The sequence below is a fragment of the Alosa sapidissima genome, chromosome 17 (assembly GCF_018492685.1).
Source record: "Alosa sapidissima isolate fAloSap1 chromosome 17, fAloSap1.pri, whole genome shotgun sequence".
NCBI lineage: Eukaryota > Metazoa > Chordata > Actinopteri > Clupeiformes > Clupeidae > Alosa > Alosa sapidissima.
The window spans coordinates 34,736,555-34,941,941 of record NC_055973.1 but is presented as its reverse complement, the minus strand read 5'-3'; the positions used below and the strand labels follow the sequence as shown (position 1 = coordinate 34,941,941).

Genomic DNA, 205,387 nt, shown 5'->3' with positions numbered 1-205,387 from the left:
AACCCTAACCCTAACCCTAACCCTAACCCTAACCCTAACCCTAACCCTAACCCTAACCCTAACCCTAACCCTATCATACCATACCCTTGTCCTAACCCTAACCATTCGTCCAACATATTTCCATTGGGTTTCCATTCAAACACATTTTCTTTCATAACTCTCGAACCCTACCCCTAGTGGCGAAATGGAGGGGTGCAACAGTAAGTCATTTTCAAAGATCTATCCACTCAAACAGTAAAAAAAAATTGTTAGGGAAAAAAAAAAGTTCACTACAAAGGTATGCCATTCGACTCAGAATCATCTGAAACGTACTCCTATACACTTTCTGGGGGAACTTTTTTCAAAACCCACTTTGGACTTAGAAGAATTTTTGATTTTTCCCATTCATTTCAATGGGGAAACTAAAAACGGCTATAACTTCCGAACGAAAGGTCATAGGTCAAATATTTTCTTTTCCGCCTCCCCAAAACCGGCCACGAGGAAGCCGGGGAACTTGTCCGCTTCTCTCTACGACCTTCCGTTCTCGAGATATAAGGATTTTATGTTTTATTTCCTGTTTTTAACCAACTTCCGGTCATCGGAGGAGGTCGAGGGTGGGCTCAATCGAAAGGTCTGGCCCTTTACTACATAGCATAGTTGGTTGCACGTCTCTACTACCTTCCTATCTTGAGTTATAGCCATTAGCAATGAGGCCGAGTTATTAGACGCCCATCTAATTCGGGGTTTTAAGCCTATAACCTAACCCTAACCCTAACCCTAACCCTAACCCTAACCCTAACCATCTAGACCCAACCCTTACCCTTCTCCTAATCCTAACCCCAACCAATCCCTTGCCCTATTCCTAATCCTAACCCCAACCAACTCCTTACCCCAACCAATCCCTTGCCTTACTCCTAATCCTAACCCCAACCAACTCCTTACCCCAACCAATCCCTTGCCCTACTCCTAATCCTAACCCCAACCAATCCCTTGCCCTACTCCTAATCCTAACCCCAACCAATCCCTTGCCCTATTCCTAATCCTAACCCCAACCACAACTCCTACCCCCAACCAATTCCTAACCCCAACCACTCCCTTGCCCCTATCCTAAACCTAACCCCATTCCTAATCCTAACCCCAATCAAACCCCTACCCCCAACCAACTCCTTACCTTTAACCCCTACCCACTAAAAAGAATCGGCCTACCGCCCGAAAAAAGAAGAATACTAAAATTCAATAATGGAAAAAATTAAAAAATTCTTAATACTTACCTTTTCTTACCTGAAAGAAGGAAAAGTACACAATTAATTAATCACGTATAAATTAGATAATAATTATTATGGTAACTTACCTCTTACCTTCATGGACATACACAGGGCCGTATGAACGGTGGGCAGCCTTGGCCTTCTGGGAAGGACCGTGCCCAACGTGAGCCCCAACATCGTTGGGGCCGCGGATTCATTCCCCTAACCTAACCCTAACCCTAACCCTAACCCTAACCCTAACCCTATCATACCATACCCTTGTCCTAACCCTAACCATTCGTCCAACATATTTCCATTGGGTTTCCATTCAAACACATTTTCTTTCATAACTCTCGAACCCTACCCCTAGTGGCGAAATGGAGGGGTGCAACAGTAAGTCATTTTCAAAGATCTATCCACTCAAACAGTAAAAAAAAATTGTTAGGGAAAAAAAAAAGTTCACTACAAAGGTATGCCATTCGACTCAGAATCATCTGAAACGTACTCCTATACACTTTCTGGGGGAACTTTTTTCAAAACCCACTTTGGACTTAGAAGAATTTTTGATTTTTCCCATTCATTTCAATGGGGAAACTAAAAACGGCTATAACTTCCGAACGAAAGGTCATAGGTCAAATATTTTCTTTTCCGCCTCCCCAAAACCGGCCACGAGGAAGCCGGGGAACTTGTCCGCTTCTCTCTACGACCTTCCGTTCTCGAGATATAAGGATTTTATGTTTTATTTCCTGTTTTTAACCAACTTCCGGTCATCGGAGGAGGTCGAGGGTGGGCTCAATCGAAAGGTCTGGCCCTTTACTACATAGCATAGTTGGTTGCACGTCTCTACTACCTTCCTATCTTGAGTTATAGCCATTAGCAATGAGGCCGAGTTATTAGACGCCCATCTAATTCGGGGTTTTAAGCCTATAACCTAACCCTAACCCTAACCCTAACCCTAACCCTAACCCTAACCCTAACCATCTAGACCCAACCCTTACCCTTCTCCTAATCCTAACCCCAACCAATCCCTTGCCCTATTCCTAATCCTAACCCCAACCAACTCCTTACCCCAACCAATCCCTTGCCTTACTCCTAATCCTAACCCCAACCAACTCCTTACCCCAACCAATCCCTTGCCCTACTCCTAATCCTAACCCCAACCAATCCCTTGCCCTACTCCTAATCCTAACCCCAACCAATCCCTTGCCCTATTCCTAATCCTAACCCCAACCACAACTCCTACCCCCAACCAATTCCTAACCCCAACCACTCCCTTGCCCCTATCCTAAACCTAACCCCATTCCTAATCCTAACCCCAATCAAACCCCTACCCCCAACCAACTCCTTACCTTTAACCCCTACCCACTAAAAAGAATCGGCCTACCGCCCGAAAAAAGAAGAATACTAAAATTCAATAATGGAAAAAATTAAAAAATTCTTAATACTTACCTTTTCTTACCTGAAAGAAGGAAAAGTACACAATTAATTAATCACGTATAAATTAGATAATAATTATTATGGTAACTTACCTCTTACCTTCATGGACATACACAGGGCCGTATGAACGGTGGGCAGCCTTGGCCTTCTGGGAAGGACCGTGCCCAACGTGAGCCCCAACATCGTTGGGGCCGCGGATTCATTCCCCTAACCTAACCCTAACCCTAACCCTAACCCTAACCCTAACCCTATCATACCATACCCTTGTCCTAACCCTAACCATTCGTCCAACATATTTCCATTGGGTTTCCATTCAAACACATTTTCTTTCATAACTCTCGAACCCTACCCCTAGTGGCGAAATGGAGGGGTGCAACAGTAAGTCATTTTCAAAGATCTATCCACTCAAACAGTAAAAAAAAATTGTTAGGGAAAAAAAAAAGTTCACTACAAAGGTATGCCATTCGACTCAGAATCATCTGAAACGTACTCCTATACACTTTCTGGGGGAACTTTTTTCAAAACCCACTTTGGACTTAGAAGAATTTTTGATTTTTCCCATTCATTTCAATGGGGAAACTAAAAACGGCTATAACTTCCGAACGAAAGGTCATAGGTCAAATATTTTCTTTTCCGCCTCCCCAAAACCGGCCACGAGGAAGCCGGGGAACTTGTCCGCTTCTCTCTACGACCTTCCGTTCTCGAGATATAAGGATTTTATGTTTTATTTCCTGTTTTTAACCAACTTCCGGTCATCGGAGGAGGTCGAGGGTGGGCTCAATCGAAAGGTCTGGCCCTTTACTACATAGCATAGTTGGTTGCACGTCTCTACTACCTTCCTATCTTGAGTTATAGCCATTAGCAATGAGGCCGAGTTATTAGACGCCCATCTAATTCGGGGTTTTAAGCCTATAACCTAACCCTAACCCTAACCCTTACCATTCGTCCAACATATTTCCATTGGGTTTCCATTCAAACACATTTTCTTTCATAACTCTCGAACCCTACCCCTAGTGGCGAAATGGAGGGGTGCAACAGTAAGTCATTTTCAAAGATCTATCCACTCAAACAGTAAAAAAAAATTGTTAGGGAAAAAAAAAAGTTCACTACAAAGGTATGCCATTCGACTCAGAATCATCTGAAACGTACTCCTATACACTTTCTGGGGGAACTTTTTTCAAAACCCACTTTGGACTTAGAAGAATTTTTGATTTTTCCCATTCATTTCAATGGGGAAACTAAAAACGGCTATAACTTCCGAACGAAAGGTCATAGGTCAAATATTTTCTTTTCCGCCTCCCCAAAACCGGCCACGAGGAAGCCGGGGAACTTGTCCGCTTCTTTCTACGACCTTCCGTTCTCGAGATATAAGGATTTTTATGTTTATTTCCGGTTTTTAACCAACTTCCGGTCATCGCAGGAAGTCGAGAGTGGTCTCAAAAGGTCCGGCATCAAAAAGGGAAGGGAATGGAGTTGTTTTCAAGTCTCTAGGACCTTCCTGTCCTGAGTTGTAAGACGATCGGCACTTGTGCCGATCTTGCCGTTACCCCTTATCCTAACCCTAACCCTAACCCTAACCCTAACCCTAACCCCTTGCCTAACCCTAACCCCAACCCTTTTCCTAACCCTAACCCCAACCCTCTTCCTAACCCCAACCCTGACCCACCCCATCTCCTGCCCCTTATTGGCACCTACTCACACGGCATACAACACCTTCACCACACACTGAAACAACACTATACTGATTTCCAAACAACACACCCCACCTTCCAACACCACACACTCATCTCCGCATATAGACGCAATAAAAACCTCAAAGATCTCCTCATACGCACCACCTTCACCCGTCACTTACAACCACCACCCCCTAAAGAAAACTTACACTTCACCCCTCACCTATTCATCACTAATATCCATAGTCACTGTTCTGCACCCACTAATCCACTAAACTTAGACACTCCCAACTTAGTATATGCGATCACCTGCACTCACTGTCACATGTTATACATCGGGGAAACTGGACATACACTTCGCATACGCCTCAAACAACATCTGCACAACATACAGAAAAATACACTCAACACCTATCTTGTCACACATTTCCAGACGCACAACATCACACATTTGAGGGTCTGTGGCCTTGAAGGGAACCCAGGCTGGACAATTTTACAGAGGAAAAGAGCAGAGAGATTGTGGATTTTAAAACTTCAAACATTACACCCACAAGGTCTGAATGAAAAATTAAATTAAAGTTTTAAACCACTCTGTGTCTTTTTTTATAGTTCCTCTCTTTTATTTCCTTTTAACTTTTATTTTATTCTGTTTTATTTAATTTATTTGACTTTTAGATGAGACTAGGGGGGCGGGGACAACTGGCCAGTGCATAATGGTCCAAACAACCACTCACTAAAACAAAATTTTAATTCTAATTTCCTAACCCTAACCCTAGCCCCTATCCCTAAACCCAACCCCCATTCCTAAACCTAACCCCCATCCCTTAACCTAACCCCCATCCCTCAACCTAACCTCCAGCCCCCCACCCCTTATCCTAACCCTTCATGAGTTGTTTGTTTATTTATTTATTTTTCTTCTTTTTTTCCTTTTTCTAATTTACCTATTTCTTTATTAAATATTTTTTATATTTATATTATTTTATAGACAGACAGTTGACCTTTTCATACCCTATTCCCCTCCTTGTTGGTGTGGTTGGATCCAATCGGCCAGTGCACTCACAGTCACCCACTCCACCAAATATCATGTTCCCCTAACCTAACCCCAACCCCCACCCCCCAACCAATATCCTACCCCAAGCCCACCCCTAGCCCTAATCCTAACCATAACCCTTGACCCTGGGTCCCCCCCTCTGACCCGGAGAGCTGGGCAAAGGACAAACCCTTACCTAACCCTAACCCTAACCCTAACATGGGGGCGCATGGGGATGCCGCCAGTCTAATACCAACGCTGCACGACTTGTGGCCAAAAAACCAACTGCACCCCGGTGCACTTGTGGCTATTACCTCCTATCATAGTCAGGGATAGTGAGAGTGAAAACACTGAGGCATAGCTGCCTGATTTCCACACGAGGGCGACACTAGTCACGCTAGGGAGGCGCTCACATGTGAATCCCGACCCCCCCCCCGCATGTGGAAGCACGCTAACTGCGGATTCGTATATGATTCTGGCCCTAGCCAACCGCCTAGCTCCGCGACGCAAGGTCACAGCGAGACGGGGGTGGCGCCATTGCGTCCGGAGCGTCAGAAAACATGGGGGCGCATGGGGGTGCCGCCAGTCTAATACCAACGCTGCACGACTTGTGGCCAAAAAACCAACTGCACCCCGGTGCACTTGTGGCTATTACCTCCTATCATAGTCAGGGATAGTGAGAGTGAAAACACTGAGGCATAGCTGCCTGATTTCCACACGAGGGCGACACTAGTCACGCTAGGGAGGCGCTCACATGTGAATCCCGACCCCCCCCCGCATGTGGAAGCACGCTAACTGCGGATTCGTATATGATTCTGGCCCTAGCCAACCGCCTAGCTCCGCGACGCAAGGTCACAGCGAGACGGGGGTGGCGCCATTGCGTCCGGAGCGTCAGAAAACATGGGGGCGCATGGGGGTGCCGCCAGTCTACCACCAACGCTGCACGACTTGTGGCCAAAAAACCAACTGCACCCCGGTGCACTTGTGGCTATTACCCCCTATCCTAACCCTAACCCTAACCCTAACCCTAACCCTAACCCTAACCCTAACCCTATCATACCATACCCTTGTCCTAACCCTAACCATTCGTCCAACATATTTCCATTGGGTTTCCATTCAAACACATTTTCTTTCATAACTCTCGAACCCTACCCCTAGTGGCGAAATGGAGGGGTGCAACAGTAAGTCATTTTCAAAGATCTATCCACTCAAACAGTAAAAAAAAATTGTTAGGGAAAAAAAAAAGTTCACTACAAAGGTATGCCATTCGACTCAGAATCATCTGAAACGTACTCCTATACACTTTCTGGGGGAACTTTTTTCAAAACCCACTTTGGACTTAGAAGAATTTTTGATTTTTCCCATTCATTTCAATGGGGAAACTAAAAACGGCTATAACTTCCGAACGAAAGGTCATAGGTCAAATATTTTCTTTTCCGCCTCCCCAAAACCGGCCACGAGGAAGCCGGGGAACTTGTCCGCTTCTCTCTACGACCTTCCGTTCTCGAGATATAAGGATTTTATGTTTTATTTCCTGTTTTTAACCAACTTCCGGTCATCGGAGGAGGTCGAGGGTGGGCTCAATCGAAAGGTCTGGCCCTTTACTACATAGCATAGTTGGTTGCACGTCTCTACTACCTTCCTATCTTGAGTTATAGCCATTAGCAATGAGGCCGAGTTATTAGACGCCCATCTAATTCGGGGTTTTAAGCCTATAACCTAACCCTAACCCTAACCCTAACCCTAACCCTAACCCTAACCATCTAGACCCAACCCTTACCCTTCTCCTAATCCTAACCCCAACCAATCCCTTGCCCTATTCCTAATCCTAACCCCAACCAACTCCTTACCCCAACCAATCCCTTGCCTTACTCCTAATCCTAACCCCAACCAACTCCTTACCCCAACCAATCCCTTGCCCTACTCCTAATCCTAACCCCAACCAATCCCTTGCCCTACTCCTAATCCTAACCCCAACCAATCCCTTGCCCTATTCCTAATCCTAACCCCAACCACAACTCCTACCCCCAACCAATTCCTAACCCCAACCACTCCCTTGCCCCTATCCTAAACCTAACCCCATTCCTAATCCTAACCCCAATCAAACCCCTACCCCCAACCAACTCCTTACCTTTAACCCCTACCCACTAAAAAGAATCGGCCTACCGCCCGAAAAAAGAAGAATACTAAAATTCAATAATGGAAAAAATTAAAAAATTCTTAATACTTACCTTTTCTTACCTGAAAGAAGGAAAAGTACACAATTAATTAATCACGTATAAATTAGATAATAATTATTATGGTAACTTACCTCTTACCTTCATGGACATACACAGGGCCGTATGAACGGTGGGCAGCCTTGGCCTTCTGGGAAGGACCGTGCCCAACGTGAGCCCCAACATCGTTGGGGCCGCGGATTCATTCCCCTAACCTAACCCTAACCCTAACCCTAACCCTAACCCTAACCCTATCATACCATACCCTTGTCCTAACCCTAACCATTCGTCCAACATATTTCCATTGGGTTTCCATTCAAACACATTTTCTTTCATAACTCTCGAACCCTACCCCTAGTGGCGAAATGGAGGGGTGCAACAGTAAGTCATTTTCAAAGATCTATCCACTCAAACAGTAAAAAAAAATTGTTAGGGAAAAAAAAAAGTTCACTACAAAGGTATGCCATTCGACTCAGAATCATCTGAAACGTACTCCTATACACTTTCTGGGGGAACTTTTTTCAAAACCCACTTTGGACTTAGAAGAATTTTTGATTTTTCCCATTCATTTCAATGGGGAAACTAAAAACGGCTATAACTTCCGAACGAAAGGTCATAGGTCAAATATTTTCTTTTCCGCCTCCCCAAAACCGGCCACGAGGAAGCCGGGGAACTTGTCCGCTTCTCTCTACGACCTTCCGTTCTCGAGATATAAGGATTTTATGTTTTATTTCCTGTTTTTAACCAACTTCCGGTCATCGGAGGAGGTCGAGGGTGGGCTCAATCGAAAGGTCTGGCCCTTTACTACATAGCATAGTTGGTTGCACGTCTCTACTACCTTCCTATCTTGAGTTATAGCCATTAGCAATGAGGCCGAGTTATTAGACGCCCATCTAATTCGGGGTTTTAAGCCTATAACCTAACCCTAACCCTAACCCTAACCCTAACCCTAACCCTAACCATCTAGACCCAACCCTTACCCTTCTCCTAATCCTAACCCCAACCAATCCCTTGCCCTATTCCTAATCCTAACCCCAACCAACTCCTTACCCCAACCAATCCCTTGCCTTACTCCTAATCCTAACCCCAACCAACTCCTTACCCCAACCAATCCCTTGCCCTACTCCTAATCCTAACCCCAACCAATCCCTTGCCCTACTCCTAATCCTAACCCCAACCAATCCCTTGCCCTATTCCTAATCCTAACCCCAACCACAACTCCTACCCCCAACCAATTCCTAACCCCAACCACTCCCTTGCCCCTATCCTAAACCTAACCCCATTCCTAATCCTAACCCCAATCAAACCCCTACCCCCAACCAACTCCTTACCTTTAACCCCTACCCACTAAAAAGAATCGGCCTACCGCCCGAAAAAAGAAGAATACTAAAATTCAATAATGGAAAAAATTAAAAAATTCTTAATACTTACCTTTTCTTACCTGAAAGAAGGAAAAGTACACAATTAATTAATCACGTATAAATTAGATAATAATTATTATGGTAACTTACCTCTTACCTTCATGGACATACACAGGGCCGTATGAACGGTGGGCAGCCTTGGCCTTCTGGGAAGGACCGTGCCCAACGTGAGCCCCAACATCGTTGGGGCCGCGGATTCATTCCCCTAACCTAACCCTAACCCTAACCCTAACCCTAACCCTATCATACCATACCCTTGTCCTAACCCTAACCATTCGTCCAACATATTTCCATTGGGTTTCCATTCAAACACATTTTCTTTCATAACTCTCGAACCCTACCCCTAGTGGCGAAATGGAGGGGTGCAACAGTAAGTCATTTTCAAAGATCTATCCACTCAAACAGTAAAAAAAAATTGTTAGGGAAAAAAAAAAGTTCACTACAAAGGTATGCCATTCGACTCAGAATCATCTGAAACGTACTCCTATACACTTTCTGGGGGAACTTTTTTCAAAACCCACTTTGGACTTAGAAGAATTTTTGATTTTTCCCATTCATTTCAATGGGGAAACTAAAAACGGCTATAACTTCCGAACGAAAGGTCATAGGTCAAATATTTTCTTTTCCGCCTCCCCAAAACCGGCCACGAGGAAGCCGGGGAACTTGTCCGCTTCTCTCTACGACCTTCCGTTCTCGAGATATAAGGATTTTATGTTTTATTTCCTGTTTTTAACCAACTTCCGGTCATCGGAGGAGGTCGAGGGTGGGCTCAATCGAAAGGTCTGGCCCTTTACTACATAGCATAGTTGGTTGCACGTCTCTACTACCTTCCTATCTTGAGTTATAGCCATTAGCAATGAGGCCGAGTTATTAGACGCCCATCTAATTCGGGGTTTTAAGCCTATAACCTAACCCTAACCCTAACCCTAACCCTAACCCTAACCCTAACCCTAACCATCTAGACCCAACCCTTACCCTTCTCCTAATCCTAACCCCAACCAATCCCTTGCCCTATTCCTAATCCTAACCCCAACCAACTCCTTACCCCAACCAATCCCTTGCCTTACTCCTAATCCTAACCCCAACCAACTCCTTACCCCAACCAATCCCTTGCCCTACTCCTAATCCTAACCCCAACCAATCCCTTGCCCTACTCCTAATCCTAACCCCAACCAATCCCTTGCCCTATTCCTAATCCTAACCCCAACCACAACTCCTACCCCCAACCAATTCCTAACCCCAACCACTCCCTTGCCCCTATCCTAAACCTAACCCCATTCCTAATCCTAACCCCAATCAAACCCCTACCCCCAACCAACTCCTTACCTTTAACCCCTACCCACTAAAAAGAATCGGCCTACCGCCCGAAAAAAGAAGAATACTAAAATTCAATAATGGAAAAAATTAAAAAATTCTTAATACTTACCTTTTCTTACCTGAAAGAAGGAAAAGTACACAATTAATTAATCACGTATAAATTAGATAATAATTATTATGGTAACTTACCTCTTACCTTCATGGACATACACAGGGCCGTATGAACGGTGGGCAGCCTTGGCCTTCTGGGAAGGACCGTGCCCAACGTGAGCCCCAACATCGTTGGGGCCGCGGATTCATTCCCCTAACCTAACCCTAACCCTAACCCTAACCCTAACCCTAACCCTATCATACCATACCCTTGTCCTAACCCTAACCATTCGTCCAACATATTTCCATTGGGTTTCCATTCAAACACATTTTCTTTCATAACTCTCGAACCCTACCCCTAGTGGCGAAATGGAGGGGTGCAACAGTAAGTCATTTTCAAAGATCTATCCACTCAAACAGTAAAAAAAAATTGTTAGGGAAAAAAAAAAGTTCACTACAAAGGTATGCCATTCGACTCAGAATCATCTGAAACGTACTCCTATACACTTTCTGGGGGAACTTTTTTCAAAACCCACTTTGGACTTAGAAGAATTTTTGATTTTTCCCATTCATTTCAATGGGGAAACTAAAAACGGCTATAACTTCCGAACGAAAGGTCATAGGTCAAATATTTTCTTTTCCGCCTCCCCAAAACCGGCCACGAGGAAGCCGGGGAACTTGTCCGCTTCTCTCTACGACCTTCCGTTCTCGAGATATAAGGATTTTATGTTTTATTTCCTGTTTTTAACCAACTTCCGGTCATCGGAGGAGGTCGAGGGTGGGCTCAATCGAAAGGTCTGGCCCTTTACTACATAGCATAGTTGGTTGCACGTCTCTACTACCTTCCTATCTTGAGTTATAGCCATTAGCAATGAGGCCGAGTTATTAGACGCCCATCTAATTCGGGGTTTTAAGCCTATAACCTAACCCTAACCCTAACCCTAACCCTAACCCTAACCCTAACCATCTAGACCCAACCCTTACCCTTCTCCTAATCCTAACCCCAACCAATCCCTTGCCCTATTCCTAATCCTAACCCCAACCAACTCCTTACCCCAACCAATCCCTTGCCTTACTCCTAATCCTAACCCCAACCAACTCCTTACCCCAACCAATCCCTTGCCCTACTCCTAATCCTAACCCCAACCAATCCCTTGCCCTACTCCTAATCCTAACCCCAACCAATCCCTTGCCCTATTCCTAATCCTAACCCCAACCACAACTCCTACCCCCAACCAATTCCTAACCCCAACCACTCCCTTGCCCCTATCCTAAACCTAACCCCATTCCTAATCCTAACCCCAATCAAACCCCTACCCCCAACCAACTCCTTACCTTTAACCCCTACCCACTAAAAAGAATCGGCCTACCGCCCGAAAAAAGAAGAATACTAAAATTCAATAATGGAAAAAATTAAAAAATTCTTAATACTTACCTTTTCTTACCTGAAAGAAGGAAAAGTACACAATTAATTAATCACGTATAAATTAGATAATAATTATTATGGTAACTTACCTCTTACCTTCATGGACATACACAGGGCCGTATGAACGGTGGGCAGCCTTGGCCTTCTGGGAAGGACCGTGCCCAACGTGAGCCCCAACATCGTTGGGGCCGCGGATTCATTCCCCTAACCTAACCCTAACCCTAACCCTAACCCTAACCCTAACCCTATCATACCATACCCTTGTCCTAACCCTAACCATTCGTCCAACATATTTCCATTGGGTTTCCATTCAAACACATTTTCTTTCATAACTCTCGAACCCTACCCCTAGTGGCGAAATGGAGGGGTGCAACAGTAAGTCATTTTCAAAGATCTATCCACTCAAACAGTAAAAAAAAATTGTTAGGGAAAAAAAAAAGTTCACTACAAAGGTATGCCATTCGACTCAGAATCATCTGAAACGTACTCCTATACACTTTCTGGGGGAACTTTTTTCAAAACCCACTTTGGACTTAGAAGAATTTTTGATTTTTCCCATTCATTTCAATGGGGAAACTAAAAACGGCTATAACTTCCGAACGAAAGGTCATAGGTCAAATATTTTCTTTTCCGCCTCCCCAAAACCGGCCACGAGGAAGCCGGGGAACTTGTCCGCTTCTCTCTACGACCTTCCGTTCTCGAGATATAAGGATTTTATGTTTTATTTCCTGTTTTTAACCAACTTCCGGTCATCGGAGGAGGTCGAGGGTGGGCTCAATCGAAAGGTCTGGCCCTTTACTACATAGCATAGTTGGTTGCACGTCTCTACTACCTTCCTATCTTGAGTTATAGCCATTAGCAATGAGGCCGAGTTATTAGACGCCCATCTAATTCGGGGTTTTAAGCCTATAACCTAACCCTAACCCTAACCCTAACCCTAACCCTAACCCTAACCATCTAGACCCAACCCTTACCCTTCTCCTAATCCTAACCCCAACCAATCCCTTGCCCTATTCCTAATCCTAACCCCAACCAACTCCTTACCCCAACCAATCCCTTGCCTTACTCCTAATCCTAACCCCAACCAACTCCTTACCCCAACCAATCCCTTGCCCTACTCCTAATCCTAACCCCAACCAATCCCTTGCCCTACTCCTAATCCTAACCCCAACCAATCCCTTGCCCTATTCCTAATCCTAACCCCAACCACAACTCCTACCCCCAACCAATTCCTAACCCCAACCACTCCCTTGCCCCTATCCTAAACCTAACCCCATTCCTAATCCTAACCCCAATCAAACCCCTACCCCCAACCAACTCCTTACCTTTAACCCCTACCCACTAAAAAGAATCGGCCTACCGCCCGAAAAAAGAAGAATACTAAAATTCAATAATGGAAAAAATTAAAAAATTCTTAATACTTACCTTTTCTTACCTGAAAGAAGGAAAAGTACACAATTAATTAATCACGTATAAATTAGATAATAATTATTATGGTAACTTACCTCTTACCTTCATGGACATACACAGGGCCGTATGAACGGTGGGCAGCCTTGGCCTTCTGGGAAGGACCGTGCCCAACGTGAGCCCCAACATCGTTGGGGCCGCGGATTCATTCCCCTAACCTAACCCTAACCCTAACCCTAACCCTAACCCTAACCCTATCATACCATACCCTTGTCCTAACCCTAACCATTCGTCCAACATATTTCCATTGGGTTTCCATTCAAACACATTTTCTTTCATAACTCTCGAACCCTACCCCTAGTGGCGAAATGGAGGGGTGCAACAGTAAGTCATTTTCAAAGATCTATCCACTCAAACAGTAAAAAAAAATTGTTAGGGAAAAAAAAAAGTTCACTACAAAGGTATGCCATTCGACTCAGAATCATCTGAAACGTACTCCTATACACTTTCTGGGGGAACTTTTTTCAAAACCCACTTTGGACTTAGAAGAATTTTTGATTTTTCCCATTCATTTCAATGGGGAAACTAAAAACGGCTATAACTTCCGAACGAAAGGTCATAGGTCAAATATTTTCTTTTCCGCCTCCCCAAAACCGGCCACGAGGAAGCCGGGGAACTTGTCCGCTTCTCTCTACGACCTTCCGTTCTCGAGATATAAGGATTTTATGTTTTATTTCCTGTTTTTAACCAACTTCCGGTCATCGGAGGAGGTCGAGGGTGGGCTCAATCGAAAGGTCTGGCCCTTTACTACATAGCATAGTTGGTTGCACGTCTCTACTACCTTCCTATCTTGAGTTATAGCCATTAGCAATGAGGCCGAGTTATTAGACGCCCATCTAATTCGGGGTTTTAAGCCTATAACCTAACCCTAACCCTAACCCTAACCCTAACCCTAACCCTAACCCTAACCATCTAGACCCAACCCTTACCCTTCTCCTAATCCTAACCCCAACCAATCCCTTGCCCTATTCCTAATCCTAACCCCAACCAACTCCTTACCCCAACCAATCCCTTGCCTTACTCCTAATCCTAACCCCAACCAACTCCTTACCCCAACCAATCCCTTGCCCTACTCCTAATCCTAACCCCAACCAATCCCTTGCCCTACTCCTAATCCTAACCCCAACCAATCCCTTGCCCTATTCCTAATCCTAACCCCAACCACAACTCCTACCCCCAACCAATTCCTAACCCCAACCACTCCCTTGCCCCTATCCTAAACCTAACCCCATTCCTAATCCTAACCCCAATCAAACCCCTACCCCCAACCAACTCCTTACCTTTAACCCCTACCCACTAAAAAGAATCGGCCTACCGCCCGAAAAAAGAAGAATACTAAAATTCAATAATGGAAAAAATTAAAAAATTCTTAATACTTACCTTTTCTTACCTGAAAGAAGGAAAAGTACACAATTAATTAATCACGTATAAATTAGATAATAATTATTATGGTAACTTACCTCTTACCTTCATGGACATACACAGGGCCGTATGAACGGTGGGCAGCCTTGGCCTTCTGGGAAGGACCGTGCCCAACGTGAGCCCCAACATCGTTGGGGCCGCGGATTCATTCCCCTAACCTAACCCTAACCCTAACCCTAACCCTAACCCTAACCCTATCATACCATACCCTTGTCCTAACCCTAACCATTCGTCCAACATATTTCCATTGGGTTTCCATTCAAACACATTTTCTTTCATAACTCTCGAACCCTACCCCTAGTGGCGAAATGGAGGGGTGCAACAGTAAGTCATTTTCAAAGATCTATCCACTCAAACAGTAAAAAAAAATTGTTAGGGAAAAAAAAAAGTTCACTACAAAGGTATGCCATTCGACTCAGAATCATCTGAAACGTACTCCTATACACTTTCTGGGGGAACTTTTTTCAAAACCCACTTTGGACTTAGAAGAATTTTTGATTTTTCCCATTCATTTCAATGGGGAAACTAAAAACGGCTATAACTTCCGAACGAAAGGTCATAGGTCAAATATTTTCTTTTCCGCCTCCCCAAAACCGGCCACGAGGAAGCCGGGGAACTTGTCCGCTTCTCTCTACGACCTTCCGTTCTCGAGATATAAGGATTTTATGTTTTATTTCCTGTTTTTAACCAACTTCCGGTCATCGGAGGAGGTCGAGGGTGGGCTCAATCGAAAGGTCTGGCCCTTTACTACATAGCATAGTTGGTTGCACGTCTCTACTACCTTCCTATCTTGAGTTATAGCCATTAGCAATGAGGCCGAGTTATTAGACGCCCATCTAATTCGGGGTTTTAAGCCTATAACCTAACCCTAACCCTAACCCTTACCATTCGTCCAACATATTTCCATTGGGTTTCCATTCAAACACATTTTCTTTCATAACTCTCGAACCCTACCCCTAGTGGCGAAATGGAGGGGTGCAACAGTAAGTCATTTTCAAAGATCTATCCACTCAAACAGTAAAAAAAAATTGTTAGGGAAAAAAAAAAGTTCACTACAAAGGTATGCCATTCGACTCAGAATCATCTGAAACGTACTCCTATACACTTTCTGGGGGAACTTTTTTCAAAACCCACTTTGGACTTAGAAGAATTTTTGATTTTTCCCATTCATTTCAATGGGGAAACTAAAAACGGCTATAACTTCCGAACGAAAGGTCATAGGTCAAATATTTTCTTTTCCGCCTCCCCAAAACCGGCCACGAGGAAGCCGGGGAACTTGTCCGCTTCTTTCTACGACCTTCCGTTCTCGAGATATAAGGATTTTTATGTTTATTTCCGGTTTTTAACCAACTTCCGGTCATCGCAGGAAGTCGAGAGTGGTCTCAAAAGGTCCGGCATCAAAAAGGGAAGGGAATGGAGTTGTTTTCAAGTCTCTAGGACCTTCCTGTCCTGAGTTGTAAGACGATCGGCACTTGTGCCGATCTTGCCGTTACCCCTTATCCTAACCCTAACCCTAACCCTAACCCTAACCCTAACCCCTTGCCTAACCCTAACCCCAACCCTTTTCCTAACCCTAACCCCAACCCTCTTCCTAACCCCAACCCTGACCCACCCCATCTCCTGCCCCTTATTGGCACCTACTCACACGGCATACAACACCTTCACCACACACTGAAACAACACTATACTGATTTCCAAACAACACACCCCACCTTCCAACACCACACACTCATCTCCGCATATAGACGCAATAAAAACCTCAAAGATCTCCTCATACGCACCACCTTCACCCGTCACTTACAACCACCACCCCCTAAAGAAAACTTACACTTCACCCCTCACCTATTCATCACTAATATCCATAGTCACTGTTCTGCACCCACTAATCCACTAAACTTAGACACTCCCAACTTAGTATATGCGATCACCTGCACTCACTGTCACATGTTATACATCGGGGAAACTGGACATACACTTCGCATACGCCTCAAACAACATCTGCACAACATACAGAAAAATACACTCAACACCTATCTTGTCACACATTTCCAGACGCACAACATCACACATTTGAGGGTCTGTGGCCTTGAAGGGAACCCAGGCTGGACAATTTTACAGAGGAAAAGAGCAGAGAGATTGTGGATTTTAAAACTTCAAACATTACACCCACAAGGTCTGAATGAAAAATTAAATTAAAGTTTTAAACCACTCTGTGTCTTTTTTTATAGTTCCTCTCTTTTATTTCCTTTTAACTTTTATTTTATTCTGTTTTATTTAATTTATTTGACTTTTAGATGAGACTAGGGGGGCGGGGACAACTGGCCAGTGCATAATGGTCCAAACAACCACTCACTAAAACAAAATTTTAATTCTAATTTCCTAACCCTAACCCTAGCCCCTATCCCTAAACCCAACCCCCATTCCTAAACCTAACCCCCATCCCTTAACCTAACCCCCATCCCTCAACCTAACCTCCAGCCCCCCACCCCTTATCCTAACCCTTCATGAGTTGTTTGTTTATTTATTTATTTTTCTTCTTTTTTTCCTTTTTCTAATTTACCTATTTCTTTATTAAATATTTTTTATATTTATATTATTTTATAGACAGACAGTTGACCTTTTCATACCCTATTCCCCTCCTTGTTGGTGTGGTTGGATCCAATCGGCCAGTGCACTCACAGTCACCCACTCCACCAAATATCATGTTCCCCTAACCTAACCCCAACCCCCACCCCCCAACCAATATCCTACCCCAAGCCCACCCCTAGCCCTAATCCTAACCATAACCCTTGACCCTGGGTCCCCCCCTCTGACCCGGAGAGCTGGGCAAAGGACAAACCCTTACCTAACCCTAACCCTAACCCTAACATGGGGGCGCATGGGGATGCCGCCAGTCTAATACCAACGCTGCACGACTTGTGGCCAAAAAACCAACTGCACCCCGGTGCACTTGTGGCTATTACCTCCTATCATAGTCAGGGATAGTGAGAGTGAAAACACTGAGGCATAGCTGCCTGATTTCCACACGAGGGCGACACTAGTCACGCTAGGGAGGCGCTCACATGTGAATCCCGACCCCCCCCCCCGCATGTGGAAGCACGCTAACTGCGGATTCGTATATGATTCTGGCCCTAGCCAACCGCCTAGCTCCGCGACGCAAGGTCACAGCGAGACGGGGGTGGCGCCATTGCGTCCGGAGCGTCAGAAAACATGGGGGCGCATGGGGGTGCCGCCAGTCTAATACCAACGCTGCACGACTTGTGGCCAAAAAACCAACTGCACCCCGGTGCACTTGTGGCTATTACCTCCTATCATAGTCAGGGATAGTGAGAGTGAAAACACTGAGGCATAGCTGCCTGATTTCCACACGAGGGCGACACTAGTCACGCTAGGGAGGCGCTCACATGTGAATCCCGACCCCCCCCCGCATGTGGAAGCACGCTAACTGCGGATTCGTATATGATTCTGGCCCTAGCCAACCGCCTAGCTCCGCGACGCAAGGTCACAGCGAGACGGGGGTGGCGCCATTGCGTCCGGAGCGTCAGAAAACATGGGGGCGCATGGGGGTGCCGCCAGTCTACCACCAACGCTGCACGACTTGTGGCCAAAAAACCAACTGCACCCCGGTGCACTTGTGGCTATTACCCCCTATCCTAACCCTAACCCTAACCCTAACCCTAACCCTAACCCTAACCCTATCATACCATACCCTTGTCCTAACCCTAACCATTCGTCCAACATATTTCCATTGGGTTTCCATTCAAACACATTTTCTTTCATAACTCTCGAACCCTACCCCTAGTGGCGAAATGGAGGGGTGCAACAGTAAGTCATTTTCAAAGATCTATCCACTCAAACAGTAAAAAAAAATTGTTAGGGAAAAAAAAAAGTTCACTACAAAGGTATGCCATTCGACTCAGAATCATCTGAAACGTACTCCTATACACTTTCTGGGGGAACTTTTTTCAAAACCCACTTTGGACTTAGAAGAATTTTTGATTTTTCCCATTCATTTCAATGGGGAAACTAAAAACGGCTATAACTTCCGAACGAAAGGTCATAGGTCAAATATTTTCTTTTCCGCCTCCCCAAAACCGGCCACGAGGAAGCCGGGGAACTTGTCCGCTTCTCTCTACGACCTTCCGTTCTCGAGATATAAGGATTTTATGTTTTATTTCCTGTTTTTAACCAACTTCCGGTCATCGGAGGAGGTCGAGGGTGGGCTCAATCGAAAGGTCTGGCCCTTTACTACATAGCATAGTTGGTTGCACGTCTCTACTACCTTCCTATCTTGAGTTATAGCCATTAGCAATGAGGCCGAGTTATTAGACGCCCATCTAATTCGGGGTTTTAAGCCTATAACCTAACCCTAACCCTAACCCTAACCCTAACCCTAACCCTAACCATCTAGACCCAACCCTTACCCTTCTCCTAATCCTAACCCCAACCAATCCCTTGCCCTATTCCTAATCCTAACCCCAACCAACTCCTTACCCCAACCAATCCCTTGCCTTACTCCTAATCCTAACCCCAACCAACTCCTTACCCCAACCAATCCCTTGCCCTACTCCTAATCCTAACCCCAACCAATCCCTTGCCCTACTCCTAATCCTAACCCCAACCAATCCCTTGCCCTATTCCTAATCCTAACCCCAACCACAACTCCTACCCCCAACCAATTCCTAACCCCAACCACTCCCTTGCCCCTATCCTAAACCTAACCCCATTCCTAATCCTAACCCCAATCAAACCCCTACCCCCAACCAACTCCTTACCTTTAACCCCTACCCACTAAAAAGAATCGGCCTACCGCCCGAAAAAAGAAGAATACTAAAATTCAATAATGGAAAAAATTAAAAAATTCTTAATACTTACCTTTTCTTACCTGAAAGAAGGAAAAGTACACAATTAATTAATCACGTATAAATTAGATAATAATTATTATGGTAACTTACCTCTTACCTTCATGGACATACACAGGGCCGTATGAACGGTGGGCAGCCTTGGCCTTCTGGGAAGGACCGTGCCCAACGTGAGCCCCAACATCGTTGGGGCCGCGGATTCATTCCCCTAACCTAACCCTAACCCTAACCCTAACCCTAACCCTAACCCTATCATACCATACCCTTGTCCTAACCCTAACCATTCGTCCAACATATTTCCATTGGGTTTCCATTCAAACACATTTTCTTTCATAACTCTCGAACCCTACCCCTAGTGGCGAAATGGAGGGGTGCAACAGTAAGTCATTTTCAAAGATCTATCCACTCAAACAGTAAAAAAAAATTGTTAGGGAAAAAAAAAAGTTCACTACAAAGGTATGCCATTCGACTCAGAATCATCTGAAACGTACTCCTATACACTTTCTGGGGGAACTTTTTTCAAAACCCACTTTGGACTTAGAAGAATTTTTGATTTTTCCCATTCATTTCAATGGGGAAACTAAAAACGGCTATAACTTCCGAACGAAAGGTCATAGGTCAAATATTTTCTTTTCCGCCTCCCCAAAACCGGCCACGAGGAAGCCGGGGAACTTGTCCGCTTCTCTCTACGACCTTCCGTTCTCGAGATATAAGGATTTTATGTTTTATTTCCTGTTTTTAACCAACTTCCGGTCATCGGAGGAGGTCGAGGGTGGGCTCAATCGAAAGGTCTGGCCCTTTACTACATAGCATAGTTGGTTGCACGTCTCTACTACCTTCCTATCTTGAGTTATAGCCATTAGCAATGAGGCCGAGTTATTAGACGCCCATCTAATTCGGGGTTTTAAGCCTATAACCTAACCCTAACCCTAACCCTTACCATTCGTCCAACATATTTCCATTGGGTTTCCATTCAAACACATTTTCTTTCATAACTCTCGAACCCTACCCCTAGTGGCGAAATGGAGGGGTGCAACAGTAAGTCATTTTCAAAGATCTATCCACTCAAACAGTAAAAAAAAATTGTTAGGGAAAAAAAAAAGTTCACTACAAAGGTATGCCATTCGACTCAGAATCATCTGAAACGTACTCCTATACACTTTCTGGGGGAACTTTTTTCAAAACCCACTTTGGACTTAGAAGAATTTTTGATTTTTCCCATTCATTTCAATGGGGAAACTAAAAACGGCTATAACTTCCGAACGAAAGGTCATAGGTCAAATATTTTCTTTTCCGCCTCCCCAAAACCGGCCACGAGGAAGCCGGGGAACTTGTCCGCTTCTTTCTACGACCTTCCGTTCTCGAGATATAAGGATTTTTATGTTTATTTCCGGTTTTTAACCAACTTCCGGTCATCGCAGGAAGTCGAGAGTGGTCTCAAAAGGTCCGGCATCAAAAAGGGAAGGGAATGGAGTTGTTTTCAAGTCTCTAGGACCTTCCTGTCCTGAGTTGTAAGACGATCGGCACTTGTGCCGATCTTGCCGTTACCCCTTATCCTAACCCTAACCCTAACCCTAACCCTAACCCTAACCCCTTGCCTAACCCTAACCCCAACCCTTTTCCTAACCCTAACCCCAACCCTCTTCCTAACCCCAACCCTGACCCACCCCATCTCCTGCCCCTTATTGGCACCTACTCACACGGCATACAACACCTTCACCACACACTGAAACAACACTATACTGATTTCCAAACAACACACCCCACCTTCCAACACCACACACTCATCTCCGCATATAGACGCAATAAAAACCTCAAAGATCTCCTCATACGCACCACCTTCACCCGTCACTTACAACCACCACCCCCTAAAGAAAACTTACACTTCACCCCTCACCTATTCATCACTAATATCCATAGTCACTGTTCTGCACCCACTAATCCACTAAACTTAGACACTCCCAACTTAGTATATGCGATCACCTGCACTCACTGTCACATGTTATACATCGGGGAAACTGGACATACACTTCGCATACGCCTCAAACAACATCTGCACAACATACAGAAAAATACACTCAACACCTATCTTGTCACACATTTCCAGACGCACAACATCACACATTTGAGGGTCTGTGGCCTTGAAGGGAACCCAGGCTGGACAATTTTACAGAGGAAAAGAGCAGAGAGATTGTGGATTTTAAAACTTCAAACATTACACCCACAAGGTCTGAATGAAAAATTAAATTAAAGTTTTAAACCACTCTGTGTCTTTTTTTATAGTTCCTCTCTTTTATTTCCTTTTAACTTTTATTTTATTCTGTTTTATTTAATTTATTTGACTTTTAGATGAGACTAGGGGGGCGGGGACAACTGGCCAGTGCATAATGGTCCAAACAACCACTCACTAAAACAAAATTTTAATTCTAATTTCCTAACCCTAACCCTAGCCCCTATCCCTAAACCCAACCCCCATTCCTAAACCTAACCCCCATCCCTTAACCTAACCCCCATCCCTCAACCTAACCTCCAGCCCCCCACCCCTTATCCTAACCCTTCATGAGTTGTTTGTTTATTTATTTATTTTTCTTCTTTTTTTCCTTTTTCTAATTTACCTATTTCTTTATTAAATATTTTTTATATTTATATTATTTTATAGACAGACAGTTGACCTTTTCATACCCTATTCCCCTCCTTGTTGGTGTGGTTGGATCCAATCGGCCAGTGCACTCACAGTCACCCACTCCACCAAATATCATGTTCCCCTAACCTAACCCCAACCCCCACCCCCCAACCAATATCCTACCCCAAGCCCACCCCTAGCCCTAATCCTAACCATAACCCTTGACCCTGGGTCCCCCCCTCTGACCCGGAGAGCTGGGCAAAGGACAAACCCTTACCTAACCCTAACCCTAACCCTAACATGGGGGCGCATGGGGATGCCGCCAGTCTAATACCAACGCTGCACGACTTGTGGCCAAAAAACCAACTGCACCCCGGTGCACTTGTGGCTATTACCTCCTATCATAGTCAGGGATAGTGAGAGTGAAAACACTGAGGCATAGCTGCCTGATTTCCACACGAGGGCGACACTAGTCACGCTAGGGAGGCGCTCACATGTGAATCCCGACCCCCCCCCCGCATGTGGAAGCACGCTAACTGCGGATTCGTATATGATTCTGGCCCTAGCCAACCGCCTAGCTCCGCGACGCAAGGTCACAGCGAGACGGGGGTGGCGCCATTGCGTCCGGAGCGTCAGAAAACATGGGGGCGCATGGGGGTGCCGCCAGTCTAATACCAACGCTGCACGACTTGTGGCCAAAAAACCAACTGCACCCCGGTGCACTTGTGGCTATTACCTCCTATCATAGTCAGGGATAGTGAGAGTGAAAACACTGAGGCATAGCTGCCTGATTTCCACACGAGGGCGACACTAGTCACGCTAGGGAGGCGCTCACATGTGAATCCCGACCCCCCCCCGCATGTGGAAGCACGCTAACTGCGGATTCGTATATGATTCTGGCCCTAGCCAACCGCCTAGCTCCGCGACGCAAGGTCACAGCGAGACGGGGGTGGCGCCATTGCGTCCGGAGCGTCAGAAAACATGGGGGCGCATGGGGGTGCCGCCAGTCTACCACCAACGCTGCACGACTTGTGGCCAAAAAACCAACTGCACCCCGGTGCACTTGTGGCTATTACCCCCTATCATAGTCAGGGATAGTGAGAGTGAAAACACTGAGGCATAGCTGCCTGATTTCCACACGAGGGCGACACTAGTCACGCTAGGGAGGCGCTCACATGTGAATCCCGACCCCCCCCCGCATGTGGAAGCACGCTAACTGCGGATTCGTATATGATTCTGGCCCTAGCCAACCGCCTAGCTCCGCGACGCAAGGTCACAGCGAGACGGGGGTGGCGCCATTGCGTCCGGAGCATCAGAAAACATGGGGGCGCATGGGGGTGCCGCCAGTCTAACACCAACGCTGCACGACTTGTGGCCAAAAAACCAACTGCACCCCGGTGCACTTGTGGCTATTACCCCCTATCCCTAGCAACCACCAGAATATGACCACAGTAACCACCATAGCAACCACGGTATTTAGCATAGTAAACGCCATATGTACCCTAGCAACGCTATATATTTACTCACCTGACCAACATATGTGTGTTTTTTGGCCAAAAATTTGAAAATGGCTAAATGTTAAATCGCCAAAAAAGTAGTTTTTGCCGGCACATTGCTTTGCGTTACAGCTAGAGAGATGAAACTTTGCACGCTCCATCTGGGTCATGTGCAGAAGGTCTGACTTGAATTTCAGCCTCGTAGCTCCATGCTACCACCCACAGGTCCACCTCTGAAGTGGGAATGGTCAACTTTTTTTATGTTTTTCCTTCACAGTTTTTTTTGTGGGTGTCTCAGAGATCCCACTTTTGGAACAGTTGTCAGGGGCCTCTAGGCGGTGCCTTGCGTCTTGGTCCCATCCCTCTAGCTCCTAGCGTTACCGAGGCAGAAGAGGGAAACCTTGTACGTTTCGAACCGTTTATCTCCTTCCGGGAATAATCCACCCACTCCAAACTGAGCCTGGCTTGTTTGTGACGTCCCGTTGTTAAACATATTCTGATTTCATACTGATCGGACCAACATAAGGGAGTTTTTTGGCTAAAAATGTAAAATTGGCAAAATGTTAAATCGCCAAAAAAGTAGTTTTTGCAGGCACATTGCTTTGCGTTACAGCTAGAGAGATGAAACTTTGCACGCTCCATCTGGGTCATGTGCAGAAGGTCTGACTTGAATTTCAGACTCGTAGCTCCATGCTGCCACCCACAGGTCCACCTCTGAAGTGGGAATGGTCAATTTTTTTTATGTTTTTCCTACACAGTTTTTTTTGTGGATGTCTCAGAGATCCCACTTTTGGAACAGTTGTCAGGGGCCTCTAGGCGGTGCCTTGCGTCTTGGTCCCATCCCTCTAGCACCTAGCGTTACCGAGGCAGAAGAGGGAAACCTTGTACGTTTCGAACCGTTTATCTCCTTCCGGGAATAATCCACCCACTCCAAACTGAGCCTGGCTTGTTTGTGACGTCCCGTTGTTAAACATATTCTGATTTCATACTGATCGGACCAACATAAGGGAGTTTTTTGGCTAAAAATGTAAAATTGGCAAAATGTTAAATCGCCAAAAAAGTAGTTTTTGCAGGCACATTGCTTTGCGTTACAGCTAGAGAGATGAAACTTTGCACGCTCCATCTGGGTCATGTGCAGAAGGTCTGACTTGAATTTCAGACTCGTAGCTCCATGCTGCCACCCACAGGTCCACCTCTGAAGTGGGAATGGTCAATTTTTTTTATGTTTTTCCTACACAGTTTTTTTTGTGGATGTCTCAGAGATCCCACTTTTGGAACACTTGTCAGGGGCATCTAGGCGGTGCCTTGCGTCTTGGTCCCATCCCTCTAGCACCTAGCGTTACCGAGGCAGAAGAGGGAAACCTTGTACGTTTCGAACCGTTTATCTCCTTCCGGGAATAATCCACCCACTCCAAACTGAGCCTGGCTTGTTTGTGACGTCCCGTTGTTAAACATATTCTGATTTCATACTGATCGGACCAACATAAGGGAGTTTTTTGGCTAAAAATGTAAAATTGGCAAAATGTTAAATCGCCAAAAAAGTAGTTTTTGCAGGCACATTGCTTTGCGTTACAGCTAGAGAGATGAAACTTTGCACGCTCCATCTGGGTCATGTGCAGAAGGTCTGACTTGAATTTCAGACTCGTAGCTCCATGCTGCCACCCACAGGTCCACCTCTGAAGTGGGAATGGTCAATTTTTTTTATGTTTTTCCTACACAGTTTTTTTTGTGGATGTCTCAGAGATCCCACTTTTGGAACACTTGTCAGGGGCATCTAGGCGGTGCCTTGCGTCTTGGTCCCATCCCTCTAGCACCTAGCGTTACCGAGGCAGAAGAGGGAAACCTTGTACGTTTCGAACCGTTTATCTCCTTCCGGGAATAATCCACCCACTCCAAACTGAGCCTGGCTTGTTTGTGACGTCCCGTTGTTAAACATATTCTGATTTCATACTGATCGGACCAACATAAGGGAGTTTTTTGGCTAAAAATGTAAAATTGGCAAAATGTTAAATCGCCAAAAAAGTAGTTTTTGCAGGCACATTGCTTTGCGTTACAGCTAGAGAGATGAAACTTTGCACGCTCCATCTGGGTCATGTGCAGAAGGTCTGACTTGAATTTCAGACTCGTAGCTCCATGCTACCACCCACAGGTCCACCTCTGAAGTGGGAATGGTCAACTTTTTTTATCAAACTAGCTAACACCCTCTATGCTAAGCCCGCAACACAAAGTGGCAAACACCCCCCCCCTCTGGGTACCACCCCCCCCACGGACAACCAGGCTTAAGCACCGATAAGTACTGGTGCACTGTGCCCCACTTAAGCTAACCTCGCAAGGGTTAAAGCCTTAAGCAGAGCCGAAAAAATCTCAAACCCATGGTATACCTGCGGGTTCGTATATGATTCCGGCCCTAGCAAACCTCCAGGCGCTAACTCAAGAGTCATATGTGATGAACATGTAACAGACTGTCATTCTCCCATACTGCCACTAAGGGGCCAAGACTGAAAAAGCGCTAACTCAAGACTCGTATGTGATGGAAAATGTAACAGACTGTCATTCTCCCATACTGCCACTAAGGGGCCAAGAGTGAAAACCCGCTAAGTCAAGAGTCGTATGTGATGAACATGTCACGCTAGCTGCGGATTCACATACGATTCTGGCCCTAGCCAACCGCCTATCTCCGCGACGCAAGGTCACAGCGAGACGGGGGTGGCGGCGTTGCGTCCGGAGCGTCAGAAAACATGGGGGCGCATGGGGGTGCCGCCAGTGTAACACCAACGCTGCACGACTTGTGGCCAAAAAACCAACTGCACCCCGGTGCACTTGTGGCTATTACCCCCTATCCCTAACCCTAACCCTAACATTCCATGTTTCTAAACTGAAGCCGGTCCATGAAAGCCCTCTGGTCCCAAACACAGCACCGCCTCCTCCTTGCCTCGTCGAGGGGGGCCCCGTCTACACTGTTCGCTGTCTGCTCAAGTGACGTCGGCGGGGCAAGGATCTACAGTATCTGGTAGATTGGGAGGGATACGGTCCTGAGGAGAGGATGTGGATCCCAGCTGGGAGGATTGTAGACCCGACCCTCATCTCTGACTTCCACCGCCTCCATCCTGATGAGCCTTCCACCCGGAGGGGTCGACCAAGGGGTTCCCGACGCGGGTCTGTCCAGCCGGCTTGTCCTCCGCCCAATCCTATGTCTACGCCGGACTCTGAACCCGATCCTGTGCCTGCCCCTGACTCTGAACCCGATCCTGTGCCTGCGCCTGCCCCTGAACCCGATCCAGTGCCTGCGCAGGAATTCTGACCCTCCTCCGGTTCCCCCCTCCACCCGCCCTGCTTGGTGGCTCTGTTCTTGGGACTTCTGGGGCCGTCCCTTGAGTCATGAGTCTGCTCCCTGCTCCACTAACTGGATATTATTCCATCTCACTCTGCCTGTTGCCACACCACCTCACACTCTAACCTATCAGGATGCTCACCTGTTCATTGCTCCTAATCACTGCCACCTGCACCTTGTTACCAGCTGGTGTGTATGTGTGTGTACTTAAGGCACAGGTCTCCAGACATTCAGTGTCAGTTCATCTGCGATTCAGCGTGTTCCTGTTCGTTGGCCTTCCTCAACTGATCTCCGTGCTGATTCCTACCTGTTTGACCCGACCTGTTCAACCGTACAACGACCATCTTCCCGCTCCTGGTAACCAGACCTGTTTTCACTGCTTTCAAGATTTCTGTATCTTCGCTTCTGTGCCTCTACCCCTCTCAGAACACTCTGCCTGTGCCTGCCAACCCCAGCCTGTGCCGGTGTCTGCTGCTGCTCGCTCCACTCAGCCTCTCACAGACTCCACTCCAGCCACTGGGGTCTCTCGCTCCACTCAGCCTCTCACAGACTCCACTCCAGCCACTGGGGTCTCTCGCTCCACTCAGCCTCTCACAGACCCCACTCCAGCTACTGGATTCACTGCCTCCACTCCAGCTACTGGATTCACTGCCTCCACTCAGCCTCTCACAGACCCCACTCCAGCTACTGGATTCACTGCCTCCACTCCAGCCACTGGATTCACTGCCTCCACTCAGCCTCTCACTCTCCACTTCCCCTTTCCCCGTATTTAATAAAGATAACCTTCTGGTGTTCGTGAAACGCATCTGGTTCTCCTGTCTCGTACTTGACAATAAATGGTTGTTTCATTATTTATTAAGTATAAATCATGTACTTACAAACCCTTTTTTAGATAGGCTTATTTACTATGAACAAACCATTTATAACTGTGTGAACAAAAGCTTTACTGATGATAAATTATACGAACAATTAATTACCAATGATAAACAAACCATTAACTAATAAGTAACAAAGGCTTAACAAATGATGAATTGTGTGCCCTCATACAGACATACGCTACCTCCAGACCGCTGCGCTCCTCAGACGAACGACGTCTAGCTCTACCACCAGTACACTCAGGCCAATCCAAACTTTTCTCATCTGTTGTTCCTCGTTGGTGGAACACACTGCCAGTTCCTACAAGGGCAGGGACATCCCTCTCCATTTTCAAAAAACTCCTGAAGACCCAGCTCTTTAGAGAACATCTCCTCTCATAGCAACACTTACAACAAGTCTTGCTGATCCTAGCACTCACCAGCCGTCTTAAACTGACACGTAACTGTTAAAAACAGCACTCACTGATGCACTTATTTTTACTGTACTCTAATGTTTTTTAAATTGTCCTAAAATGTTGAGAATTGCTCTAAAACTTTTTACCATGTTGTTAGTCGCTTTGGCTAAAAAAGCGTCAGCCAAATGTAATGTAATGTAATGTAATGTGTGTAGTTGTTATAAAGTGTTACCAAAAAAACCACTAAGCAATAAGGGCAGTAGAAGATAAAGAATATACTAAATTACAAATTATACTAAATAATCCTTAATCTAAATAAATTCTAAAAAACAGTATCCACATCTTAAGGCGAGACACGGCAGGTGAAAACATCGTTTTTTCATGCACTGGTCAATTTCGAGATTTTGAGCTAGTATGTTACCTTGAGAGAGAGGGGAAAAAAGTCCGCAACACCAGTATATGCTCCCAAGTTATAGTTTATTTACCGTGACGTTTCGGGCCCACTCAAGCCCTTCATCAGACGTGAGTCAACAATCCAAAGACACCCATATATGAACAATTAAGTGATCACATGATCACACAGTGGTGTTACACAGGCAAGTAATTATCCAATCACATCAATAGCCAATACATGTTCAGTAATGCAGTGCATACATACATCCATACACATATCTACATTTTCCAGAAACACCTACATACACTATATACAAAAATTACAGGAATCCAACAACTACAAAAAACATGACCTCATTCTCTGTCCACAGGATACACAACGGTCAGATGTCAAAACAGACTGTGCAAAATGTGCAAATTGGCATGCATTGTCATAATGTGCAAATTAGCATGTCGGCATTAAACTCATGTTCACTTATAGTAGCTGTCCATAGAATAAGCAAGTATACACAAACCCCATATCACAAATCACCAGCTAGATGTCATACAAATAGTCTGTGCAAAATTGTGCAAATTGGCGTCTATCACCACATTGTGCAAATTAGCAGAACCTAGAATAAACTGTCATACAGTACTAGGACGCCACTAGGACGTGCGTTCCAAGCAGTCATACAAAAACACTGGCACATTGTTGAGTCTGATTCCACACTGGTTACCTTCACCTCACCTCCTAGGGTAGTTTTTAAAAAACCACCCAACTTGAGGAACATGCTGGTCAGAGCACATCTCCCACCACAACAAGAAAATTTCTTAAGCAAAATACCCACTGGTAACTACAGGTGTGGTAACTGCAGTCAATGTAATTTCACTCACAAGACAAAAACCTTCAACCATCCTCACACTGGAAAGATCTACCACATAAAAGGCACTATAATGTGTACATCCATCAATGTTGTCTATACGCTACGATGCCCATGCGGATTGGCTTATATAGGAAAAACCACTAGACCTCTGAAAACGAGGATCTCTGATCATAGATCCAATATCCGTCTCCATGACATTAGAAGTCCAGTAGCACTTCATTTCACATAGGCCTCGCACAATGTCTCGTCCTTAAGATGTACAGGAATTGAACTGATCAAACCACCCAGTCGGGGAGGGGATGTTAATGCATTACTTCTTAAGAGGGAGGCATATTGGATATATACATTAGACACACTGTCACCACGCGGCCTCAATGAGGACTTCGATCTTAGGCCTTTCCTGTAGCATGGGCCCCATGTTGCACAGTCCTGACAAGAGACGCGAATTTGCACAATGTGATAATATTTGCCATGCTGCACAACTTTGCAGACTGTTTTTTGATATCTAGCTTATGTACACTGCAAAAAATGAAATCTAACCAAGTGTTATTAACCTTAAAATAAGATCAAAAAATCTATTTAGTATTGTTTTTAGTATGAAAAGACTTACCTAGTGCTCTCTCGAAAGATCATTTTGACTTAATTTAAGAAGACTTTGACTTATTTTAAGGAGTCTTATCAAGACAAATTTACTTAACGCACTGGCAGACAAATTTGCTTGTTTTTAGAACAAATTTGCTTAACGCACTGGCAGAAAAATTTGCTTGTTTTCAGGATGAGATGTCTTAAAATAAGTCAAACTTTTCTTAAATTAAGTCAAATGATTTCACGAGAAAGCGCTAGGTAAGTCTCTATATACTGAAAACAAAACAAACTAGTTATTTTTATCTTGATATAAGACTAATAATCTTGGTTAGATTTTATTAGATAAGCAGTTTTTTGCAGTGTATACTTACCGCTGGCTGTTGTTTGACATATGAGATGTGGAGACATGCTTGTTCTATGGATATGTACTATCAGTGAACATGACATGAGTTCTGATACAGACGTTAACTTGCACAATGTGATAAAGAGTCGCCATTTTGCACATTTTTATGGATATGTACTGTAAGTGAACATGAGATGAGTCCTGATGAGAGATGCTAATTTGCACAATGTGGTGATAGACGCCAATTTCCACAATTTTACACAGACTATTTGTATGACATCTAGCTGGTGATTTGTGATATGGGGTTTGTGTATACTTACTTATTCTATGTGTCTATAAGTGAACATGAGTTTAATGCCGACATGCTAATTTGCACATTTTGACAATGGATGCCAATTTGCACATTTTGCACTATTTTGCACAATTTTGAACAGTCTGTTTTGACATCTGACCGTTGTGTATCCTGTGGACAGAGAACGAGGTCATGTTTTTTGTAGTTGTTAGATTCCTGTAATTTTTGTATATAGTGTATGTAGGTGTTTCTGGAAAATGTAGATATGTGTATGGATGTATGTATGCACTGCATTACTGAACATGTATTGGCTATTGCTGTGATTGGATACTTACTTGCCTGTGTAACACCACTGTGTGATCATGTGATCACTTAATTGTACATATATGGGTGTCTTTGGACTGTTGACTCACGTCTGATGAAGGGCTTGAGTGGGCCCGAAACGTCACGGTAAATAAACTATAACTTGGGAGCATATACTGGTGTTGCGGACTTTTTTCCCCTCTCTCTCATCGTAAGTGTTTTGTCCAGCACCCAGGATGAGATCGGGATGTGCGTGCGTTTTTTCCTCTTTATACTAGTATGTTACCTTAGCATGTATTCTATCACACTACTACAACAAAAAAGTCCGATTTACACATTTAGGTGTTTATTTCATTATATTGTGTCTACTCGCGCCTGTATATTTCTCCTAAATTCAGCAAAAGTTAGCATTCTAACCTTGCATGCACTCCCGCGACCGTGGTCCAAAACATATCATGTGTACTACCGTTGGAAAGCTCTGTTTTTCCTGTATCACGCTATGTGATCCATATATGGACACTTCCTTTGTATCAGCAACCAATCGCGAAAGTTCAAAGGCGAGTCTAGGCTGAGAACGGAATCTCATTGGCTGTCTTTCAAGGCTGTTTTCTCAAAATGAGTTTCCTCTCACACTCTGAGCTCAACTCCACTTCAGAAACACGTACATACACCAAACTTTCTAGACTTATGCCTAACTATATGTCGAAGATTTCTACAGAGGGGTTTGTTGATATATTATTCCTAGCCTGACTTACATGGCATTTTATGCCTAAAAACATGGAAAAAATAGATTTTTTAGGGCTGACATCATTTTCTGATTTACAGGATAACAAAAGTAGATATTCATAAATCCCTCTGTAAATGTTTCCCCATCTAATTTCTGAACACAATGAAAACATAATTTTGAACCTGGCTGTATCCAATGCTCAGGTTTCGTGCCTTAAAATGTATGCAAATTAGCGCATATTTAATTAGATAATGCCTAATTTGCATATGTAAACATTAAATTACAGCAAACTTGTTTTTTCTCATATTAATGTAAGTAATCAACTGGGGAAGTTTCATAGTGATATCTGCTTGTTAAAAAAATTACCCTATTCACCTGTAGTGTCTCGCCTTAAAAAAAAATCCACAACTTCTCCAAATGTGCCAAAAATTTGAACTGTCTATTGAAAATGTCCGTAACCGACTCTGCATGATGGTTAAAAGTAATAAAGATTGACAACAATGCAACAATAATTGTCAGATCTCTTTTCTTGAACAGTTGGTCTTTTGGAAAATAGCCATGGTAAAAGTAAAAGGAGCTGATTTTAAAGTGACATAGAAATTCCATGTACACTTCCAGAAAATAAAGCGCCTCTCCTTAAACTGATTCCTACAACTAGTTGTTTTTTGGAAGACAGCCATGGCAAAGGTAAGCGGATCTGATTTTGAAGTCAACGTGGATAATCTGGAACTAAACGTAGATAATCTGGTTCTCCTACCTCAACAGTACATTTTAATGAGAAGTGGTTTGTTTTCTGGAAGTGTATGTAGAATTTCTGTCATTAGTCATCAGTTTAGAAGGTTGAGTGTAAAATGTGAATGTAGGTGGGCCATCCTTAAAAAATACCTATAAATACAAAGTTATTACAACCAGTTGCTCTTTTGGAAGATAACCATGGCAAAGGTAAGTGGATCTGATTTTGATGTCAACGTGGATAATCTGGGTCTCCTATCTGAATGAGAGGAAGTACATTTTAATGGGAAGTGGTTTGTTTTCTGGAAGTGTATAATCTGGAACTAAACGTAGATAATCTGGATCTCCTACCTGAAGAAGTACATTTTAATGAGAAGTGGTTTGTTTTCTGGAAATGTATGTAGAATTTCTGTCATTTACTCACTATTGTCAATAAGAAGTTATCATTAATGTGGTGGTTCTGCACTTTCTCCTTTAAGTTCAGTGTTTTTTTTTCTGATTGACAGTGTGCCCTGAAAAAACTGGTTGATGTCTCACGACATGTGCGTTTGACCCACAAGATTGAGAGTAAAGAAAAGAGGAAGCTTATTATAGGGCACAAGTCAGGGCGGTACACCAGCAAGCTGCGCTGCCCAGTGGTTAATTGCCCAGTGGATGAATGTTCACGCCTGGATAAGCATCTGGTTCAGATTCACAAAGTTCAGGTATTGTGAAGTACAGGGTTTCATGACAAACCTGGATAATTTAACTAATAATATTGGGGCAGCCGTGGCCTACTGGTTAGTGCTTCGGACTTGTAACCGGCGGGTTGCCGGTTCGAACCCTGACCAGTAGGCATGGCTGAAGTGCCCTTGAGCAAGGCACCTAACCCCTTGCTGCTCCCCGAGCGCCACTGTTGTTGCAGGCAGCTCACTGTGCCGGGATTAGTGTGTGCTTCACCTCACTGTGTGTTTCACTAATTCACGGATTGGGATAAATGCAGAGACCAGATTTTCCTCGCGGGATCAAAAGAGTATATATACTTATAATAGAAGAGTCCTTAGAGTTTTATTTTACTAGGACAAAACATCCACAGTGTCTTATATGAGGAGGTTTGTTACTTTCAGTCAATTTGCCCAGGTTTGTAACCAAAACGTGCACTTGAAAATGGGTCTAGGTTATTTCCGTCTTTTATCCTATTGATTTAATTTGTTCATAAAACTCTACATTTCCTCTCTAACTTTTGCAGGGTGACACACTGAAACAGATGATGAAGAGTGCAAAAAAATCAGCAATTGAAAGGCAACTTTGTGGTACAAGGCTGCATTAGGAGCCCTCCACCTCAAGAGCATCGGGCATCCCTGAAAACAACATTGAGGACCTGAGGCGGGAGCTCAGAGACCTCAAGGCTGAAGTGAAGGAGATCAGAAGGGACCTGGACCAAAGTGTGGATTTGCTGAGATGTGTTGAAATGGGCACAAAAAAGCTAGCTGAGGCCATTGACCATCTGGCTAAAAACCTTACATCTCGGAAAGCCCTTCAGCAGGTGGTAGGCCTTCTTGTTGGGGTGATGGCTACATCCTCTGGCCATAGACGATGTGTCTTTTTAAACATGCGCCCCATGAATGTCATGGGGGCAGAAAAACAAGACACAGTGACAATTTCTGTGAGTAGATATCATGGGCTTGTACTGGTCTAGTGGTTAATGTAGAAATTCTGTCACTCACAGCCAGTCAATTATGTTAACTTTTTGTCCTCAGGTCTCTGACCATAAAACTAGTGGAAGCTTTGGCAGAGCAAAGCTTACACTTACAAAGGAGTTGTGGGGGCACCTCAAACTATTTCTTGGCATGTGACCAAAACTCCCTGGATACCAGTTTAGGCCATCCACAGTTTTTTTCAGTTGCTCAGGAGGGGAGATGCTTACCATGGGGAAATGCGTTACCACTGCTTGGAGGTACCTTGGCTTACCTGGAAAGCCAAATTTGACAGACATCCGCACAGCCATCTGCACCTACGTGAGTACTTTAACCCTTTAGGCGCCAGAGGTTTTTTTTCGAAACGTTCGATTTTGACATCTTCATTTCAAAAGGCTATATCTTAAAAGTGATGAGATAGAGACTTTCTGTAAATTAGAGAAATATTAAGGATGACCCAAAGTTTATGTAGGGATTAAATGTTTATATCTAATTTGCATATTATGACGTCATATGGTGGCGGCCATCTTGGATTATAGAATTTTCATGAAATGTTTGAATGATAAAATGCACCACTTCTTTCTTCCCAAAATGTCCCTCACCTTCTGTATGCTATATTGCACAATACTGAATGCTCAGGTAAATACTAAGTAGTAAACAAACTGTAAATCATTACTAATAAATGGCAGAAACAAACCAAATGCATGTAGCGGTAGGCGCCTTTTGCTGTAGAGATTTTCCATTTACTACATACAGTAGGCACTCTGATTCCATGTATGGGGCACATATATATTATTCAGATGACACACAAACACAAGTAGACAAGACCTGTTTAGTTCAAAAGCTCACTTGCCATGGCAAGGCACAGATCAGGAGTGAGATGACGAGACGAGACAAGAGACAATGTTAGTATTTGTTTTCTTTTTGTTGTTTTTGTTGATGTTTTTTGTTGTTTTTTTCTTAGCTGACAAAGACACACACATCACAAGGACATGAACACACAAAAAAGAACACATAAATGTCCTAAATGGTCAGGGAAATAGATAATCAACAGTGTAAATCATTACTAATAAATGGCTGACAATTTTTTTTTTTTTTTATGTAGCAGGCCTTTTGCTGTAGAGATAATGACTATCCATATCCATATCCTATCCATACAGGGCCGGCATTCCCATCATCTTGTGATAGACTATGCATGGCCTAATGGCTCTCCTGCCCCGTGTCACCACCTCTGCTCCTGTTGCGAGCAGCATGGCCAGATCTGCCTCGCGCTCGCGTCGAGTGGAGAGAATTTGCGCAGCTCGGACTAGGCCTACTGTCATTCTCATTGCGACTCCCCACACTGCCTCTACGTTCCCCCCTAACTGTCCTATGAGCACTTCGACCTCGTCTAACATACCCAGTGGCATTAGACAAAGGCTCCACCACGTTACTGTCGCCGCGATTGTGGAGAGGCAAAAGACAGAAGCTAGCGCTATTAGGCTACCTCCAGCCTTGTTCGCCACACCACTAACACCCTGCTAACTTCCCGATGAACACTCCGAACCCGTGAAACATTATTCCCACCAGTGACATTGGGCAAACGATTCAACGTTTGTGCTTGGTGTAAGCTAAACTATGGAGTAAACTCTCACTTTGTCCAGCTGCATCATTGCAAGGCAGGGACGCATCTGAAGCCTCACTAAACGAATCACCGTCATTTTCTGAAGGCAGATATTCCCCTTCAGAATCAGGGTCCGCGAATAGAAGACCCAACACTTCATTTCGGGTAAACTTTTTGATGCCATTAGACGATAATCTAATGCAAATACTCGCTGACGTTGACAATAACGCTCTGACAAAGTGGCTCACACGCACACTAGCTCCGGTATTTCACACACTGATTCAATGCGCTGTAGCTAGAAAGTTTCGTTTAAAGCCTGCCTATTTTTCGACTCGGGGATGACGTATGACATGTCCATCTAGTGGAGTGGAGGTCGAACGAAATATGACACCCTATTTGACTAAATCGGCCGTTTTATTCAGTACCGCATCTTGTCGACTAAAGTGGTATTCTACGGGAAAACATTAAAACGGCAAGACAGCGGGGGAAAGTTAAAATACGTGATAAACACGGAAAAAGTTGCCATGCATTGTTTCGGTCCCTGTGCACAGGGATTATTTGTCATATTATTAATCACATATGATTATTTGTGAAATTGTGCAAACAGGCGCAACACATTTGAAAAGAAAGGACTGGTAGCATGCAAGCTCACGGGAAAGATTGATTTAAGAACGTTATCACAGTGTGTGGCTGTGGCGCGGGCGGAAGACAGCGACAATTGGCAGGGGAGGGTCATGTCTTTTTTAACAATTCTGTCAGAGGGTCATTGAACAATTTCTAGCAGGCAAGAGAGGGTCATGCAACTTGCAACTGAAGCACTCAAAATTCCTCCGGTGGCCCCGGTGGCCCCTTCAATAAATAACGAACAGTCCCTAGATTGCTGCTATGTCTTGGTTCATGTCTGTTAACAACTCATTGCCGTCAAACGCATAGCCTATCTCGCGGTTGCATCCATTACAAACAAACATGCAATGTGAACGTCTGGGATTGGGGAGAGCACTAAATGCTCTATAAGATGAATAAGCACGAAGTCAAACCTTTAAATGAAAAACACTCTTTAATAATCAAAAAAAAAGAATAAACCGCTAATGAAGTAAACTTGTGACCATCAAAAATCGTTTATCACTTGTAACTCTGTGATAACAGGACGTAACAGGAAGGCATTTGGCTGAGCAACAGAGGTTAATATGCTCTATACTTTGTCCAAATGATGTCTGTCTATCATCGTTGACAGAAAACCAGAATGTTTAATTTGTCCTGCGTTTTTGCTACGGCTGCAAACGGGATTCAATCGCAGAAAAATACAAATTAAAGTTGCGTGATCCCACGCGCGGACCGCGAGTGAAGCTGGCCAAGTCGAAGCACTGCCCACTGTAGCAAGCGAACTTCTCATGACTGCCGACAAAGTAGCCTACTGCCAGCTGACGAAGCTCTCATTTTAAAACATTACTGAGACAGGCAGGCACTGTACAATCAAGACATCTTGCCACTGAATTCAAAACTATGTTTAACATTATGTACAAAGCTTATAGGCTACAGTGGACTAGCATGTTGCAGGGGCTGCTAAAAACAAAGAGAAACAAACTGAAAACTCGGCCAATCACAGCCCTTGCTGGTCCGGTTCGACCGCAGAACGCCACAGCGGACTATGCTGCCCCCAAGGGGCTGCAGTTGTACTTACATTTCACCCAGCTTCGTGAATCACCTTGATGCTGAATGAAGTGTCAATTCTTAACTGGGACCCTGTAACAACTGAGTTTTTCTTTGCCCCTGGAGTGCTCTTGGCTGCTTCTTGTTTGTGCCCCCAAATGACTTTCATATGTTTGGGATTCCAGGCCCAGAAACACCTCACTGAGAAGCAGCGAAGGGATGTTGCAAAGGCCATTTTATGTGGAGATTTTATGTGGCTTTGCCCGATAAGAAGAAGAGCTACCAAACAAGGAAGCTGCGACTCAAAGCACTAGGGATGGCTGCAGAGGAAGAGGAATCCCTGAGTACACCTGAGACGAGCTCTGATGAAGATGAACCTGTGCTAGATGATGAGTCTGACTCTGCCTCCTCCCTTTCATCTGGAGAGATAAGAAGGCTGCAAGACAGACGTAAGAGGCCTTATCCAGAAGCCAGTGTTAGCATTACCTTCGGAGAAGAACAAGAGGAAAATCCCTAGTCAAAGTCCAAAAGGAGACTTGATTTCTCTCATCAGTCTGAGGTTCCAGAGAACGTACATATTCGCATTCACACACCATCAAAATGTTTAGTGGTACTCCACAGACTGAAGGAGTGTAACATACAACATCATTATGGGAAGCCAGCTGAACAAGCGCCATCTCTTACCCTTGAAACATCAGAAGAGGGGTTGAAACCAACAAAAACCCCAGCTGCAGAGATCCAAGCTACCCCAGTAAACAAACCAGGCTCCCTGCAAGGAGGCCCAGCTGAGGAGAGGGGGGAAACCCAAGATGCGGAGCACATACCTCCACTGGAGACTCAGCCCGACTCCCAGCCAGGATCTCTGGCACTCCCTGACACCCCGGCAGAAGATATGGCTGAGAACCCAGATGCAGAGTACATACCTCCACTAGAGACTCAGCCAGACTCCCAGCCATGTTCCCAGCCAATCCCTGACACCCCAGCAGAAAATATGGCTGAGAACCCAGATAGCGACACAGGGAGATGAGCTTGACTCCCTGCCAGGTTCCCAACCAATCCCTGACACCCCGGCAGAAAAGCTAGCTAGCGACACTGGGGGATGAGCTTGATTCCCTGCCAGGTTCCCAACCAATCCCTGACACCCCGGCAGAAAATATGGCTGAGAACCCAGATGCGGAGCTAGCGACACTGGGGGATGAGCTTGACTCCCTGCCAGGTTCCCAACCAATCCCTGACACCCCGGCAGAGGATATGGCTAACAACCCAGATGTGAGAAAAACCCAGGTGTGGAGCTCCTTGGGTTGACCCTTGGGTCCATTTAGGGTTAGGGTTGCTCCCAAGTTCATTTGAAAGGTTAGGTTACACTTTATTTGAAGGCGTCTACAGAAGGGTGACATGAGCCTGTTATAAACATGGCATGGCGCGTATCATGAACATTATTATGTTATTCACACCTTACTCATGTTCATGACTGTTGTATTTCGTTTCATTCGGTTTTTGAAATGCAAATTTAGAGGTGCAGACAGTACAAAAACCGAATGACACTTAATGACACCAGTCACAAATATGAATAAGGTGTCACGAGAATATGCGTCGACAGGTTTCTTGTTTATTGTGCCCTAAAATATATTTTTTGTGAATGTAGTTTTTCTTTCTACATTTTCTGTTTATATTTTACAGACTACATTTTTATTTTCATAAAACTAGGAAATATTTGTACAGAAACAATATTTTGATACACATTTAATTTTGGTACACATGTATTTTATTTTATTTCCATCATGAAACTGTTTAAGCTATTTTCTATAGCTTTTTTTCTAATATATGCTTTAAATCAAGAAAGATGAAGTCAACATGTTCAACAGCAATTTTCATCTTTCTTTGGTTTTTGTTTTTAACATTCATATTGGACTGCACATTTAGCTACGGAGCCCCGGATATGTCATGGGGAAAAAAAATAATAAGTTGTGGCCACAAAATAGCAATTTGTTCCCACAAAATAGCAATTCGTTCCCACAAAGTACTAATTTGTGTCCACAAAATAGTAATTCGTTCCCACGAAATAGTAATTTGTGGCCACAAAATATGTATAGTCTAACGTGCACTGGACAGCTGGGTGAGCAAATCGAGCACCAGTAGAAGCCTGTCGTGTCTTTTCTCATCACTCCCCACCAGCTCTCAATTCTCTGGTTTTGCAGTAGGGTACAACCGGGACGATTAAAACGGGGGACGAATGAAACATTCCAGTTTTCTCCGAGTGCAATGATGATAGACAGACATCATTTGGACAAAACATAGAGCATATTAACCTCCGTTGCTCAGCCAAATGCCATCCTGTTACGTCCTGTTATCACAGAGTTACAGGCAATAAACAATTTCTGATGGTCACAAGTTTACTTCATTAGCGGTTTATTTTTTTTGCAAATTTTTTTCCTTTGTGGGAACGAATTGCTATTTCGTGGCCACGACTTATTATTTTACTTTTTTAAGTTGGAGCATGTTGGACCATTTAAGTAGGGCATGCAAGGATTAAAGTTCTCCGTCGTATGACGGATTTCCGTCAATTTGATTTTAGAAATGTCATATTTGAGATCGATGCAGATCCGGTGAGAAAAAAAATAGGAGGGGGGTCTATCACCTTTTCTTTTCCTTTTTTTAAAACTACAAATATTAGGTCCGATGAATGAATGTGTGTGATGGTAAATGTTTAAAGACCTAATAGTGTTCTTGAGAACTTTCTGTGTCTCAATCAGAGACCGCTCAAGAAGATACGTCAGCCATGAGTTTCACTTTGTTTATATTGTAGCTACACGCTTGTCTCATTGGCCTGGGGCGGTTGCTTAAAAAAAAAAAACACGTCTGGAGGACGGTCAAAGTTGGATTATAGTGACACCATCGAGACAGCTGATGAGGTTGCCCAATCCGTTGAACTTTTTGGATATAATATTGTGAGCTCTATGTGCGAATTTGGAGGCTGTGTTCTTTCCGTGCATCAATGTAGACAATTTCTTACTATCGCAAACTCTTGTCAGGGGAGGTCATTCATTTTGGGTGTCACCTATGACTTGAACAGATAGCCTGCTGCCACCCGATGTAGCCTACTATTATTGTTACAGTTTTTGATCAATGCAACTAACAGTATGTGTAAAGCGACGCAATATAAACCGTAGCCTATGCCTATCCCGTCTGTTTTTCACAATTTGCGACGGAAGGTTTTGACTGAGCATGTTAACATAAAATAATATCGCGAACTGTTGAGTAAGGGGGTCAGTCGTGTTTGTGACGCACAGACCACCTTGTAGCCTATTTTGCTTAGGCCTCATTTTAACGACAGTAGGTTGTGAGCGTATGTTGACAAAAAATAACCATGCAATTAAAATAGTCAACTTAAAACTTTGCTATTATTAATGTATAGCACAAAACCATAACCAGTAGGCCTACCAGAACCTTGCATATTAGCGTCATGATTTGTGTGCGTCTATTTGGCAAGGCCACTAGCTGTCATGGATGCGTTGCTAGTCAAGTTTATTTATATAGCGCATTTCATACACAGAGGTCATTCAATGTGCTTTACATAAACAACAATAAAGGAAGGCACAGGTGTCAAAAGTTAAAAAATAAATGGAGATGGGCGGCTGTTGGAAACGGGGGAGAACTAACAAGCCATGGTGTAAAAAAATAACGTGCCAGGGGTTTGCTTTTGCGCGGTTTGCTGCAAGAAAATTGTTTATGGATGCAATAGGAAAATGTTTTAGCACGCCAACAATCAGAAGACCGCCATAAGGTTAACGTTCTTGCACTTCAGGACATCTTCCCTACCTGGTGCAACTAGCCACCACGACAGAGGTAGGCTACGTTTATCTATGGTTGACCGTGTTTGCGCTCAGAAAGTAGGCTACGCATGTTCTTTCATAGCACAACACGATTGTCTTTATCAGATGCGCAGACCTCCTGCATGAGCACACACAGTATTGCTGCTCATTGGAAAACTTGAGTTGTCTGTAAAACTCAAAATTACCATGTTTTCATTAAATGCAGATGAGGCAACACATGGAAATATGAACAATATCTAGACTGTTCTGATTCGTTACTTTGATGAGGAAATGTGAAGTCTTGCAAACTTGATTTTATAGATTTTACTTAGTGTTGAATTGCATATTAACAAGAAAAAAAATCTCCCTTTTAAACACTTTTGGCCTGAAGTAATTAAATAAGAGTGTGTTAAAGCCTTTCTACAATATTGCTGCAGTAGAAAAGAACAGCAATGGCTAATCAGCAGTGGTCAGGGATGGTATTGAAATATTGTTTTGTTCAACAGGAAAACTCAATCTCAATTCACCTTATTCACATGGCTAAAACGAGGCTACAGGGTACACAAACCATAGGATTGTTATGTTCTATGCATTCACCTGTAGGTGGCATTAATTACATAGTAACTTAGTACCCTGTAGCCTCGTTTTGGTGTTTATTTGTGCTTTACTTTGCTGTTTGCATCTTTTTGTACATTAAAAACCAATAGGTCGCGATAGGGGTGCTATCTCTATAGGTAGATATGAACAACGTATGACTTATGACCTGAAAAAAGTTCAGTCAAACGATTTTTTTTTTCACTTTAATCCCTGGGCATGACAGATGAGCTCCCATTCTGAGTGCACTCTATGGACCAGCGGCATCTTTAGTAGCATTTTTTTTATTATTATTTTCCCCAGCAGTCAGTACAAATAAGCATTATTAAATACAACAATTCAGCAAGACCGATTTGGCCAAAGGTGGGCCCCCTTTGCGGTCGTGGGCCCGGACCAACCCCCCCCCCCCCCCCCCCCCCCCCCCCCCCGCTCCCTCTGGTTATGGCTGGAACCCATATGAAGTAAACAGCCAGTATCTCATTATCCAATGTTCACATCTGTTTTGTAGAATTATTCAAATGACTGAAAATTGATTGCTCAATTTACTGTCCAAACAGCTGTAAAAACAGCTGCAAAATACTGTGAAAAAACTTACCCAACATCAAACTCAATGTGTGTCCTAAAAAATATATATTGTAACTTTCGTAAGAATTAGTCACAGGATGTTGTCACTGAGCTTTATTAAAGCACTGGAGCAGGGACACAGACAACGAATAACCCAGATAGCAATTTCCTTTGGGCCGGATCCGCATAAAAGCCATTAGATCCACCTGTAGCGGACATACGGTATCTGACTGTGGGCCAGGTCTGCTCCTGATACAGGTTTCAGCTCTGCTGGCAATGCTGTTTTATCACCGGTTTACAGATTTGTCCCAGGTCCAATTTCCGCAACTCAACTGGAAGTCAGGAGATGCGTTTAAAATACAAAACACCGATTTGGCCCAAACCTGTGATACGGATATGAGCCGAAGGACCATTTGTTCACAGCAGACCCAGGTGGTAATGATATTAATTAAGGTGCTGATTCTGCTAAATTGACCTTTCCCTACTTCATTGTCAACTGGCTGCTAAAGAAAAAAAAAAGGTATTTTGGAATGGCACAAATTTAGAAACCATGGGGGTGCACTATGTTCCCATGGCCACTTCATTTCTACAGTAAGGCTGGAAAAGAAGATATAGTTGGCTCATATGCTCGTTTCATTATTTTTATTATTACCTAGCAGTGGTAAAAGTAGTCAATTGTTGTTTGTGTCAGATCAAACAGTGCTATGAGACAACCCCATATTCTTGCCACGCATGCAGAAGTCCAAGCAGTAACGTTAATCAAGGATCTTTGGTTTGCTCACTGTCAATCTTTTGACATGATTTGCCAGCCTGGACTAGGACAGCCCAACTTTTCAAGGTAGGCTCTGCTTTTCTGCTTTTTATCTCTGTTGGTTTATTCAGAGACAACAATAAGCAAACGAGCGATTGATAACTTTACTGTAAGGTTATACTATTATTTTCCAGCAATATAGGCTAGGCTACTAGCTTAGCTTGAGCAAAACAGCCATCACAATAACTAGCCTATTTTGGTAACAGCTAACGCCAACAGGATCACTGATGATAAAAAAACGAGTGTAATTGTGACTTAACCTATTTTCAAAAAGGAATAAATGGCTCATGTTTATTTTTTGTTGTTTCAGATTGACCATGGAGATGACTGAGGAAGACAGCCTGAATATCGATGGGAACAGTGGAATTAACATGACTTAAACTTTGTCTGGGATTGCACTTCTACAGCCAGGTTGTTGAATAAAAAAAATAATAAGACACTTATGTGTAAAGTTTTTTTTACCCCCCTTGTGTTTGTAGGCTAGCTTATGTTTATCAGTTGAGCTGTTGGGAAAACGTTACGAACTTTAGCCTGGGTGAACCTATAACGAACCTGTTAGCAAATGTGTAGCAAACAGATTTTTCAGGATAATTAGCCCTAATTACCAATCACATTTCACATGTCAAATAAAGCCGGCTGATGTCTGATAAACGGGTCCGTACCACACACAATAAGCGGACCCGTATTGCATATGATAAACAGATCTGGAACACGTCAGTAACACAGACTACCATACGGAACTGGGCCAGTCTTAGCCCTTATTGGTACCAGATCCGTCAAACGGATCCAGACCAATTTTGGACCGATGTGCGTTTGGACGCCGGATCAGGTCCATTATGCAGATCCGTGCCGGACGTTGTGGTAGGTGTGGCCCAGTTCCGTCCCAGTGTATGTTTGCTATCTGGGAAGGCAGGTCAAACACACGCATACACTACACGAACAGGGGTGGGCGCAGCCACCCACACGAGAAGGGTCACACACGAGGGAGAACATATGTACATAAATAGCAAATAAGGACATTATTACACACAAAACAAACCCCGAAGTCCCTCCAGTCTGTCCCAGCATGCACTGCTCACGTAGCCGCAGCAACACGTCTTTAGCGCCGACGTTACAATATATATATTTTAGCAAGATAACACGGTAGCCAGATACCATGATCAGCCCCATGTTAACCTGCTACAAATATATTAACTCAATGAATGCCAAGCTGTTTTCCGAAGCTTTGTCCTAGAGTGCCAGCAATATAGACCATTGTTGATGATATTTGTACAGCCACAGCATATTCTGTGTTATAGCTATGAACACATATAATGGCTCGTTTAAAAAGTGAGACTTCTCTCAGTGGATGTAAACCGTGTATTTCAACACGCCTCTGTTCCTGAGAAATCCCAAGCTAAACAGTGGCTATTTTTTTTGATCAAAATCGCTGTTTTTTTCTAGAAATGGAGATATAACGTCTTTCATGAAATATTAAGTGTTGCCTGTAAACTTTCCGGGAAGTGATCAGCGAGACCTGGCGAGACTGCTACCTAGAGATACACCCACGAAAATGGCCTGGTTTTGAGATGATGTGCATGCATCACTGATTCGACCCAAAGCGGCAACGTTATGATAAAATGTCCAGATTGTGCGTTTTCATGAGTTTTCAATCGTCATATATTTAATTTCCATTCATCACAGAGTTCCCAAAATCACATATAAGGTTCTAGTACTTTCTAGTCTAGTGTCTAGTAATAAAAAAAAAAGCTAAAAACGAAATATAAAGTAAACATAATTTAATGTAATATTACGTTTTTGGCACTCAATGAGTTAACATATACTAGGTGACCTCTTTTAATAGTAAAGGAAAATGTCGCTGCAAGCTGCCAGCTGGTTCGTGGCACAAGCAGATAGATGACAGGTTATCACACAAGCAGTTTAATTTAGTAGCGGTTCGAGACCCACATGGAGTTCATTTTAGGAATTGATTTATTTGGTGGTGTATTCATGGTGCTTAATACCATATGGTTATCATTTTAATTATGGTAACCTTATAATCATTATTAGCTCGTTGTTTGCTTCTTTTGTTGATAGACGTTTGATTAATAGCTTACTGTAGTAGTTGATTGGAAGTGGAGGGGCAATTTTTAGAATATGTTGTCAACTAATTCGGTGACCTGAGTGCTGGGTCGTCTGGTGCCTTTGTTGGAAGGCCGACGGCCAAGTGTTCGCTCGTTGCTTACTTGGTGGTGTTCGTCTTGTCTCTGTTTTTGGGATTTAGGATTTTGCACAGAGGTTTTGCAGTTATTTTTGTAATTATTGGCACCCTCACACAGTGTTTGGTAAAATAAAAACCAGTTTGTTATTTGGTAAACCTCCACCTCACCCATTTAATGTATTGCAGTCTTTGTGTGATTACCACCATAGTCTGCATGTCTTTTGGATTTAAGGGGAGAATGTAATATGATTTGTGATGCCCATATACAGTTGTTATAGTTACGTTTTTGAATTATTTGGCAGTTAATTATTTGGTGTTCTTGATTGATTTTACCGGAATGATTTACCGGACCTGAGTGGCCAATTTCACGCGCATGTTGGTGAACGGAGGCAAATGGATATGGCGTTCCGTCAGTTTTGGGGCCATCCGGATGACACCCGTTTTGTCTTTAAGGTAGAACCAAGCGCTTTAATCCGGCCTGCCAAGCATTTAATTAGGTTATCAGGCTGCTCGCTATTTTTTTCCTGCGATAGACGACGTTGTGGTTAGCTTTACTGCAAACTGCTTTTCACTCTTCTTAGAGAACGTTTACAATGAGAACATGACGTTTCCCTACAGCAGCTGCAGACATAGTCATCGAGAACATGAGAATATTTCCCTACAGCGGCTGCAGTATTCGACATCGAGAACATGACATTTCCCTACAGCAGCTGCAGTATTTCTGAAGTTAGAAATCTGACATCGAAATGTCCATGTGTGTATTGTATTTTATTTTTTAAGAACTATTACCTGCTTCCACTTCCCAGCTATAGCTCAAGTCATGAAAACCTTGTGTTGCCATTACATCGCCTTCACAGCCTGCTGTTGTACTCCAACTGGTTCTTAATGGACATCTCATCTATGACAACCCTGCTGAAAAAGCCAGCTAGAAACCAGCTTATGCTGGTAGCTGGTTTTAGCTGGTCTTTGCTGGTGTAGCTGGTTGGGCCACCAGCTGGATATGCTGGCGTGACCATCTGAGGAAGCTGGTCATGCTGGTGTGACCAGCCTGTCATGCTGGTTTGCTAGAATGACCAACATAAGCTGGCATGGACAGATAAACCAGCACTATAGACCAGCAACACCAGCTAAAATGACCAGCTTGAGGTGGTACGACAAGCAAAACCAGCTGAAGGTATGTTTTCACAAGAGTTTTGCTGGTCTAGCAGGTCAACCATCATAGGGTGGTCAAACAAGCCAGCCGTGTGTGTGTGAGAGAGAGCATTTGGAGCCAGCCATGTGTGTGTGAGAGAAAGAGATCATGCCAGCCGTTTTCTTATATTAACGTCATACCACAGAGGTTACCCCAATAGACTACCATATGACATGGAGTATATATTATTACATTAGATGTAGCAAATGTGTGATCAACATCTATGGTCTATGCTCTGGAAAAACTTTCAAAACATTCTTAATATATTGACCTATGTGATAAAATGACATTTATTTAATCCCACACGTACTGGGGGAAATTATTAGTTACAACAGCCACGGAAGATGGATCCAGCGATAATAATGCACCAGCTTAATTTATCCAAACAGCAGACATACACTTAATGCTTACAGTCAGTACCTACATCATACATACTGTTTTCCAGTCAGTACCTACATCTAGGGGATATTCCATCAACCTCGCTAATGAAGGAGGCGCTTAACAGAAATAGTCTGGCTTGAACTAGCGTAGACTTTCACTCGGGGCTGAAGCCGTTCCATTAACTCAAGTTAGCGGCATCTTGGCCTCGTTTATTCAAGCGAGGTTTAGTTCAGCTTCATCTCTGCTCGAGCACGAGGTAGAACAGTAGACCAAAACAGTAGATTGACGAAAAGAGGATATATGTCGTAAAATTAAGACAATACTAGACGATTTCTGTTCGATTTGGCTAGCGCCATCTACAGGATTTTCATCGAAAGTCATCAAATTTAACATCGAGAGAAAAATATAGATTGCCTACAGAAATTGGAGAATAATGAAAGCATACATTTAAAACAGCAATGGTAATGGTTTGAAATCAATTGCGAGTTTGATTGGCTTCACTCTTGAACACATAGACTATACAGTCTATGCTTGAACAAAACAAGTGGATGAATAAATAGTATAAAGTCAAAAACAACTTATGGATATGCATATGGATATTCAAAACTCTCTATATCTTACGTTCTTAGATTAAAAGTGTTCGCTCCAAATTATTGTATAGGTAGGTGTATTTGATTAGTAATAGAACCGGCCCGCAGGCCACAACCGCCGGCTGCTGTTTTGCACGCACCAATACTCCATTTCCCACAATGCAACGGTAGCCCACGAACTCACTGCTGCGCCGCAAGTGGGCCTCGGCTTCATTATTCATCAGTATTCAGTCAGGGCAGATGTCAACTTTCAGCTACCCCCCTCCCCAGTGTTGTGCCTGAACACGTTCATTGAACTCGTTCATATTTTAAGCGAACGTGAACTGAACGTAGGCTACTGTATTATATTAGTACTACTGCCTGATGAACGTTACGAACTCGTTCATTCTGGTGTCTGTGAACGGCACACTCTTTCAGTTTAACTTCGTTGAATAGGGTGTCAGATTTCTACAGAGCCTTCCACGCGAAAACCCGGCTAAACACACCGTAAAAATGTCTTAATATGGCAGCATGCAGGTCACCATTTGTCAAACTATGGGCCGCGGTCTGCAATGTGGACAATGGTCTGCAGAGTGAAATTATTCCCAATTGCGCAATTGATCAAGGAGCCGCGGACAGAAAAAGAAAACAAACATTTCTGCAATTAGTAGGAAATACTTGTTTGGTGTCATCAAACATAGAGGCATAGAATTAAGTCGTGGTATGGGCGTTTATTCAATGCATGCATGTGTGTCGTGTCTGGGGAAAAAAGAGATGTAATTGTTGTTTGTATACAGATGGACTTGTGTACTATAGTGGTAACGTGTACTTTATTATTAACTGGAAAACTGTATGTATATTCATGGACTTACAATGGACTGTGGGTGTTATGGTTATTATATGTGGGTTTGGGGGATGAATGATGCGTACGAGTTGATGAACAAGATGGACAGCCAGCTGTGTGCAATTGGGATTGGGCTGGTGGGCACTCAGCTTGGACACATGGATTGGCTGGCTTCCCAATAAAAACAGGCTGGACACTGCGGGAAGGGGGAAGAGCTATGGGACGCACTGTGCCAGGGGAATGCGGTGGTGGCTCTGTCTGTCTGTCCAGATTCCTGTGTTTGTGTCCTGGTGATCGCCTATCGGAGTACCCTGGAGCTGCCTGACTGAAACCAACGTGCCATGCTGAGGAACGACTGACACACACCTTGAAAGGAACGGCGGCAGTTCCTCGAGATGATGAGCGGTGGATTCGGAGGAGGCTGACGAGAGATTTGGCGTTCTTGCTGCATCTAAAGGAAAGTAACCGTGTCCATCGTTGTTGTGTGTGCGTGGATTCAGCCGTGTTTTGCCTGTTTTGCCCTGAGAATTCCCTCTGTCTTCTCCAGACGGCTTGCTGCTGCTGTGTGCTGCTTCCGGGTTGCACGTCATCACCGGCTGATCGGAGCAAGAGAGGGAGCGTTCGCGAGGAGCGGCGCTGCGCACTTCCATCGTCATAAAGCCGTTTTGGACTATTGATGGACAGTTGAGTGCGGGCCGCCGCAGACAGACTGGTTTGGGGGTACCTGCTGGGAGGACTGACTTTGTTTGGTTTGTGTTTTGCTGCTTTTCTTTGGGGGATTCAGCAGTGGGTTGTGGCAGAGCCAGCTGATTCCCCCCAGATTTATGGTATTTTCTTTTCTTTTCTGTATGTCTATTTTATGTGTCGCCTGCCCATAAGATGATCGCTAGAGGGCTGCACCAGTGGGTCATAATGCACTGTGGGTTTGCTGTGCTGTTATAGTTAGCCGTGTGGTGGAATTTAGCCCTGAGTGTTCTGTAGTGAAATATTGCTGTGTGACATGATTTATTCTAATCTATACTAAGAACTCCTTTTGGTCACCTGTGTGTCTTGCTGTGATTTGCCCCCCCCCCCCCCCGCTGCAGATTGACTGTCTGACGGTTGTGTGTAGGCCCTTAATAAATATCATGGTTTGCACTTCTGAGTCTGTGGTGCCTATGGTCTGGGGGTCCTAAACGTTCCTGTGAGGGAAACAGCCTAGCTAAAACAAATTGCTAAATGCTGGGTGGTGAATCCCCCTGAAAGAAAAGTGGTTGTCGGGCCACGACATGTGCACGTTGGTAGCAAAGCTAAGCTTCAACCTAAGGCTATTTAATAGGGGTGTGAATCTCTCATGTAAAAGACGATACGATTCGCATCTAGATACATGGGCACGATTCGATACAAGAAAAGATACATGTTTATAAAAAAAAACGATTCAGTGCGATTCGATGCAGTTCAAGAATGGAAAGCATTCTGAAAGATTTTTTATAATTTGCTCAAGGTGCACATTCATTTTATATTATCATGGTCATGGTTGTCAATTAGGCAACAAAATGTGTGAATATGATTATCTAAACTGAGGTTTGTTTCATATACTGTATTGAAATGAAAAAAAGAATAGTCTACATTTCAGTCAAGCACAGCAGCCAAATACAACATAAAAATACATTTTTATAGACTTTACAGATTTTATAGAGTTATATCTGATTGTTTTCATGGAGCTGTAGCCTTGTTGAGGTAAGACAATACCGAAATAAAATAAACAGTGCTTTAGCCGCCAGGGTTTAAAAAATATAAATTGGATTTTTACATCAAAATTTCAAAAGGCCATGGCTTGCAAGTGGTCAGAGATAAAGTCCTACTGTAAATGTGAAAATCATTGAGTATGACCAGAAGTTTATGAAGGGGGTAAATTTACTCATCTAATTTGCATATTATGACGTCACTGGATGGCAACCACCGTGAATTATGCACATTTCAGTAAATACTAGATGTTGAACATATTTGAGCAGTTTTACTTTCTTTTTTTGTGATTTCACCGACATAACAAATGAACAGGAACACAGTCACATGTAAACCAACAATAGTAAACTATTACTATAATCACAAACCCTATGCTACTATACAATAAAGTAGCCTGGTCAAATCAGTTCCATATCAAGTTCTTCAGAGCCCTATTTTTACAACCCCTGCTGTCTATACCACATCCATTATGGACACTATCATCACTATTGTCACTGGCACCTCCAGCTATGTTGGGCAGAGGGTCGAAATAAGCCTGGTATGCTTAGTGAACACTGTCGAAAAAGACGCACCTCCATTCACAGACGCTCCGTGACTATCAGTCAATAGACGATCGATCATATTCTCCAAAAGGCAGATATTCTCCTTCAGAATCAGAATAGGTGAATAAGAGACCCAAGACTTCATCACACGTGAATTATTTTTTCAACATTTGGTGTATTTCTGCTTCAATTTGTGGGCCCACATCGCTTTCGCGTTATGGAGGAAATGCACGTCTTCTTCGTGTGTTTCTCGCGTGTTTTCGCGAGCTTCCTGAAAACTTTGAAAAAAAAAGGTTGAGCTTGAATCAAAGCTCTGGGTGTCTGCCAACTAGTGGTCAAGAGTACAAATGAGATTTTACACTGTACTCGCGTCTATCGTCTGTTTTATTCAGTAATGACACTTGTCGCAATATTGCGACATGGGCGGTTAGAGGGTTAAGACACTCTTGGCCTTTTCTCATATAGGCCTAGCCTACCCTACAAGAATAAAATAGACCTACAAATCCATGAACTCTCTGGGCTTATTTTGTTCCAACAGTAGACCTAATGCAGAAACCTAAAATGCCACAAGTCTGAGTGAATATGAACAAAATCATTGGCTAATAATTTATGCATCGTTTTAGCAGCAAGGGCCAAATTATTATTTAACATTAAGGAAATCCCTTCATCAAAGGTAAAGCTACTCTACAGACTATCGTTGCTGTTTAGGAATGCTATAAGTACTTAATTTCGCGCTGGATTTCGAAAAACAAAAGCAGACCGAGTGCAAGTTGTCACATGGTTAAGTTGCAATAGATGTATGGGTAATGAGGTCATTTGACAACTTTGGGCAATGAATGTAACCAAAAACGAACTGCATTACCCACAATTCCGTGCCACGTATGGTTTCAAAACCGGAAGTGGGATGAATGCGCTGCTTGGAACGTAAATGAGTCTGAGCGAGCAAGAAAGGTTGTGCACCGATTCATAACAAGTAAATCGATATAACGACCGGTTCATTTCAGTTTTTTTCCGATACGGGGCTTCACGTATCGATGTAGCCGTATCTTACACATTAAAAACGGATACCGATACGTATCGGTTAATCTTTACACCCCTACTATTTAATTATGAAACAACATTTAATAGAACGACGTGGATTTATGCAACTTCCATAAAAAACAGAGCACAGACTATATAAAACACTGTTTGGCATTAAGTATTAAAGTCAGCCAAAAGCTATTAATTAGTCTTAGTTAAAGATAGTTAAAGATCTCCAGCTCTCCATCTGATCCGCCATTTACCATTCACAAAAGCTGGTATTGTGTTTCCTGAATCCTTACATTCAGGCATTCAAATTAAATGTAATTAGCATATAAATATTCTATCAGTGTATGATGCTTCCATGAGGGAAACATCCCAAAACAACAGCACCCATATAACTGCTGTTGTTTTGAGAAGTATTTCTCATGCAAGCATCATGCAACAATGCAAAAACAATGAAACTATTGTAGGCCTAATTATATTTTACATTATTAAAGCAGTACTCTGATGTGCATGTTTTCACAAACTTTTGTGAACAATCTTAGCACTTTAAACATTGACTGTTTTGAAGTGCATGTATATTAGTATTAGGGTTGGGTATCGTTTGAATTTGAACGATTCCAATTCCGATTTCTTATTTCGATTCCGGTTCAGTCAGTACCTACATCATATTTCCAGTCAGTACCTACATCATACATACTGTTTTCCATTAATTACCTGCATCTAGGGGATATTCCATTAACCTTGCTAATGAAGGCGGCGCTTAACAGAAATAGCCTGGCTTGAACTAGCGTAGACTTTCACTCGGGGCTGAAGCCGTTCCATTTACTCAAGTTAGCGGCATCTTGGCCTCGTTTATTCAAGCAAGGTTTAGTTCAGCTTCATCTCTGCTCGTGCACGAGGTAGAAAAGTAGACCAAAACAGTAGATTGACGAAAAGACGATATATGTCGTAAAATGAAGACAATACTAGACGATTTCTGTTCGATAGGCAAGCGCCATCTGCAGGATTTTCATCGAAAGTCATCAAATTTAACATCGAGAGAAAAAAATAGATTGCCTACAGAAATTGGGGAATAATGAAAGCATACATTTAAAATAACAATGCTAATGGTTTGAAATCAATTGCGAGTTTGATTGGCTTCACTCTTGAACACATATACTATACAGTCTATGCTTGAACAAAACGAGTGAATGAATAAATAGTATAAACTCAAAAACAACTTGGGCATATATTCAAAACTATCTATAACCTACGTTCTTATATTAAAAGAGTTCACTCCAAATTATTGTCTAGGTGTAGGTGGTCATAAAATAAATTAGTATCAACATAATAGCCTATTGTCTCCCATAAGTCCCAAAGTGTTTAAAATAAAATTATCTGAAATGCAATGGCTTTCAATTCAATTTATGCCTAGTATTTAATTTGTGTAGCACACAGTTGATTTGACATTCATGAACAATCGTCGACTCATGAAGCAGTTTTAATTATTTAGAATAGAAAAACCGCACTCTCAAGTACATTCTCTTTACTTATTTATTAATGCCATGTCCACAGATGCGTTTCGGCCTAAGCCATCGCCAGTATGTAGTGTGACTACCAACATGAATGCTTTTTATCATTGAAGGGGTAAAGGGTTACAGGTGAATCACATGAGGTCATCAGGTGAGCTGCACCCAAGGGTGCGCTGCACCATTAGTTGTACAACATATTTGCACACAAAAGACACAATACATCAGACTATAGTAAATAGACACATGCAAACCCTATCAAACAGTTGCCAAATTAATCAGTATTAAGAAAAATGAAAAATAAATATAATAATAATACCCTAAATACAATTGATTGACACATTAAATAGGCTAAGCAAAAAATACAAACATAGTGCAACCATCTTCTCAGCCCCTTCTGGCATTCTACATGTTAATGCATTAATCAGCAATTTATTTATTTAAAATTATGCAAAAATAGAGAGAGCCCACCACATAGGCTATACATTACATACAGCCCAGTAAATAGATATGCATTACACAAAGGGCATAGACACTCACAAGAAGCAATTTAAAACCAGTTCTTCATTTAAACCATTAGGGTGTACTGTTTGGAGCGTATAGATCCAGAAGGCCTCCCGTTGAAGGAGATAGCACTCCCTGTCTCCGCCCCGTTTAAGAGGCTTAACTGCCTCGATGCCTTGAAATTTCAAAGTACAGACGTCGTGCCTAGATTCATTGAAGTGTCTTGCCACAGATGACTTAATGTCATGATTACGTATGTTGCTTTTGTGTTCATTTATTCATATTCTTAATTCTCTTTTTGTTTTACCAACATAACAAAACCCGCATGGACATTTCAGTAAGTAAACAACAAAGGATGTGTGGCAAGTGATTCTCCCTCACAGAGAAAGACTCGCCGGTCCGTGGATGTAAATAGGAGTTGCCTTTAATCATCGCATTACAGTTCACACAACTCCTGCAGGGGAAGTTGCCAGGATCAAGAGTTGAAAGCTAATTGGTTGGCGGAGTGAAAGAGTCAGCTCTCACCAGTGTATCTCAAATTTTTACACCTCTTATAGGCAAAAAGTGGAGTTGTTGTGAGATTTGGAGTTGAGCGCGCCTGCTCTCACTGCTACTTGAAGACTTTTGTCGTTTGACGCCGCTCCTCCACACAATTAGTACCATGTCCTACGAAGATATAGACAAACTGACAGAGGCAAGGGCCTCCACTCTGGCCTATTCCGAAACTGATTCCGAAAGGATTCTATTCCCACCTGATTCTACCCTCTCCACCGACGTCTTTGGGTCTTTATCCCAGCGATTGGAATTTCTGAAGAAGAAAGAAACCCGAAATGTGCTACATGGCTCAACCCTATCGCAGTATTGGAGAAATAAACGTATTCCAAGAGGACTCAGAATCAACAAAGAACCAACCATAGGACGACACAATGAGACATTCTGCAAAAAGTGGTGTGATATCTTAAACAAATGTTCACTGGACCTAATGCTTTTAGTCATTGAACACGCGAATGAAGAAATCTCAAAAGTGCGGACTGAAATCAACGTCCAAAAAGAAATGAAAAGTAAGTTTGATACTCATCAACTAAAAGATATTGACGATCGCTGCACTGCTCTTCTGGATGGATATAAAAAAGAACTATTGGAAATCAAACTGCAGAAGTATCGCCGAGACACCTTGGATTACAAAAACAACCATGTCTACCAGTGGCTTTCCAACCCTGCACCTGAGCGCAGAATGCACACCACACGCCAAACTACTGACACCTTCTCCAGCGACCTCTCAACAGATGAATCGAAAGTGCATTATCCTTTTTTATCTCAGGGGGGTAGACAAGGACATCGGCCTCAAAACAGAAGAGGAGACCGACACGGCGGGGTGGCAAGAAACACAGATTACGCAGGACGAAGTGGTCGGGGACAGAGGTATCGAATGTAGTAAATCTACACACTTTTCCTCTGTGGTTGCCTCCGATCTACCTCCACTCAACACCTTCTCCTCTCTGGAGGTTAATGAGGCCACAGACTCGCTCTGCTCCACACTGAGCTCGTGTCTAGACGAGCTGTGCCCTCTTACCACAAGGCCAGCTCGATCCAAACACTCTCATCCATGGCTAAATGATACCCTCCGATCGCAGCGCACCAAGCTCAGAGCCACGGAGAGGAAATGGCACAAATCCAAACTAACTGATGACCTCCTTCTCAGCCAGCATCACTGCTGCTAAGACGGCTTTCTACAATGACAAAATCAACAGTGCTACAGACACTCGAAAACTTTTCTCAACCTTCAAATCGCTACTCAACCCTCTGCTGCCTCCTCCTCCATCCTGCCTTACTGCAGATACCCTCGCCTCATTTTTTACAAACAAAGTGGCGGCAATCAGCAGTCAATTCTCTACATGCCCACTCTACGCATCTGACTCAGATATCGCACTCCTACAACCTCTAGGGACTGCTGGAACATCTTTCTCAGCATTCACGCCTCTCTCCGAGAGTGAAGTATCTAGACTCCTGACATTCAGCCGTCCTACCACATGCTCGCTGGACCCTATACCCACGAGCCTACTTCAGTCCATCAGCCCGACCATCGCACCAGCTATCACACATGTGATCAATGCCTCGCTAACCTCTGGCACATTTCCAACAGCGCTCAAAATGGCCCGGGTAACACCGTTACTTAAGAAAGCTTCTCTCAACCCTGCTCAAGTCGAAAACTACCGCCCTGTCTCACTCCTGCCTTTCCTATCCAAAGGCATTGAACGCGCAGTCTCCAAACAGGTCTCTGACTTCCTTTCACAGAACAACCTTCTGGATCCAAATCAGTCTGGGTTCAAAAGCGGCTACTCTACCGAAACGGCTTTGCTGTCTGTAACAGAACCTTAAAAGAAGCCAGGGCAACCGCTCGGTCATCAGTACTCATTCTGCTTGACCTATCGGCTGCCTTTGACACGGTTAATCACCGCATCCTTCTCGCTATACTTGCTAACATGGGAATCTCCGGTTCTGCTCTCTCCTGGTTTGAATTCTACCTCACAGGACGCTCGTTTAACGTATCATGGCTTGGTCAGCTATCTGCACCTCACCATCTCACCACAGGGGTCCCCCCAGGGCTCAGTGCTGGGCCCCCTTCTCTTTGCCATCTACACCACCTCCTTGGGACAGACTATCCGTTCGCATGGCTTCTCATACCACTGCTATGCAGACGACACACAGCTCTATCTGTCCTTTCCACCTGATGACCCCACGGTTTCAGCACGGATCTCTGATTGCCTCTCAGACATAGCTACATGGATGAAGGCACACCACCTCCAGCTGAAACTCTCAAAGACTGAACTGCTGCTCCTCCCAGCTAAACCTACCATACACCACAACATCAACATCAAATTTGACTCCCTGTCTGTTTCACCTACCAGGACTGCAAGAAATCTAGGAGTTGTTCTCGACAACCAACTAAACTTCTCAGATCATGTTGCCTCAGTCGCCCGGTCATGCCGTTTCGCACTCTACAACATACGGAAAATCAGGACCTACTTGACTCAAGATGCTACCCAACTTCTGGTTCAGGCAATAGTCATCTCACGACTTGACTACTGCAACGCCCTCCTGACAGGTCTCCCAGCCTGCGCAGTGAAACCACTTCAGATGATCCAGAACGCGGCGGCGTGCCTGGTCTACAACCAACCCAAAAGGGCACATGTTACCCCGCTGCTCATCCAGCTACACTGGCTACCTATGGTGGCCCGCATCAAATTCAAGGCTCTAACGCTTGCCTACAAAGTAGTCTCTGGTTCTGCTCCCACCTACTTGAATGACCTCATACAGACATACGCTACCTCCAGACCGCTGCGCTCCTCAGACGAACAACGTCTAGCTCTACCACCAGTACGCTCAGGCCAATCCAAACTTTTCTCATCTGTTGTTCCTCGTTGGAGGAACACACTGCCAGTTCCTACAAGAGCAGGGACATCCCTCTCCATTTTCAAAAAACTCCTGAAGACCCAGCTCTTTAGAGAACATCTCCTCTCATAGCAACACTTACAAGTCTTGCTGATCCTAGCACTCACCAGCCGTCTTAAACTGACTGTTAACAACAGCACTCACTGATGCACTTATTTTTACTGTACTCTAATTTTTTTTTTAAATTGTCCTAAAATTGTTGAGAATTGCTCTAAAACTTAAACTGTTTACCATGTTGTGAGTCGCTTTGGCTAAAAAAGCGTCAGCCAAATGTAATGTAAATCTGTCTAAAAGATCACTCAGTGCGGAAGAGACTGACATTCTTTCAAAGGGTCTTTCTTTTGTTCCTTCTAAGCACGCTGATCCCTTTATGACAAAGATTGAACTTTTCAAATTATTCAGATCAATTAAATTGGAGTCTTTCTTTACAACGAGCCCAGCAGGCCTACTAATTCTAGAGAAAATTCGGAGAAGAGCCGTTTTCGGCCTAAAAGTACATTTATGCCCCCTGTATTAAATCCCTCGGTCCAGACTTTCTGCCGGTTGGTGGATCAGGATGTCTCTAACCGATTCACAAGAGAACAACATTTTTACTCAAACCTTTCTATCAGAGAACGCGAAGCCTTTCGGGCGCTTAGCGAAGATGATTCCATTGTGATAAAGCCTGCCGACAAGGGTGGGGCAGTTGTAATACAAGACAAAGATTCATACCGTAATGAAATTCTGAATCAACTTGGAGATCAGGAATTCTACTCCCCCCTTACGTGCGATCCAACTAGTTGTTTCTTCAATATGATTAAAAGAACTCTGAACAGTGGCAAAACAGAAAATTACATCACAAAGAATGAATAGGATTTTCTATTACAAGCGCACCCAGTACGACCTGTATTTTACACCTTGCCAAAAATCCATAAAAAATGTGAAGGTACCATCCCTGGACGTCCAATCGTAGCCGGCTGCCAATCCTTAACTGAATCCATCTCACAATATGTAGATTGGTATATAAAGCCAATTGTATGGACATTGCCCTTATATCTAAGGGACACTTCTGATTTTCTCAATAAACTGATGAATGTTCATGTATCTGACAATGACTTGCTATGCACTATGGATGTAACTAGCCTGTATACCAACATTCAGAGGTGGAAAAAGTACGAAAATATTGTACTCAAGTAAAAGTACCAATACCTTCATGAAATATTACTTAAGTACAAGTTAAAATACCAATCTGAAAATGTACTCAAGTAAAAGTAAAAAGTAGTTCATTTAAAATGTACTTTAAGTAAAAGTTACTTAGTTACTTTTTTTTTTGGGGGGGGGGGGTACCAGAACAACCAGTTTTACCAAAGACTTTCTAATGAGGAGATACAGCACTCAAAAAATCCTCCATAGTAATGCATGGGGTTAGTTTGTAACGCCAATATGGCAGTTGTCTACACATCATATGTCTACACATATCACAACCCTTCCGCAGAAAAACGTCGACATGTGAATACATTGAGCCAATCATGTGGTGTGCTGTGAAGACATCGTGCCAATCATCTGTTGTGATCTCGCTGCTGGAGCAAGATTGGTGTCGTGAAGCCTTACGCACACGCATTTCTGCTGAAATAGATGCACGATAAGTGCCCAAAAAGTGTTGCAATATGGCCGCCAAGTGGAGGTACTTGCCTGAAAAGGACGTTGAGAAATGGAGATCTATGTGAAAAATCACCGGAGTTCTCCTTTAAGTTTGAGCAGTAGTTGATTTTCAAAGTTAGTTGCACTCATCCTTGGGTCGCTTTGCAGTGAACAGTAATCCAGCACAACTGAAAAGCCCCTCACAGGCAGCTGAGGCAGGCAGGCCAATATTGAGTTGCAGAGAGTTTTTTTTATATTTGGAAACGAGCAGAAGGTTCAGCAGATTAAAGGGCGTCGTACTGGGGGGGAAAGTGGGAAGTATAGGGCCCCAATGAAGGAGAGGGCCCGTGAAAAGTGGAATACAGGGGGCACAACATTTTCACCAGGCATTAGTAATAACTCAGGTAATCCACACATAAAAAATCCAAACAACTCCATAAGTAGAGTCATGTGTAATGAAGTGGAATAACACAGGGGAAAAGTATTGAACACGCTAAGAAAAAGCACTAAGGCAAGGAAAGGGAAGGAACGAGCTGGAATCTGTATAGAGAGTAGTAATCCTTTCTATCTGTGCAAATTAATATAAGCTTGGTTAGTAGCCTACATATTGATGGGCTATAAAAAGGTTTTTCATTACCAAGGTGTCACACAAGAAACATTTCATGATGGATAAAAGCAAAAAGCTCTCCCAAGACCTTTGCAACCTTATTGTTGCAAAACATATCAATGAAACTGGTTACAGATGCATTTCAAAACATCAGAATCTTCCAGTAAGCAGCATGGGAGCCATTATCTGCAAGTGGAAGAAACATCACTGCATCATCAACCGGCCATGCACAGGATCTCCTCGTAATATTTCTGACCAGGGAGTCAGAAGGATAGTCAATTCCAAGAGCCAAGGACCACTCGGAGAAAGCTCCAGAAAGACTTGAAGGCAGCCAATTCAATTAAATAGTTCTGGAAGTAACTAAAGATCAGGATTCACAAGAGGAATCTGTTTAGAACAATGGGCCAAAATCAGACCTAATACTGCGACCAATAAGTTTTGTCATACAGGAAATGTCTTGAAGCTGTCTTTACAAAGGCTTTTCCACCAAGTATTGAAGAAATTTCAGTAGGCACGTTCAATACTTTTTTCCTGTGTCATTCCACTTTAATACACAAAACTCTTATGTTTGGATTTTTTATATGTGTGTTAATATAATGTGTGGTGAAAATTTCGAATAGACTCACTGGAAGTTTAGGCTAATTACTGGGGGGGGAAATAAGCGTTCAATACTTATTTCCACCATATATTTATTTTACCTGAATATTTTAACATCCAAAGTTTGACTGACTGGATTTTGTATACAAAACATAGTGAACTGTGTAAGGTCACTCTCACTCTCCCTTGCTATAGAGCTAAATGGTGTAGTCCGCCTGCACGATTCATAAGGTAGTCTATCTTTTGTTTATTTAGTCGAGCGCTTGTCGTGGACCGCTAATTGTTTTGCTGCTGGTGCAATGTCTTTCTCCAAGAAAGCCAAGTCAGGTTACTAAAAACAAAGGCCAAAACAGGGAAAAAGAGAGACATCAAAATGAGGGGAAACAACTGCTAATAAACTTCTTTCCAAAGAAAGGTGAGCACAAACGTCAAAACACGAAATCCCATGGTGTTTGCTTAAATATCTCCGCAATCATTAGTGCAAAAACGAACTGAGACAACCGATTGGAATAGCGGAAAATACACTTTCATAGGTTAGGCTAATCTGATGCATTTCGTGATCCAGTCTCCATCACTTTCAGAAAGACTGCATGGCGCCAGCTTAATTCATGTCCTGTTGTAGGCTACATGCTGATCATTATCACTAGGCTAGTGGTTTAGGGCGCGATTTTTTTTTTCTCCCTTTCCGTTTTCGTTAGTCTTTTTTTTTTACTCAAGTAACGGATGGGATTTTTGATGTAGCGAAGTACAATACTTCACTCAAAATGTAATCAAGTAAAATTTAAAATACCGATTTTATAAACTACTTAAAAAATACAAAATACACAGAAAAACTACTCAATACAGTAACGTGAGTAAATGTATTTCGTTACTTTCCACCTCTGCCAACATTCCCCATGATTTAGGCTTATGTGCCTTATGGCGGCCTTACATTGTACGATTTTGGTCTGTTTTCACAGTCGGCGACTAAATTTCCAAAGTCGGACAGAAATCATGGGAGTTGTGCTGGAATCGCGGCGCGCTCCCGTCAACTAGATCGTTAAGCGTAAGGTGCCAATCTTAGCGGTTTTAAGTCAGTCGGAGTCAGTCCTTTTCTAGTTTTGTCGTTACGACAATATCAAACATGTTTGATATTATCGTAAGTCTTTCTAGTCGTGGCTCATGCAAATAGTGACGTGAAAACCAATAGTGACCTCTCTCCAACACCAAACAGGAAGGGGCAAAGTAGGCGACAGATGTAGCCTATATGATTATTTGTTATTCTTATAATATTTGTCATTTCTTATACATATTTAGTCGGCTCTTCCACGTGACAGAACAACTCTATATCGGTTAGGGATGAAACAATGCTCCAGAAACACGAAAATACGACTTTGAGTTTAGTATGCTATAATTTCAGTTCCTGTTTATCTATTGCACGATGGGTAATAATTTAAAGGAATCTAGTTGCAGTCTTGTAAATAGTGACCCTGCAAGATCCCTAGTCATTGCAAAATCATAGTCTGTGACTTAAAACTCTACTACTTGTCTTTAGATGTGAGAGGGTCTGAGACTGTAATCTTTCACAAATCTTTTCCAAATCTTTGTGAATCTTTCCATAGTCTGTCAGTGTAAGGAGGGCTTTAGAACACTACTTAAAATCTAGAGATGTTGATGAGCCTCCAGCTAAATTCTTGTGGGACTTGGCACACATAGTGCTGACTATGAACTATTTCAAATTCGAAAACAATTTTTACCACCAGGTAAAGGGCACGGCAATGGGATCTCCATTTGCCCCAAACTATGCAAACTTATTTATGGGCAAATTTGAAGCGGATTTTGTTTATTCTTCAGATAATATCTTCCACCACTGTCTGAAATGTTGGTTTCGGTACATTGATGATGTGTTTTTTTTGTTTTCAGTGGAACAACTTAATCAATTTCAGGAATTCTTGAACACAAGACTTGACTCTGGTTTCTACGTATGACGAGGATTTGTAGTACTTACGAACAGTTTGAAGATCAGGCCAAAATTCTATATGACCGTTTCCTCGCCAAAGGCCATGATAACACTAATTTGGATTTATGTTTGAATAAGAACGAGAATCACTTTTTAAGAAAAAAGAAGCCACTTCAGATAATCGTGTTATCTTATCCACAACTTTTTCACCCCTTTCTGGTGAGATTAAGTCCATAGTCAAAAGACATTGGCATGTCTTATCTAGCGACCCACAGATCGGCCAATCTTTTCAAAACCCTCCACTTTTTGCCTATAAGAGGTGTAAAAATTTGAGAGATACGCTGGTGAGAGCTGACTCTTTCACTCCGCCAACCAATTGGCTTTCAACTCTTGATCCTGGCAACTTCCCCTGCAGGAGTTGCGTGAACTGTAATGCGATGATTGCAGGGGACAAGTCGAGGTGAGCTATCTGACACACGTTCACACTCGGTATCATGTTTCAACACACTTTAGGTCAAAATCACACCGGAATTATCCTTTAAGACTGAAGCGTGGTTATGCCTAATACTATCAGGTTCAGATGCAGCTGTTTGTCACCAACATGCCCTACTGTGATTTTATTGTTTGGACTGAGAAGGACAGCACTTCCGCCTTTGTAGAACGCATCACCCTAGATCTACCTTTTCTTTACTTAAGAGTTAGAAAGTGCCACAGAGTTTTTTAAAAAATGTATTGTACCTGAGCTGCTTGGTAAATATTTCTCTGCTCCACAACCTGTAGTACCAATTGCTGATCAAGGTCAGCAATGGTGCTACTGTCGTGAGCCAGAACAAGGGAATATGCTTGTCTGTGTGTCTGGCTTTTGCACAATTGGTAAGTTCCACCAAACTTGCCTTCACATCAGCAAAGTCCCAAAGCGGTGGCTGTGTCCCAGCTGCAGAAAAATTCTCAATTTCCAGAAAAGAAAAAAGTCGACCTAAGCTGTTTAAATTAGTATGCAATGTACATGCCTAAATGAAAACAAAGACAAGTAAACACAAGTGGAAATGTATAAACAATATTTTATTATTATTGTTGTTATTGTTTTACTTTCAATTGAGTTCAATTAACCTAAAAAAGAATACATGAAAATAAAGACATGTATCAAACAAAAGGCAACCTGGTATCACTGAAATGGTACAACAGAGTCTGATACATTTGTCAAACCACAGCACACGTGCACCATTTTGTCAACACACATTATGTCATTTTCTCTGTCTGTAAAGCATATGGGCGCAGTGCTTTGCAAAACAGTATATTTCTGACGAAGAACACCAACCGTTATTACGACATGCCTCTATTTAGACATGCCCCTACTCCGATTTTTTTTTAGTACCGCTATTCCGACATTACCAATCCTCATTTTCAATTTATCTCTGCAGTTCCTGTATCCTATCAAATTCCAACATTCCAACACACCTCAGTCCAGTAGATGGCGGTAATGCACTGAAGTTGCAAACTGCGACTAAAACCAACAGAAGAAGAAGCCATTTCGGAATGCTCCTTCAGATCGAACGTTACCTTCCTATAAAACATCATTTGGAACGTAGACTACTTAGTGCGCTCACGAGAGGGAGAGGTGACCGCTCCAGGGGTGGACATGTCATTCCCTATTTGAAATTAGAAAGTTATAAGGAAATCATAAAGGCAACAAGGACAAGGAGGTGGTGGATGCTCTCATTTACAAGTTCAGGTTGGTTATCTGCCCTGCACTCACTCACTAGCCTACAGTTTGGAGCTGGCCGAACAGTACACTTACTTTGCCTTTGTAGAATCGAATTAGTGAGTTTTCAATGATTAAGCTAAGCAAAACATGAACCATATGATGCATCTTGCTATTTAAAACGCCACTCTGCTAGGTGGCTAGGCTATATAGTTCGTTTTTAACAGCAAACAGAAATGTGAAGATAACAACAGGTCATTACATCCTTTAATTGTCAAAATATTATTGTCCATATTATTAAATGAATGTGGCGCAAATGAGAGTCGATGGATTAATCTATCAAAAGTGAGCATCAAAGGCAGCCAAAATGGGAATTATGAGAACCGTTCGGACTCTACGAACTAAGCCCCGAATGTTTTCAACTGCTAGCGATGCCCCTGAGCTCTCTTCCAAAGAGCACGTGTGAGTTTCAAGATGAATTTGAAACACAGGCTGTTGACGTGACATTCCTGTAGTAGTATGGTGATGTCGAAACGCCTGTATTGCGCGTAGACTTGCTTCAAGTGAGGTGCATGACCATCCTGGTACGGGCTGTGTTCGCTCACCGCTGCTCTTGTTTTCTTTCCTCCATATAAAGCGCTAGACGTTGGCTCAGCTGTAGCATTGCTTTGGCCAGCCGTGTTCAAGTCGTTCACCCTGCTCCCCGCCATCCTGGAGACTGAGAGGCTACTCTGTGAGCAGGGGGTTTGAGGGAGGCTTCTTTCGCATGCAGGATGCTGGTTTTTCCTCCTGTTGCTTTAAAACCCGACGTCAGGGATCACCTCAGGAATACTTTCACAAATGAAGAGGTAGGGAATGCATGTATGTCTGAAAACTTCTAATTAGGAGTAAACCTCTGTGTTAAGCAAGGGCCCGTGTTAGCCTGCAAGTGCAAGGACCCATATTAGCCTACTTCTCAATTTCTTTATGTGTGCTTGCTTTACATCATTGTTTTGTTTTACATGTATGTGGTATTTGTCAATATTTGTGTTGTCATTCGGCTTAACTTTCATGCAGGATGACCAGTAGGAGAGCAGCAACCATTAGTAAGAACATAGGCCTACTCTCTTGCTCTGATAGGCCTACTCTGATAGGCCTACTTGCTTGCTCTGATAGGCCTACTTGCTTGCTCTGATAGGCCTACTCGCTACTCGCTTGCTCTGATAGGCCTACTCGCTACTCGCTTGCTCTGATAGGCCTACTCGCTTGCTCTGATAGGCCTACTCGCTACTCGCTTGCTCTGATAGGCCTACTCGCTTGCTCTGATAGGCCTACTCGCTTGCTCTGATAGGCCTACTCGCTTGCTCTGATGTCCCTGCATTGTCTGGACCAGTGATAACCAAATGGGGGGTGGGGGGTGGGGGGGCTTCTGACCCCTGATGTGATTATTTATAATTCATATATAATTATTATAATTCAAATACAATATTGTATGTCATGGAGGGAGATCATGTTGTTAGGCGGTTATGTTCTTTTGTGGTATTATGTATGTGTTTTGATCGTGACCCCTATAACATAAGGTAGTAATGATTTGGAGAATCGTGACCCCTATAACATAAGGTAGTAATGACTTTGGAGAATCGTGACCCCTATAACATAAGGTAGTAATGATGTGGAGAATCGTGACCCCTATAACATAAGGTAGTAATGATGTGGAGAATCGTGACCCCTATAACATAAGGTAGTAATGATTTGGAGAATCGTGACCCCTATAACATAAGGTAGTAATGATGTGGAGAATCGTGACCCCTATAACATAAGGTAGTAATGATTTGGAGAATCGTGACCCCTATAACATAAGGTAGTAATGATTTGGAGAATCGTGACCCCTATAACATAAGGTAGTAATGATGTGGAGAATCGTGACCCCTATAACATAAGGTAGTAATGATTTGGAGAATCGTGACCCCTATAACATAAGGTAGTAATGATTTGGAGAATCGTGACCCCTATAGCATAAGGTTACCTAACCCTATAACATAAGGTTACCTAACCCTATAGCATAAGGTTACCTAACCCTATAGCATAAGGTTACCTAACCCTATAGCATAAGGTTACCTAACCCTATAGCATAAGGTTACCTAACCCTAGGAACCCTATAACATAACTAATGACTTTGTCTTTTCCTTCTTTCTTTTCTTCCTTATACTACTTGGTTACTTATGTCCTTGGTCCTTATACTACTAGCTTACTTGGTTACTTATGTCCTTGGTCCTTATACTACTAGCTTACTTGGTTACTTATGTCCTTGGTCCTTATACTACTAGCTTACTTGGTTACTTATGTCCTTGGTCCTTATACTACTAGCTTACTTGGTTACTTACAGTATGTCCTTGGTCCTTATACTACTTGGTTACTTGGTTACTTATGTCCTTGGTCCTTATACTACTAGCTTACTTGGTTACTTACAGTATGTCCTTGGTCCTTATACTACTTGGTTACTTGGTTACTTATGTCCTTGGTCCTTATACTACTAGCTTACTTGGTTACTTATGTCCTTGGTCCTTATACTACTAGCTTACTTGTTTACTTATGTCCTTGGTCCTTATACTACTAGCTTACTTGGTTACTTATGTCCTTGGTCCTTATACTACTAGCTTACTTGGTTACTTATGTCCTTGGTCCTTATACTACTAGCTTACTTGGTTACTTACAGTATGTCCTTGGTCCTTATACTACTTGGTTACTTATGTCCTTGGTCCTTATACTACTAGCTTACTTGTTTACTTATGTCCTTGGTCCTTATACTACTAGCTTACTTGGTTACTTATGTCCTTGGTCCTTATACTACTAGCTTACTTGGTTACTTACAGTATGTCCTTGGTCCTTATACTACTTGGTTACTTGGTTACTTATGTCCTTGGTCCTTATACTACTAGCTTACTTGTTTACTTATGTCCTTGGTCCTTATACTACTAGCTTACTTGGTTACTTATGTCCTTGGTCCTTATACTACTAGCTTACTTGGTTACTTATGTCCTTGGTCCTTATACTACTAGCTTACTTGGTTACTTATGTCCTTGGTCCTTATACTACTAGCTTACTTGGTTACTTATGTCCTTGGTCCTTATACTACTAGCTTACTTGGTTGTACATCTTTTTTTGGTTCTGGTACACTGTCTCTCTCTCTCTTTCATTCTCTCTCGCTCACTCACTCGCTCACACACACACACTTGTATTATGTCTGTGTTTGTGTGCTCAGCTGGTATCTGAGGTGGGTGCGGAGGTTGCTGATCGGGAGTTTGAGGCTCTGCTGTCTTCGCTGTCTCATCCCCCGTCCTTCACCTGCGTGCGAGTGAACACTCACCTGGCCCCACAGCAGCAAATCCAACACGCACTGCAGCAAGAGCTCACAGGGGTATGTTGTGTGTGTGTGTGTGTGTTATGATATATATATATATATATATATATATATATATATATATATATATATATATATATATATATATATATATATATATATATATATGTGTGTGTGTGTCACTACAAATGCACACTACTGCAGAAGTGTGTACATATCTGCCAGTTTAAGGCCATTTTATTTGCCTGACTTATGTACTCTTACAATATACTTTTCATAAAGTTGTTCAATAAGCTAATCATATAGCCTTAACTTGATTTTGATCTGTAAAAATGTCAATTGCAGCCATGCTTAAATTCTGCTCACTGCACATTTTTAATATAATGTATTACAATATAATATCCAGTATTCATTATTGAATGCTTAGCTGGAATGATGTGTGTGTGTGTGTGTGTGTGACAGTTGATGTGTGACAGTTACCCTGTGTGTGTGTGTGTGTGTGACAGTTACCCTGTGTTCATATGTTAGCAGCAACTGTGTGGTTGTCATGGCGAGGATGCATCACTTGTGCCTCTGCCACATCCACAACTTCCAGATGTCCTCCTGTTACCCATCATTGGACCCAGGTACACACACACACTTCCAGATGTCCTCCTGTTACCCATCATTGGACCCAGGTACACACACACACACACTTCCAGATGTCCTCCTGTTACCCATCATTGGATCCAGGTACACACACACACACACACTTCCAGATGTTCTCCTGTTTCCCATCATTGGACCCAGGTACACACACACACACACACACACACACACACTTCCAGATGTCCTCCTGTTACCCATCATTGGACCCAGGTACACACACACACTATAAACTTTAACTTAAGACACACACTCAAGTACACACACACACACACACACACATACACTATATAAACTCTGATTTATACTAGGCCTGTCAAACGATTCATTTTTTTTTTAATTGCGATGAATCACTGAATTTCTATAGTTAATCGCGATTAATCACATATTTTATCGTAATTAAAATTCTATTATTTAGCATTTCTGATCTTCCAGAAGTTCATATTAACAATACAAAGCAATTATTACCACTGTATCTTGATTGGGATTCAAATGAAAGCAAAGCAAGTTACTTTATTAACTTAACTTTAAGACGTAGGTCTATTTGATTATTTCAAATCAAGTTTTAAAAGATGTGCAGCAGACCTGAGGCAACACAATGTATTCTTCAGAAATATAGCTGATATAAACTGAAATAAATGCTACAGCTGAAGTGCATGCACAAAATTGTGTGTGTGTTTGATAATGTCTATGAGTTTGCAGGCGTGTGTGTGGTAATGTCTATGTGTTTGCAGGTGTGTGTGTGATTGAGTGATAATGTCTATGAAATGTGTGTTTTTTGCGTGTTTGTGTATTGGACTCTGAGGTGTGTGTTTGTGTGGGTTTTTGCAGGCGTGTGTGTATATTGGACTCTGAGGTGTGTGTTTGTGTGGGTTTTTGCAGGCATGTGTGTGTATTGGACTCTGAGGTGGTGGTGGGTGCGCAGTGTGGAAGTTCTGTTCTGAGAGGGGCACATGTCTTTGCTCCAGGGGTCTTGAGTGCTCCAAAGAGTAAGTAAGGCACACACACACAAACAGACAACATTCTCCTGTATACAAACACACACACACACACTTGTGTAGCATGCAACCCTTTTATAGTTCCCATCTGACTTCTTGATGTACACATTGGTGTTGTTGCGTTAATTTGTGTGATGCATGTGAGTATGTGCAGCTCTGCTGGTGAGTGCTAAATGTTTTTACTATGTGCAGCTGGTGAGTGCTAAATGTTTTTAGTATGTGCAGCTGTTGAGTGCTAAATGTTTTTTGTATGTGCAGCTCAGGGTTGTGCACAATTCGAATTGCAATTCTGCTTCCTGTTTGCTACCTCAATTGAAATGCAAGTGAAATTCATGAATTGAATTGGAATTTAAGAGCCAGTTTAAATTCAATTCTGGAATTTTTCACAAGCCTGGTGCAGCTGGTGAGTGCTAAATGTTTTTAGTATGTGCAGTAAGGGTGTCACGATTTCGATTTTATATCGAATCAATCGAAATTACATCTCAATCTCGAACTTCGAACTTAAAAGTAGAATCGATGATGCAGCCACACCCCCAATGTCACGTCCAGCATGTATGCCAAGACGCACAAACACACACGCATGTGCTGAACTGCAGCGTCAACACTCCTCTAATTTTAGGCTGCAGCCAGTTAAAATATACACATCAACCGGTGTGGAAGTATCCATTCATTCACTAAATTAAAACTAACTTAGCCTCAACTTAGCAAGTGAAAAGGTGATCTAGTCCAAAGTTAGTTTAAGGCTTAAAATGCACATTGATAAGTACATATTCCGTAACACTAACCTTGGGTCTCTTCGGAGTGTGCTGAAACAATCAAATTATCATTCTCTGTTGTTTCATTTCACGTCTCTGTTTTAGCCTAATGTTAGTTCTGTTTACATTACAACCTCACGGTTGGAACGGTTTCAAAATAAAAAGTGTTTTCAAAATAAAAGCCCTCCGAAACAGAAAATGAAAAGGCCAAAAAGAGTAAATAACATATAAGGAATGCATTAATAGCAATATTAAAAAAAAGATCGAATCGAATTGTGACTTTAAAATCGAAAATTACATCAAATCGAGGATTTGGAGAATCGTGACACCCCTAATGTGCAGCTCTGCTGTAGTGTATGTTTTTAGTATGTGTGTATTTAGTGTTTTGTGTATCTGTGCACAGCTCTGCAGGTTGGTGATATGGTGTCTGTGTTTTCTGATGTCGAGAACAAGTGCACCCGTGGAGCGAAAAGCTTTGAGGGACAGAAGGTGTTTCTGGGAAATGGAGTTTGTGAGATGAGTCGGTCTGAAGTGTTCTGCTCTAAAGGGCTAATGAGGTGAGCCGGAAACCACAATACACAGAGACTGTGTGTGTGTGTGTGTGTCAGGTAGGGCTGGGTAGCCTATGCAAATTAGGGTAGGGTAAATGTAAATATAGTAAAGGGACATTTGGTATCACTGGAACCGTCGTGTTATGTTGATTAAGAATTTAATTTGCCATTGGTCCAAATAATGATGACCATGAAAACATCTCCAGAACTGTGTGACATGTTATGTTATATTGAATGTTATGTTTGTCTGTGGACCTAATTGGTAAAATATGTCTTGTCTCCACCGTGGGATAGTAGGAAACGCAATTTCGATCTCTTTGTATGTCTTGACATGTGAAGAAATTGACAATAAAGCAGACTTTGACTTTGACATAGCTTCGTCAAATTTGACATACTTACTCACTATAAGGACCTGATAAACTTCAGTTACTCAAATTGTGGGATCAAGGTTCCATGAGGTTGCACAGAGAAATGCAGTGTTTGCATATCTCCCAAGCAGTTTTAAGGCTCTTCACCAACCTAGCACAATTAATCACTAAAATAGGACTTGGGCCATAGGGGCCTATATGCACTACTATGCCCCCCAGCCCACCACCACCACCATTAACCCCTTGGTTGAGGCTGAAATGTATCAGCTGTACACTTCGTTAACCAATATACAATACAGGATTATGTAGTGTGTATGGCAATTGGGTATCACAATTTTGAGACATGCTTAATCAACATGTATGAAAGACTTGACTTTGACTTGATATTCATGTATTGAAACTTGACTTGGACTTGAGTCAAATGATTTGAAATGACTTGACATTTTATTTTTTTTCATAGATATTGAGGAGTTAACTTTACGAAAATCTGCTTAGGTGATTGAGTGCTGTTGTATGCGTCATGCGAGCGAACCAGTCATTGTTACCAAGTGACGCGACAGACCAGCAGGAAGTGCCAGATCAAATTAGACTGACGTAACTTGCAAATATGGAAGCTCTACCTTCATGCCAAAAAATAATAAAGTTAGGTCTCCAGATGATGTATCTGACAACTCAAAGAAGAAATAAACAGCAGTCCCTGAGGTCTGCAATGTGCAAATTAGCAACATAACCACCACCATGTAGATTTTCATCCGTCAAAAGTTGGTTGTGATAGAAACCCAACGTCAAGTATGTTAAGAGTTGGCTGCGAATCGATTATGCTTTTTAGTTAACAGGATATTAGATTAAAATGTGTGATAGCAAAGTGAAACATGTTCTTGTGTAAGTATAATCCTGATATGCTAGCCATGCAGTGTAGCCATGTAAGCGCCTCTCCTCTGAAGTAGTGGTAGTGGTGACGTTGTAGTAGTGCAGGTCAGACCGGGGGTGGGGGTTGGTTGGCGGTTGTGTGGGTGTGATAGAATGATTCAGAATCTGTACTACATTTGACCAATTTAACAATTTATTAACAACACTATACAAATATTTTTAAATATTTCTGCAATTTTAAGAAAGACCACACACTATAGACTATAGAACAAGTGCAATGGAAAGTGCAAAGATGTCAAGATGACAATTGACATCAAGGAAAGTGCGAAACAACAAATGTGATCGGTCACTACTTCTGGCAGAGCTGATTCAGAATCTGTACTACATGATTCAGAATCTGTACTACATTTACCAATTTAACAACAGTATACAATTTTTTTTAAATATTTGTGCAAATGTAAGAAAGACCACACACTAGAAAAAGTGTAAAGGAAAGTGCAAAACAACAAATGTGATCAGTCACTAATGGCAGAGCTGACAACTGGCTTCACTACAGGCTATCCTCCTTGGCTTTAAAAAGAACTTTTCAAGGGCCCTTTGGTAATTGCACACTTACCATTGGACCATTAATGCTTATTTTCATGCAGGCTGTCAAACTGTTGCCCTGCAGCCTGTTCCTCAAGTCTGTCTTGATCTACACAAGGAGAATGAATGAAGTTTAGATTATTTTATACTTTTGTGTAATATTTACTATTTTGCTAGAATCGAATCTAAGACCGAGATAATGATGGACTTGCCCTATTCATCGCAGAGAAATCCCTCTCACAATTCACACTTGAGACAGGGAAACCTCCCTCACAATTCACGACTTGACGGAGAAACCCCTCACAATTCACACTTGAGACCGGTATTGTGAGGGCGATTGCTGATTGGAGGGACGGGTATTGTGAGGGCGATTGCTGATTGGAGGGACGGGTATTGTGAGGGCGATTGCTGATGCAGATGTAGCTCATCATACCCAGATGCCATTGCAGTCATTATGTCCAGCTGGGTCCAGATGGATTAGAACATTGGTCAATGACAGATATGCACTTACATGAAGTGTTAATTTTGTCACCTATTTTTAATTTAGTCTTAGTCTTGTGACGAAATGTCCTTTTTAGTCTTTGTCATATTTAGTCATTCAAATATCATTTTTGTTAGTCAATTTTTAGTCAACTAAAAGTCTCGTCATTTTAGTCTAGTTTTAGTCAAAAGAAAACTAAAGCTATCTTACTCTTAGTCAGTTTTGGTCAAAACATTTTAGTCTTTTTTTATATAATTATTTCTGATTACCATTTCAGTCAAATAGTGTTTCACACATCTCAATTTTCTAACAATATTGTGTGTCCACAGGGCTACTCGACTGTTATAATTACTCATTCAGATTTTTTTGTCAGTCAGTACATGCACAGGTAAGTCGAGCTACAGTTATAGCTCGGCTGGGATTTGGCCATAGACAGTAAAAGATTTGACTGGACCACTGTCATGATCTTCATAGACCAGTGTTTCACAGTGTGGTCCGGGGACCACTGGTGGTCCGCAAGCTATCTCAAGTGGTCCACGAGCAGACGTGGTAAAATATAATATAGATGAGTTGTTTGCAATATTGAACCAACTTGTATGTAAATTCGAACTGTTCTACAACACTGTCTATATCAGATATGCCAGTTTAAATCATATGAATCCTCTGACACAATTAAACAAAGTGCAAAGACAATAAGCAAGGTGGTTCAGTGAGTATTGTGTAGGCTAATATACTGCTAGGTCTATTTTTTTTTTTTGTTTTTTTTTTTTAGCTAGGTGGTCCGTGCGTTTCTTTTTTATTGATTAGTTAAGTGGCCCTTCATCTGAAAAAGTTTGAGAAACACTGTCTTGGACCCAAGTATGAATGTTTTACTCCGCCACGCTAGATGGCGATATGCGCCCAAACGCAACACAAACTCTCAATCTTAGCTAACTTGCTAGCGAACTTTCCATATTAGCTTACTTGCTAGCAAACTTTGCATCATCAGTGTAACTAGTTAAATAGTTGACATTACTTGCTGAAACTTTTCCTATGGACATTCTGGGGGATGTTAATTTGTATATGTATGAGAGAAGCTTCAACTTCTGGGTATGTAGCATTGTGGCATAAAGCCTAACTCTGGCAGAAATCTCCGGTGTTCTTGTTCCATGTAGTTTCCTGCTGCAGCCACAGGGTGGCAGCAACAGCACGTAGACTAGCCTACAGGAAAGCTGCTGCGCATGAACCATGAACTCATTCGGAATATTTTGAAAAGGTAACAGCTATTCTGTCTTCTCATTTTGTAGATGAAAATGGAAGAGAAATTTTATCTTAGTTTTTATTTCATGCAAAACATTTTAGTCTCCTTTTTTCATCAACAATAATGCATCTTAAGATGGTCTTAGTCAGTGTTTCAGGACATTAGTGCAGTCTCGTCATCGTCTCGTCTTAGTCATGGAAAAAAAGGTTGTTGACGAACATTTTTCCTCTCGTCTCGTCTGACGAAATTAACACTAACATGAACAACTTCATATGTTATGCACTTAAAACTTCATATGCATGAACTTACATAAACAACTTCATATGCGTGCACTTACATAAACAACTTCATGTTATGTTAATGACTTACTTTTAAGATTCCAGTTGTTGTAAGCACTTTAAAGCTCTGCCATTTTTGGAGAAGTGTCTTCTCATTGATGGGCGGGAACTACTTGGCCAGCATTTGTAGGTCTGAGATGGCACGACTCTCATCACCTTGTGGTCCTGGTGGTCCAAGAGCACCACTGCCGCACCCCACGTCTTCCTCTCTCTTCTTCGTCGTTGATATTAAGATGGGTCACCACCTCTTTGACCTGAGCTAGAAAGGAGCCCTTGGATTGCTGTTCACCTGCTGCTTTCATTTTTCTAAATGTCTCAATGGTAACAGGAACCTAAATAGACATGATTTTGTATTTACAGAGGAAAACCAATAAATAAAATCAATGTCACTTAACAACTTGGTTTTTGATTTCCGTGAAATTGACATCTTGTCTGCCTGCAGGTGAACAGCTGCAACGAATCTGTAAGTTGCACAGTATGTGTACAATCCTCGATATATATATATATATATATATATATATATATATTAGGGTGCATCATCCGCCTTGACATATGCAAATTAATCTGTCCCTATGCTTATTATGTTCCAATAAGCGAAAAAACATTCCTGGTAAATTGGATAATATTTAGGTGGCCCACCATCAACCTTTATGAATGGTCGAAATTGTTGCCCAATTCAGGAAATCACCTTGCTATGGGGGTATATTTCACATTATTTCGCTATTATCAAATTTTTAGCCAGTAGTTATTTGAATAATAACTGTATTAAGGGCATAAAGCACACCGCTCATTGGATAAACATTGGGTTTCTATATTTTTTTTCTATTTTCAATATGTTTTTTGATGAAAAACACCTTAATGTGTATTGTAACACTTGTCATTAATCATTTAATTTAACTGTTGTTGCTATGGTGTTATAAAAATATCATAATTCCAAATCAGATATAGCCTACATGCGTGGGACTATTTTGTTTAGTGTAGAGTAGTAGTTGTATCACACATGATTACATGAACTTTCTTGCAACATAGCTTCTAGTGGAGAGTGTATTAGTAATGCCAATCCACAGTCTTCAAAATGTACTCTGTCTATAAGACAATCGTCTTGGATATTTGGTTTGGGCAGTGGCCTTGTTCAGGATGACTCGATTATCACTGGATCCCGTCTTCCAAACTGTCGCCAAGTTCTCAGTTGCTTCGTGTGGTATCTTTCGGATGGTTCATCAGAAAACAGGACAAAGTGTGAATCAGCAAATATCGTACTGTCCCAGATGTCCAGCTTTTATAAAAAGGCCAACATTCCTTTGATATCAGAAAGGAAAGCCTGTGAAAAAATAATCAAACTTTTAAGTATACTTTTGATCCCGTGAGGGAAATTCGGTCTCTGCATTTATCCCAATCCGTGAACTAGTGAAACACACTCCGCACACAGTGAGGTGAAGCACACACTAATCCCGACGCAGTGAGCTGCCTGCTACAGCGGCGCTCGGGGAGCAGTGAGGGGTTAGGTGCCTTGCTCAAGGGCACTTCAGCCGTGGATATGCCAAACTCTGAGCTATCCCACTGAAACGACGGACCAGCCCATCTACACTGGAGAAACTTCAGAAGATGGAGAAAAACTGACAAGACTTTTGCTCTGGCCAGAGAACGCAGAAAGCTTGGTGAAGAACAAGGAGGACTTGTTATTTCTGGAGTCCATGAAAAATGACCGCCTCATTTGGTTCCAAATTTGGTACTGGCAAAACCCATGACGGCAAGCTTTTATTGATAGTTTACTTTCATGTTGTTTATTGAAAATGCCTGGAAAAGGCAATTTTTATTTCATCTTCCCCGAAAATGTACACTACTGCCATATCTCAGGAAGTAATAAAGATAGAGACACACGACTCACACCAAATGATGCGAAAAGTCCATATTTATATTCAACTTCCATTGACATTATAGGGCTAGACCCATTATTTTTTGCATTATTTAAGAAAAAAGGATATTTACAGCCTAGCTTTATGGATGTCTTTAGTTGGAAACTTCAGAGGCTCGGTGGGCCACCTAAACATCAATAGAATTCAATAAAAATTTCTCATGGGGAAGTTTTATTTGGTTAATGGAACAAAATTATTCTAGGGACAGATTGATTTTCAATTTTTTTTCAAAAAGTGAGGCGGATGATGCACCCTTATTTATATATATATATATATATATATATATATATATATATACAGGGTGCGATTTGTAGGGGGGGATGGTGAGGATTTCCCCCCCTCTGGTTTTCCTATCCCTACCTCTGCTAAATTATTTTTATCGTCGGGGGGGGGGACAACATTTATCCCCCTCTGCCCCTCATATTGATTAATGCTACTTCATATAAGTAAAGCGCTGCAACGTGAGAACAGTCTAGTAGGCTAGCCTACATAATAATCTGACATCAGAAACGCACCGTCACCGTCAGCACTGCTGCTGATACAGTGGCTGCGTGATAACTTAATTTGGCCTTGATCGTGCAGGACATTTCAGAATGTCGACTGTGTAATCCATCATAAATGGCTAGGTTCAATGGAAAAGTTAGCTGGACAAATAAAAAAAACGAGAAGGATTCAGTGAAGCATAATAATGTTTTAGAACCTTCAAAATTAGAAAACTGATGCAACTGAGATGGAGGACAACTGCACGTAGAGTAGAACGTAGGCCTATTGTCCGAAGGAACTTACATTAAATGAGGAGATATTTGCTGAATGTCACAAAAAGTGTTACAGAAATTGCTTGGCATCACTTATTCAATGGCTCTCTGCCGAAACACCTGTAGTTTGCGGAGGACGAACGAGAAAGCACTCGTTTGATAAATCAGCCAGTAGTAGACAAATAACTTTTAGAAATAATCTGTACTGCAAAAACGAATGTTGGTGGGTATTTAAACTATCTAGCGGGTGTTTTAACAGCTGCAAGAAATAGAAACTTCATGGTCTTTATGTTCTGGTTCGTAAATTATTTTCCTAAAACTTCAAGTTGCCCTATAACTTTACTCTCCAAACTCTTCACTGCACTGTAGGTAATTAACTGACCGTATGATGGGCTATTTATTTTCTGTAGGCTACAATAAACACATTTATTTTTTTCAACTTTTGCAATATTACGCACTTGGCTACTGAATGCAAATCAGCAGGAGAGAGAATGCACGTAGCCTACGCAGCGTGTAGCGCAATGTGTAGGCTATTTGGTTACCAACTAACACTGTTAGCCAATTCACTAACTTAAGACTTCAGTACCATCATATACAATGTTTTTTTACACAACAAATACAGAAAGTATGGAGGCAGCAAAAGTAGAGAAGTCATTTCAGATTGGGCAAGAACAAGGTGAATTTGTATGCTTGTCAAAACGTAGTCCTACCCTGCATTAGAGGAGCTGATCATCATACCAAGCACACTCGCTGTTTAAAGTCATACAAGGTAAACTAAATCTAAAATGTTACAAAGGTGGCAAAAATAATATAGGGTATTATTAGCCATGACATTACTACAGTGGGTCCCAGTTAAAAATTGACACTTCATTCACGATCAAGGTGATTCACGCAGCTGGGTGAAATGTAAGTACAACTGCAGCCACTTGGGGGCAGCATAGTCTGATGTGGCGTTCCACGGTCGAACCGGACGGCGCATTCGACAGCAAGGGCTGTGATTGGCCGAGTTTTCAGAGTTTCTCTGTGTTTTTAGCAGCCCCTGCAACATGCTAGTCCACTGTAGCCTAAGCTTTGTACATAATGTTTAACATAGTTTTGGATTCAGTGGCAAGATTTCTTGATTGTACAGTGCCTGTCTCTCAGTAATGTTTTAAAATGAGAGCTTCGTCAGCTGGCAGTAGGCTACTTTTTTCGGTAGTCATGAGAGGTTCGCTTGCTAACAGAACATAAATATGCTGCCCAGAAACCTTGTGAATAGTTCTGATTTTTTTTTTACTACACTAACGAGGTTGAAATATAGCCTTTGCCTACAGCATCTCCTTAACAGTAATGTTAACAAAATGACAGCATTCATATGACAAAGGAAAACGAATTCGGTCACTCAAGACTGTGCCACAGCAACCAGTGTAGGCTACATTCCTACCCAATGGGCTGCATCAATTTGTCCAAATTAATAAGTCATCGTAGACGTTGTTGTTGTATTATTGCATGTGGATATTGTTATGCTATGTAGGCTACTTTTTTTGCAATGCACGGACCTAAAACCGGGAAACGGACAAATATTGTACACGCGTGAATTTGTTTTTGCGGGGGTGGGTGGGTGTACGTACCATAGCTCTCTCTCTCTCTCTCACTCACTCACACACACACACACACACAGTACCTTTCTTAGCCACAGTTAATTTTAGTGGTGATATGTGTTATGGACATTGTTATGCACATTATTGACTGCAGTTTATTCTCATCAATGTCAGTCCATGAATGCATATTGATCAGTTGTTAACTAATACTGTAGGCCTAGAAGTTGCATTTGAAAATGTTACTGTTGTAGGCTGTTTGTTTTTTATTTCAGCCACACTGTTTTAAAGTGGTTAGGACCATTACACACCAATTTTGTATAAGCCATACTGCAATACCGATTTCATGGTTGCACCATGCACATGTTCGCCGATTATGTGGCCCTCAGTAACCTATAAATTCAATGATGTGGCGCTCTATGAAAATGAGTTTGACACCCCTGCTCTAAAATATCTGTCCTGGCCTGGTTGCACCGGATTGTGGCCAAACGACAGAAGCGCGGAGAACCCTCCTTTGTCTACCAAAAAGTGTTACTTTGTGCCCCGCGCTCCCCCACTGCTTGTGAAAGAAGGGGGTGGGGGAGGGGGGCTTAACGTGAAAAAGCTTAATGTCCCAAAACGGCAAAGTCATAATGGTAGGCTACAGGAAGTGGGGGGAGGGTATGGGATGACCAGAGCCGTCTTCACTGTGCTATTCAGAAAGCATCTTATTGTCTTTCCAGGCGCACACAGCTCGTTATAGCCTATCGAGTGCCTTAGCAGATAGGCTCTGCTCTTGGGTTTGGCCTCACAGCGAACTCAACCCTCTTGTTGCTTGCAGTTTGTTAAATAAAGCGATGCAGATTACATTATTTATTTCTGATTAATTGCGTCTTTTTTGCAACATCTGCTTGTTAGGCTGGGCTACTGTCAATGTCCTGTACAGGTATATGTTCAACAATTGCTGGTGTAGGCCTACAGGCTATAATCAATTAGGGACTGTTCGTTATTTATTTAAAGGGCTACCGGAGGTGTTTTGGGAGCGTTAGTCAAAAAAGACGTGACCCTCCCTCGCCAGCAAGACATTTTTCTATGACACTCCAAAGTGATTGAGAAAAAAACGCATGACCCTCCCCAGTCCCAACAATTTAGGCTATTGATGCCTTCTGTCTACTGGGTCAATTTGGGAGTTTGCATGCTACGACTCCTTCCTTGAAATTCCTTGAAAAGGCTGTCGTTTGCACAAATTCACAAATAATCACTGGGACCGAAACGAACCTGCCAACTTTTCCCGGGTTTATCGCGTATTTTAACTTTTTCCTCACTGTCTTAGGAGGAGCTGCAGGGCCGTCGCAAGGGGGTGCTAGGCCCTGTACGAACTTGACAGATGCATGAACTTACGTGCATGAAATCATGCGATAGCTTACTTTACACATAGCCAAGGCTACCGTTGGTGCATTTTAATAGTAGCCTAGTCTAATAAGCTACACCAGCTTGTCTTTAAGAGGAAATTGTATAGCCTATAACATTAGCTGAGTATTTGGCCATATGGTGTTTATCATAGGCTACATCATGAAACCAAATAGTGTAACAAAGACGAACACTTTAACAGGGGAAATTGGGCATGAATCATTGTGCTGAACGGTATTTGTCAATGCAGAAACACGACATTCAAACTGTTGATAAGATGTGCACTATGGAAATTGGTCTGTAGGCTAACAATGTACTTGTACAGGTAAATGTTCAACAATTGCTGTACAGGCTATAATCAATTAGCTAAATCATTTGTCAAGCTGTTTAAATTCGTGCTACATTCAAACGCAAAAGGTGCTTTGATATTTTTTTCGTTTGAACGTCGGCAAGCAGGCATGCTGCGGTTGCAATGAATGAGGATAATTGGTTTTATCTGCGGATTTATTTTTTGCATTATTTTGAATATGACTCGCTCCAGTCTCAACAGCACTTTCCACACGCATCTAAGTTCTAACACATATCCCCTCTCGCTTTCTCTCTCTCCATCCCTGCACACGGTGCTTTCTTAAAGGAGCTGCACCATCTTACAACAATTGCATCTACATTTTCATATTAGAATGTTTTGTCAAGTGTAAGCTTAAACTACCGTGATCAATTTAAGTTCCCGTGCCCCCGCTAAAAGTCTCATGCGCTTATCGTTACACGATCAAATCTATAAGTAACCGTGACAAATAGGGTATAAGATATATAAACTCACGCTATTGTATCAAATATGTTTGGTAATGGCTCAGCTTTCTCTGATTGTTCTACTGACTTGGAAAATGCATCATGGAAGCAGTAAGTCAAGTCGTATCAAAAATAGTAGTGGCAGAACTCCAAAGTGACACCTTGTGGTTGTTTGTGTCAACTGCAGTTTGTGCCATTTCTGCTGTTTTTTTTTTTTTTTGGGGGGGGGGGGGGGGGGGGTTTACAAACTTATTCAAAATCATCCCCCCCTCTGGTTTTTACACAAATCGCACCCTGTATATATATATATATATATATACACGTTTATATATACAGTATGTGTACAATCCTCGTGCTACTTTATATCTGCCTCCTCAGCAAGTGTAGCAAGCACTGCAGGTAGATTTCTTTGAAGGTTTCAAATGGCCTTCTCTTGTGATGGCCACCTAGTGTCCTTAACCTCATGGGGTGGGGGTAGGGCAATTCATTAAAATCCATATTTCCATAAGGAATTTGGTGTAGCCTACAATGTTTTCACTTACTGTGACAATCACCTTAGCTGCCGGAAACCCTGGGCTGGGTCCCAGGATATGATGGATAGATAGATACTGATCCCCAAGGGGAAATTCAAGTTCAAATTCAAATTCAATATGACCGGTGTAATGTGAATTGTTTGAAAATATATTCTCATTAGGGATCGACCAATTATCGGCCGGGCCGATATTTAACATTTTTATAATAATTGGTATCAGTCATTTTTTCCACCGATAAGCCGATACTGAAATGGATAAAGAATGAAACGCGCTACTTTGTCTGTAAAGCGTCTCTCACTCCCTGCATTTGCTACTCTGTGGTCGAGAGCATTGTCCCGCCCACTACACCGTCTGATTTGTTAGTTAGAATGAATGCAGCCAATCAGGATCGAAGACTGAACACAGAGAAAGTTTAGAATTATTGTAGACTGGGCTTCAGCTGTACGGAGCTATTTTTCGAAGGTAAGGAAGGTAGGCCTACCTTACATTTCTGAAGTTGCAATGTGAATCACAATCATCTACAGTGAAGTTACAAAAACACCACTTTCTAAGCTATTGTCTCTTTGATCCGGATCAATAAGTAGCCTTAAGCACCCACCTCCTTCATTTAGCAAATTCCCGATTGATGCACGTTAGTGATATAGCCTACCGTTTACTAGTTGGCCTACAAACTCGGGTGCTGCGCGTCGGGAGTTCTTTGCATCCGCCTCGTCAATTAATTGTTAATAATGGGACACCTCGGCGGACGTTATCCCTTAGGCCTACATAGTAGACAAGTCCTAAATTATGCGATAGCGAACGTCTAAAAGTCTAGTTGCTGCTTTTTGATGGACTGTCAGAAAAGACTACAGGCACCCAGGGTCAGCTGTAATTTAATCCGACCTGAACTAAATCGCGTCCTGAGCTGGCTATTACGTGCCTTTTAGGCTCACAGAAGTGTAGCTTATAGCCTACATATGGACACAAATTGCATGCTTAAATAGCCTAAGAACTATTTTAAAACTGTTTTGTTAAACTATTCGACCGCAACACTTGCCATCACGCATGCACCTCTTCCTCTCCCTTTCCCTCTCTCGTGCACTCACACACACGATGGCAAAGCATCCTCTTTGTTACAGGTCCCTTACAAGCACATAGCCTATTGTGTATGCCTATTAAAATAATTGCTATCAATCAGCTCTTGGATTAACATGATACACAGGATTTACACTTGTGATACAAGTTGATACAATTGTGTATCAAAAGAAGAAAGAAAAGTTAGCTTTTCTTTTGAATGAAAATTTTCATCATATCGCCATAGCCTAGGCTACTATCTACCCCCCTTTTTGACAACTGAAATATCGGTTTTACATATCGGTTATCGGCCTCCTGTTTTGGTAATAATTGATATCGGTATCGGCCCTGAAAAAACCATATCGGTCAAACCCTAATTCTCATGATTTGATGTAGCCTAATGTTTGAGGCATATTGAAACAAGATTCAAGACCGTTCAGATATGTGTCTTGAATGCAATGCCTTTTGAGTAATGAGTAGAAAAAAACATATTTTTTGTTGCAAATAAAAGTCCAGCAGTTCATAACTAGTCTACTGTAGCCTATTTGAAAATGAAAATGTGAGTAAATCATCATGAATTTGTATGACTTGACTTGTGACTTGCTTGACTCAACTTGACTTGACTTGCTTGATTGTCACAATTCATGTTATTTCACATCTAGAAGGTATAGGCTTTTTTGAAAATATCCAGTCTAGGTGGTTGAATTTGATCTCTTTTAATGGTCAAGGCCAAAATGTATCAGCCATTGTTCACCCATATACAATACAGGAATATGTATTGTGCATGGTATAGAGGAAGGTGGGACATGATTCAACTCATGTTAAGTCACGTCTAGAGGGTCTAAGTTTTCAGAAAAGATGTAATTTAGGCTGTTTAATTTGTTTTTCCTTAATGTTACAGGCCAACATATATCAGCTGTATATTTGACTCACAGATACAGTATAGGACTTTGTATTGAGTATGGTATGGATGAAGGTGAGACATATTTCAACTCATGTTGATTCACATCCAAAAGGTGCAGGCTTTAAGAAAATATATTATTGCTGTACACATAGTTTATATACAATACAGGACTACGGACTACAGTTTATGGTGCGAAAAAATAATAAGGAATGTGGCATGTCTCAATTCATGTTATAGCTTTTAATTAGTTCATGTAACCTTTATAGTGATGAACTGTTTGAAGTTTGATCCTTAAACCTTTTTGGGAGGTACTGTATTTTTAGAGTGCCCACATGACCTTGACCTTTGACCCCACATACATTGAGTACCATATCAGTTCATCAGGCCCTTACAGTGAATAAGTATGCCAAGGTCCTCTAACCGGCTTTGGAGATGTTGGAAGATATCAAAATGTGTTAACACATAATTTACGGTGTTAATTGAAAGCTCTGTATTTTTTTTCTGTGAAGAACTGGAGTTGAAATTCTTAATCTACATAAAAGACAATTAAAATGATACCAGAAATGCCTTCACTATATTTACTTCCACCTTCAACCAATTTGCTCAGACTAGGGTGGAATATTGATTTTTTAAAGGTATATCAATGTATTTTAAAGGAAGATATACCATATATCCTCAAATTATGGCCGGGATTCTATTTATAGCCTGACCTCGGATAATAGCCGGGAGTATGGTCGATTCAGATAAATAAAGGCTGACCCCCAAATACAAACCGGGGTAATAATTGCCTACCAGTAGGGCTTTCAGTCCACGAGCACAGAAATTGTTTCGATTTAACTCAATGAAATAAAAGAGCTCTTCTTAATATGGCTGAAGTAGTACTACATTTAACACAATTGTTGCCGCGGCGCATTCCAGCCTATGAATTTAATAAAAAGTAAATCATGCATAAATATAGCTGCAAGCTGCAATGAGGGGGCCAAGCAGTTGAGCAGAAGTTGGACTTGATTGGATTGGACTGGATTCAAAGGTCACCGAATTTATTGTGTGTCCTCAAGATGTACTCCTAAGACCACATACCAAGTTTGGTTTAAATTGGTGAAAGTGTTGATAATTATAGCACCCCTAGTGGTCAAAGGTCACCAAAATATTTGTGCAGTCTTAATATGGGGTCATGACTCCACATACTAAGTTTAGTTTCAATCGGTGAAAGTGTTAATAAATATAGCGCCCCTAGTGGTCAAAGCACACCAAATTAATTGTGCATCCTCAGGATGTAGTCCCAAAGTGCTAATCATACCGCCCCTTGTGGTCAAACGTCACCAAATGTATTGTGGGTCCTTAGGATGTGTTCATGAATCAACGTACCAAGTTTGGTGTCAATATGAGAAAGTCTTCCTAATTATAGCACCCCTAGTGGTCAAAGTACACCAAATGTATTGTGCGTCCTCAGGATCGGGTCCCGAGTCCATACCAAGTTTGGTTTTAATACGTAAAGGCGTTACTGAGATATGAGCTAATTTCCTGTATCTCTGGCGCCCCCCTAGTGGTCAAAAGTCACCAGATGTATTGTGTGTCCTCAGGATTGGTTGCCAAGTCCATATACCAAGTTTGGTTTCCATATGTGAAAGCATTGCTGAGATATGAGCCTACACGGAGCCTGAATGGTTTTAGGTTTGAAGACAAAAAGGGATAACTTTTTTGAGGCTTGGACTGAAGATTATGTGTGTCAAGTTTGGTGTCAATCGGACAAACTTTGTGACCTGTGAAAACTTTTAGGTGTTTTTGATTAAATCCAATATGGCGGCCGGATCAATTACGTTGACGTCACAAATTCACATCTGTCGGACTTACGTCCTCCCACAGTATTAACAATCACCATTAGTAAGTTTTAATTCCAAACACAACACCCGTTACAGGCCAAAAGGTAAATTTGCTAATTATAGCGCCACCTATAGGTCAAAAGTCATTATATTTATTGAGCCTCCTCCTTATTTGGTCCTGACCCCATGTACCGAGTGGTTTCGATACGTGAAAGTTTTGCTGCGATATCACTTCACTTCCTGTTTGGTGGCTTCGCCGCCAATTATGATTGGCTGTTACGGGCGAACGGTTTTAGATTTGAAGACAAAAAGGGATAACTTTTTTGAGGCTTGGACTAAAGATTATGTGTGTCAAGTTTGGTGTCAATCGGACAAACTTTGTGACCTGTGAAAACTTTTAGGTGTTTTTGATTAACCCTTACAAGCCCGACCATTCTAATTTCGGTCCAATCATCTAATATCTCAGCTGTCCAATGACTGATTTTATTTCTGAAATCTTCCCCGTAATGCTGACAACATAAGCTTCAATTTGATATGATTGGTTAAGGGGTTTATGGCGCGAAATGTTTTGGATACTTGAAGATGAGTCGTGAAAAAAACTTTTCACTTCAGTCGTACATTTTAACATGGACCGCCAGAAGCCACCTGCACTTCGTTGGAGTTTACCTCGACTGGAAACCACACAGCTGGATAAACTGAGGTAATATATATTTTACATCGTTTCTAGTTATGGTTAATCTTAATTTGTAGTCATAAAATCATGTTATTTGACAGTAATATGCTTTCTCATCAGCGTCAACATTATGGCATAGCGGGGGCTAAGTGCATCGTCATGTAACTTTAGCTAGCTGCATTACTCTGAACTGCTTGCAGTATTCTCGTTTGCTTTTTATATCAGTTATTTTCATTTGACAATTTCATTTAAAAACCTGTTCGTATATAACCTGTAAGTAAGTTTGTTTTCTAGTACCAATTTGCTTGTTAGGTAAGCATTATATTGGCAAGTCAGTATAGCATACCAAAGCTGAATAAATCAATGGGCGCCGCGTTTCTAAGTTGCATTCTCTTACATGAAATAAGTTGAGCGATATTTTTACTCCTCTCAATATGTAGTTATAGAAAACAAGATGTGAAATCACGGATTCTGTCAGAAATGTAGTGCTAATTAACGTATTGCCTCTCATCGGGTTGTTACCTCGCTAGGCAGTTTGTAGTGAACTGTTTTACCTTGCTTCTAAATGACAAACATCAGACGTGCTTGTCTCAACATTTTCTAAGATGGCATGACTTGATATTCTACTCTTCTCAATATGTAGTTTTATAGAAAACATGATGTGAAATCACATATTATGTCAGAAATGTCATTATTGCATTTAAGCAGTTAGTTACTAGGTGAAATGTAATCTGTCTTTATCTTAATGCCAGCCAGGCAATCAGATTTAGGGTAGCTAAACCCATGTGTAATAAAATGACTTTTCATACTTCTAAATATTTTTGAGTTACTCAAAATGCTTCAATAGTTTAGGCTACCTCTTCTTGTGTGTGTATGTGCACACACGCACACATCTGTAGTTTTGTGATTTTATTTTTTTAATTAATAAATGTATTACATTTGTATGATTTTACTGTTGTTTCAGATGGAGGATGACAAGACCTACACAGACCTCCTTGCAGGCCTGAAGAGGTGGCTGACTGCTGTTGCGCTCACAATGTTGAAGACCATGTGAGGATGGAGGAAGAAGGTATAGATTTAGGTGGCGTGCGTAGGGTGGTGTAGACTGCCACTAAAACACTGTGAAATAGACTTGTTATGTTGATTTTTATGTTGTTGTCCCAGGCATATGTGGTTTTACCAACCGGAACGGGTGGGAGGTTGTGCTTAGTAGGCCGTTGTATGCAAACACACAGTGCAGGGGCATGGGACGAAGAGACCCCAGAAGAGTTTCACAGTTTTCTGGGATTGATCATTGACATGGGACTTCACTTCCCTCCCTAATATCCATTGCTACTGGGGAACCAAGTCTGAAGGGATCAGGGAGCGTTGACCAAATGAGAAATACATATTGTGTACACTTTTTCTCCATTGACATTGCTGTTTCAGTAGTTTCTTATTATTTCAAGTTTGGCAATGCAGAATCTGGTGTTGAACCTAGGTTTGGTAGCTACAGCCAGAAAGATTTTGGCGAAAATCTATCACAACAGCTGGCAGGCATTTCCGTCAAAATTTCAGCCTCGCCTTCAGCTGCTCCAACTACTACTCTGTCATCTTTTCATCAAGTACATATTCCTGTACAGCAGGAGCCAAAGAAAAATGGTTGGCTTTGTTATAAAAACAATACATAATAACACTAAAGTAGCTTGTATGGCCTGGAGTTTAGCGGTAGGTGACTGCTTTTTTGGTAAACAAAATTGCTGTCAGATTTGGCACTCTACAGAAGGGGATGTGTTTCGTTATGAGTCATAGGTCCTGTGTTTAACCTTCAGGTTCCCCACCCCACCTTTCCCTATCCTCCTCTGTGTGTGTGTGTGTGTGTGTGTGTGTGTGAGTTTGTGTTTATATGTGTGTATGTGTTTATTCTCAACAGGCTTGTTCTATGTAATCCACTTTCAAATGTTTAGACACATTGATTTTTGAGTGATGTTGAAGTTGATTGTATTTCTAGCTTTTCATAAATAATACATTTTATAGATGTATATCATTTTCATATTACACTAATTTATATAAGGAAGTTGTATCTGTTGAATCAAATGTATTCTATGTCTCTTCAGAATTGATCTTCAATAAATATACAGTATACTTACTTCCTGTATTACTGGTAAGGTACATGTTTTTCTTTTATATATCATTATTGTTGACTGTAGCATTTGCTTATATACAAATAAATGGTTTATTCTTATGGACCAAATAAATCTAAACCATTGTGTCTGACTTCATTATTAGTTTTTATGCATACTTTTATGTTTTTGGTGAGAAAGAGAATGTGAATTCTGTCAACATTCTAAATCCCGTTTCCTGCATTTTTTTACACTTATCACTTAATTTATCATAACTTTTGAAAGGTTAATGATATTCCAATTCAGTCTTTTTTGTTAAATAGCCCACAACTTGCTGAACATGTCATACACTCTATATTTTTCTCTATCTTGTATAGAAATATGATGAAAACTCATTTTTATGCGAATGAAATTCAATTTTAACGAATTTCGGTATACATTTGGAGAGGATTTTCAAAGACTGTTCATTACTATATCAACATTACCATATGTATTTTACATCATTTGATAGAACTGACCCTTCTGATTACAATGGTATGTATATCCCATTGATGGTATGTATTATACTCAAGAAATAAGGTTTTTTGTGTAAGGAGGTCATCCAGCACCAAAAATGGAATGTTCGGCACGGGCACGAAAGGGTTAAATCCAATATGGTGGAAAATCCATCATGGCGGAAAATGATGTCATAGGGTGCGTTGACGTCTGCTTGGTCCAAGGATTCCAATGATACCTCATATATGACAATCGAGCCAACGGGTCAAAAGTTACTTGCATGAACACACTTCCAACTTTGGCCTATTGGTGGCGCTAGAGTGCTCGAGGTGCCAACTTGAAACTTGGTGAAATTAATCATGGGACTGTGCTTAATTTGTGTACCAAATTTCCCAACTTTTTACCAGACGGTTCTATGGGCTGCCATAGACTTCCAGACGGAATAATAATAATAATAGGAAAACGTAGAAGCACAATGGGGGCCTTCGCTGCTTGGCCCCCAATAATAATAGGAAAACGTAGAAGCACAATGGGAGCCTTCGCTGCTTGGCCCCCAATTAAAAAATAACTAAATTTAGGCTACTTGGCTAAGCAATAAGGTTTCCATTAGAGCACAGCACACGTGAATGAAAGCGGCTGCCTTGTCTCGCAATAAAAAGTCAGTGGAAATCCTGACACTCTTACAACTAAATGAAATGTAATAGTGAACCATCAGTCCCAACATTTTTCCCAACATTTAGCAATATAATCAAACAGTCCAAAAGTAAATTGAACACTAACTAACTAAGTCCGTAGGTAGAGTTATGTGTAATAAAGTGGAATGACACAGGAAAAAAGTAGCTTGATAGTGTTTTATGCCCCCAACGCCGTCTTCCAGGCAGCGCTGCCACTGCTGACTTAAAGGCACCTAATCCTAACCCATGCCTAATCATAGTGCCTTCCAGTCAGCACTGCCTTGAAGACAACGTTGGGGGCATAAAATACCAAGAACCAGAATACATGCTCTCAGTATTTCATAGGCTTGTCCAAATGTTCTTCCAACGAGCTTCGACATGTTTTTCTTCAGTAATAGTCATGCAGGGTGAGTGTGCATAGAGGTCAAGGCGGTGGAGTGCATTACCTATGATTTTCTCTGTAACAATTGTACCTGCTGCCTCCAAGTCGTTCTGGAGCTTTCTCCGAGTATCCTTCTGACTTCCTGGTCAGAAATCTTGCGAGGAGATCCTGTGTGTTGATGATGCAGTGATGCTCCTTCCACTTGCAGATAATGGCTCCCAATACTGCTTACTGGATGATTCTGAAGAAATACATATGCTACAATAAGGTTGCCAAGGTCTTGGGAGAGCTCATTGCTTTTACGATTATAACATGTTTCTTGTGTGACACCTGGTAACAAAGCTTTTTTATAGCCCATAAATATGTACTAACCCAGCTTATATTCTATTCATTTGTACATATAGGAAGAATAATAATCTCTAACCACTTATAGATTCCAGCTTGTTCTTTGCCATTATTTGCCTTTGTGCTTTTTCTGTTGCATTGAAACATTCTTGGTTATTCACAGATGGTTTCTATTTTATATGTAAAAGCAGGGGTGGAAGTAGGTTTAAATTCTTGCCAGTAGCCTGCTAAGAAAATGTGTCATAGTGAAAAGTATGCACGCAAAAATGTCAACGCGCCTAAATAGGGTACATACATTGATTTATTTTAGCCTATTTGCAGAGCATTTATCAGGGCCTGTTATTTGGCTTCATGATTCTCTTTTCTTCTTCCCCTGCTTTCTTTGAAAGGCCGCTCTGTCCACTCTTCACGATAAACTGTTGACTCACTTCTCTTTTTGAACGACTTTATAGATAATAGGGGTGTCACAATTTCGATTTTAAGTCTAAATCGATTGAAATTACATCTCAATCTCAAACTTCATGTACGATGTAGTCACACCCCCAATGTCACGTCCAGCATGTATGCTAAGATGCAAAAACATACACACACACACACGTGTTAAACTGCGGCGTCAACACTCCTCTAACATTAGGCTGTAGCCAGTTAAAAAAAATAATCAACCGACTGAAATTGAAGTACCTCTTGAAATCAAGTATTTTGTCGTTCAACTTAGCAAGTGAAAAGATGATCTAGTTACAGTCCAAAATTACTTTGACAAGTGCATATTCCATGAACACTAACCTTGGGTCCCTTCGGAGTGTGCTAAAACAATCAAATTATCATTCTGTGTTGTTTCATTTCACTATGTTCACGTCTTTGTTTAATGTGCGGTTGGAACAGTTCCAAAATGAAAAGCGGATTCGAAACAAAAGCCCCCAAAACAGAATAGGAAAAGGCCAAAAAAGTAAACAACAGAAGGAATGCCTTAAAGCAACACCAAAGAACTTTCCCTCTGTCGCATGCACGCTATTTGTTTATCCAGCACCGGCTTTGCAAATAACAATGTCCAAAGACAAGGTAGAATATTTTGCATGACATTATTTTAAGGTAAAAAAACTATTTGGTGTTGCTTTAATAGCAATATTAAAAAGAGATTGAAAATCGAATCGTGACTTTAAAATCGAAAATTAAAGGGACAATCGAGGATTTTGACAATCGTGACACCCCAAATAGATCAAATATGACACAACCATGAGTTTAGGAATTGCACCTGTAATAGGAAGAAAGGATTTTTCTTATCTGTGAAACTTAAGTTAAGATAGAACAAATGGTTAGGATATTTCTCTGTAATGAACCTCAAGTTCTTTAGGGTTTTGAGTCTGGGTAGGTTATACATTCAGATTTGTCTGGGTTTGTAATAAAACCCTTTATATATGGTGCATTGATGTTTGGTTTACATGATCTTTAATATTATAAATGATCATCATAGATCTACATGGATATACTGCCCATGTTATGACTCCATCGTGTGTGTGTCTGTGTGTGTGTGTCGTAGGGGAGTGGCTGTGAGGATGACCGATCGTTTGTACATCACTCCATGTTTTGACAGAGTTCTGCCACATCTAGTGTTTCTGCAGGTCTGTATATTGTGTTTGTTTGTATTGTCATATGTGTATATTTCTGGGTGTTTGTAGAACTTACCCTTTTTGTTGTTGAGTCAGGTGTTGGGTTCATTGTTATTTATTTATAAATAACTTCCCCCATATTATTGACTGTCTCCAACTACTGATTCATACATTCAACTTGACTAAACATAAAGTTACTAAATCTAACAATCTATTTTGGGGGGATTAACCCATTAACTGCTATAAAATCAGTATATAGAATGGAACAGTACAGTTCTGCCTATATCAATATCAAAATAAAGTGCTTTCATGTAAACTATTAATTTAAAAAAATCTTTAAAAAAATAATAATAATTTAAAGAAACATCAATATTATTTTTTTGAATATCGATACAGCATTGCCGAATGAAATATTGCGATATCTCATTTTATCAATATTTTCTTACACCCCTACTTAAAAAATAGCCCGAATTATAGAATGACGTCTTTGTTTCTTTTATATTATCATTGGGTGTGTGTAGAACTGTTATTATAATACATTGGGTGTGTGTAGAATTGTACTTATAATATATGTATACAGTATATATAAAACTGGATAATTCATTTTATTATCGTGTGTGTGTGTAGAACTTGTGTTGGTGTGTGTATATATATATATATATATATATATATATATATATATATATATATATATATATATATATATATATATATATATATATATATATTCGTGTGTTGGGGTGTGTATATATATATATATATATTCGTGTGTGTGTGTGTAGAACATGCCCCCTGTGTTGCTGTGTTGGTATTGTTGGTGTGTGTGTGTGTGTGTGTGTAGAACTTGCCCTCTGTGTTGGTATTTCTATTATTGTATGTGTGTAGAACTTGCCCCCTGTGTTGGTATTTATAATATAAATATATATATATATATATATTATTGTGTGTGTGTGTGTAGAACTTGCCCCCTGTGTTGGTATTTATTATATAAATATATTATTGTGTGTGTGTGTGTGTGTGTGTGTGTAGAACTTGCCCTCTGTGTTGGTGAGTCATGTGTTGGGCCCGCGGTCGGGAGAGTGTGTGTTGGACATGTGTGCTGCACCTGGAGGGAAAACCACACACATCGCCACCCTGATGAGGAACCAGGTGAGACAAACCTGTGTGTGTGTGTGGAGGATATCTGTTTAGGGGTCTGTGTGTGTGTTTGTGTGCGCCAGATAGTTTATATTGTTCCTTCGGGTGTCCTATCTGAGTTGAGTTACTCTGTTTGTCCCTCGCAGGGAGTGGTAGTGGCGCTAGACAAGATCCGGTCCAAAGTGGAGAAGCTCCGTGAAAATGCAGCCAATCAGCAACTGGACTGCATCCAGGCCTTCTGCTGCAACAGCATCCAGGCCGTTGCCACGGGGACCAGCCCCAGCCAGAAGAGCATGTGGGATGGAGCTAGTGAGTAGGACTGGGCTGTGGGCACTACCTGGGCACTACTTTACTAAAGAGCACGTGGGCCACATTGTGTAGCATATGACGGAGGTGGCTTTTAGCTAGATGGATGACAGCAGGCTAAGTAAAATGGCGATGTTTCAATGCTAAAGTTCATCAGAATCTTGGGATACGCCCGCTTGACAAAGGGAGAGATAGAGCTAAAGACTGGCCTTTGGCCGTAGCAACCATCCATTTAGAACTAGTAACTGCAGTTTGTCCTGCAAGTTGAGAAATTAGTTGATATTAGGGGTGGGCGATATGGACAAAAAATAATATCTCTATTCTTTGTGATTTTGACGATAACGATAATTAGTCGATATCCTTTAAAAAAAAATTGTAAAAGTCTGAGTTACTTTATAGCTCATTATTTATGAATAGCATCAATACAATAATAACCAATAACCTAACCTGTGACTTTTTAACCAAATCAACCAATGCATCACTCTGACACATTTCCAATTTTGCCCCCACTTGTGTGTGTGGCAATGACATGGTCTAGCCAGCTACATTAGAGAAGATGACTAGGCCTAACAGTTTTCCCAAGAGAAAGTCTGAAGCTGAAGTTCTTTTCAAACCCCCCCTGTGGGGACCCGGGGTAGATTAGGTCCCTAGCACCCCCTTGCCGTAAGAGGCGACAAATTGGGCGACTTGTTTGCCATAAGTTGCTACCCGTGTCAGTGGAGGACGATCGCCTGGTGCTTGAGGAATGTGGCTCGCTGCGGCCCCCACAGGTCCAACACAGTACTTTGGCTCTTACTTCACTTAGACGGGAGGTTGGAGGGACCCGCTCCAATCAACCGGCTTGTCAAAGTTCTGTGGAATATTTTGAGGGACCATGCTTTTTATTTTTTCCTTAAAGACTTTGGCATAGGGTCAATCGATATGAACTCTTTGTTTTCATTGCTCGAGTATACCATCCCTGTAACCTTGGTGCATATCTGAAGGAGAACCGCAGCTCTGTGCATCCCCTTGTTGGGCTCCGAGGTGGGTGAGGAGCAGAGATGGTGAATTTTTATCCACAAAATATGGCTACAAATCAACCCAACAAAAAAAGAGTCATGGATTACGATTCAGACAACGGCTCTGACATGGCGTTTATATACCCCCCTAAAATGAATAACTGGCCCAAATTCATAATTCTTGAATCTGAATCACCAGACACGCCTCTTGCTAAGTTGTCCCCTTTTGTGATTCAGAAAGGAATTGCAGGAATAGCAGGGACGGTTAAAGACGTTAAGAAATTGCATTCTGGTCAGATTTTAGTTGAATGTGCAAGAAAGTCCCATGCAGACAATTTATTACGTTGTAATAGTTTAGCAGGAATACCTATGCGGACCTTTCCTCACCCCCATCTCAATAGCTGCAAAGGAGTAATCCGCACTAGAGACCTGAATGAAATGGAAGAAGCTGACATAGTTACTGAACGGAACGAACAAGGAGTAACTCATGTGAGGAGAATTACCTTAAAAAGAGATGACAATCATTAAGACTGGTACATACATCCTGACCTTCAATCTGCATGATCCCCCTGAAAGAATCCTAATTGGATATTTAAGTGTGCAGGTTGATAAATACATTCCCAATCCGTCGAGATGCTGCAATTGCCACAAATTTGGCCATGTCTCTGCTAGTTGCAAAAATAAAAGTGTCTGCTGTACCAAGGGAACCATCCAGCCTCATCTAAGGACTTCAAAGGATTAGGGTCACTAAGAAAATTACCTATCCACAGGCGAGGAAACAGGTGGAAGGATTTTCCTTGTCAAAGTTCCAGCAATCTTTTGCTTCTATTGTGAAACCCCCTACGAAGTCTACTGATTGTCAAACCGACTTTAAAAATAGGAATTCCCAGACTACTGCCAGTCAATCGTCACTCATGCCTGAACCCCCACAACTACCAAAAGAGAAAAAGAAATCAACAAGTACTTCTTCCCAGTCTAAACCAAGTCAAGAACATAAAAAGGAAAACTGTAAGGATGTGGAAATGAAGGAACCTCCAACCCCTCGCAGTCGAAGCTCCTCCCCCAAGAGTAGGAGCAAGGGCCCTGTTCCTGTTTTACCCATATGACAATAGCTAGCCATATTATACAATGGAACGGTCATGGTTTTAAAACAAACTTCTCTGAACTGCAGCGATTATCTGCACTTTTTAATCCTCTTGTCTTCAAGAGACTCACCTATCACCAAATAATAATGTATCCTTAAAGTAACACCAAAGAACTTTTCCTCTGTTGCACGCACGCTATTTGTTTATCCAGCAACGGCTTTGCAAATAACGATGTCCATAGACAAGGTAGAATATGTTGCAAGATTTTATGAAAGTATTATGTATTGCGACATCATGCAAGTCAAATGTGTAGTTTCTTATGTCTCATTCCATCGAACTACAAGCCCGCTACCCGATCTGGCAAACTTACATGCGATTATAGCCGATCGAGGGCCGCGAAGCGAATGCAGAAGTGCCGTTCACCCTGTTACGAGTTGATGAAACACGGAAACAATTTTGGAAACATTATTTTAAGGTACAAAAAACTCTTTGGTGTTGCTTTAAAAAACTATGCAATGTTTATTACCTATGGCCCAAATGTCCATCGGCCTTCTGGTGGGGCAGCTGTCCTGGTACAAAATGACATAATTCACAGCCAACTTGCAATCACTACCCACCTACAAGTGGTGGCAATCCGCATTACACTTCATAAGGTAGTTACTTTGTGCTCTGTCTATATTCCTCCTGATGTCACTATAACTTTGCACGACCTGGATGACTTAACTGAATACCTGAACTACCCCATACCTCCTTTTAGGGGATTTTAATGTGCATAACCCTACATGGGGTGACAATCATTCAAATGCTAAAGGCAGAACTTTGGAAGATTTTATAACTAAAAATGAATTATGTCTGTGGAATGATGGATCATTTACCTACCTACATCCTGGACATGGTACTTACTCTGCCATTGACCTATCAATATGCGATCCTCACGTCTTGCTTGACTTCTCTTGGCAACCCTTGGATGACCTTCGTGGGAGCGATCATTTCCCCTTGATCATGACCTCTACTGAAGCAGATATACAGCTCAGACCTTCAAGATGGCAACTTAAAAAAGCTAACTGGAATGTCTTCCAACACCTTTGTGACGCCCAACTTGGCCACTTGCCCCAAAAAATTGAAAATCCTGTTAAGTACTTCACTGAGACATTGATAGCAATTGCGGAAGAAACTGTCCCTAAGACCTCAGGAAAGCCCCACCGTAAGTCCAACCCATGGTTTGACGACAACTGCAAAAAGGCAATTGATTCCCGGAAGAAGGCAGAGAGAATTTTTAACAAACATCCAACAACAGAAAATCTCATTAAATTGAAAATCTGCCGAGCTCAAGCACGTAGAACTATCAATGAGTCCAAAGCACAAAGCTGGAGACAATATGTTTCCAGCCTTACATCCGATGTGTCCTCAAAAAAAGGTTTGGAGTTTCATTAAAAAGATGAAAGCAAAAGGTGGTAACCAACAAGCTTGCTGAAACGTTTGAAAAGAACTCCTCTGTGAAAATTGTCGATCTGAATTTCAAGCTCTGCGCAGGAAAGAGGAGGGTAAGGTGTTGAATTTCCTGTCAGATAATACAGAACCTTACAATCAGCCTTTCTCAATGGAAGAACTTCTTCGTTCTATAAGAAACTCCAATGACACTGCAGTGGGCCCTGATGCAATTCACTATCAGTTCTTAAAAAACCTGCCATCCAATGCAATAGTCCAGCTCCTGAAAATATTTAATGCACTCTGGGAATCAGGAAATGTTCCTCCGTCTTGGCAGAAAGCATTTATTATTCCAATTCCCAAACCAGGCAAAGACAACACTGACCCCTTAAACTATCGTCCAATAGCCTTGACTAGTTGTTTATGTAAAACCATGGAAAGGATGGTGAACAATAGACTAGTTTGGATGCTTGAAACAGCGGGACATCTGACTGAATATCAATGTGGCTTCAGGAAGGGGAGGAGTACAGTGGACCACCTCATCCGACTGGAGTCCTTTATACGCGATGGATTCATCAGAAAAGAACATGTGGTAGCAGTTTTCTTTGACCTTGAAAAAGCCTATGATACAACTTGGAAATATGGCATCCTGAAGGATCTGTACTGCATGGGATTCAGAGGTCGTATGCCCATTTTTATCTCAAACTTTTTGTCCAATAGACATTTTCAGGTCCAACTGGGCACTACCTTTTCAACTCCACATTTTCAAGAGCTAGGAGTCCCTCAAGGCAGCATCCTCTCTGTCACTCTATTCAGTGTCAAAATCAATAGCATCATACAAGCAATCAGCCCACATCTATTTTGTAGTCTTTATGTCGATGACCTCTGTATCTGCTATAGAGGAAAATGCATGAGTACGATTGAAAGACAACTCCAGCTATGTATCAATAAGATAAGTACTTGGTTGATTCAAAATGGCTTCAAGTTCTCTAAATCTAAAACTGTCTGTACTCATTTTTGTCAGCTAAGATCACTACATCCTGATCCTCTTCTCTACATGGATGGAGCACACCAATCCAAGTGGTGAAAGAAGTTACATTTCTTGGACTCACCTTAATGTATATTTGCACATCGTTAAAACAACAGTCACAATATTATCGCAGATGATGTATATCGCCCACCCCTAGTTGATATGTGTCGGAAGAAAGTAGTTCTATTAACATGACGACAGTTTTAGCTATTAAAACGTTAAAATTGTAACAGGAAATGAACACAACGCAAGTGGCAACAGTGGAATAAGCAGGATAATGGACTCCACAGTGGTCTGTTAACAGAAATTAATGCACTTAATTTCTTCGCGTCGGGCCGTTTTACAGCCTCGACCATGCATTCATTTCTGTTAACAGACCACCGTGTCGTCCATTATCCCATACACAGTATGATTATTAGTATTATAGTATTGCAGTGTTTATTCTATATAATAGTGTGGTTTTCAGTGGTGATTTGTGGTGTCGTTTGCAGACGGCCCCCCGTTCCCCGAGGGGAGTTTTGACCGGGTGTTGTTAGACGCTCCCTGCAGTGGCCTCGGCCAGAGACCCAACATGGCCGTCAGCAGCAGCCTGAAGGAGATCCGATCCTACCAGCCGCTACAGAGGAAGCTCTTCAACACGGTGTGGACCCCCCTCCCCCCCCCCCCCACACACACTGTGGCTATTCCACCAAACACACACACACGTAAGCGATAGCGATATGTATCACAATAGACATGTAATCGATATCATTAAAAAATACATTCGATAGAACATTCGATAATTAAAAGCAACACACATCTCCCGCCTTACGTTGTCCATAAATAAATAGGCTAAATATATCTTGCATTGTGGCTAGTATGTGCAAGTCTACCAGAGTAGGCAATAGAAGTAGGCTTACCTACACAGACTCTCAATGAGTCCTTGCCCTGTGCACTCTCTCTCGCCCTCTCAATAGGCGCATCCCTCCTCATGCACATGTAATCCAACCATTCACAATCATGCAAGACGGCTGGCTAAATTGCTATTAAATCCAGTTAGCATCATTAGCACGCTGCACAAATTTCTTCAAAACTGTTGCATTCAAATTGACTGCTAAGTTCTAATCATCTCAATCCCGATGCAAATGGAAAAGTATTTTCCAAGACTCAAAGTGTATTGAATCAGATCAAATCACTCCGAATCATTCTGTATTAAAACTTATTGTTTCTGAATCGTATCGTAGCTTATGGATCTAGATACGTATCGAATCATCTTAAAAGGGAGAGATGCACACCCCTACTACATACACACTCACAATGCCACACACACACACACACACACACACACACACACACACACACAATGCTACACACAAACACACACTCACTCACATTAAATAACAATGCCACACATAAACACAAACACACACTTACAATGCTACACACAAACACACTCACAATACTACACACAAACAAACACACACACGCTCACATTAACAGTGCTTTCTGTGTGTGTGTGTTAGGCAGTGCGTCTGCTGAAGCGGGGTGGAGTGCTGGTGTACAGCACCTGTACTGTCACTCTGGCGGAGAATGAGGAACAAGTGGCCTGGGCCCTCAGAACCTTTCCATATCTAACACTTCAGCCTCAGGTAACACACACACACACACACACACACATGGCTTGAATTCAGTGCATGTGGGTCATTGGACAAACTGTCTGCGTCCCCCATGCACTGAATTCAAGCCAAGTACACTGTGAAGACAGTAAGGCATGGTGGTGCACAACTCATGTTATGGGTTCGGGTTCGGTTATGGCAGGGGTCTCAAACTCAAATGAGCTGGGGGCCAATTCTGCCAACGTCATCTGATTGGAGGGCCGGCTATTTCTGAAAATGCAATGTTCTTTTTTTCAAATACCACACAAAACTGCAAACAGAAAGTGCAAGTGTTTTTATCTAGTTTTAGACACCTGTGCTAGCAACCTTAGCTTATAAATAAAATAATGATAAAATAAATATTAATACAAATTATAAAACAAATGAAAAGCATAAAAACAGGTATGTGTGTGTTTCACACCAAATAAAAATATTTTCCTCTCATAACTTTTTTAAACCTGGCAATAAGTGTCAGGGTTAAGAAAGCAACACCATTGGATTTTTATATCAAAATGTCAAAAGGCCATGGCTTGAAAGTGGTCAGAGATAAAGTCCTACTGTAAATGTAAAAATCTTTGAGTAAAACAAAAAGTTTATGAAGGGGGTAAATTTACCCATCTAATTTGCCACTGGATGGCAAGCACCTCAAATTATGCACCTTTCAATAAATACTGGATGAACATATTTGAGCAGGTTTACTTTACTTTTTTCATATTACCCACATAACAAATTAACAGGAAAACACCTAAGATGTATACCAACACCTAAGATGTATATGGTTTCTAAACCACAAGGCCTACAATAAAGTATTCTGGTTAAATCCGTTCCTATCGCGGGTAATCTGAGTACCCAGAAGTTCGCATCATATTGCAGGTGACTTTGTAGTTTAGAGCCCTATTTCTACTAGTCCTGCTGTCTGTACCACGTCCATTACGGACACTATCATCACGATTACCACTGCAACCTCCAAGCTATGTTGGGCAGAGGGTCGAAATAAGCATGGTATGCTTAGTGGACACCGTCGTATACACGCAGACGCACCTCCATTCAATAGACGATCGATCATAATCTCCAAAAGGATATTCTCCTTCAGATTTAGAATAGGTGAATAACATAGCCTACCTAAGACTTTATCACACGTAAACGTTTTTCAACATTTGGTGTAGGCCTATTTCTGCTTAATTTCTGCTTCAATTTATGCAACACTATGGCCTGCATCGCTTCCGCGTCATTACAAATGCACGTCTTTGTGTTTCTCGCGTTTCTAGCACATAGTGGAGCAGAGTACAAATGAGATTTGTCACCGTACTTGGAAATATCGTCTATTTTAATCAGTATCGTTGTTTGTCACAATTAAAAAGTCTCAAGGGCCGGATTACATTATTAATAATAAGCTTTATTTGTATAGAACCTTTCATACACAGAATGCAGCTCAAAGTGCTTTACATTTGAAGCATGTAACACAATAATAGTCAGTCAGTCATTATCAATCACTTTTCTTTGCTGTTTATGATCTACTCAGCAACATATCAAAAATATAGAAAATGACGTCATAAGACTGGCAGCCTTAACCCTCTTACCCCCCACAAGCACGCCATATGGCAACTGTGGCAAGGAAAAACTCCCATATTCCAGGAAGAAACCTTGAGCAGAACCTGACTTAATAGGGGGAGCCCATCTGCTTATTATTTTGACATACGTCGCAGGCCGGAATTGGGCCGGACGCGTGCCGGATTTGGCCCGCGGGCCGGGTGTTTGAGACCCCTGGGTTATGGGGATGTTTCCCATACTGTGGTGTTGGACCTATTTATCATACACCAGAGATCATGTATCAGTTTCAATACATCAAAATATTTGAAGAGGTCATGTTGTCTTATGCTGAAGAGGAAATGCCTTTCAAATGGGTGTTCAACAAGACCAAAACACACCAGTAAGCGGGCAAAGTCTTGGTTCCAGACTAATAAGGTTGATGTTATGGAGTGGCCAGCCCGATCCCCAGACCTCAATCAAATTGTGGGGTGACATCAAAAAATGCTGTTTCTGAGGCAAAACCCAGAAATACAGAGGAATTGTGGAATGTAGTTCAATCGTCCTAGGCTGGAATACCTGTTCACTGGTGCCAGTAGTTGGCCGACTCCATGCAACACAGATGTGAAGCAATTCTCAGAAATAATGATAATGCAACTAGATATTAAGTGCAGTGATTCAAAGTAAAGCAAAATCTTGAGACATTTTTCATGTTTGAGCTTGTAAAGAAAAATGCAAACACTGCAACATTTGCAAACATTTTTTTTTAACAATCCTTTTTCTTCACTTTCTGTAAAGGTATAACACAAACTTGATCCATTTTGTACAGTGGCCTGGAAGTGCAAAAAAACAAAAAAAAAAACAATGGTAAATTAATTATTTACAAGATTAAAAACAAATGTACAAGTTTAAAAGCAAATGTACAAGTTTTTATAGAAATGTACAATGTTTTAAGCAAATTTACATTTTTTTAAACAAATTTACAATGAGCGAACAAATTTACAAGTTTTTAAACAAATGTACGTTTTTTACGGAAAGGGTAGGTACTAGCCTGGGTGCCATTCCGAACTTAGTCCCGCCCACAACGTTTGAGGTCGGGAAGTTCGGTCTGGCATTGATCCATAGTGGCGCGAGTATGCTCGCCCAAAAGCTGGCAGGCCAATCAAATTGTCAGGGCGGGCTTTATACGATGATGGACAGATGTTCAACAGTAACGTAATCAACCACGTCACCAAAGAGCGCTTGGGTTGAATTCGTTTACAACAACGATGGCTGCCGCTGGAGAATTGAGATGTGTAGATTCTGCTATCAGGTCTGTTCTAGAAGATATCGACAGCGAATTGATTTTAAAAGAGGAACAGAGTAACGGGATCAAGGCATTTTTTGACAAGAAAGATGTTTTTGCCGAAGCAACTGAAATGGGCATCACGGCGATGCAACTCGGCGTGCACAACGAGGTGGATATAGCCAGCGGTCGTTGCCAGATCCTTTTTTGAAGCCCGGAATCCTGGCTGCTGAACAACAAGTGGAGGGACATGCTAGGCTCCTATGTTTTTCAAGCCAACGTAATGGGCATCGTCATGGACGAAGTTCATCTAACTTACAAATGGTAAGAGAATCTAACTGTCTGACTTTAGTAAATAACTCCCAATGTCGTGATATGAATCCCATGTTGTAAACATAGTAGGTATCGTTGTACGTTCGTTAACTCAGACTTGGTACAATCATAACGTTAGTGTGATTGTAGCGAACTAGCTGTTAAAACATTCTAATGTAGGTTACTGTTTTATTTCTCTCAGTGGTCCGGCTTTAAAAGGGCAGACGCCATTTTGCGACAGCTTCGCCAAGTTGGGGGACCTTAGATCCTTAGTTAAAGCTGCTAAGTATGTACAAAACCGACTTCCTGCATGTTCAGTCTTCGATGTTTTCTACACTTAGTGTAATTCACCACTTTAATTGAAACCAGTTGCATTACAGGACCCTGTCCACTTCTAAACACTAACCACTCTCCCCCAAAACCGGTTTTCCATTTGCATTCGCACTGGCCAAGTGGCCATAGGAACTGGTTGCCCATTCAGATGCAAATTGTCCATTCATTTGTGTGTTGCTTTATGTACTCAAGCACCATACCCATATTGGTAGTCACTGTACCCCTTATAAGTGATGTATTCTTTTTAGATCTCATAATTCACTCATAATTGCTTATTTTTACTGTTACTTATTGGTTGCTTTTTGTACTGCTATATATTCCAGGTACACCTGTGCTGGCATTGACCGCTTCTGCTGATCGGGAATCCAGAGCCAGGGTTATGAAACGGCTTCAGATGGACAATCCAATCATTTTGGCTCTGAGCCCAAACAGAACAAACATCAGACTGGGTCTGATTAAAGTACCTGGCCATACACTGGAGTGCCTACACTGGATTGTGAGGGATGTTAGTACAAAGCTTGACCCAGCAGTTAAGACGGTACTTTATAATGGAGTCACTAGTTGTCTGCGGAAAGCTTTGTTACTGCCATTTTGAGGAACACACCACATCTGTTGATCTAGGACATCTGTGCTGCACTCACTGCCATTCTGTTTGTTCTTGTGAACCTGAAGGTTGTGGGGAGCTAATCCCCAAATATGAACACTTTCAAGGGGAGGTTTCATCACACCACAAACACAGAATAGTCACACCTGAGGGCACACTTTTGATCAGGGAACTGTTACAAACTTACAGGAGTAGTTTACTTCAGGACCATACAAACATACCACTTTACACAGTCGACACAGCCTGCACTGGTTTTGGAGATGAACTCATTGATCGGTTTTAGAACAGTGCACACAGATATTTGACCTGGACTTCATTATCCATAATCTCCCTACATACAAACTGGAACATGCAAAAGAGATACTATGAATTATGCATGAGGTTTTTGATGACATCGAACAGAGTCAAACTAATTTGTTTGATGACAGTGTTGTTCAGGATGACCGTGTTCAGGTTGACATGGATTACACTGGTTACTTTGATGACGAGGATGAGGATGATAAGATACAATCATCACCAAGTAACTTGGAATCAGGCTTGTCAATGTTGAAGATCTCAGACTAGCTTCAAATTCAGGCTCAAATTTGTAGCTTCAGGGTCTTGTTGTTGTGCAAATGACTTTTTTTTTTTTACCTCTGTTAATATTTTTGAATAAAATTAAAATGGTTTATACTTCTCTACTGGTTGGTGACGTTTCTGCATTTAAAATACAAACAAGAAGACATGTCAATAAAGATTTTTAATATCTACACATAATATGTGATGTTTGAAGATATACGCTAAACTTTGAACATACAACCAATAAGAAAACACACAAAATGGTTTCAAGAATGTGGATACTACTAAACTATTATATGAAAACACCATTATTTATATTGTCATTTATGAAAACAATATTTACAAATTACCATCACCATTTACATTTCACATTTACTTAATTATTTAAATAGGCACATTTTGCCAGTCCATTATTTTGGACTTCATCCACATCTCCTGGTAATTAAGCTTTGCCAATAAGTTTCTCTTGAAATTCGGGAATGCATGATACTGCCTGCCTGGGTGATTTTTGTTGGGAAAGTTGTGTCTCCCTGAAAACGTTTACCAGTGTTAAAACGTCCTCCTGTTCTCGGGCCACATGATGAATGCCAGTCGGCCTTGTCAGCTCCAGCTCTGTGTCCGTTTTGTCCATTAGCTCTTTGACGATGCCAATGGACCTACTGATTCTGGCTGCTGACATTTCTGACATGTTTGGTCCCAATCCTCTCATAAATTATTTGAGAAAATTGTTTAGGTGTTCCAGGTGGAGGTCAAGTGGATGGAAAATGGGTGACAACCTGAAATATAAGTGAACACATCAGTGTGAAGAATTACAGTATAGCCTAATAAGTATAACGTGCATTGACAATACATTGGAAAATACACACTGTTAAATATGGTGACACCAGATGCAATTGCTGAGCAGGTCAGAGAAACACTGCCCACCCCACAGAGGTGCAGAGCACAGAAGTGGGGGTTGGATAACATGCTAGTCCGTTACAAAATTAAGTTTCTACATATTGACAAAGTGACAGAGGCCAACTTACACATCAGGTACAAGTTTATCCTGGTAACATTTGCTCACACTACACTGAAATTCGGGCTGGCTTCCAGAATACTAGTCATGTCAAAATATGACCTAGATGATTTAATCATAGATAGATTTCACGGAAATGAGGAGTGTGGGAATGCACAGTGTTTATCACATTGGACAATAATCACGACTCACTATTAACTCATGTGAAACGTGAGCTTACCTCTGTAATGCTTCTTCGCGTTTTTGTACCGGTTAGAGTCTCTTCTCTAATGCCTCAGATGAACAAGGTTCTTCAGGCTGGTCTCCTTCGTCGTCTGTCCATTTTTTAAACACGGGCATGTCGCGTTCCAACCGTGTTATAACGTTCTGACAGGACCGACAAATGCGATGCGATTTGTTTGCCGTGTTGTGGAGTTGTAATCCTAAACGGATAACTTGATCGTATATACATTCACCTTTACTGTTTCTCTCAAAAATGAGGTTCATGTGTTGAAGAACTCCGTGTATCCTTACATTATTTTTACAACACCTGCGAAAATCGCTCACACTCATCTTCTTCTTCTACTTCTTCCAGCGTGCAGTTGAGTTCTGTTGACATCAACTATGCGTCGCTTTACATACGTCACACACTCCGTTGCGCTGATTGGTTGTAGGTCTATCCAACTGAGTGCAGAGGCATTTTTTTTCCTGGTTCGTTTGAAACACGCCCCATAATCACAGCTCAATGGAACAGTATCAGACTCAAATTCTGACTAGAATTGAGTATGACTACGTCAGGCTAGGTAGGTACAATAGACGGAAGTAGTGGCTACAGGAAGTGAGACTGATAGCGTGAGACTGGTAAGCTGCGTGAGCTTTCTTTCAGTCAGACAGCACAGAGCAACAGCCAACGTACTTGACGCCTTATTGTCTCCGTAGGGCAGAAATGTTAGGCTTTTGCCACATTTCTGGCAGAAATGGCCACTGTTGGTGGGGGTGCTGCAGTAAGGGCAGAACATGGTGATACCAGAGAATGTACGTTGTAATGTAATGTAATTTGTTTAAAAACTTACATTTGTTCACTCATTGTAAATTTGTTTAAAACTTGTAAATTTGTTTTAAAAATTGTAAATTTGCTTAAAACATTGTACATTTGTTTAAAAAACTTGTACATTTGTTTTTAATCTTGTAAATAATTCATTTACCATTGTTATTTTTTTTGCACTTCCAGGCCACCGTAATTTTGGTCATGTTTTGATTTGAAATTGAATGTGCAGTTTTCCCAATGCATTAATATTATGGAATTAACAGCTGTTCTAAGGATTTTGAACCTTATTCAATTTTTTAAAACACATTGCTATTATTCTAGCCTGACGAGCCAGACCCACATTAAAATGTAGGGTCTAGGCACTCACCGTTCGCAGTGCTCAGTCCGAGGGGCGGGATAATCGGTTGTCTTTCAAATTCCCTCTGCACGCAATAGGACAGCGCTATGAGTCCCATGCGTTTCCCACCAGCGGAGCTAGTTGGGAACTTTTGCCATAAAAGCTTAACTTGTGTCACACTGTTCGCCAACAGCAATATCCATCTTATTATGACCGCCGCGCAGCGAAGCGGCGGTCATATAGGTTTAGTCAGATTTTTTATTTTTCGCATGTCCAAATTTCCGTCAAGGATTCCCGGACCCCGGACACTGAAAGATCGGGGTAGACGAAACTTGGTGGGCATGTAACCCCATATGGATAGCATGGAACCATCGTTTTTCGTTTTGATCTGTAGCCCCCCTGCTGGACTGCACCCCCCGAAAGGAGGGTAGGGCAGACAGTTTTCTGTGAATATATCGAGAACCGTAAGGTTTAGGAGGACCATTTTTTTTGTATGTTGATCTCAAGGGGCCATGTCAACCCATTCCATAACCACTCATTTCATGTATAGCGCCACCTAGTTAAACACAAAAAAGTAAAAATGAGGTGTTGTAATCGCAGGTATCTGTGACCTAACATAGTCAAAACTGCACAAAATTGGAAGTGTAGGATCATTATGACACCCTCTGAATGCACGCCAAGTTTCGTGGAATTCCGTTCATGGGGGGGCCACACAATAAATTAATTTATGTTACTATACACCAACTGGCCTGTAGGTGGCCGGAGACAGTTTTCTGTAAATATCTCGAACCGTAGGGTTCATGGGGGGCCTTACAGTAAAATAATTTATGTGTACATTTAGTGACCATACACCAACAAGGATTCCTGGGACACTGAAAGACCGGGGTACACGAAACTTGGTGGGCATGTAACCCCACATGGATAGCATGGAACCATCGTTTTTCGTTTTTGATCTGTAGCCCCCCCGCTGTACTGGACCCCCCGAAAGGAGGGTAGGGCAGACACAGTTTTCTGTGAATATCTTGAGAACCGTAGGGCCTAGGATGATCAATTTTTTCTGTATGTTTGCCTCCAGGGGTCATGTTAACCCATTCCATGTGCACACATGTGCATAAACAGATACACACGCACACACATACATTCACAGTAATCATACGTATGACACATACTCACACAGTAGACATATGCACGCATGCATGCACATGCACAAACACACAAGCACGCACACACACATAAACATAAACGTGTACACGCACACATGCACACAATTCAAGAATTTCTCAGAATTATGAACAGGCAAGATGGGGGGTGGGGTTGTATAAAATCAATTTTACATGTGAAATCTATGAACTAATCATGTTTTGATACTTGTTGTCTAGCAGATACCAGTGAGAATTGAGTGTGGATAATGCAATTTAGTGAGACAGTTAGAATCATATAGGCCTTTCAGCGTGATTTATTTTTGTGGAAAAAATGTGCTGGACTGGGCGGTGGTCATATTTTGTACAGATCTGCGGTACATCTAGTTTGTTTTCAAGTAGCAGGGAATTCAAGCCAAACCGTTGCAACTCTGCCATCAATCATTATGTTAAAGGTCTCATCTCATCGTTTTTTCATTAATTTTGCCATGGTCTCTAGTATTAATGAATGCCCTGTGAGCCGGTTTTGGTGAAAAAAATGCTCTCCTGCGTCTATTTCATGCTGTTCTAGTTTGGTGGGGAAAGTGGGAGGGGAGGAACGACAGGATTTGCCTCTTGCTCATGAATATTCATGACATGTTAATGACCTCGCCTCTGATTGGCTAACAGTACTGTGACGCTCCCTCCAGTGCGTCCTCATCCGATTCTGCCTGTGCTATGCTCCATATTCAACTTTACAGTGCTAAAACCTGGCTAAAACTCGAGTCAAAACTGTTGCACAAAATGTCTTCGGAGATACAACTTCATTTGTTTGATCCTAGTATCCGAGTAGGAAGAAGAACCGCTTCCTGATCGTTTGTCGGTGAACGTTGGTTTAATAGAATGGTAACAATTGCATGTCAGCTTAAAATTTCTCCTAAAAGAGGTAAACGTTTGTGGCAATCCTCATCTTGCATTCAAGTAATAAACAGTTGGAAACGTTTTAAAATATTTCTTTACACAGTCAAAAGTCTTTGCAATCTTCCTAGTAGATATTTTACTTCACAACACAGGTTATAAGCACCCTAAATGCAGTTCAGCCACTGACCTAGCCTGCTAATTGTATGCTATCAGAATAGATAGTTATGGTTTGAATTCCATGATACTATCATTGAAAGACCACTTGGTTATAGCTCAATATAGATCTAAATGCAAACACACTTACCTACTCCTAGCTATATTTCGCTGGAATTACAACAGAATGCCTACAGAAGCAGAGAACGTGTGCTGCAAGACTTCTCCAGTAATGAGTATAAACTATGGCTTTGATAGCCTACATTGGCAGATGTTAGCCTACTCAAGTTGTTTTCTGTCACGTATGACCCTTAGGAAAAAGTAGTATAGGAATCTTATAGTATAAGACTACTATAGAAAAACTATAGCAGTTATAGGATATTATAGAGTTATTAGTAGTACTTCTACAGTCATGAGTGCTGAGGAGTGAATGAGTGCAAAGTCAGTATAGTGAGTTCAGAGTTGGGAAATGTTTGAGAGTGCTGAGGAGTGAATGTGTGCAAAGTCAGTATAGTGTGAGTTCAGAGTTCGGATGGCCTGGGGATAAAAACAGGACATTCACTATCTCACACAAAACTGTACTGGCACAATGGAAACAAAAATATTTTAGTGACTGTGGTAAGGTGTATGATGTACTAAGTAGCACACCCACAAGAAGACATTCAGTAATATCAATTATATCTGTTATGCAATTCATGGGTTTCATCAGGTCCATTTACACAGGTGTAATAATCAAGCACCATGCAGTCTGCATTCATAATCGAGGTACTTGATTTTATACACCTCTGGAAAGTGACCTGATGAAACCCATGAATTGACTTTCCCAAACATTGACGAGCACATAAGAACCTGTATTAGCCTACTAGAAAAAGACTTCTAGAAACTAACTAGCACAACAATAAAAGTTAGATCACAAACCTTTGCTTCTAACGTGATGACCTAATGTAGGCTAGAAAGCTGTGTAGCCCAACATGAGGATGTGCTCTGGAAGACATACAAAATACTAAGTAAACAGCAAGTAATCAAACAAAACATCATTGTAGGCCTACAAAGGCCAATGTAATAATGGCAAGAAGACATAAATTAGACTGAAGTGTAAATACCTGGGCTCTAGTGATAGCAACTCAGCCTAATAGTGCACTGGTATTGTGTTTTTTGATTTTCCCTGTTTAGACTAGAACAATACCAGTCCTTAGTTGAGCATAATATATTGTTGCCAATATTATTATTTGTGGTTTAACGCTTAGGTTAGAAGATTATAGGTTCAACAAGCTAAATCTCTGGGTAGTGTGGTCATACAGTTTCTTATGAGTGTAGCTATACCAGGCACGTAACTGAAGCATTCCGTTCGCATTGCGTCTTCTGCAACAATTAGCTTCCAATAGGTCTAATCAAAGGAAGTAGCTATACCTGGCGCTTGGCCTGTAGGCTACGTTCAAAAAAATAGACCATGCCTCTAATGGATTTTACCAGAGCCCTTCCTATTAGACATTCTCTGATTTTACACGTCGCGAACAGAACACTTCAGTTATGTGCCTGGTGTAGCTTCCTGTATAGGCTAGCCTAAGCCTAAAGTGGGCAGTGCTTCGACTTGGCCAGCTTCACTCGCGGTTCACGCGCTATCACGCGACTTTAATTTGTATTTTCCCAGTGAGACGCTGCAACAACCCAAACAACCGGTAGATGGCTCAAGTGAGCAGGGTGTCTCGTAAAAAGAAATGGAGCCTGGAAAACCCTACACAGACTTCACTACAGACTTTAGCAGACTGGTTTAGAAATAATGTAATCGCCAGAAATATGCCTGCCCTGCCCTAATAAAGAAATATTTGGTTAACTGCGAGTGAATCCCGTTTGCAGCCGTAGAAGAAACGCAGGACAAATTAAACATTCTGGTTTTCTCCGAGTGCAACGATGATAGACATCATTTGGACAAAAAAGACATGACCCTCCCCTGCCAATTGTCGCTGTCTTCCGCCCGTGCTGCTTTGCGCCACAGCCACACACTGTGATAACGTTCTTAAATCAATCTTTTCCGTGTGCTTGCATGCTACCAGTCCTTCCTTTTCAAATGTGTTGCGCCTGTTTGCACAATTTCACAAATAATCATATGTGATTAATAATATGACAAATAATCCCTGTGCACGGGGACCGAAACAATGCATGCCAACTTTTTCCGTGTTTCTCACATATTTTAACTTCCCCCCCGCGTCTTGCCGTTTTAATGTTTTCCCGTAGAATATCCCATATTTTAATACTCTCATAACATCCCTGCCATCGGGCCTGTCTCTGTGTTGCCCTGTTGCTACCCCTTGCCCTTCCAACAAAACAGATGTCTTCAAATTATCGTTTTCCTAGCTTGAAGGCAAACTTAGTGTGATGTTAACCTATATAAGTTTAATGGCGTGATTGTCGTGAGAGCACGATTCATTGGCGCTTGCATGTTCGGCCTTATGTCTACATGCGCACTTAAGGCTACTCAGCTACTAAAAAAAAGAATTCCCCTGTTTGTATGTTCACTCCAAGTTGGCCTACCATAATTTACCAACTCTGCGCTGTAGCCCCTAACTGGCTATTTATATTTTTCTGTGAAATAAGCAAATGTATTTGTTCAACTTTATGAAGCAGAATTACGCACTAGGCTACTTGGAACATAACACATTTAACAAAGGACAGATGTATGGTATAGTGACAAAATATTAACTTTCAGTGTTTTACGATGTCTTTGTCATGGGGAAGTTTTTTTTCCCCATGTATTTATTCTAGGCTACTGTCAGTGACTGCCGTGAGAGAAGCGGGTTCTGTGTTTTGTTCATGTCAGTGACTGACGTGAGAGAAGCGGGGTCTGTGTTGCGTTGCGTTAATTTATTTTCAATTGGGCGTGCCGTGTCGTCCACAGCTCAGTTCTGACAAAGCCGAATTTACTCCTTTTGAAACAATGTGTGCGCGCGTTTGTATGTTTATATTGCTTGACAGGGGGGATCCCAAGCAGCTTTCAGTCATAAGGCTACTTTGAGAACATTTCCTAATTCACCCGACACTAATATTCAAAATGTTGAAAACTATTTCGGCATAGCCTATTAACTGACCACCCGATTCACGTTGACTGGGGGGCAGGGGGGCCCATCAGACATTTGTGCCCAGTTAATCCGGCCCTGCCCCCAACAAATCACACCTTCCCACCAGCTGTGACAGCTTAAAAGAAGTCAAGACCTATTCACAAACCGGTTTTGTGGCGTTTTGAAATCCTATATGCGGCTAGGAGCTTCCAATCGTGAGGAAGCAATTTTGCATTGTAGGCATAACTAACATGCAACAACCAAAACTAGGCTACTCATTGTCAACATGTAAATAAAATGTAACATTTTTGTGAATCAAATTAAAATGTTCTCTTTTGCAAACGTAGGCATAGGCATAGTAACAGATTAATTTAATAATTTTACAAAGATACTACATCAATCCAGTATGTTTCATTAGGCTACTAGGCTATATAGGGACTATGCCTACTTGTTTATTTTTTACGTAGCCTACAATGGCCAGTTCAGACAAAGCCGAAATTACTCATTTTGAAACATTTGTATGGTTATATTGCTTGACTTAAATCCCAGAGAGTAGGCTAGGCTACCGCACCCCACAGTGATGGGCCTAGCGGTCTTACGCGTTCAGTGTGGGGTATAAACAAGCTGAGAATTTAGCGGTCACGTCTGCCTGTCACAGACGTGGGGAGCTGAAGCTTGGGATACAGTTACTACAGTAACAGTATTTTATTTTACTTATGGAATATATATGGAATATATATTTTTTCACTTTTATAAAGGCTTTGTTTGAATGCTGTTGGAACAAATAGTAGTTGATTATAAAGGCAACTTTCTGTTGCAATATTCTGTGTGTTCTGCAGGTAACTTGTGGTTCTCAAACTTTTTCTTTCATTCCCCACTTTGATCAAGGAGGCATTGACTGATGATAGTGGAGATAACGTGTTATCACGAGGCCTTTGCAAGTCAGCATCTCCGACGGTAGTCTATTAAAAATATAAGTTTTCGATGTCCCAAACGGAGAGCCATACTTTATTGTTTTAACAATCTCTATGCTACTCACCAAAATGTAGGCATGGGAACATGATAAAGTATCCAACTGTCGTGTGTTAAATTATTGTGATTACGAGCCAGTGGTTTTCAAACATTATGCGTGACTCAGAAATCTATGCAACAGACTCATATCGTCCTCGCATTCGCAAAATGAGGACATACAGACTGCTCAGATAACAGGTGTACCTCCAGTTATGCACGGTTTTAGTCAAGTCATTTAAATGTGCTGGTGAAACAGTTGTGTACTCTGGGCACAGTTCTTCCAGAGCTTCGTGCCAAGTAATAAGCGTTGAGTCGAGATGTTTGTGTGAATGAAACGAAGCGTATAGGCCATAGTGTGACATGCGTAAACCAATGGTGTAGAGATGACGCCACAGGGTTTTATTTAAGAGAGCCTACGTTTGTATGTAGGCAATTTATATTCACAATACTTAGGCCTACTAAAATAAATAGTATTTTATTTGTATTGGTTGTTTAGAGTAAAAAAAAAAATCGGTCGGTCTTAACGCAAGTTTACAACCGGCAAGTCGGTTGGACTAAAAGGGGAAAAAAATAAATATTTGGGTCGGTTCTAAATTGACAGGGTCGGTCGGGTTACGGCAAACGAAAATATTTTTATGGATGGCCTGGCAGTGTTTTTTTGCTTGTGTGCAGAAGTCAGCCAAATATTAATGTAATTCTGCGGCATAAAGCAGATGTATTTGTTTATTGTACAGAAAAATAAAAGTCAATTGACTACATTGCAGTCAAGAAGTAGGGCAAATTAATTTACGAAACCAAAACGTGGGTCATAGTTGTCTAAGCCTCTATTGCGCAGCCTGTTAAAAACGTCGCCAGATAGTATTAAATCGGCAACAACATTGTTTTCTGCAGAAGCCTACCCAAGGCTACAGATTAATTCTGAACAGTTATTTCTCTACTGGCTCAATTATCACACCACTGTTTTGATTTGCGTTACCCCCAACACTGACAATAATGTAGACAGCAAATTTCGATTTCGATTTTCGTTACCACCGTGTAGTCAAGCCTTAAGACATACCCAAGTAGCCTAAATCGAGGTAATGTTTAATTATGCATGATTTATTTTGTTATTGAATTCGTAGGCTGGGATTACTCTCGGCAAGTCTCCTGCTTTTTCAGTAGGGGCGGCAGGCAGAGCGATGTACAGTGGCAGAGCCACACACAGTGGCTGAAAGTGGTACTAAAGCTTCATTCAGCTTCACGCCTCATAATGCGCGACTGAAGTGGTCATTTGAAAGCGATGCCCACTGTAGCTTGTGCCCTTTTCATGCATGCTAACGTGAAGAATATGAACATGCGATTTTGTAACAGTCGTTAGGTGGAAAAGTTTGTTTGTACTTACAGCCTGTGAGTTGGTGGTCGATCGTCGTGACGTACAGGTCCAGGTTTTCAGAACATCGATGCAAAACCACTTTCTAACTGTAGGCAGGCACAGTGAGTGTGGTCGAAATGATTGGAACACTGAACTAATGTTGCACTATATTTCGGTGGTGGTGTTCCAACGATAAATTCCAACCATTTCTTCCTCAACTCTTCTTTCTAAGCCAAGACATGCAACATTGATGTGTTATTGCCACACATAACACAGGCACGAATTTGCTCCGCCATGTTAGCAACTTGCTGTTAGCTCCTACTAGCTGCAGAGAGACAATCTCCTGGCCAAAATCTTCCTGTCTTCCTGTGGGCGGTCACAAGTCAAGGTGGGCGAGACCATGAATAATTGTTTTCCCTGCGGAGTCACAGGGAAGGACTTTTTCTGATACGCTTGTTGTTCTGTGTATTTTCTTTCATTGGCTAATGCGGGCAATGGGGGTAGAAGATCATTTTCACGTGCAGCATGCATATGCAACTTGGAGTGAGCTATAGTATTTCGAAAGGAACAAGTATTAAACGGTTTCTCGGTGAATGAGACATTTAAGCCCACCTAACGACTCTATACACGATTTGATTGGCCTGATAGAAGTTTAATTTGTCAAGCTCACAACCCCAATGGAGAGTTGCTAGACTAGCCCTGGCAGCAAATGTAATTTGTGCGTCTAAATTTCTAGGCTACTATTATTCTGCACATAACTGTATGACTGACTAACTAACTGACAAACTCACTTACTAAATCGACTGCATTACCTCAGTGTTAGGGTAGATGAACTCACTTACTAAATCGACTGCATTACCTCAGTGTTAGGGTACTGCACATGTCAACAGTGAGTGTAAACTTCCGTCATTTACATTTTCCATTTAAAAAAACATCTTGTGAGAATCGTGAAGCATTATCAGAAGATATATGTCATGAGCTCTCTCTCTGCCTGGTAACACGTGCTGATTGAAGCCTGATGACCTCCACCTGTTCCTGCTCTGCTCTGCCTCACCCTCGTTACCTACCAGCTGCACTGCATTCACCACTCATCATGCCCTCTATATAAAGCCTTGCTTTTCAGTCCACACTTGTCAGATCGTCTGCAACCAGCACCAGTTACCTGCCTGTTTATTGAAAACGCCTCTGACTCTTTGCCTGTGATCCCGGACCCGCTCGACTACTTCTGTGTTCTCCAGCCCCGGTAATCTTGACCTGCCTTCCGTCCCTCTTCTACGAATACCGCCTAGTCCTTGACTGTACTGCTGCTTCGTTTCAATTGCTGTTGTGTGTGTGTTTCCCCCAGGACTTCCCGGATCATCCAGCTCCTGCCTTCGCTGTTCGGCTACTGGGGGAACACACACACGCAGACTCTTGGAACTCCTGTACCCCCCCCGGAACCCCTGAAACCCCCAACCCTTAAATAAACTTTTGAACGTGACGCAATTGTGGTCCTCGTCCTGTTTGGTGTCTGACAGTACGATCTGACCAAACATGGACCCAGCGCACGGTCGAACCAGCATGGAAACCGACGAACCAGAACCACCCACCGCCATGCAACGCCTGGAAGAGACAGAGAGAGAGGTAAACCGCAACACTGCTGACATTGCCTCCCTACTTCAAGCCGGCTTGAGCCAGCGTCAGCAGTTCCAGCAGCAACAGCAACAACTTGCAATGATCATTCAACTTCTCACCAACCTTTCTCCTCTGCCTGCTCCCACCGGCCCAGCCCCAGCCAGCCTGCTCACCGGCCCAGCACCCGAGTCTCCTGCCCAGTCCACTGCTACCGTGGCTGCCGGAGCCCCAGAACCCAGGATCGGCAATCCAGAGCGGTTCAGCGGCGACCCAACCCAGGTACGGGCGTTCCTGACGAGCTGCCGTGTCCAGTTTACCCTGCAACCCAGGACTTTTGCCACTGAAGGGGCGAGGGTCGGTTACGTGATCACTCACCTGACGGGCCGAGCTCGACTCTGGGGAACGGCGGAGTTCGAGCGCCAGACCCCAGCATGTGCAACCTTCAACCTATTCGCAGAGGAGATGCTAAAGGTATTCGATTTGGAATCCACAATAGCCGAGGCATCTCGGATCCTGATGAGTATTCGCCAAGGCAGAAGGACTGTTGCGGATTACTCCATCGACTTTCGAACCGTGGCAAGTCGGAGCTCCTGGAACATGGAAGCATTGGTGGATGCTTTCCTCCACAGCCTGGCGGACTACATAAAGGACGAGCTGGTTTCCCATGATCAACCCCCCACTCTTGATGAAGCCATTGCTCTGGCTGTCCGCATCGACCGCAGGATCCAGGCCCGCCGTCATGAGAGAGGGCGCCAGAGTCCATCCACCAGCACACGGAGTGTCCCAACTGCCCTTCTGTCCGCACCTGCCACACCATCTAGCCAGCCGGACCAGTCTGAACCGATGGAGATCGGCCGCACCTCCCTAACCCCTGCAGAGCGCCAGCGACGCATCACCTCCAACTTGTGCCTGTACTGTGGTGGTGATGGTCATCGAGTCGCCACCTGTCCAGCAAAAGCCGGAGCTCACCAGATGTAGGAGGAATCCGGATGAGCTCAATGAACATTCAGCCCTCCATCAGCCGTAAACCCCTCATCCAAGTCTGTCTTCACCTGTCTGATTCCACCCACACCCTGGCAGCCCTGGTGGACTCTGGCGCAGAAGCAAACATTATTGACACAGGACTTGCTCGTCAGCTGGGCTTGGAAAGCCATCGCTTGTCCACTCCTGTTCCAGCCCGGGCCCTGGACGGTCACGCAATTGGCACAGTTACCAGCATCACAGCCCCCATATCAATGATGGTGTCAGGAAACCACCGAGAGACCATCCGCTTCCACCTGCTCAGCTCTCCAGGCCAACCCCTAATCCTGGGCTACCCTTGGCTCCGTCTCCACAATCCTCACCTCGATTGGGCCTCCGGAACTGTGAAAGAGTGGGGAAATGCCTGCCACCTGACCTGTTTGCGTGCTGCCTCGCTGCCCCCCGGCTCAGTACCCCCCAGCATTGCCCACGACATTTCTAATGTCCCTGAATGTTACCATGGCCTCCGAGAGGTGTTCAACAAGACCAAAGCCACATCTCTGCCCCCACACCGTCCGTACGACTGTGCCATTGATCTCCTCCCTGGGACTGCTCCACCCAAAGGTCACCTCTACTCACTATCCCCTCCTGAAAGAAAAACTATGGAGGATTACATCAGGGACTCCCTGGCAGCTGGACTCATCCGCCCGTCTTCCTCTCCTGCTGGTGCCGGGTTCTTCTTTGTGGGAAAGAAAGATGGTTCTCTTCGCCCCTGCATTGATTATCGAGGTCTGAATGATGTCACAGTGAAGAACCGGTACCCTCTGCCTTTACTCACCTCTGCTTTTGAATTGCTCCAGGGATCCACTATTTTCACCAAACTGGACCTTAGAAATGCTTACCACCTAGTGCGAGTAAGGGAGGGTGACGAGTGGAAGACAGCATTCAACACCCACACCGGCCATTATGAGTACCTGGTAATGCCATTTGGCCTCACCAACGCCCCAGCGGTATTCCAGGCGCTGGTGAATGATGTGCTGCGGGACATGCTGAATAAATTCGTCTTCGTGTACCTGGACGACATCTTAATTTTCTCCAGAACTCTGTCCGAACACACCCGTCATGTCCAGCTGGTTCTTCGACGGCTCCTGGAGAACTCTCTCTATGTCAAGGCGGAGAAATGCGAGTTCCATGCTCAGACTGTGTCATTCCTGGGATACATCGTCGCTGAAGGCAATATCCAGATGGACCCCGCAAAGGTCTCGGCAGTTACCTCCTGGCCAGTTCCGGGGAATAGGAAGAAGCTGCAGCAATTCCTCGGTTTTGCCAATTTCTACCGGAAATTCATCCGGAACTACAGCTCCGTCGCCGCTCCCCTCACAGCTCTGACCAGCATCAAACACCCCTTTTCCTGGACCCCAGAGGCCAACACAGCCTTTCATACCCTCAAGGCCCGGTTCACCACTGCCCCCATCCTCCAGATGCCGGATTCAGACCGGCAGTTCGTTGTCGAGGTGGATGCCTCAGACGTGGGAGTCGGGGCCATACTCTCTCAACGGGCAGAGGAGGACAACAAGTTGCACCCCTGTGCATTTTTCTCTCGCCGGCTTTCACCTGCAGAGCGCAATTATGATGTTGGAAACCGTGAGCTGTTGGCTGTCAAGCTTGCCCTGGAGGAGTGGCGTCACTGGCTGGAGGGGTCCACAGTTCCGTTCCTGGTCTGGACCGATCACAAAAACCTCGAATACATCCGCAATGCCAAACGTCTTAACCCCAGACAGTCCCGCTGGGCCTTGTTTTTCACCAGATTCAACTTCACCCTGTCATACCGCCCAGGTTCTCGGAACACCAAGCCGGACGCTCTCTCCCGTCAGTTTCATAAGGATGACGCCCCTTCCCAGGAACCTGCATCAATTCTGCCCGATCCCTGCGTCGTAGCTGCCCTGACCTGGGATATCGAGGAGGAAATTCAAGAGGCCCTCCGTGACCATCCCAGTCCCAGTGCATGCCCAGACGGTCGTCTCTTCGTCCCAGATAATTTGAGGTCCCGGGTCATACAGTGGGGACACAACTCCCGCCTTGCCTGCCACCCGGGCTCCGCCCGCACCTGCCATCTCCTTGCCCAGCGCTTTTGGTGGTCGTCTTTGAGAAGGGATGTCCGAGAATTCGTCCGTGCCTGCCCCACCTGCAATCAGAACAAGTCCTCCACTCGGCCCCCCGCTGGTTTACTCCAGCCCTTGCCTGTGCCCACACGACCCTGGTCCCACGTCTCCTTGGACTTTGTAACTGGCCTCCCACCATCAGGTGGGATGACTGTCATTCTCACTGTGGTTGACCGGTTTAGCAAGATGGCACACTTCATTCCCCTCCCTAAACTGCCATCTGCCAGAGAGACTGCCCAGGCTGTTCTTGATCATGTCTTCCGTCTACACGGGCTGCCCAGGGATGTTGTCTCTGACCGAGGCCCGCAATTTACCTCTACATTCTGGAAGGAGTTCTGCCGTCTTCTAGGGGCCACAGTGAGTCTCACCTCTGGGTTCCACCCCCAGTCCAATGGTCAATCCGAGCGGGCAAACCAGGAGCTGGAGAAGGCGCTGCGGTGCATGGTTTCTCGCAAACCCCAGGCTTGGGCACAACAACTGATGTGGATAGAGTATGCTCACAACTCCCTCACCTGCTCTGCCACTGGTATGTCACCTTTCCAGTGTGTGTATGGCTACCAGCCCCCCCTGTTCCCCAGCCAGGAAGGAGATGTGTCCTGCCCGTCTGCCCTCGCCTATGCCCGCCGTTGCCGTCGTACCTGGTCACAAGCTCGTGCCACGCTACTCAAGTCAGCTGTCAGCTATGCCACTGGGGCTAACCGCCGAAGATCGCCGGCACCCGCCTACCGTGTTGGCCAGAAGGTGTGGCTGTCAGCCAAGGATCTCCCACTGCGGGTGGAATCGCGTAAACTGGCACCTCGATTCCTCGGCCCGTTCCCTATCCAGAGGGTCATCAGCCCAACCGCAGTCCGGCTCCAGTTGCCAACCTCCATGAGGGTGCACCCTACTTTCCATGTTTCGAAAGTCAAGCCGACGCATGAAAGCCCGCTGGTCCCCGTGCCGCTTCCTCCTCCTCCTCCTCGCCTCGTTGACGGTGGGCTGGTGTACACCGTTCGACGCCTGCTTCGGTCCAGACGGCGAGGTAGGGGCCTCCAGTATCTCGTCGACTGGGAGGGCTATGGACCTGAGGAGAGAACCTGGGTGCCAGCCAGTCGGATTGTGGACCGGACACTCATCGCCGACTTCCACCGTCTGCATCCTGATCAACCTGCAATCCGTAGGGGCCGCCCCAGAGGGGTCCCTAACCGTCCTGCCCGCCCGGCTTCCTGTCATGTGCCTGACCCTGACCCTGTCTCGGTACCTGTCCCGTCTTCTGTCCACGACCCTCCAGCTCCCTCCGAGGATGAGGATGTTCACTCGGACCGCTCGGAGGAATTCTAGCCCTCCACCGGCTCCCCTCCGCCCTCCCGACGTGGTGTCACTCTTGGGGACTTCTGGGGCCGTCCCTTAGGGGGGGGGTTCTGTCATGAGCTCTCTCTCTGCCTGGTAACACGTGCTGATTGAAGCCTGATGACCTCCACCTGTTCCTGCTCTGCTCTGCCTCACCCTCGTTACCTACCAGCTGCACTGCATTCACCACTCATCATGCCCTCTATATAAAGCCTTGCTTTTCAGTCCACACTTGTCAGATCGTCTGCAACCAGCACCAGTTACCTGCCTGTTTATTGAAAACGCCTCTGACTCTTTGCCTGTGATCCCGGACCCGCTCGACTACTTCTGTGTTCTCCAGCCCCGGTAATCTTGACCTGCCTTCCGTCCCTCTTCTACGAATACCGCCTAGTCCTTGACTGTACTGCTGCTTCGTTTCAATTGCTGTTGTGTGTGTGTTTCCCCCAGGACTTCCCGGATCATCCAGCTCCTGCCTTCGCTGTTCGGCTACTGGGGGAACACACACACGCAGACTCTTGGAACTCCTGTACCCCCCCCGGAACCCCTGAAACCCCCAACCCTTAAATAAACTTTTGAACGTGACGCAATTGTGGTCCTCGTCCTGTTTGGTGTCTGACAATATAGCTCTTTGGAGATGGTTTGGAGCAGCCGTGGCTTGCTGATTAGGGCTCTGGGCTTGTAACCGAAGGGTTTCCAGTTCGATTCCTGACCAGTAGAAAAAATGTGGGCTGGGGAAGTGGTTGAGCACTGCTCTCCCATGCCCACATCCATGGCTTAAGCAAGGCACCTAACCCCTCACTGCTCCCCGAGCGCCACTGTAGCAGGCAGCTCACTGTTCCGGGTTAGTGTGTGCTTCACCTCGCTGTGTGTTCATTGTGTGCTCTGTGTGTATCGCTAACTCACGGATGGGATAAATGCAGAGACCAAATTTTCATTGTCTACAAAGGGAACAAGCCATGACAAGTAGGCTATTTACAAAGTAAATTATAAATATATTGTGACTCTAGGCGGATCTCTAGATTTATAGATGTAACCCTCTATATCCCAATATAATTCTACAACAATGCTCCAGATTCCTGGGAATTCCAAGAGAAAAGGGCAATTTGAGAAACATTTGGAATAACTAAAAAGCTAATGCAAAGTGTCAATTGTAAGCTTCTTTTAGTTTAAAGATTAGAAATTACTTTCAAATGATATATGATCCATTAGGAATTGTATATTCATGTTTTCCATAGACGGCCATACGGTAGGCAGTGCTTCGACTTGGCCAGCTTCCCTCACACGGCATCACGCGACTTTAATTTGTATTTTTCCAGTGACGCTGCAACGACCGGCAGAGGTCTCAAGTGAGCAGGGTGTCTCGTAAAAAGAAATGGAGCTGGAAAACCCTACATAGACTTAACTACAGACTTTAGCAGACTGTTTTAGAAATAATTTAATAGCCAGAAATATGCCTGCCCTGCCCTAATAAAGAAATATTTGGTTAACGGTGGTGAATCCCGTTTGCAGCCGTAGAAGAACCCAGGACAAATGAAACATTCTGGTTTTCTCCGAGTGCAACGATGATAGACAGACATCATTTGGACAAAATATAGAGCATATTAACCCTTAGAACCCTAAGCTGTTTTTAGGGCATTTTCACTACCTTTATTCATAAGGATTTATTCTGGTCATTGTAAGTGCCACACACACATATTATATATTGTTTTTTTCAGCAGAGTCTAGGCTATCCAGATCTTGTATTAGTACTAGTATTAGTATCATGTATTAGTACTAGCATTGATTTTATTTTGATTTTTAAAGAATTAAAATATAAAATCATATTATAAAAAGTCTTATATTTTGACCTGTATCTCACCACAGCAAGCTCATAGCTCTACATGCATTTCATGTAGGGCAGACTGTCCTGAAACGGGCAATATAATTGCCATGTTGGAGGGATACTCTGGGGCTGAGCAATTTACAGAAATATGTGGTGTGTGATTTACGGAAATAAATGCCATTTTTTATTTAGCGATGAAAAATGAACATTCTGCGCTCCATATCTGTGACACGAACTGATCTGACCTGACTTGACCCAAGTTTGCCTGTTAGCATGTGTGACTATGGTGTATGCACTCATGATGATTCTCAACTTTTTACTGCATTGCCATGAACAAAGTAAAGGCAAAAAAGGTGTTTCTTTGTTGAACAAATTGGGATGCAATGTGAGCCTTGAATTGGATGCCATGCAGGAATTTGCTAGGATCTCAAAACCGGATTATGAACATGTTTTGCCATAGAGAAACACACGATAGCGTTGGATTATAAACATGCTTTGCCACAAAAACAGACAAAATCGTGGGGTAAGTCCAGCTATATGAAGTTATTATTTTGCTGTCACTTCGTCTGTTTTATAACCCAGAAGGGTGTATTTGGTATCAAATGATAGATCTGTGTCTCCTCTTTCATCTAACATGCGTGGCATATATATCCGATCACGGGTCCGCGAGTAATTACTCCGAGAGTAATGGGTGTGCAGCGTTGGTTTGTGTACATGACGTTAATATTTTGCAGTCACTTCGTCTGTTTTTATAAGCCAGAAAGATCGATATCCATGGTACCAATGGATAGCCCTGTTTCTCCTCGTTAATCTGATATGCTTGCCATATCTATGTGATCACGGGTTTGCGAGTAATTCAAACGAGAGTAATGGGTGCGCAGGTGAACGCAGAGAAGTATAGACTGTAAATATGATGCAATTTGATTTAATTTCATGATTTTTTTTTAATTTTCATACTTGATCGTACAGACAAGTGCCTAGTCTCTTTGGAAAGCCCCACGTCTTCTCTGTCATGCAATAAAGGTTTCATCTCGTTGCGATGAACAGTCGCGGAGCAATGTAACAGAGAAGAAAAGGTGTGTTTTTTGACGCACTTTGCGTCAATCGGGTTCTAAGGGTTAATTTATGTATTTTCTGCCTTGGGCATTTTAAAATATGGATGTATGGTGGTTAGAAGTGTAAATATCAATTAGAAACCTAATTATATTTACAGTGCATGAAAATGCTGTTATCCGAAGTCTTATTATTATTATTATTATTACAGTGCATGAAAATGCACTGTACTGTTCTTCCTAGGCAACTTCTTATTATTATTATTCCGCTTACCACTTTTTCCGTACGCAATTTCTCTTGAACAGTTTAACTTAGAAACTTCATTCAAACTTTGTAACGTAGGTCTTAAAACAGATCGGGTTGCTATGTCTTTTCAACTTTGAAACTTGTATACTTTTTAAACTATTAAAGAAAAACTTTTTAAAAATCCCCATAGACTTAACATTGCCGATTGTGACATCATAAGTTAGTTAGTTAGCATAACTACTAAAAATGATTAGTTAGGTTAGCTAAGTCAAATAATTAGCATAGTTAACATATCTACTAAAAATGATTAGCTAGGTTAGCTAAGTCACATAATTAGCATAGTTAGCATGTTAACATTGTTAGCATGCTAGTTAGCATAACTACTAAAAATGATAAGCTAGGTTAGCTAAGTCACATGGTTAACATAGTTAGCATGTTAGCATTGCTAACATAGAAAACATTAGTTAAGTTAGCTAAGTAGCATGTGTAGCAAAACTGCTAGAAAACGTTAGCTAAGTAACATGGTTAGCATGTTAGCATTGCTAACACTGCTATAAAACATTAGCTAAGTAACATGGTTAGCATAGTTAAAAATCTTAGCATAACTGCTAGCAAACATTAGAGCCATTCCAACTTTAAGTTATCGTCAAAAATCTACCTATATACAGCCATTAAACTATTTGAATATCAACATTCATTAAACTTCCAGTCTGTCAACAACTTTTAAACTATTTACCTTCAACTTTTAAACGGTCTACTTTTAAACTATCTATTAAACTAGCTGTCTATCAACAACTTTTAAACTATCTACTGTCTATCAACAACTTTTAAACTATCTACATTCAGCTTTTAAACAGTCTACTTTTATAGTTTACCTAGCATCACCGTAGTAACCATCTCTGTATTATCTGTTTTAACTATACATGATATTTTACATCACAACTTTAGCATTTTCATGCACTGGTAATTCCTTGGAATTGCATTTCTAGTTATTATTATTCTTCCCACCAAATTTCTGCGTCTAATTCAGCTTCAACCGTTTTACGTAGAAACTTTGTTTAAACTTTGTAACGTAGGTCTTGAAAAGGGCACGTGGGGAATGTATTTTTCACTTTTGTAAACTTTATACTTTAAACAAGCTTATTTTTCCCCATAGACTTTGCATTAGCACTATGACATCACAATGGACTAATTAACTTGATTTGCACCTGTATCAACTTCCAGCTGCTCACTATTAGGACCCATCAAAGGGCCAGTTAAACTGATTGCACCTGTATCAACTGCTTTCTGCTTAACTAGGCCAACTCTCTCTGTGTCTCTCTCCATTCTACAAGGATATAAGACACATTCCATCCAACTTTCTATCCATTCATCCTCTTCAAACCACTCACTCATCCACCCATTAAACTATCCATCAACATCCATTAAACAATCTGCCTATCAACATCCATTCAACTTTCTGTCTATCAACATCCATTACACTATCTACATTCAACTTTTAAACTATATACTCTGTCTCAGGCTTTAAGCATACAATCTGGCTCTCTTAAGACTACTATTTCCTCTGCCCACAACTGTTTCAAAATAAATGTCCTCACTACAATAATTCACTATTAAATAATTTAACTATTTAAACTATTTAACTGTTCAGCCATTTCAACTGTCAGTTGTTATCAACTATGACTCCTGCCAACTGTTTCCAAATAAAAGTTTGTTTGGCATTTTATGTTAATATACAGTATGTTTATATTTTCATGCACTGGTAATTTCCTCGAAATGACATTTTCTAGTTATAATTATTAATTTGCAAACAAATAAATGGCGTCAGTGACGTCTTTGACATGAAGATCCCTGGAACTATACTTCTACTAGCATTCTACCACAGGTCAAGAGGTGTAGTTGTAACTACACAACTTTACGATAGTGGTTGCGAACGTTCGTTGCTACTATGGTTTTGGGAAACACTAACGTAGTGTAACGATGCATTGGACTATGTAAGTTCCAAATATGAATGTAATTCTGCGGCAGAAAGCAGATGTATTTGTTTATTGTACAGACAAATAAAAATGACATGTCAAGCAGTCAATTGACTACATTGCAGTCAAGAAGTAGGGCAAATTAATTTACGAAACCAAAACGTAGGTCATAGTTGTCTAAGCCTCTATAGCGTAGCCTGTTAAAAACGTCGCAGAAGCCTACCCAAGGCTACAGATTAATTCTGAACAGTTATTTCTCTACTGGCTCAATTATCACACCATAGTTGCGTTAACCCAACACTGACAATAATGTAGACAGCAAATTTCGATTTCCGTTACCACCGTGTAGTCAAGCCTTAAGCCATACCCAAGTAGACTAAATCGAGGTAAATCAAGCTTTTTCAGAAGGGGCGGCAGGCAGAGCGATGTACAGTGGCAGAACGACGCACAGGGGCTGAAAGTGGTACTGCAGCTTCACGCCTCGTAATGCGCAACTGAAGTGGCCATTTGAAAGCGATGCCCACGGCAGGCCTAGTCACTTACAGAATCAAAGTCTTTCACTAACAAAAAGCTAGTCATTGCAGTGTGTGTGTGTGTGAGTAATCTGATATGCTCGTTGGGAGCTGTTTGTTAGTTACGATGTAATATGCTTGTTGCAGGAACCCAACCTCGGAGAGCAGGGCATGCTGGGAGCTGGACTGTCACATGACCAGAGACGGCTCCTCCAGCGATTCCACCCACGGATGAAAGAAGGCGGAGCCTCGGGTGGCCACGCCCCCATGCCCTGCCTTGATGATGCAGACTCAGACACCATTGGTTTCTTTATTGCCAAATTCTTTAAGAGCTGATCCACGCAACACACTTGCCACACGCGTACATAAAAACAGACTGTCATCAATGATGTGGCAACTAAGAAAGTGCATTAAAAACTGGTGGTTGATGGTCATTGTTTCAGAGTATTTCAAAGGGTTCTGCTCTCTCTCGCACGCACACACACTCACTCTGCAGCAGAACTGTTTTAGCTACACTCCAGAACATGAACTGATGCATGTTATAAACGTGTCATAATGCCCCACACTCTGGCATGTTATAAACGTGTCATAATGCCCCACACTGGCATGTTATGTCCCATTGTGAGCAAACAGAGCAAGATGTCGGAGTGATGATGAACATACACATGATGGACAATCTCAATAAATTATAATTATTAGGAATAATAATATTAATTAGGAATACATTTTCAGCATGTGACATCATATTGGCTGTTTATCAAGGAAGTTATGAATTTATGTAGCATATACAAACTTGACAGGAAAACCAAGTCTTCCCACCCTCATTTAGAAACAGTCTTGGAAAACGGCTCTTTTGGAAAACCCCTGACCGAGGTGTACAAAAATAGTTCCCTTTTGCATCCAGGTGGTGGAGTCTGCAGCCTTAGTGAAATCCAAAGGCAGTCGCTGTGTGGTGAGTGAAATCCAGTAAGGAAGGCAGTTAGTCTGTGAAGCAGAAGGTAAGGCAGTGCAGCATCCCATGTGCCAGTGAAGCCCAGTGCAGGAACGGAGGGAGGGACTCCTGGGAGCTCTTCAGGAGGCATTACCTGCTGTGTGGCCAGAGCCCAGTGTGTACAATCATTTACTGAGAAGTGGAATAAAACTAACTTATGGCCAAACACATTTGAACTGAAGATTTCCCCCTAAAACACTAACACCTTGAAATGGACAAATATACAAACAGGCTTCATTCAAACCCCTATTCTGTCTGGGTTAGGGTTAAAGGACCAGTATGTAGGAAATAAATGAAAAATACATTGTAACCATTCCAAAAACTATCAACATATGTTGTCAAAGAGTAAGGAAACACAATGCATTGAAGTAATGGCTTATCTGACAACATTACTATAACCCCTAGAAACCCGTAAAAAGAAATGAGTTACGGGGTGGAATCGCTTGGAATTTTTGTTTATGTTTTGAACGATTTCATTTTAGTGTATTAATAATGGGCCGGCGCGTTCTCTTATTTGGGTTGCCAGATTAGCAAAGGCCAACAGCTGTCAGTTGTAGTCATGAACGAGTAGCCTATGAGAGGCAGTCAGAGGAGGTGGCATTATCGCCACCAATATGGAAGAATATTAGACTCAAATGTTTTGTACGTGTGTATCATGTTTTTGAAACTGTAGAAATTATTTGTAACTGAAAATGATCTGTACAAGTAATTGTCAATATTACAAATATGCCCTCCACTTACAAATCTATTCTATGGGTACGGAACGGTTTTACAGCTACAAATCATCCTACAGTTAAAAATATTTTACCATTAGAAATATATTCTACAATTAGAAATCAATATTCTACGCACAAAAAGCTGTCGTACAGTTACAAATCTTTTCTACAGGTGCACAGACGTTTGCACCACCTTAGGGATGAGAAGCGTCTCATATGTATTGTGTGTGTGTGTGTGTATCAGGATTTGTAACTGTAAAACTGATTTGTGATTTAACATAAAAATAACACGAATGATTTTAAGTATTACTCATATGTCCTTCACTTACAAATATATTCCACAGGTACTAAACTTTCCATAGTTACTGTCTTTCAATTACGAAGCTATTCTGCCATTACGAATCTCTGCCGCTCGCACAAGTACATTTTCTGCAAGTACAAGTACTTTTGAGACTGTTCTGGCACTTCCTGTTGAAAAGCCAATGGCGATGCTCAGGTTTGGCTAGCCAATAAGGAGATTTGTAAGTGTAGGGCATATTTGTAATATTGACAATTACTTATACTGATCATTTTCACAGTTACAAATAATTTATACAGTTTCAAAATGTGATACACACGTACAAAACATTTGAGTCTAATATTCTTCCATACACCAAAATCTCCAAAATATTGTTCCATAAAACAAGAAACCAATTAAGTGGAGGAGCCTTCCTGAGATGGCGACGTCTTCGTCAAATGAAGAATATCAAGTCTGACGCAGAGCTGGCCATATTTCTCCACAACAGGTAGCCTAGGCTAAACTTCATCTGCATCGCTAACTTCAGCTAAATATGTTACGTTGGTTAGAGAGGTATTTTTGTTTTCACTGTTTCCGTAATGTGTAGCTGGGTCATGGTTGGAGAAACGTTAAAGCAGCTGCAGGTCAACTAACGTTAGCAAAGTCTGCATTACATCTGGCAACCCCAAAGAGCATTGCGTCTAGGTAGTCTTGAGAATGTTCACCAGTGTTTTGATTTTGGCCTGCAGAACGTTCGGTAACAATACAAACTGCTCCTTTAATCCTGACTGACCCTTCAGTGAATGGCCTTTGGATAGGAAGCACTAGTGACCCTCTGGGTGCCAGAAACGGACATGTGAAAAAAGAAAATTTCCACTATTAAGAGGATAACACTTGGACACACCACACAGACACTGGGGCTTAACAGGTTCAACAGGGGGAGGTGCAGTTTCCTGCATTGCAAATTGTGATGATAATTCTGATTCCAACAAAGTGTTTTAACAAATTGAGAATTGGGGTTGTAATCAGAATTATCAAATTGAGAGTTGGGGTTGTAAACAGAATTAACAAATTGAGAGTTGGGGTTGTAATCAGAATGACCAAATTGAGAGTTGGGGTTGTAAAGTGTGAAAAGTGAGGGGTAGGGTCACTAGGCATCTGTGACAGCGATACGGGCGAGATCACAATGACCGGTCAGTGTGTTAGGAGAGGGATGGTCACTCTGAGGAAGTGTGTGTAAAGAGTTAATGGAGTGCCCATGACGTCAGAAGAGTGTGTTCAGTGCTCCGAGGCTCTCTGAAGACCCTCCTCATGGGCGTGGCCTGATCTGTGAGGGGCGTGAGTTGTGCTCATGTGGCTCCCCCTCATTTCCATGGTGATGGTGGTCATGGCGACTCGTCTGATGCTGCCCTTCCTCGGGAGGCCCAGGCCGTGTGTGTGTGTGTGTGATGGAGTGTGTTTGTGAGTCCTGACTCTCCAGAGTGTCCTGCCGAGATAGACGCCCTTGGCCCCGTGCTCTGCTGCGATGGTGGTGGTGGTAGTTGTGGTGTTTGGTCCGTGCAGTAGAGGAGTGGGGGTGTGTGTGTGTGCTGCGAGAGCTCCGTGGCTGCTCGTCCTGATGCTGCTTTTGTTGCTCCTGTTGTTGCCGATGACGATGATGGTGCTGATGGTGATGGTGATGATGGTGCTGATGGTGATCCTTACGCTCCTCTGGACCCGTGCTGTTGCCCTCTCTTCCAACCACCTGAGACAACACACACACACCAACAAACAAACACACACACACACATCAACGAACACCCACACACATCAACAAACGAACACACACAAATCAGTGATGAATATCAGATTCCCAGGCAAGTATGTGTATTCCAGGGTTCCCACTTTTAAGTCAAATGTGAAATTCCATGATTTTTCCCTGACAAAAATCCTAAATTTTCAGAACCCTTTGGGAAATTAATAAATGGGCAATAACCGGATAAACACCAATGGTGAGTGGAAATATATTTGTATTAATGTATTTTGGCAAGTAAATTTTAAACTGCTACAACGGAATTCCCTGATATTCCCTGACTTTTCCCCAAAAATGATGTAATTCCCTGACTTTCCATGTCTGGAATAGATTTTAATAAAATTCCATGATACTCCAGAGTTTATTCCCAGTTTATTGGTAAACAATACAATCTTTTCCAGAGCAAACCACTCACACACACACACACATCAGAACATGCAAACAACTAAGACTTGAGTCTTGAGCTGAATTTCAAGCAGAAGGAACTTCCATCCTATAATCTAGAAAAGGGTGTCCAGGCACTAAAGAGTCCTGAATGATTCCAGAGTACATTTAGGGCTTAAGTATACTCATAAAGCCCTACGCACATTCCTCTCTTTAAAGGAGTGAAATAACATCTCTATGTTGTGTGAAACTACATCAAATATATTTACAAAGATATATTTATGAAATAACTGTTGCTGGCTTGTAATCAGCTATGATTTATTGAAACATTTATCAGTGGGTCTAGAGCAGTGTTATGCCCAAAGAGCAGAGTAATGAATATGCATGTGTAGTGTTAGGAATTTTAGATTAAAACATCTGCTAAATGAATTAATAATTAACCTGGGGGCAGTGCTTAAAAATGCACAAGGTTTGGACACAAAACTTTCTAGCTGCATGAAACACAGTCCGGACCATCCTGGTTATGACATTTAAACAGCCGTTCCATGGGAGTATACTTAAGCACACAGAAAAGTCAAAGAGGCTGACCGATTCTCCTGATAATCACACTCGGAGAGCACACAGAGATGACATCACACAGAGAGGTCCATTTCTAAAGAAAAACGGCAACACACCACCTGTTGATGACATCACATGACAACACTCACCTTATCCTGATATCATTAGTCCTCTGATGTCTCCTGTTTGCATCCACATAAATCAAAGGCACAGACCAGAATGAACTCACACACACACAAAGCCCTACTTTCAAATACTTGGAAACATCTAGCATTTATGAATCTATCAATCAAATCTATCATCAAGACACACCAGCTAACTCTTGCACCTGAGTTGCCAACTCACATATCTGGCGTGACATTCAGACCTTCAGCCTCAATCTCACTCTTTCACACGCCCACATGAAATCTCAACCTAAAATCAGCCTCAATCTCACACTCTTATCTCCCGAAAGAAATCTCACCCCAAAATCAACTCTTAATCACAATCACAGGTGATCAAAAACTAGACTGCCTTGATTTCCTCATTGCAAATCAACTCGTAATCTCAATCACAGGTGATCAAAAACTAGACTGCCTTGATTTCCTCATCGCAAATCAACTCGTAATCACAATCACAGGTGATCAAAAACTAGACTGCCTTGATTTCCTCACATCTGCTCTTACATTATCATTACATTTTTCTCTGATCTGAGACTCAATCGTTGATTTGCTTAAAGTTTGTCCTGTGTGTCCTTTATGTCAGTTGCGTTGTGTGTGGAAAGTTTGACCTTTGACCTTAGATAAAAAAAGCACAGGACCAGTTGAAATGATGAGGTAATAAAAAGACATTTGTTTCCTCCTTTCTCTCTTGCTTGTCACAAATGTAGTTGATTCTACATTTGACAATTGAGGCAGTTAATAGAAATATGGGCTACCTACACATAACTGACTAATTTACTGAATTCGCTTTATTCACACGGTGGCTATTGTAAACCAAAATGAGACTATGGGGTACACAAACCAGGATGTTCTTTAGATAACCCTAACCCTATGGGGTACACAAACCAGGATGTTCTTTAGATTCAAGTCCAGAGTGCACTGACCTGTACACGGGTTTCCCGTTTAGCAACAAAACTAGATGCGCGCGCAGCTGTTGGGCAGAAGACGCTTGGTGGCTGTCCACAACGTTATAAACTTAACCTAAATAGTCGGCTGCTGTAAGCTACAATCTGATTTTTTTGTATACCCCTGTTGTCTTAATGATAATAACATCTCATTTCAGACTTTATTTCAGAGTTTGCCGTTCATTTGCATTATTAATATAACATCGTATTTTGTCATTTTTGGAGAAGACATGCATTCCGTTAGGGATATAGGGGATAGGTGATTTCGAATTGGTGCAGTTTTCAGCACAAAAACTAATTTTATTATTTTCATGGAGAGCATTGCTCTATGCTGTTCTGTGGTGCTTTCTGCCTCTTAATTGCGCACGCATGTTTTCGTGACATTGCATAGAAAGCCATGTATAAGTAGTAAATGAACGGATAGCATTGCCAGTTCAACAATTATTTAATAATCTAATTACAACATTACATTTGAAAGCAAACACGTAAATGCCATGTGGGGCTTAGCCTGGACTAACCTTTTTTTTTCAACAAAAACTGTCTGTTTTTTACTGTGGTAATGTTGTTAAAAATTGTTATTTTTAACTTCAAACATAGGAACTTAAAATGCCCAAATGAACTAAAAATGCCCTGTCCTGGCCCAGCCCCAAAGGCTGTTGTGTGACATTATGCATGTTCAAGAAGCCAGTGTGAAGTGTTTTATAAGCTCTCAAACCAACAGAATGAGTGTCTACTGTCACGACCCCCTGTGGCCCTTCAGTGTGACTACAGAAATGTAACATTAGCTGCCTACAGATAGAGCTGCCCATCTGTCATTTAGCCTGTGCTAGTTAGTCAACTAGATGAGTGCCCCATAAATCAGACAACTCGTGCCCATCTGGCAGGCTATCATTTAGCCTGTGCTAGTTAGTCAACTGGATGAGTGCCCCATAGTGTCTAATGTGAAGCCATCCGGGAGGATTTAATTGTATATTGTTTGGGAGAGTTATTACCTTGTTCCAACAATAACAATGGATCCTTTGTTTCCCCTTCAGGTTCAGCAGAAGACAAACTAGAGCCAGTGACCTCTAGATCACGCATACCTCTCCTTCAACAGTTCCCCATAATAACGTAAACCTCTCTTCCCCATGATAACGCAAACCTATCCTTCAACAGTTCCCCATGATAACGCTCTCCTTCAACAGTTCCCCATGATAACGCAAACCTCTCCTTCAACAGTTTTCCATGATAACGCAAACCACTCCTCCCTATGATAACGTGAAACACTTCTTCAACAGTTCCCTATGATAACGCAAACCACTTCTTCAACAGTTCCCTATGATAATGTGAAACGCTTCTTCAACAGTTCCCCATGTTAACGTAAACCTCTCCTTCAACAGTTCCCCATGATAACGCAAACCTCTCTTCCCTATGATAACGCGAAACGTTTCTTCAACAGTTCCCTACGTTAACGCGAAACGCTTCTTCAACAGTTCCCTATAATAACGCGAAACGCTTCTTCAACAGTTGCCACACAGACTGAAAGACACACAGCTGGGCAAACTAAAGGTGAATGCACACCTTTTCACACCGACTAACTGGTGAGTCCTGTTGGGTCCCTTTGTGTTGCCTACTACACGGGCAGCCATGACTGTCCTCCGTCAATTAGAACATTGACTACATTAGCACATTAACTACATTAGCACATTGACGACATTGGCCCCTATCTTGCACCCGGCGCAACAGGTGTAGTCAGTGGCGGATTTTTCTTACTTTTATTAAACCTTGCACCCAGGTGTGTGGTAATTAGCAGCATAAGGTGTGGTCTGACACCTGATCAAAAAATCGCTATCCTACACCTGATCTATAGGTAAAGACGCATATAAAGCACAGCTGAAGATGCACTGTCACGAGATGTAAGCAGCAATTCCTCTGCAGGATAAATATCCTTAGGATTTTTATTTAGTCATTCGAACATTATTGGGGTAAGTGTCTTTTTTCAGGATATGTTTTCGATGGTAACCTTGTCAGTCAATAGTGAAAGTAATTAACTGTGTAGAACAGTTTTGTCGTTGACTATGAGACCACAATGACGTTTGTTTCACTTTGCCTGTGAGTTCAAATAATAGATGAGTGCAGATCTGCGTATAGGCTATACTCCAGTGTTTCCCATACCCCTGGTAAAGCATGGTTTCGTGAGTCTCGCGTGCAAGCAGATTCCTTCAAATGTGCCACTGACTATCAAAATAGAGATATGTGCTGTTTGAAGTTGCGCTGCTTGCCGTTATGACAGATGTCATTCTCCTTGGTTTAAAGGATGTTATGCAGAAAACACACCCATGACTGATTAAGAAACATAAGAACAACCTTTTTGCGCCAAGCGCCTAATGTTTGATCACATAATCGCGCTGTTAAATTAGTGAATGTGGACTGGCCACACATGTAATGTCTATAAACTTTATGCCTCTGCCCTTCCATTTCTGATCGCCAAAATAGAGGCCATTCTGTTGCTAGGGCAATATGCACTGCAGATCAACACAATGTAAACAAAGCAGTGCCAGCCTACAATTTCCACATTGCTCTTGCAGACTATAGGTAGTCAGTAATGTATACTTCTAATCAGACTAAAGGTAGTCAGTACATGTATATACTTCTAATGAAGAATATGTTTGAGGATAAATTGCAAATGATTGTACCGGAAGGTCAATGGTGGAGTCCTGCATTTCAGACAGTTGATTGGCGGTAGCCTCATTGGATGGGTGCGTGGACTTCCAATAAGCTTCAAGATAGTCGGCCATGTGCTCACACGCATCCTCCAGCTGATTCTCATCCAGAATGATGTCAAACATCTCCTGTGCACAACACATGGCAGAGGCCAAGGGGCATGAGCATGCCAGCATTGCAGTCAATATGAAAAAATTGATCTTAAAGAGAAAAGCATTTTATAATACACACAAAAGCACACACACACTCTCTCACACACACACACACACAGTGGCACTCACCGTGGGGCATTGAGCAAGTTTGTCAGCGGCGACCATCTGCACATTGAGATGTTTGGCTTGGGACTTCCCTCTGGATTTAATCAGTCTCTGAAGAACCTGAACACACACACATAAACTGACCCTCGCATCCATATCTGTGCAAGGAACAGGTCAATACACACATAAACAGACCCTCACATCCATATCTGTGCAAGGTACAGGTCAACACACACACAAACAGACACTCACATCCATATCTGTGCAAGGTACAGGTCAACACACACACAAACAGACACTCACATCCATATCTGTGCAAGGTACAGGGGCCTGTACTACGAAGCGGGGTTACTGGCTTATCTGGGTAACTTCGAGAGTAACTTGATCACGTGTGGCGTAACTTCTTGATTAGCCCGTACTACAGAAGGTGGATAGGTTTTAACCGAAGTATGCTGCCATGTCAATTTACGCTGCATCTCAAACCTGCTCCGAGCAGGTTATGGTCTTGTTTTACTCGAGGTTTCCGTTTAACCACACCCTTTATAAGTACCACCCCTCCACTAACAACTTCTCCTGAGACAATGTCTGCGTACCTGTATGATCCATATGACATTGGAGCGCAAATTGTGAGGGGCTATGTTGAAGCCATTTCTATGGAATTAATAATATTTTGAGTTTATTTTGTAAGAACTGAGAAAACCTGTGTTGCAAACGTAATGTAGAAATTGGAATGTAAACAGTTCACCAGTAATTAAGAATGATGTAATTTGATTGGCTGTTAGATTTAGTATAAAATAAAAAGAACCCCGCGAAACAGTCAGAAGCCACTGGACTTTGGAACAACACAGTCTTTTGACCTACACAGAACATTCATACGGGAGATCAGAACAATTATAGAACATTCATACAGGAGCTACACAGTTAATCTAAGAAAAGTAAAGATCCTAAGTTTTTTTTATGCTTTGTGATTCGAAATTCATGAGTAAACAGACAAACGAAGAACTTTTGATTCAAGACTTATTTTATAACGTTTTGTGTTGAGTACGAAAGAACTTTGAGGTCCTAGGCTAATGAGTCAGCTTGCTGCACTTACAGGCTCTCTTCGCAGGGCGAGGGTTTTTAGAGACCGCCAGAATCCACTGGCATTACCGGACAATATTCTTTATGAAAGATATAGATTCTCAGCCGAGGGAATTCGTTATCATTGTCAGCTGATCGAGGCAGACGTTTCTCACCCGACGTAGCAATGCTCTTACGATAGAGCCTTACGAATGTACCTTTCGTTGAGATATTTTGTCAGTGGACAATTATTCTATCGGTGATGCTGAACATCTGATCTGAGCAAGAATACTGTAGGCCTATGTCCGAAAATAAATCGGACATACAGTAGCCTAATACATTAAAATCACCATTTTAACATAACACTTTATTGTCATATTACCCTGCACATAAAGGCTGCACATTTCCAAAGCACCAGGATCCGACCGAATACCTCCCTCAACCCCTTCCATAATCGGCCTTCCACTATTATTTGCGATGGCCAACTCCTCTGCTACTGTAAAACACTCTGGTGCCTTTCCTCCTACAGTAGTGTTCAAAGACACCTTTTTCTTGTTAGCTGTAAAACAGAGGCCAAGTGAAGGCTATAAGCATACAACATATTTTCATAATTAAGAAATATTAATGCAATCTATAACTATATAAACCTACCATTCTGAATAATGTTTTTGTGTTTCATTTTCTGCTGCCATGTGCGTTTGGCACTGGTGTTACATCTGGAATGTCCACAGGATTAGGCTAAATCAGTCAATGGGGGCTACTTAAACTTTCAATTATCCTTATTAAACTATATGCCCACTTCTGAATTGTGTTACATCTGTAGGCCTTTTTATGAACTCAAAATTATTTAATTATTGCAACTCATTTCAGACATTCCGCAAGCTATTAATCCTCCGTAACACATATTTGAGGAACATGTGGAAATAAAACTTTACTTTTAGGCATTTAGGCTACCCGATCTGCAAACGTTGCTAACAACCTTGCCTTGCTTTGTTTGCTGCCGACGTATTAATTTTGCATTCCTCATCCGTAAAATAAGGTGATCGCGTCATCATTGAAAGTGGTGACTTGCGCTGCAACCCGCCCCTTTTATGTGAACGCGCACAAACTCCAAATAGGTTAAAACGATGGTTCGGAGTAATTTCACCCTAGGGTCCTTTGCACCATGACCCCGAGCCAAACCTTCCCAGAACCTTTTTTCCCTTGGTCGAACCCTGGTTGAGTAGCGCTGTCAGAAACTAATGACGTTCTGCAGTCGTAATGGAACCAACTTTTATCTCGTAAATTATCCCACTAATAATGCCCTGAATGGTACGAAACTTCTACAGTAGTACAACTATGACCTTTAGTCCAATAACGAGGCATTAGAAAGTTTGTAAGTGCACCAGGAGTTTTAAGGAGTTTATTTAAATAACACTTGCCTCTGCATCTGCTACTATACCGCTGCGTTGACGTTTCTTCCGTGATTTGGGAAAAGCCCATAAAAGCCCTGGCAGGAAGCATGCATAAGGATGTAGATCAGGAATGCACTAATATTTTGTTCGTAGCCCAGCTTGCAACAATTATTAGTTAACACTAAGTTGTAAATACTTCGAAAAAAATATTAAAAACTGGATATACCAAAAAACGTTGATGTAATCGCTTCCTGCCAGGACTTTTACGGGCTTTTCTCAAATCACAGAAGAAACGTCGACGCAGCGGTATAGTAGAAGATGCAGAGGCAAGTGTTATTTAAATAAACTCCTTAAAACTCCGTAGTTGTATGGGAAACGCACCCCAGATCAGCTTGTAGGCCATTAGCAATCTGTTTATTTTATTTTATGAAGCCTATACAGTAGATCACTTGCCACATTCTCACTTTCAATAGACAGATGCAATAGCCATTGGTCAAGTATTGAGTATAAAGCAATTAAGATAGTAGCCTATACAAAAAGTACTTCATACTATCATAAAAATTCGTTAAAATGAATAGCATTTAGCAACTTGACAAAACACTGGATTAAATATCGTAGGCACAGGAGAAAACTTGTACATCCATTGGCCCGTGGGGAGATCACATGCCAGTTGCCTCTCCCTTGACTCTGTTGATGACTTTGTCCAGATGGTCTATGTATGTATTGCAACGTTCGGCTGTGAGTTTGTTTCGCCAAAAAAACTCTATTGCAGATGTCAATGCGTCTTTGTTCATGGGTTTGACCTCACAGCAGAGGCTAAGACAACTATGACCCACGTTTTGGTTTCGTATATTAATTTGCCCTACTTATTGACTGCAATGTAGTCAATTGACTGCTTGACAGGTTATTTTTATTTTTCTGTACAATAAACAAATACATCTGCTTTATGCCGCAGAATTACGCACTTGGCCAGCCTATAGAACGGGCACATTTTGGAGAGAATAGAGAATGTACGCACGCAAGAATCTGTAGGCTATTTGTGGCTGGTTACCAGCAAACAATGTTTAATGCATTAACTCAAGACGTCAAACGTTTTCTAAACAATACAAACAGAAAGGATGCAGCAGGCAGCAAATATAGAAGAGTAATTTCCAGTGGAAGAACAAAATGCTGAATGAAGCCCAAAGATATGAAGGCATATCTGGCAAGTTGTTATTTTTTGAAGACCTAGTTTGCAAGGAGACATAAAGCGTGTGCATGCCACACTATCCACAGCTGTGGTAGCGGGGGGTAGGAGGATTACTGTTAGCGCAGGATTTATATAAAATTCTTCAACAGAAGGCCTGCCTCGAATGCAGGCTTGCCCAAAAAAAAGGCCTGTGGTTTGCGCAGCCTACAGTAAGTAGGTCTTAGTGAGTTAGGAGTCCTCTCGACTTCTTTTAAGCTGTCTCAGAGGTAGAAAGTTGCGTTTGTTGGAGGCAGGGCCGGATTAACAATTCATAGACCCTTGGGAACAAATGTCTGATGGCCCCCCCTGCCCCCCAGCCAATGTGAATCGTGCCATTTAAGGCACGAGCGCATCTGTGAGGCCAAGCCTCACCAACTAGCCCATTTGTTTACAACTAACATTACATTTAATTAAACTGCTTATAGGTTATGCCGAAATAGTTTCAACATTTTGAATATCAGTGTCGGGTGAATTAGGAAATGTTCTCAAAGTAGCCTTATGGCTGAAAGCTGCTTGGGATCCCCCCTGTCAAGCAATAACCATACAAAAAGTTAAAAACAGATGACATGATGTGCGTCACTGACATGATGCGCAAATAATATAGCCTAGATATTACAATATGTTCGAATACATGTGTTTATTTTAGAGGGGGATATTCGAACGTCATTTTTGAGCAATTTTGACAGCCCTAGTCCACTGTAGGATACGCCAATCGTCTATTAACACCTTCCACCTAACCCCGGTGAGTGGGGGTCGCTATAATGCGTCTGAAATAGCACCATTGAGTAGCCTATGCGAAATAGCCTTAAAATTGTTCCGGTGTTGTGTGCCTTCTGGTTTCTCCACCTACTGGTTTCCTTGCGCGTGCATGCGCTGCAGCAGTTGTCAGACATTCACAAACAAATTGTTTTAGGCGGTTTGAAGTCACCATTTCAAACGCCATGAGCGCTCGGCTACATTACAGCCACTCGGACAAAAGACATGTAAAAAAATATGTTTTGAAAACTAGCATTAAACTGGATTCGATCCCGCAAAAGCAACACACTCTCCAGCCTGATTCCCTAGTCTTTGAGCCAACTAATATGTTATGTGATACAACTATTGTATACATTAACTATTGTAGGCTACCATTAATTAATAACGTAGGCAACACCCAGGTAATATGTTGTCCAGACTATCTGAAACAAGTGGTTGCCCTTCATCTACAACAACTGGTTACCTTGGGCTGCTACAGTCGTCAGTGCACTGTGCACAGTAGGCCTATGCTACTCTTTGTGGTTGATCAACTAAAAATTAAGGATGTATTTGGTGATGACGTTATTGTAGGCCTAGTAGACCTAAATTCTGAGAAATTAAATGGTACGAGAAACTATCTACATAGCGCACCAGACCGTGATGTCTTCAAGGGTTGAATAAAGGGAGTTTGCAAAAATTAGTGTATTTTTCAAGTCAATAAACATTCTTAATTTTCAAATGTCTTTGTCAGGGAACATCTGACTTTTAAAGACCATAGGCCTGGTAGTCGCTCAGACAAGGAGTTATAAGATAAAGGCAATACCATTTGTGTCACCTAATGCAGTTCAGTGAACTAGCAAGATACCATCAGAAGCCAACAATCATAAAGCACCTGTGCGCGCGCTCTCTCTCCTTTGTGCATAAAGCTGTCTGCGTGTTGTAGGCTAGATTTGCGTGAGTTCTTTCTATCTGCTTTACTTTTGTGAGTTGCGACCACCTAGGCTATGTTATAGACGTGCTATGAGGTACCAGTGTTTAGCTGTGTCACAAAACAATAAGCTTTGTCAGACTACTTTTAAAATGATATTCAGGGCTATATACATTTTAAACATTCGGGGCTGAAGACCCGACAAAGCCTTGCATTAATTCTTCAGGTGGGAAGTGTCAGGAATTTTCATACGAGAGACGCTCTCATTGGTGGTTAGTATATGGAGTAGGGGATTGACAGCAACATAGCCAATCACATTATGAGAGATGCTGAATTTAACATTAACTGCGATGTTTGATTTTAAATGAATGTAAATTTAGCCGGGACTGTAAGCTGGCACACGTGGGTGCTCAATGTTTTCCGTGGGTGCTCGAGCGATATCATCCACGGTATCGGCGCCTATGACAAGCGTATCTCGCGGTTGCATCTATTACAAACAAACATGCAATGTGAACGTCTGGGAATGCTCTAGTGAATAAGCACGAAGTCAAGCCTTTAAATGAAAAACATAGCCTGACGAGCCAGACCCACATTAAAATGTAGGGTCTGGGCACTCACCGTTCGCAGTGCTCAGTCCGAGGGGCGGGATAATCAGTTGTCTTTCAAATTCCCTCTGCACGCAATAGGACAGCGACAGTGCTATGAGTCCCATGCGTTTCCCACAAGCGGAGCTAGTTGGCTAGTTCAAACGTTTGTCAACTTAATAAAAGCTTAACTCGTGTCACACTGTTCGCCAATAACAACATCCATCTTATTTGTTTTCAAGTAGCAGGGAATTCAAGCCAAACCGTTGCAACTCTGCCATCAATCATTATGTTAAGCCCACCTAACGACTCTATACACGATTTCATTGGCCTGATTAAGTTTCGATTTCTGGAGCTCACAAGCCAACGGAGAGTTGCTAGACTAGCCCTGGGCGCGTCGAGATTTCTATGCTATGAAATACACTCTTTAATAATCAAAAAAATAAACGCTAATGAAGTAAACTTGTGACCATCAAAAATCGTTTATCGCCTGTAACTCCGTGATAACAGGACGTAATAGGAAGGCATTTGGCTGAGCAATGGAGGTTAATATGCTCTATATTTTGTCCAAATGATGTCTGTCTATCATCGTTGCACTCGGAGAAAACCAGAATGTTTAATTTGTCCTGCGTTTCTTCTACGGCTGCAAACGGGATTCACTCGCAGTTAACCAAATATTTCTTTATTAGGGCAAGGCAGGCATATTTCTGGCTATTAAATTATTTCTAAACCAGTCTGCTAAAGTCTGTAGTGAAGTCTGTGTAGGGTTTTCCAGGCTCCATTTCTTTTTACGAGACACCCTGCTCACTTGAGACATCTGCCGGTTGTTTGGGTTGTTGCAGCGTCACTGGAAAAATACAAATTAAAGTCGCGTGATACCGCGTGATCCCACGCACGGACCGCGAGGAAGGCTGGCCAAGTCGAAGCACTGCCCACTGTATAAAACAAAAACTGTCTGCGGGCTACTGCAGGCATACCTGGGAATTTTTGAGACCGAAGTGTGTTTATTTATTGAATTGGTGGAATGCTGTTACATAGTGAATATAGGAACACTTGGCATTTAAAATCCCTGTAAATTAAATTGCAATATCTATATCAATAATATCAATGTCGCCATTTTTAGCGAGATTTCAGACCCCCCAAGCGACTTTTTTTGTAAAAAGCGACTAGCGACAAATCTAGCTACTTTTTCTGGCGTTTTTGGAGACTTTTTGAGACTCTGATGTGATGGCATGTAACGTCCCTTTTTATTCTTCTGAGTGAGCAGTGAGTTCAGCTGTGCTGTATAGGAGTCTCATGCCTGTTTCGTTTGTGAATTAGCCTAAATCGAATTCGCCAAAAAGCGTTGCCCCATGATTATAAAAGTAATGACTGGCCTATGTAGTATCAGCCCATGTTATCCACAGAAGTAGATGTGTATTCGTATTGAACCGAAACGGTACGGGCGTCACGGTTCGGTGCTTGAATTTACATGGAGAATACACGGTATAAAAATACACAAAACTCGTGTGCGGATTAATTAATGTCATGCACAATTACTGTTAAGTAGCGAGAGTTACAGGAGTTCTTTAGCGACACCTAACGCTAATCTCTAACCTTGCCTTAGCTCTGATTGGCTGATTGATTGTGTGTGCAGGAAGGTGTTGCGTGTGTGTGTGCAGGAATGTGTTGCATGTGTGTGTGCAGGAATGTGTTGCATGTTTGTGTGCATTTACTTTTCGTGTTTGTGCGTGTACCTTTGGAGAAGATATTTTGACGTAAACTAGGATGGGTGCCAGTGAGGTTTTGCTGAGCTGAGTCGGGTGGTTGATCGTATCCGCGTCCAGCACCACCAACTGCAGCGTCCTGGCCAGCTCAAAGATGCGCTCAATCTCGCTCTGTACCTCCGCTAACACACACACACAGACAATATCACCCATTAGAGAAGTGTGTGTGTGTATGTATGTGTGACCACCCATTAGAGAAGTGTGTGTGTGAGAGTGAGTGTGTGTGTGTGTGTGTGTGTGTGTGTGTGTGTGTGTGTGTGTATGCATGTGTGTGTGTTTGTGTGTGTGACCACCCATTAGAGAAGTGTGAGTGTGTGTGTGTGTGTGTGTTTGTGTGTATGTATGACCACCCATTAGAGAAGTGTGAGAGTGTGTGTGTGTATGTATGTGTCAGTGTGTGTGTGACCACCCATTAGAGAAGTGTGAGTGTGTGTGTGTGTGTATGCATGTGTGTGTGTGTGTGACCACCCATTAACGTACACATTTCATTAGCTAAGCTGGGCGAGCCTTTCTGTATGTGAAAACGTACACATTTCATTAGCTAAGCTGGGCTAGCCTTTCTGTAAATGTGTGACACGTAGACATTTCTGTATCTCTCTGACTTGAACATAATATGCCATTTGTCAGGGTGTTCGTTAAATGGTAATATTCTAGCTGAAGTAGCCTAGTGGTCTCCTCTTCCTCTGGCAAAGCAGCGGCAGGAAATACTTGAACCCAAGTAGTATAAACGACAATATCCGTCAGTTAGGATGCTGAAACCCCGTTTTTTAATGCTGCATAACACAATAGCCAGCTCAACTATAATTATATACACTACTTCAATAATTTTTATGTTATTTTACGCATATATTTAATTTGCGGGAGTGCAGTGAACCATCTGTTTCTCCCGCAAACGCACCTCTCTCATCCACCCTGCTCTCGCAAAGAGCTTTCAAAACAAGAGCCCTCTAGCCTAATCCAGACTCACCCAGGAGTGTGATGGAGTGTGTGTGTGACTCACCCAGGAGTGTGTTGGAGTGTGTGTGTGTGACTCACCCAGGTTGGAGCGTGCATTTGAGCGCTCTATGATGGCATGTTTGGTGGGGTTGTTTAGAACAGAGCGCTTTGCAAGAGAAATATCTGCAGTCACACGAGTGATTGAGATCCTGATGATGGTAGATAGAGGGATAGAGAGAGGGAAGGTGGAGGGATAGAGAGAGGGGAGATGGAGGGATATAGAGAGGGGAGGTGGAGGGATAGAGAGAGAGATAGAGAGAGGGGAGATGGAGGGATAGAGAGAGAGATAGAGAGAGGGGAGATGGAGGGATAGAGAGAGAGATAGAGAGAGGGGAGATGGAGGGAGAGAGAAAGGGGAGATGGAGGGATAGAGAGAGAGATAGAGAGAGGGGAGATGGAGGGGAAGAAGTAACAGAAGAAGAGAAGAAAAAAGAAGAACAATTCTGACATTACAACTATATACTATGGGTGCAACATGGCACACACACACACATATTATACATACACACACACATATTATACATACACACATTATACACATACACACACACACATTATACACACATTACACACACACATATTATACACACACACACATACATATTATACACATATTATACACACACACACACACACATTATACACACATATTATACACACACACACATATATTATACATACACACACACACATATTATACATACACACACACACACATAGTATACATACACACACACACACATATTATACATACACACACAAACATATTATACATACACACACACACACAAACATATTATACATACACACAAACACACATGCACACACAAACATATTATACATACACACAAACACAAACATATTATACATACACACACACACACACAAACATATTATACATACACACAAACATATTATACATACACACAAACACACACACAAACATATTATACATACACACATATTATACATACACACACAAACATATTATACATACACACAAACACACACACACACAAACACATTATACATACACACTCACACAAACACACACACACACATACACACAAACATATTCATACACTCACACACACACACACATATTCATACACACTCACACAAACACACTCACACAAACACACACACACACACACAAACATATTCATAAACACTCACACAAACACACACATATTCATACACACAAACACACACACACACAAACATATTCATACACACTCACACAAACACACACACACACTACCCCGGCGTCATTACTCACCGTCCTTCAAATCTGTGTTTTAAAAAATCAAAAAGTGCTTTCTGCATCATATCAGTAACCTGCAAAAATAAGAGAATACACTCTGCTCACCTAACAAGCCCTAATACACACTGAGGGCCAGATGTACTAACGCTTTTGCGTTCAGGCGTATTTGTTTCGCAATGTGCGTGTAAAATCATTGCGAGGTATGGACAAACAGGCCGCAATGATGTAAAAGTGCAAACTGCCTGTCGCGGGAGCTGAAAGTGGCAGATTGTGATTGTCATGTCATGCATATGCATTCATGGGAGGATCCAGGGTAAAGTGGGAGTTTAGCGTAAAAAAATGGGAGGGGAAGAGTAAAGAGCGCCTAGTTATGTATTCCGCGGTATGTACAAAGACTGCTCCTGAAAGCGCACGTCTATTCTGCGCCTAAATACTTCCGCCTTGTAAAAGTAGGTGTTAATCCACATTGCAGTTCAATGCGTCAATAAGAGAACCTTTCAAAGACAACAGAATCGCTATTTAGAACACCAGTTTTTGTGGTGAAAGTATTTGTACTACCAAAAGCAACCTTAACTTTCGTTGGCCTTTCGCATGTCTTACTTTCACTTTCACGTCATTCACTTAAACTTTCCTACTTGCTAGATTTGACCAATCTTCCATAGCCTACGTGCACAAGTAGTTTGAGTAGAACTACTGATCTTCATTATCTCCCTGCTTGTTGACATCTAATCATGTATGGTAATCGCTAAACGTTTGATTCTTTTTAATGTTGTCATCAGTTAACTTCATTCAACTGCACTTGTAGGCGCTGCCATTCAGTTGTGGACGTTCATAAATTGCGTTTATGGGCGGAGAAGGGCAGAGAAAGGTGTAGTTTACACTAAGGATTGAACGATTGATAAATACGACGGAAACTTGGGTCTAATAGCGTTCGCAATCTGCGGTGTGTCCATGGCGCTGATAACGCTACCTTCGCAAATGTACGTACATCTGGCCCTGAATGTCACGCACATAAAATCACATAGAGTGTGTATGTGAGATGTGTGTGTGTGTATGTGAGAGGTGTATGTGTGTATGTGAGGTGTGTGTGTGTGTATGTGAGGTGTGTGTGTGTCAGTGTTGCGCGGACCGTCCGAAATTAAGCGGTCAACCGCGGATGACCGCGGTTATGAGTCATATAAAAAATATTTTAATGATATTCGGGTCATTTGCGGCCAGGTCAGTTAAAATTAATTAAAAATATCTATTTTAAAAAATACTTGAAGTATCACGAGAAGGCTAGCATCAATATTTAACTCATAATTGCTTTTTCAAAGATATCATTGGTTGAAGCATACAGTAGACCTACTCGCCACATGGGTGGAGACTGTAGAGATGGAGACGCTAAAGAAGCTGAAGACGCGAGAAGTTAAAATAATAAAGACACCCCTCCAGGAAAAGCCATATATGGGAAATAAGAAGATGGCAGTAGTGCAATGTTCTATGTTCTTACGAAGCCATTTAAAAGTATGACAGCCACAAAACAGGCATGACCAACATACAGTAACTTGTCACAAATGCGGCACTGGTAGACTAAGCCCTCCCAGCCAAACTGAGTAAATGTAATTCCAGACCTCAAGCAAGCAATAGATAGCTTTATATACTGACCTGGAACAGCTTTTTTGGAATAGGTACAAGACCTATTGACAAGTCGCTAAGTAAAATAATGCTGATACTTTGCCCATGCCACCTGCCCATGTTAAACTTTTAGCCTACAGCCGTGAGCAGTTGAATTTCCCCTTGGGGATCAATAAAGTATCTATCTATCTCTATCTATCTAGGTAGCTTGACGAGCCAGACCCACATTGCTGCCGCTAGGGTGCATCTAGATTTATAGGCTAGTGAGCAGGTGGCTGCAGGCATAAATGTTATGGCACACAGGCTACACAGCCATATGTATAGGCCATATAGGTTTGTGCATGCATAAAAGTTACTTTGGTTCATTGTGTCTGTGACTTTAAACAGTGTATGTGCTTCATTCAGCCAACCAGTTCTTATCTAACGTTTTGACCAGCAATGTATCTCTCTTGCCTACCTTGCTGCCTTCACCATTTCTGTTTTCGAAGGAAAAATGTATCTTGAAATCTTGTCTTGTGTTTCGCTAATCCTTTGCTGGTTGCGTGTGTGCTTGCACTCTTATTCTCATTCTCTCTCCTAATAACATTATGTCCTGCATGCCTAGTTGCGTGTTGTTCTACTGCATAAAGTTTCACAAATAAATTAGTTTGTTTTACAGAAATGGCCTACTGTCACACTGCATGGTAGGCTATAACCAAAACCAAGGTGTGTGTGTGTATGTGAGGTGTGTGTGTGTGTGTATGTGAGGTGTGTATGTGTGTGTGTGTGTGCTGTATGTGAGGTGTGTGTGTGTGTTAGGGGTGTAACGGTTCATGTATTCGTATTGAACCGAAACGGTACGGGCGTCACGGTTCGGTGCTTGAATTTACACGGAGAATACACGGTATAAAAATACACAAAACTCGTGTGCGGATTAATTAATGTCATGCACAATTACTGTTAAGTAGCGAGAGTTACGGGAGTTCTTTAGCGACACCTAACGCTAATCTCTAGCCTTGCCTTAGCTCTGATTGGCGCCTATGTTTTTTTTTTGTCAGGTCGTCTCGTCGGTCGAGTCAGTCAGTCATTAGCAGCACTAAGGTGGCGACCCGCAAGAGTTAGAAGATCCGCTGGTCTTTAAGATCGCAAGTTTGTGAACTTCAGTTACAGTAGTACAGGCGAGAGAGTGGTGGATAAGATGCAACTGTGTGTCGGCGTTGTTCAGCAGTTGTTATATATGTGAGTGGAAATATATGCTACACATATTCGAAGCCATCAACCAGATGATGATGTAGGCTACCAATCACTAAAACGAGAAAAAAAAAATTCCCATGCGCTTCAGCAGCCTTTTGATACACATACAAATAGGGCCAAAACCTATGGCTTAAATGAAATGATTTCGTAATGACAGAAAGCTATGTAAATCGTGTGGTAATTACCTTTATGTTGGGGTAACTTCTCACATGAGGAGCTGGTAGTGTTTAGTGCATAGACAGTAAAAGAAAGTGACAACGCTAACTAGGCTAATAAACAAACCATGCTACGGTGAGTTAACATAGACTGTATATATAGAACAGTCTATGTGAGTTAACGTCAAAGGGCAAAGTCACGTGACTTCTAGTTGTAGTCTGTTTAGGAAATGAAAGGAGCAATTTCGTTTTTTAAAATAAGGCAAAATAGTGTGATATTTTCACAGTTAGTAGGCTTGATTATTACTGTACACACACTGAAAATATTGAGGCAAATTGTAGACCCTTCCATATACAACTCAACACAGATGTTGAAGGTCTTGCTTAAGTGGATTTTTAAAAATCATTATTCTATGTCATTTGCACTTTCAGAAATAAGAGATGCTGTAGGCCTATTTTCAGTTTTATAACTCATTGTCTTATTTTGTTTACAAGTTACAGATGGAGTCTGGGTACTTATTGTACTGTTTAGCCTACATCTTACACACTTCAGGCTGTTGCAGATAGCTCAGGGAAGAGACTGTATGACACTACAGTAGGTGGTACAGCCTGAGACATGCACAATAAAACAAAATTGCTTTCTGCATTTTTGTTTTGCTTTTGCCTCCATTGTACCGAACCGTGATGTCCGAACCGAGGTATGAACCGAACCGTGACTTCTGTGTACCGTTACACCCCTAGTGTGTGTGTATGTGAGGTGTGTGTGTTTGTGTGTGTGTGTGTGTGTGTGTGTGCTTTACCTCGTAACCTTTGAGTGATGGCCCCACCAGCACCACTGGCCTCATGGAAGGAACAACATCGTAAGGAGGAATGTGCTCTGACTGTCAACACACACACACATAAAAGAGCATACACACAAAAATCAACAAGCACACAAACACACACACACATACGCATGTACACACACATAAAAGAGCAAGCACACACACACACACACACACACATACATACAAGAGAGCAACCACGTACATACGTACATGCACACAAACACACACACACACACACACACACACAAGAGCAAGCACACATACACGCACACACATAAGAGAAGGCACACAAACACACACACACACATCATAAGAGAAAGCACACACACACACACACACAAGAGCAAACACATACACTCACACACAAAAGAATAGCAAGCACATAGCACACATACAAAATGACACACACATACGCACAGAGGAAAAAAATAGTTAACGCAACGCACAGCATAACTTGATGGTGAAATGTAGATTGTAAACTTTATCCTCCACATTAGTGGGAAGTTAAAATACTAAACTCCACGTTAGTGTAGATGTGTGGGGTGGGCAGTTAGTATACTAAACTCCACATTAGTGTAGATGTGTGGTGGGCAGTTAGTATACTAAACTCCACATTAGTGCAGATATGTGGTGTAGATGTGTGGTGGGCAGTTAGTATACTAAACTCCACATTAGTGTAGATGTGGGTAGTTAGTATACTAAACTCCACATTAGTGTAGTGGTGGGTAGTTAGTATACTAAACTCCACATTAGTGCAGATATGTGGTGTAGATGTGTGGTGGGCAGTTAGTATACTAAACTCCACATTAGTATAGATGTGTGGTGGGCAGTTAGTATACTAAATTCCACATTAGTGTAGATGTGGGTAGTTAGTATACTAAACTCCACATTAGTGTAGTGGTGGGTAGTTAGTATATTAAACTCCACATTAGTGCAGATGTGTGGTGTAGATGTGTGGTGGGCAGTTAGTATATTAAACTCCACATTAGTGCAGATGTGTGGTGTAGATGTGTGGTGGGCAGTTAGTATATTAAACTCAACATTAGTGCAGATGTGTGGTGGGCAGTTAGTAAACCATGTCTTCCAGATGAGTTTAAATTGTGTGGATTATGGTGGAGAGGATTTAATTTGCATTGCAATTGAGAACTCTGGAGGATTTTTCTTTAGGATTTCTTTAATCTTTAATTGTATGTGTCAATCTATCTTTCATCCTCTGCTCCAATCTCTCTCTGCATTCAATAAATGCATCAATAATTGAAGGAGGAATTGGATCAGAACTATATAATTAGATATAGATTGACGATTTGAAGGATTCTAGTATACAAAATTCTGATTGGTCTGTGAAGAATGCGGCCCAGACCAGCTATAATCATGGAGGAACTTGTAAATGAGACGTGTGAGCAAAAGCGGATAGCAGCACCGTAGACCTGCAATGGGTGCTGTCAGCCGAGGTTTATACCTCTTCAGCTATGAGAATAATACATGGGGCAGTTAATATGGTATTAATATGGTTTTGTTTTTTAACTTGCTGTCCTAACACTGTCCTGCAGTTTATACACAACACCCTCAAATAGCATTGCTCCTAAATGTAATAGTTGCTTACTTTAAGAAGATTAAAGTTTTACTGTAATTTTACTAATTTATTAGCTTTTGATAATTCTTTCTTTGCAAAAAAACCTTTCACCATGCTGCCTGCTATAAATTAAAATAATTAATTGTATATTAACTTATGTAATTATTGACATATGTATTGACCAATAGATTGACACATAGAATAAAAGATAGATTGACACAAATAATTAAAGATATGTCCCATAAAACCTCCATATAGAACATGTCTCATGCCATTCTGCAGTTCTCCAATATCCCTGTTTAATATGCATGAGAGGAAACTCTCTAAAGAAACAATGTCTGACTGAATATAAGCATATCAAACATGAAATGTGTGATATTTCTAGTTCTAGTGGCTCTGCTAGGTTAATGTGTGAGCTGTGGCCTGTGTCCTCAGCCTGGGGTTGGTCAAGGACACATGGAGGACACAGACTACATGAGATGTTCTGATGTTGTCATGAGATGTTCTGATGTTGTCATGAGACATTGTGCTCTCACGGTACTGAGCTTATAGAAACGTCTTGAAGGACATGTTGAACTCACATGCACACACATAACCAAACTCTTACAGACACTGAAAGCCCCTTAGGTGCAATGCAGTTAGTGCATCAACAGCCCTATACTTTGGCTGCAGCATGCATGGCTACACTCTGCTTCATGCAGAAGCTACCCATCATGGCTACGCTCTGCTTCATCATGGCATGGTGCGCACCACTGAAAGGAAGGCACAATAGTGCCTGTTGCATTGTCTAAAGGGCCTTTAGTGACAGATCAAGCAAAGCCAAGCATGCATGAGTAGACACCTACACTCCTAGGGAAAGCAATATTACAGGGGTTTGGGGCGGGGGGGCGGGGCGGGGGGGGGCAAGCAGACAGAACTTACCGACCTCTGCTTCAGCTTGGCTGGGAGAGAGAGAGGAGGAGGAGGAGAGAAGAGGAGGAGGAGGAGAGAAGAGGGGGAGGAGGAGAGAGAGAGGAGAGAAGAGGAGGAGGAGAGAGGAGGAGGAGGAGAGAGAGAGAAGAGGAGGAGGAGAGAAGAGGAGGAAAGAAGAGAGAGAGAAGAGGAGGAGGGGGAGGAGAGAGAGAGGAGAGAAGAGGAGGAGGAGGAGGAAAGAAGAGAGAGAGGAGGAGGAGGAGGAGAGAAGAGGAGGAGAGAGAGAAGAGGAGGAAAGAAGAGAGAGAGGAGGAGGAGGAGGAGAGAAGAGGAGGAGAGAGAGAGAGAGAAGAGGAGGAGGAGGAGAGAAGAGGAGGAGAGAGAGAGGAGGAGGAGGAGAGAAGAGGAGGAAAGAAGAGAGAGAGAAGAGGAGGAGGGGGAGGAGAGAGAGAGGAGAGAAGAGGAGGAGGGGGAGGAGAGAAGAGGAGGATGGGGAGGAGAGAGAGAGGAGAGAAGAGGAGGAGGAGAGAGAGAGAAGAGGAGGAGGGGGAGGAGAGAGAGAGGAGAGAAGAGGAGGAGGAGGAGGAGAGAGAGAGGAGAGGAGAGGAGGAGGAGGAGAAGGGGAGTAAAGGAAGGGGAGTGTGAGTATGCATGAGTAGGCATGCGATTCAGTTGTGGAACCTGATGACAAACCCAGAGAGTGCAGCACTGCACAGCGTGTCTGTGTGTGTGTGTGAGAGAGAGAGAGAGCCATGATGTTTGTATGTGTGTCTGTGTGTGTGTGTGTATTACAAAGAGAGTGGTGATTTATTTATTTAACATTATTTTATATCTATCTATCTATCTATGTGTGTGTCTGTAACAGAGAGAACAGTGGTGTGTGTGTGTGTATTACAGAGAGAACAGTGGTGTGTGTGTGTGTGTGTATTACAGAGATAACATGGTGTGTGTGTGTATTACAGAGAGAACAGTGGTGTGCGTGTGTGTGTGTATTACAGAGAGAACAGTGGTGTGTGTGTGTGTGTGTATTACAGAGAGAACAGTGATGTGTGTGTGTGTGTGTGTGTGTGTGTATTACAGAGAGAACAGTGGTGTGTGTGTGTATTATAGAGAGAACAGTAGTGTGTGTGTGTGTATTACAGAGAGAAGAGTGGTGTGTGTGTGTGTGTATTACAGAGAGAATAGTGGTGTGTGTGTGTATTACAGAGAGAACAGTGGTGTCTGTGTGTGTGTTACTGTTTGTGTCTGTGTGTGTGTTACTGTGTTACTGTTTACCATGTTGTTAGTCGCTTTGGTTAAAAAGCGTCAGCCAAATGTAATGTAATGTAATGTAATGTAATGTGTGTGTGTATTACCGAGATAATAGTGGTGTGTGTGTGTGTGTATTACAGAGAGAATAGTGGTGTGTGTGTGTGATTGCTGTGGCAAGAGCAGCAGCTTTCGGGCAGGTAAACGGTCGACACAGAGTGATAGGAAGTGTATCCGTGGTTACAGTAGACAGAGCGATAGGAAGTGTATCCGTGGTTACAGTAGACAGAGCGATAGGAAGTGTATCCGTGGTTACAGTAGACACAGAGCGATAGGAAGCGTATCCATGGTTACATTAGACACAGAGTGATAGGAAGTGTATCCGTGGTTACATTAGACACAGAGTGATAGGAAGTGTATCCATGGTTACCTTCTTAAAGAAGGGTATTCGTTTCTCTTTGGCTAAAGGGGGCGGGGCTGAGTTTGGATTGGTCTTCGGGGAACGTTGGGGGGGAGGAGCATCAATCTCCTCAAATTCTAACTCTGTGATGTCAATGTCCAGGGCTAAACACACACACACACACACAACACACACAGGCACATAGTTATGCAACACACACATGGCAACGCTGCAGTGGGAGGGGAGATCCTCGGGACTGCAGTGGAATAATGCAAAATGAATCTGCATGAATTAAATTTGATCATATGAAGATGAGCACACAGATGAGACTTACGTCATTAATGGGGCAAACATTTGTGTGTGTGTGTGTGTGTGTGTGTGTATGCGTACCCACAAAATGTGTGTATGCATGTATGAAAACGAATGAATAAGTGTGTATGTGGATGAGTGTGTGTAACAGAGGTCGTAATTCGTCCACCACTCATGGCCCTCGAACCCGCACACCTCCACACACACCAGCATGGGAGTCGAACGCTCTAACCACTGAGCTAAAAGCCCAGGCTTCCAACTCAGCGGTTATAAGCGTTCTTAAGGTTAGGGCTGTGAGGATTTACACGTGCAACTAGCGTGCTAACTCAGTTCGCCTCCGTTACATGTGTATGCATCTGTGTGAACATGTGTTCGTAGATCTCCTTGTGTTTGGGTGTGTGTTGATACACACGGCCAGATGTACGTATATTTGCAAACGTAGCGTTATCAGCGCCATGATGAACCCGCAGAAACCGCATGCTATGACAGTTATGTTAACATCGTATTTATCAAACCTTTAGCTCATCTGGTAAATAACGCCTTGCTCCGGGGTCAGACCATTGGTCCAACATCCCGTTAGTCAGACATCCCATTAGTGCGACCATACACAGTGGGTGGAAATATTTAGGTGCAAAATAGACGTGCGCTTTAATGGGCAGTTTTCGTACATACAGGGTGCATTTTACGCTCCTCCTCCCATCTTTCTGTCACTCTCATTTTTGATTTTCAGCTACTGAACTACACACGCATGCACACATCCAGCTCAAATACTTTTTTCATTATATTTAACCCCTAGACATTTTTTGTATTAACAAATTCAAAGTCGACTTTTGAAATGCTGTTGTCTTGGACTCGTTAACCCTTAGAACCCTAAGCTGTTTTTAGGGCATTTTCACTACCTTTATTCATAAGGATTTATTCTGGTCATTGTAAGTGCCACACACACATATTATATATTGTTTTTTTCAGCAGAGTCTAGGCTATCCAGATCTGCCATCATTTAATGTATTAGTACTAGCATTGATTTTATTTTGATTTTTAAAGAATTAAAATATAAAAATCATATTATAAAAATTCTTATATTTTGACCTGTATCTCACCACAGCAAGCTCAGACCTCTACATGCATTTCATGTAGGGCAGACTGTCCTGAAACGGGCAATATAATTGCCATGTTGGAGGGATACTCTGGGGCTGAGCAATTTACAGAAATATGTGGTGTGTGATTTACGGAAATAAATGCCATTTTTTATTTAGTGATGAAAAATGACCATTCTGTGCTCCATATCTGTGACACGAACTGATCTGACCTGACTTGACCCAAGTTTGCCTGTTAGCATGTGTGACTATGGTGTATGCACTCATGATGATTCTCAACTTTTTACTGCATTGCCTTGAACAAAGTAAAGGCAAAGGTGTTTCTTTGTTGAACAAATTGGGATGCAATGTGAGCCTTGAATTGGATGCCATGCAGGAATTTGCTAGGATCTCAAAACCGGATTATGAACATGTTTTGCCATAGAGAAACACACGATAGCGTTGGATTATAAACATGCTTTGCCACAAAAACAGACAAAAACGTGGGGTAAGTCCAGCTATATGAAGTTATTATTTTGCTGTCACTTCGTCTGTTTTATAACCCAGAAGGATGTATTTGGTATCAAATGATAGCTCTGTGTCTCCTCTTTCTTCTGATATGCTTGCCATATCTATGCGATCACGGGTCCGCGAGTAATTACTCCGAGAGTAATGGGTGTGCAGCGTTGGTTTGTGTACATGACGTTAATATTTTGCAATCACTTCGTCTGTTTTTATAAGCCAGAAAGATCGATATCCATGGTACCAATGGATAGCCCTGTTTCTCCTCTTTCATCTGATATGCTTGCCATATCTATGCGATCACGGGTTCGCGAGTAATTCAAACGAGAGTAATGGGTGCGCAGGTGAACGCCAAGAAGTATAGACTTTAAATATGATGCAATTTTATTTAATTTCATGATTTTTTTACATTTTCATACTTGATCGTACAGACAAGTGCGTAGTCTCTTTGGAAAGCCCCACTTCTTCTCTGTCATAAAATACAGGTTTTATCTCGTTATGATGAACAGTCGCGGGGCAATGTAACAGAGAAGAAAGGGTGTGTTTTTTGACGCACTTTGCGTCAATCGGGTTCTAAGGGTTAATGTTGCAGCACAAGGCAGCCGTAACAGGGTGTTTGTGTGTAATTTGAGTGTGTGTGTGTATTAAGTTGAGATAGAGAGTGTGTGTTTGTGTCAGTGTGTGTATTAAAGGAATTATCCGGAGTAAAATGCACTTTAGATCAATTTACCGATGATTGGGAGTACATACGTTGAGTTGACATCCAAATCATGTCATTCGGGTGTGTTTTGAGAAAGTTCGATTTTACCGTTTTTAGTCAAAACTTGCTATCCTGGAAGTGACCCGGGCATGTCATTTCGCCGCTACAAAACGCTATTTTTATACCTCTTCTACAGTTCCAAACAACATTACACTTACGTGGTAGGGAGTAGAGGGTCCCTAAAGCCAAACCGAAGTATCCCGAGGTCTTTATGTGGTCGGATAGAGAGTCCAGAATGAATTTCATCAAGCCAGTACCTTTCCGGAAATGTTGCCATCTTTGCTGCCATCTTAAGGGGAAAGTCTGTAGGAGTCGATTGCTGAGTGTGGAGTAACACGCTCTGGAAATTCACAATTTCGTCGCCGTTTTTAAAAAAAAAAAAAAAAAACATAGTCCTACAACTTCATTTCAATTTCGAAAGAAATACTGGACTATGGTTTTTCTTTAAAAAAAAAAAAAAACGGCGACGAAATTGTGAATTTCCAGAGCGTGTTACTCCACGCTCAGCAATCGACTCCTACGGACTTTCCCCTGAAGATGGCAGCAAAGATGGCAACATTTTTTATCATGATTAAAGTAAACTAAATGATCACGGTTATCGGCATTATACGATTTATACGATTAAAATGTGATGAATTTTTCTCTAAAACTACCACCAATGTTGGAAAGAACTCATAATGGGCCTGTCCTCCATGCACAGTAGCAACAAAACTAAAGGTCAACAGAACAGCATTCATATCCCATAGTGTCATAAAAGTGGCGTGGCTCCTTTAAAGGAGAAGTTTGGTGTGATATTGACCTAAAGTGTGTTGAAATATGATACCGAGTGTGAACTTTTGTCTCATAGCTCATTGTCCCCTGCACTCCGAAATCTGGCGCTAGATAGCTGATGCTACCAACAGGTTTTCAGTGGGGGTGCCTCGGGCATCGGGCTAGCCATGCAAATAAATCACTGTTTTACACCATTTACACTCCACACTTCATTGGTAGACTTCCGAGGGCCCTGACATTCAAAACGAGACATTGAGAACTTTGAAAAAGCACTGGTAGTTTATTTCCAAGACGATTTAACAGACAGTACCTTCAGGAAGTTCACCGTTCGACGCCATCTTGAATGTAGTCCTGATAAGTCGTGCGACAAGTACAAATGAACAGGTATGATAAGGGATCAGATTCCAAAAATAATTCAGTGGAAATGCATGGATTCCAGTTGCTGCTACTGGAAGCAACTGGAATCCATGCATTTCACAATCAGTATCATGTTTTAACAAACTTTAGGTAAATATCACACCGAACTTCTTTTTAAGACAATCCTTTGGCGTGAGTTGTGGAGCTATCCAACTTGATCTAACTATGCTGTGTAGCCTGCATCATCTGATTGTAATATTTACAGATATGTAGGCTATATTTAACATTAGTTTTTTATTTGGCCTGTTATGAAATTATGCATTGACCAATTTAAGCACAGCTCAAATGCTAAGCATGCATGTATTTAAGAAGCATGCATTTCTTTTAAGAAACTTAAATACATGCATGCTTAAAATCATCAATGGTCAGTTTTCACACACCGAAATTTCGCTTCGCTCTCATTGAGGTTGAATGGAGACGAAATTCACCCTGGTTGGGCGAAATGAGAGCGAATCGCCGAGGCAGGCGAAACAAAGTTGTTGAAAGTTTAACCCTTTAGGCGCCAGAGGGTTTTTTTCGAAACGTTCGATTTTGACATCTTCATTTCAAAAGGCTATATCTTAAAAGTGATAAGAGATAGAGACTTTCTGAAAATTAGAGAAATATTAAGGATGACCAAAAGTTTATGTAGGGATTAAATGTTTATATCTAATTTGCATATTATGACGTCATATGGTGGCGGCCATCTTGGATTATAGAATTTTCATGAAAAGTTGCATGTTTGAATGATAAAATGCACCACTTCTTTCCCCCCAAAATGTCCCTCACCTTCTGTATGCTATATTGCACAATACTGAATGCTCAGGTAAATACTAAGTAGTAAACAAACTGTGTAAATCATTACTAATAAATGGCAGAAACAAACCAAATGCATGTAGCGGTAGGCTGGCCTTTTGCTGTAGTGATTTTCGATTTACTACATACAGTAGGCACTCTGATTCCATGTATGGGGCACATATATATTATTCAGATGACACACAAACACATTTAGACAAGACCTGTTTAGTTCAAAAGCTCACTTGCCACGGCAAGGCACAGATCAGGAGTGAGATGACGAGACAAGACAAGAGACAATGTTAGTATTTGTATTCTTTTTGTTGTTTTTGTTGATGTTTTTTTGTTGTTGTTTTTTTCTTAGCTGACAAAGACACACACATCACAAGGACAAGAACACACAAAAAAGAACACATAGTGTATGTCCTTAATGGTCAGGGAAATAGATAGCAAATCAACAGTGTAAATCATTACTAATAAATGGCTGACAATTTTTTTTTTTATGTAGCAGGACTTTTGCTGTAGAGATGATGACTATCCATATCCATATCCTATCCATACAGGGCCGGCATTCCCATCATCTTGTGATAGACTATGCATGGCCTAATGGCTCTCCTGCCCCGTGTCACCACCTCTGCTCCTGCTGTGAGCAGCATGGCCAGATCTGCCTCGTGCGCGCAGAGTGGAGAGAATTTGCGCAGCTCGGACTAGGCCCACTGTCATTCTCATTGCGACTCCCCACACTGCCTCTACGTTCCCCCCTAACTGTCCTATGAGCACTTCGACCTCGTCTAACATACCCAGTGGCATTAGACAAAGGCTCCACCAGGTTACTGTCGCCGCGATTGCGGAGAGGCACACAGTCAGAAGACAGAAGCTAGCGCTACATAGACATTAGGCTACCTCCAGCCTCGTTCGCCACACCACTAACACCCTGCTAACTTCCCGATGAGCACTCCGACCCCGTGAAACATTATTCCCCCCAGTGACATTGGGCAAACGATTCAACGTTTGTGCTTGGTGTAAGCTAAACTCTCACTTTGTCCTTCGTCCTCATTGCAAGGCAGGGATGCATCTGAAGCCTCACTAAACGAATCACCGTTTTCTGAAGGCAGATATTCCCCTTCAGAATCAGGGTCCGCGAATAGAAGACCCAACACTTAATTTCGGGTAAACTTTTTTGATGCCATTAGACGATAATCTAATGCAAATACTCGCTGACGTTGACAATATCGCTCTGATAAAGTGGCTCACACGCACGCTAGCTCCGGTATTGCACGCACTGATTCAATGCGCTGTAGCTCGAAGTGGCGGCATTAACATTAATTTTCAAGTGTCCCACTACTGCGACATTTTTTTTCCCATTGTTCCCATTGTCGGTTTCAAACGTCCTGCCATTTCGACACAAGGTCATTAACAGTGGCGTAGCCAGGATTTTTCAACGGAGTGGACTTTTGCGAAGTAGGCCTAGGGTGGGCATTTATTTTTTTATTCCAATATGGGCAGCATAGGCCTACAGTAATCGTCCCAACTTTAAACAACACACGATTTCATCACAGCTCAGACGATTCATGGCAAAAAAACAATAAAAGGCTACATTGATAAATAGCAGGGGCAACAGGATTGGATTCTATAATAGGCCTATGCACAATAACTTCAACCGAAAGGAGTCCAAGACAACCTGAAGGAGTCCAAGAGTGCGCCTCACACACACCAGCTCCGTTGAACAGTGTATTTTTCGTGTTTAAGAGCTAAAAAAGTTGATTAGAGAGTCACATTTGAAATGTCAGGTAGCCTAAATTATAGCCTATAGCGCGTGCATCTCAGAGGAAGAGAGATTTTGGAGAGAGAGAGAGGATTTAACCTAGGTGATGATTATTTGTGCCTGGTGGTAATTAGACTTGAGTATGGATACCTACAAATTGTTTTGAATATAAAAAGATAAACAACAAATGAAATGTGACCCTGCAAGGCGAAACCAGTTGTTTTGGTAAAATTTACAAAATTAAGTTATTGTACTCACACGAACGGCCATAAACTAAGCTTTCCAACAATATTATGTATATCGAGGGTATTGCAGATAGTACTGGGTATTGGATAGTCGCCGACCCTCATTAGATGTGGATATTTGGAGGTAAGGATAGCCTTCAAGAAACAAGGTTATCGCAGTTTCTGTAAGACATACGGCCCTTCTCCAGTCTCTCTCAAAATCAAAACACACCCAATTCACGCTTGGACTTTTCGATAATGCTTCTAAATGTTGGGACTGATGGACACTGAACTCTGGGGGTTATTTGAACGTTCGTTGTGAAGTGGTATACTGTAAAAGGAGCGTCGGATATCCCGCCGGTCTTTGCACAATTATAGGGCCATGATAATGCATGCGCTAGCCTAGAGTGGAGAGAAAGAAGACTAAATAAATATGCAGACATGTTATGTGCAATTCAACAACTACACGCATGACATATAAAAGATATAGGCTAAGCCTACCTACATTATTGTGTAGTAAATTGAGTTTATCCAACCTGCTGGCAAGCCAAAATGCGTTGTTATCATTGTCCTCTATATGCAATAAGCAACTTGAATATATCGCACATCCAGTTTCAACACCCTGATGGACACTGAACTCTGGGGGTTATTTGAACGTTCACTGAAGTGGTTTGGGCTACTGGAGCGTAAGAATTCCGCCCGTCTTTGCGCAATTGGCCATTAATTAATTAATATAGGTGGCCTGCATGCACAGAGTTTGTTTGATGCATGGAGTTTCCGACCGTTTTCCCCTGAGAGCTTAGAGAATAAAATGAGGAGAGCTACCTGTGTTTTACATAATGTGTAACATTTATTCACATGGCCAGTTCAAAATCAGCTGAGGTTTTGACTGAAATGTGCCGATATCAATTATTGGGAAAAACATTGTTTGGAGTGGATGACGGGTGGATTGTTGATGTAGCTGCAGGTGCAGATGACATGACTACAGCTCATCCATGCATAGGATGTTGGAATTTGATAGGATACAGGAACTGCAGAGATAAAGTAGGGGCATGTCTAAATAGAGGCGTAATAACGGTATGTTGTAATAGAGGGTTGTCGTAATAACGGGATGTCGTAATAAAGGGTGAACCCTGGCCGAATGTCTCACAGCAACTGCAATAACCTTGTTTCTTGAAGGCTAGGCCCTAGGCCTATACTTCGCAAAAGTCCACTCCGTTGAAAAATCCTGGCTATGCCACTGTTAATGACCTCGTGTCGAAATGGCTGGACGTTTGAAAGAAAAGGTCGCTACTCCGACAATGGAAAAAAAAATGTTGCAATAGTGGGACGCTTGAAAATCAATGTTAATGCCGCCACTTCGACAATTAGATGCCAATGTCTAAGTAGCGGCATGTCAGAATAGCTGCACGTAACCCTGTGTCGCCTTATGCAGCATTCCTCCTTGAATTAACTTGCTATGTTCAGGGAAGCAGGCCCACCCTTCCCATTGAAATTGTCAGATAGTAAACCAGAAAAGGGAAATAAGAAAATAGCGTTATTGTTTTGCCATAAATATAATTAAAGTAACGTTGTAGGCCTAATGCTGCATGTGTGTGTGTGTGTGTGTGTGTGCTTGTGTTCTGATCTGATATGGCGGCAGCCTACATTTGTTTAATTGTGATTGTTTGGTTTTCTCGGTTCTTGTTCATATGGAGTAAATAAAATGAATTACTCTGCTTTCAAGTTTTTGCTTGATTTAGTTGTTAACGTTTGAGGGGGGTATTTGAGTAAGGACTTAGAATGGGTTTGGGGAAAGTGGGGTCGCCAGACCTCGCCATACTTTTTTGTAGGGTCGCCAGACAAAAAGTTTAAGAACCACTGATCTATCCCACCAAGTAAGTTACCCAAATTCACCTGCCAGTACACAAATTCACCCGCATTTGTCTGGTGGCAGGTGCCAATTTCCATTCCTGGTGTGTGTGTCTCAGTGTGTGTATACAGTTGAGTGTGTGTTTGTGTATGTATCACTGTACTGTATGTCTCAGTGTGTGTATAAAGTTGAGTTTGTGTTTGTGTGTGTATCACTCTACTGTATGTCTAAGTTGAATTGTCACTCGTAACCACTGAGATTCCCATGCAGTGATGTTTTCCTTTTGCCTGCTTGCCATAAAGAAGCTTTAATTGGACATGTAAATCTCTCTCTCTCTCTCTCTCTCTATCTCTCTCTCTCTCACACACACACACACCCATACCTGAGGCTCAGCACTTACCAGAGGAGGGAGGGGTGGATTTTCTGGAGCTTGGTATGATGTCCCCTAAGCTGGAGGAAGAGTTTGCCATCGCCCTGCTGCAAAAGGACACAGCACACACACACACACACACACACACACACTAAGAGTTTGCCATCGCCCTGCTGCAAAAGGACACAGCACACACACACACACACACACACACTAAGAGTTTGCCATCGCCCTGCTGCAAAAGGACACACACACACACACACACACACACACACTAAGAGTTTGCCATCGCCCTGCTGCAAAAGGACACAGCATAGATAATCTGGAGCCATCGTTAACAGTCTAGCAGCTGCGTTTAGGACTAGCTGCAGGCGGGACAGGGATGATTCAGTGATGCCGGTATAGAGGGAGTTGCAGTAGTCTTGTCGTGATGTGATGAGAGCATGAATTACCCTTTCAAGATCTGGGGGGTTGAGAAGGGTCTTAATCTTTGCAATATTTCTAAGTTGAAAAAAGCTGGCTTTCACCACGTCATTTATCTGCCTGTCAAACCGGAGCTCTGAGTCAAAAATGACACCCAGATTCCTAGCATGGGGCCTATTGAGGGTGGAGAGGGGGCCTAGTGAGGGTGGAGAGGGGCCTAGTGAGGGTGGAGAGGGGGCCTAGTGAGGGTGGAGAGGGTGGAGAGGGGGCCTAGTGAGGGTGGAGAGGGTGGAGAGGGGGCCTAGGCTGCTGGAGATGGTACTGACTGAGTTTGGGGGACTAAAGAGGACAATCTCACACTTGCTTTCATTAAGCTGCAGAAAGTTGTGTGCCATCCAGGACTTAATTTCAGCAAGGCAGGATGTGAGACTGTCGATCTTGGATCGATCTGGTCGTTTGGTTTCAGAGGGAGATAAAGCTGTGTGTCGACTTTAACTGGTAGGCCCGTGTGTCCATAGTTTATGCGTACGTGTGCATGTGTGTGTTTGTATGTGTGAGTGTGCATGCATGTGTTTGTATGTGTATGTGTGCGTGTGTGTGTTTGTATGTGTATGTGTGTGATTGTATGTGTGCGTGTGCATGTGTGTGTTTGTGTGTGCATGTGTGTGTTTGTATGTGTACGTGTGTATGTGTACGTGTGCATGTGTGTTTTTGTATGTGTACATGTGCATGTGTGTTTTTGTATGTGTACGTGTGCATGTGTGTGTTTGTATGTGTGCGTGTGCATGTGTGTTTTTGTATGTGTATGTGTACGTGTGCATGTGTGTGTTTGTATGTGTGTGTGTGCATGTGTGTGTTTGTATGTGTATGTGGTAGTATAGTGGTTAAGGAGTGGGACTAGCGTGATGGGTGGTGGTAGTATATGGGTGGTGGTAGTATAGTGGTTAAGGAGCTGTGCTAGCGTGGTGGGTGGTGGTAGTATATAGTGATTAAGGAGCTGTGCTAGCGTGGTGGGTGGTGGTAGTATAGTGGTTAAGGAGTGGGACTAGCATGCCTGAGAAGTAGCCTGAAAAGTTGTGGGTTCAATTCCCAGCTTCCACCGTTGTTGCTCCGGACAATGTAGTCCCTTTTAAAATAGTTGACATGCAAGTCACTTTAAACAGTGTCTGATCAATATGTGTGTATGTGTGTGTGTGTGCTCCCAGATAGCAATTTCCTTTGGGCCGAATCTGCATAAAAGCCTTTAGATCCGCCTGTAGCGGACATACGGTATCTGACTGTGGGCCAGATATGCTCCTGATAGAGGCTTTAGCTCTGCTAGTAATGCTGTTTTATCACCGGTTTACAGATTTGTCCCAGGTCCGATTTACGCAACTCAACTGGAAGTCAGGAGATGCGTTTAAAATACAAAACACTGATTTGGCCCAAACCTGTGATACGGATATGAGCCGAAGGACCATTTTTTCACAGCAGACCCAGGTGGTAATGATATTAATTAAGGTGCTGATTCTGCTAAATTGACCTTTCCCTACTTCATTGTCAACTGGCTGCTAAAGAAAAAAAAAAGGTATTTTGGAATGGCACAAATTTAGAAACCATGGGGGTGCACTATGTTCCCATGGCCACTTCATTTCTACAGTAAGGCTGGAAAAGAAGATATAGTTGGCTCAATATTGATCATATGTTCGTTTCATTATTTTTATTATTACCTAGCAGTGGTAAAAGTAGTCAATTGTTGTTTGTGTCAGATCAAACAGTGCTATGAAACAACCCCATATTCTTGCCACGCATGCAGAAGTCCAAGCACTAACGTTAATCAAGGATCTTTGGTTTACGCACTATCAATCTTTTGACATGATTTGCCAGCCTGCGGTTGGACTAGGACAGAGCCCAACTTTTCAAGGTAGGCTATCTGCTTTTTATCTCTGTTGGTTTATTCAGAGACAACAACAAGCAGCCGAGCGATTGATAACTTTACTGTAAGTTTATACTATTATTTTCCAGCAATATAGGCTACTAGCTTAGCTTGAGCAAAACAGCCATCACCTATTTTGGAAAAAACAGTGATAACGCTAACAGGATCACTGATGATAAAAACGAGTGTAATTGTGACTAAAAAAACGAGTGTAATTGTGACTTAGCCTATTTTCAAAAAGGAATAAATGGCTAATGTTTATTTTGTGTTGTTTCAGATTGACCATGGAGATGACTGAGGAAGACAGCCTGAATATCGATGGGAACAGTGGAATTAACACGACTTGTCTGGGATTGCACTTCTACAGCCAGGTTGTTGAATAAAAAAAATAATAAGACACTTATTTGTAAAGTTTTTTTTACCCCCCTATTATGTTTGTAGCCTAGCTTATGTTTATTAGTTGATCTGTTGGGAAAACGTTACGAACTTTAGCCTGGGTGAACCTATAACGAACCTGTTAGCAAATGTGTAGCAAACAGATTTTTCAGGATAATTAATTAGCAACCAATCACATTTCACATGTCAATAAAGCCAGCTGATATCTGATAAACGGGTCCGTACCACACACAATAAAGCGGACCCGTATTGCATATGATAAGCAGATCTGGAACACGTCATTAACACAGACTATCATACGGAACTGGGCCAGTCTTAGCCCTCCGTCAAACGGATCCAGACCAGTTTTGGACCGATGTGCGTTTGGACGCCGGATCAGATCCATTATGCAGATCCGTGCCGGACGTTGTGGTAGGTGTGGCCCAGTTCCGTCCCAGTGTATGTTTGCTATCTGGGCTGATGATGAATGTAAATGTGTGTGTGTCTGTGTGCTGATGAATGTAAATGTGTGTGTGTGTGTGTGTGTGTGTGTAGGCTGATGAATGTAAATATGTGTGTGTGTGTGGGCTGATGAATGTAAATATGTGTGTGCTGATAAGTGTGTGTTTGGGTATGTGTGTGTGTGTGTGTGTACCTGAACTTGCTGTGCTTGGCCCGGTGTTCCTGCTGGAGGCGGCTGGTCTCCAGCTTGACTGGACTCGGGATGAATCCCACCTCACTGCTCTCCTTCACCAGACGCCCAATCCACCAGTTGTTGTTAAACTTCTACACACACACACACAAGCAGAAGTGTGTATAAGTGTGTGTATGTGTGACACACAAGCATAAGTGTGTATGTGTGTGTGTGTATGTGTGACACACAAGCATAAGTGTGTATGTGTGACACACAAGTATACGTGTGTATGTGTGTGTATGTGTGACACACAAACATTAGTGTGTATGTGACACACAAGCATAAGTGTATGTGTGTGTGAGGAACAAACCTCTTTGACATGGAGAAAGTCTTTGGCTTCAAATGCAACAGCCATTCCGGGCACAGGGACCTCGTCCTCCGGAACAGGAGAGAAGCTGACATTGGTGCGCACTGCAAATGCCACTGGCTTAGTCTGACACACACACACACAAACACGCACAGACACATATAAACACACACACACACAAACACGCACAGACACACATAAACACACACACATAAACACACACACATAAATACACACACATAAACACACACACACACACATAAACACACACACACACAAACACGCACAGACACACATAAACACACACACACACAAACACGCACAGACACACATAAACACACACATAAATACACACACATAAACACACACACATAAATACACACACATAAACACACACACATAAACACACACACATAAACACACACACACACACATAAACACACACACACACAAACACGCACAGACACACATAAATACACACACATAAACACACACACATAAATACACACACATAAACACACACACACACACAAACACGCACAGACACACATAAATACACACACATAAACACACACACACACACACAGGATTAGTGTGATGGCCAGACACATGGATCATCATGATGTCCATCAGATGGAGAGTGAAGGGAGATTAACAATGGTGTGTGTGTGCATGTGTGTGTATGTGTGTTTATGTGTGTCTGTGCATGTTTAAGTGTGTGTGTGTGTGAGTATTTTACCTTAACAGGTCTGTCTATATAGATTTATAGATAAATAAGAGATACCTTATTTACCCAGAAGGAAGTTAAGGAAGTTATGTGTGTGTGTGTGTGGTAGGTACCGTTACAGGTTTGCTGTCTACATTATTGTCAGGGTGTGGGGTAACGCAACTACGCAAATCAAAACAGTGGTGTGATAATTGAGCCAGTAGAGAAATAACTGTTCAGAATTAATCTGTAGCCTTGGGTAGGCTTCTACGACGTTTTTAACAGGCTACGCTATAGAGGCTTAGACAACTACAGTATGACTCACGTTTTGGTTTCGTAAATTAATTTGCCCTACTTCTTGACTGCAATGTAGTCAATTGACTGTTTGACATGTCATTTTTATTTTTCTGTACAATAAACAAATACTTCTGCTTTATGCCGCAGAATTACATTCATATTTGGAACTTACATAGTCCAATGCATCGTTACACTATGTTAGTGTTTCCCAAAACCATAGTAGCAACGAACGTTCGCAACCACTATCGTAAAGTTGTGTATAGTTACAACTACACCTCTCGACCTGTGGTAGAATGCTAGTAGAAGCATAGTTCCAGGGATCTTCATGTCAAAGACGTCACTGACGCCAGTTATTTGTTTGCAAATTAATAATTATAAATATATTTAGGTTTCTAATTGATATTTACACTTCTAACCACCATACATCCATATTTTAAAATTTCCAAGGCAGAAAATACATAAATTAAAAGTCAATTTGCAGCCATGTGCACGTAAGTAAAAGTCACACACCTGCAGATAATAATAAGGTGGTGTGCACTTTTTGACGAGTCAGCTGAGAATATGTAGCCTTTGATTTTCATGGAGGGGGAGGGGGGTCCTTGTTAGTTTACGCAAACCAAGCCAAGAAGGCTGATTCTGATTTTGATAATATGATCTGCACAAAAGATAAACTTAGGTAAACAACGATGTCAATATTGTTGTCAAAAACTTAACCCAGATTCGAACTCTTGGACAGGGGACTGGTAACTGCTGTGCAACGGCGGCGGTCATCTGCCGGCCTTAACGCAATGCGCCACAGAAGTATGTGCAGGTGCCCGTTCACGTGCTACTAAACGTCATTAACTCTACCTTAGTCCAGACTAAGTTTGGAAACTATCATGGTCCAAACTTACAGTACTATGTAAGTACGACAGTTTTGGGAAACAGTCGCAACTTACATGTTGGTTAGTTAAACGATGCATCCTGTTAAAAAGCTAACCTCCGTAGTTGTACGGGAAACGCACCCCAGATCAGCTTGTAGGCCATTAGCAATCTTTTTATTTTATTTTATGAACCCTACACAGTAGATCACATGCCACATTTTCACTTTCAATAGACAGATGCAATAGCCATTGGTCAAGTATTGAGTGTAAAGCGATTAAGATAGTACCCTATACAAAAAGTACTTCATACTATCATAAAAATTCGTTAAAACGAATAGCATTTTGCAACTTGACAAAACACTGGATTAAATATCGTAGGCACAGGAGAAAACTTGTACATCCATTGGCCCGTGGGGAGATCACATGCCAGTTGCCTCTCCCATCAGTGCTATGACTCGTTCGGCTGTGAGCTTGTTTCGCCAAAAAAAACTCTATTGCAGATATCAATGCGTCTTTGTTCATGGGTTTGGCCTCACAGCAGAGGCTTAGACAACTATGACCCACATTTTGGTTTCGTAATTTGCCCTACTTATCGACTGCAATGTAGTCAATTGACTGCTTGACAGGTTATTTTTATTTTTCTGTACGATAAACAAATACATCTGCTTTATGCCGCAGAATTACGCACTTGGCCAGCCTATAGAACGGGCACATTTTGGAGAGAATAGAGAATGTACGCATGCAAGAATCTGTAGGCAATTTTTGGCTGGTTACCAGCAAACAATGTTTAATGCAGGGGTCTCAAACACCCGGCCCGCGGGCCAAATCCGGCCCGCGTCCTGCCCAATTCCGGCCCGCGACGTATGACAAAATAATAATGTAATCCGGCCCTTGAGGCTATTAATTGCGACAAACAACGATACTGATTAAAATAGACGATAGATCCAGGTACGGTGACATCTCATTTGTAGGCCTACTCTGCTCCACTATGTGCAAGACATCCAGAGCTTGATTCAAACCCAAAATCGCTGCGCAAAGTTTTCAGGAAATACTTGTATTACACGCGAGAAACACAAAGACGTGCATATGTAATGACGCGGAAGCGATGCAGGCCATAGTGTTGCAGAAATTGAAGCAGAAATAGGCCTACACCAAATGTTGAAAAACGTTCACGTGTGATTAAGTCTTAGGTAAGCTATGTTATTCACCTATTCTAATTCTGAAGGAGAATATCCTTTTGGAGATTATGATCGATCGTCTATGACAGTGATAGTCACGGTGCGTCTGTGAATGGAGGTGCGTGTATACAACGGTGTCCACTAAGCATACCATGCTTGTTTCGACCCTCTGCCCAACATAGCTTGGAGGTTGCAGTGGTAATCGTGATAGTGTCCGTAATGGATGTGGTACAGACAGCAGGGCTAGTAGAAATAGGGCTCTAAAGAACTACAAAGTCACCCGCAATATGATGCAAACTTCTGGGTACTGCAGATTACCCGCGATAGGAACTGTTTGACCAGAATACTTTATTGTAGGCCTATATTGTAGTAATCTATTACTAAACCACAACATCTTAGGTGTTTTCCTGTTAATTTGTTATGTGGGTAATATGAAAAAAGGAAAGTAAACCTGCTTAAATATGTTCATCCAGTATTTACTGAAAGGTGCATAATTTGAGGTGCTTGCCATCCAGTGACAAATTACATGGGTAAATTTACCCCCTTCATAAACTTTTGTTTTACTCAAAGATTTTTACATTTACAGTAGGACTTTATCTCTTACCACTTTCAAGCCATGGCCTTTTGACATTTTGATATAAAAATCCAATGGTGTTGGCAATGGCTTTCTTAACCCTGATGCCTAGTTTGCCAGGTTTAAAAAAGTTATGAGAGGAAATATTTTTATTTGGTGTGAAACACACACACATACCTGTTTTTATGTTTTTCATTTATTTTATAATTTGTATTAATATTTATTTTATCCTTATTTTATTTATAAGCTAAGGTTGCTAGCACAGGTGTCTAAAACTAGATAAAAACACTTGCACTTTCTGTTTGCAGTTTTGTGTGGTATTTGAAAAAAAGAACATTGCATTTTCAGAAATAGCCGGCCCTCCAATCAGATGACGTTGGCAGAATTGGCCCCCAGCTCATTTGAGTTTGAGACCCCTGGTTTAATGCATTAACTCAAGACGTCAAACATTTTCTAAACAATACAAACAGAAAGGATGCAGCAGGCAGCAAATGTAGAAGAGTCATTTCCAGTGGAAGAACAAAATGCTGAATGAAACCCAAAGATATGAAGGCATATCTGGCAAGTTGGGGGTTCACTCTTTATTACGACATCCCATTATTACGACAACCCTCTATTACGACATACCGTTATTACGACATGCCTCTATTTAGACATGCCCCTACTCCGATTTTTTTAGTACCACTATTCCGACATTAGGCTACCGATCCTCATTTTCAATTTATCTCTGCAGTTCCTGTATCCTATCAAATTCCAACATCCTATATGCATGGATGAGCTGTAGTCATGTAATCTGCACCTGCAGCTACATCAACAATCCACCCGCCATCCACTAAACAATGTTTTTCCCAATAATTGATATCAGCACACATTTCAGTCAAAACCTTAGGTGATTTTGAACTGGCCATGTGAATAAATGTTACACATTATGTAAAACACAGGTAGCTCTCCTCATTTTATTCTCTAAGCTCTCAGGGGAAAACGGTCGGAAACTCCATGCATCAAACAAACTCTGTGCGTGCAGGCCACCTATATTAATTAATTAATGGCCGTCAATCAATGGCCAATTGCGCAAAGACGGGCGGAATTCTTACGCTCCAGTAGCCTAAACCACTTCAGTGAACGTTCAAATAACCCCCAGAGTTCAGTGTCCATCAGGGTGTTCAAACTGGATGTGCGATATAGTTGCTTATATTGCATTTTAGAGGACAATGATAAAGCCATGTGCAACGCATTTTGGCTTGCCAGCAGGTTGGATAAACTCAATTTACTACACAATAATGTTGTAGGCTAGGCCTATATCTTTTATATGTCAGGCGTGCAGTTGTTGAATTGCACATAACATGTCTGCATATTTATTTAGGCTTTCTCTCGACTTTAGGCTAGCGCATGCATTATCATGGCCCTATAATTGTGCAAAGACAGGCAGGATATCCAACGCTCCTTTTACAGTAAACCACTTCACAACGAACGTTCAAATAACCCCCAGAGTCCAAGCGTGAATTGGGTGTGTTTTGATTTTGAGAGAGACTGGAGAAGGGCCGTATGTCTCACAGCAACTGCGATAACCTTGTTTCTTGAAGGCTATTCTTACCTCCAAATATCCACATCTAATGAGGGTCGGCGACTATATCCAACACCCAATACTATTTGCAATACCCTCGATATACATATTGTTGGAAAGCTTAGTTTATGGCCGTTCGTGTGAGTACAATAACTTAATTTTGTAAATTTTACCAAAACGACTGGTAGGGTCACATTTCATTTATTGTCTTATCTTTTTTTATTCAAAACAATTCGTAGGTATTCATACTCAAGTCTAATTACCACCAGACACAAATAATCATCACCTAGGTTAAATCCTCTCTCTCTCTCCAAAATCTCTTCCTCTGAGATGCACGCGCTATAGGCTATATAATTTAGGCTACCCAACATTTCAAATGTGACTCTCTAATCAACTTTTTTAGCTCTTAAACACGAAAAATACACTGTTCAACGGAGCTGGTTTGTGTGAGGCGCACTCTTGGACTCCTTGAGACGCGACTAACCTTTCAGTTGAAGTTCTTGTGCGTAGGCTATTATAGAATCCAATCCTGTTGCCCCTGCTATTTATCAATGTAGCCTTTTATTTTATTTTTTGCCATGAATCGTCTGAGCTGTGATGAAATTGTGTGTTGTTTAAAGTTGGGACGATTACTGTAGGCCTATACTATACTACCCATATTGGAATAAAAAAATAAAGGCCCACCCTAGGCCTAGCCTACTTCGCAAAAGTCCACTCCGTTGAAAAATCCTGGCTACGCCACTGTTAATGACCTTGTGTCGGAATGGCAGGACGTTTGAAAAAAGGTCAAGTGTCGCTACTCCGGCAATGGAAAAAAAAATGTCGCAGTTGTGGGACGCTTGAAAATTAATGTTAATGCCGCCACTTCGACAATTAGACGCCAATGTCTAAGTAGCGGCATGTCGGAATAGCAGCATATAACCGGCAAGTTGTTATTTTTTGAAGACGTAGATGGTTGGGCTATAGGCCTAGTTTGCAAGAAAGAAACATAAAGCGTGAGCATGCCACACTATCCACAGCTGTGGTAGCGGGGGTAGGAGGATTACTGTTAGCGCAAGATTTATATAAAATTCTTCAACAGAAGGCCTGCCTCGAATGCAGGCTTGCCCAAATAAAAGGCCTGTGGTTTGCGTAGCCTACAGTAAGTAGGTCTTAGTGAGTTAGGAGTCCTCTAGACTTCTTTTAAGCTGTCTCAGAGGTGGAAAGTTGCGTTCGTTGGATTAACAATTCATAGACCCTTGGGAATGTGAATTGGGCGGTCAGTTAATAGGCCCGTTTAAGGCATGAGCGCATCTGTGAGGCCAAGCCTCACCAAGTAGCCCGTTTGTTTACAACTAACATTACATTTAATTAAACTGCTTATAGGCTATGCAGAAATAGTTTCAACATTTTGAATATCAGTGTCGGGTGAATTGGGAAATGCCTTATGGCTGAAAGCTGCTTGGGATCCCCCCTGTCAAGCAATAACCATACAAAAAGTTAAAAACAGATGACATGATGCGCTTCACTGACATAATGCGCAAATATTACAACAGATTCGATTGCCCACCCCCCAGCCCCCACCCCACCTCATTACCAGTGCAACACTCACCCCCACCATCACTGGATATTGCACCCCTCCCCCACATGGCTACCACGAACAAAGAGGTGACAACGACCTCAGTCAACAGCCATCAGACACACAGACCTCAGATGCTGCCCCCCTCCCCTCCCTTCCCCCCCTCCATCATCACTGCTGATCAGGCTATCGCACCTCTCCCCCACATGGTGACCACGAGCAGTGCGACAACAATGACTTCAGCCAATGGCCATCAGTCTCTAGCCACACGACAACCCTCACAAAAGCACCCCTCCTCCTCCTCACCCTCCACTCCCCTCATCCCCCCCATCATTTCAACGGACCAAGTAAGTTATCTCTTAAGGAAACTCCATCCTCGTAAGGCAGCCGGGCCTGACAGACTGTGTGTCCAAGGCTGCTCAAGGCCTGTGCTGCTGAACTGGGGGAGCCACTGAAGCACATCTTCAACTGGAGTCTATGTCTCGGACAAGTTCCAACACTGGAAGACATCATGTTCCCAAGAAACCACACCCCAGTGAGCTTAATGACTTCACGCCTGTCGCTCTAACATCACATGTGATGAAAACAATGGAGCGGCTGGTCTTAGGTATGCTCAGACCCCAGGTACGCCATGCACTAGACCCTTTACAGATTGCATACCAGGAGAAAGTGGGCGTGGACGATGCCATCACTTTTCTTCTACACAGGACACATTCTCACCTAGACAAGGGGAAAAGTGCTGTGAGAATCATGTTCTTTGATTTCTCAAGTGCTTTTAACACCATCCAACCCCTCAGACTGGGAGACAAGCTTTTGCAGATGGGTGTGGACGCTCACCTGGTAACCTGGATTACAGATTACCTGACCGAGCGACCACAGTTCGTCAGACTGAAGAACTGCCTCTCTGACACTGTGATCAGCAGCACCGGAGCGCCACAGGGAACTGTGCTCTCTCCAGTCCTGTTCACCCTGTACACATCTGACTTCCGCTACAACACCGAGTCATGCCACATGCAGAAGTTTTCTGATGATACTGCAATTGTGGGGTGTATCAGGGACGAGCAAGAGGAGGAGTACAGGAGCCTGGTGGAAGACTTTGTGCAGTGGTGCAAACTCAATCACCTTCAACTTAACACTTCAAAGACCAAGGAGATGGTGGTGGATTTCCGAAGGTCTAAGCCCGCTCTGCTACCAGTCTCCATTGATGGGGTCAATGTGGAGGTGGTTAGCACCTACAAGTACCTGGGTCTCCACCTGGACAATAAACTGGACTGGTCAGCCAACACTGATGCACTCTACAAGAAAGGACAGAGCAGGCTGTACTTCCTGAGGAGGCTGCGGTCCTTCAATGTGCAGCAAGCTCCTCAGGATGTTCTATCAGTCTGTTGTGGCCAGTGCCCTCTTCTATGCAGTGGTATGCTGGGGAGGAAGCACAAAGAAGAAGGATGTTGGGCGACTTGACAGGCTGGTAAGGAAAGCTGTCTCTGTAGTGTGAGCTGAACTGGAGTGCATCACTTCAATAGCTGACAAAAGGACCCTAAACAAACTGATCAACATCTTGGACAATGAATGTCATCCGCTCTACAGCACTATCAAAAACCAAAAGAGCTTGATCAGCTGGAGACTTCGCTCACTGCCATGCACAACTGAAAGGCTGAGGAAGTCATTTGTTCCTAGGGCCACTGAACTGTTCAATGCCTCACTAAAGGGAAGAGGAGAGATAGACTTCTCTGCTTAGTCTGTCTGCCTCTCCACCCTCTCCATGTCCATGTTTTTTGAGTACTGACTGCCCACTACTGCTTACTACTGTTTTACTACTGTACACAGCCTAATGTTTTCACTACTGTTTTACTGCTACACTGTTAACTCAACCTGTTCTTGCACTGAAATAGTTTTTTATTTTACCTTGTCTACATTACACTTTACTCTCCTATTTGTCTATATTATTTATGCTGGTCTCTAGACCTTACTGTTGCACTGTTGGACTAATGTTGGACTACTTTTTGCACCTTCACCATGACACCCACTCTCTTGAGCACCTTGCCAGGCACACACAACTAAGGACTATGGTTGGACTGCTGTTTGCACCTTCACCATGACACTCACTCCCTTTAGCACCTCACCAGTCCTGGCCCTGTCACTACAAGCGTCTTATGCTTGATCACCCTCAAGCACATTGGACTTTCTTAATTTAACTTATATAGTGTATTTAGTATTGTTAGTTTCTTATCTTATCTTCTACTGTCTTTATTGTACAGTGGAGTTTAGTTATATGTTTATACTATACTAATGTTTACCATTTCTGTTGTAAGTGCATGTTGTGTGTTATGTCTGTATGCTACTGAGACCCTTGAATTTCCCCTTGAAGATCAATAAAGTATCTATCTATCATCTATCTATCTATCTAATATAGCCTAGATATTCCAATATATTCGAATACATGTGTTTATTTTAGAGGGGATATTCGAACGTCATTTTTGAGCAATTTTGACAGCCCTAGTCCACTGTAGGCTACGCCAATCGTCTATTAACACCTTCCACCTATCCCCGGTGAGTGGGGGTCGCTATAATGCGTGTGAAATAGCACCATTGAGTAGCCTATGCGAAATAGCCTTATAATCAGTCCGGTGTTGTGTGCCTTCTGGTTTCTCCACCTACTGGTTTTCTTGCTTGTGCATGCGCTGCAGCAGTTTTCAGACATTCACAAACAAGTTGTTTTAGGCGGTTTGAAGTCTCTTTTCATACGCCATGAGCGCTCGGCTACATTACAGCCACTCGGACAAAAGACATGTAAAAAAATATATGTTTTGAAAACTAGCATTAACCTGGATTCGATCCCGCTAAAGCAACACACGCGTGACTCTCTCCATCCTGGTTCCCTACTCTTTGAGCCAACTAATACAGTATGTTACGCGAATCAATAAACTATTGTAGGCTACCATTAATTAATAACGTAGGCAACACCTAGGTAACATGTTGTCCAGGCTATCTGAAACAAGGGGTTGCCTCTCATCTACAACAACTGGTTACCTTGGGCTGCTACAGTCGTCAGTGCACTGTGCACAGTAGGCCTATGCTACTCTTTGTGGTTGATCAACTAAAAATAAAAGATGTATTTGGTGATGACGTTATTGTAGGCCTAGTAGACCTAAATTCTGAGAAATTAAATGGTACGAGAAACGATCTACATAGCGCACCAGACCGCGATGTCTTCAAGGGTTGAATGAAGGGAGTTTGCAAAAATTTGTGTATTTTTCAAGTCAATAAACATTCATTTGAAAATGAAAATTAATTTTCGAATGTCTTTGTCAGGGAACATCTGACTTTTAAAAACCATAGGCCTGGTAGTCGCTCAGACAAGGAGTTATAAGATAAAGGCAATACCATTTGTGTCACCTAATGCAGTTCAGTGAATTAGCAAGATACCATCAGAAGCCAACAATCATAAAGCACCTGTGCGCGCGCGCCCTCTCTCCCCTGCGCATGAAGCTGTCTGCGTGTTGTAGGCTAGATTTGCGTGAGTTCTTTCTATCTGCTTTACTTTTGTGAGTTGCGACCACCTAGGCTATGTTATAGACGTTCTATGAGGTACCAGTGTTTAGCTGTCACAAAACGATAAGCTTTGTCAGACTACTTTTAAAATGATATTCAGGGCTATATACTTTTTAAACATTCGGGGCTGAAGACCCGACAAAGCCTTGCGTTAATTCTTCAGGTGGGAAGTGTCAGGAATTTTCCTCGCTCTCATTGGTGGTTAGTATATGGAGTAGGGAATTGACAGCAACATATCCAATCACATTATGAGAGATACTGAATTTAACATAAACTGCGATGTTTGATTTTAAATGAATGTAAATTTAGCCGGAACTGTAAGCTGGCACACGTGGGTACTCGATGTTTTCAGTGGGTGCCCGAGAGACGGAGCACCCACGGTATCGGCGCCTATGACAAGCGTATCTCGCGGTTGCATCCATTCAGGGGCGCAGAGGGCACGGGGGACGTGGGGGATATGTCCCCCGCAGCGCTGAAGAGACGGCTGTCGTCCCCCTCACTTTTGATAAGGAAAGCCTTATAGGTACGCTAAATAAATAATAACCTATAGGGTTTGCGCTAACTATGTAAAACTCCCCATTAACAGCATCACATCACTAACCACAGCCATCTACAGTACTGTAAGACTGCACAATCTCATATTCATCATATTCACTCTGTTGGATATCTGAAGCCAGTTTGTCTACCAACAACCATCATTAGAGATGCATTTCGTTTGGAGCGGCATACTGTAGGCTATCAAAAGCATAACATTTTCGGTTTGGTTTGGGATCTAATTTACTTTTGGACTGTTTGATTATATTGCTAAATGTTGGGACTGATGGGCACTGAACTCTGGGAGATATTTGATGGTTCACTGTTATGTTTCATGCAGTTGAAAAAGTGTCAGGATTTCCACCGCTGTTTATTGCGAGACAAGGCAGCCATTCATTGAATAGGGGTTGTGCTGTAATAGAAACCTTTTTGCGTAGCCAAGTAGTCTAAATTGAGTTATTGTTTAATTATGCATGATTTAGTAGGCTACTTTTTATTAAATTCGTAGGCTGGAATGCCTTGAGACACGCAACGATTGTGTTTAAATGTAGTAGGCTTCAGCCTAGCAATTAGCTCGAAAGGGGCGGCAAGACAATGAGCTTAGGAACGTGTGTTGGAGACCCATGGTAGGAAAACGACTTTATTAATCCAACCAACAATATAATAAAATATTAAGAAGAGGTGTTATTTCATTGACTTAAATCGAAGCAATGTCTTCTAGTGCTGGTGGACTGATGGCAATTGTTGGTATGGTATAGGCAAATATGGGAACCTGCCTTTATTTGTCCGGCTATAAATAGAATCAATCCCGGGCATAATTTGAGGATTTATGGTAGCCTATCTCCTGCTCAACATGACATTAGCTGTTATGTTTATTGATAACAAACTCAACTAGCCAACTGATCAACTTGTTTTCACTAGCCTAACTATAAAATACAAGTCTATAGGCCTACCCAAAGTTTTTGTTCTAAGACATTTATTTCAAACATAATTTCAAGACACAAATTGGATACTTCAGTTACCTTGGTGCATAAATCCCAGAGAGTAGGCTACTACACCCCAGAGTGATGGGCCTTTCTTACGCGTTCAGTGTGGGGTATAAACAAGCTGAGAATTTAGCGGTGTCACGTCTGCCTGTCACAGACATGGGGAGCTCTTTGAAGCTTGGGATAATGTGGTACATTACTACAGTAACAGTATTTTATTTTACTTCTTTTATTTATTTATATATATATATATATATATATATATATATATATATATTTTTTTTTTTTTTTTTTTTTCAATTTTATAAATGCTTTGTTTAAATGCTGTTGGAACAAATAGTAGTTGATTATAAAGGCAACTTTCTGTTGCAATTTTCTGTGTGTTCTGGACTGGTAACTTGTTAAGCCAACATGTTCTAACATTGCATACATATTAACTGCAGACACATAGTGGAGAGTTGATTTGGTTTATACCAGACAATTTAGGTACTGTAGGCCTAACTAGGCTATTTGATCATGTAGTCTATGTTTGGATCATAGGCATGATGATTCATTCATGGCTTCATAAAATATCAACATCATGTTGCTTTTAGAGAATTCTACCATTGGCCCAAGTAGTGTAAAATAAATCTCATAGCAAGCACATAGCAAGAAGCTGGTCTGAGGGCAGATCTGGCGTTGTGCTCATCTCACAGTTTTGACCATTTTTATCAAAAAATATTTAGAAAACAATCAATGGTATTATCTTAATATTTTGGCAAATTAAAATATGATGGTCGAAAGTGGGCCAGAGGTGGCGATCCGATATCTGGAAATCTGATCTCACTATGGGTTTGTGTTCATAATTTGGTCCCCCTCACTTTCAAAATATCTCCTGCGCCCCTGCATCCATTACAAACAAACATGCAATGTGAATGTCTGGGATTCGGGAGAGCACTAAATACTCTTCTGTATAAGCACAAAGTCAAGCCTTTAAATGAAAAACACTCTTTAATAATCAAAAAAATAAACGCTAATGAAGTAAACTTGAAGTGACCATCAAAAATCGCCTGTAACTCTGTGATAACAGGACGTAACAGGAAGGCATTTGGCTGAGCAACGGAGGTTAATATGCTCTATATTTTGTCCAAATGATGTCTGTCTATCATCGTTGCACTCGGAAAAAAACAGAATGTTTAATTTGTCCTGCGTTTCTTCTACGCCTGCAAACGGGATTCACTCGCCGTTAACCAAATATTTCTTTATTAGGGCAGGGCAGGCATATTTCTGGCTATTACATTATTTCTAAACCAGTCTGCTAAAGTCTGTAGTGAAGTCTGTGTAGGGTTTTCCAGCTCCATTTCTTTTAACGAAACACCCTGCTCACTTGAGACCTCTGCCGGTTGTTGCAGCGTGGTTGCAGCGTCACTGGAAAAATACAAATTAAAGTCGCGCGATGCCGCGTGATCCCGCGTGCGGACCGCGAGGGAAGCTGGCCAAGTCGAAGCACTGCCCACTGTAAGTGTTAACAAACAGCCTTTTAAGTTACTTGCAAGAATATTTGTTAACAGTTAAAGGAGAATTCCGGTGTGATATTGACCTAAAGTGTATTGAAACATGATACCGAGTGTGAACGTATGTCTCATAGCCCATCTCGACTTGTCCCCTGCACTCCAAAATCTGGCGCTAGTTAGCCGATGCTACCAACAACTTTTTCAGTAGTGGTGCTTCGGCATCGGGCTAGCCATGCAAATAAATCACTGTTTTACACCCATTTACGAGGCTCAATATATCTCCACACTTCATTGGTAGACTTCCTAGGGCCCTGACATTTAAAACGAGACATTGAGAACTTTGAAAAAGCACTGGTAGTTTACTTACAAGACGATTTATACAGACAGTATCTTCACGAAGTTTAACGTTTGCAGCCATCTTGAATTTAGTCACGATAAGTCGAGCAACGAGTAAGAATGAACAGGTATGATAAGGGATCAGATTCCAAAAATAATTCAGTGGAAATGCATGGATTCCAGTTTCTTCCAGTAGCAGCAACTGGAATCCATGCATTTCCACTGAATTATTTTTGGAATCTGATCCCTTATCATAGCTGTTCATTCTTAATCGTTGCTCGACTTATCGTGACTAAATTCAAGATGGCTGCAAACGCTAAACTTCGTGAAGATACTGTCTGTATAAATCGTCTTGTAAGTAAACTACCAGTGCTTTTTCAAAGTTCTCAATGTCTCGTTTTAAATGTCAGGGCCCTCGGAAGTCTACCAATGAAGTGTGGAGATACATTGAGCCTCGTAAATGGGTGTAAAACAGTGATTTATTTGCATGGCTAGCCCGATGCCGAAGCACCACTATTGAAAAAGATGTTGGTAGCATCGGCTAACTAGCGCCAGATTTTGGAGTGCAGGGGACAAACCGAGATGGGCTATGAGACATACGTTCACACTCGGTATCATGTTTCGATACACTTTAGGTCAATATCACACCGGAATTCTCCTTTAACATGCAGCTTGTAAGTGTTAACAAACAGCTTGTTAATGGTGTATACAGTGGGCATCGCTTTCAAATGACCACTTCATTCGCGCATTACGCGGCGTGAAGCTGCGAGAAGCTTTAGTACCACTTTCAGCCACTGTGCGTCGCTCTGCCACTGTACATCGCTCTGCCTGCCGTCCCTTACATAATTGTTGCCGAGAGTAATCCCAGCCTACGAATTCAATAACAAAATAAATCATGCATAATTAAACATTACCTCGATTTAGGCTACTTGGGTATGGCTTAAGGCTTGACTACACGAAAATCGATATCGAAATTTGCCGTCTACATTATTGTCAGTGTTGGGGTTAACGCAACTACGCAAATCAAAACAGTGGTGTGATAATTGAGCCAGTAGAGAAATAACTGTTCAGAATTAATCTGTAGCCTTGGGTAGGCTTCTGCAGAAAACAATGTTGTTGCCGATTTAATACTATCTGGCGACGTTTTTAACAGGCTACGCAATAGAGGCTTAGACAACTATGACCCACGTTTTGGTTTCGTAAATTAATTTGCCCTACTTCTTGACTGCAATGTAGTCAATTGACTGCTTGACATGTCATATTCATTTTTCTGTAAACAATTACATCTGCTTTATGCCGCAGAATTACATTCATATTTGGCTGACTGCAGACGCGCCACTTCCCTCCCCATATTCCAATATTAAGATAGTATAAAGTGCTTTTTGTATAGGCTACTATCATAAAAAAAAATAGTTAAAACGAATAGCTATTTGCAATTTGACAAAACACTGGTCCTCATTTTGCGAATGCGAGGACGATATGAGCCTGTTGCATTTAGTTAGATGTCCGAGTCACACATAATGTTTGAAAACCACTGGCTCTTAATCACAATAATTTAACACACGACAGTTGGATAACCTACTTCATCATGTCCCCATGCCTACATTTTTGTGAGTAGCATAGAGATCGTTAAAAACAATAAAGTATGGCTCTCCATTTGGGACATCGAAAACTTTTTTTAATTTTTAATAGACTACCGTCGAAGATGCTGACTTGCAAAAGCCTCGGGATAACACGTTATCTCCACTATCATCAGTCATGCCCCTTGATCAAAGTGGGGAATGAAATAAAAGTTTGATAACCACTGGCTTAACAAGTTACCTGCAGTCCAGAACACAGAATCTATTGCAATATTCTGATGATCGGCGATGATATCGGCAAATGTTTGTTTTCCAAGGTAAGAATTTCACTTCACCATGCACCTTCGACAATACCTGGCCTACCTGGTATCATTACAAACATTATTCTGTGTCCTAAAACTGGCATATTTTATGCCATTGTGTCATGTAAGTTCGTTGCAAAATCTAGAGAAATGTGTGAGGTGGTCAGCGGGGGACATCCCTTACGATGATGAGTGACAGGTCTCAGAATGCGTGCGCTACACAAGGACGGAAGATGATGAATAACTGGGGCCGTAGGCTATTCACAAAGGCTTTTATCTTACTACTAGGAGTAGGCTACTCCTAAATCGCACTTAAAGATTTTAGATTGGAGTTTTCTCTTAAAAGTTATTCACAAAGCCTTTCAGACAACTCCTAAACTAGGAGTGAGTCTTCGTGGCTATGGATGACGTCATTACTCATGCACGAGCTTGACTGAAGTGACCACCTTGATTGGCTGACGATTGTAAAGCGGGAATTCCAAACACCTCTCTTCCGATGATGACTGACAGGTGACAGGTCGGAGAATGCGTGCGCTACACAAGTAGTGTGAAGGACGGAAGATGATTAATAACTGAATAAAAAGGCCTAGCCTAAATGAATAAAGAGTAAGGCAAAACAAATAGCTTAGTAGCCTAATGAAACATAGGCCTATGGATTGATGCAGTAGCCTACCTTTGCAACATTTATTAAATTAATCTGTCACCATATCTCTAGGCTACGTTTGCAAAGAGGAGAACATTTTAATTAGATTCACAATGAAACGTTACATTTCATTTCCATGTTAACAATGAGTAGTTTGTGTTGTTGTTGGTGGCGTTATTGCATCCCTTTTATGAATGCAAAATTGTTCCCTCGCAATTGGAAGCTCCTGTTGCACATAGGCTATTTCAAAACATCGCAACGTAAAATGCCACAAAAAAGCTGTTTATGAATAGGTCTTAGTGAGTTAGGAGTCCTCTCGACTTAAGCTGTCCCAGACTTAGGTGCTACTTTTAGGTCTAAAATGCTTCGTGAATTACTTTTTGTGAAAAAATTAGGAGTCCTAAAGTTAGGAGTGACACGCCCATTATTTTTAGGAGTTGCTCCTAAATTCGCCAGTTAGGAGCTACTTTTAGCCTTAAAATTCTTTGTGAATATGGCCCCTGAATAAAAAGGCCTAGCCTAAATGAATCAAGGCAAAACAAATAGCCTAGTAGCCCAATGAAACATACGGATTGATGTAGTATCTTGTAACATTATTAAATTATTCTGTTACTATGCCTACGTTTGCAAAAGAGAACATTTTAATTTGATTCACAATAATGTTACATTTAATTTACATGTTGACAATGACTAGCCTAGTTTTGGTTGTTGTTGGCGGCGTTATTGCATGTTAGTTATGCCTACAATGCAAAATTGCTTCCTCGCGATTGGAAGCTCCTGTAGCTGCATAGATTTCAAAACCGCAGGTTTGTGAATAGGTCTGTGAGTAAGGAGTCCTCTTGACTTCTTTTAAGCTGTCAGAGGTGGGAAGGTGTGATTTTTTGGGGGAAGGGCCGGATTAACTGGGCACAATTGTCTGATGGCCCCCCTTCCCCCCAGCCAACGTGAATCGGGTGGTTAGTTAATAGGCCTATCGTGAAGATTTTTCCTGCCATCTAAGGCACGAGCGCATCTGTGAGGCCAAGCCTCACCAAGTAGCTCGTTTGTTTACAACTAACATTCCATTTAATTAAACTGCTTTATAGGCTATGCCAAAATAGTTTTCAACATTTTGAATATTAGTGTCGGGTGAATTGAAATGTTCTCAAAGTAGCCTTATGGCTGAAAGCTGCTTGGGACACCCCCCCCCCCTTCCTGCACTCATTGTTTCAAAAGGAGTAATTTTGGCTTTGTCAGAACTGAAGAGCTGTGGACGGCACGGCACGGTATGCCCAATGAAAATAAATTAACGCAACGCAACACAACACAACACAGACCCCGCTTCTCTCGCGTCAGTCACTGACATGAACGAAACACAGAACCCGCTTCTCTCACGGCAGTCACTGACAGTAACCTAGAATAAATGCATGGGGAAAAACACTTCCCCATGACAAAGACATCGTAAAACACTGAAAGTTAATATTTTGTCACTAGCAACATTCATCTGTCCTTTGTCAAATGTATTATGTTCCAAGTACCCTGGCATGCATTGTTTCGGTCCCCGTGCACAGGGATTATTTGTCATACTATTAATCACATATGATTATTTGTGAAATTGTGCAAACAGGCACAACACATTTGAAAAGGAAGGACTGGTAGCATGCAAGCTCACGGGAAAGATTGATTTAAGAATGTTATCACAAAGTGTGTGGTTGTGGCGCGGGCGGAAGACAATTGGCAGGGGAGGGTCATGTATTTTTTTAACAATTCTGTCGGAGGGTCATTGAACAATTTCTAGCAGGCAAGAGAGGGTCATGCAACTTCCAAATGAAGCACTCAAAATTCCTCCGGTGGCCCCTTCAATAAATAACGATCAGTCCCTAGATTGCTGCTGGGCTATATGTCTTGGTTCTGTTAACAACTTATTGTCAAACGCATAGCCTATCTCGCGGTTGCATCCATTACAAACAAACATGCAATGTGAACGTCTGGGATTGGGGAGAGCACTAAATGCTCTTCTGAATAAGCACGAAGTCAAACCTTTAAATGAAAAACACTCTTTAATAATCCAAAAAAATAAACCGGTAATGAAGTAAACTTGTGACCATCAAAAATCATTTATCGCTCGTAACTCCGTGATACCAGGACGTAACAGGAAGGCATTTGGCTGAGCAACGGAGGTTAATATGCTCCATGTTTTGTCCAAATGATGACTGTCTATCATCGTTGCACTCGGAGAAAACGAATGTTTCATTCGTCCCCGTTTCAATCGTCCCGGTTGTACCTACTCAAAACGCAGATAGAACCTTATTATTCTAAGGTAGCGAAATAGCGTTCAGCATGATTCATGTCCAATTAATTCCCCCTGTTAAAGTGTTCGCCTTTGTAGTTTGGTTTCGTGATAGCCTATGATAAACGGCTTATGGCCAAATATGTGAAAACGTTAAAATACAGTAGGCGATAAACCCGGAAAAAGTTGACAGTGATTTTTTCATAATCACTTTGGAGGGTCATAGAAAAATGTATTGCTGGCGAGGGAGGGTCACGTCTTTTTGGACTAATGCTCCCCAAACTCCTCCGGTAGCCCCTTAAATAAATAACGAACAGTCCCTAATGAAGTAAACTTGTGACCATCAAAAATCGTTTATCGCCTGTAGGCCTAACTCCGTGATAACAGGACGTAAAAGGAAGGCATTTGGCTGAGCAACGGAGGTTAATACTCTATATTTTGTCCAAATGATGTCTGTCTATCATCGTTGCACTCGGAGAAAACCAGAATGTTTCATTTGTCCTGCGTCTCTACGGCTGCAAACGGGATTCACTCGCAGTTAACCAAATATTTCTTTATTAGGGCAGGGCAGGCATATTTCTGGCTATTACATTATTTCTAAACCAGTCTGCTAAAGTCTGTAGTGAAGTCTGTGTAGGGTTTTCCAGGCTCCATTTCTTTTTACGAGACACCCTGCTCACTTGAGCCATCTACCGGTTGTTTGGGTTGTTGCAGCGTCTCACTGGAAAAATACAAATTAAAGTCGCGTGATACCGCGTGTTCCCACGCGCAGACCGCGAGTGAAGCTGGCCAATTCGAAGCACTGCCCACTGTAAGACAAAGAGGTGGATAACTAATACGCTTATAAGACCTCTTACCTATTTTTAGTACATTTTGCAGCCCCCCAATCTAAAGCGAGGACCATGTAGCCTATAGTTCCACAAGCCAAACCTTCTATCTCTATATATTTACTGTATCTATCTATCTAGCTTGGTTTGTGTGTGGGTGTGAGAAATGCACCTTCAAAATTGCTGCACTGTGTGTGTGTGTGTGTGTGTGTTACCTTAGCATTGGCTAGCTGGGTCTGCGCTTGTCTCTGTCTGTGTGTGTGTGATTTTTGGATGGTGGCCATTTTGTGTATTGTCCTGTGTTTGTTTTTGCCTGTTCCCCATACATGTGCTTTGTGTTACCTGCCTGTCACCTGTCTTTGTCTCTGCCCCATCTCCTTATTTGGTCTGTGCTTCCTGTTTTGTTAGTTTTTCCCTCCATTTCTGCCTCCTCACCTGTTCCCTGTTATTGTCTCGTTGGTTTCGTCCAGTCCTCTGTCTTTCTGTTAATTGGTATGTGTATTTCTACCCTCCTGTTTCTCTGTTCCTTGTCGGCTTGTCTCTCTGTTTACCATGTAAGTTCTGTCTGTTATTAAAGTCATTAAAGTGTGTTTTTGCAGCATTGTCTAGCTGCGTCTGCGCTTGTCTCTGTGTGTGTGTGTGTGTGTGTGTGTGTGTGTGTGTGTGTGTGTGTGTGTGTGTGTGTGTGTGTGTGTGTGTGTGTGTGTGTGTGTGTGTGTGTGTGTGTGTGTTACCGTAGCATTGTCTAGCTGTGTCTGTGCTTGTCTCTGTGTGTGTGTGTGTGTTACCTTAGCATTGTCTAGCTGTGTCTGTGCTTGTCTCTGTGTGTGTGTGTGTGTGTGTGTGTGTTACCTTAGCATTGTCTAGCTGCGTCTGCGCTTGTCTCTGTGTGTGTGTGTGTGTGTGTGTTACCTTAGCATTGTCTAGCTGCGTCTGCGCTTGTCTGTGTGTGTGTGTGTGTGTGTGTGTTACCTTAGCATTGTCTAGCTGCGTCTGCGCTTGTCTCTGTGTGTGTGTGTGTGTGTGTTACCTTAGCATTGTCTAGCTGCGTCTGCGCTTGTCTCTGTGTGTGTGTGTGTGTGTGTGTGTTACCTTAGCATTGTCTAGCTGCGTCTGCGCTTGTCTCTGTGTGTGTGTGTGTGTTACCTTAGCATTGTCTAGCTGCGTCTGCGCTTGTCTGTGTGTGTGTGTGTGTGTGTGTGTGTTACCTTAGCATTGTCTAGCTGTGTCTGTGCTTGTCTCTGTGTGTGTGTGTTACCTTAGCATTGTCTAGCTGCGTCTGCGCTTGTCTCTGTGTGTGTGTGTGTGTGTGTGTGTGTGTTACCTTAGCATTGTCTAGCTGTGTCTGTGCTTGTCTCTGTGTGTGTGTGTGTGTGTGTGTTACCTTAGCATTGTCTAGCTGCGTCTGCGCTTGTCTGTGTGTGTGTGTGTGTGTGTTACCTTAGCATTGTCTAGCTGCGTCTGCGCTTGTCTCTGTGTGTGTGTGTGTGTGTGTTACCTTAGCATTGTCTAGCTGCGTCTGCGCTTGTCTCTCGGCTTCTTTATCATCTTCTACAGACACGTCCGAGTCAGATGGACGGCTGGTGTATGAGTCTGCTGAGCCCTGGAACACACACACACACCACACGCACACACACCACACATACAAACACACACACACACACCACGCACACGCACACACACCACACATACACACACACGCACACACACCACGCACACGCACACACACACACCACACAAACACCACACCACACCACACACACATCAGATAAAACACAACATATCCAGTGCCATTGTTCCAGCAACTCAATAATCCAACAGATCTGCGCTGGTCTGGTCAGACAGCCCAAGACTCCAACAACACAAAGCCCAGTGAGCTCTGGACATCATAGTGCAGGGGTCAGTAGTGCAGTAGTGCGGGGTCAGTAGTGCAGGGGTCAGTAGTGCGGGGTCAGTAGTGCAGGGGTCAGTAGTGCGGGGTCAGTAGTGCAGGGGTCAGTAGTGCAGTAGTGCGGGGTCAGTAGTGCAGGGGTCAGTAGTGCGGGGTCAGTAGTGCAGGGGTCAGTCCAACTATAACCAGAGAACCAAATTATTGGACTCTAAATTAATTAAATTAATTGAGACAGCTGTGGGTGAAAGATTGCAGTACGGTTGGACCAATGGGACACTGGCGTAATGGCTTTTGTGTTGTTGGAATAACAGGCTGTTGGACTAATAGAATGTCGGAACAATCAGTCTACTGAGTTGTCGGAATAATGGGATGTCAGAACGATGAGCCCGACAGACACAGGTGTGCTTCTACAGGTCCTCACTGGACACAGGTGGACGCAGGTAAAGCCTCTCTCAACAAGGGGAGCCGCATTTATAGGTTAGATTACATGACATGTTTAGACATGTTTTGTCCAACACAAAGTACATTGCCCTCTGTATGTTTAAGAGAATTGAAATGTACAATTGTGCATTTTCAATACCACACACACAGACGCAAACATTACAGCATCCGCCACTCAAGCGCATGTAACGTGCACATGCACTATTCGCTTCCCTGGCAACACATCTATACATTATTCATCAGCAGTGCGTGCTAGAGCCACATAGATTACAGGGCCTTACACACACACACATTTCCATTATTCATTAGCAGTGCGTGCCAGATCAGTTCAACTCCACAGACTCCCTGTAACCGTGTCTTTCTCTCTGCCACACACACATAGGACCAGGGAATTTGCACACACACACATAGGACCAGGGAATTTGCACACACACACATAGGGCCAGGGAATTGGCACACACACACATAGGACCAGGGAATTTGCATAGATGTTTATACACACTCCTTTTGTCAACAAGGGAAATATGCTACATTTCAAAGCACACACATGAACACACACACACACACACACACACACATACATTACAGGGCCTTACACACACACACACACATTACAGGGCCTTACACACACAGACACATACATTACAGGGCCTTACAGACACACACACACATTACAGGGCCTTACACACACACAGACATACATTACAGGGCCTTACACACACACACACACACACATTACAGGGCCTTAAACATATGAACACACATACACACACATTGCAGGGGCCTAATACACACACACACACGGGGGCAGCCGTGGCCTACTGGTTAGCACTTCGGACTTGTAACCGGAGGGTTGCCTGTTCGAACAACCCTGAGCAGTAGGCGCGGCTGAAGTGCCCTTAAGCACCTAACCCCTCACTGCTCCCCAAGCACCGCTGCGCCGGGATTAGTGTGTGCTTCACCTCACTGTCCCTCACGGGATCAAAGGAGTATATATACATACTTTATACTATACTTATTATTGTTGTTAGTCGCTTTGGTTAAAAAGCGTCAGCCAAATGTAATGTAATGTAACATTACAGGGCCTTACACACACACACACACACATTACAGGGCCTTACACACACACACATTACAGGGCCTTACACACACACACACATTACAGGGCCTTACACACACACATACACACACACATTACAGGGCCTTACACACACACACACACACATACATTACAGGGCCTTACACACACACACACACACATTACAGGGCCTTACACACACACACATACATTACAGGGCCTTACACACACACACACACACACATTACAGGGCCTTACACATATGTCAGAGTTCTTCAGTTGCCCCCCCTTTGCTCTTTTCAGCAGTCTGATCCAGGAAGCCTTCATCAGCCAATCAGATCACACCTGATCAGTGAAGTCAGAGCTGACCAAACCAGCATTAATGCTGCAACTTGACCTGCAACCACACTATCATTACTATACAGATGTCAAGAATATCATCGCTGAGCCCAACCAAGATAACCTTAACCTTAACCCACAGCTAAGCATAGCCAAGCTAACCCTAATGCACAGCTAAGCATAGCCAAGCTAACCCTAATGCACAGCTAAGCATAGCCAAGCTAACACTAATGCACAAGCTAACCCTAATGCACAGCTAAGTTTAGCCAAGCTAACCCTAATGCACAAGCTAACCCTGGATCAAGGATAATTGTAATGGGTGCTAGTACTGACTTGGCTACAGTTTGCACTAATTTGATTGGGTGTCAAGTAACATTCATGCAACAGGGAAGCAACAGCTGCGGCCCCAAAGGCACCTGATTCATTTTAAGCTACTGATGGCCTCTCTTAACCAAACCATTAACACATCTAATGGCACAGATATCTCTGCAGTGTTGTGGTGCTATCAGCATCTTCAAACCTGAAAAGAAAAGCTATAGGCACCACAATCTGCAGATGTCCAATCACTACTGCTTACAATGCTGCTACTGTTAGCATTGCAATTAACATAATAGTTAAGCTAGCAACATCCCTGCCACTAATGCTACTACTAACACTTCTGCCAGATCAGGCAGACCTACTACCTTTACTGTTAGCAATGATGCTGCTACAAGCTCTTTAGTTAGCCATGAGACTGATGTTATTGCTAATGCTACAACTAGCACAGATGCATGTTATTGCTAGCACCACTGGTGAAACATAACACTGCACATTTGAAAGCTATTTTTCAGGCTCCAGAGTCAGTGGAACACCATCCAAGGGCACGAGTATCACCCCAGTGGATCACCATCCAAGGATATAAGTATCAGCCGGGAGCTTTCTGTTGAGCTCAGAGTGTTCTTATCGGGCATGTGATGTCCAGAGGTCACATGCTTCTCTCTGAGGGGGACTGCATGGGTCAGCAGCGATGAGCCTCTCCTCTGCAGGTGTGTGTGCGCGCATGCTGACTCCACGTAGCTTTGATTCTGAAGACTCATCAGCGACCTCCTTCCTGCTGCAGCAGTCGGTGAGGAGCCGTCGTGGCTGCGCTGGACCACAAATCCATGAAAGCAGCTGCTTTTGCTGGTGTGTGTGTGTGCGTGCGTGCGTGTATATATGTGTGTGAGTGTATGTGATCAGCAGTCCTAGCTCTCCTTGCTCTAGGATCACAGCTGCAGCTCTGCCCTCCTGTGAGTTCTGTCCTACGCTGGCTACCCCATGCCTCTCCCCTGTCTCATCACAGCCGTGTAGCATCAGTCTCAGATGCTAACGCAACAGCAACACAGGAGCCTCCAGCCCATCTCCCCAGCATCAGTCTCAGATGCTAACGCAACAGCAACACAGGAGCCTCCAGCCCATCTCCCCAGCATCAGTCTCAGATGCTAACGCAACAGCAACACAGGAGCCTCCAGCCCATCTCCCCAGCAGCACCACGTCTCCCCTCCCCTCCCCTCACACAGCCCACATCCTCCACTTGCATCTCTCTCCTCCTCCCCTACTCACGTCTCTCTCTTCATTCCCCCTCCTCCTCTGGTCCGCACACACACACACACACTCCTCTAGCCCACCCTCTGGTCCGCACACACACACACACACACGCACACACACTCCTCTAGCCCACCCTCTGGTCAACACACACACACACACACACTCCTCTAGCCCACCCTCTGGTCAACACACACACACACACACACGCACACACACTCCTCTAGCCCACCCTCTGGTCAACACACACACACACTCCTCTAGCCCACCCTCTGGTCAACACACACACACACTCCTCTAGCCCACCCTCTGGTCAACACACACACACACACACACACACACACACTCCTCTAGCCCACCCTCTGGTCAACACACACACACACACTCCTCTAGCCCACCCTCTGGTCCGCAAACACACACACACACACACACACTCTAGCCCACCCTCTGGTCCGCAAACACACACACACACACACACACACACACACTCTAGCCCACCGTCTGGTCAACACACACACACACACACACTCCTCTAGCCCACCCTCTGGTCAACACACACACACACACACTCCTCTAGCCCACCCTCTGGTCTGCACACACACACACACACACACTCCTTTAGCCCAGTGTTTCCCAAACTTTTTTTCTGGGGACCCACTTTTTAAAAATGACAGACCATCGCGACCCATTTCACTTCAAATCTACCCTGCAACCACCAATATTGTTTTAGGCCACAGGTTCTCCAACTTTTCTATGCCTTCCCCAACCATGCATTGCTATAGCCTAGGATCTAGATAGATAGATCCTGCTTTGAACACGGTTGTGTTGCATTTTGAGCACCATCAGCGTGAAAAGTTGGAAATGACTACTGAAAAGATTGGGGAAATTCTCGCATGTTGCGCAGTCATCATTCGTCAGCATAGTAAGCTGTTCCTGTATTTCAAAAAAAAATTGTAGGCTACGTTGCGTTGCAGACAAATGGGTCCATAACACTGTGGACGTCAATTCCGATGTAAACAGCAAAAAACTCAAGTCTTTATATTGTATTGTTGTATTATATTATATTGTATAGTCGTTATATCAGAACAAGAGGCTTTTGCACAATAGCCAGAAGAATGAGCCTTTACTTTGGAGTTAGCGAGGTAGAAAACGAGAGGAATAGTGTTTAAAATGTCCATTTAAATTGTAGCGAATTTTAAATTGTGAATTTTAAATCAGAAATAAGAATGTGAGGAGGTTGCTAAAAGATTGCATCTACAATCGAAACTATCTACATGCAAATTGAATAGCCTTATGTCCGGTCTATGGATGTCTGCTTTAGTTGACAGCATGGTCACTAGATTTTAATTGGTAAAGTTGAGGAGCTGGTATCTGTTAATGTTTGTGCAAATAGGCGGATTCATGTCGTTTGCAACTGCGAGGTACATGGCAGGCGCACCACAGAACGGTTTCATTTTGAGAGGTAAATATCCATGCTCTGGCACCCCCTCTGCGATGCATTCGTCCCCCAGTTTCATGAGCTTTTATGACAAAACCGTGACCGTGGTAGTTAACAAACTACATCCTAATAGAAAAATGTTAGCTTTCCTGGTATCAAATGACAAATGGTATCAGTTAGGCCTATAACACAACATAAATTGTGCTGGCGACCCAAATAAAATCTCCTGTGACCCACCCGTGGGTCGCGAGCCAGACTTTGGGAGACACTCCTCTAGCCCACCCTCTACTCAACACACACACACACACACACTCCTCTAGCCCACCCTCTGGTCCGCACACGCACATACACACTCCTCTAGCCCACCCTCTGGTCAACACACACACACGCACACACACTCCTCTATCCCACCCTCTGGTCAACACACACACACACACACTCCTCTAGCCCACCCTCTGGTCCGCACACACACACGCACACACACTCCTCTAGCCCACATTCTGGTCAACACACACACACACACACACACACCCTCCTCTAGCCCACCCTCTGGTCAACACACACACACACACACACACACTCCTCTAGCCCACCCTCTGGTCAACACACACACACACACACACACTCCTCTAGCCCACCCTCTGGTCCGCACACACACACACTCCTCTAGCCCACCCTCTGGTCCGCACACACACACACACACACACACACACACACACACACACTCTAGCCCACCCTCTGGTCAACACACACACACACACACACACTCCTCTAGCCCACCCTCTGGTCAACACACACACACACACACTCCTCTAGCCCACCCTCTGGTCCGCACACACACACACACACACTCCTCTAGCCCACCCTCTGGTCCGCACACACACACACACACACTCCTCTAGCCCACCCTCTGGTCCGCACACACACACACACACACACTCCTCTAGCCCACCCTCTGGTCCACACACACACACACACACACACACTCCTCTAGCCCACCCTCTGGTCCGCACACACACACACACACACACTCCTCTAGCCCACCTGGGCATCTTTCTATCCCACTCCATCCTCACCTAAGAGCTGCCTGCATCATTCACTGCACCTTCCTGCTGCACCTTCCTGCTGTAATCCCCATCATTCACTGCACCTTCCTGCTGCACCTTCCTGCTGTAATCCCCATTATTCACTGCACCTTCCTGCTGCACCTTCCTGCTGTAATCCCCATCATTCACTGCACCTTCCTGCTGTAATCCCCATCATTCACTGCACCTTCCTGCTGTAATCCCCATCATTAACTGCACCTTCCTGCTGTAATCCCCATCATTCACTGCACCTTCCTGCTGTAATCCCCAAACCCTCTTCCCTCTCACATGTGCTCTCTCTCTCTCTCTCATATGCGCTCTCTCTCTCGCATATGCCCACTCTCTTTCACTCTCTCTCTCTCTCTCATATACTCTCTCACTCTCCCATATACTCTCTCTCTCTCATATACTCCCTCATATACTCTCTCTCCCTCATATACTCTCTCTCTCCCATATACTCTCTCATATACTCTCTCTCTCTCTCTCCCATATACTCTCTCTCTCCCATATACTCTCTCATATACTCTCTCTCTCATATACTCTCTCTCTCTCTCTCCCATATACTCTCTCATATACTCTCTCTCTCTCTCTCATATACTCTCTCTCTCTCTCTCCCATATACTCTCTCTCTCTCATATACTCTCTCTCTCTCTCTCATATACTCTCTCTCTCTCTCTCCCATATACTCTCTCTCTCTCATATACTCTCTCTCTCTCTCTCATATACTCTCTCTCTCTCATATACTCTCTCTCTCTCTCTCCCATATACTCTCTCATATACTCTCTCTCTCTCTCTCTCTCATATACTCTCTCATATACTCTCTCTCTCTCTCTCTCATATACTCTCTCTCTCTCATATACTCTCTCATATACTCTCTCTCTCCCATATACTCTCTCATATACTCTCTCTCTCTCTCTCATATACTCTCTCATATACTCTCTCTCTCCCATATACTCTCTCTCTCTCTCTCTCATATACTCTCTCTCTCTCATATACTCTCTCTCTCTCATATACTCTCTCATATACTCTCTCTCTCTCATATACTCTCTCTCATATACTCTCTCATATACTCTCTCTCTCTCCCATATACTCTCTCATATACTCTCTCTCTCTCATATACTCTCTCATATACTCTCTCTCTCTCTCATATACTCTCTCATATACTCTCTCTCTCTCTCTCTCTCTCTCTCTCTCTCTCTCTCTCCCACAAACTCTCTTTCACTCTCTCCCGTACTGTAGGTGGATGTCGGTCTGGCAGTGTTGCGGGCCAAGACTAAGATGCTCTTGGATAGACAGCTGTTCCTGTTCTTAGTACCACACACTGGTACTGCTCAGACTAAGCAACGAGTGTTTACAGCTCAGTTTTTCAGGCCTGGGGACACTTTGGGGTGTCGCGATCAGAGCACTATGGCCTCAATGGACCCTTGTTCTTGAATCCCTACTGGACAGCAGAGTGTGACGTATTAGGAAACTCCCTACTAGACCGCAGAGTGTGACATATTAGGAAACATTGTGTCCCTTTAAACTGGTGCGGGAACAACACAATTTGGCCATCTGCTGGACCTCACAGAAAGATGCCAGCGCTCTGGCCGTGATTTGGTGTCTCTGGGCTGTAGGTCTGAAAAGATGATGGAGGGCATGTTGAGAAGCCTGAAGGCAGCAGCCTGTTTTGTCTAATGAAAAGTGCAGATAGTTATTAACAATCATCAGGAACATTTTCTGATTATCGATTTGGGAAAAGGCATCAATCTCATGTCTAGTGGAGTATGACCTTATTTGTTGTTCTGAAATGTACCAAGACCTTCTGAGTTGATTTTGTTTTATTTTTAATTTAGGGAGGAGTGGAAAACATTGCTACCAATGTGGAAGGTGAAAGGTCATGTGAGGTCACTGTCCACTTCCCCTGAGGTTTAGAGTCTTTACTGCAATATCCAGTATACCTGAGGGCAGGGTTTAAAACTAGCACCGGCCACTCGCCAAATGCGGGTAAAAATATGTTTTGGCGGATAAAAAAAATAGGCTTACTCGCCATTGGCCGGCTGATAAAATACGCCTCTTCCTTGCTTCAACAATAAATTATTAGTACTGTACACACAAGACTAGCCTTCTACTGGTGTAAAACACATTACGACAGCTGGTGTGATTCGCGTTTTATTTTTCGAATTTGTCCCTGGTTGTCCACGTCACTCAACAACATTCGAAAAATGTAAGTGCGTTTGTTTGGTTTTGTCAGTCAGCGCTCAAATGCGCTTTTGCGATCAAATTGTGCTACATCTCGCTCATAAAAGTGGAACAAATGTAACTCCATAGTCAGAGACGGTCAGAGATCATCGGAGCAATGTTAACAAGTATGTGGCGACATATTGCTGGTGTAAAACAGCCAGTCAAAAGAAATGCCGAAAATAATCATACAACTGAGAATCATACAAAAAGAAAATTCAGTGAAAGATGGCGCTTTTCAGAAACAGGGGTGAGGAGAGAGTGGCTAATATACAACAGTGTGACAAAAGTCAATGACTTGCAGCATTTGTGACAAATACTCAACACATCGTACATGTTCATTTGTTATCGGCAACACTAATATGAAAGTAGAGACGATCAAAGACCACGAAAGATGCCAACGCGGTTACGATTGCTACTGTGTCAGCCGAATCAATATCTTCGACACCAACTGTGCAAGGTCTCACAGGAATGGCCGATGCTGTGTGCAATGCATGCTGGTGTAACGTGTACTGTATACAGTATGATGAGATTGAAAATAAATAACATTTCTTCTAACAGCCTCAGAAAACAGTCATTAATATAGGTCCATACTTACAATTAACTAATTGATGGACAATTAACAGAATGTCATACCATTTTACTATTATAAAAAATTTGTGGCCGGTAAAAATATATTTTGGCCGGTAAGTATTCACACCTTAAAAGTTAATTTTATACGCTGCCTGAGGTTAGAGCCTGTACTGCGATGTCCAGTATGAGGGTTAAGCCTTAAACAAAGGTGTAAAAAGGCTTAGACATCATTCAGAATATCATTTTTGTGACTAATGGCAATATTCTATACAAAAACCAGCTAGATATTGAATTTCCCCTTGGGGATCAATAAAGTATCTATCTATCTATCTAGATATTGTAGTAAATTCTCATGATGTGCTGATTCTTGTGTGTTATGTCTATTTTCTACTTTTTTGAATCCCAAATCAACTGTAGTTCTACACTTATAACTGATGAATCATTGAAACATGTTTAACACTTATTTAGATGTTTTCAAACACTCAGGCTGTTTGAAACTGTTATCCAACATAAAACAAATGCTTGGCAACTTGCAGCAGAGACTTAACCCTAACCCAAACCCTAACTCTGACCCTAACCCTAACTCTGACGCTAACCATAACTCGGACATCACCAATGGAACAACTCAGGTGCTGATTTTTTGGAAGCATTTTTAGACCATTCAGAATTATAGATGGAAGGTTGGATATGTGTCGGATAAGCGTTTGAAGGGTTGGATACGCGTTGGATAAGCATATGGAGGGTTGGATAAGCGTAATCCACTGGACATGTTTTCATGAAGTAGATAGATAGATAGATACTTCATTGATCCCCAGGGGAAATTCAAGGGGAAATTCAACCCCTTAGAGGTAATGGGTGAACCCTTAGGGATGAAAGTTTGTTAAAGTGTTTGAAAAGGATTGTGTGTCTTCTTAGTGCTCAGTATTAATGTGTGTGTGTGTGGAGCGTGTGTTTGGGTCTCTGGTTCTTATGCAACACATTCCAAACTGGCCACACAAGCTTCTGTTACTTTTCACTCACAACAGTAACCCTATCCCAACAGTAACCCAACAGTAAGCAACTCGAGCAACAAATCAACCAACACGTCACTTTGTTAAACATACGAACCTTAACTGTGACCAAATCAACCAACACAACGTCACTTTGTTCAAAGACAAACCCTAACTCTGACCACAAGCCCTGAGTTTGTCCAACCCTCTTCACACACTGGACACACACCATCACACACCAACAGTGTTCTCCAAACTGAGCTCGATGAAAAAGGGCCGATTCCTCCGGCAGCCGAGAGGAAGAGAGGGAAACAGGGATACGAGACAAGGGAGAGAGAGAGAGACCAAGAGAGAGAGAGAGAGAATCAGTGCTGTGAAACTCAGACGAGAGTGAGCAAGAGAGTGAAATGGTGCATGTGGGAGAGTAGTGGGTACAAGAGGCCGCGTCTCCAAACTCACCCCGTCAGAGTCCTCACTGGCCGAGAGGTACATGTCTCTCGTTGGCTGCCCCACCCTGGCCCAAAGAGGGGGGGCCGTTGTGGTGTGGGAGTGCGTTCTGAAGAGGGGGGGCCGTTGTGTGGGAGTGCGTTGTGATTTCTCCAGGCTACACGTCGCCTGCCCTCTTCCACTCCTTTCCTTGTGTGCCTTTCTGTCTCCCACTTCAACTCAGCGGGTGGAACTTCTTAAAGCTGCTCTCCTCTCTTTCTCTCTCACTCTTCCTCCCTCTCTCATTCACTCTTTCTGCCTGTCGTCCGTGCTCCCCTGCCCCTTCTCTCCTCTCTTTCTCTCTCACTCTTCCTCCCTCTCTCATTCACTCTTTCTGCCTGTCGTCCGTGCCCCCCTGCCCCCTCTCTCCTCTCTGCCCCTCTTCCTGTCTTGCTCTCCTCCCCCTCCCAGCTGTCTCTCTTCTTCCCAGACAGCAGCCCAAAAACAAGGCCCTCCCTCCCTCCCTTCCTCTTCTCTCTCACACACACACGGCTAGCACTGCTTACAGTATGTTTTGGAATGTACAAGTCTGCGGCCTACTCTCATAGTCTTCCGACGAACAGAGTGAATGACACACACACAACACATAGCTATGGTTATACTCTACACACACACACACACACACACACACATAGCTATGATTATCCAACACTTAGCTATGATTATCCAACACATAGCTACGGCCCTCAAATCGGTCGGGCACACATAGCTACCCTGTTTTGCTTTACAATTACCTTCGGGCCTATAGGTCTATTGCCTGGCTTGCCTCAGCTTCGGTCACGTCCTTTTACAATTTTATCATTGTAATAAAAAACGCAATTTGCCACATAATTTCAACATGCTCCTGGCCTACTAATTAATGCCTATTGTACTTTATTTTTTGCAAAAAGAAAGAAATCCTTGATAAAATAGTCATTGACATTATAGGCTACTTTACGCACTGTCATGTCAGGGTGACTGACAAGCCTGTTCTGAAGACTCCCATTCATTTTGACTGCATGGGAAGAGAGCGCGTCTTTTCTTTTTCAGTCAGACAGCGCAATTCATTTTATAGCAGGCCGATCGGACAAACTATATGAAGCCTCGATATTAAAGAAACTCCGACTCCATTCATTCTGAAAGTCCACCGCACAACAGTGCAACGTGCATGTTCACATTTTTAGTAACAACCGCCAAACTTGCTTGCTTGCCTTACACATCTAAGTTTTCCGACTATTTTTCTTACCTTCTTTTTCCGCTGTGGATGTTATTGAGTTTGTAGGAGTTTTAGCTCTTACGTTCTGAACATCTCGCACTGCCATCGCCCGATGTCATTTCTGAGTCATATCACTCTCTGTCTCTCTTTTAAATGCCTATTCCCTGAATGGTAGGCTACAATTACTATGTGTTTTATAGGCTAATATCGAAACAAAATAACCCAGGCAGTCTCATCTAGGATATAACACAGGTTGAAGTCAACGTCAAGTTGGTTCTATTTAGGGAGGCGAATGTGTGTAAACATCTGTAGATGACTCAGAAATGACATCGGAAGACAAGGAGTGAATAGTGGCAAGAGGCAAGCCGAAGGCTGCTGACAAGGGCCCGACGCTATTGTAAAGCAATTTACAAAAGATTCACTGAACAAAAATGATGATGTGGTACATGAAAATTTAGCTAAAAATGTGGAGAATGCAATGCAATCAAGCATTTTGGACGATATATTGTCACAAGCTGGCAGAATAGGCAACAGGCCTATGTGCGTTTTATTTGGAGACTGTTTTGTGAGACAGAGGCTGAGTTTGCTGCTGATATTCTAGGGATAGGCTACAACATAGCCAATGTACGACTTTAGCCTTTTAATATATTTGCTGCATTAGATCAGTCTTTCTAGAACAGGCAAGGGCTTTCTAGCCTCACGTCAGCAGCGCTGCATCATCCATATAGCCTACATTAAAACAACCAGCGGATGGTGGGCGGGTGCGGTTTTGAAAATTGGTCAAAAAACTTTGGTGCTGATGGATGGCTGATGGATGATAAGTTTTGGTATGCAGTTATGGTTGAAATAATAGCCCATCAGCGCATCTCTAGTGTGTGTGCCTCTCTCTCGCTCAAAGGGGAGGGAGAGGCTGAGGGTCGATCCAGCATGGATTCTAAACTCTGTGGTGGATAGGATCTACAATTGTGTTAACAAAACTACTACGCTAGGTCGAAGTACTCCCAAGTGCTATTGCGCCACACATTGTAGTTCTCTTGTTTATTCGCTTGGAAAATCGCCACGTTTCATGTTGCGTGGCCGTAGACATTTCTATCAACTACTCGTGCAACTGTATTTAAGTCGGGAATACGTGGATGTTTTTGATTACTTCTACGGCTAGTTACGGCAAAGCCCGCTAGCATAGCAACATGCTAACACAGTCCAGCCGCGCACCAGAGCGTTTGAGTGCACGTACCGACACGGGAGAGGTATGACTCAACTCGTGAAAGTTAAGGTAAGAACATATATTACTACTGACATTGGGTGGCGTGTTCCTTTAAGTGAACCCGACGTCAGTGAATTGCGAGTGAGTGGCTAGAGAGTTTGAATGGTTTTCATTTAGGACTAAACGCTCATAAACGGCTCACCTTGGAATAAGCTACAGTATAGCGACCAAATCAGAGTTTGTGAGGGAAACTTAGGCTTAGTTTCAACTGCGGGTAACTGAATAAAGCTGCAACTCCTCATACTGTATCTTATGTCCGTCTACTCTGTTGCGCACAACCTGCTGCAGCAGAAATGAAAGGCGTTAGCCCCGAAGGTTTTAATAACTTATTATGATGACCTGTCTGGAACTGAAGCACGAATGGTTAGCATATTTCTAGGTAATAATACAAAACCCAAGATGGCGTCCAAGTGGTCGGGCGTATTTCCACGCGCTCCTTAGGTTTAGGGAGTTTTTGCAGTATGTGCTGATATTTTGTCACTTGTTTAATGTAGTGGCTACTTGAGAAAAGTCAGTTGAGTTGTTTATTTGATTAATGGGAAGAGGAAGGAAGAAAACTCGATCGAAAATGTCTAAGAAAGAAAAAGAAAGAAGCAGGGCATCCTCTCAAGAACACAAGCCTGACCCGGAGTGGTTTGATGCCGATACCCCTTCTGCCCAGTCTGACCACGATGGCCTCGTTGTTACGTTGCCTGAGTCACCTGATAAATGCCCTCCTTCGAAGAGAGCCAAAGCTGATGTAAACTCTGCTAGTAACATGGAATGTAAACCCCTACCCACGGCTAATGCTGGCGACGTTCTGGCAGCTATAAAGGGAATTAGCGACAAGATGGACCACACCTTTGTTAAGATAGCTGCCATTGAGAAAACTTCAGAAATTACATCCTCGAAGCTGACCGAGCTCGCTTCCACCGTGCAAAAGCTGGTCTTAAATGTCAGCGAACATGATGTTAAGATAAACGCAATGGAGCGAGAAATTGGGAAATTGAGAGATGAAAATTCTACATTAAAAGCCAATTTAGCAGATTCTCAGCGCTACACAAGAAAGTGGTCGCTCAAACTGCATGGTCTGAAGGAGGATGATCGTGAAGATGTTTGGGCACGTACCATTGAGGTCCTACAAAACGTCGCAGCGAGTATGAAAGCCAAACTTGAGGATGTAGTTGATATCATTCACCGGGTTGGCAGAAAGAATCCTAAAGCGAAATCGCCACGTTCAATTATAGTACTGTTCTCCATGCGCCGTCACCGAGACCTCATCTGGAAGGAAGCCAAAAACAACGCTTACCTGGTTTCTAAAGTTCTACGCATCTCTGAAGCGCTTTCTCCGGAAGATCAGGCTGCCAGAGATCTGCTCTGGTCCTTTGTCCAAAAGGCGAGGATGGAAGGGAAAAAGGCTTCATTTCGAGGTCCATGTGCATTCGTGGAGGGGAGAAGAATTAATTTGGATGGCTCTTATGCAGACGACTCAAGAGGATTGGCCCAGAAGCCAGGTTAATGGATCATCAGCACATACGGCGTTGCATTCCGTAGGTGAAGTTTTTTAGGCTAAGTCTAATCTCACTTCCTATCCTTTCTGATCCTTTTTGGACTTTTAGTTATTATTATCATTTCATATGGTTCTTAAGTTTAATTCTTTAAGTTTAGCATCTTTAAATGTCAGGGGAATTTGTGACAATATTAAACGGAAAGCACTTTTTCTTTATTGTAAACACTCTGATGCATGTATAATATTCTGCCAAGAGACTCATTCTATTGACTCAGATGTTAAGTTCTGGAAGTCCCAATGGGGGGGCTCTGCTTACTTCAGCCATGGGACCACTCACTCTGCTGGAGTTATGATACTGTTGCACAAGTTCAGAGGTGTTTACCTCAGAGGATGGTCGATGGATAATCTTGATTCTCAAAGTGGACAATGTTTTTTTTGTTGTTTGCAACGTTTATGGGTATAACTCTGTTTCTCAAAATCGAATCTTATTCGCGGAAATAACTAAGTTGGTGCAGGAGAACTCCTCCAAATACAGTGACCCATACATTATTATTTCAGGAGATTTCAATGAGTGTCTGGATGATTCAGTGGATAGATACCCCTCTCGCCCCAGGTTACATAGTATTAATAGCAATATTACAGATCTTTGCACAAATTTGTCTGTTGTTAATGCATGGCGTTTTCTTAATCCTGGAAAGGTGGATTTTACATGGGCTAATAAGGCTAAGACTTTGCGTTCTAGAATTGACATTGTGCTAATCTCCGCCACTGCTTTGCCTTATGTTAAGGACATTATACATAAACCTTCTCCTTTGTCAGACCATAAACTTGTTAAACTGATATTGGAAGATGCCAGAGTATCTAATCAAAGAGGCTACTGGAAATTTAACAATACACTCCTTAAAGCCACACTGTTTAATTCTCAAATTCGTGAGTTAGTTGGAGAACAGTTAGATGACTCTTCTGACACAGACATTAAACGTCAGTGGGAATTCTTTAAATATAAAGTCAGAATTGCAGCTATAAAAAGGAGTAAAGAGTTAAAGAGAAATAAAGCCCAAACTGAGTTGAATCTCATTGCTAAACTCAACATGCTCCAGCAGAAGGCACAAATGACTGAGGAGGATGTGAAGGAGTTAGCCTTTATCCAAACAGAACTTGATGAGCACTATTTGGAATTAGCAAAAGGTGCATATATCAGATCAAGGGTTAAATGGATGGAGGAAGGTGAAAGGAACTCTAGCTACTTTTTCACACTTGAAAAGAGGAATGCTCAAAGAAACTCGGTTACAGCTTTAAATATTAATGGCTATTGTGCTGATCCTAAACAAATCTCAGAACATGTCACTCTGTTCTATACTGAACTCTATAAATCTAAACATACAGACATTGAAAGCTTTCTTGAAACAGTTAGAGGGAAAACACCTTTAATAGGACGTGAGTTTAGAGATTTATGTGACTCTACCCTATCTACCAGTGAAATTAAAAATGTTGTTATGGCAATGAAAAAGGGTAAGTCGCCAGGTATAGATGGACTCACCACAGAGTTTTTTGTACATTTCTGGGATTTGCTTGAAAAACATCTCTGTGCCTTGATTAATAAATGTATTTCTGATAAAGAAATGACGGACACTATGAAACAAGGCATCATAACACTTATTCCCAAACCGGGTAAAGATAGTTTAATGATTGATAATTGGAGACCAATCAGCCTTCTTACTATTGAGTATAAGATAATAGCAAGTGCTTATGCAAACAGATTAAAACAAGGTCTAGACTTTATTATACATGAATCACAAACTGGGTTTATGAAAAATCGACACATTAGTAACAACATTAGACTTATTCTTGATTTAGTAGATTATGCTCACTCAGTTGGAATAGATAGTCTCATACTTTTCCTGGATTTTTATAAAGCATTTGATACCGTTGAACACAATTTTCTTTTTGAAACACTCCGAGTTTTTGGTTTTGGCGACAGTTTTATTAATGTGGTACAAATGTTTTATAATAATATAAATAGTGTAGTTATTCTTGGAAATAACACTTCACAAAGATTCAGTATCAGTCGTGGAGTGCGACAGGGGTGTCCATTTTCTCCTTTTTTATTTTTGATGGTTGTTGAGTTACTCTCTATAAGCATACGTGAAGAAAACAGTATCTCAGGGATTGACATTTTTGGTAAACAGTTGAAAATTTCTCAATTGGATGATGACACCACCTTATTTTTGAAAAATAAGGATGAAGTTCCTAATTAAAGCTTCCACTTCCACTAAAGCTTTAGTGGAAGAATTTTCAAAGGCCTCTGGTTTAACGATTAATTTGAACAAATGTGATTTGCTACCCTTACACAGAATGACAGAGACTTCTATCTGTAACATAGCTGTGCGGTCTGTAGTGAAGTATTTGGGTATACATATCACTAATAACAATATTGAAAGGCAGAATCTTAATTTTTCCTCCAGGTTAAAAATGGCTAAAATGAAACTGAATAGTTGGTTAATAAGAGATGTGTCCATTTTTGGACGAGTTCTACTGTCCAAAGCTGAAGGGTTATCACGTTTTGTTTATCCCTCTCTCTGTCTTTTTGTTAATGATTTTGTTTGCAAAGAGATAAATAAGTTATTATTTAATTTCATTTGGAAGAACAGAACAGCTAAACTCAAAAAAGGGATAATCACTAACTGTAAAGGAGAGGGTGGACTTGAGGCAGTGAACTTTATTGACCTGAATTATTCCTTTAAAGTGAACTGGATTAAGAGGCTTTTGTCTAGTCCTCTCTCTATTTGGAACTTTATTCCACATAATGTCTTTAGCATGGTTGGTGGTATACATTTCCTGCTACAATGTGATTACTCGATACCCAAACTTCCAATTAAGTTGTCCAAATTTCACCAACAAGCACTGCTATCTTGGAAAATCTGCTACCTGCACAATTTCTCCCCACATTGTGCCTTTCTTTGGAATAACTGTAAGATCATCAGCAAGAACAAATCTATCTTTCTTCAAAACTGGTATGAAAAGGGTATCAATCGTATTGTGGACTTGTTAGATGGTAAAGGGGATGTGCTGTCTTATGAACAATTCATGGCTCAACATTGTTTCCCTCTACCTTTCAAACAATATAAGATGGTAACAAAGGCTATCCCTTCTGGCTTGTTACAGCTACTTAAAAGTCATCTTTGTTATAATGCAGTTAATATTACTCTCTCTACACTTTCTCTAAATGGCGTTCCAATTACTGACAAGAAGTGCAGTAACAAACATATTCGAGTTGTGCTTCAGGAAAGAAATAAGATAATAAGATATCTCCTAGGGGGAAGTTCTTCTGGGGTGCAATAATTGGGCCCATTAACTGGCGTAAGTCCTGGTTAACTCCCTTTAAGTACTGCATAAGTAACAAAGTCAAAGAAGTGCACTTTAAAATCTTGCACACAATATATCCAGTATATTTTCTTGTTTCTAAATATTGTGATACTGAAGATATATGTACATTTTGTAAGGGTCAGAGCGAAACTTTGACACATTTGTTTTACAGTTGTCCAATAACTACTAAGTTATGGGCAGACATTGTGAGCCACTGGTTCTCAGGGAAATACCCTAATCTTCAATTTTCTTTGAAAGATGTCTTTATGTACTATGAAAATAAGGAAGACACTAGCTTAGAATTTATTTGTAATTTTGTTATTTTGATGACAAAGTTTTATATACACAAGCAAAAATTTGCTTTAGCCACCCCAAATGTACAACAATTTAGCGCTGAACTTGAGTCCTTTCTTGAAATTGTTAAAAGATTGGATAACAAAAAAGCTACAACATTGCTTAAACATTACAATAATGTGCTTGTTAATTCCCCTTGTTAATTAACAATAATGTGCTTGTTAATGCCCCTTGTTAATTAACAATAATGTTGTTAATTCCCCTTGTTAATTAACAATAATGTGCTTGTTAATTCCCCTTGTTAATTAACAATAATGTGCTTGTTAATTCCCCTTGTTAATTAACAATAATGTTGTTAATTCCCCTTGTTAATTAACAATAATGTGCTTGTTAATTCCCCTTGTTAATTAGCAATAATGCTGTTAATTGCCCTTGTTAATTAACAATAATGTGCTTGTTAATTCCCCTTGTTAATTAGCAATAATGTGCTTGTTAATTCCCCTTGTTAATTAGCAATAATGTTGTTAATTGCCCTTGTTAATTAGCAATAATGCTGTTAATTGCCCTTGTTAATTAGCAATAATGTGCTTGTTAATTCCCCTTGTTAATTAGCAATAATGTGCTTGTTAATTCCCCTTGTTAATTAACAATAATGCTGTTAATTGCCCTTGTTAATTAGCAATAATGCTGTTAATTGCCCTTGTTAATTAGCAATAATGCTGTTAATTCCCCTTGTTAATTAGCAATAATGTGCTTGTTAATTGCCCTTGTTAATTAGCAATAATGCTGTTAATTGCCCTTGTTAATTAGCAATAATGCTGTTAATTCCCCTTGTTAATTAACAATAATGTGCTTGTTAATTCCCCTTGTTAATTAACAATAATGCTGTTAATTCCCCTTGTTAATTAGCAATAATGTGCTTGTTAATTCCCCTTGTTAATTAGCAATAATGCTGTTAATTCCCCTTGTTAATTAGCAATAATGTGCTTGTTAATTCCCCTTGTTAATTAGCAATAATGTGCTTGTTAATTCCCCTTGTTAATTAACAATAATGCTGTTAATTGCCCTTGTTAATTAGCAATAATGCTGTTAATTGCCCTTGTTAATTAGCAATAATGCTGTTAATTCCCCTTGTTAATTAGCAATAATGTGCTTGTTAATTGCCCTTGTTAATTAGCAATAATGCTGTTAATTGCCCTTGTTAATTAGCAATAATGCTGTTAATTCCCCTTGTTAATTAACAATAATGTGCTTGTTAATTCCCCTTGTTAATTAACAATAATGCTGTTAATTCCCCTTGTTAATTAGCAATAATGTGCTTGTTAATTCCCCTTGTTAATTAGCAATAATGCTGTTAATTCCCCTTGTTAATTAGCAATAATGCTGTTAATTGCCCTTGTTAATTAGCAATAATGCTGTTAATTCCCCTTGTTAATTAGCAATAATGCTGTTAATTGCCCTTGTTAATTAGCAATAATGCTGTTAATTGCCCTTGTTAATTAGCAATAATGTGCTTGTTAATTGCCCTTGTTAATTAGCAATAATGTTGTTAATTCCCCTTGTTAATTAGCAATAATGCTGTTAATTCCCCTTGTTAATTAGCAATAATGCTGTTAATTGCCCTTGTTAATTAGCAATAATGCTGTTAATTGCCCTTGTTAATTAGCAATAATGTGCTTGTTAATTGCCCTTGTTAATTAGCAATAATGCTGTTAATTGTCTTTTTCCTGTTTTTCTTTTCTCTTTTTTTTTTTTACTTATTAATTGTTGTCTTTGTTTTGTGCATCTTGTAATTTTATTTTGTATAATTGTAACCGTACTGTTTCACTTTTGTATTATCTTCAGTTGTATATTTGTATTATGTCTTTAATAAAGAAATAAAAAAATAAATAAATAATAATAATACAAAACCCAAGCTAAAGTAATGCAAATATAATACTAAAACACAACTTAGAACTAGGCCTACTTATGTACTCGTCCCACTAACGAGTTTGTTTATTTGTTTCCCCGACCAGCGCAGTAAAGTACAAACACACCAGCACAAGACGGCTCTAGATAGGGCTGAGCTCCGCTCTGTTAAGGTTAAATGGCGGATCATTCACGAGAGGATTTTGAGGTGCACAGATTCCCAAATGAACGCATATCCACAGATTTTGTTGAGTGGTGAAATACATTCACACCGCTGACATTATATTGAGGAAAAAGTATAGCCAGCAAGCTCAAGTAGGCTAGCTCAGTGTAGCCAGACGGACTTTACGTAGGCCTATATTAGGACTTTAAAAAATATCGGCGCAAATTATCGGCCAGAATTCTGTTATCGGACCGATAATAATATTTTCATTTTTTCACTTATCGGCTAATAATATATCGGCCGCCGATATATATCGTGCATCCCTAGTTTGAATCTTA

The 205,387-nt window shown here is 42.3% G+C and overlaps 2 protein-coding genes and 2 long non-coding RNA genes across 10 annotated transcripts; 2 read left to right on the top strand and 2 right to left on the bottom strand.

Moving 5' to 3' along the window:
• Positions 1–63,455: 63,455 nt before the first annotated feature.
• On the top strand, positions 63,456–125,183 carry nsun6 (NOP2/Sun RNA methyltransferase 6). 5 transcript variants are annotated; one of them, XM_042067307.1, is made up of 12 exons: positions 63,457–63,691; positions 64,299–64,509; positions 66,903–67,058; positions 67,533–67,627; positions 68,529–68,635; positions 69,803–69,956; positions 90,780–90,861; positions 91,879–91,998; positions 92,133–92,295; positions 97,325–97,473; positions 98,336–98,461; positions 124,897–125,183. In XM_042067307.1, exons 2-12 carry the CDS (start codon positions 64,435–64,437, stop codon positions 125,083–125,085), a joined length of 1,416 nt encoding a protein of 471 aa, XP_041923241.1. In that variant the 5' UTR covers positions 63,457–63,691; positions 64,299–64,434; the 3' UTR covers positions 125,086–125,183. The 5 variants fall into 5 exon arrangements, with proteins under 5 accessions (XP_041923243.1, XP_041923242.1, XP_041923241.1 ...); XM_042067310.1 differs by having other exon boundaries at positions 64,299–64,522; positions 67,530–67,627; XM_042067306.1 differs by having other exon boundaries at positions 63,458–63,691; positions 67,530–67,627.
• On the top strand, positions 101,003–102,431 carry LOC121688018. The gene is made up of 2 exons (XR_006024481.1): positions 101,003–101,603; positions 102,248–102,431. It is a non-coding gene; the product is annotated as an uncharacterized LOC121688018 (long non-coding RNA).
• On the bottom strand, positions 103,518–104,359 carry LOC121688019. Its single transcript, XR_006024482.1, has 2 exons — positions 104,322–104,359; positions 103,518–103,862 (listed from the first exon to the last, which is right to left on the bottom strand). It is a non-coding gene; the product is annotated as an uncharacterized LOC121688019 (long non-coding RNA).
• A 2,534-nt stretch (positions 125,184–127,717) lies between the features above and the next one.
• cacnb2a (calcium channel, voltage-dependent, beta 2a) lies at positions 127,718–195,690 on the bottom strand. 3 transcript variants are annotated; one of them, XM_042067303.1, is made up of 13 exons: positions 195,344–195,690; positions 184,766–184,870; positions 164,009–164,131; positions 163,660–163,790; positions 160,322–160,398; positions 151,482–151,615; positions 147,292–147,372; positions 143,502–143,560; positions 142,262–142,371; positions 141,197–141,348; positions 133,557–133,652; positions 133,248–133,403; positions 127,718–128,477 (listed from the first exon to the last, which is right to left on the bottom strand). In XM_042067303.1, exons 1-13 carry the CDS (start codon positions 195,374–195,376, stop codon positions 128,043–128,045), a joined length of 1,692 nt encoding a protein of 563 aa, XP_041923237.1. In that variant the 5' UTR covers positions 195,377–195,690; the 3' UTR covers positions 127,718–128,042. The 3 variants fall into 3 exon arrangements, with proteins under 3 accessions (XP_041923237.1, XP_041923238.1, XP_041923239.1); XM_042067304.1 differs by lacking the exons at positions 151,482–151,615; positions 195,344–195,690 and adding exons at positions 149,813–149,832; positions 186,936–188,464; XM_042067305.1 differs by lacking the exons at positions 184,766–184,870; positions 195,344–195,690 and adding an exon at positions 184,120–184,149.
• Positions 195,691–205,387: the final 9,697 nt, after the last annotated feature.

Coding starts and splice junctions, on each gene's coding strand:
- cacnb2a (XM_042067303.1), bottom strand. CDS start 195,376: ATGTACCTCTCGGCCAGTGAGGACTCTGACGGG. Junction 163,791..164,008: donor ACTTTCTCCATGTCAAAGAG/GTTTGTTCCTCA, acceptor GTGTGTGTGTAG/AAGTTTAACAACAACTGGTG. Junction 147,373..151,481: donor GAATACCCTTCTTTAAGAAG/GTAACCATGGAT, acceptor GTGTGTTGACAG/TCAGAGCACATTCCTCCTTA.
- nsun6 (XM_042067306.1), top strand. CDS start 64,435: ATGCTGGTTTTTCCTCCTGTTGCTTTAAAACCCGACGTCAGGGATCAC. Junction 91,999..92,132: donor CCACCCTGATGAGGAACCAG/GTGAGACAAACC, acceptor TGTCCCTCGCAG/GGAGTGGTAGTGGCGCTAGA. Junction 98,462..124,896: donor ATCTAACACTTCAGCCTCAG/GTAACACACACA, acceptor TGCTTGTTGCAG/GAACCCAACCTCGGAGAGCA.